A 288,358-nucleotide genomic window follows, 5' to 3' on the forward strand; every position below is an offset into this window, starting at 1 on the left:
AAGCAAGGAACTGAAATGGGAAGACGTTATGATACAATGTTAAGCAAAAAAAGAAATTAAGAGACAGTATTATCTCAGATCTAAAAAAATATTGGGTTGAACAATGATAAATAGTTGATTTTTGATCATTGTATATGCTTTATCACATATATATATATACACACACATATATGGCATAAAAGTATGTGTATATGTAAATTTATTAGAAAAATAACCTGAAAGAACATACAATGAGTTGTTAACAATGGGGATAGAGTTGATTTTTAGTTTCTGTGTTACGCATTTCTATATTTCTTTAGTTTTTTGTAATAAGCTTATATTTAGTGATAAGTGAAAAATAATAACAATCATAAACGTACTTTTTTTTTTTTTTTTGCAGAGAGGTAAATATGGCCAAGGAACCAGAGAACTTGACTAGCGTGGATGCTAAAGTAACTTCTGACCCAGAAATGCTGATTCCCCTTGAAATACCCCAAGCCGGAGTGAAGTTCAGCAGCAGTCTGGAGGCAAACATACCTGTAAAATTTTGGAGTAACTGACCACAATGAGCAGTCCTGGCACCAAGAAGTTCAGAGTAACAAATGACACATCCCAGGAGATTTCTCCGGCAATGCTGGGCCAAACCAGTGTGCAAATCAAAATTTCCTAGTCACAAAAAAGAAGAGAAGGTCATTTAATTGCTGGCTTCTTATTTGGCCTTTAGCTCAGTCTCAGTTGGGGGTTCCCTGGCACTGTCACACTGGTGTGTTAGTTACACTACCACATACTGGCATGACAGAAATCCCAGAGCCCTTTCCACTACCCATACAACCCCATTTACAAATCATTTGCCTCTGACCTCAGAGTAAGCATAATTATTATTCCCATTCTCCAGGGAGTCAGTTCCCAGGCATGACCCCAGGCCCAGTGCTCCTTCCACTTCCCTGGACTGAGCTGCAAAGAGCCGTTGAGGCTTCTCTTCCAAGTCCTTCATTTTTCAGGCGAAAAACTGACCCCAGAAAGGCTCTGTAGATTGGAAGGGACGTGCTACACACAGCACGTCAAAACAGGCACAACGTTTCAGTGCAGTTGTACTCTATATGCTCAAGGCAACACGGTCCATGTTAAGGTATGAAAGTGTTTATTTGGGGGGTGTTCAGACATCTACAAAGTGTCACGCTGCATCAGAGAGGGGCGTGGCTTACTCCAAGACAATCCTGGTGCCCACACTTGGGAGCTCTGTCCCTCTGTGGCTCTCCTCCCAAGGAGTACGCTGAGCTCCAGAGCAAGGTGCTACCACTCTTCTCCATCAGTTCAAGAAGTAAAACCACTGGAACATGGCAGAAGAGTCTGAAGGTTTGTGACTTTGCTGCTACCATTGTGTTGTGCTAATTTCAAGTATTTGGCACCAATAAAAACCCCAAAACAGTGGGGACATTACTGAATAGTTATTAAGATATGCTGCAACAATTTCTACTGATGAATAAATAGGTCAATGAAGAGTCTGATCTGTCTATTTATTGATCTATCCCTCCTCTCAAACACAAATGTCCTGTGCCTGCTTCACTACAGGAACAAAACTGTCTCAAAAAGAAGCTGCCCTTCCAGATATGTAGGACAAGAGCACCTTTGTGTAAAAAGACCACATTATTGATTTTTGGTGAACAAGACATCTTAACCAATGTCCAGAAGAAATATTACCACCCACAGCCTCATTCGTTTATTTATTCATTCATTCAATATTTATTGAATGCTATACTAGGCAAAGGCAAAAAATTTTTTAATCATTTCCCAATATGTATCATCATTAGGTGGTCAAATTCAAAATACAAACAGTCCCTTCTTCTCCTATTTAGCATTAACAAAGCACTTAGTTTGTGCCAGGCAGCACTTTATAAACATTATTATCTCATTGAATGTTCACAACAGTCTTACTGAAATGCATTATTATTATTTTACCCATTGAACAGAGAAGGAAACTAAAGCTTAGAAACATCCTCCTAAAATAATAGTCTGTAAGACTAATGAGATAGTCATTTTTAATCATACAATACTTTCCCTGAAGAGCTAAGACCTACCAAGAAAACTTTAAGGCAAGTCAAGTAGAGAAGAATGATTTACTATATCTGTACCTTGAAAGGGTGGGGGGCTGAGAATGTTGCTTCCTTTACCTATTCTGTTTGAATGGCTCACAAATGCACTGGGCATTCCAAGAACTTCTTCCTCCATCCCATCCCTACTGTCCACAGCTGATTGGAGAAAGTTTATTAGATCTTTCTACATTTTGGTGACTGGAAAGAAACTCCAGGATCTGACTATTGGCAGCAGGTGGTCACAGCTATTTAGATAATCCAGGCAAGGCTTTGCTTGTACTCAGTCCCCTGCCCACCATGGGCCCCTCATTCTACTACATCAGAGGGCAATATGTCCCGACAGATATGCTGAAGCAGTAATTGAGAAAAACAGACGAGAGCCTTGAATGTGACTTGATCTCTAATTCCTATACTTGTACAGGGAAAGCAGAAAAACAGATGGCCCCAGAACCATTTCTTAAAAGTCCAAAGAGGCCCCAACTCTTTCCAAAAGCCTTCTCCAGAATGTCTGCCAAAATCTCTCCAACCTTAACAAGATTTTGTAGAAGAATATGTAAAGATGGAGCAAGGTGTTCTCCCTACATGAGAGAGAGAGAGAGAGAGAGAAAAAAAAAAAAAAAAAATATATATATATATATATATATATATATATCCCTAAACAATATGACTGTATTAGTCCAATGTTGTTGAAGAAGCTATGTAGGTATGAATGAACACCTACATACATCAGTATATACCTATGCATGTACACACACACACACACTGGAAGAACACACTCCAGAAAATGAATAGTGCCAGCCTCTAGGTTGGACTCCTGAGATTTTTAAAAAATTCTTTTGGCTTATCTGAGTTATCCAAATTTTCTATAATCTGTCTATCTTTTATAAGAGCAAAAATGGCAGTAAAGTTTAATTCTTAAGAAAAATGATGATCAAATATGAAACATAGACGACCATGATAGTGTAGCAAAACTAACTAGCTATTTTTTCAACAAAGATAATGATCTTGTACCAGAAAGCCTCCTAAATGCCATGCCTCTGATGAAGATGCTCTTTTCTCTTTGATTTATGACGCCCACTCCAGGCAGAGAGAGTGGTAAGGAAGTAAGATAAGAACTCTGCACAGCACCGCCAGACATGAACTAAGAGGCAGGGTGGCTGGCCTGTGTGCACTAAATGACTAATTTATATGCTCTTTAGAAAAATGTATATGGCATTTTTGGTTAAGCACAATATTTGTTCTCATTTTTTAAATTTTAAAAGAAAAGAAGAAAAAAACAAGCACCAGGCCCACAGTCAGAGATCTAACTCAGTGTTAATGATTTTGTTTCTATGGGAATATCTATTTGACTTAATTTGTTTTGATTCTAGATAGTCCCTCCAGCCTCTGACTTACAGGAGTTTGGCAGTGAGTCAAATACAGAAGGTGGGGGCATGAGTGTTATAATGTTCTCTGCACATTTGAAATGTTTCCTGATTTTCAAAAGGAAATTTGAAAACCCAAAGGGCTAGGTCTGCTTTGCTACTGAGCCACAGAAGTAAAGCTGGCTGAGTCAACAACAGTGTCCTTTAATTTGTTTGTTCAGCCACTTATTGACCCAAGTCACGGTGGCTGAGCCACTGTGAGGCCACAGTGCGCCCAGGCTTGGTCTCTGCCCTCAAGGACACTATGACGGCATCATAGAGGGAGAGGCTCTAGGAAACCTCAATGCAGGACAGAGAGCTGGAAGCGCCCAGAGATCTACAGGTGATGAGAGAGTGGAGCCACCCAGCAAGGCTGCACCCTGGAGGGCTTGTGTCAGCCAGGAGAATGGGAAGCCGGAGCTCAGTGTCAGAACCAGGAGGCATGAGGCAGGAGGCCATGTGCAACGCGGTTGAGTGTGGTTAAGTGTGACTTGTATGCTCTCCAGCCCAACCTCCACCCCTCCCTGGCAGTCTTGTTCATTTCCATGGCTTCTTTTTGCAGATGACGCTGAAATCCACTCTTTCAGTCCAGTCCTTCTCCTGAACCCCATACTCACCCCACTGCCCTGAGGACATCTCTGCAGGATACTTCACAGGCATGTCAAGCCTCCAATGGCCCACTCCCACAAGGCCCCGCCTCTTATAGGCACTGACTCAGGGGTTGGGGCTGCCATTCCCCACACTGCCAGAAGCCTGAGTACTAGCCTTCTGCCTTCTTCTTTCTCTTTCTCCCCTCAGAGGGAACCTCCCAGTTCTGCCTAATAGCTACCTGACCCACCCATGTATCTCCTTCTCACTGGGTGTACCTTGTCTTTCTCCAACTGGCCCCTGCCGACCCTTCTAACATAATCTCTTGTTGACTGCCAGTAATGTCCCTTCAGTCCCCCACATCCTTGTCTGGCTAATTGCCTCTGCTCTTCACATTCTGCTAGATATCATTCTTTTCTAAGAAGACTCCCCTGTGGATAAGGACATGTATCTACAGGCACTGCTCAAAGGTTGCCCTCTTCCCATGCTGGTTGGCTTACATGCAAGTGCCACCTGATTCCAGCTATTTTCTGTCCTGGAGATCCCTTTGTAAGTCATTCTTCCTGCTCCACCTCTTCAAACAAAAGAAAAATGGAAGGCTTCAAGGTCATTTTAAGAAACTCAAAATCCTACTTGGATATATCCTTTCCTATCACCTTCCCAAGAGAAAAGAAAAGCAAGAGATGCACTTACTTTTTTTATATATTAAAGCATCCTCTAATGTTGACAAAGGCAAGCAAACTGTGTTTGTCTCCTCAGCCAACCCACACTCAGTAGAGACACAATGGGACTTTGGCCTGGGAGTAAACCAGAGCAGGGTGGAGCAATGATGGGACCAAGGGCTCCTAAGGAAGTGTGAACTGAAGAAAACGACACCAGAAGGAACAGACTGACCTGGGCTAAATTCCAGTTCCAACTTTTGCCTGCTCTGTGACGTTAGGCATTTCTATCCTCAGGAAGTAAACATGAGAACACCTACTCATGGGGCTGAATTGCTGCAGGGTCTGGGGTCACCTATAGGCTCATTAAATGCACCTCCTTGAAGAGAAGGACAGTGTCTTGGTCACGTGACCCACGGTGAGGACAAGGGGAGAGGGGCTTAGTAAATGTTTGTAGCATAAATGGACAGCACATTCTGGCCAGGTGGACAGTCCCCCCCTCCTGCCAGGGAGGGTCACTGCCCCAGCAGGGCCACAGCACACACAGGCAGGAATCTCGCTGGAACAGGCTGAGCTGACCTGGCTGAAATGTCTCAGTCACTAGGATGTGTCCCCACTCTTAAAATGGCAGTCTGCTATTTCACAGCAATAAGAAGAATTACACTGTTTGAAGAATGTTTAAAATATTTATAACCAAAGATAAGGAAACTAATAATAGCTGGCAATTCTTGAGCGCTTAACTGTGTCTGTGCCAGACGTTGGCCCATTTACTGAACATGAGTCCCCATGACAATCCTATAAAGTTAATATCTGTTATCATGCCCATTTTGCAAATGAGGAAAGAGGTTTAGAGAGGCAGGACCACTTGCCTCTGTCACACAGCTCCTAAGTGGCAGATATTGGATTCAAACACAGAATGTTTGACTCTAAACCCCACACATGCAATACCGAATTATGTAGCATTTTCTGGAATGTCTGTTATTTCATCCTCTGTTCAGGGAAGTTTTAGAGGATCTGGTCATTCTGGACTGCCAGGCCTCCACTGCCCAGATGGTCAAAGGTAATTATGTTCCTGATTTGACGTGGTTAGGGAGTGGGGAGTCCAGGTAAGCAGAAAGCTCCCAGGCCAGTGCTCCTTGAAGGGAGAGAGTCAGCTTGTACTCAGGGTTGGTTAGTTCATTCTCTCTGGCGCTGGTTTGGGTAGGAAAAGGTCCCCCATCCAAAACCTCCACATTTTCTGTCCAAGTGGGAGGGGACAGACCAGACCTACAGCCAGGAAGTGGGGAGAGAGAACTGAGAAAACAAACCTTTGCAATTTTTAATATTGAGACTCAGTTCAGTTTAGACAAGATCCTTTTCTGTTTCTCTCTTTTTTTTTTAATGGCCATACTCCTTTTCTCCCCACTATTTCTCATTTTTTCCAACTTTTTTTTTTTTTAAATCCTCACCTGGGGATTTTTTAAATATTGAGTTTAGAGAAAGGGAAGGAAGAGAGAGAGAGAGAAAGAGAGAAAAACATCAGTGTGAGAGAGAAACATCTATCAGTGGCCTCCCATAAGCTCACAGGCCATGGGTCAAACCCACAACCTAGTTATGTACCCTGACTGGCAATCAAACCTGTAACCTTTTGGTGTACAGGATGATGCTCCAACTAAGCAAGCCACCTGGCCAGGGCTCCACTTATTTCTTAAACCACTGAGTCTGTTTGCTCACCTACAAAACAAGATGTGCCGTGGCTACTGTGGCTCAGTGGATTGAGCGCCAGTCTTTGAACCAAAGGGTCTCCAATTCAATTCTCAGTCAGGGCACATGCCTGGGTTGCAGGCCAGGTCCCCAGCTGGGGTGTGTGTGAGAGGCGACCACACACTGGTGTTTCTCTCCCTTTCTTTCTCTCGTCTCCTCTCTCTAAAAATAAAAAATAAAATCTTCAAAAAAGATAAAAATAAAAATTTAAACAAAATGTTCCTGCATGCTCAGGCCACAGCCTTTCAGGAACCAGGGTTTTTTCTGTGTGTTGGCTTACTTTACTGGCAGGTGTGTGTGTGTTGGGGGAAGGGATGCGGGGGGTGGTGGGGAGGCAGGACATAACACAAAAGGGGTAAGACAAAGAGGATGGAGAGCTGAAAGGACTATCAAGTTGTCATTATAAGCTCCGTCTCCCCACCTCTACTAATTTCCAAGAACAGGGTTCCTATCGTGAATTCACCTGGTCCCCAACATTCTGAGGTGGTGGGCGGCCCACCCATTCTCTCCTGGTGGCTTTGTCCAAATCCCTCTCCTAAGGCTCTGAAGATCTAGGAGGTGTTTCTGCTTTAGAACAAGAGGGGTCTGTGTGTCCTGCCTGAGGGGGATGCAGGGAGGCCACCACAACACAGATGACTGTGGAATATAGCTCTGGTCATTTGGGAAGTGAAATGTAAAAGGCTTTGACCATGTACAGTTGCTCCACCAGGGGTAAAATACAGAGCAGAAAGACACAGAGGCCCCCGCATCTGTGTGAAGACCTCTTTGCTCAAACAACTGCCAGTGTTCATGTCAGCAAGCAGTTTTAGCCTGAACTTTTGGCCTGGAGGTGACAAGAGCCTCATTTTTTTTTTAGTGTTGACAGTTAAGTAGGAGTGTACCTAAAATGACTGCAAAGAAGAGAGGCACAAGATACACGTCTGGAAACATAAGCTACCCTTAAGATATACTCTATTTGATCTTTATTTCCCTCAGTGCCATCTTTTTTCCCCGTTAGAAAAAGAAAGGGGAGGGGGTTCCTCAAGTTCTCTGGGAAATACAAAAACAATGTAATTCAGTGAGAGAATAACTTTAAAAATATCGGAAGACTGGTGGCGGAACCCCAGGTCCAAGCTGATCTGATTGGTCTGGAATAAGGCCTGGTCTTCCTCTTATTTGAGAGGCATCTATGTGACCCACACTGATTCTTAGGTGTATCTGTGCAGAGGAGGACAGCCTGCCCACAAAGCTAGGGTCCTTGATCTCCCCATGCCAATGAATGGCACCCCCCAGCTCAGTTAATCCGTCTTTCTGGTCCCCACTAAGGAAATGTGCCACAGGCTTACGAGGGAGGACCCCAAAAACCCAGAATTATCTTCTGGAGGTCAGGCCCCTTGTACTACAGGCTCCCCCCACCACCACCAGGTGAGTGTTCTAGGAACCCATCTGTATCAGTGTACCAGCTGGCATTGTTGTGAGAGGCTGCGTTTGACTTCAGTGAATTTTTTTTTAAGCTTTTCAACACATGTTTGCTCATTTTATGATGGGTGATTTATGAGCACACCTGCCCACACTGCACTGAGTGTTCAGCAGTTTTTGACCACAAATGGCATGACCCCTCTGCTCTACCCTTCCTACTCACTGATCTCACTCCCAGAGACTTTTTTTGTTTTGCTTCCCCAATGAAAAAAGTACTTAAAGGGAAATGTTTTGCTGATGGGGAAGAGGTGAAACAAAAAATGTCAGAGGCACTAAAAGCCATCAAAATCAACAAGTTCAAAACTGTTTTAAACAGTGGGAAAAAGTCTCCATAGGTGTATTGCATCAAATGGAGAGTACTTTGAAGGTGACTGACATTTAAACAGTAAGAATAAATACACAATTTTTATAAATAAAATCCAGGATTTTGGAGGTATTCCCCTTGTACATATTCTCCAATTGAGTGCTACGGGCCTGAGACAGTTTCCACCTGTTTGTACAAAACAAAAGAAACAAGCAAAACCCCACAATGTATTCCACACAAGAAAAAAAAAAAAAAAAAACTATCAGGAAGGAGACTTTTAGGACTGATTTGTGTCAAAAGGAAAAAAATAAGATATTGCTTACACAAGATATGCCTCCACCCCCAATAAAAGGCCTGCGTGACAGACTGGTCAGCAGTAACCCCCAGAGAAGCCCACCTCTGAGTCCTGGCTCTGGAAGACACACCCAAGGAGGCATCCTCAGGTCAGACTGCCTTCACCTCCAAAGCTCAAAGCCTTCCCCAGGTGACTTCCCCCTGCCCCCCGCCCCCCCCCCCCCCCCAGCACCGGCCTCCCTATCTTTCCACCCTCTTCTGGCAGCAGCACATGCCTCTCTTTGGGGCTGTGGTTTGTGTCAGGCTTGCTCAGGAGGCCCCCGCACCCCCTCCTAGGGCCTCAGTTGAGCTTTCCTGACCTAGTGACCTCTGCAGGAAAAAGGAGAGACGAAGAACCCGGCCTGGCGGAGGCTGAGCCTTCCCGTAAGGTGCTCAGACCTCAGTCCTTTCCCTGCCCCTCCCCGCATGGCGCAGAAAGACTAGCACATCACGGATGACAGCCGGAACTGCCGGCCACTGTCCTCCACCCTGGCCGCCTGCAGGGTCGGTGTCCCAAAGCGAATCGCGGCTAGAAAACCCTGCAGTAGCGCAGCAGGCTGGCAACGCAAACAGACCCCTGGCCCATCATTCTGTAGCGCGGAACTGGAGTGGACCCGAAACAATGTCATGAACTGTCCGCAGAACCTTTATTTTTTATTTCTTGACGGGGGTGGGGTAGGGAGAGAATTTGTTTTTCCACTTGTTTATGCATTCATTGGTTAATTCTTATATGTGCCCTGACCGGAGGGCGTGCTAAACAACTGACCTATCCGATGGCCAGAGCTGCAGAACATTTTTAAGATTGTGGACCCTTCCCTCCACTATCCCAGTGAAAGCTAGGGGCCTGGTGTCCAAAATAAAGCTCCCCTGGCCAGCCTCTGAAATCTGCGCAATATTTCGTGCGCCCAAGCGATTCTGAAACCACGCATCATCCAGGGTTCCTAGGGTAATATCCAGTGGTCTAGTCTAATCCTTCCACCTTGCAGTTGGAAAAACTGAGGTTTCAGGAGGGGAAATCACAACCCGGCTAGAGGCAGCACTGAGTCTGGGGTCCCTAGGTCTCCAGTTCCCTTTCTCCGCGTCCCATCCACACACACACCTGCCCGCGGGTCCTCAAAGCAAAACCCTTGCCCAGCTCGCACTGAATCTGCTGAGCACGATCTCAGCTCCTCTTTGCACTAAGGGTGCGATACCCTGAGCAAGTTATCCCTCTGCCTGGGCTTCCTCATCTGTAAAGCAGGTGTAATGAGTACCGTCCTACGCGGCGAGGAAACAATTTAAAATAATGTGATTAGCCTCTCCGAATCCCCGGAGTTCCGTCTGGCTGGTTGTTAAGCCCCCATTCCCCCGTTATTTCATTAATTTTGCAACAAAGAGTCAGTGCAATTTACAGGCACTTTGGGGACTCCACTTACAGCGTTTTGGGGGGCGTTTGCGGAACCCACATCGCAGGGTTGTAGTAAAATTTAGGAGATAAAACTTCACAACGCCAGGCACAGTGTCGGACACAATGGTTAAGTGCAACAAATGACCCATTACTATTGCTGTTAATCTTCACCCCCGGTTACCGTTTCCTTCGGATCCCCGCCTGCCAGCCCGCCCCAGACCGCTGCCCGGCGCTCACCTGGTCGGAGCCCGGAGGCCGCTGCGGGACAACTTGGAAGAAGATGCAGAGCGGCAGCGCGGCGAGCGCCGAGTAGCCCCAGATGAGTGCGAGCAGCGCCGCCCGCGCCCTCCGCCCCGGGCCCCGAACGCCGCGCTGCAGGCGCACGATGCACACCAAGCGCTCCAAGCTAACGGCAGCCAGCGTGAGGATGGTGACGCTGCCGCTCAGGCTCATCACGTAGAAGAGCAGATGGCAGGCGACCGGGCCCAGGACCCAGGCCTCTGTCCAGCGCACTGCCAGCACGAGCGGGATGGCGCTGGTGAACAGCAGGTCCGCGCAGAAAAGGTTGAGCACCAGGCAGGCGGTGGTGCCACGGCGCCGTCGGCGCGCCACCAGCACCAAGGCGCCCACGTTGCCCAGCAGCGACACTGCAAAGACCAGCGCCAGCACGACGGTCTCCACAGTGCTCAGCGCTATCCGGTGGTCGCCCTTGACTTCGGAGAAGAAGGAGAAGCGGGTGCGGTTGGTCTGCTCCAGGCTGCGCAGGGGCCCAATGCCCGCCGCCGGTGCGCAATCAGGGGACATGCCCGGCGGCCGGCGGCCCGCAGCTGTCGGCGAGCCCGCTCATCTGGGAGGGACTGAGCGCTAAGGCAGGGAAAGAGGGAGGGAGGCAGTTGCGACATCTCCTCTCTGACCCCCTCCCGCCTGAGGAGCGCTGGCGCTGGGCGTAGCGAGCTTAGCCCCGGGCGCGCGGGAACGAGGAAGTGCCAGGCTGGAAACACCCCGGCTGGGTCGCCGGCGGTGGCCTAGATAGAGGTTTCACACTAGCAGGTTTGAAAGCGCCCGAGAGGCTAAGAAATCGCACCTAGAGAACCCTCAGAATCCCTGAGGGGCCTCTCCAGCCTCTTTCATCTTCCAGTGGCACCCTGTGTGCTGAAGCCTTTTAATCCATCGATTTAGCTCAAGTTGATTTAGGAGTGTCAGAGCTGCACTTTGGAGACCATGCTGGCCTCCGCTGTTCAGCCTGCACAGAAGAAGACCCACGGATCTGGGGGTAGATCCCAAAGCATCATTTTTTTCGGTTGGGGGTGGGGGGAAGGTGAGTGATAGAGGGAGAATCTTTTTGTCATATCATTACTTGATAACACGTGCCTTTGGGGGTATTGTTTCATCTCTCTGTGGCCCTGGTTTTCTTTTTAATATATGTCATCGGGATACACTCAGCTTGAACCTTGACTAAGTTCAAGTTGTAAAACAACCAATTTGTTTCATGACACAGTTGGAAAGGGACAAGAGACTGAACTAAAGGGTGCTCAGATGGAAAGAAGAAATGAGGCATTGTCTGCTTGCAGTCAAGGAACAACAGTTTTAAGGGAAAGGAAAGCTGTGTGTGTGTGTGAGAATGAGAGGGGCAATTCCATTATCTCAGGCTAATGTGCCATAGGGACCGAAAGATTTCCCCACAGTGGGCAACTAGCGTGAGGTCTGTGGGCTAGAAGGACTTCCCCATCGCTACCATCCAGGGTTCCCTTAATGGCCAAATGGTGAGTGCAAAGGTTCCCAAACTTTCTCCTTTCCATCACCTTCAGGGCACCCCTAAGACAAAAAAATAACCAACAGTTCCATTTGTTAAGCAGCTGGGTCCAAATGACTTAATGATATGTTCTAACAACTTAGTAGCCATCAGAGGCAACTGTATATATGAACTGAAAAATAAAATTTTTGTTTTATTCTTAAATAACCACAGTGAGCTCCTAAAGGGATGGTGCACTTGTTGAGCTCCATCAGCTTGGGCACTGCCACCTGCGTTTCCTGCTCCATGTTGATGTTCATGTATCTCCTTTTAATCACAAAGAACCCTGAACACCCAGCTTTGTAAGTGGGTTTAATGTTGAAACAGTGAGTGACCTAGAGCTAGTTAACTCATGTGGAGTTACATGCATATTGAGCAGTGCTGTGTTTCCCTGGGCACCGGGGACATGTGGCCAAAGAGCACAAACTCAGAAACTCACCTGCCAGGATACAAATTCTGGCTGTACAACTCACAGTGTGACCTTGGGCAAATTACTTTAGCTTCTAGTTCTTTAGTGTTTCATAAATAAAAAGGGTATAATAATAATACCAACCTCATCAGGTTGTTTTTTGGGGGTAGGGGGGAGTCAAATGACGTTCCTGCCTGTAAAAGCATTTAGCACAGCAGTCATTCAGGGGACACTGGGTCAGGCTCAGTGCTCAACACTATATAGACTTATGGACCCACGACACATGCATTTACAGAAACAGTCTCAGGTTATAAAATTATTATTTGAACTCTCTTTCACTTTAAAGTTGCCCTGGTTTGGAAAATAAATTATGTAGTCAGACTACCTTTATGTTTATTAACTTGTTCAGTGCTCCTACACGTTGCAGGCACTGGGAATCATATCTAGGGAGTCATGCTCCAGTGCCCTGCTCTTAACCACCAGAGCAGTGCTCACGTACATAAATACAGACACACACACACACACACACACCCCACAAAGATATTTTGTCATATCTGGAGACATGTTTAGTTGTCTCAACTGATGAGTTGCAACTGGCTTCCAGTGGGTAAGGGAGAGGCCAGGGCTGCTGCTGAAGATCCCAGATGCATAGGGACAGTCCCCCAACAAAGAATTGTTCAGCCCAAAATGCCGATAGGGCTGAGCTTGAGAAATCTTGTACTATAAAGGCTATGACCTCTTGGGACCTCACCAGACTTTACCTCTTATTGTTGTTCTCTATTGTAAAGAACCACCAAGTGGCAAAAGCCAGAAATGTTATCATTTTCCCAATAGGGGTTGCACCAAAACTTCTCTAAGCCCTTTAACCAACCCCCGGTGAGGCTCAGGGCATGCTGTGGCCCCAGGTGTACACAACTGCCAGGTCCCCTTGGTCCCTGGGGCCGGGAGCCAAATCAACAGGGTGGACCAACCATATGTGTTCTTCAGAGACAAGATGGCAGGAAACCACGGGCTGAACCCTGGTGAGAGTTGTATTTATTGCTCATGGTCATTAATTACTATTGTTATCATGCTCTTCGTTCTTAGATAAAATTGTAGAAATGGAGACGAGGATCCACCAAGTGTAAATACAGAGTCTAGTTTCCGAGTTAAAGGGAAGTCTGTATGCAGGGGTAACCTCTGTGCCTGTTTATTCTATATTTGTAACCAAACAGGAAGAGGGGGTGTTTGCGTGCAAATGTTTACTGGCCCGTTGCTTCCTCTTCAGACCTCCCTGTGGGTAGTCTAACCTCTATCATCCATCTATTATCTATCTATCTATCTACTACCTATCTTGGATTTGAGACATAAGTCCTTGCAGAGATCAGCGTGTGTCCTTGCAAAATTAGGATCTATTCTAGAGCAGCTTGCAAAGGGTGTTCGCCCCTGTGTAAACACCTGAAGTCTCCCTCCTTCCCCTGCGCCTCTGCTCCTCCATCTTGTCCAGCAGGGTCCTCACAACACCCCCGGCCCAACTGCCCTGAGTAGTCACAGCCAAGTTAACCCTTTAGGCCAGGCCAGCAGGGTAAAGGGGGGCCAGCTTGTGCTCTTAGAAACTCGTTGTGCTCCGTCTTCAAGGAGGCCCAAGAGTTCCCAGGCAGACGAGGCACTGAGCGGAGCTCCAGCACTTGCGAAAGCGGAGGCCTGAGAGAGGTTGGAGAAGGGCAAGTGCTCCCGGGTGCCTCTGGCCAGTCATCATCTACTGTCCATGGCTTACCTATCAGGCGAAAGAAAGAAATCCAAGGACACACTGCAAACTGAAAAAGCTAAACCCAAGTGGAACGAGGGATCAGCCACCTGATTGTGAAGATTCACCTACTAGGGTCCAGGGCAGGGATCTTCAAATGAGGTCTGTGCAATGCCTCATGAACCTTAGAAAAGGTACCCGCCCTGAGCAGACTGTTAGGACAAGGCCCTCCTTCCTCAGGGTGGAGGCAGCTTAGGCTCTGAGCTTGGCAGCAGGGCCTGGCTGCATTTTAGCCCCATGTGTGTCCCTCAGGTGGGCATCCTTTGCAGGGAACTAGTAGCTAACCTGCATGCTGATCTGCTGTGGCTCTGCCTCCTAAGTTGTGGGCTTGTGGCAATGAGGGCTGCCGTCCTCACTGGCTCTTCTGCCCACTTGGTGGTGGTTTCTGCCCTCAAAGCCCACCCCCATGCTCTATCACACTGCGAGGTGGGGGGGGGGGCAGACAACTGGGTGAGATTGTGTCACCAAGCCAACTGCTTGTCTGGGGAATTTCCTCAGCTCACTGTTTTGGGTATGTTGCCTGAGGAGATGAAGAGAGGAGAGCAAGGGTCAGCCTTGTAGTAACTGTGAGGACAGACGCCCTCATGCTGGAGACCAGGCCTGACCACTGTGGTTGGAGTCCTAGCGGGACTAAACTTGGTTTCCTGAGGCAGATAGGGAAGGTGGGGCCAGACATAAAGAAGCCCCTGCTTTCCTGAGGGCTTCTGGGGAACTAGTGATTTAAGGAGGGATCGACACCCATCTCTGAGGTAACTTTGGGGAGAAGGACCACAGTGAGGAGCCAGAGGACTGACAGGTTAGGGAAGAATAATAACAGTAATAATAATAATAATAACAGCAATCAAACACTTACATGACAATTACCATAATCCAGGCTCTGTTTCAAGCACTTACTTATATTAACTCATTTAATCTTCATAATAGTCCTGTGAGGTAGTATGGTGGTTGTAAAATAGAGCTGCAAACTTTTTGACACTCCTCCTTCAAAAGGTGGAGCCTAATTCTCATCTGCTTGCTTAAGGGCTGGACTTATTTTCCTCTAATGAGTGTATGTAGCAGAAATGATGTGCTGTGACTTCACAAGCTAGGTCATATGCAACATATAGCTTCTGCCTGGCTCTCTCTCTGGTATTACTTGCTCTACGGGGAGGTAAGCACCATGTCATGAGGGCCCCCAAACTGCCCATTTAGTGAGGAAACGGGGCTCCTGCCAACTGCTTGCACCAACTTTCTGACCACATGAGTGAGCCACCTTGGGAACAAGCCTTCCAGCCCCAACTGAGCCTACAGATGAGTTCAGACCTAGCCCCCATCTGACTGAACCTCTAGAGAAACCTCATGACAGAATCACCCAGCTAGGCTACTCCTGACCAACAGAAATAGAGAGACAATAAATATTTTTTTGTTTTAACACACTAAAGTTTGGGGTAATTTGTTTCACAGCAAAAGATAACAAATGTAAGTTGGCCCTTATATTATCCTTATTTTTACAGGTTTTGAAACATAGCTATGTCAGGGACTTGACCTAAGGTCCTAGTGAGTGAGACCTGAAACCAGGGCATCTGGCTCCCAGACCCATGTTCTTAACCCTCCAGTGAACCTGTCAACTCAGAATCATAGGAAAACTAAGAGCTGTACAGGAGATAGGGCTCAGGGTCCTCAGCGGAGGTTCCTTCAGTTTGACTGCTCTTGGGTCTTGCCCATTTTACCAATGAGTTCCAGTCTTCCTATCCAAACTGGGAGTTACCAGGAACCTTTCCAGTGCTTTTCTTTTCTCCTTAAATTGGCCCAAATTAACTCCCTTTGCCTGTCACCAGGACACTTGATCAATGAGAGACCTGTTCTTCCCAAGCTCTGTTGTTGTAAAGATGGTCTTATTTTAATGGCAGCCAGATTTCCTCTAAGACAAGAGCTTAAACTCATAAAAGGGATCTTGGCAATCACTTTGTGCCATTCTTTCAGGGAGAGATGTAATCAGAGCCTTCAAATACCATTGTTTTTCATTTTTATTTTTCAGTTGCAGTCTACATTAAATATTACATTGTATTAGTTTCAGGTGTACAGCATAGTGGTTAGACAATCATCTACTTTACAAAATGGTCCCCCTGATAGTTCAAGTACCTACCTGGCACCATATGTAGTTACTACAATCAAATACACATTTTTAAACTTAAGAAGGAAGTCAGTATGGGGTGGTCCACTTCTGCTTAAATGGCAGATTTTCTCTGTGATCCCGTCTGGGTCAGGAGTCACACTGGTCAGCCTAGTACAGAAAGGAGTCTGTCTATTCAACACACACCAACAAAGCATGTCCCGCTCCAAGACACCAGGCCCAGGACCAGAAATGTAAAGACAGGAGATAAGTGATACCAGCACAAGCCCAGAGGAGCCTTCTTCAATCCCAGATGTGGCTTCACTGTCATTGTCCCGAGGAGGCCACTAGCACAGGTTTTACACAGTGTGTTGCATGATTCCTCTTGCATCACTTTGCTTCCTACTTTATTTGTTCTGTGTTTCTGATTACAAAACAGGACAATTTGGAAGATGCAAGAAATAACTCAGAGAAAATAAACATAATCATTATTCTTCCATCAGAAATAACCCTGTGGGATTTTGCTTATACCTTTCAGTGTTTTTTCTCTGTGTCCAAGGCTGTCAGTAGGCATGTGAGTATTTTAAAAATCAGGGGTCATGGATCACACACTATTTGGTAACATGCATTATTTTTTTTTCTTGGATGTTACACGTCTGTTCTGTTCTTCAGTTCCCCAGTGCACATGAGTGCCCCATGATGTAGCTCAGCCCAGCACCTACTGCCCAGGGCATGGCTGCAAGGAAAAGACACACCTATAAACTGCACACAGTCTCCAGCAATGGCTTTCAGAGGCCAGTCCTTGCTCTAGTCTCCACTGGTCAAAAATGAAATTGAGAAAAACACAGACTAAGTAGTTTATTATGAGGCTAAATATATCCACTTTTAATTGCAAGATTATGTTCTGCCTGCTTTTTTGTTAAACTTCTCTTTCTTTTAGGACAGAGTGCTTGTGGCAGTCATTAAAAAAAATCTTACGTAAAGAAGTTGACAGTCCTAAGTGACTGATTGAGATTCATGATAGAAAAAAGGGATGCTGACCTGTTCGGCCCAGAAGGCCAGGGACTTCTGCTCTGGGCATCCAGGAGAATTCAATCAAGGCACACCAGCCCGGCCCCTGGCCGTAAGAATGACACACAGATTTATACAAGTAAAGACCTCTGAATTTAAAAACGCTGTCATGTTATGATCTTATCTCACCCTCAGGGCAGCTCTCCAGAACAGGCAGTATGGTCAAGGGTTCAGCATGGAAAAGAGAGAGAGTCCAGCTCACATGGCTTGTTAGGTCCTAATCCAGCAGACCCCCATCCCAGTGAACGTGGAGGGGCTCTTCTCTGAGCTACAGCTTTGTTTGAGGTGATGCTGAGTCCCATACAAAGTCTAGATGTGCAGTGGCAGAATTGAACTTGATGAAACACTCCGGAATTCCACTCCAGGAGCCACAAAGCTACAGTGCACATAAGTGGTCAGAAAACCCAGGCCTGGGGGTCTCTGTCACTCCTGCCCATCCTTTTGCCCTTGGGGCTGTGTGCTTAACCACTCTGTGCTGCCTGCCGAGGTGCACACCTGGGCATGAGCAGCCACAAGCCCAACAATGAACACTTGCAGGAAATGCCCTATCATTTGGCTGGCAGCCTCCAAGCTTTGATTCCAGTTCTGTAGCTGACTGGCTCTGTTCCCTTGGGCCTGTGGCATCATTTCTCTAGACCTCTGTTTCCTCATGTATAAAATGAAAGTAATAACACCTGTCTCACAGGCTCTTGTAAGATCATGTCAGGGCTTAGCACAGTGCCTAGCGCATAGTAAGGACTGAATAAAAAGCAAAATTGTGCTACTGTTTCAACCCTGACACTTTAAAAATTTTAAATAATTGAGTAATTAAATATAGACGAGTGAATGAAAATGTTGAGTGTTTTTGTCTCCTCTTGATACATCTCTCAGCTACCTAAGGCATGATCCTTTGGGAATATGCTGTGAAAATGTGTGAAGAGCCAGGACGGGAGGAGAGGGCCATCACCCTCTCCCCACCACACACACGAAGAGATAGAGGAAATTAGAAAGCAGGGCTAGAGGAAATGGTGAATAAGAGAAGTAAATTTTGAGAGAAGTAGAGTTGGTGTAGGACATGTTCTGAGAATGGGGGTCCTTCCTCTCCTGGGAAATATGAGTCAAGGTGATGTAGGTCCCGAAAAGAAAGAAGAGGCTTGTCTGAGGAAGAGGGAGTCCAGTGAGGGCCCAAGTCACCAAAGCTGGGACCATGTTGAAGGGTTGGGAAGACACACTAGGCCCCGCATGATGCACTCAGGGGTCTGTTTCCTTTGTGCTGCATGTGTTCACCAGCTATCAGCCAATGGGCAGCCTCCCAGAAGGGCTCTGGAGGATAAGAGGCTTAGCAGCTCCAGGACCCTCAGAGCCTAGGAAGCTGGGTTCGTTAGGTGTACTGTAAAGGTAAGGGCGATGGGCCCACTCAAGAGCCCGGCTCAGGAGCCGTGCGCCCCTGGGCACAGCCATCACTCTCTTGGGCTTAAGTCCTTCTCTCACAAATGGAAATGTTGAACAAAATAAGGTCTAGAAAACCTGCCAGTCAGGGTTTGGTAGAAGAGTCCAGGAAGGCCTTGACAAGCTGCTCCACACTACCACCTGGTGGCATTTGGCTACAGTGAACATTGTCCCTCAAAGCTCAGGTATCTGTCCATCCTATCCATGGACCCATCCATCAATCCCTCCCTCCCTCCATCCATCTTTCCTTATTTTCATTCAGAAATACTGATAAGCACTCTGTCAGTTGTCAAGGATTCCATAGCAAATGATATATTGTTCTGTCCTAAAGTGAAGCTCACAAAACATAATAGACAAATGGACCCATCAAGGTCTTGAAGGAAATGTCATGGGTAATGAGGGAGGATAGTAGCTGGGGACCCAAGCAGAATGTTAGCCAGTCATTCAGCAGATAAGCCCTGAGAGACCCACAGGAATGAATTGGGGTGGGGCGAATACAAACACAGACAGTGCGTGGAAATCACTACAAGGGAAAAGAGCAGACATGGCAAAGCCGAGGAAGCAGAGAATCATTCTCCACCCATAGGTCCCCCTCTCCTTGTGCTGGCTTGTGGAGCTCCTGCTGGGCACTGGGGGGTGGAGACTGCTTTGGGGAATTGCCTTTAATTTGCTTTCTGGGCCTTTCTAAAAAAGAAGCCCATTAGAGCAGTTTATCACTCTCTCCCCCCAAAAGAGTTTTCATCTGCTTTAAAAAAATTACTTCTGGCCCTGTATCCTGTTTGATGGCTGCATTCTTCATTAGGGCCACTTTAATAGGCCTTTGTTTCTGCAGAGGAAAAAAACCAGAGTTGAGAGTCTTAAGGGGAGAGGATGTAACAAAGCAGAGCCAATTGCTCTGTTGCATTAGGGGACAGTGTCTTCCCTATAGGCCTGCTCTGTCTCTGAGGAGAGAGTCAGCTCTTCATTTTTAGAGGGAGAGGACCATGTCTGGGGGGAAATGACAGCCTGAAGGAACAGAGCTACCCAAGCGGGGTGGCCAGATGGTACTGGCAAATGTGGTCTGAACTCAGAGGGGCCAAGTGACACCCAAATAAAGAGACTGGGCTCCTGCTGGTGGTGGGGGTTTGCATGATGGTGCTTTGGATTTGTAAGGATGAAAGCACCCTGGAAGTGGGACTGAGACATGGGTCAAATGTCTATTCATACGCATGTACGCAACATAGAAATACTGTGGTGGGATGTGTACTTACTTGATGGCTGTCCTTCTGAAACTCATTCTGTGATGGGAAAGTGTCCAGCATTATGGGTCTCGCCTCCCCAAGGCCAAAAGCTTAATACCGGCTTTCTCAGCCTATTTGCAACTATGGCTGTATCCTAAGCTTAGCCAATCAGACACCCTTGCCAGACTTGGCCTCCAGGAGAGGGCAGGAGAAAGCTGGAGCAGCACAGAATCCATTTGGGGGTAAGGGTTTAGGGCACAGTTGTGGGCTTCTGGCATCCAGTGGCCAACATCAACAGTGTGAGCTGAACACAGCATCTGTGCCCTGGGTGGTGACCGCGGGCACTCCACCCGAGCAGCCCCCACAGTGAGAACACTGTTCTGGCCTGGGAGGTCTCCAAGACCAATTCCCTGAGCCTCCCCTCGGGGACCCTGTGGGTTACATAATGCCCCATTCTGTTTAATTCAGCAGAGTGGGTTTGTATGTGAATTTTGCTCCTTCTGTGCTAACATTTATGTTAACCTCAGAGCCCTTTGGCCTGGCTTCATCAGAGTCCCAGCCCCCTGGAAAAACAAGCGGTCTTAACCAAGCACCCTGGCTGGTTTGGCTCAGTGGATTGAGCGTCAGCCTGTGAGCTAAGTGTCGCTGGTTCCATCTTCCAGTCAGGGCACATCAGAGAAGGAAAACTCTGATTCCAAAAAACCTCCGCTGCCTTGCGGCATACCTCTTCAGGGGAAAGGCTAAGGGAGTAAACCCCGACAGAAAATCCGGAGCCTGAGTCCCTAAGGCGGTTTGACATTGTAGTCAACACCGGCAACTCCTGCGGCGCACCTGAAGCCAAGCTGTATTGACTCCGTCTTTCCCTTGGATCCTTCAGCTGCGAAGAGAGGGGGGGTCTGCTGCATGGGCAACAGCAGGCCCTCCATATCACCCTGCCCAGGCTCTGTAGCTTCAGCTTCACTGGAGAGAACACTCCAGCGTCATCGCAAGATGTCGATTCAACACGGGAGGAGACAGATACCGTGTCACTCCCGAGTCGGACTGCACAGCCATTCTCGGCGGTGCAGATAGACTCTTAAGAAGCTACACCATCGTCTCTCGAGACGGACGGCTGCCGACCGATCGACCTTAACCAAGCACTTTCTCAGTGCCGTCACCATGTCCTTTCTTCCTACAACCAGCGCAGTAATGAGGTTATAAGGCCTGGCTAACTTTCTCCCAGTTTACTTTCCCTCTCTCCAAACTGCATTGCAAAATCACCCATTTGGTCCTGCCAACCACATCACCTCCCCTTTCGCCACCTCTCTTGCAACTCCTGCTCTAACAACTGCCAACAAGATGTTTTACCGCAGCCCGGCATCACCTGGCATTGAAGACAGAACCCCGAGGGAGTGAGTGAGTGAGTGTGTGTGAGAAAGCTCGGGTCAGTGACTCCCATGCCAAGGAGACGGGAGTGGGGCCTGCTGCTGGCTGCCCTGCCAGGCCAGAAATGAAGAAATAGCAAACAGCAACTCCCCGAGGAAGCTGCTGACACAGCACTTTCTCTTTTCTCATATCTCGCCTTATAAAAATCTAGTTTCTGTATTTTTATGCATGGTGAAGTTCTTTTTTTTTCTTCTTCTTTATATTTTGGGGCAGTGGGAGAATGAGATTTTCTGAATTTAGTTTTTCCTAACTTGTTAAAAATAATAGAAAGCATTTACTGACCCTCATTATGTGACAAGCACTTTATGGGCATCGGCTCTTGTAAATCTTGCAACAGGCTTACATAGAAAATGAGCAGTACTGTTAGTATCTTCATTTTACAGGTGAGAAAACTGAGACAGGAAAGTGTAATTGTCAGAAGTCTTTTGGTTACAACTAATAGAAATCCAACTCTAAATTAAACAAACAAAAAAGAAGGAAGAAGAGAAGCAGGAGGAGGAGGCAGTGCGGAAAAAAAGAATCTACTGGCTCAGGCACCCCAGGATCCAGGTACCCAAACAATGTGTTTGGGCATCTGTGTTTGCCTTCTGACTCTTTTTTCTGATTGGCTTTGTTTCAGGCATCTGTCATTCCCCTTGTGCAATCACAGAGGCCACAGAAGTCCTTGCCTAGTCCTACTAACTCATCAAATGCTTTCCTAACGCTTTGGGCAGAATTCTCAAGGATGGCTCTCATTGGTTGGGTTGGAGTCATGTGCCCATCCCTACAATCTGCACTGAGATTGAGGGAAGGCAAGCTCTTTGGAGAATAGTCCCAATTTTGATACCAAAGATGAGGAAGGGGTTCTGGGCAGGCTAAAACAATGGGGGTTGGGGGGCCCACAACAAGGCATTAAGTAACATAGAAATGAATGCACCAATTCCAAAGCAGGTGTGATTCAGCATCTGCTATAAATTCGCCTGAGGTCCATGAATGACTCAGGAGATCTGGACTGTAGTTCTAGTTTTGTCATTAACTAGCTGGTTTGGCGATACAGACTTAACCACTTAGAACTTCACTTTTCCCATTTCCAAAATAGTAATAATAATACTTGTCCCATCTCCTTCACTGAGTTGTTATAGAAATCAAATTAGCTCTTGAATTGTAAGGACTCTGAAGAGTCAAATATTATGTTATAACTATGCATAGCTTCCATTTGGTTTGTTGAAATTAGCTTAAAATTCTCTACATTTTCCTAATTCCTTGTATTATTTTCCTTTTTAAAAACTCGTTACAGCCCTTACTGGAGTGGCTCACTGGGTTGGGCATCATCCTGCAAACCTAAAGGTTGCTGGTTCAAGTTCCAATTTCCTGGGTTGTGGGCCAGTTCCTGGGTTGGGGCATGTGCGAGCAGCAACTGACCAATGTTTCTTTGCACATCAACGTTTTGCTCCCTCTTTTTCTCCCTCCTTACCCTCTCTCTAAAAATAAATAAATAAAATCTTTTAAAAGATGAAAACTCATTACAAAAGTAATACATGCTATAAGCAATTTTAAAATACAGAGAAGCAAAAAATAAAATAATATATTATATTTTTAAATGACCTATAATCCCAACTATCCATAAATAACTATTAACATTTTTATATCATGTCTTTCTTTTCTTTTTTTCTATGTGCATGAACACACGCATGGTTTTAAAAATAAAAATGGAATATTATAATACTCTTAAAAACCTGCTTTCCCCCATAAATAATGTTGTAAACATTTTACATAATATTATTTTTCTATAACATCTATTTAATGGTAGAATGGTCTTTGATCATTAAGGTTTTCTAGATATGAAATTTCTGGGTGAAAGAGTTTGTAAAACTCTAAGGCTTTTGGTATCAATTGCACATCCCATGAGCAGTGGATATGTGTCCGTTGATGAACTAGCTTTATAGTAGGTATTACCTTGCTTTAAAATTCTTATAACTTTGATATCTTTTTTCTTTTTAAATTTAGATTCATGATTGTTTTCCCTTGATTACTTTGTGCTGATGGCTTGTCTGTCTCCTCCTTCCTGTTTCAAACTGCCAAAGAATTCTAAGCCATGGCAACTTGGGAAAGTCTATAAAGCTTGCAGGTCAAGGAGCAAGAAGACCAACTTTCATACCTCACTCCCACATTTAGCTGGGTGACTTTTGTTAAGTCACTTAATTTCATTGAGTATGGTAGGGATGTTTCTCATTTTCTCATTAGGCTATCTCCTGGATGACCCCAATAAAAGATGTTTCCTAGTGTTCATTTCCTTGTGTGTAATCCTCTCCCCTTGAATCTAGACTAGCACTTTTCTCTATTTTTGAGTAGTAGAATGCAGTAGAAGTGACACTGTGTGACTTCTGAAGCTAAGCCTCAGAAACTGAAACTATACAAGAGGCTCCAAGGGAGAACCACCCAGCTGGACCCATCAATCACGAAACCATGAGAAGTAGTAATAAATATTTTGTTTTAAGCCACTGGGTTTTGGGCTGTGTTATTACTCATTAATGGATAAGCAAAAATGCCCACCAAATTTTCTTCCAGTACCCTGAATCTGGGAGCAAGTTTAAATCTTAATAATTGAAAGTTGTCTTTGAGACAAGACGACCTAGTTCTCTTGGGTAAATATTAAACTCTCTGAGCCTTCCTATGCCTATCAGCAAAATGGGCATAACAGTACCTGCCTCATGACACCGTTAAGAGGATCAAATTAGATAATGCACACAAAGAACCTAGCACAATATCTGTCGTGCAGTCTTCAATACATTTCAACTATAAAGGTGCTAATCCCTGCTGATAAAGTGCCTCACAAATTTGGTTTCCTAAATTAAATTTCTTAAAGAGTATGTATCAAACTAGCCTGTATTTTTTACCCCCCGCCTCAGCCACCATCACTGTGACACCTTCTCTGGGCATGCAAGGGACTCTCAACACTTCCAGTCTTGGAGATGTAGTTTGGGTAAACTCCTAAAGCAGACTGAAGGTATTCTAAATGGGTTTCCAGAAGTCAGTTTCCTTCAAGAAATGTTCTGCATATATTGATGTCAGTGATCAAATGTTGACTTACTTTATGGCCACATTTTTGAAGTCTGCTGTGTAGTCTCTTTTGCACCCATGCTTGTTTAAAGATTGAATCATACTATTTGTTCCTCAATGATTATCCTGTTAATTCTAAAGATAAGAGTTGGGGTTTTTTGTTTTTGTTTTTTAAAGACCAATGGTTGAAATCATTGTTTCAAAAAATGCCCTTACTTACTTGCTCTAAAAACATGTGCTGAGCACCTTCTACATGCCAGACCCCAGTCTAGGGATCAGAGGTGGGAACAAGAGAAAACCTGTACCTTCAGAAGCTTACAGTCTGTTGGGAGTGGAGAGGAGAGGGCGGAAAGAGTGACAGGCAAGATGATTATAAAACTGAGAAACTGTAATAGAACAACAATAAAAAAATGGGAAAAAACAAACAGAGAAAAGGGCTGTGGGAGAGAGGCATAAGAATCACGGAAGCCCACAGAAGAACATGTCCCGCCGCATCTTTGACCAGTCTTCCTGGCCTGCCAAGAGAGCAGGTGCACATCAGGTGGAGTGGCAGACTCCTACCCAGCAGCCATTCCTCATTCCCCTCTCCGACATCCAGGGGCGGCTACGCGCGGTACAGATTGTCCTTCCAGTCACCCTGCCGGAAGTTGGGGCCGCAGGACCAAGTTCTAACCAATAGGAATGTGAGAAGAGTATGTCACTTCAGGTCCGCCGCAGTTAAGGGCTTGTGCCACATCTTTATTTCTCTCCCCAGTGCAGAGACCTTGGAGGCGTCATGTTACAGGTGGTGTAGCTATGAGATGAAGGAGGCCCACCAGCTCGCAAAAACTGGGAGGTGAGTAAGATTAAAAAAACCTCTATTATGGTAAGCCATAGAGATTTCAGGGCTTATCTGTTACTGGAGCCTAACCCGGCCCATCCAAATACAATGTGTAATCGAGTTCTGGTCCATGAGATGTAAGGAAAGTGTACTGTGGAGTTTCTGGATGGATATTTTCACTTCCAGTAAACTTCCTTTTAGCGGGTAAAAAGAGAAAGGCGTTAAGGAGCGCTCATTCATTACCCTGGCTAGCTGTATGCTTATTTTTTTGGAAAAAAGTTTCATTGGCTTGTGATGTTTGAAACTGCAGCAGCCTTTATGTGAGCAAGAGTAGAGGAACAAGAGAATTACTGAGATGACAGCCCAGAACCTAAACATTGTGAAACTGTTCATCTAAATCGGGATTATTCGATTCCAGACTTCTTTCTAAACAATGAGTGACCCAGTAGTGTCAGCCTTTTCTGTTATTTGCATCTGAATTCATTTGCACTGTCACTAGTTGCAGATGAGGATGAGGAGTGTGGTTCTAATGGATGAGTAAAATGAATGGAGGTTCTTGGAAGTAGGCAATATGACTCTCTTATCTTCTCTTCATCCCTATCCATACTGTAATCATTGCTGAAAAATAAAAATATTGGACAGTATTTCCCATCTTCAGTGTGCTCTTACATACATTTTCTGGCTTTATGATAGAAAAGGATCAAGTAGGGGCCAATAGCTCAGTCTCTAGAGGAAGACACACTAGAGTTCGAATACTGACTCTGCCAGTCTCTTTGCTTTGTGACCTTGGATGAATGACTTAAGCTTCCTAAACCACAGCTTCCTCATCTGTATAATGCAGCAATTATAGAAACTCTCATATAGTGTTACTGTGTGGATAAAATGACATGATACTTATGAAGTATTTAGCATATTTGTTGGTATACTAAACATACCTAATATACAGGGACTCCTAAGTAATTTGGATTTTTATTTTCATGACATCCTGGGAAAATGGCTAGGGAAGGCATTAACATTCCTGGGAAGCATTTCATCTGCGCTTCCATTCTAAATGATAGCTTTGCTGGGTAGAGTAATCTTGGTTGTAGGTCCTTGCTTTTCATCACATTGAATACTCCTTGCCAGTCTTTTCTTTCCTGCAAAGTTTCTTTTAAGAAATCAGCTGTTAGTCTTATAGGACCCCTTTGTAGGTAACTCTCTGCTTTTCTCTTGCTGCTTTTAAGATTCTCTCTTTATTTTTCACCTATGGCATTTTAATTATGAAGTGTCTTGGTGTAGTTCTCTTTGGGTCTAGCTTGTTTGGGACTCTCCGTGCTTCCTGGACTTATATGTCCATTTCCTTCACAAAATTTGGGAAGTTTTCCTTCATTATTTTTTCACATAAGCTTTTGATTTCTTGCTCTTGCTCTTCTCCTTTTGGCACCCCTATGATTTGGATGTTGGTATGTTTAAAGTTGTCCCAGAGGTTCCTAAGCCTCTCCTCATTTTTTTCAATTCTTGTTTTCTCATTCTGTACTGGTTGACTGTGTTTTTTTTCTTATGTTCCAAATCATTGATTTGAACTCTGGCCTCCTTCCCTTCACCATTGGTTTTGTGTGGATTTTCCTTTGCTTCATTTAGCATAGCCTTCACTTCTTCCTTTAAGCTTTTGTCATACTTAAAGTATCTGTCAAGCCTGTGAGCATCCTTATCACCAGTGTTTTGAACTCTATGTCTGTTAGGTTGGCTATCTCCTCAATGCTTTGTTCTCCCACTAGAATCTTAATCCCTCTTTTAGGCCATACTTCTCTGTCACCTGACAGGCTTCTATGTTTGTTTGCCTCTGTGTCTTAGGTAGAGTTGTCACACCTGTTATGTTGTAAGGGGCGGAGCCTTAGGTATTTGTCAGCACAGGGTGATGGGTTTCCCACATTGTGGCACTATATGTAGGGGAGAGGTCTGAGAGGGAACAATGCTGCTTACTCAGCACTCACCCCTTTTCCAGGCACTTCTCCCACTTCCATATGGGACTGGCACCTCTCTAGCTGTTGCCCTGGCCATCGTTCTCAGAGTGGGTGGATCTGCAGACATTCTAGGACCATGGGGGCCCTTTAAACAAGCGAACTCTGCTGAGAGACTGGCAATTTCTTCCTCCCCCTCTACCTCCACTGGTTTGCACAGTCAGAGGCAATGAGGCTTTATTTTCCCTGGTGCTGGAACCTTGAGCTGCATGGTCTGGTCTGGTGCTGGGAGCGCTCCCCATGTGTCCCTCCCTACTTTTAAAAACGTGTGACTGTGCTTTCCGCCAGCCTGCTGCTGCTGCTGCCGCCGCCACCACACCACATCCTCTCCGCCCCAGCTCTGCCCCTCCTACTTGTCTGGATGAGTATTTCTTGTTTATATCTTTGTTTGCTGGACTTCCGTGCAGCTTGATTTTCTGGAACTTCTGGTTCTCTCTAGTTTTGAGGTAATTGTATTCCTTCTTAGCTGTGGAGGGAAATGCAGTGTATCTACCTATGCTTACATCTTGGCCGGACATCCAAGTCAATTAATGATTTTTATAATGATTAACTTTTAACATAGTCCAGGAACAAACACTATTAAAACCTGAATATTATTTTCTTTCTTAAACTTAGCTCAGTCGTCACCTCCTTTGGAAAGCCTCCTTTCTTGACTGTGGGGTGACTTCTAATGGGGCAGTAACCTCATGTGCTGTCATTGGTCTGCACTGATGTCCACCTTCCTGTCCTCTGCTAAAAGTGGGCTCAGCTGTACTGTCCTCTCTACCTCTAGTGCCTTGCACGGCACCTTGCCTGTTGCAGATGAGCTAAATGTGTGCTTAATCAAGTAATGAGATCAGTGCTTGGTACAGTCCCCTGGAATGGGTGAGATTCCTTCAGGAGAGTTACCTATAATACCCATTAAAACATTTTGGTAGAAGTTGTGCTTGGTCCTGGGGTTAAATCAATATAGTGAGTCTAGCAGGCAAGAAGGTGAAGGTTACTATCAGATGTAAACTCATCCTCTTGGGTGCATGCATTTCTTTTTTCTCTGGTTTGGTTGCTTGATTTGGAGACACAACTTTGATGCTCCGAGTGGTCCTACCTACTTCTGGACCACGAGATGCTTCCCAGGCTCAGTCTTCTCTGCTCCTTTTTTTTTTTTTTTTGTCATTTCTCCAGATTCTATGCAAACCCCTAGCTTTATCTTGACTTTTCACCCTTCTTTGGGTGCCACTACCACATTTTGCCCCTTGGACGTCTTACTAATATTTCACATTTGACCATCCAAAGCCAGGATATCATTAGATTAGAAGCTGAGAGCACATTACAGGAGATAAGGAAAAATAAGGAAAACCAGGCCAATGAGACACTGGATTTAACTTAGCACAGACCACTAGGATTCTTGGAGAGTACTTCTGCTGGAATCATGGCACACAAGCCAAAATGTAGGGGTTCTCACAACCACTGTCTTTGGGAGCCTTAGCCTCCCTCACTCTCTTGCAAACCCACTATGTGGCCTTGGGTAAGACACTCCCCTCTCTGGGACTCTATTTTATCAGGAGGTCAAGGTTGGACTATCTCAGTGGGTCTCAGTTTCTGTAAAACACCAGAATGCCCTGGAGAGCTTGTTAATAATGTGTATTCCATGTTCCCCACTCCCAGATATTCTGTTTAAGGAGGTCTGGAGGAGGCCAAGGAATCAACATTTTTAATACACTACAAAGGTGAGGCAGACTTCCTGGACCAAAAACTGTAGGGTAGATGACCTCCTAGTTGCTTTCCAGGTCTGACATTCCCTCACATGTTGGGTTTGGGGAGTAGAGGGTAGCGAGGATGTGCTAGCAGCCAGCCAGGTCTGTGTGGGAAGTGTAGCCAAGAATGCAGATGGCAGATGGACGGGATGTTCCGAAGGGTCATATTCACACTTTGTCACTAAGACAGGTGTGTTAGATTAAACCAGACTTGAGAAGACCTCAGTCCTAAGAGAGCAAGCAGGACCGGGCCTGCCACAGCCTCCTGGCCATCTCAGACTGAACCAGATACTCCTTTTGCCCCATTTTGTTGCTCTAAACAGAGGTTACAAACTGGAAATGTGTTTGGCTCTCACAACGGTAATTTCCCCCAACATTTAGAAACTGGGAGACGTCACATTTAAAACTTCTAGATTTCTCTTGGAAAATCTAAAAGATCAGCCACACTGGATTATCCACATAGGACATTGGCTGGAGCTGAGCAGCTACGCCCCCTTTGGGTGAAGGCATGCATTTTCCAGTTTCCACAGCCCAGCTGGCTGGCTGGCAGAGGCTTGAGTTGTCTCCTTGCTCTAAAATTTGCTCTGGGATAACAGCAGAGCTATGTATTGGGAGAGTGTGGAATTGCCTGTGTTTGAGAACTACGGACATGATTCTGTACATGACATTTTTCACCTACGTGTAAGAACATTAAGAAACCAGAGGGGAATTCACTGCCGTGTTTACCAGATTATTGTTGAGGCTATGGACCTTTACATTACATGGTTTCTCTATAAAGGCACATTGGAGGAATTTCTTTAAAGTCTCAGTACCAGGATCATTATAGTGGCATTTCTCTTGAAGATCAGCTGTATTTTTAAGTCATGTGAATGGTATACAGAATCGTTTCTGTGCTAATATCTACACAGCTCAGCACCAAATTCAGGGCTCACCTGTTAAAAGCACTCCATGGCCTGCCTTGGAGCTACCCTTATGAGTGGCTCCCTTTTACTTCTTAATCTTGTTCTCCTATTGCTTTTTCCTACTTCTTTTCCATTTTATCTTAGTGTAAGATTTGTATCTTTGAAGAATCAGACCATCAACCTAGATTAAAATAAAACAAGATTTAAATAAATACGCTCCTCTGCCTTTCATATGATTTCATTATAGCACTTCCTACAATGTATTATACTGATCTGTTTAGATTTTGGTATCTTCTAGTAGACTGTACTTTATTATCACTGTGTCATTAATAGCTAGGCCAGAGCCTTGCACATAGTTAGCATTTAATAAATTTTTGGAGTTGAAATTAAAAGATGGCAGAAAATATAGCAAGGACCCATGGAACAGGTGGAGGGATTTGAAAAGGCAGAACTTCGCAGACCAGAGGGATGTAGGAAACCAGGTAGTGTGCTCTGCTATTTTTCTCTCCAACTCAAAAAACATTCCATGACTTCAGTTATGACATCGCTTAATTCAGTGTACTGGGTTTGGAGAATCCATAGGGCTTCTGGCATGGTTGGACTGAAGATGGGCGTTGAAGTTGACTTGGAGTTTGAAACCCAAGTATTTTATTTTTAATGATTGTGGGGATTTTGCCTAACTTTTCCAAGCTTCGTGTAGTTTTTAATTCCGATGTATCCTTAACTACTTTATTTTACACTGTATGTTAATCTGTAACTCTCTGGCACTTCTCTCTGCACAGAAATCTTAGAATACCCATTTGTCTACATACGTGCTAGACATATTACAACTTATTAAATAATTTTATTTTTTTCTCCTTTATATTACTAACAGTAGCCTAATGTTAAGCATTTTAGAAAACCTGAATAAGAATTTATTTGGTTTACACACATATATAAAAATATGTATCCAGATAAGCAAATATCTGCTCATTACATTGTCCAGCTTTAAGAGTGCCAAAAATAATTAAATAAAATACCCGCAAATTAAAATGGGAGTGCTAGTCTTTAACAATTTTAACTGACCAAGACATCGTGCTACTGAAATTCAGCTTAAAGTGATAGCCAGTTACTATGACAGAAAACACTGTATATGTGGCTACTTAGGAAAATTCCTTAAGCAGAATCTGCTTCATGCTTAGAACATAGCTAGGTTTAGTTTCAACAGTAAGCAGCAATAAAGATCAAGAAAATTCCCAACTTGTCTAATAACTGCTCTATAACAAGGAAGAAAATGGACTCATCTTTTAACAATGGACTCAGTTGAAGGTATATTTATTTACATGTATCAAGTGCTTAGATAAAAAGTGCCAATACAGTAAGATACTTGATTAATTACCTTTTAATTTTTAAAAACTCACAGCACACAAAATATTTGCTTGCCTGTGTATAGATTTAATTCACATACAAAACCTGAACTATCTTTTCTTCCTCAAGTAATTCAACAGTGCAGCATGTCAGTCATCTCAGCATACGCTGGAGCATGAATATGGGAGGTATCACTGCCAAGGAAAATGCAAAGCAGCCCAAAATATACAGTGATTCACTTCTATGCCAGAGTCTCCAAGGTAGATAGACAGTTTCTTACACAAGAGGTGAAATACGGAATTCAAAATGTTCATTTGCTAATATAAGATACAGTATTGAATCTTTTGACAAAAAATAAAGAATAGTTATGTTGCTGAACAATATTCAACATGGACGAGTAGATCTCGATGTTCGGTGGCTGGATACTGGATATTGCACTTGGGACATTCCACCAGGCTTTCGTTCAGTGCAGCTGTGGGACTTTTGGGTGAGGCACCTTTTCCTTTGTTTGCAGTCTCACCATGGGAAGCGACTAATGGCTCTGTGAAGGCAGATTCAGGAAGCTGTTTCTGAAAAATAAATGTCAAATGAACACCATTTGTATATAAGCTCCATAGACAGCCCAAATGCTTCAGCCCTGCAAACAGATTTTCTTTTGAATTCTCTGCTCACGGGTATTATGGTGCTAACATGATGGGGTTATAAATTACCCACATTTGCCCAGGAAGTACTGGGATTGGGTCTTTATATGAGTAGGTTTTATTAAAATGCTTAGAGTGAATGTGTTGGTTGGCCTGTGTGCAAGGCTGACAAAATTTGCTAGTCTTGATTAAGAGGAGCACTTCAGCAGAAAAGAACTATATGGAATTAAGAGCAGCACAGAATTTTAGCAGATCAAACAATTTATACACAGAAATGACTAACTGTATAATACCTTTAAGACTTCCCTTTTTCATGTTTTCTGATGAACTTACAATAAAGCTTAAAAATGAATATTTTACATCCTGTGAAGATGATAGGAACACAAAGGAAGTATAGGAAAATTATGGGTTCTTTTGTATATCCTCTGGCTTTCTATACTTTGAAAAATAGTCCTTAACAGAAATGAATGATACATTTCAATTCCAAATATTATAAATGGTCAAAATCAGTAACATACTAAAGGATAGAGCCAAAAATATATTTTCTGTCTTTTATTCTTAAAGAAGTTACAAATGACTTTTTAAAAACAATCGCTTTATTTTTTTAAACTGAGTAATTCTATTTGTAAATTTCACCATCTGCAAATACTCTGCAGTACTAGGATGCAAACACAGACCCCAACAGGTTTGGTCTAAAAGCCTATTAGTAACACGAAAATAGGTTAAGTCAAAAACCATTTCCTCATAGAACCAAAGTTATTTAAAAGGTTTTGTTTTAAAAGATTATGTGTTCCCAGACAACAGTATGGTGATTACCAGAGGGAAAGGAAGGTGGGGAAGGTAGAAAAGGGTACAGCAGGGAAAATGGTGATGGAAAGAAAATTGACTTGGGATGGTGAACACACAATATAAAATATAGAATACAGAATATGTATTATAGAACTGTATATCTAAAACCTATATAAATGTTATTAACCAATGTCACCCCAATAAATTCAGTAAAAAAGTGAAAAAAAGATTATGGGTTCCAAAAAAAAAGATTATGTGTTCAGGGTAACCCACAAAATGTACTTAACTCAGTAAGTTAGAAACAGTGTATTAACAGTAATAAATAGTCCATTATCCCTATAAACAGTGTTTCTTTCTTTTCTTTTCTTTCTCTCCTTTCTTCTTTTCTTTCTTTTCCTTCCTTCCTTCCTCCTTCCCTTCCTTTTTAAATAGAAAAAGATTATTTCCTCCCATGCTGGACTCCCTCCCCCAGGCCAAGCATTTATTTTTGTGTATCTAGAATCGTAGGCACCAGGAATGTAATGACTACTGAGAGCTACATAATGTCCCTCTTTCTCATGCTCTGAACTGATGCTCAAAGGGCGATTGCTCCAAATGAGGCAGGTGGCCTGCCTATTGATTTGAGGAACAGCTGTTCTTTAAGTGGTATCCTCCTAGTTTGGGAACTGGTTTGATATATAAATGGAAAGAAGGTAGAAAGAGAAAGAAAAGAAGTTTTAAGTGTAACCATTCTAGACTCACCAAGGATTCCAACTGTGTTATTTGGTTTCTTGCTTTTTGAAGCTCCTTAAGGATGACATGCAATTGATGCTGCATATTTTGACGGTCAAGTTTTTCATTTTCGAAGTCTAAAGTGCATGCCTGAATCTGGAGAAACGCCCAGGACAAGATGGTTACAGCCAGTATAAACTGTCCAGTTTTCTTGACTGGATACTTACATTTAAATTAGCACAATAAGCAAACATTTGTTGTACCATCAGAACAAGAATTCAACTGAGCACACTGAGATATTGATAAATAGGGCCTTACTTTTATGTGGAATCTAATCAACAAAATAATTTAACAAACAAAATAGAAATAGAAGTATAGATACATAGAACAGACTGTCAACTGTCAGAGGGGAGGGGGTTTGGGAGCTGGGTAAAAAACGTGAAGAGATTAAGGAAAAAAAAATGACACATAGACATGGACAACAGTATGGTGACAGCCAAGGGAAAGGGGGTGGGGGAACATGGAGGTGGCAAAGAAAGGATAAATGGGGATGGAGACTTGACTCTGGGTGGTGGGCGCACGATGTAGTGTACACATGTTTTATTGAGTTGTACACTTGAAATCTGTATGGTTTTGTGAACCAATGTCACCCCAATAAATTCAGTTAAATTTTTTTTTTAATTTTAGAAAAGTTTATGGTTGAGGCCTTGGTTGATCCAAGGAGGAAAAAGCCAACGTCTGAGACATAGGTATCTCCCCCATCAGCTTTTTCATGTGGAAGGGGGAGAAGGGAAGGAGACAGCTCCTGCCTAGTCTGAAATGTACTGAAACTCTCTGGTCTCTATTCTGAGACTAAACAGTGTGTCTATGAGTTCTCCTTGAGGTTATGAGGTAGCGCTATTAGGGAGATCCTGTTAAGCTGGAGTAGGAACTACAGAAGTCATTTGGGGAAGAATAAAATTTGCCAAGGTGAACATCTACTTGTCAGGAAAATTGCCACCTCACCTCAGAGAATCTGTTTTAGCCTAACAGCAGTAACAGGAATATATGGATAGCACAGATAAAGTTTTTAAAAAACATTTTTCACAACTTTCAAATGGTTCTTTACAGAATAGTGTAAACATAAGGGAAAATTCCATTTTTTAATGGGTTATATTAGATTTAGAAGCAACCCCAGTGAGTACCTGCTGTTCCAACAGAACTATCCTTGTTTGTTCCTCTTGCTGCTTTATCAGAGATGTGTAAAGAAACTGGACCTGCAGGGTATAAATAGAGACAGTTTTGCATGTGCCAACCTTTCTGTCGCTTGACCTGGAGGCATGAGCATTCACAAGTCTCACATCTCTAACCAGAACACCACCTGCTAGTCTGAGTGAGTCACTCCAGCTGGCGGTTTGATGGCTGTTGATGTCAGCAGCTGAGCAGTGCCGCCCGGCTGCGCTCCCGGGGGCACAGACTGAACACTGATGAACAACACAGGCCTCCGCAGTGGCCACACCTACTTTTCTGGAGGTGCTGACATAGCATCTGCTAATATTTCTGAGTAGGATAATAGCTGGCAGTGCCTCGCTTCTTTGGTCGCAGAACTGGAGCAAAATCTCAATTATTTATGCATAATCTTTCACAAATATCACTGCTTACAGCTGTAGGCAGAAGGGAGTGTGGTAAAGACTAAGAGGGCAAATGTTAGAGTATTTTCCTCCTTCTCAACTCTCGGAGAATTTTTAAAATTACTATTCTAATAGTAGCTATCATTAACATGTCCCTTTACTTTACAAAGCTCTTTTATGTTCTCCCAGTGGACCCTCACAAAAGCCCTGTGAGGCAAGAAGAAATTATTATTATTTTTATTAATTAATTACTTTTCTAACAAGGTTACTTTATTTTATTTTATCTGTTTTTAGAGAGAGGGGAAAGGAGGAAGAGAGGGAGAGAAACATCACTGTGTGGTTGCCACTCACTCGCACCCCCAACTGGGGACCTGGCGTGCAACCTAGTCATGTGCCCTGACTGGGAATCGAACCAGCAACACTTGGCTCATAGGCCGATGCTCAATCCACTGAGCCACAGCAGCCAGGGCTCAGAAATTATTATCATTAATCTGACACATGATTAACTTACAAATCAGAGAAGTTAGGTGATTTGCCTAAGGCCACACACATCCTGGACCAGGGACCAGGTATAGACTCCAAATACCGTTCTCGTAATCCAGACCCAGTGGCTCCAACATCCTGGCAGAAGGCTGGGGGAGTGAGAGCGTGGAAGGTGCCACACGGACTGTGGGAGCGGGAGCACAGTACCACAGCCCGGGATGGGAAACAGCCTGGATTCCTCTCTTTAAATCTTTTGGCTTCTCACACATACTTACCTCCTTCTCCCTCAGAGCCTTTCAAGTGTACGTGAGTTACTCAGGCTGGAGTCACTCACTATGCCAGTTCCTTCTTGTCATCAGGTCTTTGTCCAAGTACTATCTCCTCTGTGAGGCCAGTTTCTCTTTGCCATATTATCCTGTGTTATTTTCTTTAGTGTCTTGTTTATGGTCTATTTCCATTCTAAATATGAACACCCACAAAAGGGACAGGATTGTTTTGTTCCTTGCTTGTTGCCTAGTGGTTAAATAGTCCCTGACACTTAGCAAGTACAATGAAAAATTTCAATTATGAATCACGGAAAACCTTAGTTAGGCTCACCTGAGATAAGAGCTCTTCGGCTCTCTTCTTTTCTTCTTCAATCTTCCTCCTAGCAATATCATTCTCTTCCTTGAGCCTTTGTATTTTCTCTGTTTTTTGCCTATCATCTTCCAGATGTTGTATATCTGCCTTTCTTTGTGAACAAAACAATTTATTTAAATTGTGAATTTCTTTTTGGGTTTCTTCATATTTTCTTTGAAATTCACTAAGTTCAAAATTCAACTGAGTTATGGTTTGTTGTTCAACCTCAGTATCTTTTTTAGCATTTGCCAAGAGGTGGTGGTAATGTATTTGCTTTTCTTCTTGAAGATAACCTATGACAAACATAGCAGGGCAAAACTCGCTTTATGAAATATGTAATCGTCATGAAAAGATAAAGATAACCCCATTTCTATAAACAAGATCACATTATTTCCTACATTACAAAATGAAGAGTCAGAAGATAGGGTTGATATTTGATGGAACAAAAACACAAGTCCAGGTATGGTATTTGAAATTAACACTAAAAATGAAAGAACTAAAAACGGTAACTATTCTATGGAGAGGGAAAGTCACTAATGTCTAAAGAAGATACATTAACAAATAGGGATATAAGCTCTTTATTTATAGGTGAGATAATTACCAAAATTAAAAAACAGAAATGTTAACAGCAACTGCCCTGATAGGAGGAAACAGAGATCAGGAAGAGATGAGAAAGGAGGAGCAGGTCCTTTCTGTACTATTAAATTATTTTAGCAAACGATTATTACTTTGATAACACACACACACTCTGTCTCTCTCTCACAGACACATACATACACCTGTATTACAAAAGAAAAAATTAGACTTAGCCCATAACTAACATCCTACTTTTATGTATAGTAACCTTTTAAAGGCATTACAGTAGTGACTTTATCCCCGTAGAGATAAACAGCTTTGCATTATCTCCAGAGACATTCCTTTTATATTTTCTTTCTAGCATTAGCTTCATTTTAAATACTCGAGAGCCTTGCTTGCCTTTCTTTTGCCTTCTCTCTGTATACTTCAAGGCTTCCATCCTGTTAGGGCTCTCAGTCATTTAATGAGTGCTTTGCATCGGGTTTCTCTTCTGTTCCTAGACTGTCACCTGTAAAGTGAATAATGACTCTCTGCCCCATCTTTTAGGGTTCTTGTGAAACTCAGTTGAGAGCAATGTTAGGGAAACTACAAAGCACTTGGCAAAAAAACAGCATCATTCATAAGAAACTTCATCTCAATTCTATGGTAAGAGTCAAATGATTGACATATCACCTATAAAAGGTATTCCTTCTCCTGAGATTGATGTGATCATTGGTGACAAGGCAGCTCTGGGGGGGAATAAAGTTGGAGAAGGACTGGGAAGGAGGGGAGGACATGCACAGTGGAGAAAACTTAATGTGCCTTCAGAGCCGCCAGAGATCCCCTTTGCCCTGTGCCTTTTGCCACCTTCTCAGAAAACAATGGGAAATAAAACAGACTGGCCAAAATGGTATTTCTTCAGAATACTATTTTAATAAGACTTGTTCTTACTTTATTTTCTTTAAAAAAAATTTTTTTTAATTTATTGATTTTAGAGAGAGGAAGGGAGAGGGGCAGAAATAGAGAGAGAGAGAGAGAGAGAGAGAGGGAGGGAGAGAGATTTGTTGTTCCTCTTATTTATGCATTCATTGGTTGATTCTTATATGTGCCCTGAGCAGGGATTGAACCCACAACCTTGGCATATGGAGACAATGCCCTAACCAATTGAGCAACCCTGCCAGGGCTTACTTTACTTTCTAACACATACCTATAAAATCTAAATTTGAGGAATTTTGGAAAATGTCAGGCAGACCTATCCCAAAAGAACATATTTATTCCAGTACCTTCTGATTCAGCCTTTTTTGTCTGCTGTGGGAGTGAATGAGCAGCTGTTTCCAATTTTTGTTCCAACTCATAGATTTTTGCTAGAAGTCCTTTTACGTAGACCTCTCGCTGCTGATCATACACAAGCCATTGCTGATTTTTCTCTAGAGCCTCAATGTGAGAACGTACAAAAATCAATAATAAACATTATAGTAACAAATTAAAATTAAAAAAGCAAAATCTTAAAGTGGTCAAGGAGGCCCCAGCGATGTAGTCTTTTCCAGTACATAAAAATTCTGATAGGTCACAGAATAATTCCCTCATTAGGTCCAAATGTATAAAAAACTTCAAAACTCATTTGCTATAGATGTGAGATCTTGCTTCCTGGCATGTTGTCAGTTTGGCTCAAATAAACTCATAAAAATTCTCTGCAGGTTTGGATGTTTCTTACATTGACAAACCCTTTGTAATAAAACTATTGTAGTTATTTCTATATTCTTACAAGTTCTCCCTATGTACGCCTTGTGTCACAATTCATCCCAGACCTGTTGTAATTTATTGTTATCAGTGGTTGAAGCAGCAGCCAGGATGAATAACTTCATATCCTTCAGGGCTGCCAGAAAGAGATGGTACAAACGCAAAGTTCTTAATGAAAGTTGCATGGTGAAACCTTCCTGAAGTAAAACATATATACTGGAATATATTTTCCAAAGTGTTTGATTCCTGTTGAATCACCCTTCATTTGTTGTAGGTGTATTGTGAAAAGGGGGGGCTCCCTTCCTCCAAAAGCTGGCATCTCACTCTAGAGGGGTGAGATGGGATAAGTCGTAAGAAATACACTGGAAGTTTTTGGTTTTGTATCAAGGCATCTTCTTTCAGGTAAGAATTTCTATTCTTTAAAGCTATATGTAGTTGAGCTGCATGTCCAAAAAGACCTATATATATGAAAACTCTTAAGTATAGAGAGTTCCTCCAACTCTCTAGACTCCTTTCATGAACATCCTATAAACTCCTGAGCAAAGCTTCTAGGTATGAGGCTTGAAGGATCTTCAATGTCTGTTTTCCATAAAGTCAGGAAATGGATTAGGAAGACAGGCAACTTCTGGAATCAAGACTTAGTCCAGAGCCCTCTGGCCCCTTGACCACTTTTCTCTCTGCACCATTCGGATATCTGTTCTCATGACTTAAAAGTTCATTTGTCAAACCAAGATGCTGTACATTCACTCTACATTATACAATACACTCAAATTTAGTTGATAAAAAGGTGTAGCATTGTATGACTCAAAAAGCACATACATATCCAAATACTTATAAATCCTATGTTTGATAATAAAAATATCTAATTTTATACCAAATTTAAAACCTGTCCATATTTAAGAAGTGTTTTAATGTTGGGTGGTCATGAAGTTTTTTTTCTTTTAAAGAAAACTGTCCATATATTACTTAAGTGTGAGAAACAAAATTACAGATTGGTTGAAGATTTGAGAGGCAATATTCTAAAAGGCCTCATGGTGGTGATGTCCCTTAAATAAAGTAGTAAGTGTTTCTTCATACCCTACCTCTTCTCACTGACCCTTTCTGTCTGCTTTCTTCTCTTAATACCACCAATAAATGAATTTGAGAGCTATCAATAAGTGTTGATATTATTAGCTTTGCTCTTCAGAGTCATCATTGCCTTAGTTATCCCTCCCAGCTTTGTGTCATCTACAGGTTAGGCAAGCATTTAACATTTCCATCCAACAAGTGTGGGCAAAAGTGAAGGCCTGTGGAATGCTACTAAAGCTCTTCCTCCTGGCTTGACAGGATCCATTCATGTTCCTTAGACAAAAATGTAAACATAGACTAAAATGTTAGTCTATATTGGAGGAATAAAAAATTCAGGTCAGTGTTGACAAAACTGGACTATGGATAGGGTCCATAATAAATTTATTAAAGTTGCTATCTGTACTCTAGTCATATAAGAGAATATCCTCATTCTTAGGAATAAAAATTAAAGCATACAAGCTTAAAGGGCTATGGATAAATGCAACTTACTCTCAGATGGTTCAGATGGGAACGTTAACTGTACGTGTGTGGAGGTGTGGGGACTGAGAGTGCAAAATAGGGTAAAACATTAACAGTGACAGAGTTTTGGTCAAGGGTATGTGGGAAAGTTATGTGCCATTTTCATTCTTGTCACTTTTCTATAAATTTGAATTTTTTCCAAATAACAGATTTAAAAAGAATTATTTATCTTCCCTAAAGTCTGTTTGAAAATGAAAATTTGTTTTTAAATGAAGAGCAAGAAATGCCTATGAAAACTGCCTTTGAGCTATTTGAAGTTTGATTTAGTTTGAAAGTTGCTGACATCAGACAACGTTCACATCATTGCCATGTAATTATTTCACATCATTGCCATGTAATTATTTCAGAATGTCGGCCATGCCTAAATGTAGCTGAGGAGTGATACAACTACACCTCAGGAAAGGTAAATGTAAGATTTTAGGGCTTCTTTTAGCATAACAAACACTGATCTTAAACTAGATAGGCAAGCTTCCACAGGAAGCTTTGTGGGAGCGTTGAGGAGGGTTATGGGATTAGAACTGCTGAGCTCTCAAAAGCCGAATAATGTGAGTGTGTGTGGACTATTAGAAGTGAGATTTCTCTGTTCCTGCTCCCAGAGTCCTCCAACTAGTTTCCTCCCTGTCTTAAGATCTCAGAGATCGCAAAGTGACAACCAGAGTTAAACCACCTCTTGCTTATCGGAGATTAGTAACTGGTCCTCAAAGGATGGCCCCTGAACCACCAGCAAGAGTGGCAGCAGCAGTGGGAGCTTGTTGGAAATCCAGAATCTCAGGTCCTGCCCTAGCCTAACGAAGTCAGAATCTGCATTTGATGATGATCCCCTAGTTTCACATGCACATTGGAGTCTGAGAGGCATTGCTCAGTCTACATCACCACTTGAAGGTGAGTTGGGTTAAATTTTACTCCATTTGTCTAAAACCCTTTCTAAGGTAAACAGAGCAGAGAAACACAATGTATTCCTCAGATAATCTAGGAAGAAAGAACAGAACAAAAAGATTGGATATGAACATGTAACATTCCCAAGTTAATTTTATAAAAAGAATCATTATCTAAAAAGAACTGTTGTTTATATTTGAAGCAGATAGTGCTGAGAAGCCTAAAACTTACATAGGAGTTTAAGAAAATAGCATATATTTTCAGGTGCTTAGCTAAAGGAGACACTAGTAAAATTCACACAAGATTCCATTCAGTCATTCTTTCAACTGTTCTAGATGCTGGTAATAATATACCAGACAAGAAAGACTTATTTGATAGTTCTTTAAAAACTATGTTTCTTCTTTATTTTAGTTACCTCTAAGTAAATTACTTTGATAAGGGTACTATAGGACCCCACTATACTGACATTCAACAGAGTTAAATTCTTCTTTTGAAGATCAAATAGACCACAAAATATACTTGCTAGATGAAATAAAACAGGAATCTTAAGAGCATGCTTAGATCAGGGTAGACATACCAGTAATATTTCTAGAATCAAAATACCTACCTAATAGCGTAGTAATTAAATCAAGAATTTCATACTTTGTATATCTAATCTTAAAACATGAAAAAAAAAAACCCACTGTGAATAGTAGTCCTGTGTCCCTAATTCCCTATGAAACCTACCAATCCATTTAAGACATAAGTTTAAAATAATATGGCTTCACCATATATTGAAAATAACCATCAAATTCTAGAGAAAAGAAGTAATGAGTATACAAAGAATGTATTTCCTTTTCAAACAATGAATTATAATAACAAAATAGCTGGGCAAATTAAATTTAGGTGGAAAGGGGGTATTGTTGAGGTATTTGGTAGTGATGGGTGATTTCTAGGGCTTTCTAGCCTAACGAGATCATTAGAGAAACTGGTCCTCTTGAATACCTGGAAAGAGACTGAAGGTGTTCGGTCACCTAGAGATGATCTCAAACCACTCAATTCTCCATCTCAACAGGTTTTTTCCAACTCACAGCATTATGCTGTCAAATTACATGAAATTTAAGAATAAATGAAATTATGCCTCTTTAGCCACAACGTAAGGAAAAGGAACTTACATCTTTCAGCTGTATTTCCATTTCATGAATATTATTCATTGACGAGTTGAAGCAGTTTGTAGTCTCAGTCTGTAAATAAACCAATATTAGTTAACATCAAAAATTTAATAATTGAAGTTTCATAATACTTCACAGGGGGATCCCCAAATCCAGATCTGATACATGCTGGAGAACCTCATGCCAGGTGAAGGGTACCAGAGGAGAATCAAGATCTTCTGGAAGTGTACTAAGCGGACTGGAAATCTTGAGATTTCATGTCTAATTTGCCTGCTGAGGTCCTCTGGACCCCAGGATCACAGGAATAGCCCTCAGTGCATATGAGTAGCTCAGTGGTTTTCACCAAAAGGAGACGAAACAAAACTGGGCTATTTAAATAAAATCTGGAAAACAGTATATTGTCAAACAAAAGGTAAAAGTTGTTTTCTAAGAATTATGTTTATATCAGTAACAGTATTTCTAGTTCATATAGATTATATAGAACTGAAAACATAACTTCTCTTTTTTCCTTCATTTTCTCATAAAGGAAAAAAAGAAGGGAGCTAGGTAGTTAGGTACCCAGACTAGCCAATAAAACTCATAAAAAGCTGTATTCCGGTCCTTACTTGTGTGAACACTGGCAAGGAAGTTCAAAAATTTTTTTTTCTCCAAAGGTGCTCTAGACACCCTAATGTGTAGCCCTTTCTCCCTCTGAATTTAGTTCTCTAGGAGGAACCCGTAACAGAGATAAGTCACCAAACCTCTTTCCTTTTTCCTCTGGGCACACTGTAGATGACACTTCCCACTGTTCCCTGTGCTTTGTGAGGCCCTGAAACTGAATTCTGTCCCATGGAATGTAGGCAAAAGTGATATATGCCAAAACTGTGCCTGGCCCCAAAGCCTCCCCCAGTTCTCCACAGACTCTCTCTAGCTCACAGCTGTATAAAAAGGAGCTGGTGGGAAACTATGCCATAAGGGATGGGAGGGGTGGGGGAACAGAAGGAATCTGGATCTCTGAATGACGCTGTGGAGGAACGCCTCCTCCACACCAACCTGCACTAGACTGTGACATGAGGGAAAAATAAACATTTGTTGTAGAAGATTGAGATTTGGAGGTGGTTTGTTATAATAATTAGACATGCTGACTAATAAAGAAATTAATAGTGAAGCCCTGGCCTGGTAGTTCAGTTGCTTAGAGCATTGACCTGATACGCCAAGGTTGCAAGTTCAATCTCCAGCCAGGGCACACGCAAGAAGCAAACAATGAATGCATAGTGAGTGGAACAACAAATCAATGTTTCTCTCTCTAAAAAAAAAAAATTAATAAATATGACCTGGCTGGTTGGCTCAGGGGGATGAGCATTGGCCTGCAAACTGAAAGGTCACTGGTTTGATTCCTGGTCAGGGCACATGCCTGGGTTGTAGACCACGTTCCTGGTTGGGGGTCTGTGAGAGGCAACTGATTGATGTTTCTCTCACACATTGATGTTCCTCTCCCTCTCCTTCTCCCTCCCTTCCCCTCCAAAAAATAAAATATTTTAAAAAATCAGTAAATAAAAAAGATTTTTTAAAGAAATAGTGGGTAACTCATGCAGTTATAAGAGTACATTTTAAAAATTATTCTACCAAGATTTGCATTTCCATCTTCAAAAATGGAGAATTCTTGAGGCTTAAGGAGAGGTTTTATCACTCACTTTGGATCTGACTCTATTGCTTCATGAGTTTCTGCTCTGTAGAAATTCTCTAGAAAAACTTAATCTCTTTGAACTCATCTGTAGAAATACTCAATTGTCCATCTGTAAGAGGACACATAAATGCATACATCCGATCACTCTGATTACTCTAAAGGGGAGATCTAGTACAGAGAACTTAACAACATTGAGATATATCTGTAAGCTACAGATTTTCTTCAATAGGTGGTATAAATAGCTGTAGTGTTAGTATTATTCAAATGTCCAAATTTCTAAAAGAATCAAAGGCCTGATCAATAAGAAACCATTTACTGAGTACTTACTATATGCCAGGTACTATGCAATTTATATTATCACATTTAATCTCCAGTGTTCTTATCCTGATTTTACCAGTGTGAAAATTGAGGTTGGAGAGAGAGGTCTGGTGAGTTCTAACATTGACTTTAAGATTAGAAAGATTAAGAAATTTGTTCATAGCTAGACAGTGGCAGAACCATGATCTGAACTGAGATCTGCCTACCTACAAATCCTTGCTCTTTCTGTTACACAAATGACTTTTTTTTTAAAAGATTTTATTTATTTATTTTTAGAGAGACAAGAAGGGAGGGAGAAGGAGAGGGAGAGGAACATCAGTGTGTGAGAGATACATTGACTGGTTGCCTCTTGCACACCCCTAACTGGGCACCTGGCTGGCAACCTAGGCATGTGCCTTGACCAGGAATTGAACCAGTGACCTGTTGGTTTGCAGGCCAGTGCTCAATCTACTGAGCCACGGCAGCCAGGGCAGTCATTCTAAAACAAAAGAAAGTAATAAAAAGCAAGAGTTGTTAAGAAAAGCATACTTGATATTGTAACTTTTTATCTCAAATATGAAAAACAAAAAAAAAAGGAAAACTATTATCATGATACAAACTACAGAAAAAAGAGCTCAACAAAATTTTCTTAGCTGTCTTACACAGTGAATTCTGTACTCTGTCCATGAGTCCTTTTTCCTTTTTGCTCAATCTCTCTAACCCCTAACCTCCCCTGCCCCAACTAGCTATTGTCTGCTAGTAAATTCTGTACTCTGAGTAGTCCCTTGGGCAAAACAATGGTGTGGGGCATGGAGAGGGCAATAAAAAACTATAACTATTTTTGCTTACCAAAAATAAAAAATAGTAACATTAGTATACTGTACTGTTTCATCATCTGACAACATATTTTAACAAACTCATTCTTCATAAGAATTACCAATTGTGTCAGAAAGGGAAAAAAACCTGAGTTTAAAGAAATTATTAGTACCAGTGATGAATGAATTGCTTTGGTTTCAAGTTCAGCAAGTCTTTCAGTTGTAGCGGTCAACTGTTTTTTCAGTAGAGCTGTCTCTTCAGACAAGGATTTCAACACATGTTCCCTCCTTTCACCTTCCTTTGTCTTCTCTTCCAGCTGTTCAAGCAATGCAGTAGTACTGTACTTGGTTTTCAGCTGGTCTCTGAGTCGCTGTATTTCTTTGTCTTTCTCCATAAGATGATAAGCATTCTTTTCCTTCTCATCTTCAAGGAATTGAATTTTCTAGATATAAACTAAGAAGAATCTTAGAGCAAAGCCAGGTCAAACGTGAAAGTAAATGATATACTACAACAAACATTTATGAAATGTTGACTATATATCGAATCAGCACTATATTAAATACCAGGGCCAAAAAGATGATGAAGAGAATGTCTTACAATCAGAGAGCTCAGGGACATAAACTAACACATTAATGCAATATGGTTAAGTGCTGTAGTTAAGATATAAATAAAATGGATGGGACCTGGACACAGAAAGGAGAAACCAATTTGTCAAGAGTGGTGAGAGAAAGCTAAAGAAAGCTGGCTCTCACATAAGTGTCTGATAATCATCCCTTCATCGTACCACTTCTAGTAATCTTAAAGGCTGAAAGTCACATGAAGTGCATGCTCATTAATGAACTTGAAACAACAGAACTTAAAAATTACAGAATGTTTACACTTGGATAAAAATGCCTGCATTAACTTGCTTTTTGCTAATACATGATTTGGTATCCAGTCTAGAAGGTGGTCTTCAAAGGAATGTTCAACATTTTCAAGTACTTGAAAGATAAAGAAGGCAAGCTTATCATACTGCAGCTGGTATAAGAGAGAAAGCACCAACGGAGATGATAGAAAAAGTTAATAGAATGACTTTACATGCCAACAAGGTAAAAACATCATAAAACTAAAAAGTTACATTTGGTCAGGGGGTGGTGAGATGCAGTTGTTCAAAATTGTTCGAATATAAAATGGAAAAAATTGAGTTGGATGGTTGTGTGAAAATGATGAGGGATTTTAGTTAACTACAAGCTTCAGAGAAGGCAGTAGTATGCTGTAGTTACAAAAAAAGCCAATACAATTTTAGGTTTTCGTGGAGTACAGCATCCCCATCACTGGAAAATAGGAGTACCATTTCAACCTGTGTTTGCCACTGTGTACATCACTGGGTGCAGAATTCAAAAAGGAAATGTACATACCACCAACTATTCAGGAAAGTGATCAGGATGATTAAAAGCCAGAAAAGCTAAAGAATATGGGATTGATGTACAGAAAAGTAAGAGGAAGTAAGTTCTTCTTAAATATCTGAAAAGTTGTCAATCAAATTAAAAACATACTTGTTCTGTGTAGCTTTAATGGAGACAGAACAAATGGGTAGAATTTATAGGAAGTTTAGTGTCAGTTGATTATAGAGGAACAGATTTGACAACCAGTGTTTGTCAAAAGTGGAATGAACTGAGAAGAGCTCTTTCAGGGAAGCTATCAGGTTCCTTCACCAGATTGCAAAATAATCTTTATGTCTAAGAATTGGTGATAGGTCACTTTTAAATGCTTGAATAAGTATTTACCTCAATATATGTTATTAAAAATAATAAATCATTTGGCTTTATGATGTGCCTATAAAATAGCATTTAAAGAAATCCAACGAATCTATTTAATATAGGTCACTTATTTTCTAACTTTAACAATAAAAGTACTATTACAAAATAAGTTAAAGTCAAATAATGATTAAACTGTTAAATCTTTCCAGGTCTAATAAATTCCCAACTGCTTTACTGACTATGCTACAACAAACTGAAAATTAGGAAACCTGAAATATAGTTTAAAAGAATGCAAAATGCCAATATAAGTAATGATTTTATCTCTAACAAACCTGAAAACAAAGATTATTTGGAAAGCAACCAATATACACAGTAAAATAGATTTTTAAACATTCATATTAAAATCTGAACTCCATTTAACCCTTTGAAATAATTAGATTTGATTTTTTACATTTAGTAAACTAACAGAAAAGCTAGATTATATCATTATTGGGGAAATACTTTCTCATCTCCTACCATAAAGCCTACTACAATTGAAATGGTTTTTAAGGTCATTTACCTCCAAAAGTCTGTGTCTCTCTTTATCAGTCAGCTTTCCTCTTCTGCTTGTGATTTCATCCACTGATATTTGTAAGGCTGCTGTTTTTTCCCTAAATTTTTCTAATGCAGTTTCTGATTTGGAGCTACTAGACTTTGATCCCCATTTACTTTTAATTAAATCTTTGGGACTTCTGGAGGACATCTCTGAAATTGTAAAAATAAAAACAATTATAGTGTGTAAGTCTGAGTTTAAAAGGTCAAATATCGGGTTTGAAAAGGCCTAATAACCTGTTTGCTAAATAGAGAACCTTTCTATGAAAAGAAGTGATTGATCAAACCACTAGGATATGGGAGAGGCACTGGGACTGAACCTTGAGTTGTTTTTGTCATCCACAGTGCCCAAGAGCAGGTGCTCACAAAATACTTATGAATATGCCGAAGTGATCTCGGACGTGCTGGACAGGAGGTGACCAAAGAAACATTTCAATCAGCTCAGCAAATGGCACGAGGCATCGATCACAGGCTACATCATCTCGAGTGGCGGCAAATCTTACAACGCCCTCACGGAAGACATCACAGCGGGAGGCAGACAGGCAAAGTAAAACTGCAAAAAGAGGCACTTCTCTTTTTTCTCCCTAGACTGAAGATGTTTGTAGAATAGACATGAAAGTGCTTGCTAAGCGGCCAAATGCTGAACTAAGGAAAGACCGTATCCAAGCCACTTGGCCTCTCTGCGCCTGTCTGTAAGGGGATAATACCCACCGCAAAGCTGAAAGGAGAGATCGAAACCACAACGGTCATGAGGCGCCCCGCCTGCTGCCAGGAACGAAGTAGCCGCCCGGAAAAGGGGGCTGAAATCTGGCGGGCAGAGATTTGAGTTCACGCGGACGTGCTGTGCTCACTGCCCCCGCCTCCGCGCGGTCCTGCCCTGTCCCGGGGCTGGGGCACTTGGATGCCCCTTTCCAACCTCCGCGGTCGCCTCCCAGCAGCCGGTCAGTACCTGAAGCGAAAAACGGCAGCCTTGTCTTCCCAACTACACCTCCGATACACCCGCCGCTTCCGGGAGTTTGAATCCCGCGGCTGTAGGGCGGAGCACGTCACTGCCGGCAGGGATGCGGCCGCAGGAAGGAGGGGCAGGCCCATGCAGTGTGGCCGCAGCTCTCCGATTGGCTACAACCTTCGAGGGGCGGGGCCTTGGACCTGAGTGCGGAGGTGAGTGGGGCGGAGCGGAGCTAGGAGCGTGGTCGAGGACCAGAACGTTTTCTCATGGCTGAGACCTCAAACTCGGTGTTTCTTTGTGAAGGGCTAATTTGTGTTTATCCGCTTTGGGGATGAAGCAAATTCCTGCACTCAATAAGATAAACCCAGTGATCGAACTGGAACCAACTCATTCTGTGTCCTTGAGCATAATTCGCTTTTCGAAGTACCAGTTTCGCCCCGTATAAAATGGGAAAAGTGGATTCCACAAAGGAACAGCGCCTTCCAGTCTTCCCTTGCTGAGGCTTTATCCTAACCAGAGTCAGGGGGCAACAGGGAGTATAGCAGGTGGAGGAACTGACAGTCCCGCCCTGGTGAAAACTGATTAGGAGCCCTGCAGGAAGCAAGTCAGACTTTTGCTCCAGATTGCTGCCCTCTCGCTTGAGATGGATCTGTTGGTCAACTCTGGGTCACGGTTAGGCGTTTTGAGAACTTTATTGCTGAAACAAAGAAGCCCGAAAGTGTTTGGCAGGGCCTACCTTTCAGTCCAAGCGTTAAGCATACCAGAGATGTAAAACAATAGATAAAAGGATACGAAATAGAACATCCTAGGAAAGCAACGTGGCACACTGGTTAAATTCTAGATGAAGACTGAATTTACCTCCTTACTGCCTCTACTTATCTAAGTTATCTTGAATAAGTTATCGAACCTCAGTTTTCTGTCCTGTAAAATGATGCAAATAATAATATTAACCTCATAGGGTGGTTATGAGAATTAAATGAGAAAATTTATGCAAAGTGCTTTGGCATTTAGTAAATGTTCAGTTGATGTTAACCATTATTACATATAAAGCAACAAATTCCTATTTACTAAATAGAATGGATGAGAAATCATGTAGAGAATTTTAAATAATTTTTTCATATATATATAATGCCAGAAGATAATATTTGGTCCCTGCTTCCAAGGAGGCCACATTTCTAAAGAAAAGGTGAAAAGAATTGGGCTCTCTCGTGTCTGTTGTGTAGAAGTATCAGATGGTATTGAGGTGGGAGGAAGTCCAGGCAAAAGTAAGTGAGGTTGTGAACATTATTCATTACCTGAAGTTGAGAACAAGGGCAAAATTACTGTCCGTAGAAGTTTACAAAGATTTTTTAGAAAGATACAGAGAGAAATCTCCCTGCTCAATTTTGAGCTAAATGGGGAGTAGAGAAGAGAAGAAGAGGGAGGTGCTGTGTATACAGGGGTGGCATCTGGGGGCCTGGTGGCCAGGCCTGCTGGGCCAGACCCCCCAATTATACATCTGCTCCCCATGTTCCTGCCTTTTGGTGGGAGCTCCTTTTGTGTGGACAAAGAATCTGATAAGTCTAGATTTAAATCTGATAAGTAACCTCACAGGCTGATCTGATCATAAATTCCTAACTGAGCTTGTCATGGTGGGTAGTCACATCCTAGGCATATAATGTCTTTAGTGAAAGGTTTATCTTTGCCTTAAGCAAGCCCTGTCCATTATCTTTGTGAATCTAGGTGTTAACCTTAAATTATGCATAAGTAGAGAGGGGGGGTCTGCTGCATGGGCAACAGCAGACCCTCCATATCACCCTGCCCAGGCTCTGTAGCTTCAGCTTCACTGGAGAGGACACTCCAGCGTCATCGCAAGATGTCGATTCAACACGGGAGGAGACAGATACCGTGTCACTCCCGAGTCGGACTGCACAGCCATTCTCGGTGGTGCAGATAGACTCTTAAGAAGCTACACCATCGTCTCTCGAGACGGACGGCTGCCGACGACGAGAGTTACCACCCTCAAAGGAGCAAATAAATAATTTGGGCCCTGGCTGGTGTGGCTCAGTGGATTGAGTGCCGGCCTCCAAACCAAAAGGTTGCCAGGTCCATTCCCTGTCAAGGCACATGCTTGGGTTGTGGGCCAGGTCCCCAGTTTGGGGCACACAAGAGGCAGCCGGTCGATATTTCTCTCCCTCTCCTTCTCCCTCCCTCCCCCCTCTCTAAAAATATATTTTAAAAAATAATAATCATGTTTACTATCTTGTACCTTGCTTTCTCCCACTTTCATGTAATCTTCCTTATGTTCCTTCTTTAATTCTAAATGTATAAAAGAAACTGCAAAACAATCATTCTCCAGAGCATTAGAGATCTTGCTTCCCATAATTGTTGTTAGTTTACTCAAATAAATTCTTGTCCAAATCTGTAGAGAATTTTTATGTTTCTTATGTCAACACATGTGACTGGGGACCCCTGAGGAAGAGGGGCAGGCAGGAGGCTCATTGGCCTGGTAACTTGTTTAATCCTCTAATTGTCATTCTTAGACCTGAAAATCAGTGTTTGCTCTTTGCAGATGGGTGCTGCCAGGCATGAAGTGTGAGGAGGTGGTAGTTTGCACAAGACCTCACAAAGTGATAGTACTTGATGTTGAGAGTTCACTTCAAGGAATCCTAGACAAAGATTCATAACTCATCCTTGTTCGTTTACAGAGAGATGTACTAGCCAAGCGGACTGGATATTTTCTCTTGTTGACTAATCTCATACAGGAGAATTCTTATTAACCTAGCGAGTCAGTGATGCTTCCTGATTTGGTTCTCAATTGAAGGTACATCCTATTTGGAGAGGGTGGCTCTCCAGGCACTGATTGCTCTGCCTGTTTTAGCTCCTTTTAAAATTTAATTTTACACCTGTGGGGCTATTAAAATTGTTAACATAAGGACATCCAAACCTGTAGAAAATTTTTATGAGTTTATGTGAGCCAAACAGAGGACACTTCTGGAAGCAAGATCTCAACAGCCTGAGAAAAATGCTTCCCAGAATGACATTTTGCAGTTTCTCTTATACATTTGGAATTAAGGACGATTAGAAAGCAAGGGAGGGAAATCCCTATGATTAGATAACAGAATAGTTAAGATTATGTGCTCTCTTGAGAGTAGTTTAGCTTTCGAGGAGCCTGAAAAAGAGGCATTTCAAAAGTGCTTTAATCTAGGCACACACAAAAAAATGGCCAGTGTTTGTTTAAGGCAAACATAACCTTCTACTGGAAGTTATAGGCCTGAGTTGAGACTACCCACCATGACTAGCTCAGTTAGGAATTTATGATCTTGTTACAGAGCAAAAGGGGGTTCTTTCACATGGCACCTTGGTGTAAAACCCAACAATTAATGTTGAGGAAAACAGGTCTTTATTTATAATATTCTAACCTGGGGAAGGCAGTGAGCACTTCAGCTAAGAGCCCTATTCTCCTGTGAGACCTGGCACTTCCCTTACTCCCCCAAAGGCTAGAAAGTCAAAAACATGCCCAGAAGTTCCCCATCCCTTATCTGTGAGCTCTCTCCTTCATGATCTGGGGTATGATGTCATCAGCCTCCATATAACAGTCCAGGAAAACATGTGCTGTGTTGCACTGGATCACACAGGTTCTCTCTCTGCCCTCTCAAAGCCTCATGGTTTTTCTCTTTCCTTCTAAAACCGCACGGTGCTCCTTCTACCTCCTTGCAAACTACATGGAATTCCCTCTCCCCTCTCTTCTCTACCTCCTTGAAAACCTAATGGAACTCTCTCCTCTACCTCCTTGCGAACCTCGTGGATCTTCCTCTCCTCCCTCTGCAAAATGGCTGCCGCCTTATTTTTAAATCCTTGACTATGGCCTGTGATGCAGTGGGCAGGGTGACTGGTTCTGACCATTCACAGAATCTTGTGCAGGCTCTGTATGCTCTTTCCTCCCCATTCCATAGTCAAAACCCCTCCCATCTTCTTGGGGCCTTGGAAGAACCAAAGCCATTTGCATAACTAAGACAGTAGTTTTTTAGTTCTAAAAATCATTTTAGCTATCAACAAAAAACAATTCTTTAAGAAGTATTTCAGCAAACAGATCTTAACAATAGACCATCTGTGTGTGCCAGTTTGAAAATTGCTTTTAAGTAATTCCTAAGATTTTATAAAACTGGAGTTGGAATAAGATATTATAAGTCTATCTTCATTTCTCATCTGCTAAATCCTCTTCGCTACCTTGATTGTTTGGCTCCCCATGTCTAGATTTTTTGCCACACCTTTCCTCTCCTCTAAATATTTCTCTTTCTCAATGCTCCAGGACAGGCCTAAGGCCACTCACCTGCATTAATGCCTGAGTTTACTTGACAAAAAAAGGTGAGGAATAAAGAAACAGCGAAATCTGAGATCTGAGCTGAGGTGAAGTTGGAAAGGGAATAGTGTAGGGGACCGTTCTATGTGGTTTCGAGAACTGTAGCCCAAGCCATGAGCCAGACTCCTAAAAGCTTTGTAAGACTCGACTGGAACACCAGGAAGGCCAGAGGCAGGCATGACTTGAAGTCCACTCAGACCGTTCCATGGGAATTGGATTTAAAGAATGTGTATTATGCTTTAGAGCTTGCTCTGCTTTTCTTATCTCTTAGTTAACTAAACAGTGTGTAGTAAAAATGTATGAAGCCTTGCACCTAATGTCAGTATGGCATCAGGATGTTTAACAGAGCCTGACACAGACTGGCCACTGTGTCCTTTACATTGATATCTGTGATCAGTAACCATCAACTGTAACCCAAGCATCTGAAAGCTAATTGATGATTTATAAATCCTGACCTTGTATCTCCCGAATCCCCTCCTCAATAAAAGGGTCTAAGAGAGGACATTCAAGGCTCTTCTCCACTAAAGAGATTTGCCACCTGTCCCCATCCCGGACAAAAAAGACAGCGTTCTGGGTAAATTTGTTCTCTCATCCATGATCCTGAAACCTCTGCTGGACAGGGAGTTTCCACCGAGCTGGGGCATTGGAGGCTGCCCGCCTCAGGATAGGACTCTGAAGACAGTGGGTTTGAAACCTGGCTCAAGTTTTTAACTCCTTTGACCCTCAACTTCATCAGCTGGAAAGATGAACCCAGGAGTCCCGGCCCCTGGAGCTGTTGAAAGCAGTGAATGATAGCCCTGTGAGACCTGGCAGATGGTCCCCACTAACTGGGGAGTTCTGTCAGGTCAGAACTTTGGCTTATTCTCCACTGAAGCCCCAGCATCCAACACATGGTATATGCAGACTCTCAAGTATTTGTTAAACAAACATATTAGTGATGAATAATGACTGATCACTGTATTGATTTACTCTTATCCCTAACTCTTACCCTTTCGTGATTTTCCCAAAAGGAAATATTTTTCCTTAAGTGTTTTTCATCTTGTTTTTAAAAAGATTTTATTTATTTGTAGAGAGAGGGGAAGGAAGGCAGAAAGAGAGGGTGAGAAACATCAGTGTGAGAGAGAAACGTTAATTCATTGTCTCTCATGTGCCCTGACCAGACTGAACCTACAACCCAGGCATGTGCCCTGACCTTTTGCTTTGTGGAATGATGCTCAACCAACTGACCCACACCGGTCAGCGCTTAAGTGTTTTTCTTACAGTGTTTGTTGGAATCTTATAGTTTTATATGTAAAACCTGATTGTCTTAGTAAATGATGTGGTTTCTAGGCCTCTGCAGGACAGAGTCATCTGATGGGTGTTCTGGTCTTACATAGTACATCCACTTTATCATGCCCACTTTGTGGGCATTTTAATCCCTACTTTTCACTGTATTCCAGAACAATCCAGGTATTTCTCCCATACTTAAGGTGGGCCATTGCTTTTTCCATGCTTCTAAGGAGCCATTGTAGCAGTTGTATCCACACCACTTCAGGGGTCTTACAGCATGTAAAACCCAGTATTCTGGGAGAGCATACCCATATTGATCAACTCTCTTTTATCCAAATGTTTGTAATGCACTGCCCCTTGATCCCGCACCCTTAGAATCCAGTCCCATGTGTACTTTTCCATCACCTGCCAGGACACGGTGGCTGTGCCCTGTTGTTAATTCAGGGTGTAGTACCTTTCTGTCTTCAGCAGGCATGGCACATTCTTGGCAGAAATACATTGTGATTTAACCCTACATACTAGTCTAGTGGTCAGGAGGCAAAGTGAAGGCAGATCCTGAGGGAGAACAAGTTGTCCTGCAGGGGAGAAGCCTCTGCATCATATCCAGGCCAGGTGACAGGGTGCTTCTCCTTCATAGAGAGAAGAATGCCACTCCTGAAGATTCAAAGGGTTCAGGGGAATCTGAGGATTCAAGATTTTCAAACACATCAATCCAGACATTCCCATCCCATATATCAGGGTCCCATTCTTATCCAAGCGTGGCCTTGACCTTGTCATAGGAGAACTATCTTGGTTAGGAGTTCAACCTTTGGAGCTTGGCTTCTTCTATAACTACATCGTAGTCCCAATCCTGAGCTTCCTACCCTATCCTGCTGCAGGGGCAGTGGGCTTCTGAGTATGCTACCATGTGGACCCTCTGACTTTCATTCTTAGTGTTTTATTACTGATTAACACTCTCAAGCCTTTGTTACTCTTTTCCAGAGTATCAACTGAGTTTGGCAATAGCCACCCAGATCCAAGTCCTTGGAGTTACTATTTCCTCCATATATCTCAGCTACCTGGGATATTGCACCAACTAATGCATTCCCTTCCTTTCATATACCAGCCCAGTTCACCACTGGTGACTATTTACAAGGCATTGTGCCAGGGGCCATCACTACCAATGCTCCACCCACTACCAATGATGGGGTCCTCATTACTAGCTAGGTGGTGAATGATTGAACCCCAAATCCCATCTTAGCATCTGCTTTCTTGGACCACTCCTGGCAGCAACTATGAGAGGTTGAGTTCTCCAGGGAAAAATCCTGAGATGGGAATTAAGCATAAAGGTCAATTCTTAGGACACCTTACGCTCAAGAACACCTTCTATGGTGAGAGCAACACCATAGACAGAAGGAGAAGGACTCAGGATTTGCAGTGATGCAGTCCTGACACCAGCCTCAGGGGATCCCATGGGGATCCCAGGGGCCGGGATGGTCCTGTAGATTGTCACCACTTGGGGCAAGGGGGCCAGAAATTTATACTCCTGCATTGATCAGTCATTGGAGGTAGGCTGCTCTTTCTTGAAAGACACCATGATTTTGGATGAGGCAGTTTTCTTCAGCATGGGCAATCCCCAAAGAGGGCTGAGAGTGACGGGACTTTTCTGGCAGCTTTTCCGGCAGCTGTGGGTAATAAATTCTTCATTCCTAGAGGGGGATCTAGGTAGGGCATTGCACCATACACCATGCCCTTATATTCCATGAAAGCCAATTCCATGGCCACATCTGCCACTAATGAGGTGGATTACAACATACTTTTCACAGAAAAGCACTGCAAGTCACCTGGCAACTTATTCTCCAAAAGGAGGGGGTGCTTCATGGGGAGCCAGGAGCTAGCAGAACAATACTTTTATGACAGAAAATGCTTTGAACTTGGAATTCTATATCAGCCAAACTGTCAATTAAGTATGATAGTAAGATAAAACCACTCAGAGAAGAAAGGTATATGCTTCACCAATACAAGAAAGTAAACCAAGGAAGAGGAGGACATGGGGGTCTCTAATAAGAGAGATACAAAGGGAGAGGTGGTGGGAGGGGGAGCCCCAGGATAGAAGCTGTGAGGTAGCTCTGGAGCAAAATCATCTCAGATCAGAGCCATCCAGAAGACTCAAGAGAGGTTTCTTCAAGAAGGTGAAATTGACATATTACCTAGAATGTTTGAATATATTGAGGGATTTACACAATTTGAGGAGAATGTAAGGCACAAAAGGCAACCATGAGGTATTAACTCATGCGTGCATAAAAAAGAAAAAAAATCAAAATGTTGTATAAAGTACATCATAGCATACTTCATGGCTCAGTTGTGAATAGTGTTCACATAATCACAATAATGTAACAATTTGACCTAAACAAGTTTATGATATTGCATTTACCTCCATTTTACAGATGAGATAACTGCAGAAATGAGAGGTCAAGAAATGTGAATGTGCATTTAGCTCAAAAGTGGTGAAGCAGTGACCCACACTCAGGCCTGGCTGACTATTAACCACAGGCCTCCTCCAGTGATCTTAGTCACTAGGGACACTGCCTGGCATGCCCTCCAAGTGACAAAGATTCTTGGCTTGACTGAACTTCATCCAGACTCCTGAAACTTCTCCTAGGCCTGTCTGTGTACTTTCTTGTAAAATTTTGTTTGAGCAAGAACCCTACTAAGTCAGTTTAACCAGAATATCCCCATCCCACACATACACCCTCCACATCTGACCACCCTTTCTGTCTGATGGCATTTCTCATTTGTTACCACTCCCAAGGTGATTTCTAGTCCCCTTGACCCATGTTCAGCAAGAAGCCTATTAGGTCGGTTTAGCCAGAATCCCCTTTCTCCCTGATGTTGTAATTTTCCCTCCACAGACCCTCACGCTGCTCTGCTCCGTGGCTATAAATTCCCACGTGCCTTGCTTTGTTTGGAGTAGAGCCCAGTCTCTGCCCTCCCCTGTGAAACTCCATCGCAGTAGTCCCTACACCCATCTCAATAGTCCCGCTCCCCTTGAATGAAGTCTTCCTTACTGTGCGTTTACAGGTGTCATTGACTACATGTTTTTTCTTTAACAAAGTAAGGGAAGGCACTTCTCAGGTCTAGGTGCTGAAAGAGTGAAGAGCTGCTTTTTCATTTTTATTGAACACTCTTAGCATCATTTGATGGACCAGGAGAACTTAAGTGCCCCGCTCTCATCTCTTAAGGATTCTTAAAGAAATCCTATGGCGAATCCTTTTGGAAAGCATAGGATCAGCCACCAATACACCAATTTTGTAAACCCATTATATTATTACTGACTCCAGATAGGGCTCTCTTGAAATAAACTGTTATTCCTCGGTCATACAAGAGGGGGCACCCTTTAGCTGATTTAAAATATTTTTAAAAGTAGTTGCTGAGTGGATGAGTTCAAAAGCGTAATAGAAGAAAGAGCAAAAGTAAATTTTTTTAGAAAACGATGAAGTAAAGTTTTAAAACTCCATGAAGCTCAGATAAGGATAAAAGCAGTGCCAGAAAACCAGTTAGTTAGGTTTCACGAATTGTTGCTGAAAGGCAGCAGCCCACATTTATTACTCTCCAAATCCACTAGTGTCCTTCGTTATACGTAACTATTTTTCGTTGGGGGTTTGGTCCTTTTCACTTCCACATTTCCCGAATTCATAAGTACGTGCCCTCGGCACGACGGAGACTCGGGGGTGGGTGGGTGTGTGTAGGTATCAGTTTACAGGAGCCTTCAGTAAATAATCCGTCGGAGATCCACCCATCGCCTTTCCCCTTCCCTCCTCCCTGAAGTCCTCTGGAGCCTCCTCTCCCGGGGCGGTGCTCCCGACAGCTCCAAGCCCCTGTAGCCAAACTTCGTCTGTGGAAACTCGCGTTCGCCCCGTTCAGAGCCATGCTTCGTGTGATTGTGGAATCCGCCAGCAATATCCCTAAAACGAAATTTGGGAAACCGGATCCTATTGTTTCTGTTATTTTTAAGGGTAAGGAAAAGTTTTCGTCTTCTTCTCAAGTCTTGTTTTGGCATTTTAGTTTTCTGGAGTCACGTTTTTTCAAAGTCTGCGTTTAGGCGACTGATAAAGCTCAACCTTTCTGGCTTTAGCTGGAGTTGGTTACCAATGCAGGTCAGGGGAGAGGACCGATTTCTGTGGAAGGCATTTGATTTTTCTCCAAGGCTTTGAGACTCCCTGAGTGACCTGTTATTTTAACTCTAATAAGGTGATTTCTGTAAACCCTTGGAGGGAAAAAAAAATGTATTTGTTAATCCCCAAATTTCAGGTATCAAAAAGGTCTGTGTTGGTTCAAAGTAAGAGTAATATACATTTTTTAAATTGTCTGTGCCAGTGAGAAATGGGCAAAGGAGGAAAAAGTGCAGTTAAGTCATCTGAGGTACCATTACTCCATAAAAGAGTCCCACAGCCTTCTTTTTTTTTTTTTGTACCTGGCCTTCTAAGGTGGGCAGAGTTGTTATTTTGGATTAGTTTGTTCTTTGTTATTTTGTGCCTCTCTGTAATTGTTGTTTACCTCTCCAAAGGGTTTTTTTGTTTGTTTGTTTTTTGTTCTTGTATGTTTAGTAGCTGTTAAATTGCTCATAGAGAAAAAAGCTATGACCAAAGCAAGCCCGCAGTTTGGGTATCTACTTGTAGTTTGGTCTCACTGAATGACCTTGGGCCAGTGACCTCCTCTCTCTGGGTGTCAGTTTTCTTTCTGCAAAATGGATGAGGAGGTTTTAGACTAGGTCATCTTTAAAATGGCCATTGTAATTCCAAAAGATTATCATTCTGTGGCATTTAGTTGCGGTGGCAGGGGGGAGGGGCAGGGTAGGAGTGGCTGGTGTGGTGGTCCTCTCCCAGGCACTGTAAAATGGGGTGGCAACGGATGATGTGCTTCATGGTGTGGAGTGGGGTGGAGTGGGAAGATGTTAAAAGCCCAAACAGAAGATCAGGTGGCACCAAGGAAAGCCCTTGTATTAACTGAAATGTGTAAAATTTTGCCTCTTAACGTGTGTAAAACAGCAAGGTCAAGACAATAAGCAATTCTGCTCAAACTCCAAGATGGCAGGAAGAATGGCAACATGGTGGGCGCGCTCATGGTGAGGCCGTGTAGACACCATGCAGCCCTCTGGACTGTGGCTACACTGTGGGTGGGAATGTGCGGCACTGACAACCAGCTGGTTTAGAGTTGACCCCAGTCTTTTGGGTTCAAACCCCTTCTGAGGCCAAATCCTGAACTTCTCAGGACCTGGTAGGAACTAGGAGGATTTGGAGGCCCTGTTGTGTGGACATCATTGATATTTAGCAGTACAGGAGTAGATTATGAAAACCACAAAGCTTACTTGGTTTTTCACGTCTTTGGGGTGCACTGAGGCCCCTTACGGCCAGAGTGCCTGCGAGCCAGAGGCAGCCATTCTCCCTAAGTCCCATGCAGACGGCCAGGGTGTGAACCGGAGTCTAGCTGAGATTAGATGGGACAGACCTCTGAGGCCTCTCTCAATTCTAAGACTTTATGATTCCCTGCAACATGACAGGTTTTTTTATTTTAAAAATTTAAATAATATGATATTTAAAAATTTAAAATAAAAATGTAATGCACGTAAAAACAAAACCGGAGCTTATGGGTTAGCAAACATATGGAGGTGCTGGGAGAGTGGTGTGCCCAGAGAGGGCGCAGGAGCCCCAGACCCCTTCCCACATACCCCTCCCTGTCCTTCTGCAATAAACCAGAGATTCTGTACAGGTGGCCAGGGTCACATCAAGGCAACAGAATACCAAATCTGCCATTTGATTAGAGGAAGCCTCAAGGAAAAGAGACCTGGAGCTCTGAAGGGCAGTTTCTCCCTCACACGTCTCTAGTTCAGATATGTGGAAGTGTTCCCTACAGCATCCTACCCAGCCAGAGGAAGAAAGATGGAGCTTTGGTTCCTTGTGCCTCAGATCACAGAACACCACCTCCCTTAAGCAGCTGTGAGAAATAGATAACCCACTAAACCATCTAAAAGTTTTTCTGGGCTTTAAGACCTCTTGAAACATAAGAGAACATTTCTATAATATAATCATAAATTGCAATGGCTTTTTAAAAAGCATATACACTGGATACATATATACACACACTATATATATGAATATATATATATGAATATATTGGTTATTGGGGTATATATATATATATATATACCCCAATAACCAATATATAATTGTCACTTTAAATCTAAAATGTACAAAAAACAACAAAAACTAGCAGTCCAGAAAAGATTATACAATATAAAGTGAAAATTCTCATCACCATCCCCCATTCTTCTTCTCTCCCAATGATAACTACCTAATGGTAACCTCTCTGAACAGTTTGATTTGAATTGTTCCTGACTTTTTGGTATAGACACGTAAGTTGCTCCAACTATTTCCTGTTACAACAATGCTGCAATGGATGACACCCTTATACCATGTTTCCCCGAAAATAAGACAGTGTCTTATATTAATTTTTGCTCCTAAAGACATGCCAGGTCTTATTTTCAGGGAATGTCTTATTTTTCCATGAACAAGAATTCACATTTATTGTTGAACAAAAAATCAACATTTTTAAATATACTATAGTCATGTCATCACAAACATCAGCATAACCAGCCAAACTCTGAATTCCATCAAGAATTTGGGGGGAGCTGTAGCTGTAGCAATGACTGCCTCTAGGTCTTATTTTCAGGGGAGGCCTTGTATTTCTAAGCTTGAAAAAAATTGCACTAGGTCTTATTTTCAGGGAAACAGGGTAGTACATACTTTGTGGCTCTTGCTGAAGCCAGATTCCCTGGTCTTTTTGTGTGTTTTTTTCCCCTTTTCTTTTAAAAATGGGTTTTCTGATTATTGCCATTGAGTTCCATTTTCCTTTTGCTTACCTCTTGCTTCTGTGTCAAAACTCTTGAAAAGATTGTGAGGAAATTTTCTTGCACAGGTCTATAAGGTTGTGCTTTTATCATGTGGCAGCAAATTCATTCATATGAAACATCCAGCTCCTAGGGAGCATTTTGTTGCAACTATAGCAATTTTCTCATCCCGTCCTTATGATATCATCCATTTGATCAGCTGGAATTTTCTCTCAATTTCTGATCTTGTGCTGACCTTTACCTTGTGAAATGGTTATTGCTATTGTCCAGAAGGTCATCAAATAATTGTCATGTTATTACTTATTTTTCCAGTATCTCTTATTCATTTGGACATGGAGCAAAACCCTAGATATTTCTAGGACCCCATCCTCTAATGAGATGATCAACTTTGTAGTTTTGAGCAAACCACTTGACCTCTCTGAAAATCTTATTTATCTTTCCTTGAAAAATGGGGCTATGATGGCTTATCAATTTTGGGGGCCAGAAAGAGTCACCCCAAGATCTACCTAGGTGGCAGGCAGATTGATTACTTTGAGCTAAAGGCAACTTTAACCACAGGCTCAAGAGAAACTTCTGCCCCAACTTTCCCCCCAACTACCTAGAAGAATTTGAATTAGGGGCCTTGCCCTAACAAGCTATTATCAGAGATAATATCTTTTGACCTACATGGCAGGGCAAACCTTTTACTAAAGGTCTGCTCTTATCATCCTGCAGTGACCCTTTGAAGCCCCCAGTGCATTCATTACCTCATCCCTAGCTCAGGATGTCTTACACACCTCAGTCCCCCTTTCTGTCTCTGAACATCTCTTGCCTGTGGGGGTCTCTGATTCTCTCATAGATGAAGGGCTCCCATACTTAGGTGTGTATTAAATTTTATTATCTTCTCTTGGTAATCTGTCTCATCTCTATTTGATTATTAGACCAGCCAGAAGGACCTTGGGGGCAGAGGAAATTTTGTGCCTCCCCTACATCTGAAAGGGAGTAGATTTGTAGAGATACCTAAAAGTTGTGATTTATGCAATAGACAATTTTCTGATTATCCTTAGCAAAGTCTACTTTGTTATTTGAAAATATACAGTTGAATTTTAAAAAATTACATTTTAAGTAAGCAGAGAATCGATGAGATTTCATTCAGGAATGGTGAAGTCATGATGGGAGAAGACCCAGTGGGTCTCATTCACCATCATCTATGAAGACCCCTGGTGAGTGGCCCACAGGGCACCTTAATTTACCCAGGGTGCACCAGGCAGATTCCCACCGGCTCAGACTGACAGTCGTGCTGTGCTGGAACTTTCACAGAACCACTGTGTTGTACAGGCACACCTCGTTTTACTGTGCTTCGCTCTATCGTGCTTTACGGATTTTGCTTTTTTTTTTTTTTTTTTTTTTTACAAATTAAAGGTAAGACCCTCCACCAGCAAAAAAGTTATGACTCTCCTTCTTATGATACTTGTGATGGTCTGGAACCAAACCCCAGATATGCATGTATTTACAAAACACTCCAGCAGGCAAAAGTGTTTAATCTACTGAGTCATTCTCATCACTTCCGGGAGAACAGAGCTTAAGGCTCACCACCTAAGGAAAGGGGCCCCACCCTATTGAAGCACGCTAACTCTCAAAGGTGCATTTCTCAAAGGCATATTTTACAGGCTCTCAGTCATTTACAAAGCCACTACTGCCCTTCAAAAGTCAACTAATGTGGCTTGTTTTTTTCTTCCCCTCCTCCACAACACACCTTCTGAGCATGCCCTTAAGGCTAGTCCAGGAGTGCTAGTGCTTGTCTGGCCTGGGTTTACTAGTGATTTCCTCCAGAAGCATGGGATTTTCATATCCTCTGTAACACCGTTCACATCACTGATGTTGACTATACACTAAATTTAAATTTAGTTTAGTTTAATTTATTTTTGTGGTCAAGGTAACATTTGTTATTGTAACATTATAACACTTACAAGTGTACATTATAATTTGAGATCTGTATATACTACACCGTGCTCACCACCAAAAGTCTAGTTTCCATCCTTTACCATAAAATTGTTGAATATACATTTTAAATGTTGACCATGGAAGAAACAAGCTGACAGGACATTTGAGACATTTTTGTGCAGTGAAGTCACTCATTCTTGGTTCTGAACAGGACCATCGGAAATCAGCCAATCTCCTTTCTTTCAGGAAGAATTGCTCTTAATATTTTTTCAGGCACTTTGTGGATGAGGCTTGGCCAAGGGCCACTTCACACATTCTTGAGCACTGAATGTGAATATCTCGTATGTGCTACCCAGGGGCAAATCTGTGTTGTAGAAATTTTGTATGCTTGATCTTTGCAAGGAAGCTGTCAGTTTTTATGTTGAAAATTCATATGTGAAACGTTCAGTGGTCTATAATGAGATGCCATGACAAGGCAATGGTTACCTTACCCACTGTGTGATAGTTTCTGTTGAACAGCTGTTTTGGTGAGTAAGGGTGTGTTTTGAGTGGGTCTGAGCAGTTTTCACTCAGAAATAACTGACTGGACCCTGGCCTGGTGGCTCATTTGGTTGGAGCATCATCTCATGCACCGAAAGGCTATGGGTTCTATCCTCAGTCAGGGCACATACCTAGGTTGCAGGTTTGATCCCAGATGGAAGTGCGTGGAGGAGGCTGCTGATTGATGATGTTTCTCTCTCTTCTCTAAAATCAATAAAACATATCCTTGAGTGAGGATTTAAAAAAAAAAAAAAAAGACTGCCAATGTTTTTTTTTTTTAAAGAAAAATAAGTAACTGCTTGGGCATCTGGCACCTTACGCCTTATCAGCTGACTTAGCATTAGGCATGAGAGTGCAAAACCTATTGGGTTTTAAGATGCAAAGGCCCTGGGCTTGGGAGCCAGGAGTGCCTGAGTGAGAATCCCAGTTCCTACCCCTTACTTCCCATGTACTCAGGAGCAAGCAAATTAGCACTTTTGGCTTTGGCGTTCTTAATAACACCTACCTTATGGGGTCATTTGAGGATTAAATGAATATACATGTGAAATTACACACGGAAATCCCTAAATCTCCTTCCCTTTTTGATCATGTTTACTTTAATGGGGCCTTATAATGCACCAGACAGCATGTGAGGAATCAGGTGTAGAAAAATATACATAACATCATTTGGTTAGGCCTAGGAAGCCAACTAGTTAGAACACAAGAATGAGATATAAACCACAGTAGACATACCCAGATTGTGTTCAATAAGTACAGCTGGCCTATTGTAGCTGTACTTCCTACCAGCGATTCAACTGATCAATCCACTGAACGGAAAAAGTATTTTGACATTCCCAGCCACAGATTCCCAATCACGGACCGAAAATACTGTTGAAACTGCAGATGCAAAGGGCTGACTGTAATTAAGTTTCAGGGGAATGAAAAGTTATAGGTGGATTTTTGACTGCCCCTAACCCCTATGTGGTTCTAGGGTCAGCCGTACCAGTCAGAGAGACCAATTAGAGGGTTCCCTGGTGAAGCAAAGGCTTTCCTGGGCAGAGGGAGCTCATTGCAGACTAGAATCAGAAGGAAGAACTAATATGAAAGATTCCAAGGAAACAGCCTGATTGAATTAAATTATTAAGAAAAGGGCACTGGGGAGGCTAACGGGCCACCCCTCCTCACACCCTTCGGTGAATGGGCATATCTGAGCGCCTTCCTCCCAGCCGGGTGTTCACCCCAAGGGTGAGTACAGGGCGGGGTGGGGCTGGTGAGAGGGCATCAGCTACCTGCAACAGGAGGGAGGGAGGCCACTAAGATAGAGGAAAAAGGCGTAGAAATAGAAAGTGATGTGAAAGACAAGTTAGCTGTTTTCCCAAAGGTCACAAGAGGGCATTTCCTCAACCAAGCTGAGCTGTGGTTCATTCACCGAAGGCCCTTTTCTTCCTGCCCAGTTGTCCCACCTGAAGGGAAAGGTGTCACGTTCAGGAATTGTTTCATTGCAAGGAGTACAATTCGCTTAAGCTTGCTCAAGTAAATTGTGGATTTTTATTTTGTTCCCTCAAACCCACACACACACCTAAAGCTAAAGAGAAATCCCCCAGAATCCAAGTCATGGGCCTCGCAGGAGCCAGGATCACGCCAGACAGGGAGGCGCCTACTGTCTCTCCCTGCGGGACCGTGTGGGCTCACGCCTCTGCTCCTTCCTGCACTGGCATCCTGCATGGGGCTGCCTCAGTGGGACCTCCAGCTCCTGCTCCCCTGCCATTGGCTGCTTGCATGGGGCTTTGAGTTACCCAAAGTATGGAGGTGACTTGGTTTTGACTATACATCAGCTACGGCCTCCGTGTTTCTAATCGAGGAATTGGCTTACATATATTATTTAATTTTGGTTAATTTAAGTGTGCAGGGCCACATGTGGTTATTGATGACCATATTGGACAGCACACACAGCTGGAGAACAGCCACAATGGCTAAGGGTTCAGGACCTCCTCTCACTCACAGTCGCCCAGCATCTCTGTACCTCAGTGGCCTCCTCTGCAAAATGGAGAGAACAATAGTCCCACACTGAGCATGAAGAAAAAGAAAGCATGGAAGAAGTGCTGTCAGTGTTCATAGCAACCTAGGTCTTCCAGAGACTCTGGCACGGGGGCACAGCTTGAGCGGCCACCACGCACTGTATACCAGCACCATCCTTCATTAAATCCTTACACTCTGCCCCAACCTGTGTATATGACCTTATTTAATCCTCACGTCACTGTTAGGAAGTAGGTATTATTATCATCTTTATTTGACCCTTGGGAAAACTGAGGCAGAGATAGATCGGGATTCGACTTAGTACTGGCTGACTCCAGTGTCTCTGTGGATCTATCCCCTGAGGTCACGATGGATGAAGAGATGTAACCTCTGCCCAAAGCAACCAAGTCAAATTATGAGTGTTTCCGCCTCACTCTGAACGGATGGAGTTGGTCAGTATGTTGGGATCATTTGGACCCAGTCTGAAACAGGAAGAATGTGCACCAAGAACAAAAAGACTTAAAAAAAAAAGAAAGGAAGGAAGGAGGGAGGGAGGGAGGGAGGGAGGGAGGGAGAAAAGAAAAGAAAAGAAAAGAAAAAGAAAACCCAGCCCTGCTAGGGTAAGTTTCCACAGGGCAAGGAAAGCCTTTGTGACGGGCTGTGTCCCAGAAGCTTGGGGCTGACATAGCTTAGCAGTGAGTCAGTTCCTCTGAGAACCAAGTTGGAGTTTTCTGTTGGTAGTGACTAAAACTGAACTTGTTACTATAGATGTAAAGTGTTAAAAATGTAATATTTGCTTGGCAGGGGAATCTTCCCTTCACCTCACCTCAGTTTTCTGGTTTATAACTGTCCTCACTTTTTTTATCCCAATAATACAACATGTAAGTTTTAAAAAATCCTTTTCCTTCTCTCTTTCATTGTTAATTTTTTTTTTTAATTCCTTTTGCTTATCTGTCCTCACTGGTGGAATTCCCTGCCTGAACAGTTGCTCCCGGAGGAGGTGAAAGCACAGGTTTGGAAATGAAACTAACTTGGGGCTGCAGCTCAGCTCTGTCGCTTACGAGCTCCAGGGTCTCGGGCAAGTCGGTTAACATCATAGAACCTCAGTTTCCCCATCTGTGAAATGGGGACGTCTGATACCTCCTTTGTAAGGATTGGATGTGAATGTGCTTAACATGCCCCACACACAGCGTGGATGCTCACATGTAAAATGAATGAGCAAACCAAAGAGGCACATAGTTCAGTTCTCCACCGAGGCAACCAATCCAGGGGCCTGACCTACCTGGGCTTCCTCCACCTGCAGCTGGGCAGTAGGCAGAGCTGAAACATGACCGCTCCCCAGGGTCAGCTTTTAGGAAGAAGATTCTGTACGGGTCGCTCAGATCCACTAGGCTTGACCGCAGTTCTCCTGGAGGATTTGGTTTAGATTCAAGAGCTTGTATGCCTGAAAGGGCGTCTCCACAGGCCAGCGGGGCACTGGGTACGGAAAGCGGAGCAGTGACCCTGCCTACGTTTTTATCCAGGTGCCCCTGGTTATCAGTGATACCAGTGACTACTTCAGAAACATACAAAAAGAACCTTGCTTTGTATCACAGTTGCCTTTTTGCCAAAATGCTTTTAGCCTAGAACTTGTCTGGCAACATCTCCTGGAGCAGGAGGGCAGCCAGGTTTAGGAAACAAAAAGTCAGAGATACTGTGTTAGCCAGCTTACTGGGATGGGCCACATGTCTTCCAGCTCCCGCAGGTCCCTCTAAGTCCTGAGGACAGAGGCCTTTCTTACTGGCCCTTCCCAGAGAGTCTCTGATTCTTACGGAAATTATCCCAGACGCTGGTGGCTGCCAGGCTGACTGCCAGGGAGAAACAGTCATTGCCCACATGCCAGCTGCCCCAGACGGGCCTCAGAGGCCTGGAACGAAACCATGTGAGAGAAGTGCTCCACCAGGGCTCTGCCCAGTGCCACTGATCACTTCCTCTGGGGCCCTGTCCTCCAGGAAGGACTCCACAGCCTGGGAAGGCCCCTGGCGTCCACAAGGGTGCTGCCCAGGTACTGTAATAAGAAATCACCTCTTGTTGGTTTTGAGCTTGCTGTGCCCTGTGCTAAGCAGTTGGTATTCATCCCCTCATTTAAACATTAAAGCAACTCTAGTAATAATGCTTATATGAGCTCCTGAAGTCCAATTTACTCAAATCATGGAGGAATTACAATGTAGTAAGCCCTTTGGGGAGAATAACGGTATTAATAAAATACAGCTTCAGTCTTCAAGGAGTGTCACTAGTCTTAATTAATCTTCCAACTTTGGAGACTTCTCTGTGTCTCTGTCTGCAGGAGTCTGGATCCAAGCTCTACCACTTACTAGCTGTGTGAACTTTGATAATTTGTTAACCTCTCTGTGTCTTGATTTCTTCCTTTGTAACTGGGGATGATCATAATACAATTTACCTTTTAGGGTTGTTGTAAAGAATAAGTGAGACAGTCCATGGAAGACACTGGGAACAGTGACTAGTTCAGAGTCCTTAATAACTGTTTTTTTAAAGATTTTACTTATTTATTTTAGAGAGAGGGGAAGGTAGGGAGAAGGAGAGGGAGAGAAATATCAGTGTGTGAGAAACATTGATTGATTGCCTCTCACAAATGTCCCAGCCGGGGACCAGGCCCACAACCCAGGCATGTGCCCTGACCCAAAATTGAACCAGCGACTGTTTTCTTTGTGGGATGACACCTAACCAACTTAGCCACATCAGCCAGGGCTTTACTTAATAACTGTTAACCATGCATGAATGGGCTTCAGGCATGGGGGTTGAGGAGGAGGTCTGTGAAATTCTAGCCAAATAGTGGGTGACTTTGTGTATGTGTGTGATCTGGGGACAGAGAGAGAGCGAGCAAGAGCTCCTGTGATTGTAGGGGTTGCTGGCAAGGGAAATTTGTGGGTCAGCCTAGCAGACTGAAAACTCTGACAGGACTTCTATGTTAGCCTTGAGGCAGAAATTTCTTCTCCAGGAAACCTCAATTTTTGCTCTTAAGGCCTTCAGCTATTGAGACGAGGCCCACCCACGTTATGAGGAGTCATCTGCTTTACTTAAAGACAATTCAATTGTAAATGTTAATCACATCTATAAAATGCTTTCACGGCAACATCCAGACTAGTGTTTGACCCAACAACTGGCCTCACAGCTTAGCCAAGGTGACACATAGAAGTAACCCTCACACTGGTCCTCACAGTAATTCAGTCTCAGGAGTCATGGTGTCTGTTTCTTGAGCCTTTTCAATGAGTCCAACATGCTGTCTGGGAGGTGAATTGCAAAGGAAATGGTTCCATGCAAGTGGGTGCGCAGTGGCTTGGCAAAGAGTGTGTGTTCAGTTCTCAGGGAAACGTTACTCAGAAGTTGGCACGCAGGTCAATTACTGTAATGGTGACCTTCACAGGACTGAGAGAGAAGCAGGCATAGCTAATCAGAAAACAGGAAATGTCCCAAAGAATGCCTTGTGTGCTGGTCTAGGGTGTATTCTGCATTTGAACTTGTTATGTTCTGGGTTGAAAGTATTTAATTCCTTTTAGGAAGCAACAGTCATCTTAATAAAATAAGAGTGGGAACAGGAGGAGGTGGTGAGATGGAGAAGGGGAGTTTCCTATATTTTAAGCTGATGTTTAGTCCCTGCAGTCTCAACCTTTTTTTAAAGAGGTGGGTGGACTTGAATAATTGAATCATATAAACATGTGATTCTCTGGCTGCTAAGAAAGGAATTTGTCTACCTTTTTTTTTTTAAAAAGGAATTTTTACCTACCTTTTTTTTTTTGTTGTTGGATGACATGTTTATCTGTAAGAATGGGCTTTCAATAAAATGCAATGTGTACACATTTTGATAAAAATCACAGTCTCCTTGCCAGAGACTTAATCTTCCCCTGTTAGCTAAGGAGATAAGAGGTACAACAGTTCATTGCATGCGGTTTAGAGACAAGCTAGTAGTGAGTTAGATTGTTTCATCTGTTAAAAAAAAATAAATAAAAGAATTAAACTGAGTAAATTTGAAGATCTAATTGACTTCATTAAGTGATTCAGGAATCAGGCAGCACATCTAGCAACTATATGGAGCGGCTCTCTGAGGAGTTGTACAAAATGGAAAGGTTTTATAAGAAGAGAGTATAAGGGAGCTATTAACAAAAAAGGGAAGATTGTCTTGGGGCCCAGAAATCTTTCCTTTGGGATAAGAGAAGGGGGAGGGGCCCACGTGACAGATTACTGGTGCTTGACCAGGCATTCCAGACTGGTTGATTGAGGTTATGTTTCTGGGAGAGGTTAAAGCTGCCGTTCCATCAGGTGTTAAATCTAGTTTGGTACCACGGGTTTTTAGTATGAGTGATGCCATTTTGGGCCTGTGGTTTTTCTCTTTAATACCTCCTAGCTCTGTGACATTGGGCAATTTACCTAATCATTTTGGGCTTGCCTTGCTCATCTGCAAATTGGAGACAATAACAGAGCTTACCTCTTAGGCTTGGTAGGAAGCTTAAATGAAATGGTATAAATGAAAGACTTACTACATACCTGGCTGGGAGTGAGCGCCCACTGGAGGGCAGTGCCATGAGCGTGGACTTTGTGCCAGTGGCAGGAAGCTGCAGGAAGTTCCACTTGAATAGTCTCACCTTGTCTGTGGTCAACCTACATCTGCCCGGACTCAGCCAGTTCCCTTTGTTCTCAACACACTGCCGAATCACGTGTTCAGGAACATATGTTGAATAGTTGTTGGGCAACTCAATTTTTTCATTGGATTATGAACTTTTTGACTTACAAAGTCTGGTTTCTAACACCCGCCTTCCTAAGTGGCTTGTATCAGCCAAGTGAAGCTTAGCCTGGCAGTCACAGCTTCACAGTGTGACCGTGACCTTTCCATACAGCCTGGTTGCCTTTCTTCCTCTCCACATCCCGTGGTTCCAGGCAGTTGGGCTGTGCAGTGTCCCCAGTCATGACCTATTCTCTCCACCTCAGTGGCTGACCCACCCACTCTATTCCCCCACCTGGAGTGACCTTTTCTTCCCAGCTCCACATTTAATCCATCGTTGTCCTTTGTCCCCCGCTCAGCCTCTGCTTCCTCTGGGAAGTCTTACCTGGTGCCTAGAGGCTAAAGTCACCTCCCCTTCTTGCGGAATTTGTGTTTTCGACTGTGTCCCTCTGACAGCAGTTCAGCCTTTTGTCTATCAGTCACCTGGCCACATCTGCCTCCCCAGTGGACCACCTGAGGGCACAAACTTTCACAGTGTCCAGCTCAGTACCTGACAAGTGATATTTCAAAGATATTTGTGGGATGGAAGAATGAAGATGTTGATTAAGGTTTGCAGAAGAACTCACTCACTGGACCATTCCCGTGGGCTGAGCTATGAGGTCTCTTTGCCTGACCTGGCCAGTCATTATTTCCATTACTGACCCTCATGTAAGAGGGTCACGGGAAATGGAAATGTTGGAAACTACAATGTGATAAAGAAACAAGCAAGTGCATAGTGGATCTTTTTGCTACTTGGTGAAGACATGCATATGCATTTGTTCCTGTACTCCATTTGTGGAATGTTTTAAGACCCGGAATTGTCTACATTCTTCTTTTTCCCCAGTTACTAGCACACAGCAGGTGCTAAAAAATATTTGAAAATGAATGAATAAACAAGTGACCTTTTTCACACTCCTCAGCTGCTGACTCTGGACCAATCCTGTCCCTGCAGAGGGTGGGAGAGTCAGTAATACCAGCCCGGGCAACAAGAGAGCCTTGCAGTGTTTCTTCTCCTACTGTGATACCCAGGCAGTAACCAGGCTTGGCTTCAATTCAAATGGGCGAGGGCTACCTCTTCCCACAGCCTCTCTGGCCGTGTTGCCCCTGCTTTAGTGCCTCACCTGCATTCTTGTGGAATTGGAGACCGAAAGGCTGCTTCAGTACCGTCCTTCAGTGACTTGAGTACTACCACGAGCCCCTGTGCCCAATTTCTGAAAATTACCTGCTGTCTTCTCCTAGCAATAGCCTGTCTTTTCTCTTAAATGTCTGCCATGGTCTCAGGGTCCAGATTCACAACCTCCTGACTTAATTCTGTGACCACCCAGCCCTGGGTATGGCAGCAAGGCTGGTGGGGAGCTGGAAGGAGATTAACGGTATCATTTCATACTGTAGAAAGAAGGAATCCCTATGCTTTGTCAAGGGCACTAACTCATTTGAAAATCTGATGAGAGCAATAAACTGCCCCCCAAATTCACAGAGGTAATTAACGTTTTTTGTATTGGAGCAAATAGTCTTAGAGAGTCTCAGAATGCCCTGAAACCTGACCTTGCCTAGGATACCAAGCCCATCGCACATATGATATTTATGCCTCTTCTCCCACCCCCATAGTTCTTACTATCAGTTTATTGCATTCTTACTATGTGAAAATTCACTCAGTCATTCATTTATCAATAGTTTATTGAGAAACTATTTTATACCAGGCATCACTTTTTGTACTGAGGGTACAACAGTGATTACCGAGCTTATAGCCCAGACAGTCATTAATTAAGTAATCACAGTAATGAATATTAAATTAGACATTAAAATCAGTACTTTGAGTGAACGTTTCATTTCATGCATCTTCTTTATCCAATGTTTCTGGCAGCTTCCAATGAGTCACTGTGGTGTGGTAGCAAACACACTCAGGTCTGGAGCCAAAAAAAATGTAGGTTCAGGGTCTGCTCTGTTTCCTTATTTGCTGTGTGACCTTAGACAAGTTAACCCTGTCTGTAAAATGGGCGCCCTGCAGCATTGTCTTCAGGGTTTAAAGATATGCACTAGAAAGCACAGCCTGCCATCTGTTAGTAGCTGATTAGAGGAACCTGCTATAACTGTGGATAGGAAACCATTTTGTCCAGCTCTATCAGTATAAAAATCCTCTTCACAGATCCACTTTCTCTCAAGTCCACTTCTTGTACTGGAACCAGAGAGGAAGACTGAGAGGTTTCTGTCGGACAAGAGGAGGGGGAGTGGGCTCAGTGTGGCTGTGAGAGAGGAAGCCAGGACAGCTGCTAGGTGACAGCAGGGTGAGACCCAGGGAGGCGCTGCGGAGGCCACAGAGAAAGACCACAGTCGGAGCTAACCTGCGTAGGTCCCGGCACAGGCCAAGGAGCAGGGTCACGCTGCAGTTTGGAAAGGGAAGCCAGTGAGGCTCTGGGAGCCCACTCAAGTGGAGAAGTTAATGCTTAGCAGATCGAGGGTGATAACTCATGGCTTTGCTATGCTGAGGTATTGGAAGAACGAGGTGGTCATTCCCACTGCTGGCCTGTCCTGGGGGCCTCAGCAATGTGACATTCAGCTGAACAAAACACACGACCTCCTACATTTCACATTAGTAGAGGGGAAGCTGAGGAATGGTGCAAAGTGTGGCCACCAACGGGAGGCTGCCTGGGCTCAAAACCTAGTCCCGCTATTTCCTAACTGGGTGACTTTGAATGCGTTACTCATCTTCTCAGTCTCCTTAGCTGAGAAAGGGGGATGAAAATAATCATACATACCTCTTAGGGTTTTTAAGGAGAATAGTGATATGAAATAATAGAAGATATTTATGTTGGTCTCCCCCTGCAACCCTATTCCTGGCACAGAGCTCCTTAGATCCTTGTGATGTCCTAGGTGATTAGAGCGCTAAAGCATATCTTCTTCTGTTAGTCGGTCTTTGACCCTGTCCTTAACACAGGACTTCTAAAACCCTTGCAGATGCTTAAGTGGTAGAAGCACTAAGAGCATCTTCCATTGCCTCACGATGCAACTCCAGGGGGACCCCTGGGTGAGAGCTGCGCACCAGAAAGACCAAGCCAGAACTAGCAGCCTGGGATGTTAACGCTATCCCCCAACTCCTCTAGGTTGAAGAAGGGGGATGAAAATGGAGTTAATAATTGATCATGCCTATGTCGTGAAGCCTTCGTAAAGTCCCCAAAGTGTGGGGTTTGGAGAGCTTCCAGATAGGGGAGCACATCCAGGTATGGAAGGGTGATGCACCCTAACTTCATGTGGACAGAACTCGAGACCCTCACAGACCTCACTCTGTTTTTGCCTCACCTGGCTGTTCATCTGTGCCCTTTATCCGAGCTTTTAATAAACTGGTAAACATACGTGTTTTCCTGAGTTTTGTGGGATGCTCTAGAAAATTAAACCCAAGAGGGAATCATAAAAACCTCAGATTTATTGCCAGACTGTCAGAATGTCAGCAGCACATGTGACAACCTGGATTTGCTTTTGGTGTCTGAACTGGGAGGGGCAGCATTCTGGTGGGCTTCAGGGAGACAGTGTCAGAATGGAGTTAAATTTTACACTTACCTGCTATCACAGAAAACTGCTTGGTGGGGGACTCCCCCCAGCCATAAATGAGGTGTTTTTTCTTATAGTGAAAGAGACACACAGGAGAAAAAGTTTGGTTTTCTAAAAACAGATGAGCTAGTGCTTACAAAGCACTTTGTACTCAAACATCAGCTTTTATTTTGATAAGGATCTGGAGACTTAGGGGCTTACTAGAAGCTCCTGCTCTTTGGACTTTGATCCAAGAAAACTTAAACACCAGCTGGATTTAGGTGGGTGTACTGTCTGGTCTTCAGCATGGAGAAAGAAGACCTTGTGTCTTCAGAAAAGGTAGGCCAGGAGTAAAGGAAACCCCCAGCTCTCTGTGGCTCTTAGAACGTGTTTATGGATGAGTTACCTCGTGCGGAGGCCTGTGGGAGGGAGCCCAGCTTAATCTTTAAACAGTGTTGGGGGCCTATCACAGGCAGAGGCAGCACGGGCCTCAGAGCTGAAGTTCCAGGTCCTGCTGGGGCACCAGTGCCGCAGGTGAACTCGGACACATTTCTTGACTCCTTTGAGTCTCAGTGGTCCCCGTTTACAAAAACCGGTGACACGTGCGTGCCGAAGCTTAGCCTTGTTAGCTTCTTCCTGCCCTGGGTAATCTTAGTCTGCAGGAATTGGTGAGGGAGGGCAGGGGATCACAACATGTCCATGATTTTGAGTCTTCCATCCCTAGACTTGGGGATAGGATAAACGTTTCAGACCAAAACAATGCTGTTTGGTTTGGAACACTGATTCACAGAGCCCCTGCCCTAAGCAGAGGAGAGGGGAAAGGCAGGCACACTGTGGGCCCTCAGGGGAATGCTCTTTGAATGAACTAATGAACCGTACATGCTCTATAAATATTTCTAATTGATTGATATCTCTTATTTTTTATTTGCAGATGAGAAAAAGAAAACCAAACATGTTGATAATGAACTTAATCCTGTCTGGAATGAGGTGACTTCATTTTTTTTTTTTAACTTTGTTTTAACGGATAAGCTACATCTGACTGTCCACATCTTTGGTCAGAGGTGAACTCTTCCCTTTGGAAGGAGAATCTCTGCATTTCACCCCCACCCCTCCCGTCTCCCCTGTGGCCATGGAGACAGCAGAGCCGTTCAAGGAGATGTAACACAGTGACATCTTCTGTACAGTAGACGTGTGGTGAGCAGAGCCCGGATGACAGCGAAGAGGGTTGGATTCTGGCCTGGAGCAACCTTGAGCTTGCTATGTAACCTTGGTCCAGTCATGTTGTCAATGCAGGCACCTCTGTAGAGCAAGGGGTAGTATTAGATCATCTCTGGAGTCCAGAGGGAAAGATCCATAATTGAAAACATATGTTCATGTGACTGATCAAGAGTGTATCACATGGTAGTTTGGGTGTTTAGCTGAGTCAAGACATCTACTGTTTTTACACTGATAAAATAATATACATTTATGTAGAAATTTTGAAAACTTCAGATCAGAATAAAAAATTACCTTTGGTCCTACTATCCAGAAGCAACTGCTATTAACATCTAGGATGTATGAAGAAATGTTTATTGAGTGAATATATTTTATACAATTTGATGTCTTAAAATTAGCAAATTAGCTGTATAAAGCGAGTATAGTCTCCTATCCTATTTTTTACTATTATATCCTGAGCACATACCCATATCATTTCATTCAAAAACATTTTGAATGACTATATAACATGGTATTGAAGGGATATAATATATTTTATTTATCCCCTCTGCAGTGTTTCATATACTTATAGACATGTGAACATTTTAATTCTTTCCACTGAGTAGGATTTTCCTACGCTAAGTTTTGAAAAGTTGGTCATCAGGTCCATTATTTTTTCCAAAAGCCAGTCACACCTTCCTGGATAAGTGTAGTGATAATGTCTTTGATATTTCACTAAGTCAGGAGACTGTGCAGACTTCCTCTCCCAGCCAGTTTCAATATCTCTATAAGATAAAGACCATACCTTCTCATTGAATAAGGTAAAGACAAAAAACTTCTTAATGCCTTTCTGAAAAGCCATCATACAGAGCTCCAAGGATAAAGTAAATAAAAGTACGTGAATGTGTACACTTAGTGCTTCGGGTTTTGAGTAATCCTAGCATGCCTCTTTATACCTGAGGTCAGACCACGTGGTCAATGGCAGAGAGGTGTGTGATCACGTGAGCAGATGAGTAGGTGAGTGATGTGAGCAGGCATGTCCTGAGCTGGCCATCATCCTTCTCACCGTATTTTGTTTCTAACAGGTTTCCCCCTCATATTGCAAAAGTATTTATCAAGGAAACTTTCTAATTGTAGTTTTATAACTGAAATCTAACCAAATGAAAAGTCGACCCCAAATCCATTAGGATTAATGGGTGTGTTCTAATAAGAACTATGAGACAATTCTCCATCCATTCCTGACCCATTACAAAGAGAATTAAATCATCGGTAGACACTGCTTTATTTAAGTCATTTATTACATAGTCAATCAAAGGCATCAGTGGTGCTATGTTGATTTTTTTTTTTTTTAACATTTGTCATTAGACAGCAATTTGTTGCATTAAGATGAAAGTCTCATCTGACTAGAGCACTGACCACTGGGACTTCAAATGAAGGGTTGATGCATTTTAGAAAATGTTTTTTAGATTATTCATCTCTTAGATAATAATATGTTTAGGAAGAGCAAGTAATTTAAAAATAACCATTGAAGGAAACATTTTCACGTATGCATTTTATTTTATTCTTGCTACAATTGTGATAGGCATTCAGTTCTCTTGACTGCGAGATAGGGGTTGGTAACTTGTCCAAAGCCACAGAGCCTAGTAAATGGGAAGCCAGGAGTTGCCTCCAGGTTCTTCAAGGCTAAGTCTGGTTTCCTTTCCCAGAACCCTCAGCGGCCTCCAGGTTTAGAATTTAATAGATCATTTAATCACTTTTATCTAACTATAGAATGGAGTAATTTAAAGGATTGTCATTTGTCAAGATAATGGCCCAATGTTTAGTGTTGGTACCTTTTATTGTATTTCCTGATTCTTTTAACAGGTTTTTTTCTTTGTTTTCATAACCTTTCTGTGGACAGATTTTGGAGTTTGACTTGAGAGGCGTACCACTGGACTTTTCATCTTCCCTCGGAATTGTGGTGAAAGATTTCGAGACAATAGGACAAAACAAGTAAGTTGATTTCAACTTTTTCTCTCATTTTACTTATTATCTTACTATTGTTTATTTTGTTGAAGGAATACATCTTTAGTAACATTTTATAATACTTCCTATATATTTATGCTTTAATTCGATGACCCTCCCACCCCCTGCCTTCTGAACCAATATGAGAGATGGTTAGTCAATCATAGTGCTCTTATCCAAACTTCTATATTCCCAGGAGGCTGCAAACACTGAGCCATCACTAGCTGATCCAATTTTTTTTTTTAATTTTTTTTTTTTTTTTTTTGGTTTTTCAATTACAGTTGTCCCCTTAGTTGATCCAATTTGGCACGTAGGGTAACACCTATTGATGCTCCTGAAACTTCTTTGTTAATTGCACATAGTCACTTTCTGCCTCTTTTGGTTTACCTGAACTGCAGCTGTATTGGACACAAGCAAAATAATTTCTTTTCCTGATTATGTATAACCTGTATACATCTCATTCAAGCTATACTTCCAGCCCCACTTCCATTTTAATGGCTTATTAGTCTTTTAAACCCAACAGATCTAAACCAGTATCCTTGTCCTACTGCCTCTCCCCATTTCCAATGGACAAGGTTATGATGGTAGCCCATGGTGGCACTAAGGGTTGTCCGTGGGTAAAGCTGGGGTTTTCCCAAATAGTCCCCATGGGACAGAATGACCTCAGCAAATTCACCCCAGTCCTTGATCTGGACCTGGGCCATACACAGACACAGGCCCAGTCTTAGGTAAACAGTTCAAACCAACCTAGCTCATGAGAAATCTGTGCTTAACACCAGGTTACTTACCTGTTATTTTCCAGTGGAAATAAGTGCCTGAGGAGAGGACATTCCTACTCTCTGATCAATGGATTCTCCTCTACGTCGTATCACATTGGAAACCAAATTACTCTGTATTCTTGATCGTAAGATGTCATTGACCATAAGATGTACTATTAAATCAATAACAGGTTTAGGGAGAAAAGGAAGCCTGATATTAAATGCCCATATCAATTGTAAGAAGCATCCCAATATTTACTAATGTCAAAACATTTAAAAATGGCCCTGACTGGTGTAGCTTAGCTGGTTGGGCATCGTCCCACAAAGCAAAGTGTCACTGGTTCGATTTCCCATCAGGGCACGTGACTGGGTGCAGGTTTGGTCCCTGGTCGGGGTGCGTGTTAGAGGCGACTGGCTGATTTTTTCTCCCTCCCTTTCTCCTTCCTTTCCCCTCTCTCTAAATAATAAATAAATAAAATCTTTAAAAATAGATTTAAAAATATATGCCTTAGTCTCAGGCACATTTGGTATAATCAGAGGGCTGCCATGAGAGCAATAAATTGAGGTAGGGTGACCATGTCCCCACATTTGCTCGGCACAGCCTTGCTTTATTGTCCCAGCACAATAACCAATAATGCCCCTTTTGCTGTCGACAGTGGCTTGGTTTGGCCAGTACTTTAGATGGTCCCCCTAATCACTGGGGTCTTTTGCTTAATGGCTTCAGACTAAGAAAGCCTGGACAGACAGCTGCCCCCAGGGCATGGCTTTGACAGGTACTCCCTGTGTTCACCTTGGATAGATTCTTCTTTCCATGTTCCACTGCTGACAAATGCTCCTTGTGACTGATGCATTTTTTTTTTTCTTAAGCTGCATAAATATGTTACAGCAAGTTCTGTCCCACTCTCTTGGACTGAAAAACCATCCTATGCTGCATATCTCAGCTTTGAACCAATTATATGATTGTCCATCGCCCACCTCAATTCCTGGAGGACAGCTTTATTTCCCATATTTCTACATTCTTGGAAATTAGGTGGTCAAGTCTCACTATAGCTTCATGTTGCTACTAATAATAGTCCCTTCTTGTCTTTGCTCTCCTCTTTCTGCCAAAGGCACCACTATTCATATTCTAGCCCAGCCTTCTCCAACAGAAATACAGTGCAGGCTACATATGTAATATGCAGTTTTCTGGTAGCTATGTTAAGAAGCAAAAAGAAATGGGTGAAATTAATTTTAGTAATATATTTTATTTAACTTAGTATATCTAGCATGTTGTCATTTCAATATGTGATCAATATTTTTAAAATCATTGAGATGTTCTACATACTTATTTATTTATTTATTTATTTATTGTTTGAGATCTGGTGTGCATTTCACACTCACAGCCCATCTCATCCAGGTCAGCCATATTTCAAGTGCTCTCTGGCCATGTGTGGCTGGCGATCCTCGTAATAGGTAGCACACAGTTCCGGACTGGCAGGCTACAACCTCAGTTCTCTCTGGATCTTCTCCCTTTCATATCCTACCCAGCCTGTTGCCAAATCTTACTTTTTCTTTCTTTCCATTGCTTGTATCATGTGTTTCTTACTTATGGCCACAGCCACCAGCCTGGCGCAGGCCTTCATCGCTTGCTTTCTCCTCTGATATAACATGACGACGAAGCCTGGCAGGCTGGCCTTAGGGATCTCATCCATGTTTCAAACGAAGACCTTGCTTTCCTGAAGGTTACGTGGTTGAGGAAGAGTCAGAAAACAAACAAATATTTAATGGGTCAGATACTAGGAAGTGTTATAAGCTAAGGAGGAAACTGTGAGGAAAAATAAAGCAGAGTAAAGGGCTAGAGAGGGATTGATGGTGGGGGAGAAGATCCAGTTTTATATGACATGGTGATAAGATGAAATTGAACAGAGACTTATATAAAGACAGCTATGCAGCTGTCTGCAGGGAAAGATTATTTCAGGCATAGAGTACAGCAAGTGAAAAGGCCCTGAGGCAGGAGTACACCTGGGATATTGGAGAAACACTGAAGCGTCTGGTCAGGGTGGAGCACAGAGAGCAGGAGGCTGGGGTTGGGGAAGGAGATGAGATCTGCACACCCACAGCACACGGGGCTTTGTGACCACAACATGCGCTTTGGATTCCATTCCTAGTGGAATGCGTTTCCATTAGAAGTTTTTGAGTATAATCTGACTTGTATTTTAAAAGGATCTCTCAGGCTTTTCGTGTGAAGACTGAATGTAGATACCAGTTAGGAAGCAGGGAAAATAATACCAGGTGACTGTTATATGTTTATTTTACATTTGTTGAAAACACAGTGGGGTCCTTGGATGACAGCAGTGAAGGAAGAGGACAAATCCCCACCCTAAGGCTCATCTCGGCACTTACTTTAAGCATTTGATGTGTATATTTCTGGAGATAGATTTGATGTGTAGTTTATCTGGTCTTGAACATTTTTCTTTGCAATTTTGAACAAATAAAACTGCAATGGGTCCTATTTTGAGGACCCTTCTAAAGTTGGGGAGCTCCATGCACCTTGCTGAGATATATTGCACTTGGTGTTGTGGGTCTGCTGAGCAGAAAGACAGAATGAGCAACTGTTACTATGGCATTATTATGATAGGAATTTTTAGGCCTAACAAAAAAGGATAGATTCTAAGCGAAACATGAAATTGGTCTTCATTATGCTTTCACACACACCCCCCCCTTCTGGGAAGTCTTACTATCCCTGACTTCTGCCAGGCACCCAGTGTCCTTATTTATGCTCCCATCTCCCACTGGACCTCCCCTCTGAGACATGTGCACCATAGGCCAATTCTTTTCCCCACCTAAATTTGTCTGCCCTGTGTCTCAGTCCTTCAAGGTCCTGCTGGTTGAAAGGAGCTTTCAAGAAAGAGATGTGAGTGATGTTTCTAATAGTTCACTGTGTTAACTTCCTAGGAACAACGATTTTGGGACTGAGACCTCTGGTGACTTATCTGAAGGAGTGGACAGTATGGAAATTTTGGGACCTGTGGCAGGATCACTGGGGGAGGTCTTTGGTCTATTTATTTATTTATTTATTTTTAAGATTTTAAATATTTATTTCTAGAGAGATGGGAAGGGAGAGAGAAAGAGAGGGAGAGAAACATTGAAGAGATGCATCAGTTGGTTGCCTCTCGCATGCCCCCAACTGAGGGCCTGGCCCACAACCCAGGCATGTGCACCGAATGGAAATTGAACTGGTGACCCTTTGGTTTGCAGTCCAGAGCTTAATCTGCTGGGCCATGCCAGTCAGGGCTGGTCTTTTTTATTAATTAGGAGTTTAGTTCTCTGTTCTGCAGATTTTCCTGCATAGTTGCTTATGATCTTTCAGGCTGCTCTGGAGTGAACAGCATGGGTGACAATGCTCTGTGTTGCCTGTCCTCTTGCTGTCCTCAATGCATGCTTCTCGGCCATCAACCAAGAATGATGACCTTTGGCCTTGTTTCCACCAACTGAACAATGCGTAGACCTCAGTCATATTACCTGCAGGAAAAAAAAATTCAACATATTGCTGTATGATTGTTCAAACTATGTGTGTTTTAGCCTTAGATTTTCTTCTTGGCTTCCCTACTAAAGCTTTGACCTTTGAGAATCCGCTCAGTGCTCAGTATTGGAATGTTTTCCTCACCTGAAGCACAGGGTGAGGGCAGAGGATTTTTCTACCAGTTTAAGGAATGTCTTGCTTGTGCAAATATGACTCTCATGTCTGCTGCTCTGGGGCCTGTAGGCAAGCAATGCCACACTGCCCAGGTTTGCCTGTGCATCCATGCCCACACGCACAGCGACTGCCCACATCCAGTCCAAGCGAGCACAGCGCAGGTGCGTCAGCAGCGTCCCTCCTCAGGCGCAGGAGAGGGCAGGGACTCAGTGCAGACTCTGCTCTTCCTCACTTTATTATCATCCAGCCAACCATCCGGCCGAATGATGATGACAGAAGAGCCTGTTGGTCACATGATGGACATGAAATGATATTTTTAGCCGAAATGTCAGAGTGGAAGGATTTTTCTCAGCAGCTGGAGAATGAGAGTTCCCCCTCTTTTTTTTAAAGTATATTTCATTGATTATGTTGTTACAGTAGTCCCATTTTTTTTCCTCTTTGCTCCCCTCTTCCCAGTACCCCCCTTCCTTCCAGCAATCCCACCCCCCTTAGTTCATGTCAATGGGTCATGCATATAAGTTCTTTGGCTTCATCCTTTCCTATACTATTCTTAAATTCCCCCTGTCTATTTTGTACCAACTGATTATGCTTCTTAATCCTTGTACCATTTCCCCATTTCTCCCCCTTCCCCCTCCCAGCTGATAACCCTCCAAATGATCCCCATACCTATGATTCTCTTCCTATTCTGGTTTGCTTAGTTGGATTTTGTTTTTATTTTTTTGATTCAGTTGTTGATAGTTTTGAGTTTGTTGCCATTTTAGTGTTCATAATTTTGATCTTATTTTTCTTGTAAGTCCCTTTGACATTTCATATAATAATGGCTTAGTGATGATGAACTCCTTTAGCTTTACCTTGTCTGACAAGAACTTTATCTGCCCTTCCATTCTAAATAATAGCTTTGCTGGATAGAGTAATCTTGGTTGTAAGTCCTTGCTTTTCATCACCTTGAATACTTCTTGCCAGTCCCTTCTTGCCGCAGTTTCTTTTGAGAAATCAGCTGAGAGTCTTATAGGCACCACTTTGTAGGGAACTTTCTGTTTTTCTCTTGCTGCTTTTAAGATTCTCTCTTTATCTTGAAACTTTGGCATTTTAATTATGATGTGTCTTGCTGTGGTCCTTTTTGGATCTAGCTTGTTTGGGACTCTTTGTGCTTCCTGGACTTGTATGTCTATTTCCTTCACCAAATTTGGGGAGTTTTCCTTCATTATTTTTTCTCTTATGCTTTCAATTTCTTGCTCTTCCTCTTCTCTTTCTGGTACCCCTATGGGTCAGATGTTGGCACGTTTAAAGTTGTCCCAGAGGCTCCTAAGCCTCGCCTCATTTTTTTCAATTCTTGTTTTCTCATTCTGTACTGGTTGACTGTTTTTTTCTTCCTTATGTTCCAAATCATTGATTTAAACCTCGGTTTTCTTCCCTTCACCATTGGTTTTGTGTGGATTTTCCTTTGTTTCATTCAGCATAGCCTTCACTTCTTCCCTTATGCATCTGCCATACTTAAACATATCTGTCAAGCCTGTGAGCATCTTTATCACCAGTGTTTTGAACTCTGAGTCTGTTAGGTTGGCTATCTCCTTGTCGCTTAGTTCTCCCACTGGAACCTTGATCCATTCCCTCTTTTGGGCCACACGTCTCTGTCTCCTCATCTTGACAGGCTCCAGTGTTTGTTTGCTTCTGTGTCTTAGGTAGAGCTGTTGCTTCTTTTACGTTATAAGGAGCAAAGCCTTAGGTATTTGTCAGTACAGGTGACCCGTTTCACCACGTTGTGGCACTGTTTGTGGAGGAGGGGTCTGAGAGGGAACAATGCCACTTACTCAGCAATCACCCCTTTTCCTGGCACATCTCCCACTTTGTATGGGACTGGCGCCTCTCTAGCTGTTGCCCTGGCTGTCATTCCCAGAGTGGGTGGGTCTGCAGACATTCTAGGACTGTGGAGCCCTTCAAACAAGTGGACTATTCTAAGAGACTGGCAGTTTCTTCCTCCGTCCCAGCCCCCACTGGTTTGCACAGTCAGAAGCAATGAGGTTTTATTTTCCCTGGCGCTGGAAACATGAGCTGTGCAGTCTGATCTGGTGCTGGGACTGCTCCCCAGGTGTCCCTCCCAACTTTTTAAAACATGTGACTGCACTTTCCACCAGCCTGCCGCTGCCACCTCTGCCACCGCCAGCACACCCTGTCCTCTCTGCCCTGGCTCTGCCCCTCCTACCTGTCTGGATGAGTATTTCTTCTTTATATCTTTGTTTGTTGGACTTCCATGCAGCTCAGTTTTCTGGAACTTCTGGTTGTCTCTAGTTTTGAGGTAGTTGTATTTGTTCTTAGTTGTGGAGGGAGATGCAGTGTGCCTGGGTAGGCCTCATCTTGGCCAGATGTTGAGAGTTCCCTTTGCAGACAGGCAACGTGGCTATCACTTAGTGAGGGCTTAGGGGTGCCAAGGGCCATACCAAGCCCTTTGAATGCATTATCCCACTTAATCCTCCCAGACACCCAATGAGGCAGGTCCTGATTTTCCTGAGAGAGGTTTAGTAGTCCGCTCAAGGTCACATGGCACGTATGTGTCAGAGGCAGCAGTTATATCCAGGCCTGTACTTTTGACCTTTATATTATACTGAAAACCCCTGACCAGCTACAGGAACCCAAATGTAAGTGAAATGAGTGATTATCTTTTTGCTAAAATGAAGTGATTTTTATAATTTTGAAAAAAATAAAGAATACTCACTATTTATTGGTAGCTCCTCCCTAGGTAAACATGTTAAGCAGGCATTTTTATACTATTGAATACTAAATCATGTATGCTCCTGCTTCACAATGGGCAAGAGAAATTGAGAGAGTGTATCTCATCTTCACAATGATCTTGAGAAGTAGAGGTGGGGCTTGAGGCTCAAAAGGGTTGAGTCTGGGACCTTGATCCCTTGACATCCTGGCCCTGTTGAACTCCACTTGAGTTCCAAAGAAGATGAATCATCTTCTTTGGAAATGTAGGAATGAAAAATATTTACAAGTGTTCAGCTGTGTGGATGTGTGCATGTGCACAGGCCAGGGAGGGAAAAGAGATACCAAAGCAGGGCTTTTGCATTTACTGTTTCCTCTTCATGGAAAGCTCTTTCCCTCCAAGTGCAACAGTTGTCGAATCTTGTCATTTGGCCGCAGCATCTCTGACCACCACCCTGCCATCACTGTCCATCTCATGCCCTGTTTTATTTCCTCCATGGAAATGGTGGAGCAGGTCCATCTCGACATGTGGATATTTGGGTTAGGTTTTAGATAAGTGCTCAAGGATATGTGTTGGTCCATGCAGCTGCTTCATCTAGTTCAGCATTTACTACCACCGTCTAAAATGTTCTTATTTATTTACTCATTTGACCTTCTCCTACTAGACAGGAAGGTCCACAGCTATTGTGTTCAATGCTTAACACCAGCATTTAGCCTGGCTCATAGCACGTTCTCAATAAATATTTGTTGAATGAATAAATGAATAAGTGAGTTAACGATGCAACCACATGAATGAAACTTAACATTTCTAAAGCACCTTGCATCTGACAATTAGCCCACTAATAATGGGCCATTTATGTGAACTCTGTCCAGCTCAGCCCTCTTGAACAGCTTTCTGGTTCCAACTTGGGTTTAAGCTGCAAGGGAGTCAGAACACAAGGAGGTGAAATCACAAGAGAAACAAACATCTGTCTCAAAGCTCATGCCTTTTTGTAGGGAGACATAACAAAAAAACTAGATAAAATACATGTAACAATGGTTTCAGATACTGGAAATCAACAGCATAGGACAGTGATCCCCAGAGAGAGGGGAGATAACTGAGAGGGACCCTGTGAGCGCCCAACTTAATGCCTAGAGAGCATTTCCAGGCTGCAGTGCAGGAACAGGGAATCGGCAGATCCCTCCTGGTTGTCTCCCAGAGTTGGGGAGGTACAGGCAGGAGTCTAGAGTGATACACACACACACACACACACACACAGAAAAGAGAAAGAGGGAGAGAGAGAGAGCTCCTGATTACAGAGGATTCTCTTGACTCTTCAGCTGAGTACCAGTCAGTGCGGAAACTACCTGATGCAGGGAAAAGAACCATCTGAAAGGAGCAGACAGAATAGTCCTTGAAACACACATGAGACTGGGATCGTTAATGCTCCCACCAGCCAGAGTGGAAAAACCTTCTAATTTATGAGCATTGGGTAGAGTACCCAGAAGGATTTTGCTTTAGGAATGTGAAGAAAAAAACAGATGTATAATTAATATTAATAGTAGGAATGGAGTATGAAACATATTATAATTATTTCCATGATTCAAGAAGGTAGAAGAATGCTTGAGCATGTTAAGCAGAGACATGGAAGATATAAAAAAGATCCAAATTGAACATCTAGAGATGCAAATTATAATGTCTGAGACAAAATGACCATAATTATCTCTCTTAAGAGTTTGCATTTCTAGTACTCTCATTTTCCCCATCCATATGGGCCTACTTGTGCATTCAAAACCACCATCACATACACCCCCACAAAAATGCAGAGCAAAGTTGGAAGAGTCATCTGAGTATAAATCACTGAGTGAGGCATCTGTTCTGCTGTAGAATGAGTAAGAAGGGGCTGCCTAAGACCTACCAACACACCTAGGAGGAAATTTACCGATGTGTTTGCATAAGAGGAGGTCTGCGCAAGTGGTCAGCTGTATGATCATGAGATTAATTTGGGTTTTGGCTCTTACTGATTGGGTGACTCTTGGCAAGTTTCTTCATCTTGATGAGGGGTCTATGATACCTCCTCAGTAAATGGTTGGCATAAGGACAAATTTAATATAAGTAATGAAAACATTACTTCAATTTCCTGAGGAACAACATATTAGTCAATATCTATAGTGGACTTACTATGTACCAGGCATTGTGTTAATGTTATTAGACACATAATTGCATTTATTTATTATAATGATGATGAGACAGACTTATTATCCCCAACTTATGGATGAGAAAAACGTGGCTCAGAGAGGTTCACCAAATTACTGAAAGTCACCCAGCCCTTTATGTGAAAGAGCTTGGATTTAACCTAGTTACGTTAAAAGCCTTTCACACAATTCAGACCTTCCAAGGTTTATTCTGTGTGTGTGTGTGTGTGTGTGTGTGTGTGTGTGTGTGTGTGTTTGGGTTGAGGGTCAGAGTGCCAGGATGTGAAAGTGAGAGGATAACACACGTAAACACACAGATATACACATGGTGATAACTGGGAGCTATAGAATTAGAAATAGAAAAAGGACAAGTTTGGGCAGTGAAAATACTAACTCCCTGGGCAAAGGTTTTATTTATTTATTTATTTGTTTTTTAATTAGAAAAACAGAAAGACTGGTCTGGAACGGAATTAGTCTGGTGGGCTATAATGTGGTATCGCTTAGGAGAAATTTTCACATCCTGGTATGTACACAAATGATCTTGATTCCAAGCATTTAATACTTTCATCCCTCCTGTGATGAGACTCGCTTCTATCATTGCCGGGTGTAAATATGAGAGTGGGATTTATTGAGGTGGTTCTTAGGATCTTTCTTTTTCCCGGTGTGGTTGGCAAGGAGGGAGGGACAGCCCACGTTTGAGGCTGCTTTTCTAATTGGAGTAGCTTTCCGGCTGTGTGAAAATCTAAACCAGAGGCAGATGTCACTGTGGAGTAGGAGTCTCAGTTGTGAGTTCTTCTTAGTTCCCTACTTTCAACAGAGCGACAAAGCTAAGCAAAGATCGGAGCTGGTCTGGGTTGGCCGTCTGGGGCTGCTGGAGAGGCTGAAGCCCACTGTTCGTGGCGGCCAGTTAAGTAGCTGTGCAGTCCAGTCGGCATCTGCTAGCATCTCTTAAGTAAACGTGGGCCACAGCCTTAGACAAAGACATCCAGACAGACTACAAGAGAAGGGTTTTTCGTAATACTAAAATTATCTTCTAATTGTACTTGGAGGACCATCTCTTAGAAGAGGAAGCTTTGTAACCTGTAAATAATTTGTAAGGTCATTGGACTATCTTCAATGATATATGGTAAGTTTATTTATTCAGCAAATATTTGCAGATGTCTGCTGTGTGTCAGACCCTGCTCTCGGCTCTGGGGGTTCTCCCTCCATGCCTTTCATGGGGCTCACATGGGGCTTACATCTGAGTGGAGGGAACAGGTAATAAACAGATAAACCCACATATAGTATATCAGATGGTGATAAATATGACAACAAAAAAGAAAACGGGGAAAACAGAAGAGAATAGCAGGGTGAGGCGTGTGTGTACGCATGCATGCGGGCGCACGCGCTGGTTTAGGTAGGGTTCTGTTTTGGGGTCTGTTTTATAATGAAACATCTTATGAGACGGATGCCTTTAAAAACTTCATTCAAGTTCCACTAAATCTGATTTTATTAGAACTCAGCTACAGCTTGAAGTTTACTTCTGGCCTAACCCTGAAAATAGACATTATTTCCGAACAGATTCCTGGTAGGTATAGCTTTGAGGGTGGGGAGGGAGCTGTTTGATGTATGGAAGAGAAAGGACTGGTTTGAAGAACTTGCACAGTGATGAATAGAAATGAATATGGACAGTTTCAACAGGTTCTTATCTGTTCATTCATGCCCAGCTACCCAGACCCCTGCACAGGTAAACCTGCTTTCCTGTGATTTAGGCTGTGCATGAGTTCAGACCAGCTCTCTCTGCAAGTCCTGGCCTGGAGTCACATGCTTTTTTAGGTTCCTTTTTCTGGAGCAGAGTCTGAAATAATTATAAAAAGAGACGTTAAGCACTTACCACATCATCCTTTTAATCCTTACACTGTCCAGGTAAGAAACATCCAAACCTGTACTGAATTTGTATGAGTTTATTTGAGCCAAACTGACAACAATTGCCAGGAAGCAAAATCTCAAGGGATTGGGAAAACGCTCTGGAGAATGGCAGTTTTGCAGTTTATTTTATCCATTAGAATAAAAGGAGGAGACATAAGGAGATTTACCTGAAATTCATTGGTGGTAGATTAAGGAGGCAGGAGAAAGCAAAGCAGGGGAATCTCTAGGATTGGAGAAAAATAAAAACGGAAAGACACGTACTTCTTTTACACTGGTGGGTACAGGAGAGTTAATAATTAACATTTACGGCACACTGAGGTGGTATTTGAGAAACAAGATAACAATGAGGAATTCTGTGGTTTCTGGCTCTGGTGAGGTGGGGGTGCCCTGAGGGGCAAGAAAAGATTACTCTGACATTTTAAAAGTATGTTATCTCAGATGCAAAAAACAAACAAAACAAAACAAACAGGCTCACCTTAGGTAAAGATTGACCTTTGTCAAGGAAGCTACAGGCCTGGGACATGACTTCCCTCCATGACTCACTTTTAGTTTGGAGTTTTTATGTTCAGACCGTCCTATGTGGTTATTTTCTGTCTCCAGGTTTGTAAGGCCTGCCATTCAGGCCTCCCCTGAGCTTGTCAGGTTTGGTGTGTTTCTTCCTTTTCGTCCACACACCAATACTGTTAGGTAGGAGCTTTCGTTATGCTCATTTTACCAATGAGGAAACTGAGGCTCCAAGAATTTAACCTGTCATACAAAGATGAGTACAAATGAGCCAGCTCTGCCTAGCTCCAAGCTCTTAATCATGCTGTCACTCTGTCCTCTGTACCTCATGAGGTGCAAGTGCTGGATGGATGGATGGATGGATGGATGAAAACTACTACTTTGATTTCAGTGGATGAGGGATTAGACAGAGAGAGCTTAGGAGTGCTGCTAAACCACCCAAGCAGGCAAGGACAGATTCAGGTCTTTGAGGACTGAACGAGCAAGAGAATTGGTCAGGTGCAAATAGCAGAACAGTGGGTTACATTCATTTATTCAAGAAATAATTATTGAGCATCTCCTACGCACCAGGCATTAGTCTAGTTCACCTGCCCCTGTGCAGCCGCAAAGGAACTGACTCTGGCCTCGGTGCCTCATTGACCAGGAAGGCTTTGATGCAGAGACCTGGACTTCCACTTGGCTCCTTTCCTTGTCCAAGTGACACCCATCTGCAGCAGGGTGACAGAGTAGGGAAGGCCTGGAGAAAAGGGAGCTATTGCTGGCCCTGAATCCTACAAACCCTGCCACAGCCTACAGGCTAGGTTGGTGATTCCAAAACCTGGGAAAGGAGTTTGTTAAAAGTACAGGACTCAGCATCACCCCAGGGGGGTTTGTACACAGCCAGGTTTGGGAACCAATGAGGGGACCAGCATTTCTGTAGTTTCTAAAACCCCTTTCCCCTTCAAAGAACAGGACAAAGGCCTCAAGGCTTTCTGACCATCCTAGTGTGAAGTTAGGAGAGGAAGCCATAGGAAGGGTGCATGTGACTAGACTTGCCAAATAGATTTTAATGGAGTTTGGCTTCCTACTTTGTTCTATTAAATAATTAGATCTTGGGGTGGGCAGGGTGGGGGTGGGGAGCAATGGGGGAAAAAATGGGACAACTGTAATAGAAAAAAAAACAATAAATAAGTTAAATAAATAATTAGATCTTTATGCCCATTTTCCAAATATGAACCTATAACTATCATATTGAATGTTCTTTTTAAAAACCACGCACACCCCGTTCTCCCCAGATCTTTGCCAGCTGTCTTTCCAATCCCCAGACCTTCACCTACCCCTCCACCTCTCCCTGCCTCACTAAGGCCACTGTTTCTCAAACTTCCTGGGTGTAAGAATCAACTAAAGAAAAAGTCTTAACTTAGGATCCTGGGATTCTATACCCACCCTGGCAATTCTGCCACCGGGGAATCTGGGGAGCCACGTTCTGAGGAACAATTTGTGAGCTAATTCAGAGAGTGAAGATGGGCTGGTTGGAGACTCAGGAGAATTGACTGCTGGTGGAGTGGACGGGAGACCCAGGGAGTACCCTTGGAGGGTGTTTTGCTTGGCTTGCCCACTTTCTTCTGCCTTGCAGCCAGGTGGGGGAGCTCACCGGACACTGGCCCAGCGAAGGGGCCGGTGTGGGGCAGGGTGACAGCTCCCCGCCCTCCTACACTAGCCTGCCCAAAATGACGAGGCTCAGCGGCTGAGAGCCCAGCGCTTCGAAGAGTGGGTAGGCAATGGTCCTCTCAGGTTCTCTACAGGGGCCTTGGAGCAGCTTAAAAAAGTGTTTGTCCCCAGCCCTGTTGGGGACTGTTACTCTTTCTCAGAAGATGGGAAGCTGAGATGTCTCTAGGGGCAGAAACAGTGGAACATGGGATTTACTTTCCAGCCTCCCACTGAGTTTCCCATTCCTCCGTGAAGGCATTTCCAGTGCCCCCTCCTCATGTGATCCCCGGGGGCTGGGCCCGTGCTGCACATACAACCCCAGAGCTTAGAGGCCCTGTGATTAAGGCCTCAGCCAGCAAAGCCCTTACTCACCCCAGTGGCATGCGGCTGTTAACATTTGCATCCACGCTGCTGTCCTTTTTCAAACACACTAGGTTCTGTTCGTTTTTACAAGAAAGAAACAGCTGAAGCAGCTCTTAACCAACGCTTGCGTGACTAAGTTGACTACTTTTAGAACCAAACTCTTGTTCCCCCAATCATAACAGCTAAATTTCAAGTAGTTACTCCCACTGCTTAGAACTAGTTCGGTGTCACATAGAGACCCAACTCAAAACTGTATGAGACATTCATGGAACAGGGGCAGAACTGGCTTTTTGTTATGTCAGAATACATCTGCATTTTATTAATTCCGCAAGTAAAGCTGGAGAGCCAAAGGGCCTTGAGATTCTTTCACTATGAAGTTTCCGTTTGAGACGGGGTCCATCCTTTTTAGTGGTGGGTGGAGTCCATGGGGAGACTCTTATTTTTCCATGAAAATACAGGACAAAATCTCTCCATTCCTGTCACATTTTAACATATTTTTGGTGTTAGTAATATGAAAGAAAACGGGTTCTTGGTTTAGTGTCAGTCCTTTAAAGGAAATTGGCTTGTGGTCTGACCGAAATGTTCTTATCCTGTGTGTAGGAGGCCAAGTCATCACTTCCCAGACTCACAGTATTTTGTATCCAGGCAACATGCAGAAAATAGGCCAGGGTGGCAGGCATGACTTCTGAGCCCAGTAGGGCTCAGACTTCCTCATAGGGGCGTTTTCTTCAGCTTATAGTGAAAGCTCTTCGAAGTTGTAACTGTTTGCATTTGTATTTAGCTCAACCTATCTGTTAAAAACATTTTGGGGATTTCGTCTAAACACACTATCTTTACTTCAGAAAAAAAGAAATTCAAGTTTTTTTTCAGCCCCTATACTCCTCCCTGCCCACACACAAAAGCATCAGAGTTTTATGATGAAAAAGTAAATCTTAAGAAATTGGAGTAAAGGTTGCTAAAAGAAGGGATTGAGGTGGAACTATAACTGGCTTCATTTATTTTACTCCATTCCTGGCCAGTTACCTGTTTTTCACCCTCTCCTGGGGAAAGGAAAGCAGTAGATAGTGTTTGAGTCAGAGTGGAGTTGTAAAACCATTCAGGACCATAAAAGGTCAGCAGATGGGCTTTATGTTTTAGGCAAGCCTGTTCTCTTCAGTTATCCACAAGTCCCACCACCCCCTATTGTCTTATCTATCACTCACTGTGTTTCACAGTTCTGTTATTGGCCTAAAGTTTCCTCTGACACCCTGTGTGAATTGAAGTTGGATTTCAAACTACCTGTGAAGGCAGAAACTTTGCCTAGTGTTCTGGATTGTTTGTTATGGACACATCTAGGCTATCCATCCCCCACCCCCCCAAATCAATGAACAAGTACTTTAAGAGAAAGGAAATATTTAACATGAGATGGTTTTCTAAATAGATATATGTAGAAGACATTACATATATAAGCCCAACGACAGATTCTCAGAGCTGAAAAGGGTCTGAGGGATTATTTATTTCAATCTATTTGTTTTTAGATAATGAAGTAGATTCAGAGTTAGGTTACTTGGCCAAAGCCTTGAAGGACGTTGGGACAGTGTTAAGGCTAGAACAGGAATCATCTAACCTATGGTTCTCAACCTGGGCAATTTTGCTCACCAGGGGACAATTGGCAATATGTAGAGATGTCAGTGGGTAGAGGTCAGCAATGCTGCTGAACATCTGACAAGGCCTAGAACAGCCCCAAAACAAAGAATTGTCCAATTCAAAATGTTAGGAGTTCTGAGGATGATAAACGCCGGTCCAGCCCCAGGCCAGTCTTCTTTCACTGCAGCGCTGTCCCAGCATGCGGTAGTTTTTGTTCTGTCCCAAGGATTATTTATCGCTAATAGGGATTCAGGTCATCTTGACGTTGAAAAAGCAGATCAGTACATGTGGAAGGGTGCAGTGTCATTACTTAAATCATAAAGTTAGGTTATGAATCACAGACCTGTCGGGAATAAAATCCAGTGTGTTCCCACGTCTTTTAGAAGAGTGCCTCATTTAAACATTCAGTACTAGTCATATGACTTTTAAAGCTGTAGTTCTCTCATTTTGTTCTTCTTAAAAACTCAACTAGACAACCCCTTGGCCTACTGTCCTATTTTTAAAACATGGAAAACAATTTCCCTCAGGCTCATACCATGCAGGGCCAAGGGAGACATGGAAGAGAGTTTGCCAGGGGTTCTCAGCTTGTGAGGGAGATTTACCTGTTTCATCCGGTGGAGATGGAGTTGTGGGTAGACTCTTGTCCTCAATATATCTGGGGAATAAAAATTCAGGTGAGGAGAAGCCATACTCATGTAAAATCTAACTAACACACTGAATGAATGTACTCATCTGAAAAATTATTCTGTAAAGGTTTCATTAATTCTCAGCATTGAATGAGAGACCTAATTTCTGTATTGACTTAAAAGGGCTGGAGAGTTCACTCTTATTCCTCTGGAGGCAGACTTTTCCTTTTCCATTGACAGTAACTGACTCTACATGTGTTATTAAAGGAGGTTAAAATCCACCATGATTGTTGAGTGTCTTATCTGTCCAGGAAGATGTACTCTTCCAAGAAACCACATGCAAATAGTTCACATCATAGGGTAATTTGGTGAAACAGGGTGCTGTAGCAACATTCTGGTCTTGTGCAATAAAATATTGATTAATAGTATTAATAGTGTTGAGTCACACTGGATGTATGTGGTTGGGTGGCAGATCCCAGGTCTACAGTCTAGTCCTATTTCTGAGATCTGAGTGGGGGAGGCGATATGAATATATGTCACGTCAAAAATGATGTGTGTGGGTTGACATAAACTTTCACTTCCTGATTTTTTAAGGAAATGTACCACATTTAAAAATAAAATGAATATTTCTCAATAAGATGAACTTTTTTGATTATTACTTTTGCTGGAAAGCCCAGAGTTATGTGTTATACTGAACCACAGTTTCTTCACCCTGAGTTTTTTAATATAAGGAATCTTCTTCTATCACTTTGGGGACTTGATGTTTAGTGTTTTATTTTCATGCTAGTGATATTCTGGGCTATCATACCTGCTATTTATTAGTATAAGTTGCTTGCAAATGTAGGCAAGGTATAAGTAAATAACATTTAAAAATTCTTACTATTTCTCTTTTCCATTTTCAGTATCCATACTGGGATCACATGCCTGGGCGCTCTTTGCTTTCCTCAAAGGAATGTTTTCAATCCACCCAGTCTCAAATCATGTTGCATGTTACAACCCCCAATTTATAGATTATATTCTGTGGGTTACATTTTTATACCCTGGCTGGTTTGGCTCAGTGGATTGAGTGTCGGCCTGCGAGCTAAGTGTCGCTGGTTCGATCTTCCAGTCAGGGCACATCAGAGAAGGAAAACTCTGACTCCAAAAAACCTCCGCTGCCTTGCGGCATACCTCTTCAGGGGAAAGGCTAAGGGAGTAAACCCCGACAGAAAATCCGGAGCCGGAGTCCCTAAGGCGGTTTGACGTTGTAGTCAATACCGAAACCGGTAACTCCTGCGGCGCACCTGAAGCCAAGCTGTATTGACTCCGTCTTTCCCTTGGATCCTTCAGCTGCGAAGAGAGGGGGGGTCTGCTGCATGGGCAACAGCAGACCCTCCATATCACCTTGCCCAGGCTCTGTAGCTTCAGCTTCACTGGAGAGGACACTCCAGCGTCATCGCAAGATGTCGATTCAACACGGGAGGAGACAGATACCGTGTCACTCCCGAGTCGGACTGCACAACCATTCTCGGCGGTGCAGATAGACTCTTAAGAAGCTACACCATCGTCTCTCGAGACGGACGGCTGCCGACGACACATTTTTATATTGACTAACTTCCTGGGGATGCGTGTTCTATAAATTTTTTTGATCACATGACCTAAGTACAAAAATGTTTTGAGTCTTATTCTTAATATATGTAGACTTATTTAATTCTTTCCTTCATTTGGTTAATACCTATTAAGAAATGTACCATGTTCTAGGCACTGGGGTTAGAGTAGTGAACAGACCAGGCAACAGTTCCTATCATTAGGGAGCTTTACTCAGTGAGTCAGGTGACACCTGTGTACCAGTGTTAAGTGCACTCAGAAGTAGATGGGTGCTAGAGGCTAAATACAATCCCTTGGTCCAGGAAGACAGAGAAGCACACATACCCAACCTGTGAATGCTACTCCAGAGTACATGAGGTAGCCAGGTGGCCCCGATCAGTAAACTAGCAACCTGTTTATGCTTCAGTGTCTACTTGGGTGGATACTTTTATAGTGGACAATGTATCATGGGTCCTTTTAAGTTTTCATTACAAAACAATGCTTGAATTTTGTTTTGCTTTTCTCTCTTCCTGGATTCTTGGGGGGGGGGGGGTGGTGAGAAGAGGGTTCAGTTCAGTCTTTGCCTCTCACCCATCCATCTCATTCATGACTTAATATTTCATTGGTACCATAGTGAGAGTCTGGAAATGACTACTTGCTATGGAGAAGTGATGGCTGATATGCAATGTTGACTACCGAAATACTCTTACTAGGGTGAGAACAAAATGGCCCACATCTCATTATGAGTGATTTTATTGTTAACAGGTGGATAGGAAGGGAATTGGGTGGTCCAATGAGCAAATAGAAGCATGTCTCTTACTCAGGTTACTGTTTCTCATTTCCTCTGCAGATTAATTGGCACAGCCACTGTATCCCTGAAGGACCTAACTGGTGACCAGAACAGATCTCTTCCCTACAAACTAATCTCCCTACTAAATGAAAGGGGGCAAGACACTGGGGTAAGCATGCTTCCTCTTCTTAAAGGGCTTGATGGTGGGATGATTAAACAGAAGTTTATTAAGAAAAGAGTGTAAAATTATAATTAGCTCACTACACACAAACACACACACAAGCCTACTGGTTTTGAGATAAACTAGTCCACTTGCAAATAATTTGATCTTCTCCTATACTCTCAGTCACAGAACTAGCATATTAGGTAAACTTGGTTTCTTACAACAGAATGCTAAAGTGCAAGTGGGACTCTCGTGATACCGCTCTATACATGTTCACTTGGGTGTTAACATTTGTGTGGGGAGTATAGCTCTGTGTATCAGACACTCTTTGAAACAGTCTATGGAAGGTAACATTACTTTTACCCTGGAATATCACAATGTTAATAGCACGATCTTTATTATTGCATTAGCAGCTCTATGTTTTCTGATCACAACCTCTAAATAAGTTCATATTGATATTGTTTGATGTGAGATTAGAATTCTCTTCCTCGAGGGTGCTTAAAAAAATCAATGCAAACATCTCAGCTCTCAGATTTCATATGATTGCCAATAAGCTTTCATGGAGCTACCATTCAACATCATTAACCTCTGACACCTTCATTTTCCAATCAATTTATTTTGCTTGGAAGTCTGGGCAAAGGGAAAGCATTTTATACTAAAAGAGGCCATCCCTGTGGGAAAGAACATAGGTTAGGCTTCTCAACACCCATTGGGAATGTAAACTTTGCAGATCTAGCCATGAAAACTTCTAGGTTTCTTGTGAATCAGCATTCTAACCATAAAGCGTAAATTCAGAATGGCAGTTATCATCTCTACCCAAATCCTGACTGAGTGAAATGATACTTAGGAAACCTGGTACAAGTCAGTGATTTTTTCTGGCTATCTTTTTTTTTAAGCACGGAAGAAAGCATCAGTAGAACCCTGACATTGACAGAACTGTGGTGATTGAATAGAGTAAGGAAGAGCAGGGGCCTCAAGTCTGGCTTCCCTGGTATCCTCTCATCCCTGTTAGAGGGCCTGGAATACCTGTGGGAATCCCAAGGTTATTGGGAAACTCCTGATCCCAAGGTTGAGCCTTTCATACTCTTCTAGGTTTTGACATTTTGATTGTTTGATTAAGCTAGCCAGCTGAGTTGCTCAACGCTTCCTGCATTTGGTCTTGGTTGTGGCCTGGGTCTTTAGCATAAGATGAACTGTTGTTGGGGGTACCATTAATTATCCTGTTCAGTGTCTCCCAGGTCATAGTTCCTAGTTGGCAACAGAATGTGCTGATCAATGAGGGAACATTCTCTGGTGAGCAGACAGATTAAAAAACAAGGGAGGGAGGGAAGGAGAGAGAAAGGAAGGGAGGGAGAGAGAGTAAGAGAGAGAGAGAGAGTAAGAGAGAGAGAGAGAGAGAGAGAGAGAGAGAGAGAGAGAGAGAGAGAGAGAGAGAGAGAATCAGTTGTAGCCAAGTAGCAAATGAGAGTATAGGGTGCCTTTTACATTTGAATTTCAGATAAACAATAAATGATTTTTTAGTATAAGTATGTTCTAAATATTTTGTCTAGATTTTTACTGGTAACCTGAGTGTGTGTGCACACATGATTTTTACTTGCAAAGGAATTTCTTTATTCTGAGGTTTGTAGTTTTTCATTTTTGCTGTTAAAGTTTATTTCTTTTTGGCTGATAATAATTGTGGGCATGTGTTCACATCTTTATGGTGACTCCCCCAAGCAAACTTTTTTGAAATTTTGCAGGGCAATGAAATATAAAAGGATAGGAAACTTTTCCATAAAATAATGCCCCATGTGAGGAATTTATTTCAGATTTTAAAAGCAGGAATTACTTTTATGTCCTGTGTGAAATTTGCATGTTTCTTTTTTTCTGATAATGAAAGTTACACAACATTTCCAGTTCTCCAATCTTGCCTTGGCTCCTAGCCTTCTTGGGGTCATATTTTATGCAAGAGTCAATGATATTGAACTTCATGACTTGCATATTTGTTTCCTTTAATCAGACTTGATCTCTTTTTAATTCTATTTTATGAATCACATTGTTATATAATCTTCTATTAGTCATTCAAAGTTCTTTTTAGAGAGAAGTGTGAAAATAAATTTCAGCAATTAATAAAGAAGCCAATGAGCAAACAGATAACATGATCCTTTAAAAGGAGCCTCTGTGGCCTTGGCTGGTGTGGCTCAGTGGACTGCATGCTGGCCTGCAAACCAAAGGGTCGCCAGTTCGATTCCCAGTCAGGGCACATGCCTGGGTTGTGGGCCAGGTCCCCAGTTGGGGATGTGCGAGAGGCAACCACATTGATGTTTCTCTCCCTCTCTTTCTCCCTCCCTTCTACTCTCTCTGAAAATAAAGAAATAAAATCTTTAAAAAAAATAAGTAAAATAAAAAGAGCCTCTGTGACTATAATTCTGTGATTAGAGGTTAATTAATTACAAGTTCATGCTTGCCTGTCTCAACTTCCAGTTTATGAGGTTGCCCATTAGCAATGAGACACTTGGCAGCCTGTAACAGGTAACTCCTTTCCCAGGCTTTCCCACTCCACCCGGGCTCGCACACGGGAAGATATAAACAGTGGAGGGTGTCATCCTTCTTTCTCTTCTCACTTTCTCATCCCCCTGCTTACCCCCCTAGAACTTTTACTCCCGCTGAGTTGGTTAGCATTGGTCCACAGCATTCCAGTGCCCTGCACTAATTCTGTCTGCAATGCATTTCTACCCAGGCCACCATTGACTTGGTGATTGGCTATGATCCACCTTCAACTCCACATCCAAATGACTCCACTGGGACCAGCATGCCAGGCATGGGAGGTAAGCTGACCCTGCTGAAGGCCCAGCCTACCCCAGGGAGATTCTACTAAAGACACATAGGAGGCTCCAAGAAAGCCTCCTGTATCATTACACTGTCTGTAGCTCTCTGCCCACCTAGACAGAGCCCAGTGAGGCAGGTGGAGCTGCCCTTCCAGGGCGAGGTGGAAGGGAGACAGCCCCTTACTGACCAGCCTCAGAGTGAGCCAATCCAGTACTTACACCGGCAGGAGGTTCGAAGCAAGGCTTTGCTGCAAGGGTTTGCAGCTTCCGGCTCATATAATACCCCTGGCCTCTGCTCTCTTCGTGTGCCTCTTCACCTCCGCGTGTGCAGTCACCAGGCTGTGCTTGCAGCCGCCAGTCTCCTGGTCAACGCCCTTGGCCTTCACTCCTCCTGGCCCCACCTGAGAGCCATTCAGTCCTTTAAACTGTTGAAATTTTGCATAACCCACCTTCCTCTCCTTGTTCTCTGACATGAGCTGTCAGTCATTTGGGCCATCAGGTGCTGCTCTGAATGGGATTGGGGCTGCAGGCTTGAGGGCGGCCTTTGGGTCACAGGTGGAAGGAAGTCTGCAAGACAATCAGGCCTTTCACACAGCTGAGTTTGAAGTCCTCTTAGTCTTCCCAGGGTGTGTGATGCTGGAGTTTCTGTGTCCCTTCCTCTTTCCTGAGTTGGTCACCAAACACGTCCCCATTTCCCCAGCCTTGGTACGTGCCCCAGGAAGGAAAGGGCCCCTTGTCCCACACACTCACTTGCTACCTTGAAATTCTCCTTCCTGGGAGGGCATTCTGGTACTTTTCCTTGCCAGGACTGGCTTCTCAGGTTCTATTTTCTCTTCATTTCTGTTGGTTCTGAACTCGCCTGAGTGGTCTGCTCAGCATCTGCTGCGGCACCTCCCTTCCTGCCCTGTGGCGTCCCGGCTGGGCCCCTGCCTGACTTCTTGTCTACCCGCAGCCTGACCCCAGCCACTGCCCCAGTCACCCACACCCCACAGGTGGCCCAGTATTCAGCTTTAACCCATTTATTGACCGAGTAGTTGTGAGTGGCCAGCATGGATCAGCTGGATCCTTCTTCCTTGGGGATAGTTGGGTCCCAGCACATCAGCAACACGCTCTGCAGCCACCCTGCTATGCCCAGCAGCACCGCAGGCTATTGCTGCCTGTTGCTGCCACAGCAGTGATGACAAGTGCAACCCATCAGGGGCTGAGCTGAAGAGCTCTGCCCATTTCCTTCTCATCTCCTTCACTGATCATTGCATCAGCCTGGAAGGGCTGCAGGTACTTTCTGGCCCCCAGAAGGCAGCCTTGACTGGTAGAATATCTGGAGTAGCCTCTGAATTGTGAGGATCAGGGTAACTCTCTTCACAATGACATTTTTCCTAAGCTGGACTCTATGTCTTAGTTTCCTAAGGCAGCTGTGATAAAGTACCACAAACTGAGTGACTTAAACAATAGAAATTGATTCTCTCACATTTCTGTAGACTGTGAGTCTGAAGTCAAGGTGTAAGCAGGGTTGGGTTCTCCTGGAAACTTTGAGGGAGAATCTGTTCCATGCCTCGCTCCTAGCTTCTGGGGGGGCTGGCAGTCCGTGGTGTCCCGTGGCTGTAAAGCTGTCCTTGCAGTTTCTGTCTCTGCTGTCACATAGTGTTCTCCTGTGTGTCTCTGCCTTCTCATGGTGTTCCCCGGTCTGGGTGTGTGTGTCCACGTTTCTTACCTCTTATAAGGACGCCGGTCATTGGAATAGGCCCATCCTAATCCAATATGACCTCTTCTTAACTTGATTACATCTACGAAGACCGTATTTCCAAATAAGGTCACATTCTGAGGTAACAGATGGGCATGACTTTTGGGAGGACACTGTTCCACCCAGTGCACTGGTAGAGAAAAGGCCATTTCATTATGTGTATTCCATTTCAAAAGCCACAGTGTTAAGTGGGCTTTTTTGTGTCACCTGTTCAGCCAGGCCTTTAGGGAACAAATAACTCTACAGTCCATTCAGATGAAAAGAGCGAACATGTATTGTATCGTAAATTGGTGCTATGTCATTTCTTAGTATTTATGGAGTAAAGAAAATGTTTGTTGGGTTTCTTAAGCTATTGCTAGATGCTGCAGTGCCAGGGGGCTGATAAATGCTTCGCAGGTGTGGATACCAGATATTGTTATCCTGCAGGTGTACCATTAGGGATAAGATACGCGCTTTGTGGTCGGACTGGCTCAGGTTGGATTCTGTGTCTCTGGTTAATTAGCCATGTGACTTTGGGTAAGTCACTTAACCTCTCTGAACCTCAGCTTTCTTTACTGTAATGTGGGGATATAATAGCAGCATTTACATCATCAAGTTGTTGCAAGGATTAAATGAGATAATGAATAGAAAGTACTTATCCCAGCGTCTGGCATACAGTAAGTACTACCTTAAAGGTGGCTATTATTATTATTATTACTGTCATTACAAGAACAAATCCAGGTGGCTTGCAGTCATGAGATCAGTTGGCCTGCACACTCTATATGGACATTCAGATTGCTTCCTCTAAAAAGCAGAGTTATTAGAAAAGAACGATCTCGTTTGGCTAGTATCATGTTGAAATGACTAAATGCTTTCTTTAAAAATTATCTTAAAAAACAGAAAAGGTTGTGCTCTAATGGACCTGAGAGACTTTGAGAATAACCAATTTATGAAGTTATTGGAGAGTAGAGGAGGTTCCTTCTCCTGAGAAGGACGGTGCAAGCCCAAGCTCAGAAAACATGCAATTCCCTGGAGCAAAGGCTGCTTCCTTAGGAATCGGAAAAATGCCAACTCTTGAACTTTTAAACCCCCTGGGGAGAACATCCTTGCCTGAGGCTCCTTCTCCTCACTTCCTGGATTGTCACCAATTTTCTAGCTGTGCCTGGGGACTGAGAGTCACCCACCCTCACAGGAAACTGGACTCCCAGCAGACTCCGCAAGGGCAGTTGGCCAAGGTCTTCCTTGGCTCTTTAGAATCCTGATACTGCTGGATGGAGATAGGAAATGAACCAGAACTTGGGTTCTTTTTGTTTGGATTTCAAACAAAGAGTTTTACCAAGTGCTGGCCTCCAAATGAGCTGTGTGAGATGACAAAGCAAAATGTCTTTCTTTAAAAAATGAGCAGTGTTCTTTGATCTGGAAGAGCTGTCTCTGTTCTGTAAGATGAATATTCACCAAGCCTGGGACTAGGGTGGCATTCTGAATATTGGTTTCTTAATCTGGCTAAAAGGATCTTCTTCAGCATTAAAAAAAAAAAACCTTTCAATATCCTAGATTATCTAGATGTTTTATGGGAAAACACTTTTTGTCTTAATGTGACAATTCAATTAAACTAATCAAGGATATCTTTTGAGTACTTACTGCAACTCCACGCTAGGGAAGACACACACATACATACTCTACAACACAATTTACAGGCTTAGGAGAAGGTAAAACCAACAAACTTGAGACAGAGAAAAAACAGCGAGACAGCCATACCTCCTTCTATGGCATACCTAAATGACTAAATGGGACATCTGGCCCAGAATATTTTCCCTTCCTTTCAAAACACTCTTAAAAATAACAAACAAAAATTCACCACTCAGTATAAAGGTAATGAGTATGCTTCCTTTAATTTATATAATCTTTTCAAATTTTAAAAATTTGAGCTTGTTTGATTTTGTTTTTTGAGTACAAAAGCAATACCTATTTGTAAAAATGTAAATATCACAGACATTAAGACACAGAAAGTTCAAGTCCCTCAGAGTCCCGTTTTTCTCAGATAATGACAGTTCACAACCACAATATTGATTTTAAGGGTTATCATCCACATAGTGAGTTCTGCAAAGAAGGAATTTGAAATATTAATGATAGAACATATTGTAGAAGTGAAGATTTTCAGAAAAATTTACCACTACAACTTGAAGAAACTAATATGACCATAGGTCACAGAAATTGAATACCTGACAGGTTCATGTGAGGTTTTTTTAGACTTTTTTAAGAATAGTTTTAGGTTTACCGCAAAATTGAAAGGAAGGTACAGAGATTTCCCATATACCCCCTGCCCTCACACATACATAGCCCCTCTCCATTGTCAATATCATTCCCCAGAGTGGAACATTTTTTATGAAGGCTGAACGTACTTCGACACATCATAATCTCCATAATTCTATGGGTTTAGACAAATATGTAATATAATGACATGTATCCATTATTATAACACAGAGTATTTTCAGTGCCCTAAAAATCCTCTGTGTTTTGTATATTCATCTTTTCCCACCCCAACCTTTGGCAACCACTGATTATTTTATTGTTTCTGTAGTTTTCCTTTTTCTGGTATGTCCTAAGAGTTTGGAGTCATGCAGTATATAACCTTTAAGATTGGTTTCTTTCACTTCGTAATATACATTTAAGATCCCTCCATGTCTTTTAATCACTTGGTAGCTTATTTTTTAAGTGCTGAATAATATTCCATTGTTTGGATGTACCACAGTTTATTTATCCATTTCCCCCACTGAAGAACATCTTGGTTGCTCCCAAGTTTGGCAATTATGCATAAAGCTGCTGTAAACATCTGTGTGCATTTTTGTTTTGTGAATATACATTTTCAATTCCTTTCGGTAAAATACCAAGGAATGTGATTGCTGGACTGTATGCTAAGAATATGTTTAGTTTTATAAGAAACTTCCAAATTATCTTCAATAGCGTCTGTACCATTTGCTTTGCCACCAGCAACAAATGACTTCATGTCGTTCCACATCCTCACAAGCATTTGGATTTGTCAGCGCTCCAGATTTGGGCCATTCAGATAGTGGTAACTCGTTTTAATTTGCATTCCCCTGAGGACACATGGTATAGAGCATCTTTTCACATGCTTACTTGCCATTTGTATATACTTTTTGGTGAGGTGTCTCTTCAGGTCTCTGGTCCATTTTAATCAGGTTGTTTGCTTTCTCATTGTTGAGTTTTAAGAGTTCTTGGTACATTTTAAATAGCAGTCCTTTATCAGGTGTGTCTTTTTGCAAATATTTTCTCTCAGCCTGTCACTTGTTTTCGAATTCTTTTGACTTGTCTTCTGCAGAGCAGAAATTTTTTATTTTAATGAAGTCCAGCTTACTGATTTTTTTTTTCATGGATTGTGTCTCTGGTGGTCTATCTTAGGCGTTCAGTTTTAAGGATTGATTTCCTGGGGCTCGTATAGCAAGATAACAAAGGTTACAAATGGCTGGGGCACTGGTGGATTGACTGAAAGTGTATGGGGCTAAAGGTGTCTCTTTGTCCTGCCTCTGAGACTGTTCTTATGACAGATGGGTGGACTGACTCAGACTACAGGCTTGACCTCCTGTAAACCTGTTACTTTCTCAACTTGATTCGCCAGATGTCAGTTAGATTGACTGGAGCCCACATTCCTGTGCTCAACTTAAACTATTTTTAAAATCTTATATCTATTTCTAAAGAACCATCTGCTTTAAAACTGTGCTTTGTCCAATGACAGAAACGCAAAAATTCGTGCATAGCCAGACTTGACGCTTCAAATTGATTTCAGTCCACAAATGACAAAATCACTTTGCTTGAAATTAAATCTGATCCAGTTCAGAAAGCACTTACTGACACCTATTGGAAGGCATACAGAGGTGAGAAAGGCATTGTTTGCCACCAAGGAGCTTGCATTTCAAGAGAAAGAGAAGATATCAATATGAATAACTATAACTCAGAGCCAAAAATAATAAATTCCTCAAGAGAAGACTAAGCAAATTATTACTTGGGAAATAATTTCTTAGAGAACGTACGTTTTCAGTTGTCTATTTCTACTGTGGATTCTTAGGTTGGTTGCCTTTCCCACACAGTTAACTGGGGACTGCAATCCAGGCATGTGCTCTGGCGGGGAATCAAACTGGCAACCTTTCCATTCGCAAGCTGGTGCGCAATCCACTGAGCCACACCAGCCAGGGCTCAACTGTGGATTCTTTGTGCCTAGAGCAGCACTTACAAAGTCCTAAGTGTTCAATAAATGCCTGGTTGGTTGAGTGAATGCATGAATGAGTGAATGGTGGATATGAAATGGATATGGTTTAATTTTTTTTTTCAAAAACATTATTTTGGGAAACATTAATGAACAGACGAAAGTGACTGATTCATTCAGAGGCGTGATGAAAGGGAAGCATGTTCCTGAGGGCTGGGAGGGCTAGGCTGACACATTTGTCCTTGATAGATACCCTCGTTCATTTTCTGAACAGAGACTGACTTGGTCAGAGTGGAACTGGAAAATGATCAGTGTGTTTGAAAACTGTCACAGCCACAGTTTCCAGGGTCGAACCTCTAAATAACTACGTCCAGCAAACTGATTGTATTAAGCCAGTTTTTTCCCAGGATATTTAAGAAAATCAAAGTGATCATAATAGACAAGTGATTCTTAAATTTTAGACACAGTAAAATAATCAAGAGAGATCTTTTAATGTGCAGATTTCAAGCACCTACCTCCAGAAAGTCTAATTTAGCTGGTCTGCAGGGGAACACTCCTCCCCAACCCCCAAATCTGTATGGTTAACAGACACTTCCAGGAAATCCTGATGAAGGTAGATTTTGGAGCTCAGTTTGAGAAGCAATGGAGTTGAGTGTTTTACCTGGTTACCATTATCTTGCCCAGACTCAGACAGAGCTCTTCAGGCAATATTTCCTAGGCAGGCTTATAGCATGTGTTTGCATTGCTCTTTGGTTAGAGGCTCTTAGTGGTATTTTTGTTCTGGTCTGTGATTTGGAACCATTTCAGAATGTTCTTGGGACACATAGAGGTACCATTTACGCAAGAATCTGGTGAAGGTTAGTGAATTACTTATGTTTTGTTGGTGTCATTGTTTCTCCCCCCTCACACATCAGCTTATGGTTGAACACAGACATTTATTTATATACTTCTAGCAGGTTAGAAACTCAGGAAAGTTATTGCTCAACATTCCAGCTAAATCAGCTGAAATCTCAAAATGTCTTCATGCTTAGAAACTTACTCTCTCCTATTCTGCTTTGTAATTTTTAACTTACATTGAATATACTATACTAGCCCTTCATTCTGATTTTCCCATGGCCTTTGGCCCAAGGTAATTAAATTCTGCCTTAACCAGTGTCACCACTTAACAAGACTTCGTCCTGAGAAGCAAACTGGATATTACGGGCAGAGGTTGGCATTCTAGGACTCTAAAAAATGAGTGGGAGGAGTGTTTGGATAAAGGTGCCTGCTGGCCAGGGTCGGGTGGGGCTTGGTGGGGAGTGTCTATACTCCAGGCCTGTGGTGACTGGGCAAGCGTCCCTCTTCCTCACCCTTTCCTAGGAGTGTCCATCACTGGGGAATGCTAACAGGACATTCCTCTGGTTAGATGGGGGTGAGGGAGATGGGGAAGAAACGGCTTGCAGATCTGGTGACATCTGCTTGATGGAGAGAAGAAATGCTAGGTGAGGAGAGTGTGGGAGACTGGTGGTGAGAGAGATTGACAGCCACTGGGGAAAGGCACTGCTGAGCTTGCTGAAGACAGACTTGACAGAATGATAAGGCCACTGACTCTTTCCTTTTTTATTTTTTATTTTTTGTCCTCATCCAAGGACATGCTTATTGATTTTAGAGAGAGGAGAAGGGAGGGAGAGAGGGGCAGGGGATAACATCGATGTGAGAGAGAAACATCACCCAGTTGCCTCTTGTATGTGCCCTGACCGGGGACTGAACCCATAACTTAGGCATGTGCCCTGACTGAGAATCGAGCCCATGATCTTTCATTTTAGGGGATGTTGCTCCAACCAACTGAGCCACACTGGCCAGGGCAGGCCACCAACTCTTTAGCATTGGATGGGCAAACAGTAGCCATGCAGGGAAGTGTCATTGTCACAAGTGACGGCACACAGGGGTAGTTTGCAAGAGTATTGCTGTTGAGCTTCTGGAAAGAGGCCAACGGTACATCTCAGGAATTATGAAGACTTGTTAAGTTGCTGGAGTAGTGATAGCTGTTCCCACGGGGGAACTGAAACATCACTGTGCACAAGTGTGAGTCACAGGGAGTTACTGACCTTCAGAAGGAAGGCAGATCAGTGTTGGCCGCAGTCAAAAGCTTGGTGGGATTTGACTGCACGACATGGTCATTGTTGGGAAGGCAGGATGGTGTTCATACAAAGGGACTGTGAAGGGCTTGTTGCAGCTGGAGAGGGACTGTAAAGAGGAGCAGAAAAATGGAGCAGTAACTATAGGGGGCACTGTGGAGTCCAGGGAAGTTTTTAAAAAATTGAGGGCTGTATTTCCTCATGTTTATATCTTTAAAACAGAGAAGGAAAACTCTGACTCCAAAAAACCTCCGCTGCCTTGCGGCATACCTCTTCAGGGGAAAGGCTAAGGGAGTAAACCCCGACAGAAAATCCGGAGCCGGAGTCCCTAAGGTGGTTTGACGTTGTAGTCAACACCGGCAACTCCTGCGGCGCACCTGAAGCCAAGCTGTATTGACTCCGTCTTTCCCTTGGACCCTTCAGCTGCGAAGAGAGGGGGGGTCTGCCGCATGGGCAACAGCAGACCCTCCATATCACCCTGCCCAGGCTCTGTAGCTTCAGCGTCATCACAAGATGTCGATTCAACACGGGAGGAGACAGATACCATGTCACTCCCGAGTCGGACTGCACAGCCATTCTCGGCGGTACAGATAGACTCTTGAGAAGCTACACCATCGTCTCTCGAGACGGACGGCTGCCAACAATATCTTTAAAACAATTTTTTTTCATTTGTAGTTTATATTCAGTATTAATTAGTTTCAGGCATACAACATAGTGATTAGACATTTATATAACTTAAAAAGTGATCACCCCAATAAGTCTAGTACCCCTCTGACACCATACACAGTTATTGCAGTATTATTGGCTATGTTCCCTGTGCCGTACTTTACATCCTTATGACTATTTTTATAACTGGCAATTTGTACATCTTAATCCTTTCACCTTTTTCATCCATTTCCCCAACCTACTTCCCATCTGGCAACCGTCAAAATGTTCTCTGTATTTATGAGTTTTTTTCTGTTTTGCTTGTTTGTTTATTTTGCTTTTCAGATTCCATATGTTCAATATAAGTGAAAGCATATGGTATTTGTCTTTCTCTGTCTGACTTATTTCACTTAGCATAATATCATCTAGGTCCATCCATGTTGTTGCAAATGGCAAGATTTCATTCTATTCTATGGCAGAATAATAATATTCGATTGTATACATGTACCACAACTTCTTTATCCAGTCATCTATTGATGGACACTTAGGTTGCTTCAATAGCTTGACTATTAAAAATAACACTGCAATGAACATAAGGGTGCATATGTCTTGCCAAATTAGTGTTTTGGATTTCTTTGGATAAATTCTAAGAAGTGGAATTTCTTATTGTAGTTCTACTTTGAACTTTTTGAGGAATCTCCATGCTGTATTCCATAGTAGCTGCACCAATATGCATTCCATCAACAATGCATGAGGGTTCCCTTTTTGCCACACCCTTGCTAACACTGTTGTTTGTTGATTTATTGACAGCCATTCTGAGAAGTGTGAGGTGGTATCTCATTATAGTTTTAATTTGCTTTTCCCTTATGATTAGTGACATTGAACATCTTTTCATATGTCTATTGGCCATCTATATGTCCTCTTTAGAGAAATGTCTATTCTGGTCCTCTGCCCATTTTTTAATATGTTTGTGTGTGTTTGTGTGTGTGTGTGTTAAATTGTATGAGTTATTTATGTATTTTGGATAGTAACCCCTTATTGGATCGTCGGCGGCGGCGGCAGCCGTCCGTCTCGAGAGACGATGGTGTAGCTTCTTAAGAGTCTATCTGCACTGCCGAGAATGGTTGTGCAGTCCGACTTGGGAGTGACACAGTATCTGTCTCCTCCCGTGTTGAATCGACATCTTGCGATGAAGCTACAGAGCCTGGGCAGGGTGATATGGAGGGTCTGCTGTTGCCCATGCAGCAGACCCCCCCTCTCTTCGCAGCTGAAGGATCCAAGGGAAAGACGGAGTCAATACAGCTTGGCTTCAGGTGCGCCGCAGGAGTTGCCGGTGTTGACTACAACGTCAAACCGCCTTAGGGACTCCGGCTCCGGATTTTCTGTCGGGGTTTACTCCCTTAGCCTTTCCCCTGAAGAGGTATGCCGCAAGGCAGCGAAGGTTTTTTGGAGTCAGAGTTTTCCTTCTCTGATGTGCCCTGACTGGAAGATCGAACCAGCGACGCTTAGCTCGCAGGCCGACGCTCAATCCACTGAGCCAAACCAGCCAGGGTGACCCCTTATTGGATATTTCATTGGTAAATATCTTCTCCCATTTAATAGGTTATCTTTTCATTTTGTTGATGGTTTCCTTCACTGTACAGCATGTTTATATCTTGATGGGGATGCTCCAGTAGAGAGGGGGAACCTAGTGAGCAGATACAGAGGCAGAAATTGCAGAAACAAAGTCCTTGAGTAACAAGAGGAGATGAGACTCATGCATATGTAGAACGCTTGTCCTCAGGTCAGGGAGCATAGGCAGTTCAGGGATTGGAGCAGGAGGGAGGGCAGACGACAGATGCAGGCAGGATGGTAGATTTGGAGCTGGGAGGATGTGTAAGTTCTCTTGTGATTGCCTGTTTTGCTAATGAAATAAGAAGTAAGGTCATTTGTTGACAGTGAGAATGATACAGAAGGTATGGGAAGCTTTGAAGGTGCAGAATAGGTGGGCATTGCACAAGGTAAAGTGATTTGACCTTGTTGGCTAACCAGTGGCCACTTAGACCAGGATCCAGGAGAACTTTGAAGTAGATGCCTTACAAATGTAGGATGGCGGGGCAGCCCTGCGAGTTCACTGAAGGTTTGTTATCATGAAATTAAAGTGAGACTAGTCAGTAAGGTGTGTGTTCTTCTCAGGCTGCCTGGATGAAGGGGTGGAGCAAGTGGTGGGGGCGAATGAACCAGGTGGGTACCAAGAAGTGAGAGAAGGGAGGGGTTGCAGCGTACACAGAGGGGCAAGTACAGTGTTAGATCACAGAATCCAACACAGGTTAGGAGAAAAGCGAGGACGTGAAGGAAATGAGGGACACAGAAGTGAAGTGGTCAATAGACGGGTGGCCTGTGTGGCTGCAGACTTGTGGGATGCAGTAATAGATGGGACAAACTAGAAAGACACAGAAGACATTCTCTGTACTGGATTGAATAGTGTCCCCCATCCCAAATTCCATCTACACAGAACCTCCGAATGTGACCTTGTTTGGAAATAGAGTCTTTATAGATGTAATTAGTTAAGATGAGGTCATACTACATTAGGGAGGGCCCTAAATTCAATGACAGGTATCCTTATGAGAACGGGTGGGGACACACGGACACTCAGGGAAGAAGGCCCTGTGACAATAGGGACAGAGACTGGAGGGATGCAGCCACAACCAAAGGAACACCAAGGATTTCCAGGAGCCACTGGCTAGTAAGAGTCAAGAAAAGATCTTTCCCTCAAGGCTTCCCAGAGAGCATAGCCCTTCCAACACTTTGACTTTGGACTTCTAGATTTGGGGACTATCAGAGAATTGATTTCTATTTTTTAAGCCACTCAGTTTGTGGTACTTTGTGACAGTAGCCTTGCGAGGCACATAGGCTCGTACAGCCAGCAGCTTCCTATTCAGTCAGGGGCTCCAGGCTTAGTTGCCCTCTGCGATCATGAAAGAGTCATTGTTTGTACAGCCACGTGGCAGTGGTTCAGATTCATGCCTGGGTCTCATTAACAGGGCATGCCAGTACAACCACTAACATTCACATAACAAAATAGCAGAAGGGTGTGTTTGGCGATGCAAGGGCCCCCCTCATTCTTTGTGGAACACTTAGGGTTGCATTGTTAACCCTGTGCAGCATCCTGGCACAGAAAGGGCCGATTTCCTGCTCAAATATCCTTCCCCTGCTACGTGGAGATGCTGGCGGTCGTCATGACTGAGGCTGGTTTCCTCTGATCCATCCCTTCAGCCTAAAGTCTGAATAACAGTAGGTGTTTCCAGAAATTGGCTCTTCATTCCCTGCAGTCTGTTTCTGGAGCATCCATCAAGGGTTTAATGTGGGCTTGTCCAGAGTCTGGCACCACAAAGGGGTACACTTTACTCTCCTCCTTCTCCTGCTTGCTGCCCTAAACAGCCGCCCATCCCAAATGGAACAGTCCACAGCGGCCCAGGAAGTTAGTCTTAGTTGTTGGAGGAGCTGAAAGCCATGCGTTGCTCAGTCTGGGTCCTCTTTCCTGAGACCTGGGCTGGGGTTTTGTCAAATGGCTGAAGAACTTGAGAAGGCAGGCGCAGGGGCCAGGATGCTCTCGCTTATTACTCGTTCCACATTCATTGTGCCCCTGCTGTGTACTAGGATTTGTGCCAGGCCCAGGGGCAGTTGCGGGGGAGAATAGGACATGCCTCCTGGTTCTGAGAGTGGATAGCAGTGGGGAAGCCTACGGGTTAACAGTAGATGCCGGTGCCTGTGGTGAGGACTGGGTGCAGCAGTGTGTGGAAGGCATAAGAAAAGCGACTCACTTTCTCTGGGAGAGGCAGGGAGGGCCTGTCCCAAGACAGCACATTTCATCTGGACCTTGAGGCAGTTGATGAGCTTACCTGGTAGAGAATAGGAGGAAGAACATTCTAAGACCCAGGTAGCCCGTTATGGGTAGCAGGAAAGCCCTTCTTTTGAAGCCTCCTAAAGGATGGGGAAGGAGAGATGCAGGTTATCTCGCAAAAGGCAAAAGTAACTACTCCCTACCGTTGGCTTCCATGGGACTGCCCAGGATTAGGACGGCATCTCCTTCACCCGAAGCCTGGTTGTAGATCCACTCTTGCACCAGTGACGTAGGACAAAGACTTGGTCCTGCTTTCAGCTCAGTTCTTAGTAACCCAATAAGTTGCTTCAGCTTTCTGGACCTCAGTTTCTCTCTCTGTAAAATGGAGTGAGAGGCAGGCTGGACCCTTGAGTCTAGCATTCTATGGGTCTGGGACTCCGTGAAGGACAATGAACTGTGGATTCAGTGTCAGGTCAGAGGAGCAGAGCGCTGAGGGACAGAGTGAGACGTCACACTTGGTGGGTAGAAAACAAAAAGGGGGCGCATGGAAGTGCCTGAAAAGGTTTAGTCAGAGCCCTGGGAGGAGAGCTGCATGATTCAGAGAAGTATGTGTGGGTCCCGGCGTCCAATGCCATGAGAGATCAAGCATGAGAATTCAGAAAAGGTTCCTGAATTAGCAAGAAGAGGTCACGGTTGACCTTTGCAGAACAAAAGCCAGGTTAGATGGGCTAAGCATGAACGAAAGGGTGCTGAGGAAGAGGGTTCATGCCGGGCTAAACTCTAAAGGAGTCCATCAGGGAGACCTTATACCTCCTCATGGTTGCTCCTTCCTCACTCTGCCCCCTGCCCTTACGCTGCCACTGATTGCTCAGACCCCAACCCCCTCCCGGTGCTGCTCTCCAGGAGTGTTCTAGTGTTCTGTGCTCCAACCAAAACTGATTCCTCAACAAAACTTACAGGGTGCTGCTCTGTGCCAGGCACAGTGTTGAAGGCTTAAGTTTATCATTACAATGCTCTGTGGTGAGTACAGTCATTTCCCCGTTTTTGCAAATGAGGAAACAAACAGAAAGCAAGAAACGTACTCATACTCACATGGCTCAATGTTAGGGTTTGAACATAGGCAGTATTACTCTAGAGCACAAGCTTTAAGAGCTGTGCTACATGGCAAGCTGATTGACCTAATTCATACTATAATGTGAGCGACTGACAGATGACTTCAGTGGAAATTAAGTCTCTTACATGATTTTGCACTGTAAAGGAGTTTTGGAATTCAAAGGTAGGAAGTGCGAATGCAGGTATTTTTCTCGTTTCTCTTAAATTATATCGTACAGATTACTGGGAGTTCAAACTTTTTGTCTCTTTGTCAGTGGATGAAAGAAAGAGGAGACATAGAGATGGAGTTGAGTTTTGTTTTGTTTTTAAGGAGTGAAATATTTGTGCATATTTGGAAATAGAGGAAAGGCTGCCGTGGAGAAGGAGCCACGGGAGATATATGTATTGGCCTGGAGGGGAGGGGGCTGGGTAGGGGTGCTTCTCCCTTTACCAAGAAGGAAAAGCTGTTTCCCCCTGAATGTGAAGGGAAGCTAGGGGGAAATGTGAGGGGACAGAGGTTTGTGGAAATGACAAACCAGTACACAGGGAGAGCAGGGTGACCACCATGGTCTGTTTGGCAAGCAAACGAGAGATGAGTTTCTCATCTGCCATGAGGGTGAAGTGGGCATTCGTGAATTAGGAGGCTCACACAGAAAGGAAACAGTACAAATCTCAAGAGACCTGCAGTGGGAAGGGTGGAGCTGAAGCCTCCTCTGCAAGGCTCCATTTTCCCATGGCATGTCCTCATCCCTCTGTCCTCACCACAGAAAGTCCCCTTAATGCCAGGCTGGGCTCCAAAATCAGAACCAGGTGATCTTTGGCCGGGTCTCACTGAGCCATCTCACCTCTCACGTGGGCTTTGGCAGTCTCCCTGTCACTTCGAAGACAGCCTAAACGAGCACCCTGATGCACCACAAACATATCTTCCTAAAGAATCATTGTCTGAGTCAAAACAAGCCCAAGTCAGTGTCACCAAAAAGCATCTCCTCCACCTGACACCTCAGGACCACTGAAAACTCTCTGTCCAGGAAAACAGAGTGTTCAGACATTCACAGGGGGAGGGCCATCTCCAGCTGGGTTCCTTTTGGGTGTTTCAGGAGAAGAGGAGGAAGAGGGAGATGAGGAAGATGGCTTGGACAGAACAGTCAGGGGCCTTGGTCCCAAGGCGCCAGATGGGGTGGTGTCAGAAGCTCAGCTTGCCCGGAGACTCACGAAGGGGAAGAACACCCGGCGAATGCTGTCCAACAAGCCACAGGACTTCCAGGTAGGAAGAACCCAAGTGTCCCGTATCCTTGCCTTGCTACCGTATTGTTCAGCTTCTGGAAGTTACAGTGATGTCAGGAAGGACCTATTCCTGTTGGCAGTGTCTCAACTAGTAAAACTAGGCCATCGGGTCATAAACCAATAAGAAGAGCTCTCCATCTTTCTTCTGCCTGTAGGAATAGATGTCAAGCTAGATAAGGCTCTTCAGAGAAATAAAATCATCCCCTTCCTTCCCTTTGGTGGCAGGAAAGAACTAATTAAATAATAAAAGCATAGGCATTGAGTTTTCCTAGCTCTGGGCGCTGCCTTGGTCTTGGAGACGGCTGTGGAGTGAGTTAGTACATCCCAGGGCTCAGGAAGACCAGGTGCGGGGCTGGGGTCTGAGCAGTGCCTCAGCTCTGCCTGCCCTTTCCCAGGCCAGCTCTGGACTATTTCATCCTCACTCCTGCTCTTGGTTTCCACAGCCCAACTCCCGTCCCCACTCTGGGAATGAGCACATGTCGCCGTACCCAATCTGTTAGGACCAGTGCATTGCATCGCTGCCCTTGCCAGGTTTCCTCCATCCTCACAGGTGAACGAGCTGAGGAAACACCTGAGGATTCTCATACACCGTGTGCTGGGAAAGGACCTGTAACAACACCCCTTCTGTGCTTGCAGATCCGGGTCCGAGTGATTGAGGGTCGGCAGTTAAGTGGCAACAACATAAGACCTGTAGTCAAAGTCCACATCTGTGGCCAGACACACCGAACGAGAATCAAGCGAGGGAACAATCCATTCTTTGATGAGGTAAATGGGCTTAGTGAGCTGTCCTGTCTCACGTGGGAGGGGAACACATGTACAAATTCAACTGGTAAAGACAATATGGCATTCCAGCATTAAATGTAAGAACCACTGGGTCTTGAAATCACATGGCCTGCTTTGTTATTGCTTCTCCGGCTGCCGGGGTCTTTCTGGTATTTTGGCAACATTTTTCTGACAGAGCCCTTCCTAATGGGTCCTTGTACTCCTGTGATGGAGTCCATCATATCACCTACTTCTGCCTTTATTCTGTCTTTCTAATTAGCAGGATGCTCTGAGGGATGACTCGTTGTGACTGAGTAACCTGACTTTTTAACAGTGTCAAAACTTACTTTGCTAAAAAATAATACATGTTAAAGGAAAGCAATTATGAGTAAAAAAAAGTCCCTCCCCCCGTACTGACAATATATAGCCTGGTTCTGTTGGCCTCTTCTGTAACACTCCTCAAAAACACTGAATACATCTCACAAAAATACTGGATACCATGACAGTCCTCTCAAATGCCACAGGACTCCATAATTAGGACTATAAAGAGAAATGATAAGTCTGGGGAATTTTTGGAGTCCAGACTTGCTCTACTGAGGACATGCATTTCTGAGATACCTGCTGCCTGCGTCTCACGCTTTGTTCCTAGAGCCCAGGCCTTTCCTAACACAGTTTATCACAGTTCCTCTTAGCTCCCTACAGCTTCTAATCCCAGCCCCCAGCTCCCATCGGTGTTCCTGTTTCTTCCCCTTTGTTCAGGCTGGTCCCCAGCTTCCCAGAAGGCCCCATTTCTGCCACACCTCCACCTTCTTAGGCGAATCGCAGGCAACAGCTTGCAGATAAGAAGTGTCAGAGTTAATTTAGGAGCTGGGGGTGGTGGTCACTGAGATGGGCACTTAAAATGGACTTGGGGAAAAGCTGGGAGATCTATGTTAGAGGACAAAACTGGATTATAGGGAGTACAAAATACTGGGTGCTGAAGGCATAAGACCCATCAATGCGTTTATGATGCAGGATAAATATTTACTCAACTACATTCTCAGGAACTCAGTAAGAACTGCCACCTCGGAATTTTCCTATTTTAATGATTGTATTTTTCTTTTTTTTTTTTTGAGATTTAATCTCTTGACAAAAGGGAAGAATCAAATAACTGAGTCAATTTATAAATCAAGAAAATAATTTTACTAAAACATCCCTAGTTTACATACATCTTCTTAACCAAGTGATTAAATGTGGTATCACTAACAGTGGGACAGATTTACATATGTCCTGGTGTGATCTAATGGAAATAATTAACGTCACCTGTATCTTTTCTTACCCAATAGTCAACATGAACCTGACAGTAATGAAATAGCCATACAAATTCAGATGGTGGGATATTCTCCAAAACTATCAGTCGTGATAGAAAGAAACAAACAACAAAAAATAGACAGGAGTACTGGTCTAGATAAAAGGAAACTAAATAGACACAACCACCAAATGCAATGTGTAATCCTTGAGTGGTTCCTAGATTTTAAAAAACCTTTTTCAGCCCTGGTGGCGTAGCTCAGTTGGTTAGAACATTAGCCGATATGCCAAGTCGTGTGTTCAATCCCTGGTCTGGGCACATAAAAAAATCTACTAATGAATGTATAAATAAGTGGAACAACAAAGTGATGTTTCTCTCTCTTCCTTTCTCACTCTAAAAAATTAAGTTAAAAACCTTTTTTCAGGACAATTGTAGAAATTTGAAAATTGGCTGTATGTTAGAGGTTGTATTTCTTGGGTATGATAATAGTACTGTGATTGTATACAAAGATGTCCTTGCTCTTAGGAGATGCAAGGTTTTTATTAAAGGAGTGAAGTGTTATTGAAATGGGAAAAGCCAGTGTTCATGCTGCCAGTCATCTACCAGACCCCATAAGCAGAGACAGGGGTTGAATCTTTATGGGCGCTATATTCAGGTGGTCAGTGACCTGAGATGACAGCGGGTTTGTACCTTAACAGAATGTCTTAAATTCCACTGTAACGAGACCTTTTTATAGGGAAAAGAGTGGGTAAAGGGGTTTGGAATTCAGGGAAAAGGTTAATCAGATAAAAGCTGCAGCATTCTTTCATCTGTGTCCTGGATGGTGGTCATGGGTGGTGGTCACCTAGCCCAGGAGCACAGTGGCTCAGATACCATCTTGATTGCTTGTAGTCCCCCTGAGGCACAAAGGTGGAACTGCTTATGGTCTCCTGGAGTCAAGGTGGGTCATACCTCCAGTTCCTGAAACAATAGCTTTTTACCTACATTGATTACTAAGCTTATTACCTATTACCTGAAACTAAAATTTTTCAACATTTGAGTCCCCCATCATTATGGTATCTAGAACATTCAAATAATTCAGTTAAAAAAAGGGGAGTACATTTCACTAAACCTACCTGAAGTGTCCCAAAACTGTAACAATTGGTGAACATAGGTGAAAGATGGTGTTTGTTTTACTTTTTCTTTAAATTTCTTTGTAGATTTGAAATATTTTTAAGTAAATAAAAAGTAGGAGAAAAAGTCTCAGTTTAAATAAATGCTCAATCTTTCTCTCTTAGTGTAACTAAGCAAACTGGGGTTCGGCCACATGGCACCTTGACATATGACCCAACAATTAGTGTTGAAGGAAACAGGTTTTTATTGACAGTGTTCCAACCTTGGGGTGGAGGGTGGGGGGCTGAGAGCACTCTTGCTCAGAGCAATCCTGTTCCACAGGACCCAGCATTTACCTTAACTGGCCACATAAACATATCTTCATCCTCCCCAGAAGGTGCACTTGTGGGTTTCAGGGTCACCATCCTCTCACAGCAGCTCTGTCCTTCATGATCTGGGGGGCACTGTCCTTAGCCTCCATGTAGTGGTTCAGGGAAACATGTGCCATGTTGCACTGGGTCATGGTGGAGTCCAGGGAGGCACACATTCCAAGAGAGTGGCTTCTCTGTACGTCCTTCAGAGAAGCAGACGTCTGCAGTTCAGCATTCCTGGTCACAGTTCAGCTCTAAGCATCTCCCACAAACCCGTGCTTGGTTAGGCAGGTTCCCTGCACAGCTGCATCAGCTCTGCCGCCGTCTTCTCCTCCTTACTCCGGACCTCGTAGCCCACTCCCATCTACCGCCTTTCTAACTGCGTGGCTCCTTCTTACACCTTTTCAGCCCACGTGGTTTCTCCTTACACACCAGACCTGATGACAGACTGGACCCCCTTCTCTTTCAGCCTGTCCCTATTTTAAATGCTTGGCCCAGAACTTCCTGTGTGACCTCATATCCAGCCCCTCCTATGATGTGCCACTTTGCCAGTTCTACCATATCTTTTACCTTCTTTCAGCTGCCATCTTTAGGCAGGGCAAGAGTTCCCTGTGACACAGGGGCATCCGCCTCCTTGGCTATGTCACGAGTTACTGTATGCTCTTAAAGTCAGAACACCTTTCACCGTGGGCAATAGTCCCCTTCCCTTCAAGAAAGGTGTGGCCATTAACTTTCCATTGTTATGCAAAGTATCTCAAACAGTGTATCATCCACTTCTCCCTTCCCCCAACCATTGTTGTGGGGAATATACTATTTTCATGGGACCCCTGCTCTGCACCCTGTTACATTAGGAGTAAAGTTCAGTGGTACATAGAACTGGTTTTATGGTACAACCTCTATATACCCAATATTTATCTCCCAAGAATCAACCTTCTTAAACTTAGCTGTTACAATGAGTTCAAATCTGGTCAATATTGACTCTACTGAGGGACTAATATTATCCAATGAGCAAAGTTGGCTTTGAAGGTGTTTTGTTAGAAAGAGCAAAATTAGAATCACTAGACACAACTGATAGAGCTAAAAATTGTAGAATTAAACTCAGTTTTCCAGGTCATGCAAGCCCTAAACATACGATACAACCTTAAATCTTTATTTAATTAAGCTAGTAGATATTTGGTCCCAAAAGAACAATTTTATTTAGTTAAATAAAGACTGTCATTGTTATTTAACCTTTTTTCTTTATTTTTCCAACTTGCAAAGGTGAGTTTACCATGAAGCTCATGAAGCATAAGCTTTGGGGCCTTTTCCAAGGTCCTACAATGTGCTCACATGATTAAATCTAATTAGGGGTTTGTGTATTGTATTTTTGGGGAGGGTACTCAAAATTATAGTATCATATGCACCAAATCTGAATCCACTCATGCTAATATTCAAACAATTTTTTCTTTGTTTTGACAGTTATTTTTCTACAATGTCCACATAACGCCTTCTGAATTGATGGATGAGATCATCAGCATTCGGGTAAGGGGACCACAGAGGATGAAGGTCAAGCCCACTATCTGCCAGATAAAGCCAATAATCTTTTCACCATTCTTCTTTCTTCCAGGTTTATAATTCCCATTCTCTGCGGGCAGATTGTCTGATGGGGGAATTTAAGGTGGGTGTCAGCTGTCAGTTTCATTCAATTTACATCAAAGACGGGCACTTCCATCATGAGGAATCAGGTTCCTGGCCAGGTCTCAGGATGCCCATCTTGGTGACATCTTAATGTTATGTGTAAGGGATTGATGCTGTAATCCTTGCTGAAGGCTGGAATACCAGGTGGACATGAATGCCCCAGAGGTCAGAAACCAGCTGAGTATCCCCTGAGTCTGGTCGACTTCCAAAGTACAACACTAAGCAGCACCCTAAAGCAAGACAATGAATCTGCCACATCAGGGCCCACCCCAGTGCTCTAGCTGTGGGCGGAGGCCAATCCACTGCTACAAAGAGAACGGGCGCTTTATGGCAAGAAGCCCATCACACAGCTCTAGTCACCAGTGGCCCCACAGCACCATCTACAAAGCCAATTACTATAAAGTTGCAGTATGACAGGCAAGCCAAACATTGGAATTAAGGACACATACTTGGTGCCTTCTCAGCTATTCTACATGGAATGGGCCACATCTCGAAGGAAGGAGCTTGCAGTCGTGTTAAGTCCTAGGGGATGATCTGGTCGGGCAGACCTAGTTCATATCCTTTCTGCCACTACCTAGCCGTATATCAACTTCTCTGATCCTTAGTTTCCTCGCCTGTAAAATGGGGTCATTATGAAGACTAACTGAGATAGAATATATAAAGCATCTAGCACAGCACCTGGCACATTAAAGTGTCTGATCAATGATTATATCAATATTAGTTGCAGAAGAGTATTAGATAGGCAGTTGGGCCAGGTCCAGGTTTGCCTGGAATACAGGGGTTTCACAGCAGGTGAAACTTTCTGTGCTACCAGGAAGGTCCCAAGTAAACAGAGACCCGTTGGTTACTCTACTGGTCCCTTCCAGCTCTAAGACTAGCTCATTCATTCAAAATGATCAATCGAAGTTCTTCTATTGTACATGCCTCACATCAGGCAAAGCGTTGGGGATACAGAGAGGGTAGAATGGAAGTGTTGAGTCCCAAAAATATGTTAGTTTGGTCAGGAGCATTATATTTAAATTTAATAATGATAGTTTCTTTGAAGTGACTATACTGATTTTAAAATCTATTTAAACTCCTTTAATTATTTTTTTTCCCAGATTGATGTTGGATTTGTTTATGATGAACCTGGTAAGTAATGTTCTTTCCATGAACTGGAAGGTTCTTGGAATCAAGAAAATTTAGAGGATCGAGGAATCAAGAATGTTTTATTTCCTTGACTGAGAAGGAGGAAGGATACTTAACAAGAATGGACAATAGTAGCTTAATATAGATTTCTTTTTTTTTTTAATCTAACAGGAACTCTTAACATTCACAAATAGATAATTTCTCTGTTTTCGTGCAGATATTTTGATCTTATCAAGATCAAACTATAAAACCCGTTAATAGAGCTTAAGAGAGTCTTGTTTGGGTCACACAAGGGCAGGATGGGGGCGAAGGCGTTGCAAAGTGGAGGGCGTTGATATAGGTGCTCATCTGGGGAATTTGGCCTGTCATGATGACACTTTATAGAGAAAATGTCTGTTTACAGCAGATGAATTTAAAGTGTCCTTCTCCTTTTATTTCTTTTTTATTTTAGGTCATGCTGTCATGAGAAAATGGCTTCTTCTCAATGACCCTGAAGATACCAGCTCGGGTGCTAAAGGTTACATGAAAGTCAGCATGTTCGTCCTGGGAACCGGAGATGAGCCTCCTGTGAGCCCCTACATTTCCTACCATTTTTCACAAAAAAATAGCACCAGGCATTAAGCAAATGGATAACAGGACTTGAGAAATGGAACACAGTGTCTAACTAATAACCCCAAACCCCCAATTTCTCCTATTTTTCAAAAGCTCCTTCTCTTTCTTCATGGCAGAATTATTTTCTAGCTCACTTAGACACCGTCCTGTTGCATGACTTATCTACAGAGCATGAGTGGCTCACTTGCAGAATCAGACATTGCTTTTTAAAAGGACAGTTGTCATTCTCGGAAACTGGGTAGCAAAACCATGAATAGTGCAATAGAGAGGCCAGAGAGAAATTGGAAGAATTTCAGGATCTCTCTCTTTCTCTCTCTCTCTTTCTCCTATTTAGTGCTCATAAAATTACAGAACACATTATTTTCTCATGGTGTATTGATTGAAGAAACATGCACATTGATTTTGTAGAACAATTTTGTTGAATTGTTGGCTGAACTTTTAAGCCTGAAACAGGAAATCCTAATGGAAACAGCTCTGATCAGTATGGATTTAGAAGTATGTTTGGATTCTTACAAGCACTACTTTTCTGTGTGTATCATTTGTTATTCTGTGTACCCAATAGCCCGAGAAACAAGACTGTGATAATGAGAGTGATGATGTGGAGAGTAATTTGTTACTCCCTGCTGGCATCGCCCTCCGGTGGGTGACCTTCATGCTGAAAATCTACCGAGCAGAAGATATCCCCCAGAGTATGTATTGATTCCATCCTGTCCCAGGATGTCAGTTATTTGCATGATTAGATGTGTTGTTAAAAATCGTACTCTGGAAAGGGATTGGTGCTCCCCATCATATGTTTTTATCTTCTTTCTTAAAGGCCTTCGTGAACTTATTTTCATTCATTCTGGCCCCATTGCAAGCTACCTGAGCTGGTTCCTGAGGTAGCCAATTGGTCACTGATACATGGTTCTTGTGGAGCCTTTTGGCCCATTCTACTCCATCCCTTCTTTCTTCCATGTTCCATATCTTCTCTTTGTTCTAGAGAATAATAAAGAGAGGTCCTCAGTCTGCACTTCTAGCTCCTTTCATCCTGAATGAAAATGTAAAATTTTATAAATAAATGTGTTTACTATCAGATTATTTAAAATGGCTGAGCAAAGAGTGGTTAAGTGCCAATAACTAAAAGTCTGTCACTATTGTATTATGAGATATCTGTGTTAAGAGATTAGATGCATTTAAGATTCACAGAGACTAGTGCAGTTAGTCCTCTGTCAGTACTGAGGACCCAGCATCCTACCTGCCTGGCCGGGCCTGTGTGCCTCCTGCGGCCCTGGGACAAAGGTCTCCTCTGCAAGTCCCCAGGGGGCAGCACCCACTGCTCAGGCCATGGATCTCTTCAGGATTGGCTACTTTTCCTAGGAAACCCCTCCCTTTTTAAAGACCCTAAAATGCATCCCTATACCATCTTTTCCTCAGAAATATCTTAAATGAAGTAAATAAATTAAAGCTTGCATTAAAATTCCTACCTGTTTAATTGATCTCTATTCATTTTTTAGTTTGTTAAAGCAGCTATCTGCTATTCATAACTGATTAAATGTGTTATGATTATGTCAAATTTTCTTGAATTTCTGTGAAAAACTCAGATGACGCCTGTATCATTTTGGCCTAAATTACCTTTTCCAAATTTAAACCAGGCCCGAGTTTAAGAACTGTCTCTTAGCCTCTGAATGGATTTTTATTTCTACTTTTTCCTCAATAAATCATTGATTCTCAACATAGTAATTTACAGTTTAATTTTCAAGGTGCTCCTATTGATTTTAAAACTCTGTGGGGAGGAAACATTTTCTCTCTTAACTAAGACACAAAGGATTTCTGCAATACACTGCTACTTTTGAGAATAATTTTTGTGAGAACTGTGTTCATGCACAGGAGAACATTTTTAATTTTGTTGAATGATTTCTATTCTTTTAAGAGAATTAGATTTAATTTCTGCCATGTGACATGTTACTTTTCCAGTGGACGATGCCTTCTCTCAGACGATAAAGGAAATATTTGGAGGGAACGCAGATAAGAAGAACCTAGTAGATCCCTTTGTAGAAGTTTCCTTTGCTGGAAAAAAGGTTTGTACGTTATCTAAAGGCGGATGCCTCTAGAAACAAACACATAAACCACTGTTCTTCCCTTGAAGTGAATTCCTGCTAATTCTTTGTTAAAGTGGCCCCCTGATGAGTTAGGCACTCTGCAGGAACACAGATTATCTGAGTCTGAACGTGCCAGACTTCTCTCCAGGTTTGTTTTGGAGTGGAAAGTATGCAGGACTCAATTCAGAAAATTAAATCTTTTGAGAAATTAGAATAGCAAAAGAAAGCTACCACCGAATTATTTGGATTATTTCCCAGGTCCAAGATTATCTTAATCTTAGGCAAGCTCCCTAGCCAGCAGTAATAATCCCTGGTAAATGTCCTAGAGGCTAGCCCCACAAAGCCCAGCTGCCCACCCCAGTCATGTGTCTCCCCTCCCAAGCGCCAGTGAGCTGCTGGAACTGGGGAGTCAGGCAGGGGAACCCCATCCTGGTCCTCCAGGGGGACTCTTGGAATAGGAACACCTGGAAACACCACTTTTACCTATAGAGATGGTCAGAGATTTGAAAGTGGGATTCCATAGTAGCATAATACCCTACCATGGGCAATTGTAGGCATGAAAGACTAGTATCTTCTATGTAGTTGAGCCCTTTATTTGTGAAAGTGAGATTTGGCAAATGATACACACATGGACTGAGTTATTTCCTAAATCAATGGAGAGCGGCAGAAAGCCCTGAGTTCTGGAGTGAGATGAGGCCTGATTTAAATTCAGGTTTCACCCCACTCTGTAGGCAGTTAAAGCAAATGCCTTAACCTCTGAATCTCAATTTTCTGAAATATAAATGGGAATCATAATAATCTCATAGGAATTTTGGAAAAGGTTCATTAATTTGAGAAGTAAGTATTGGGAGCCTATTTAATATCAGATTACTGTCCCATGTGCTGGGATACAGAATTAAGCAAGACAGTCAGTCATTGCTCTCATGGAGCTTCCTTTGTAATAGGAAGGACAACAGTAAACAAGCTAACACGTAATTGAATAATTTCAGGTACTGCTAAGTACAACACAGAAGATAAAGCAAGGAATAAGGAGTGATTGGCATGGGGAGTTGAAGGTGTATTTAGCTAGGATATCATGTGGACATCTTTGAGGAAATGATATTCGAGTGGAGGCCGGGATGATGCAGGGATCTGGGATGGGAGAGCTTCCAGAGGGACAGAGTAGCTGATGTAAAGGCCCCAGGGAGGAGACACATTTGGAGCCAAAAGAACATCCAGGTGGTGAAGTGGAGTGAGCAAGGGGAAAACAAAGAGGTGTGGTCAGAGAGATGTGGGGGGTGGGTTAGTAGGGCTTTATTGGTCAGAGGAGGGTTCTGGACTTGATTCTTAAGTGTAAGTGGGGAGCTCATGGCAGACGCTACACAGGGGAGTGACCTGAATGTGAGGAAGTGGGAGAGGAAGTGAAAATCCAGCCAGGAGCCAACTGCAGGCGTCTGGGAGAGCTCAGGATCACGTGAAGATAAGGGTGTCAGGATTTACTCACTCATGGATTGGATGAGGCAGGTGATGAGGAGAGAGAGAGGTGGCTGACTTCATTGCAAGCCTGAGCCACCTGGTGAATGATGCTGGAGAGAATGAGACAGGAGCCAGTCTGGGGAGAAGGGAGAGGGGTTAGAGGGCAGGAGCAACAGAACCGTTTGGACACGTTAATGAAGAGATGCTTATAATAGGCAGTCTTTGGTAAATGCTTTATAAACATTAATTTTGCATCATTACACTAGCATGATGTTAGAAATCTGGCAATTGAAAATAAACTTTTAGCTCATAGAAGAAGCACAGATTGTTATTAAACCCATGTCATATTTTACCAAATCATTATGAAGGGAAAGAAACTTTAACCAGGTTACTAAGTATATAAGTAAACTGCTAGCATCATAATCTAGTATGCATATATTGTAAACTTTTAGAAATTAGAAACTTGAATACCTACTGTTTTACTTTGATGATTTTACAGGTTTGCACAAATATAATTGAGAAAAATGCAAACCCAGAATGGAACCAAGTCGTTAATCTTCAGATCAAGGTTTGACTTCTCTTACTTTCAGAAAAAATAAGAATACTTAATTTAATAGTTACTGAATAAATTGAGAAATAACTACATTTTTTCTATTTTATTTTTAACAGTTTCCTTCAGTGTGTGAAAAAATAAAACTAACAGTATATGACTGGTGAGTTAAAAAATAGACTTGAGTCTAATTCAAAATTAGAGGATTAAACATTTGGATATTAAGGAACATTACTCTAGTTCATTAACTCTTATATTTCAGTATATATTCTTTTCTTCTAGAGGGAAGGAATAAACTGTTCTTGCAATTAGATTTTTTCTTTAAAAATAATACAGTATTCCTTCACTTATTGTGGGTATTATGGTCTAGGACCCCCACCCCCCATGATAGGTGAAAATCCATGAAGTAGGAACCTTACATTTATTTTAGTATTTATATATACTTTAAGGCTTTATAAACCCTACCCAAACACTTATAAACTGTCCCCTGTTCCTTATTAACCTTTTCCACACTTTTATAAACTCTACTTATGTTCTTAAACATATTCTACACTCTTTTTTAAATATTAACTAATTTGTTTGTTTATTTATTTATTTATTTTTAGAGAGAGGGGAAAAGAGAAAGAGGGAGAGAAACATCACTGTGTGGTTGCCTCTCACTCGCACCCCCAACTGGGGACCTGATGTGCAACCCAGGCATGTGCCCTGACTGGGAATCAAACCAGCGACACTTGGTTCACAGGCCAATGCTCAATCCACTGAGCCACATCAGCCAGGGTTATTATTCTACACTCTTAAACCTACATAACTTTAACAATATACATATACAGTACCTCAAAATCCTGCGATATAGCAAAAAATCTGCAATAAATAATTAAATATAATGTTTTTTAAAATCCCGCAATACAGTGAGGCCACGATAAGTGAACTGCGATATAGAGAGGGACTACTATTACTATATTGTTGCAGAAAAGTTTTGAATATTAGTTCAACTGTTCATAAACAAAAAGAAAAAAATTATCTGAAAATGCCCCAAATAAGAAATTAAATACCACTAAGCTATCCAAAATAGACCTCAGAAATGGAATAAACCATTTCTTGGGTCGTATCACTAAAACATTTTGTTATTATTGTTAGAAAGGAAAAATGGTCAGAGCTACCTATCTGAATGCAGGGAATTCTTTGAAAGGCTATGATGAAATTATTAGTAACCAACCTCCATTCTTGGGTAAGTTCTACTTAAATGGGGCATTCACTTGCAGCCTTTAGCTCCCTGAGTGTCGAAATGGCAAATATCATCATCGTCATCATTATCAGTGTTTATGATGTTAGCTACTGTATTTTGATCCTACTAAGTGTCACGTGTGTGCCTCATACCTTACCTACCTCATTCCATTTAGTCTTTAGTCTATTATTAGTTTATTTTACAGATGGAAACACTGAAGCTCAGGGGGGTTCAGGTAACTTGACCACAGTTACTCACATATTTACTCAGTTGGGCCTCCTACTGTCTGGCCTTAGTTTTTCCATTAGTTAAGTGTATTTGACTTCCATGTTAATATCCTCTTGGTACTATGGCAACAAGGGGCTTTGGGAGGAGAAAAGTAGGCTTCATTTTGTTCAATTAATTAATCTATTCACTTAATTGAGAGCCATGAAAGGGCCTGAAGACAAAATGTCCTTTCCAGTGAGTGAGCAAGTTTTAAGGCACTTAGGACCCTCAGGTGACATTCTGAAGATGCTTCAGGAGTCTCAGGAGTGTGGGTTTGAACCCTGCATAGCTCAGGCAACCCTCTGGCCTGCAGGCTCAGCCATGGGCTTATTGCTAATGGAGCCATCTCAGCATTGCCTGTGATCACTGCAAAAGTAGCGTTGTTTTTTTTTTTTTTCTGACCTAGTCTGCCCTCTCCAAAGCAATAGTGCAGATTAGGATGCACAGAGAGACCCTGTTTAACTGGGGAATTCTTGGAACTGGATCTTAGGTTACTTACCCTGTAGGATATTTGCACAATACCTTGAGCAAAAGCTAAGGATCCTTTAAATTTAACCCTCTGGCTAAACAGAAAAATGCAAGCTCTCATGCCAGCTCTGTTTAATTAGTCACTTTCTATAACCTAATATTATTATATACTATAATCATATTATATGTAATATATAGGATGAGGCAAAAGTTGGTTTGTGAAACACAGTTTATTCTTGTACTATTAATTATTAATTATTAATCTACTTTTGCCCAATCCTGTATATCATATATAATATTTAATATATATTATACTATAATATAGCCTTTCCTCCCTACCATAGGGTCCTAAACTTCAGAGTGGGTGTTCCATTAGATAGAATAAAGAAGAGGAGGAATTAAATAGAGAGGATGTTATTTGTATAAACCTTGTTTATTACACCTATTATGTGTCCAGCTAGAAACTGTTTCATGAGTTAGGCTCACAGACTAAGATACCCATGAAATATACACAAAGTTACATATACTTATAGTGGGAAAATCTGTACCATGTAAATAATAAGATTTAGGTTTTAGGCAAGCAACTGTAGTCAGAAAAATAGCATCAATCACATAGTAGTGCTCAATAAATATTTGAATTGATATAGCCCATAGTAGTTATTAAACCATCATAGTATTGAATAACTAGTATGAACATGATAAAATAAGTTATGCACTTATTCTATGTAATATGATTATATTACATGCACTATGTAATGTGCCTAAACTTGATTCATTCATTTTATCACAACAGTATTGTGTCCATAGGCAGATCTCATGACCTCTGTAAAAATCTCAGTTCCCATAACTGAAATGACTTGTCTGACTAGATCAGTGTTTCTTAAAGGAGTTTGGAATGCAGTAGTGCTATATTGTGGTTCACTTATCGCGGCCTCACTGTATCGCCGGATTTTTTAAAATATTATATTTAATTATTTATCGCGGATTTTTCGCTATCTCGCGGGATTTTGTGGTACTGTACAGTAAATACTAAAATAAATGTAAGGTTCCTACTTCGCAGATTTTCACCTATCGCGGGGTGTCTAGAATGTAATACCCGCGATAAGTGAGGGATCACTGTACAATCTGCATCAGAATCAATTAGGAAATACATTGAGTTGGTCAAAAAGTTTGTTTAATTTTTTCTGTACAATGGCTCTGGTAGTGCTTAGTTGTCTTTAGCTTCATTTGAAGCAAATTTGTTAGATTATATTATGACAGCTGTCATATCACGTGCATTTAAAAAACTTATCAAAATTAGTGAATTTTTGTGTAGCCATTTTAATATTGAAGATGGAAGAAAAGGTCCAACATTTTTGGCACGTTATGCTTTATTGTTTCAAAGGTAAAAATGCAACTGAACTGTGAAAAAAAGCTTTGTACAGAGTATGAGAAAGTGCTGTGATTGATCAAACATGTCAGAAGTGGTTTGCAAAGTTCCTTGGTACTACTGACATTTTGGTCAAATAATTCTTAGCTCTGGGGCTGTCTTATGCATTGGAAGATGTTTGGCAGCATCCCTTGCCTGTACCCACTAGAAGCCAATAGCAGGAGAGAGCCAACATACTCAAAATATCCAGATCAATAAAGTTATTAGTGAAAATGAAAAATGTGTCTTTTATGAAGAAAACCAAACAGACTTTTTGGCCACCCCATCACTTATTACAAATGCAGATTTGTTCATCACTCTTGCTTTTAATAAATCAAAAACTTGAATAGGAGATGAGAGTGGGAAGTTTCCAAGTGATTTTTTTTAAGTGCAATGGAGTTTTATGCTCACTGGACAGGATGATTTCTGAGGTCCAGGGTCTTTTCCAATTCTCTCTCACTATGAAGATATATCCTTGTAGGTGGAGGCTATAACCTGTTTTTTTACACAGGGACCGTCTTACCAAAAATGATGTAGTTGGAACAACATATCTTCACCTCTCTAAAATTGCTGCCTCTGGTGGAGAAGTGGAAGGTAAGTCACGCAGCAGAGCTGGAACAAGAGAGGGCGCAGAACTTCTGCAGAAGGAATGAACTGGGGTGGCTGCCTGGCAATGGACTTGGTTTCTTAAGTTAAAGTCAAATGTGATGAGCCAGCCTAGTGAACCATTTTAGGGATGTTTGAGTGATGACCAGCAAAACGACTAGTTAGTAATTAGTAATTAAGGCAGTTAATAGTTTGAAGATTTTAGCTTTCTTGATTCCATCCAAAAATTCTTTCCCAGTAGCTATTTTATAAATTTTTCAGTGTCAATACAGAGTGCTTAACACCTTAATTTTTAGAGAGGCCTTGAAACAATTCCGCCATAATATTCCCTTTCATAATTGACTTCCTTGGCAGGAACAAGGAGGTCAAATGACGATGAACCATATAATCTCTGCTCTCTAAGATAATGTACATTTTGTTTTCATGCTAACAAGCACTGATAACCAATACACTTTTCTTTTTGTTGTTTTCCATACCGAGAACTAATTGCCTATATCTGGAATTACTGTTTCTGTGCATATGTCAGAAATTATAACAGAGAATGAAGGGGAAAAAATTAAGATTGTGAGAGAAAAAAATTGTGAAATACATTAATAATATCAGCAGTTTATTTATTGCCTAAATAAAAATAATAAAAATTCTTATAATTGCTAATAGATTAAACATGTTGAGTAAAGTGAGAATTTGAGAATTTAAGATGCTTCTCACCCTCATCTTGTTCAAAAGAGGACTTAATAGGCTTTGTTTTTTAAAAAATATTGTTAAACCAAACAATAGCATGAATAAGAATCTGGAAAATAATAGAAGTATGGTGAAGAAGCTATAGATTTCCTCTCTCAAGAAGAAAAAAAGGCAATTAAAAATTCTGAGAAAAACAAAGGGCTGAACAAAGCAGATACAGTCCAATTATAAAGTCATATGTGGCATTATTTTAAGCAAATGGTAGCAGTTAAGAAAGATTTCATATGAACGTTCTCTGTTGAGTGGCATAGGGGACCATGCTGCTGGAACAGTGAGTAACAAAGGAAATGTAATTACAACTCTCCTTCTCTGCAGAGAACAGTATTTATATGGTTGTTATAATGTAAACCCTATTAATTTTTTTTATTAAGCCTATAGTCCAAGCTCTAAACAGAATGTAACTTTCACTGCCCATTATAATGTAAAAGTAAAAGTATAGAAGGCAGAGATTAGAAGTGAAGGAAGGAAGCAGAGTAGAGGGAAAAGATAGGTCGACTACTAGCCTCTCCTTATCAAGTGAGGAATTCAAATATAAAGACTGGATGAAATCATTGCTTAGATAAAGATTGGTTAAAGACTAGATTAAGTCTATTAGTTACTAAACTCATTTCTTGTTAGCAAGAAGTTATAATTACCTAAAGATAATTCTGCAAGAAATATTGACACAAGCATTTTTTTCTTAGTGATATGGCGGTAACAGCTGTTAATTCGATAAAAACAGAAACCAGAACAGTTTCAGCCCCTGTCTCTGAGGTCTTCTCTCATTGCCTGCCCTGCGGACAGTCTGTTACAGGGTCTCAGAAGAACAAAGAGCAGCAGTCATCTCCCCAAAAGAATCAAATAATGAACCATAAAATACAGGCCTTTGCTTACACAGCCTGAGGCTGCATTAACTTGGATTTTCTGGCCTTGGTGCCAACTAAGCCAGGCATAAGACAAGTAAATGCTTTATTAAAAACACGAAATAGAAGCTCAGATACCTGGCGGCCCTGGGACTGGAGAGATTGGGTTATTTCATGTTGTCACAAAGTATTCAGCCATTTTGCATTTAACCAGTGAGATTTGTATAAATTACAGAGGTGTCTTGTGGCTTGGGTCTGAATTTGGGATTTTTCTGGTGTTGCTAAACCACTTACCTAGCACGGGATTTGGTTAACATTTTCAATGTCTCTTTTATAATGCTGTGTTTCTTTTGTTGTTTAACCAATTGTATTTTTGCTATGTAGATTTCTCATCTTCGGGATCTGGGGCTGCACAGTATACAGGTTTATGCTTTGTAATTTTGTTATCCTCTAAATCTTCCTCTTTGCTATTATCTTACTAAGACTTAATTGGTTGGTTGCTTTTAGAGCCTTTTCTTTTTTTTTTTGACATTGTGCTGTGTTAAAGTAATTTTTGTATTAGTGCTGTGTAGTTGTCCTATGTGACTAAGCTTAAAACAAATGTGCTAACTGGGCATTGCTACATGTCTCATGTTTTCACCTAGATGCAAACCATCTTGTTTGGCTTCATTGTAAATAACTGTTTGTGAGATATAACATCTTTTTTGTTATTGTTGTTAATGTTCAATACATAGAGATATGGGTCACTAAATCAATTGTTCGAAATGTATGAAATAACTTTCAACATGGCTCTCTAGGTTGAAAGATACTATTTTCCACTTTGTACCTTGAAAGTCTTCATCTTCCAAATATGAGGGACTGTAACCTGTCCTTCTATTTGCACAGCTCTCACCATTCTTTGCAAGTTTGCACAATGCTTTCACACTTGACCATCACAACGCTCTCAGGGCACATGTCGTTGTTCCCCTAACAGATGAGGCTGCTGAGGTTTAGAGAGGTTTGTCCTCTATCAGATCCATGCAGCTCTTACATTTCCCCATATTTACCCACAATCTGCTTTGACTCCTGTTACTTCCTAACTTTGCCCTCAGTGCCCCTCACCAGGGAGTACTCTTGCTAAGACCAGGTAGCGGAAATGAGGAGCATATTGGCTGTTCATCAGAGACAGAATGTAGTGCATCGGGACTTCATGCTGCTTGTGAATATCATACGGTCTTAAAACTTACAGGCAGTTCATTGTTATATACACAAATTTTAAATCTCGTATATATTTTAACTTGAGACTAAATGACATTTTGGGGGGAACAAAGTTACTCTGAGGTACATCATTTAAATGACTTTCCAAAACAATACAACTTTTACCCTAATTGCCAATGACATGTTTATTATGATACCAGTTATAAACTTGCAAAAAATGTGAAGAGCATCTTTAAAGTCTTTGTATTCTTTCATTTGAATAACATTATTTTTTTAAAGAATAACATGTTTACGTGAACTATCCTAGAATACTTTGTTTAATATTTAATAACAATAAGAAAGGGTAAACGTGGCTCATCTCACGAGTGCTTGTGATTTCCATTAATACAACTAACTCACCAAATGGAGGAAAACAGTCTCACCCCGCTAACTAATAACTAATATTTATTTTAACATATTAAGTGTTAAAATGCCTCAAATCTAACGATGATGTTATTTCTCAGTAAATACAGGAGAAACAGAGGTGGGCTTTATTCCAACATTTGGACCTTGTTATCTGAACCTTTACGGAAGCCCCAGAGAGTACACGGGATTCCCAGACCCCTATGATGAGCTAAATACTGGAAAGGTTAGTTTCTCAATTAAGGTTTGTTGTTAATGAGATTCCTTCTTATAATTGTTGTAATTAAGTCTCATATTTAGAAGGTCTTCCCCCATACACACACACACACACAGAACTACCACATAACTGATCGAATGTTAGAGGATAGAAGTCTCACACTCCTCAAGTCTTAGAATATAAGAATAAGGCTCTGGTGTGGCTCAGTGGGTTGGGTCCCACACACTGAAATATCACTGGTTCAATTCCTGGTCAGACACTCGGTCGCCACTGACTGGGGGCATGTGAGAGGCAAACTGTTTCTCTTCCTCTCTTTTTCCCTCACTTCTCCTCTCTCTAAAAATAAATTTTAAAAAATCTTTTTAAAAAAGGAATAGGAAAGGATCCTGGAGGTCATCTGATTTGGTCATTGCCAATGCCTAGCATGGCCATTCCCCTCCTCCTATGCTTAGGACAGATGTCAATAATCAATGCTGGCTCTCTGCCAATAAGCAAATGTGGCTGCCTCAGAATCTGTTCAATGGCATTTTCTAGAAATTGACCAAATTATTGGAGGCGACATGCCTGATGAGGTAGCTCTTTGTTACTTCTGATACGATTCAACTTCTTAATTTCGTAGGTGAGGACATGGAGACCCAGAGATGGGAAGTGATCTTTCTCGTACATTAGAAGCCAAAGTAGAATCTTTTAGTTACCTCCCAAAACCCAGAAAGGGACTGAGGTAGAAAGAAAAAGCTTAAGATAGAGGAAGGCCGAGCACTGGCTATGGAGGTTCTACGTACAGAAACAGCAGTTATTAAGCTCCTCAGTAGTTTTCTGTCTTTTTTTTTTTTTTTTTTTGTAGTCTTGTTGAATCAACCATTTGCACAATGCATGTACTATATTCTGCAGGTCAAAAACAAGTAAATACTTTATAAAGTTGGCAGGTGATCATTTTTCCAGCTAAGAGCAAGAAACTTTCCTGCTAAAACAGAGGATCTGAGTCAGAATCACTCTCTAAAGCACAAAATTTGATGGTCCACAATCTCAAATAGCTAAAACTCTTCTCTCATTTTGAAAAAGGCCATTCCTGTGAGCAATGAATCAGATCCTCCCTTCCTCACCAGAAGATTCTGTTGCCAACACTGTGGGGTATGGTGGGCAGGAGAGGGAGGAGTATCTGATATTCATCCTCACACTCAGCTGCACCCAGAACATCTTCCTCCTTTACTTCCTGGCTACTGTGAGACTTGCCCTGGTTGCCAACACAGCAGCCATCCCATTCCATGAAGTAAAGAAAAGGAGCCAAGTTACTGTAGATAAACACAGAACTGCTCTGCTGATGCGGGGTGAGGGAGACTTTGGTCCCTCCACTGCCACCCCCCCAGCCTCTGGGAACCCCTTTGGATCTTCAAAACCCTCTGACCTCAGGCGTGGCTAAGATCTCTTTCAGTCCCAGCTCTCCTGGCTCTCTTTGGGATGCTACCTGAAATCATTGGCTCTTTTTTTCAGATACCAAAACCTAAATCCCGCTGAGAGAGTTACCGACTGATTCATTTCAGAGGTTCAGGCTGTGGAAGGATAAACTTTTTGTAGCTGGCTTAGCTGGAGTAGAGAGACCATTCTGTTTGCTGTTGTTCATGTCTAGAAGATTAATCATGTGTTGTTGCCTTTCAGGGAGAAGGAGTTGCCTACAGAGGCAGAGTCTTGGTTGAATTGAGCACTTTTCTTGAAAAGACACCACCAGATAAAAAGCTTCAGCCCATTTCAAATGATGACCTGCTGGTTGTTGAGGTAAACGTTGGAGTGTGGATAATGCTTAGTATAGAAAAGGGAGTTTTAGAGGATTGGTATTTAGAGGGCTAGCTCTGGCCTGCCTGAGCAAACAGGCCCAAGGGAGATATCCAGGGACTGAAGTGTCCCTGGAGAGAGACCTGAGTCACACCAATTGTCCTTCATAGCCCTCTGACCTTTCTACAACTGCCCAGGGGCAGGGTGGTGGTGGTAATAAGACTTGTTTCATCACCTGGTGTTAGCCATGTTTAGTAAACAGAGCAAAGATGGCAAGTTGGGCAATTTTCTTTGGCATTTCGTCTCCTTGACCCTTAATGTTCCATGCCTTGTTGACTCACAGCTACCTTCAGGAGCTACAGTGTTAGCTGCTACCCTTTATCCTGCTCGACTATTCACCTTTCCCCAAATTCACTTCTGAAACTCAACCCTATACCAATTTCATCTACAAGGTGCAGTGGTCTGGTCATTGATGATCAAGCCCCAAGGCCCTAAAAAGCTAGGAACACCCATCTGTGTCCAATAGACCATAATTTGCATGCTTTAATGTGGTTGTAGGCAGTTTTGCCCCAAGGCTCCTAAGGAAGGGCCCTAACAAAAGCTAAGGCTCCAGACTTCCCTAAACGGTGTTGATCCTTCCTACTTCTCCCCACACCTTGTGTCCTGTGGGCACAGGTGAAGGGGGGCTGGAGGGAAGAGCTGGGGGAAGGGCTGAGTTCTCAGGTGCACCACTGTAGGACAGCTTGCTCTGGGGCAGGTAAGCACATGGTAGGGCCACCCTCCTTGGCGTCTGGACCTGCAAAGTGGTCCAAGGAGTGGCTCCATCTTGAGCCACTTGCTCAGTGTGTTTCCACTCATTTGGGGGTTGTAGTGATGGTCAGAAGCCTGAATTACAGTCTCTGAGGCCAGAACCTCTCGGGTGAGCATCCTATCAAGGCTTCTGCAGGTGACTGAAGCTATTCATGGGGAATTCCAGAGATTTCTAATGGAATCCTGGCCCTGTGGAGGTGTGCAGACGGAGCCAACCCAGCCAGAGGCAGCCTCCCTGCTCCTTGTGCACCATCTCTGTTCCCTGCAGCCCCTGCATTAATAGAACTCCATTAACTAATCACTTTTTTTCTTGGCCCTGACTCAGCCTCAAATTATTTTATGTTTTTGCTCCTTCTCTTCTCTGATACCATCCAAATTATTTACAAAACAAAAAGTTATGCTGTATATATAAATTCTGACTAATACAAATAATTTCCTACTTTGTTATTTTCGTACAACAATTCAAACCAAATCTAGAATTTCCACAACATTCCTGAATCATGGATAGTTTAATTGTGGGTTGCTAATGGCACTCCTATCAAGTGACAACAGTTTCCCAAGCCCCTCTCTACCAAAGTGACAGTAGACTAAAGTAGGGATGCTTTTAAATTCACAATATCAGTAGAATCTCGGAAAGTGGGGCCTAAATACAGTAGTCCCTTGCTATATCGTGGTTCACTTATCGCTGCGGCCTCACTGTATCGCAGGATTTAAAAATATATATTTAATTATTTATTGTGGATTTTTTACTTTATCATGGGATTTTGCGGTACTGTATACGTATGTTGTTAAAGTTACGTAGGTTTAAGAGTGTAGAATAAATGTAAGGTTCGTACTTCGCGGGCAGGGTTGGGGGTTCTAAACGTAATACCCGCAATAAGTGAGAGAATACTGTATAAGTATATTTTAAAGCTCTTCAGGTAATCCAACATGCAGCTAAGGTTAATAACCAGTGTTTCAGAAAAACTTCCAGAAAATATTGTGTCTCAGAAGGGCTTCTGATTAACTACTGTTGGAAGTTTCAATTATACCATGTTGAAAATTCTTTTAACCAAAACTGAGATTTTGTTAACAATGAGATATCTTAGGGTTCAAAACAATAAGCTGGAGTCACTGTCAAACATTCTTAAAATGGTCTTGAAGAAGTTAAAAATAGAATCACTATATGATCCAGCAATCCACTGCTGTACAGAGACCCCAAAGAATTGAAAGCAGGGACTCAAATACATATTTGTACACCCATGTTTATATTAGCACTATTCCAAATAGGCAAAAGGTGGAAGCAACCCACAAATCCACTGACAGATGAATAAATAAACAAAATGTGGTATATGCATACTGTTAAATTAATTAAACCAGTAGGCCGTTAGACTGAGGTGGCCATGATGCCTTGGTAGCCTATATAAGCAAGCCAAAACCTGAGCCCGTAAATGCCTCAAAGTTAAGGCATCGAAATAAAAAAACAGCAAATCACAAATAGCCAATGTGGCTTTTCCAATCATGTACCACTTAAACTGTAACCAGTCGAATAATTTCCTTGCCTGCCTTCCACGTCTGGTCTATAAAAGCCTTTCCCCTTTCTCCTGACAGTAGAACACTCCTAACCACTTCTGGCTTGTTGCTGCCTGATTCTAATAGATATTTGATCAAATGAACTTAAAAATTTTAATATGCCTTAGTTTGTCTTTTAACAATACAATGCAGTATTCAGCCTGAAAAAGGAAGGAAATTCTCATACATGCTACAATGTGGCTAAGACCTTGAGGTCATTATGCTAAGTCACAAAAAGGCAAATCTTGTTTGATTTCACTTACGTGAGGTGCCCAGAGTAGTCAAACTCACAGACACAGGAAGTAGGTGGGGATGGGGTATTAGTGTATAATGGGTACAGAGTTTCAGGTTTGTAAGTCAAAAATGGATAGATGGTGATAATGATGACACAAAATGTGAATGTACTTAATGCCACCGAATTGTACACTTAAAAATGGTTAAGACGAATGAATTTTACATTATGTGTATATTACCACATAAAATAAATCTCAAAACAGTTGTCTGAGTACTTCTGTAAATGGATGACCACATTCTTACATCATACAAGTCAGAAGACCCAGCCATGATTGTGATTCATTTTATAGAATAAAGGCTGTGGTATGTATGAATAAAGAAGGAAAGAAAAACCAGTTAATAAATATCTTGTAGATATCAAGTCATTTTTATTAGCTCCCTAGAGGTGAAAGGCATCACTGCTTTCGATACTGGTATACAAATTAGCAGCAAGGCAGCAATGGGAAAAAAAAAAAAAAAAACAACACCAAAAAAGTCATTATATGCCAAAGTGTGCTAGCCCTGCAACCTCCAAATCCCAAATCAAGTGACTACAGAACTCAAAGTTCCTTCTCCAGAAGCTTTTGAACTAAACTTGCTATGGTGAGAAATTTGTCACGCAGTTTGAATATTGTCACTCATGGGTCTCGCAAGCTCACCAGTGGAGCGCATAACCAATACACTACAGTAACCGCTGGTGTTCTCACCCCCAAGTTGGGCCAGTGCACAGAGACTGGATCCTGAGCTGGGGACCAGGTCCCGGGCTCTGGGCACGCAAGAGGCACCCAACCAATTGATGTTTCTCTCCCTATTTTTCTCCCTTCTTTCCCCTCTCTCTAAAAATAAATAAAATCTTTAAAATAGATATTGAATAGGTTCACTGTTAATTATTTTTCCACATTTACACATATGGATCTACCTAAATATTTTATAAACTTTCATTCCTTTATATGGGTGTAACATAATGTGTTTAACCAGGGACTTATCAATATTTGTGTTGTTTTCTTTTTTTTTCTCTATTTCAATCAGAGCTGCGATGAACATTCTATCTTTGCCCACTTGAATGAGTATAAGGTTAAACTGCTAGATTCAAGAACATTCTTCACTGGATTTAGTTCAACACTATTATGTTTAGAATTGTATTTGCTAGAAATCTACATGTAAATTAGAGCCAAAGGAGTTTCACTGAACCTTATGCCTGCTTGTACTTTATAGAAATATCAGCGAAGGCGAAAGTACAGCCTGTCTGCTGTATTCCATTCAGCCACCATGTTGCAAGATGTTGGCGAGGCCATTCAGTTTGAAGTCAGCATCGGGAATTATGGCAACAAGTTTGACTCAACCTGTAAACCTTTGGCATCAACCACTCAATACAGCCGTGCCATATTTGATGGTAAGACTGTATTCCCTCCTGTACACGTTTAGAGTGGGTGCACCGCAGGACTAGAAGCATGCAGCCTATGCTGCCTCTGGCAGCCGTTATCTCCAGTATATGGTTAGTGGGGAAAAAGGTTGACTGGGGAAGAGAGGTGGCTAGAGCTCAGGCACTTTTAAGACTTGTGAAACCAAAGCAGCCACAAGCCCTCTGCCAGAGGCTGAACCCGCATGCCCCATCCCATGCCCAGATTTAACACTGGCTCTGTTTTGTAAAGTCACGGATGGCAATTTGTCGAACACTGAGCTACCTGAAAACATCTCCTGCCCATTCCCACCTCTGCCCTACCAGGCCCCAAGTCACTCTTAGATTGAGTAGCTGAAGTGTATGGGACTCCGGCTCAGGACCTGGGAAATCTGACTTCTGGCCTTCGCTCTGTTGTTCCCCAGGACTATGACCTTAGCCATGTCCCTGAATTCTAACCCTCAGTTTCTTCATCTTCTTCAGAGTTGCTGTGAGAATTAAGTAGCTGTATGTGAACAAAGGTGGATTACGAAACAGTCCCTGCTTTTAAGGACTTACCTTCTAGTGTATAAAGTAAATTATAATAGAGGGCAGAGTATGAAAATGTCCCAATAAAGATATTGACAAATGGGTTAAGAGTATAGAGGGAGAGGGGGTGGGTTGGGTGGGGGAGAGAAATTAGGGGAAAAGAGGACAACTGTAATTGAAAAACCAAAAAAAAAAAAAAAAAGAGTATAGAGAAGAGGGGGAGAAATTCTGATAAACTGTTCCAAAAGTTTCATATAGTTTTTACTTAATTTTTATAAAGCAGTGTTAAATATAAAATGTGCTATAAAATGTTGGCTAGTAATTCTTAATCACTCTAAGGCTCTAAATAATACCAAATCCCATGTATCCAGCTAAAGTTATTTTTTTTTCTAAAAAAAACAAGGAAAATTCTTTTTTGCCCCACTTCCTTCAAAATATCCATTTAAAATAGCAGTTTTCAGGGATAAACACATGCAACTTAATCTCCAGTGCTCTCTATATTTTCTGCTGTGTTATGTAATCATCAGTGATATTCAGATGCATGATCCTGAAACACTAAAAATCCTGAAGATTATTTCGTTTGGTTTACTTGGGTATTTCAGAGAGTTTTTCAAAACAGGCTGTGGATGGAACTAGAGAGAATTATGCTTAGTGAAATAAGCCAGGCAAAGAAAGAAAAATACCATATGATATCATCTAATACAGGAAACTAAAGAACAACACAAACAAAGGAACTAAATAGAACAAAGAGCAGAATAGCAGTCAATAGGGGGGAGGGGAGAGGGAGAGAAGGGGGATAAGTAAGGGAAGGGTTTAGTCAAAGAACCCGTATAAATGACTCATGGACATGGACAACGGGGAGGGATATAATTGCGGGAGAGGGGGTGGGTTGGGTGGGGGAGAGAAATTAGGGGAAAAGGGGACAACTGTAACTGAAAAACCAAAATAAAAAAAATTAAAAAAAAACAAACAGGCTGAATGAAAAAGAACTTTCTACCCATTCCTCAGTTGCTTAACTGAATACAATTAAAGAACCCAATCACCCCAGACCATTTCCCAGGCATACAGTTAAACAGCAGCCCAGTTTGCTCGTCTCTTTAATAAACATCTTCATTTTAAGTGTCGATGTTCACTGACCCTCAATGTTCTACACCAGGCAACTACTATTATTACCTGCCTTGGTCCTACACAAAGCCAGTTGTTACCCTGACTTCATATTGGGAGGATATTAGTCATCGCCTGGATGCAGTAAACACTCTCTTGGTCATGGCAGAACGCCTGGTAAGTTTCTCTTTTCTATATTTTCTTTTCACTAGATAGAATAAATTATGTATTAGTTAGGATGCAGCCTAGGCCACTATAACACAAGACCTCAGAACGTGGTAAGCAAGATCAAAGCTGTTTCTTCAGTTACAGAAGAGGCAGGTGATCTGAGGCTGGTGTTGGGGACCCACGCTCTTTCCCTCTTGTTGCTCTGCCATCACTAAGGAGGTGTCATGGTTTCTGGGGGAGAGGCAGCCACTACTATGCCCATCCGGACAGAGGAAGGGGAAAAGAGGGGGAGAAGATGACACAGGTCTTTCCTTTGAAGGGAGAGACCCAGAAGTCCCACACTTGATTTATATTCACTTTCCATTGGATGGAATTCAGTCATATACCCTCATCTCACCACAAGGAAGCTGGGAAATACAGTCTAGGTCTGGGCCAGCATATGGCCAGATAAAGCTTCTCTTATTGTGGAATAGAGGATGGATATTGAAGAGGCCACACAACTCATAGTGTCCACCACAATTCATATGTGAATATGGCGTGGAGCATGGTTCATTCCAATTGAAATATGCAACCCTTCAGACCTTGGCTGTTAAAGTAGTGAACAACATCTCTACTGTGGGAAGAGTTGGGCTCAGAGGAACCAGAGTCTGGCATTTCCTGCTCTTGCTGTAGACTAGAGGAACTCTCCTGTTTGGAGGGTGGGGGTTTACCATGATAAAAGCTGAACAGATGTGGTATTTGTAACTATCCATCTAGTTGACATTGATGAGGAGAAAGGGGACATGGGTCAGATAAGGTTACCAAGTTACTTCTCTCAGGTATCAGTATAAAATCTGTCTAGTATTATTGCTTTGATTTTTAAATTATACATTAGTATTAATTTTTTCTAAGCTTCAACCTCTGCCAGGACTGGAACCGGACATGTGGGGATTCCAGAATATACCTGATCTAAGACTCCATGGAAAAATCTAATTTATGGCAGAAGGACAATATTAAAGGAGAATTTTAAATTTAAGTTAACTTAAGTAAATTGTTCATATCATAAAGCTGCAACTGATACACAGTGTAGTTGTGGTATTAATTCCCAACTCATCATCTCAAGGGGATTAGTGGAGAATTGATCATACCTCTATTCTAGTTATGTTTTGAGTATGAAGGGGATATTGATTGTTTTGAGCTGGTTAATTTTGAGAAGCAGTGGACTTGGGAGACCTCCGAAAATCAAGTAGAAGTTACCATTTGTTACATTTGTAAGGAAATCTCCACCTGTCAGGAGGCGTCCCTCACTGTCAGGCCAGCCTTCACTGTGCAGAAGGCTGGGGCTTACATCTACATAACAACCTTACCCTTGCTTTCTGTGCCTTTCCTGACTGACACGCCATAACAGACTCTCCACCTCCAACATCTTTCTTCTTTAGCTGAAGGTGTTATTTAAGGTGATGTCTTCCATCATTTTAGAAAGTTACTCATTGTTCCTGGGTCTCACCCATGTATACAGTAGGTGTACATGTTATTAAAGTTTAATTTGTTAAATAGGACAAAGAGCAGAATAGCAGTCAACAGTGGGGAGGGGGAAGGGAGAGAAGGGGGATAAGTAAGGGAAGGGTCTAGTCAAAGAACGTGTATAAATGACTCATGGACATGGACAACGGGGAGGGATATGATTGTGGGAGAGGGGGTGGGCTGGGTGGGGGGGAGCAATGGGGGAAAATGGGACAAGTGTAATTGAAAAACAAACAAACAAACAAAAAGTTTAATTTGTTTTTCTCCTGCTAGCAGGCCTCGTGTAGATTTAATTATTAGTCCAGCCAGAGAATATTTCTTTTCTTTTTTTTAAATTTTATTTTAATTTATTTTTTATTGTAGTTCTATTACAGTTGTCTATTTCTTTCCCCTGTTGCTCTCTCCTGCCCTGCCCCCAACCCCCGATCTCACAGTCAGTCCCCTCCCTGGTGTCCATGTCCATGGGTCATTTATACTAGTTCCTTGACTAGACCCTTCCCTTCTTTCCCCCCTTCTCACCCTACAGCCAGAAGAATCTTGAAGGGTAGAGGAAGATTTTTCCTCCCTGACAGCTGTTCAGCTTTTTTCATCTTATTTCTTTTCATCAGCTTTCCCCATGGACCGAAGTGTCCTAATTCCTTGGTAGTCTGGACAGGATGGTAGCTTTCCATGATTAGGACTATTGATAATCATGGTGTGTATTCTCTTGACCTGTCTTTTGGCAGATACGCAAGGTGACTTAATATGTTCTGGGCTTATCTTGTACTGTCCCTGCCCCAGCCCTGGAATCAGCATTTATCCAAGGAGCCCTAGTTCCTGTTAGTGGGAATAGCATGTAAAAAGCAAGAGTGCTCACTACTAACTTAGATGTCATTGCTTCTAGGCCTTCTAAGTGGACAAACTTGCACACATACTCACATGCATATACATGTGTATATCTACTTCTGTATCTATTAATAAATTAAGCCAATGAGTTTCTAAGGATAACTGCAATTCCATTGCTAGTGCCACAGGTTTTACTCTAGTCTTACCTATTTCTGTATTTACCGCTCCCTTCTCCAGCAGTGAGAAACCTGGCTTTCATATCCTCAACATACTTAGTCCTTTATTCCATCCTAAAATCCAAAGATAAACCACTGTTTTTTTTTAAAAAAGCCTAGTTAGAATTTGATGTTTATGATTTTTCTTTCCTTTAAACTGAGACAAAATATTGTGTTGAAAAGTTACTTTGGTTGGTTCAGTGTAGTTACATCAGTCATATGAAATACAGTAGGTTCATTTGTTTCTATTTTATATTCCATTTTAGGGTTCCTTCCCCCGTTTTTGCTGGTTTTATTTTATTGCTTTTTGAATACATTAAGTATTTACTTTGTTTTGTTGATATAAGAAATGTCCAAACCTGTAAGAATTTTTGTGAGTTTATTTGAACCAAACTGATATGATTGTGAGGAAGTAAAATCTCAACAGATTGAGAAAATGCTCCAGAGAATGGCAGTTTTGCATCTTACTTTATACATTAGAATCAGAGGAGGAGGTGTAAGGAGGGTTACTTGAAATTCATTGGTGGTAGATTGGGGAGGTGGGAGAAAGCAAAGGGGAGGGGGTGAATGCCTGAAACTGGGCAAAAAGTAAAATACGGAGATGAATACTTCTTTTACATTGGTGGGTACCGGATCATTAACAATTAATGTTTATAGTACATAGAGGTGGTATGAGGGAGAAGATAATAATGAGGGGTTCTGTGTTCTTTTCTGGGAGATAGTGCCCCAAGGGGTCTGAAAAGGGGGATTACTTTGACATTAGACAGGCTCAGGTAAGGTAAAGATTGACCTTTGTCAAGGAAGATACCAGCCTAGGACGTACTACCTGCCATTACCCACTTGCAGTTGGGAAGTGTTAATTTCAGACCATTCTATGTGGTTCGTTTAGGTCTCTGAGTTTGCAAGGCCCACCATGCAGGCCTCCACTTAGCTTGTCAGGTTTAGTATGTGGCCTCTTATTCGGCCACAGCTTCAAAGGTCAAAGCTATATAAAAAAGTCGTCCTATTACCTAAGCATTTCAGTGTTGATTGTATTTTGAAGAAAAATAAATAATGATAAGCTATGGAGAGCATTATGAAAAGTAAAAAAAAAAAAGGTTTTTTTGTTTGTCTTTTCTTGAAAATTAAAGTTAAACCTTTACTGGGTTTAAGGACATAATGCACAATTACCAACTATTTCCTCTTTTTCCAAATTCTTCAGCAATCAAACATAGAGGCTCTAAAATCAGGGATACAAGGTAAAATTCCTGCAAACCAGTTGGCTGAAATATGGTTGAAGTTGATCGATGAAGTCATAGAAGACACAAGGTATATTGATGTTGTGTGTTTCAGACGTCCCAGCCATGATTCTTCCTCCCTTAAACTATATGACTAGACCAACCTCTAGAATTGTCTCTAGTGTTTGCCTGAAAAATAAATTTGAATTAGTCAAGCTTCTCAAAAGGCTGCCCCTGTGAGGAGTCTCTGAATCACCACCAGGAAAAGCTCCACTTTATGATTTGGGCCAATTCTAAAGCAGCCTAGGGAGGCTGAGGCCTGACTCCAGGAAGCACGTCCCAGCGCAGCCTCAGCCAAGGGATGGGGGAGCGGAAGAGGGCGCAGGGCCGTGCCTCTGTTTCCCATCCATCTCCAAGAGAGGTGACTCCCGGATCCCACAGAGAATGTCATCTGGGGGTAGAGCATCAGTGTTACCATTCAGAACACTGTTTGTCATTCCAACACATTTTAGAAACCGCTTTTTTACTTGCTTTTTTACTGAATGCCCAATAAACACTCCAGCCAAGCCTCCTTTACATAAAAACCAGTAGATTCGACTTGTGCCAGAGAACCTTTCATTAGTGTGACCCATGGAAACAGCTCAGATCTCTGGGTATTTGGAAATCAAATGGGGAAGTGATTCATTCCAAACTGATTTTACATGTTGGCTAGTACAGTGGACAGGGAAGTTCCAAAAGAAAAGGATATTGACTACTTGTCACAAGCAGCAAGAACCACATTCCCCGCCCCTGCCCAGGGCTAATGCCCTAAGTCTCCCTGTCTTCTTGTGCCTCCTAGTGGTGTAACCAGGTAATTGACATGCAGCTGAGATCAAAGTACTGCTGGGTGCTTATTACCACATTCAGAGAATTTCTATCAGGGTCCTAAGAGGTCGTCTCTTCCAGTCTCCTTATTTTATGGATGAGAAAACAGAGGCCCAAGGAGGTGCAATGATCCATCTGATGCCCAGGGCGCAACTCCTCTGCCCTCTGCTTATTTCACACCATCAACATCTACCTGTTGAAAGTCTCACGTGTGACTTTTGAGCTAGCAGCTTCTATGTATATTTATGCCTCGAGAATCATTCCAGGGACTTAACCCTTCCAATACATTGTCATAATTACTAATGCAAGCAAACAGAAACATTTGGTACTACCTTTCATGTAGAAGATGTGAATTTTAAGGTTTGCTGAGCAAAAGACAGAAATATCTGTTTTCCCTGTTCTTAAAGAATCTGTGTTTTGAAGAATCAATTTCATGGGAACTGTTTCTCGAATTAAACTGGAATCTCTTAAACTTCATGTTAATGGGAAATGTGTACTGAAGAGAAGTCATGCTAGGATTTTCTTCCTTTAAAAAGCTGGATGAAATTCAAACCACTGGAAATTCCAGGTAGAGACAATGTGAGTAGCACCTTCTGGAATTGGTGACAAACCTCACCCCGTGTCCCCGCCAGCCGCCCTGGTGCAAGGGAAGCCCTGGCAGAAGGAGGTCATGGCCCCGCGGGAATGCTCAGGTCCCTTTGAATATCAGATGAGACAATGACAAGGAAGAAGACAGCAATGAGATGGGGACGGCAATGTCCCTGAGACTTTCTTATGCAACAGGCATTGCTCTCCCTGCTCCGTATATTAATTCATTTACTTCTCAGAACAGCTTTAGAGGTAGATATTATTTCCCCACATTTGAAGATGGAAAAGTAAGAGATCACAGAACTGATACATGGTGGAGCCAGGATTTGTACCCACAGAGTTGGCTCTAAAACCTGTTCTTCATCATTATGCCACACTGCATGTCAACACAAATGTACACTTTTCTTTAAAAGTTCCAGGGATTCACAGGCCTCTGGAGGCACACTCACAGATGACCTAGGGGTATATGGTCCCTACGTTAAGAATCCTTTGATTAAATGGTGTCTAATCTCCTTCATTTGTGGGTCCATACAATGATTGTAGGAAGCAAAGGAAGGGAAGGCCATTTCTTCCAACTGCTGCTGCTGTTTCCACCTTCTTTCCAGTGATTCCATGGGCCTTGGGTCAAACTCAAGGAATTGCTTTGAAATTTTAATCACTGTATATTTCATGAGAGTGAGCAGAGTCTTAACTGGCACATCTGATCTACCAGTGCCAGATACAAATCTCCTTAGCTTAAACCTGTCCATGCTGTGGAGTCAGTTAGGAATGGTGTGGTTTGAACAATGGAAACAAAGTATAAATGACTTTGACAGTTCTGAAGTCTAAAAAGCTATTCTGCAAACTCTGTTTTTTGTTTTATTTTGCTTTGTTTTAGATACACGTTGCCTCTCACAGAAGGAAAAGCTAATGTCACAATTCTGGATACTCAAATCCAAAAGCTACGGTCCAGATCTCTCTCCCAAATTCATGACGCAGCCGTGAGGATGAGGTCTGAGACCACAGAGGTGAAGTCCACGTTGGGGGAAATCGAGGACTGGCTTGAAAAATTAATGCAACTGACTGAAGAGGTAGGACTTTTTAACTACACCAATATCACTTGATATAAAAGGAGGATTCTATGGAATGGCATAGGATAGAGATGATAGTTGGAAAATCTAGTACGTTACCTTGGATATTGACCAGATCTGATGGATGATGAAATCAAGGAGTTACTGGGCTGGGAGGCTAATGGGTAATGGGGTGAACATCATTGAAGTCAGGGCAAAAGAAGAAATTTCGTGTTGGTGGTCCTAGAAAGGTCTTCAGAGTAGACAAATTATTATCATAATCACGGTATAGTCAGAGAGCATTTCAAGTAGAGGGATAAAATAGCAGATAGGCATTAAATGCCACCTTTGGTTAGAATTGGGAAGACTTGGCTTTGAGTCTGGATCTACCATGTATAACCTTGGACAAAGTATTCAGACTCTCTCAGCCTCAATGTCCCCATATGTAAAATGGACATAAATGTAGTACTCACCTCACAGCATTGCTTTGTAAGGATTAAAGAGGATGATGCGTGTAAAGGCTTAGCACAGCGCAGGGCACACAGTGCATGGTGGCTACATTTTGGCTGCTATTAACCTTCGCTGAATGGAAAAACAAGGGAGAAGAGGACCCCTCCTACTGATCTTCAGAGGTTGGGTGGGGGACTAATATATTAGTATATAGAAATACATTTGAAAAAACACACATGATTACAGGTCATTTTTATTTTCCACCTGGGCTTTGATACTTTCAAATTTTCTGTAGTAAACTTATATCACCTTTATATTTTAAAAAAGTGGTTTTTAAAAACTAAATGAGTATTTCAGATTTGGCAAATATCAGAAAATATATGAAACCTGTAACCCTTTGCTGTTGATGGCTTTCTTGAAATGATGATGAGATAAGGGGGTATTTTCTAAAATATCTGTCAGAGCCCATGGAGGAAGCAGGTAAAGCCCCCCTTCTGCTTCCCTCTGTGCCCTTTGGCCAGCCTCAGCCTGCGACCTGCCCCATGGGCACACAGTGTGGCTCTAGAAGATGTGAGACTCAGGGATGTGAGGCAGACAGCCTCCACGACAGTGTCTTGGCCCAGTGGAGCCCTGAGGGTCCAGCCTGCAAGGCCCTTAGCATTTAGACTAACTCTAGTTTTGCTTCCTTTTCCACCCGCTCCCGTGACCAGCCGCAGAACAGTATGCCTGACATCATTATCTGGATGATCCGGGGAGAGAAAAGACTGGCCTATGCGCGCATCCCCGCCCATCAGGTTTTGTACTCCACCAGTGGGGAGAATGCGTGTGGGAAATACTGTGGGAAAATCCAGACCGTCTTTCTGAAGGTACGGCTTCAACACTGTGTAATGTGAACCACTTAACTGCAAAACTCACATCTCTGAGAAGAGGTTGCTTTATAATTTGCCAGTTATTGAATGGCTAGGACACCTGTGATCAATTCCAGCCCATTCTGACCCCTTTCTCTGGGGCAGTAATTCCTAGAGAGTGGTCTGAGGTTTGCTGACATTCAGTCATGGATTCTTGGAGAGGTCTTTGTGGCACTGATATGAACATGACATTGTGAACGCTTTGCATTCTGGTATGAATTTTTCAGTAACATCTAAAATCTCATGCAAAGCGATGCCTTTCTTCCCTTCCTTTCTAGCGAGTAATTGGAAATAGGGGGCGGAGGGAGTCATATAGATAGTTCATGGAATTTATTCCCTAACCAAATGGGTCCTCAAATAGAAAAATTTTGAGAATTATTACTTTAGGGCAGGGATTCAGGACATTTTTATAGTCATGGACTCTTTTAAGTGCCTGATAAAAGCTACTGGCACTCTCCTGTGGAAGAACGCACATCTTGCAGCCACCCAGTATTTTGCATAGGATTCAGGAGCATCACAGAAGTCCATCCCAGAACCCTGGAATAAGAACTGCTCTGTGTGTGCATATGCAAAACTGAAGGAGGCCCTGGGGCTGGGAATGGAGATCAGAACAGTCCCCCTTTGCACTTTCAACATGCCTCTCCAAGACCCATTTTGAGAGAGGAACACAGAGCTAGAAGAGAAAACAAAAAACAAAAAAACAGAGCAAAGTATTCTCTTAAAACAAGGAGATATCTGCTAACTTTTAATAAATGTCCTCATTGCTCTTTAATCAGGAGGGTGAAAATAGAACCAGAGTGATTATCTTCCTTCAAGTACCTCTTGGTGGGATCATTTTTACTTAAGATAGAACCACAATCATAATTGACCTCAGCAGTGGGTAGAAGCAAACTGATTAATAAATAAAATTTCACAGAAGAGGGGAGAGGAGGCAGAGTGGTTTTCTCTGCGTTAGTTTTTAGAACTCAGTAGATAAACAGCAAAATGCTTTTTAAGAAAATGTTTTATATATTTATTGATTTTGTTAATACTCATTATCTAGTTTAGAGAATTATTTCATTCAGTGGGGTTCTTTCTGGTCTTGGGACCCCCTTCCACAAAAATAATAATAATAATTTTACAAAAATTGTTGAAGACTCCAGAGAGCTTTTGTTTATGTGGATTATACCTATTAATATTTACTGTAGTAGAAATTAAAACTGAGACATTGAAAATTATTTATTTTAACATAACAATGATAAACCCATTGCATGTTAATGTAAGTTGCATACTTTTATAAATTATAATGGTACATTCTTTAAAAATCAGCGAGTGAAGTAATACTGTTTTACATTTTTGCAAGCCTCTGTAATGTCTGCCTTACAGAAATATAACTGGATTCTCATATCTGCTTCTACATTTATTCTGGTGGAATAAGTTGTTTGGGTGAAGTATATAAAGGGAATCTGACCTCACATAAGTATGTAGTTTGGAAAGGGAGGAAACCTTTCCAGATAATTGTGATACTCATCTCTGATGCTACACCAAACTCAAGTGGTAGCTTTAGAAAGGTTAATTGCAATGTGGAATCTAAAACCATATCAATGAACTTCATATTGTCTGCTACATTAAGATCCATTGTCTATCTTGTACTTTGAATGACTCTTATCCATGCGTGATTTTATGACATTAGACGCTGACCATTTGGAAAATACTGGTTTACTGAGTTATGCAGATCTTCCTAACGTTGATATATTTTCATCATACAATATCAAAAAAGTCACGTCCATCAATATCACTTATAAGACAAGTCTTTATGTATTGGGAAACTCACTGTGACAGATACAAGTTTTCCAAAATTCCTGTTTTTACTTCAAAGTCTGAATTTTATCATTGGCAACAAAATACGGTCAGCTGTTATGCTTGAAATAACAAGGCTCACTTTGTTTACGTTCAAGAAAACATCTGCTCCAAACCCACATTTGTTTGTCAATAACTGTTTCAAGCAAAAAAAGGTTTTTTTAAAAAAAAGGCTAATTCCATCCAGAAATAGCACAAGCTTTTTTCCAAGACATACATTTATTAATATGCACACTTTTTGTGTACTTCCCATTTCATCACACAAAATATTAAAAGGATGTACGCAAGGATCATGATTTAATAAGATTAGTATTTTTATTGCTTTATCAAGGAACTTCTTAAGTAATACTGGCATTTTCTCATCTCTATGGAGAGTGAGGAAGAAAACAATTACTGCTGGTACAGTTTGGCATCACTGCCTTGATTCCCGCCACAGTGCCTGGAGTTTCGCCCACGTGGCATTTGCGTCTTTAGTGCCAATGCCAGTACAGGGAAGAAGACAAGTGACATCTTAGCATTATCAGGAAAACAGTTTTGACCCATGGACTTTCTGAAGAGGTCTCAGGGACACACAGAGGTCTACGGATCACAGTTAAAGGACCGTCCACTGAAGTCATCTGGAAATATTTTAACTACGCAAACCTAATGTTAGACCAGTGAGAGCGATGATTAGATGTTTGGTCTGCTTTTGGCCTAAGCTTGCTGTCCCAGCCCGTACTGTGCCCACTGTAATGTATCGGGTCATTGCGCATCTCCCAGTACCCACAGGAGAGAAACAGTGGGCCAAAGGTGCCTGTGCAGCTGCGAGTGAACATCTGGCTGGGCTTAAGTGCTGTGGAGAAGAAGTTCAACAGCTTCGCAGAAGGAACTTTCACCGTTTTTGCTGAAATGGTACGTTTAATGTCATCACTCTCTTTTCTTCTGTGTGTGTGTTGGGAGGGGGGTACGTTTACTTTTCATCCTTAGGGAAAACATTCGTATGTCCCAAACCTCCAGCCTCATTACTTGCTACTGCCTAAAATCCCAGCCCTGAACCTGAGGGGATAGGGAGAGACTGACGAGGCTTTACTGTCAACACTGGGATGCAACAGACTGATTCACACTCAGACAGCCCAGGAATGAGGGCAGTGGAGAGGTGCAGGCCTTGAGAAGCCTGCTTGGGGTCAGGAGTCTTTAAGCCACAGGAGACTCCTTTCTCGCTGAGGGGACACCTCAGGTAGCTTTGCCCCAGCTGCCGGAATACTTAAAGGACAATAGAGATAATTTGGGAAAGCTTCACTGAGTTAAAAGTCCACTTAGTTATTAAAAGTCTCATTACAATTAAACCAATGAAAATAATTTTTACAAACTTTAAAGCTAAAAGCAGAGTTATTTGGATTTGTTCCTTACATACTATTTTTAACTTTAAGTGCTTACTGCTTATTAGATGTATTCGGTGGGTCTTTTCTGGTAATTTTCAGATGAATTCCATTCTTCCACAGATGGACCTTCATGCTCAAATAAATGGGGAGATTATTTTCTTTCTAGCTAATTTATACATGCGTTCCTACTGCCTGACATTATACCTGACAACCGTTTCAGGACTGTGGTTCTGATCTGTTTCCTAGACAAGAAACCCTGGTCACCTTCTATTTTTATGTTTTATTCATTTAGCAGCACCTGGCACATAAATATTTATTGAATGAATAAATAAATACATGATAGCAAAATTTATCCATCTATCCATCCATATCCATCCACCAATCCACCCATCCATCCCTGCATCTATCCGTCCAAGCTTTTAGTGAGCAGTGGGTGGCTTTATACCAGGCACGGAGGCAGGTGCTGATGGTGTCCTCAAGGATCACATCATCAACTGCAATGATTGTAAAACTGGGTGTCTTGCTAAACATGCCGACTGCCAGGGCCTCTCCAGGGATTCGCCTTTTGTAGCTGAGTTCTAGATTAGCACTAGAGGTGATTCCAGCCTGAGTGGATATGGGGCATCAGTGGGCCCCTTTGAAAAACAATAAAACACATGAGAGACACAAAAGCCCTTACAGTACAGACTTAGAAATGCAGCTGGATGTAAATAGAGGATGTGCTGGAAGTTGCAGAGGAGGCCCCGAGTGGTGGGTGTTGATGCCCAGTCAAAGGGGCAATGGGAAGTGGAGGGCATCGGGGCACCCAGGGGAGAGGCTTGCTCCTGCGTTCCTGGAGCATATCTTGGCATCCATCTGCCTTCCAGCTCTGTGGCTGGAGCCCAGCCTGGAGAAGCTAGCACTGAGCAAGGATCAACCAGTCCAGGACTCCCTTTCACCCTTTCCCATTTCCAGATACTTCCCCACAAAGAGCAAAAAGGCATTTCAACTCATATAAAGAGATAATCTGCCCAGTTCAGTTGTTTTGTGTGACTCTATAGTTTCTCCAGATTCTAACAGCCTGTGAGTAGCTGGAGGGACAGTGGTTCTTTTCCCCCTGTGCTAATGCAAGACCTCATTTCCAGATTTCTGGAAGTCTCTGAGGTGCTTCCCGTGTGCTCACTAGCAGTCCTTCCCCAAACTGCTGGTTAAAGGCCACAGTGTCAAAGCCACGTGAGGCCCCCATCTCTGCGGCTGCGGTCACCCTCTTGTCCGTGCCAAGCTCCTTACCCAGATTTTACTGGAGCTGTGCTGGCTTCCAGGCAGAAGTGGTGGGAATGCCTTGTTCCTTCATTCTGTGTCTTTGTCACTTGGAAACCAAAGGAGCTGTGCACAGGCTCTCAAGTCTGACAGCCCCTGTGACAATAGCTCCTTTAGCTGCTGCCTCAAACTCATCTCCTCTTGGGGCTCAGAGTCAGTATCTGAGACAGGTACTATGTGTCCCAGAACCCAATGTCTCATCAGCACCTACTAAAACGTCTTCCCTTCTCCTTCAGCCAAAACTCCCCTATCACTTATGCAAATCACCTTCTCAATGAGCTCATCAACAGGCAAACAGAACTTTTAGCTTGGACCCAAACAGGGACACTCACCCTGGCAAATCTCAACCCTTTTGATAATTGATATAGTAAAGGGCAGATCATGGGAAATTTATAAATTTTAACTTAGAAAGAAGTAGCCTGTAAACCAGAGTCTGCTCTTGCCACTAACCCTGCTTCCAAAAAGGTCATGGTCTACCCACCATTGGGGAGGAAGGCTCAGAACTTTTAGGTGCTAAACAACCTTCATGTTCCAGATGAGTTCTTTGTGGACTCCGTGGGAAATGTAGCATCAGTTATAATATTGTTTCTGTGGTGAAATGTGCCCCAACTTCTAGGCAATAGGCTTGCAAATAAACTTAGAAGCCTGCATATTCATGAATTGAGAACTTTTTATAGGTATCTAAAAGATTAGGTTCAGAGAACAATGAGGAGCCATCCAAAATAATAATGGAAACAGCTAGCATGGTATACCACCGTTTACAAAGCACTTTCATGATCATTTGCACATTTGAACTCCTGAATAACTTTATAAGGAAGATAGTATTATATTATCCCCATTTTACAGATGGGAACACTGAGTCTTAGAAAGATTAAAATTTTGCCCTAAGTTGCATAATCAGTAACAGCCCAAATTTGGTAAACACCTTCTGAGTATAAAGCTTTTTCACTTTGTATTGCTGTTTAGCATAAGTCCTAGATAGACTTGAAAATTTATGGGCTGTTTCTATTTCTTGCTCTCTAATGGAGTTTCTCCATTTTTAATCTTATTTAATAGTATGAAAATCAAGCTCTTATGTTTGGAAAATGGGGCACCTCTGGATTAGTGAGTCGCCATAAATTTTCTGACGTCACAGGAAAAATAAAACTCAAAAGGGAATTCTTTCTTCCTCCAAAAGGCTGGGAATGGGAAGGAAACTGGACAGTTGATCCTGAAAGAAGGTAAGTTTTCCATTTTCTGAGAAAAATGATGGCAATGAAGTTTCTCCCTAGCAACTGGTAAATGAATCGTCTCCATCATCATTTTTGTTAATATTTATATGACACCCAATGAGCAGGAGTAAGTCTATAGAAATTCTTAGAAACTTGAAAGAGGTCATCATTGTTCCATTATGAGACAAACAAATATAGAAAGACCGTGGTACTACCATTTATCAATAACTTATTATGTGTGAATGTGCCGAGCTATGTGCTAAGCACTGACATCACTTATTGAATATAGACTGCAGCCCTACAAGATAAGTAGTGTCAAAAGTTATCAAGGATCTGAGATTTTTACCTTCTTGTAAGCTTAACAATGTCACCTCTGGATACTGGTAGGAGACGCAAGATTCCTAATTCAGAGAATAAAGACTTTATTGCCCACAGCAATAGCAACACCAGAGTATTAATGCTTTGAGAATTTGCGTAATTTGAAATTTGGGTCAACGTGAGAAAAAATTATATCAATATATAACCTGAGGTACAAAAAAAGAGAACGAAACATAAAATACAAATTATTCCATTGTTATTTACATTTATAGTCATTGAAAAAGAGTTGCTGGGAGCAACGCTGGCACTTTTGGGAAAATTTGTCAGCGTCGTTCACAGTAATGTTGGCACTCAAACGGTTAACATTCACTTGACTTCTCTAAGTCCCAATCCCCACAAGGAGGCAAGAAGATAGTCACATGGCACTTGCACATGCAATGGATTATGTGACAGGAGAGAAACCCTGAGTTTAGGGAACCCAAATATTTTATAATGGGTAGTAAGCATGCTAGCTCTTTGCTCGAGAAAGAAACACCATCTCTGTCTTCCAAAGTTTCCCATGTAAACAGCCTTGAAAAAATAGTCTGTACCAAAAAGTTATAGGGCCTGTGTGCAGAAATTCAGGAGACAACACAGAGATTTATCTTCTAACAAATAATAGTATTATCTCCACTTTACCAAAACCTAAAGAGTTTATTTAAGTTATCCAAAGACACTCAGGTTGTAAGTGTTACAAGTCTAGCCTGGGCATTAAAGCCAGCATTCAACTATTATGCTGGAACATCTGTATGAAACAATAAGAGGGAACACTTTAAATGGCTGGATTTATGGTATGTAAATTACATCTCAAAAGCTGTTATTAAAAAGGGAAAAGAAGAAGAAACAGTAAAGAGCGGGAAGCGTGTTTTCCCTGGAGTCTGGCGGAGACCAAAGCCTGGTTTCTGAGTGTCGCCAACAGCATCAGGACCAGGGGTCCCTCTTCCCTCCACTTCATGACAGCATCCTTGGGTTTGGAGAAAACGAGCTTGTGAACTTGGATTTTAAAATCTCAAACTAGTTTGTGATATCTGTCCACATTTGCTTCCTGTAATCACACAGGCATCAGGGAAGGAGGGACACGAGGGTGCTGTGTCTGGTCGGTTAAGACCCAGTGTTTGCACATGATTGCTTTTAACCCATGGCAGCTTACTTTGGATGGAGCTGGGGTCGCTGGTAGGGAGACAGGAAATGAGATTTGAATTGGACAGAAGGGAGGAAGGTTAGTGAGGACAGGGAAAGGCAGGGGGCATTGTGATTGGAAAAGCAGAAAGGCCAAAGCATGTCAGGCCTGGACTGGACCTCACAGGCAGCAGCCAGGTGTTCTATTCCCCTCCTCTGGGGCCCAGAGAAGTGATGGATGAGCCCAATTTATACAAATGGTTTGGGCTATTTGTTTTCTGATTTCTTTCCAGTGCTTGATTCTAGGGGAGAATACGGCAGGGAAAAGATGTAGAAACGGTAAAGGAAAAAGGAAACCTCACTGGAGTGGTTACCTGGCAGAAGATTTAAGTCAATGTTGGAACCTCTGTACTTTCCTCTATGGGTTGTCAAAACAGTTCCATATCCAAGAGAGAAATGGCATGGCAGGGAGTCAGTATAGATTTCTCAAGTGCCCAAATGGAGTCTGGAGTCTTAAATGACCTGGTTTGGCTGTCTACCTAGGAACTATCCAGAAAATTTAAACTGAGCAAGCCATGAGTAAAAATTCTCACATTGGTCTCATGAGACTGTCTCCGCTTTGTTTTTAAAAATAGGGTGAATGAGGAATAATAACTGCCTATTTATTTGAACTGCTTGCCAAAAGTCTTGCTGAGAAAAAGCTGAACATCCCTCAACTGAAACAGATATATGGAACCTGAGGATCCTATAATAAGCTGTCCACAATCCTTTTTCCCAGTCCCCACTTAATGACTGAGAAGTAGCAACCCTGCTAGCATGAGGAGTTCCTCAATAATTGAGGTCTCATTGTTCCAGCAGGCCCCTTAACAAAGGAATGTCAAAAGCTGTTAGTAGAAAGAGGAGCTGGGGGTGGAGAACCCACAGGGCTAGAGCAAGGAGGGAGCTGGTGCCACCCAGACTGCCGATGGTTCCGGACCATTGGAAAGCTCTGGGGTTGTCAGCTACCATTCCTCTCTCGTAACACGAGCCTGGCCTGCAGCTTGCTGACGGAGGCAGATGCGGGTCACACGGAGTTCACAGATGAAGTATATCAGAATGAGAGTCGCTACCCTGGGGGCGAATGGAAGCCCGCGGAGGACACTTACACCGATGCGGTGAGTGGTGCGTGGTGCGCTCCGGAGACAGAGCCTTACACGTTAGCTCTTCGGATCCATGCATGGTCTGTGCATCCACCAGCCTCAGGCCTGGCTTCCCCTTCTCTTCTGCTCCGTCTCTTGTGCTGAACAGCCGGGCATTCATAGCAAGCCACACAACTGCACCTGTAATTATTTTCTGTAGAAAAGACATTGGGCCTATTGAACTAGATGTTGGTACATGGTAAAGGTTGAGCAATTTTTTAAAATGTAAATGTCTACTTATTATTTAATTCATTTTAAAAGTCATCGCCTATTGAAGGTTTGAGTCTTTAAAATATTCAAACAGCATACAAAGAAATAAAAATTAATTCTTTTCCATAATCCATATTCTATCCCCCAGAGATAACCACTGATAGAAGTTTTCTGTTCTTATACAAGTATATAAATTTTCCTCCACCTAAATAGAACTGTATGCACAGTTCTACAACTTGTAATTTTCACATAATGTATCTTGGCCATCTTTTGATATCAGTACATAATAGATCTTTTATACATTTTTCTTTGCCAGACACAATGCTGTTATTATGAAGCTTTTTCTTCTGCTACTATTAATATATATTAGCCTTTATTAGAGAAAAGATAGTTGTAAAATAGCTCTGAAATATTTATGAACCCCAAGAAAGACATTCTCTCTTTAAAATCTAAGTTTGCTTTTATCAGATTTTGGAATCTTTAATAAGTGTCTTATGACAAGTTAAAGAAACAGGTTGTACTAGATCTGTGCAAGCCTATCAGAATCACCTTGCTCTAATGAACTTTAAAAACTGTCTGCACTGTTTTATTATATGCACCCACTATAATTGAACTGGTCCTCTTTTTGTGGACATTTAGTTTTTTTTCCCAGTCTTGGTGTTTATAAGTGATGTGATAATCAACATCCTTAGACATACAGTTTTTGAAAGTTCATCTGTAGGATAGATCCCTGGATTGGCTTGGTCAAGGTTTCAATGCACATAAGTTTTGATAAATATTGCCCAACTGCTTTCAAAGAGTTTGTATACATTTATATTTCCGGCAGCAGCATGTCAGAGGGCTGTTTCCTAAACACTCATCATCCTGCCTTAGCATCTTCATCAACACTTGAAAAAATGGTATCCTGTTGCTATTTTAATTTTCACGCTCTTAATTTAAAGTGAAGCTGAGTGTTTTTCCGTATGTTTATGGACCGCCTTTACTTCCTTTATTATGGACTATTTTGTTCATAAAACTTCATCAGTTTTTATGCAGAACTAAAGTCAATATTTAACATAAACTTTCCTCAGTCTTACATGATCAATATCTACAACCTTTAGCACCATTATTCCATGTTTGAAAACATGTGTTTTTCATACTTTATCCATTTCTGATGAGTTTCTTTCCAATATAACCCCTCATAAAAAGAGTTGCACCATTTCATAATATTAAATTGAACCCTATGAAACTACTGATAGTTCACCATTTTTGACCTATGAAAACAATTTCCCATGGTTCAACCTAACATATTATCTAATGGTATAAACAGTATTCTAAAATAAATATAAATAAGTAAAAAACATTCACATACACACAAAAACTAATTTTTGTATAGCAATTGTGCCTAAATAAAGCTTAGAGATTTTTATGAGTAAGACTGATATTTAAGGTGGTATCTCAGTTATCATGTGAATACCATAGCTAAATGTCAGGAATCATATCTCATCTTTGCATTTTAGATGACATTATGGATTAGTTGTAACTCTTCATTTTTTGTTGCTGTTTTTTAAAAGAACGGTGATAAAGCAGCATCACCCAGTGAGCTCACGTGCCCCCCTGGGTGGAAATGGGAAGACGATGCCTGGGAATATGACATCAATCGTGCAGTGGATGAGAAAGGTAAGGTGTTATTTTTTATTTTAATATTTTTGTTTGTTTTTTTGGGGGGTTATAGTGGACATTAGTTTCAGGTGTACAAGATAGTGATTAGACATTTATATACCTTATGAAGTGATCACCCTGATAGACCTAAGAGAGAGAAGCAACATTTTACATCTGTTACCTGATAGATGGGGCTCTGCAGCATGCCCTGGTTAGTCAGAGTCAAGTTTCCTTGGGAGGAAGGCATCTTGCTCCTGTTGGTTGGTCTATGACAGCCACGTCCTGTGAATTTTACTTGTGATGATTCACATGCAAAATCGAAAGGACAAGCCAGTACCTGGACAGGTGCAGGGGCAGGAAACTGTCGAGAGTGAAAAATAAGAGGCAAGGGGGCTGCATGGCTGGACTTTGAGGTGCCGGGGATCTGTGATGAGAATTTGGAAGGGAACTGGAGTGTAAATTTTCTCTGTTCTAACCACACCCTATACCTTCCATGGAGACTATAAAATACCTTCAAAATCCTCTTCAACAATAATGCAGATTATTGACATAGCCTCTGCTAATGGTGTTTATCCCTTTTTATGAACAGTAATCTAAGCTTTAAATGAACTATAACCTTTGGAATTATCAAAATAGGAAATCTGATGGGTTTATTCCTTCTAAGAGGGAGTAGTACAAAGAAAGACCTAACATTGATAAATAAGATTTCTTTTTAAAATTTATTTTTATTGTATTTTTTCCATTACCATTTGTCCCTTTTATACCCCCCCCATAAAGAAGATTTCAAATAAAGTTCAAGTTCCTTGCTGATCCTGATGCACACACCAGACCTTTTAATGTTCACATTGACTGAGTATAAGCTACATGCTGAGCACTGCCCTAGTGCTTTGCATGCATTATTTTGATTAATTCTTTTTTACAAAGGTGTATTTTACCATCATGCTGGAGAAATTGGGCCATAGGCAGGTTTACTAACTTGCAGGAAACTTCTTTAGTACACAGCCAGGATGTGTGGATGCTGGGATTTGAACTCATGCTGTGTGACTACACAGGCCACACCCTTTTAACCACCATTCACATCTTCCTCTTGTACTGTGCTTTATTCTTACATGTATTCAATTACCATGAATGACTGGAGGTGTAAAAGCGGTGGTGGGGGGGATCCCCATGGCCACCAAGGAAGCTTTTGAAGAGGGAGCCAGGGGAATACTGCTGTATTCAGTTTGACTGAACTGCAGCTAAAGTGAAAAGAACAGTAGCATTCAGTTGTAATAGTGGAGAGTATTTGGGGGTGGAGAGAGTGACTGAATGTGTATGGGAAGTTTATTTGACAATCTGGCAAGTGTATCTCCTTTGGATAACCATTCACAAACTCTGTTCCAGGCTGGGAGTATGGAATTACCATTCCTCCTGATAATAAGCCCAAATCCTGGGTTGCTGCAGAGAAAATGTATCATACTCATAGACGGCGAAGGCTGGTCCGAAAACGCAAGAAAGATTCAACACAAACTGCTTCAAGTACTGCCAAGGTAAGAGGGGCAGTGGAACGGAGCCGGGCTGGGTTCTGTCTTCCAGACCATGTAGCATTCCACTTAACTATTCCTACAGACACCACTTGCCAATCAGAGACCTAATGCCTTGCTCCAGAGTTGTCAAAGCGTGCTCCTCACCCAGAGGGGCAACAACAGGAATTTGTTACAAGCGCCCTACTGATTTAGAAACTCTGAGGGTGGGGCCCAGCAACAAGTCCCCCAAGTGATTTTGAGGCAGACTAAATATTGAGAACCACTCAAGAGGTAGCAGAAGCAGAAGTGATTTGGTAGCATAATGGAATAGTGGCAATAGCTCAGGACTTGGAATATGATGTGCAAGGATTCAAATCCTGGTTTAATTTTGTTTCTCATCAGCAAAATGGGTATAATATCCTGCTTCTAATTAGGGAATGGTAGAGCATAAAAGGTATAATAATAAACCAAGTGGAACAATAATACTAATCACAGTAATAAGTGGAGTGTTTTGTGTGTCTTTTATAATACTAGATACTGAATGTGCATTATCTACAGTCCGCAAGGTTAACATTTTATCCCCATTTCACAGAAATTACATCGACTTGCTCTAGGCCATGTGCCTAGTAACTGATAGAGCCAGTGTTTGAACCCAAGCTAGACTAATTCCTAACAAGAACTCTTGCTGTCCCACAAAGTTCCTTACTCACAGTAGGTGGACTGAATGAAGTTACTTTTTATTAGAAGGTGAGCTTCTCAGGCACAAAGATAGGTCTGTAGTCATTTTTGTACCATCTTGCCAGCTCAGGAACTTGTTCCTAATAAATAATGGAGTAGATTGAAAGAGCTGATCAATGCGTATTTGTTATTTAATTATCCCTATCCTGATGAGGTGAGAAGTTTTTAGAGGCACTTGACTCTCTCCTTCTACATGAGAGCACCAAAGTGATGTGGAAAGAATCAGAAGCCTGGAAACTTGACCTAGTCCTACCCAAGAGTGTTGTTGAGACTGGTCAGATTCCCTCCCCTGCCTCACTCCTGGCTACATGAGCTGTTTCAATGCCACTATGAACACTACTGGAGGGTCAGTGATAAGATTGTACTTGACTTGGATTTTCTGTTTATTCAGAGTTGGAAAAATAACCCCTACAATGATGAGAGCCTACATGGAGCTCTTGTTTCTATAATCATAACTATTATTCAGTATTATCCTACATTTATTAAATCTAGTCATACTTTTAAGATATTTACATAAAATTTCCACTGCTAAAATGTCAACTACCTGAAGACAAAGACCCTTTCTGCCTTTCTCTTCCCTGCTTCCTTAGCTCTTAACACAATCCCTGTTACATCGTAGGCATTCATATTTTGTGAGTGAATTGAACAATGAAAACTATAAACAGTTTTAAGATAAAAGGTGCTATACTTTTTATACAGAAGTAATATATGTTGATCTATTATGTAATTATTAGTTATGGCAACTATTACCTTGGACAAGACATTTAAACCCTGGGGGAGGGTGATATCAATTTTTGCTCCATATATAAAATGGAGATAATAATGGTTCCCAAACTATATCACAATAACAATGTTTTCTTATGTGTTAATAAAGTGAGAACATAGCAACTTGAGAAAGAAGCAATTTGCTTTACCCACCCCACCCCACCCCTGACGTCTGAATAAGGTGCCTCTCCTGGTAATACAGCCACCCCTTGGCAACGTCTCTTTCCACGTTAACCGTCTGGTTATCTCTGTGTCACTGTAGTCTATCAGCCCTGCAGGGCAGACTGCCTGCCTGTGTTGTTGTTTGCTGTGTCCCTGGCTCCTAGCACAGTGCTTGGCACAGAGGTGATTTTCAATACCTATTTGTTGACTGACAAAATAATTTGTTTTATCAATATAAGGATCATGATCATGATCATGATGATCATCATTATAACTTTTACACCTGTTTTAGGCCATGGAAGAATTTGAGGACCAGGAGGGCTGGGAATATGCTTCTTTAATTGGCTGGAAATTTCACTGGAAACAGCGGAGTTCTGATACCTTTCGCCGCAGACGCTGGAGGAGAAAAATGGCTCCTTCAGAAACACATGGTGCAGCTGCCATCTTCAAACTTGAAGGTGCCCTTGTAAGTAACAACTAATAATAACACTGGTCTAAGGAAAATATATGAATGTTGGATACAATAGCACTGATTTCATAGAGGTCCCTCCAGTACTGCAAGACTGCATATAATTTAGGAGAAAGCTTCACATCCTGTGTTCAGTCATTTTTGTAGAGTGAATACACCGTTAACAAATGAAAGTGCTAAGAAGTCCTGCTGTAGACACACTTGTTTAATGTTGTTTCACCTAGCATTTTCCAACTATATCTGTTCTCAAACCCTTGTTGCAGGTGACATCTATTAATATCCAAGGCACAGGGTCTTGGATCATAGCTTGTAAACTACAGCTGTTCAATAAACCAAGAAAGTTAAATATGCAATGTGGTGGGCAGGAGGGAGAGACAGAAGGATGGCTCACAGAATAAAGAACAATTCATATGGAAGCTCAGTACAGAAGGCAGTGAAGAAAAAAGCAGAAAAATGGGAGGAATGAATAATAAAATGATGGTGGTTGATTTAAGAACACTATGTGTTGTGTGACTAATATTTTCCCTTTGAGTAAATTTTTATGAGTGGAATTACTAAAGCCAAGGCCAAAAATCTAACTTAATATTTTTAATATAAAAAGATGTTGATTTTTAAAAAAATAAATATTTTGTATTCTTATCAGCAACATGTAAGTGTTCTTAACCAACCATATCTTTTCCATGTTAAATTTACAGTCTTTAATATTTCATTTGATTTAACATTTAAATCTATTGTATTAATTTGCATAATTAATTAATTTATATATTTTTTACTAAGTTGTTGGAGTTCTCTACAGATTAGGACTACCAATACTTTGATTGTTATATTTATGGTAATAACTTTTTTCCAAATCCGTTACTTGTTATTTGACTTTTTAGTATCTCTTTGATAAGGATTTTTAGACAGAGGAGTATTAAAAATATTTGTGTATGAAATCTATTCATCTTATCTTCCTTGTTTTCTCTCAGTGACTTACTGTTAAGATGTAACTTTCTAGCCTAGCTTTTGATAACAATTTATGTATTTTATTTTTCTTAATTATTTTATAATTTGCATTGAATTTTATAATAAATTTCTAATTTATATTGATATGATGAGGTTTTAACTTTGTTTTCAAAGTTGCCATTTTTCTATTGATATTTTAAATAATCTTTCCCTCTTCTGTTATTTTTTTCTATTTCTTTCATTACATAGTATGTTCTCATAAATACAGTATTAAGTTGTATTTCTTGACTTTTCCGTTCTGCCTTCTTTCTCTGTACTCTTTCTGAATAATTTGATTCTGTTATCTACTTAAAAAAAAAATGAACACTATGTATTGATCAGGAACAGCCTATGCTTACATTTCTGCACGCTGACCCAGCTGTGTTCTTCTTCCGCTGCGCTGTCTCCTCCTCCTCCCATCCTTTTAATTCCCTTACTTATCCTTTTTTTCAATCTTTTTATTTTATTTATTTTTTAATGTAATTTTACTTTATTTATTTTTCAAGAGAGGGGAAAGGAGAGAGAGGGGGAGAAAAACATGAATGTGTGGTTGCCTCTCGCACACCCCCAGCTGGGAGCCCGGCCCACAACCCTGACATGTGCACTGACTGGGAATCAAACCAGTGACCATTTGGTTCGCAGGCCAGCGCTCAATCCACAGAACCACACCAGCCAGGGCACCTTACTTATCCTTTACACTTTTCCTTTTTTTTTTTTCTTTCAGTGTCAGGGTTTGGTAAGCCCGAACTTGAGGTAGAAGGTCTGGCTTCAACTTCCTGCTCTAGCACACTTTCCATCTAAGTGACAGTCACTTACTGTCCCAGGCTGTATTCATCTCTAAAAATGAAGTGATGGGTTAAGAAAAAAAATCTCTTTTAACAGCCACTCTTCCATTAGTTCGTCATTCTTGCCTCTTCATTGTTAGGCGGTGTTAATTGATTTTCTGCCTCCTTAGGGTGCAGACACCACTGAGGAGGAAGAGGAAAAAAGCACAGAAAAGCGGAAGCACAGTGCTACCACCGTGTTTGGTGCAAACACTCCCATTGTTTCCTGTAATTTTGATAGTAAGTCTTAAACATGGGTTCATATGTTCTGACGTTATGATTTTCATCACTAGAAAATGCTTCAAACACCATTTTTATCACTTGAGAAAGAGGATATTTTAAAATACAGCTTTAAAAATTATATTTGGGGTAGAAGGTGGTCAAATCGTTAATTTTAACATAATCTATTCAATATGTACTTGTTCTGTCTATTCAGCCCCCCAAAAGATGATTTTGATGAGAAAAAAATATTCAAAATGTTGGTTTCCATGATAACCTTCAGGAGTGTTGGGATGAGGCAGACTTACTCTGTAATAATAATAGTAAATTGTTATATAAGTCTTTAGAAAGTGAGTGCTATTTTTGTCCCATTTTACAGGTGAGGAAGCTGAGGTACAAACAGATTACCCAATTTGACTAAAGTCTTACAGCTTGTAAGCACTTACAGCCTGTAGAGTCAAGATTTGAACTCATGTAGTCTAGCTCTCAGAATCTGTGCAGTGATTCACAGTGCTCTACTGTCTCTCCAATTATGTGTTTGTGTGTGGGGTGGAGCTGTGTATGTGTTACTATAATAAGGATATGGAGTATAAAGATTTTGAAATACCAAAGAAACTTTTAGCAAATAACTGTTTCCTAGATCTGATGCTGAGATAGTATAGAAAACCCTATTTCTATAACTGCTGGATACCCAGTCTCCTCTTAAAGGTCAGTGACGACATGCTGTGCCCTAAATCCAGGTAGTTGACACCAGGAGTAATGACCTCCTGATTGACAGACTTACACTAAGCTTACTGTAGTATTGTTTAGTGATTTTAGAAAGAGAGGGAGGGAGAGAGAGAAATATCGATGTCAGAGAGAGAGACATTGATCGGCTGCCTCTCGTATGCACCCCATCCAGGGACTGAACCCACAGCCCAGGTGTGTGCCCTGACCAGGGATCAATCCTGCAGCCCTTTGGTGCATGGGACAATACTCCAAACAACTGAGCGACCTGGCCAGGGCTTACTGTAGTATTTCTAAAATATGTTTCATTTTACAGGAAACAGAACTACTTTGAGAGAACATGCTATCACCATTATATGTGTTCTTTACTGTGGAGAAGTAGATTTGGGTGACCTATTTATCTGAAACGTATTATCTCCAAATATTCCAGGAAAATAGTAGTTTGCAATATTACATTTCATGTAAGTAACCTCCATCCTGTTCTTTTTAGGAGTCTACATGTACCATCTGCGCTGCTATATCTACCAAGCCAGAAACCTCATGGCTTTAGACAAGGATAGCTTTTCAGGTAAAGAAAAAAAACAAAACAAAACACTTTCAACTCACACCTTTTTACATAGCAGGCTCGCATGATTCTGCTCTTCATCAAGTGAATGCTTTCAGTTATTTCTACCAATGACAAAAAAGCATTTCTGTATTGAGATTAGTTTGATATACGTGATGTAAATCACTCAGTCATTAGATTAATAAGCACTGAGTATAATGCCAAGCATTGCTGCTGTGTGATAGAGATACATAGAGCATTCATGGCTTTTTAATACTAATAATCATTAATTGATTAAGTAATGAAAAGCACCAAGAAGAAAAGCAGTTTCTGTTCTCTGTTTATACACATAGCTGTATTATACATACACCCTGGTCTCTTAGATTGATTGTAAGTTAAGATCATATATTTACATTTAAGATCATATATATATTTGTAGTCCTCTCCAGTTGACAAAAAATCACAAATTCACCTATTTACCTACAGTACAGGCTTGAAACAGTGTGGGGTCCATCTTGACCTCCTTTGCTGCCTGCTACCCAAATTCCCAGCACCATAAAACCTGAGGCTTCATCACCCCTCACACTGACAGCTCAGTTCATTTTGTCACCTTTGAACTGGCTCTAGGAAGGCTGAGGGGTGGAGAGGGGAAAGGTCAGGGCACCTGCGGTCTGGGGTTTTGTGCTACTGAATCCCACTGCTGGGGCTGAAGGCCAGCAGAGCTTCCCTGGGCCTTCTGTGGGAGCAGCTCTTAAAGCAGTTGCCTGACATTCTGGCATGCTCACGTCGACTGTGAGGTGCCTTCCAAGCATATATAAGTTATTTCCTTTTCTTGCAAATTAGAGCATATTCAAAGTTATCCCCATTATAGAACATCTCCAAAATGGTTTTTGAAGATATTTTCAAATATTCACCACCAGGGGGCACTCAATCATTGAAAATCAAAGTGAGAATCCTACTAAAATTCTCAACTAAAGTTGTATAAAACTCCAAGTACATTTTTTGCGATTGGATATATAAGATATGTCATTGGAACAAAAAGCAAAATGGAACAAAAAGCAAAGAGTCCCATTCAGATGATGCTGAATGCTAAAAACCAAGCACCCTTCCGGCTTACGCAAAATAGCTTTAGTTTAGAGATTAGGTTATTACTCAGCTAGGTCAGCTCCAGGCAATTGCAAGTTTTGGTGAAATGATTTAACATGGGGGAGAAATGGATTTTTTTCTTATATTTTTTCAGCTTTATTGAGGTATAATTGAAAAAGTTATATTTTAACTGTACAATGTAATGATTTGATATACATATGCATTGTGTCAGATTGAGTTAGCACATACCCCACCTCACATATTTACCTTTTGTGTGTGTGAGAACATTTAATTTCTACTCTCATAGCAAATTTCAATTATACAATGCATTGTTATCAACAACAGTCACCATGTCATATGTGAGATCCTCAGACCTTATCCATCTCATAACTGAAATTCATATCCTTTTACTAACCTCTCCCATCTCCCCCTCCTTCCAGCCCCTGGCAACCACCATTCTACTCTCTTTTTCCATGACATTGACTTTTGGAGGCTGTCCACATATAAGTGAGGCCATGTAGTATTTTTCTTTCTCTGTCTGGCTTATTTCACATAGCATAATGCCCTCAAGGTCCATCCATGTTGTCACAGATGGCAGGATTTACTGTTTATTAAAGGCTGAATTATATTCCATTGTGTGTGCATATGTATCAATATCTCTAAATCTCCCACATCTTTATTCCTTCATCCATAGGTTGTCTTTTCATTTTGTTGATGGTTTCCTTTTTGGTGCAGAAGCTTTTTAGTTTGATGTAGTTCCAAGTTGTTTATTTTTGCTTTTGTTGCCTTTGCTTTGGTGTCAAATTTTTAAAAATCATGGCTAAGCCAATGTCAAGGAGCTATGTTTTCGTCTAGGAGTTCTCTGGTTTCAGACTTCGGCCATGTCCCCACTGTTACTCTCCTATTTGATTTCAGACCCATATGCTCATGTCTCCTTCCTCCATCGAAGTAAAACCACGGAGATCATCCACTCCACTCTGAATCCCACATGGGACCAAACGGTTATATTTGATGAAGTTGAAATCTATGGGGAACCCCAAACGGTTCTACAGAATCCACCCAAAGTTACTATTGAACTTTTTGACAGTGACCAAGTGGTAGGTAATTTAGAGTTTCTAAGATGGCTTGGGGGAATGGATAGAGATGTAGAGGAATGTTGTTTGGGGAATTAAAGGATTGTTTGTTTCTCTAGGGAAAAGATGAATTTTTAGGACGAAGCATGTGCTCTCCCCTGGTGAAATTAAACTCAGAAATGGACATCACGCCCAAACTTCTGTGGTACCCAGTAATGAACGGAGACAAGGCCTGTGGGGATGTCCTTGTAACTGCAGAGCTGATTCTGAGACACAAGGTACCTGCTGAATCCTCACTCATATATACTTTCAGAGCAGCTGCTTAAAACATGTTAATAACTCCAGGCACTGTCTATGTGGACTAAAGCGAGGCATTGACATTTGCATGTTTATTTCACAGGACGGCTCCAACCTTCCCATCCTTCCCTCACAAAGGGCACCAAATCTATACATGGTCCCCCAGGGGATCAGGCCTGTGGTTCAGTTCACTGCTATTGAGGTATGCTGCCCTCTATGTTCTGTGATCAAATCAAATGGATGTGGCTATAGAACCGGAATCTTTCATATAGGAAATGGGATCTTGCTGTCTCCAATTTATTGTAGAATTTGCTCAAAATTTTGAAATAGGGAAATAGAAGGCTTGTCAAAGCAGCAGGAACAGGTCCATTCTAGCAACCCTGAGGAAATCTCACTAAATGGGAGCAGGTGGATTTCCGAGTTTCCCATGTCAACTGGAGAACTAGGAGAGGGGAAGACAGACTCAGAACAACATGCCAGTGTATGTGGAGAGAGAGGAAGTGACCTGGGAGGGAGGCGGGGGCGGGGCATGAGAAGGGAGTAATAGGAAATGGGGCTGTGTCACTCATGGAGCAGGTACAGGCTGGTGGAGCTAACCAGGTAGCTCCGTGGACAGTGTCTGGCCTGCTCTCCCTTGTTTAGTCAAGCAGCTGTTACCTTGGGATTCTGTTCTCAGGCTGCCTTGCTAAGAGTTCTCAAAGACTGAGCAGATGGCTTGAAGCAACAGCTATCATTGCTTGCATGTCAGACCTTTTTAAGAAGTTTACACTTGATCCTTAAAATAACCGATGAGAGATAATACTGTCTGTTCTGTTTATGGGTGAGACATTGAGTGGTTAACTAACTTGCTGGAAGTTCACATGCTGTCATATGGCACAGCCAGGATTCGATTCCTACACTCTTAACAGCTCTGCTATTTTAGCAGCTCAGGCAGGGGAGGAAAGAAGCAAGTTGCCTTTCTTTTCATGACCTACAGGCTTTCTAGGATAATCTTCTCAGAGATTTTAAGCAAATCTGCACAAGTCATGCTTAAAGAATTTACTGGTTATTATGAGAGAATTTTTCCTTTTGAATATTGTTTTTAATATGCTGGGTTTCCTTCCCTTCTCTTTACATTGTTTTCTTAGATTCTAGCGTGGGGCTTAAGAAACATGAAGAACTACCAGATGGCTTCTGTCACAGCCCCCAGTCTCATTGTGGAGTGCGGAGGGGAGAGGGTAGAGTCAGTGGTCATCAAAAACCTTAAGAAGACACCCAACTTCCCAGGTTCCGTTCTCTTCATGAAAGTGGTACAGTATCAAGACTCTGTAATAGTTCATGTGTATTGAATAGCTGAACTTTTATTGGAAATATGAAATATTTTCACCTCACTCCCCTACACATAGTTTATATATTTCCAAAGTCTGACAACAAATAGAAAAAGAGCCTTGGATTTAGCTTGTTAGTGACCTTTCCCCCTTAGATTCTTACACTGTTGTCATGGTTTCTTCAAGGTTCAAACAACCACACTGACACAGAAATGTCTATGAGCAATGCTAATGTATTTCTCCAATAAGCTTTCCATCCCTTCAGCTATCTATTGCAGGCTCTTGGTCAGTGCCCTGAGGGCAGAGCATTAACCCTCCCCTGTGGCCCTGCAGGTGTACATGGACCAGAACCCCCAATAGGGACTGGCTGACTGGGGAAGGGGCAGTCACAGAGGAACCCGCATGGGGTGATGGGGCACTGCCCTAACAGCCTGTGACTGGGCCCCACCTCTAGGTGCCCCTGAGATGGCATCTACTTTGTTGGTTGAAGTTACCCTCCAGTTGTTAGAAATGTAGCTGCATCCACTTCCATTCACAGTCCTCCATCACAGACCTCAGAACACTTTGGAAGAAGACATCACCTACTTTTTCCACAGTCCTTAACTTTAAAAAAAAAAATTTTATTTATTTGTTTGTTTGTTTATTTTATATTTTTTTAGAGAGAGAGGAAAGGAGAGAGGGAGAGAAACATCACTGTGTGGTTGCCTCTCACTTGCGCCCCCAACTGGGGACCCGATGTGCAACCTAGTCATGTGCCCTGACTGGGAATCGAACCAGCAACACTTGGCTCACAGGCCGACGCTCAATCCACTGAGCCACAACAGCCAGGGCTTAGTCCTTAACTTTTTAAAAGGAAGAATCTTTCTGTTTTACTCTACTATTTAAAAAAATTAAAATAAAGGTATTTCTTCAGTTTGATAGGGTAGAAGGTCCAGAACCTTGTTCCTTTCCCCAGCCCAGTCATTTGGTATCTCCCACACACTTGCCCGTGAACCCTAGAGTCCTGTGGATTAACTTCTCCCTTTACAGACAAGGAAACTGAGGCCGGGAGAGGGAAATGTCTTACCCAAGTCCCATAGTGAGTGTCAAGACTGCAACAGCAGCAGCCACAGCTCCGTGCATTCAGTCTTTACTCAAACCCTGCAGAGCAGGCATTTCCACTCCTCTTACACCCACTTTGGGGCAACCTGAGAGCTTAGGTGATGTACACAGCTAGCAAGTGGGTGGCCAGAGTCTGGACTTAGGTCCTTCCAACTCCAAAGCCCATGCTCTTCCCCTACAATGATGTAGGATGGAGAATCACCTGGATTCTCCAAACCAGAATCCCCAAGTGGGATCTGCAGGCCATGCCACCATCTGTGTCCACTCCTCAGCGTCTTCCACAGCCCCCAAGTTCGACTCTGGAATCTACCCTTGATTGTCAAAGGGGAGGAAAACCACTCAGTCGACCCCAGCTTCTTCAATTCCTGTGCCAGGCCAGAGGTGGAAATTCACCTGAAAACAGCCCATGATTCCCCATCAGACAGTCACCAAGTTCACCAAATTCCACGTGGATGAACCAAAAGGGGTTGAAGAAAAATGAGCGTCTCATTTTGGCACTGAACTTCCAGGGCTAAAAGACAGTTTTTTCCCTTGGACGTTCAGTTTTAATGTGATCACTTTTAAATTCCAACTAAGTGCTAAGTCTGCATCCTGTCACAGAGCAGAGCCAGGTACTAAGGTACTATTTTAAGCACCTCACATGTATTAATTCAACAACCCTACTGTTATTGAGGAGGTAATTGGGGCATAGAAAGTTCCCTGAGGTCATGCAGCTCCCAGTGGCAGAGCCAGGACGCCGTCCCGGGTGGTCTGGCTCAGAGCTCATGCCTTTCAGCATTTGCTGCTTGCACAGCAGGTAAGTTACTCAAGTACTTAACTGAGAGTCCCCTGGGCTACGCCAAATGGGCACAAAGATCCTGGGTTGGTCCTTCAGGAGGTGTTTGTTTATTGGCAGAGCTGCTCTTGTCAGGTCTTGTACAGAGAAGTGATGTTTACCTCTGTGACCCCCAGTTCTTGCCCAAAGAGGAACTGTACATGCCTCCGCTGGTGATCAAGGTCATCGACCACAGGCAGTTCGGACGGAAGCCTGTTGTCGGCCAGTGCACCATCGACCACCTGGACCGCTTCCGCTGCGACCCGTATGCAGGAAAGGAGGATATTGTGCCGCAGCTCAAAGGTAAATGGAAGCCTGTAAATAACACTTTGGCACTTTTCATGCATGACTTGACTTCATCTTTACAAACCTTCTCAGGTACATATTCATTGTTTGAGTTAGAGCGAACTGTGTAACTTTCCCAAGGTAATATAGTTAGTGAGTGGCAGAGCTAGCCTTGAATCCTGGCCTTGTTTCAGAGGGACCCAATGCTGAAGCTATTATTTTCTTAGGCATCCTGTTCCTGAAGGAATAGACACCTTCATTTTTGGAAATGGAAATTCTGTCTATAGTCCAGCAGGGAAAACGGACAAAGAAATGAGTGATTGCAGTCTGCTGTGATTAAGATTTTGATGAGCAAATACAGGGCCCTCCCCTGACACCCCATGTGAGCATTGAGCGGGGATTTTTATTCTTAATTGCTTTTGATCTGTTGTTCCACCTCATTCATGCATCACAGCATTGTTGAGATGTAATTTGGAAGATATTATTTCATTGTTATCCATCAAGAAATAATAACACCTGCGGAGTTTATATGACTTACCTTAGATCACATAATTAATGAGAAAATGATAGAGCGGGCATGGTACTTACTTTAGAGTCCCATGATAAATAGTTAATCAATAGCATTTTGACTTGTTTTTACCTTACCATGTGCCAGGGTCTGTGTTGGGTCTGGGACTGGGTTGTATCAGTGAACAAGATCCCAGGGCCCCTGACCTCATGTGTGATTAGACCCCACGGAGAATTGCCACTCATTTAGCTGATCATTAGTACCTCAAGACCTCCGCTGCCTTGCGGCATACCTCTTCAGGGGAAAGGCTAAGGGAGTAAACCCCGACAGAAAATCCGGAGCCGGAGTCCCTAAGGCGGTTTGACGTTGTAGTCAACACCGGCAACTCCTGCGGCGCACCTGAAGCCAAGCTGTATTGACTCCGTCTTTCCCTTGGACCCTTCAGCTGCGAAGAGAGGGGGGGTCTGCTGCATGGGCAACAGCAGACCCTCCATATCACCCTGCCCAGGCTCTGTAGCTTCAGCTCCACTGGAGAGGACACTCCAGCGACATCGCAAGATGTCGATTCAACACGGGAGGAGACAGATACCGTGTCACTCCCGAGTCGGACTGCACAGCCATTCTCGGCGGTGCAGATAGACTCTTAAGAAGCTACACCATCGTCTCTCGAGACGGACGGCTGCCGACGAGTACCTCAAGACTGAAGCAGCAGATGTCTTCTGTTTAAGCAGCTGCGCTGCTAAACAGTCCTATTTAATCTTTTGGTATAGATATTATAGAGCTTCTGAAACTCATCTGCTATGTGCACCTGAGCCTCCTGTATCCCTGATTCAGAGAGGAGGAAAAAATAAAGTCCACAGTCACACTTGAGCAAAACCCTACATGCGTTTCTCCATAAACTTCCCAGGCAAAGTGTCTTGTGCTGAATCGAGGGAGCCTAAAATAGCAACATTTTTGTAACAGCAAGGATTAATAACTTCAGGCATTGTTTTATCTGAGGCTACTAAATGGTGAGAAACCATTTTCCTACCGTTTTTCTGACTATTTTCATGAGAGAAAGTTCTTTGATACGAGGGTACAAATGCTGCACGCTTGCTCTGGCCCCAGTCACCTGCATGGACCTGTCTGTGTCCGCTGCTCAGGGACAGGCTGGGCTCGAGGCAGAGGTCTCCCGTTTAGTGATTCTGTGTCATTAACATGAAGAGTGTGGTCAGGGCTTCAGAGAGCCCCCAGAGAGGATAATCTTTAAGGACCGTGGGGAGCATAATGTTCCTAGACTGGAATCTATTATTTTACATTGATCTGGCACGTTCTTAGAACCAAAAATGCCAGGGTAAGGGTTGAGGGAATACTTGGTTGGCCTAATGTTGGAAGCACAGGGGATAGCTGTTTCCTCCTGTCCCTGAGGCTTCGTTTACTCGAGGATGCTAAAGTGGAGAGCTGATCGTTTAAGAAGGAATTTGCATACAGTTGTGTTCCCATGTGCTTGCCCACCTGGCTCCCGTGTTCAGTGTTGTTGCAGTTGCCGGGGGTCGTGGGGAGCTAGCTGGGAAGTGCAGAGATAGCTGAAAGACCTGGGGTGCCCATGGCCACACAATGACCGAGCACAGCAACTGGTATATCACAGATGCTCAATAAATGCCAGTCTGCCCTGCCACCCCAATGTCACCTTGATCCTTTCTCTGACATTTATTGAGTGTAGACTCTGCTCTGGGCTCTGGTATGATGGTTGAAACACAAGCTTATGATTCAGACAGACCTAGATTATTTATTTCTGCTCACCACTAATTGTTTACCCTGAAGCAAGTGACTTGCTTTCTCTTAGCCTCAGTTTGCTTTTTAATCTTTATAATGGGGATAATGGTGCATATTTCACAGTATTGTTGAGGGATTAAATGAGATCATACCTGGTGCATGGTTAGTTACCTAGAAAGTGTGTCTTCCCTACACGCTTCTATGTTCTCTGTGTCAGTTGCCTGGGCGGTTATACAGAAAGCGCTTTTTGGCTTGGCAGTTTGTTCTGTCTGGGTTCAGGCCTCCTGTTGAATGTCTGACTGCTTAATGCTTCTTCCCTAGAGGGTAAGCATACCTCTTACCATCACCCTTGCTCTAGGCTGAGGCTTTGGCACCCCTTTACCTGAGCCAAGCCTCGTGAGCCCTTGCTCTAACCCCAAAATAGTCTGGAAATTACATAGTCGGGGCATGTGCCTTTTCCTTTTGCATGCACTGTGACAACCAGGGCTGAAGGAGCCACTGGAACGTGCAGCTGTTCACCCTGTTTTGCTTTTCTGCACCTCAGAACAGAGTCCATGAAAAGGAGGCTCCTTTAGGTGTAGATTCCCCTCAACCACTTCCCCGCACTCCCGCATCCTCTAAAGAAATGTATTGACACAATTCTTTTTGGAGCATTTCCTACATATAGACCCAGGGCTAAGTGTCCAGGGCAAAAAAAACAGGGGCAGGGGAGGGGGGCATATAGTCCCCTGAAAATGTCTAAAATCTTATTATATTTGGGTAAAGTGATGAATTGTTGGGTTGTTTCTTGCATTCGGGGGTGGTCCTCTCCTTTCAGTAGTCACATCCAGGAGTAAAATCTACCATCCACTCTGTGGCTGTTAAACTTGAACTGGGAGTAGAACATTCACCACTATATTTTTATAAGCATCTTAGGTTATGAAATTGTCTTGCAGCCTCCTTTATGTCTACCCCACCCTGCCGGGATGTCATTATTGAAATAGAAGACACCAAACCATTACTGGCTTCAAAGGTAGGCTTCAGAACTGATCACTGAATAATGTCAGCTTTATTTTCCAGATATCTAAGCATTTGGGTGAATTTAGTCAAACAACCATTCAATGCAATTGAAATAATAATCAAACCATCTTTCCAAGGTAAAGAATCTGAATCTTGTACTCATCAAAAGTTACGATGATGCTGTATAGAGTAATGCTCTCTACCCTCAGTCACCCACATTACTTAAAGTAATCCACAAGCCCATTCCCTCCCTTCCAAGGAGAAACTAGACATTAGTATATGTTTAAAATCTCCCCAAGTGACTCTAATTTGCAGGCAAGTCTGAGAACCATTGGTGTGGGCAGTCTGAGTGATATCATTTGCTAGAAAAAGACATTTCAAGAACAAATTAATAGCATGACAATGTTCAGAAGATAGATGCATGTAGCACAGCAGTTTTTTCCCTGCATGAAGCAGATGGGTCATGGATTTTTAATGACCCTATTTATCAGTGTATGGGATAGCCCCAATTTTTATATTCACTGTGGTTTTGAAGTCAAGAAATTGGTGGAAATGCTCACTCTAAACCCTGTTTGAAAACCATTCCAGCCAATTGTACAAGAAGGAGAAGGGAGGGGTCTCAGCCCAGAAAAAAGAAAACATCAAATATCTCCCTGTTTCTGTTGGCATTTATGATGGACTTTCACAGCATGTTTTAATGTGCAAACTGGCCAAAAAATGCACATGATTGCATTTTAATGTGTTATGTCCATAAACAGTGCTTTACAAAAAAAAAAAAAGGTCCACTTCCTTCCCACTGGATTAAACTCACCAACAACTGGACCGTGTTAGATGTGGTCTCCACAGCCAGCACTGGGTAGCAGTGTGTTAGATTCTATTCCCTGAGAATCCTCCATGGCTACAAATGACAATATCAAATTTGCAAAACTATTGTGTCCACTTTGTAAACTACCCCAGGGAGTCCCAATTAAACAGTATTAGCCTAGGGAGAAGTTAAGGATAATATGCTTAAGGTCCTTTATGTACATTTTTACAGCACTCTGGAAAAAGGCAGTTTAAGATGCTGCTCTATAATCTGCCTGCAACTTTTTTACCTGCCATTGTCCATCAGTTCTCCTGCCATATACTCAGTAGCCCTAGGTGTGGGGGTGGGGGTTGGGGGGCAGTCAAGAAGAATAAAGCCAATCTGTGCCACTCTTCTCATTCATTTCTTTAAAATAATTAACAGATAACTAGGTTGCTGTAGCAACGCATTGTGAAAGTTCAGTTTACATCATAGCATTTTTAAGTGGCAGCCTAGTGGCTTTGGGATGACAGTAGTCGTCATTGGTGGGTAGTATCCCACTGTATTATAAGTGACTTTGATCAGCTTGCTTTCCTAACACCTAGTTGAGGTACACTGTGCTGATAAGAAAGACTGGTTTGGACTCTCCTCTAAAACTCTACCAGTTCATAAGGGAAGCAAGGTAGTACATTGTCTATGCAGAGCCAAATGAGTCAAGTTGAGCTTTGAAAGAGCCAATTACAAGCTTGCTGATGTCCTACCTGGCATGTACATGTAGCCTTATACATGCATACATGTCATATGCATGTATGTATGGTATGTGTGAGTTACATGTACATGCAATGTGTGTGTGACGTATATCTACTACCACTAACTCAATTCAAGCTTTTTATATGGGTAGATGGAGAGACTAGATAAAAACTAATGCCATTGTTGGGCGCTTGAAGCCGCAGCTTTGGTGACAGACTCGCCCCTACAGAAACCCACACCCTGTGATGACTGTGGGAGCTCTTTTACAAAAAAAAAATTGTTTACTTTTAGAGAGAGCAGAAGGGAGGGAGACAGAGAGGGAGAGAAACCCCTTGATGTGTGAGAGAATCATCGATGGGTTGCCTCTTGTATACACCCTAACCGGGGATGTGACCTACATCCCAGGCATGTGCCCTGACTGGGAATTGAACTGGCGACCTTTTGGTTCTTGGGCTGGCGCTCAATCCACTGAGCCATACCAGCCAGAGCACTGTGGGAGCTCTTAGTGAATGGGCTCAGCACTGTCCCACAAAAAAGTGAAAAATAAGTATTTGGGGCAAATTCTTAAATGCTAGCCAGGTAACACGGACATTTGTACATGGCCAATTCAACAACTGCCTTCCAATTCCAGTGCTTAAGCAGCATGTCAGCAGCACTCGGCAAAATGGTCTCTCCAACGACAGTGCATGTATGTATGATAAGGAAATGCATGAGGCTGCCTGGGGCCGTGGGGATCTCGGTCTAAAGACTTGAATTCTCCTTCTGGATTCTTTCTATTAGTAGATTTTGGAGTGAAGGGTGATCCTTAAGCAAATGTGATTGTTTTAAGCCGAAGGGGAGAATTTTCTGTGCTACTTGGATATAATAAAGCAAGATATTTGCTTCAGTTACTTTTCCTTATGAACTGATGAGCAAGTGGCATGAATGAATTCTCCCATATTAATTCTAAATTTTAAAATCAGCAGTTTTTTTTGAAGGATGCATTTTACATTATGAACAGTTTTTGTCTTTGAAATGGTTTTGAATAGCTGAAAATAGATGTGAATCAAAAAATAAAATAAAATAAAAGACTCTAAAAATCTGAATTCAGGAACCGTTGAGAAAGCAAAAGCCCTTTTGGCATAAAATCCCTCTCTCCAAAATCTCAGTTTGGCTGTGACAATGTAACCTTTAATCCTGCTTTGGTGTGAATCTAATAGAAAGAAGCGTTACGTCTCTCTGCCTGCCTGTCTGCCACTCTTGGCAGTTCTGTGCACTGAACACAAGTCCATTTGGAAAACACCGAGGAGCACTTAGAAGAAGCAGCCCCGTGGGCATCCCACGCAAGAGCTGCAGGGAGTGCCTGTTGTGGGGAGTTGTTCTCTCCTCATATTAGAAGTGAAGTTAGGATTTCAGGGCGGGGGTGTGGATAGTGATCCTTCAAACTGCCTCCAAGGGCGAGTTTAGCGACTATTCCAGTGGGTGCCAAGTAGAAACTCAAGCCCAGCATCCCAGCTCCCCATTCTCTCATCTCCTGAGTGCTCTGAGATCAGGGTTGGATTCTCCATGCAGAAACTCAAATGCAAGGATTTGGCCAATGAGAAGCTTGGCATCTTAGAGCACTTTTGATGGATGCATATATATTTGGTGCTATCACAGAGGCACAGGAAGAAACCAAGAAAAGATCCCTGCAGGATGATATTGTGGTCCCGCTAGACATGCACATCTGTGACAGGAGTTTCTGAAGGGATGAGAATTAGGCCGAGCTGGGAATATACTTCAGGGGCTGAATGGAATGAGGGGTTCGGGACAGAGAGATGAGCAGCTGCAGGGCCCCTCCTGTGTGACCACTGTGCTGGCGACTATGAGCTCTAACTCCGGTGAAAACACGGGATGTGGGTGGCTCCCTCCGAGCCTTTCATTTTAACTCTGTTTGCACCTTTCTGCACATTTTCAGAGAAGAAACCAATAAGGTCTGTTTAATTATGAGATGATCCTGAATTGAATAAATGACCCACCAAAATGTTGATAACGTAAGCATGCATGAGAAGTAATTTCTCCTTCTCCCTTTCTCTTTAACCCTAATGCTCATGGGGTCTCCGTCCTGTGTGACCCGTTACCTGGTTTGCCCTTTTCCCGCCCGCACATGTGACGAGCAGCTGACAGAAAAGGTACCTGTTGTACATATTTTACTAGATTTAAGATTCATATATTCTCTGCCTATAGCTGATATAAAATTTTTAAAAACCCAGGGTCAAGTTACTGACCCATCAAGGGCAAATAACTATGCATGGATGTGTGTGTATACGGTATGTACATATACTGTACATAGATAAGAAATAGCTTTTGTGAGTGTTCCTTCTCCCCACCCCCAACCTGATAGGAAACTATGTTGCAGGTGACATGGTGTTTTTGGCATCATCACTTTCCCAGGCAGAATAAAATAAGCAATTTGTGGGCTTGATGAGGATCTGTCCTTGTTAGAAATCTGAGTGGGAACTATAGCAGCCTTTTATAAACTATAGCGTTTGGCCATTTGAAAATATTTTATAGGTGACTCCGTTATGCTATCTCTCCTGCCCAATTAAGAACTATCCAGCTAAATCAGAGATTCTCAACCCTGGCGGCACATGGGAATCACCTGGGGACTTAGGAAAGTGTACTGAGCGCCCAGGGCTCAACCCAGCCTACGTGAGTCAGAATCTCCAAGGATAAGCTGGAAGCCATTGGTCTAAATGAACCATAACACATTTTATCACTTGCAAGGCTCTTTCTCCTAATGACCTTTGACTTCCAAAACAAGCCTCTGAGGTAGATGGAGACAGGTAGTGTTATTACCCCTTTCAGTGGATGAAGAAATTGACATTAAACAACTTGCTCAAGCTGGTATGGCTTATAGGATAAGGGCATGGCTTCTCATATAAAGGATGGAACTTGAATTAGGACTGGTTTTTCCAACTCTTAGCTTAGTGAGCTTCGTTTTACAAGGCATTGCCGGGTAAAAGGGCTAAGGAAATGAAATAGTAGAAAATGTATAGTGGAGGTTTTATTTTAATATATTATTAAAGTATTAAACTATTAAGTCAAGGGGATAAAAAAGTAAAAACAGACAAATGAATTGATCATGTCTATAGGATGTAAGAAAATTGTCTAGTATTGCTGTGGGCATTAGAACCAAACACATTTTATTGGCCAAGTATCATTTCACCTCCAGCTTCTGGGTAGAATCGTGAATGTTTTACCCATTCTGCATGTAAACAGAAGTCATATAATCTTGCCTGTTTCAGGTTCAGAAGTACCTATTTCTCTTACCTATTACATATGGGTGTTCCTGCATTGACCGGGAATCTAGGTCATCACTAAAGATTTACCCATCTTGACGTGTCTTTCTTTAGGAGGAAGAAGTTGTTGACTGGTGGAGTAAATTTTATGCTTCTACAGGGGAACATGAAAAATGTGGACAATATATTCAGAAAGGCTATTCCAAGCTCAAGGTACCTGGGCCAATGCTGCGGTGGGTGGGAAGCAACAGTCAGTACAACTGACCATAGGCAGAGCCAAGCCGAAGACTGAGAGGTTCAATGGCAGGTGCTGAGGGGGAAGGGCCAGGAGCACCTCTGGCCTAGTGGTGAGCCCTCTTACAGTGGTTTTTGGCTTAACCAGGATTGCAAGGGCTTGAGGACAGCTGTTGATGTATGTTTACATGACTGCCACTTTGGGGCATCTGGCAGAGGGTTGGGAATGGCTTGGCACCATACTAATTAGGCCTAGAATTGTCCATTTTGACACAGGGAGACCTAAAAGCCATAGTGCTCTTGCAGAACAGCATGAAATGTCAACATGCTTCATTTAGTCCTCCAAATAGTCATCGGTTTCACTAGCTAATAAGTTGATTCTATTACATGTATGCAGCATATAGTCACAGCCATGGATGGGCACATGTGTCCAGGAGAAAGACAAACTCTTGAGCTAGGCAGGCCTGACTATCTATGATTCTTCTGTTAATGTTGGGTTTTCCAGTTCTTCATTCAGTTTTTCAAACTGTAATACACCCAAGTAGAAGCAAATGCTAAAGTTTTCAAACAAAGCGTAGGAGAAAAAACTAAAATGAGAAATAGCCATTGAAATGTATTTCCCCATCAAAGTGAGAAAATCCATATCCTTTCATGTTATTATCATACATCTCAATGAAGCTTAAGAAACACCAGCATGTAAAGAACCACCAATTTAGAAAAATGATCAAACTGGCCTGGTGGATCTGTCCCACAGTCCAACCTCCCCCTTCCCTCCTTCCTTTCCTCCTTCCCTTCTTTCTCCCCTCCTTCTCATCCTTTCTCTTCACCCTCCTCCTCTTCCAGTTTTTTATTGAGGTGTAATTTACATACATAAAGTAATCCATTCAGTGAGTTTTGATCATTGTCTCTTCTTATGTAAACCATGATCAAAACAAGTCAAAGAACATTTCAGTCGCCATGGAAAACTCCTTCGTACCCCTTTTCTGTCAATTCCCCACAACCTTTCATCTCTCCTGGTGACCACAGATCTGAACTCATCACCACAGACTAGTTTTGCCTGTTTTTACACTTCATATCATGGACTCATACAGTATGTATTTCGTGTGTGTCTGGCTTCTCTAGCCGACATAGTAGCTTTGGGGTTCATCGTATTGCCGTGTGTACAGTAGTTTGTCCCTTTTCATCCTTGCGGGGATATGCCAGGTTGTCCATTCTCCCGATGATGAAGCTGCTATGGACATTCCTGTTCCATGTGGACTTGTTTCCATTCCTCTTGGGTAATTGCCTAAGATTGCAGTCTCTGCATCATAGAATAAATAGGTGGCTTGTTTACTCCAGAAGATGCTGGCAGATGTTTTCACAAAGTGGCTGTGTCTTTCTACGCTCCTGCCGGGAATAAGAGGATCCCAATTGCTCCATCCACATCCTCATGGCCATTTGTTATCATCAGTCTTTTCTGATTTTTAGACTCCACCTGTATTTTAATGATAGATTAAGAATCTGTTAATGGTTTTCAGATATATGATTGTGAACTAGAGAATGTAGCAGAATTTGAGGGCCTGACAGACTTCTCAGATACTTTCAAGCTGTATCGAGGCAAATCAGAGGAGAATGAAGATCCTTCTGTGGTGGGAGAGTTTAAGGTGAGTAAAATGTGTTTGTCCTACTTAAAATCCACCTTTATTTTCTTTGAAGGCATAAGATAAAGGACAACTAACCTCCATGGTAGGGTCATGTCCTCTGATATATGAAAGATGCTAAAAGGTGCTACCTAGGAAAAGGGCAATGGGGTCAGGGGAAGAACACTCAAAACCATTCTCAGTATCTTCCTTCCTCCCTGCTCATGCCAGGCAGCCTTGAATCCTATAGATTCAGCCTCTCCAAGATCTAGGGCCCCTTCTGCAGGCCCACTGCTCCGCCCAGGTTTTCAGTAAGACCATTGTGATTGTCCTTGCCACCTTTCTTGTCCCACTCCGGGCCATTCTCCCATGCAACCAACTCTGATCATCTTTCTTGACTGCTTAAAGACATCTTTTGGTTTTCAACTCATTCCTAAGGTGGAGCTGGTGTCGCTTCACAAGCCACTTAGCTGCTTGTCTCCCCTGCCACCGCACCCTCCGGCTCAGAGGACCTCTCCAAAGCCCCCAGACACACCTTGGTTCTCACAGTCGAGCCTTGGGACAGGCTCTTCTTCTTTCCCTGGATGCCCTTCCTTCCCTCTTTGTGGTCTGACAAACTCCTATTTATTCTTTTAAGTCAGCTCAAATGTCACATTCTTTGTGAGGGTTCCCTGATTGCTTCCGGGGAGTGACTCACTCCTGCGCCAGGCTCCCACAGGTCTGGGTTCCCGCCCCTCTTACAGCATCTCCCACTTTGTAAGCTTCTGCTTTCGGGACAGCTCCTCCCTCCAGCCGCTGTTGGCACATCCGTGGCAGCTGTGCGGTTGTTTCCCAGTCCATTCCAACAGCAGACATTGCTAATCAATCAGAGTGTAAAATCCTACAGGTGGTCTCACAGGCCTCATTACAACTTCCCATCAAGCAATCAAAGATGACATGAAAGTCAAACCTATAAAACATCCCTGTGCCAGACTGGGTTCCTTGAATTTATTTTTGGGTCCCCATTACGTGGTACAATTAGGTGCTTAATTCATGCTGCTTTACTGAGTGAAAGGAGCTGGAACTAATACCCACTTGCTCTGAATCCAACATTAGTGTTTTCTCTGTTACTTAAGCTGGTGTCAGGTTAAAAGATGTGGCCTCTCAAGCAGGCCTGATGGCTCCCTCATTCCAAAAACATTCTTTGTGCCCCAACTACACACCCAGCCCTGTGTTAGGTCCTGGAGATCGAGGGATGAACAAGACAGAATTCCCACCCTCGGGAAGCTCACAGTCTAGTGAAAAATATAGAACTAAATAGACAATTGCAGCAGAGAGGTCGGTGCTGAGGCAGGAGTGAGCGCAGGGTTAGATGAGAGCATGTGGGAAACACACCCAACCCAGGGCAGTCAGGGAGGGGGGACTCCTTTCAGCTGAGACCTGAGGGCTGAACAGGAGTTTGCCTTGGGGTGGGAGGTGGTTAATGGAGTGACATAAGAAAAGGAAAAACACCCTAGTACTCTGTTGGATTTTAAAAATAATCCCTTTATTCCTACCTTCCAAATATACGCAGAATTTCACTGCTCACCACTCCTTTGCCATCACACTTCGTCGTACCTGTCCAAGCCACTCCACCTTTTGCCTGGTCTACCTGCTAATGCGCTGCACTTTCTTCTCACCTGTAATCTATTAAATAATCACATGATCATCATTTCACTTTCCCTGCTGGAAGTATGCAAAGTACAAATGCATGGTGGCTTTTTAAAGAAAAGGCAGCCCATTCTCACCCAACTGCACAACCTTGTGGCTGTCCTGGAATGTCCTGGAGGAGGGGGCACTGCCCAGGAGCCCTCTGCCCAGGTCACCAGGGCCCTGTGAATGCATCTATGTGTGTCTCTCTCCTAGGGCTCCTTTAGAATCTACCCTCTGCCGGATGACCCCAGCGTGCCAGCCCCTCCCAGGCAGTTTCGGGAGTTACCTGACAGCGTCCCACAGGAATGCACAGTTAGGATTTACATTGTTCGAGGCTTAGATCTCCAGCCCCAGGACAACAACGGCCTGGTAAGAGTGTGGGTGTGGGGCCTTCTCCTGTACAAGATAATTACAGTCATCAACCACAGTAATTGTCATGTTCTTTCTTTCGGGGCATCTGTTATATCACTGGGGGAAAGGTACTCTATCAGAACAATGTATTCAACAGAGGGTTGTCCCAACAGGCATTTCTCTAAGAGCTTGAAGAGAGGGGCTTGAATCCTCTGGGTCATCCTTCTCACTTTACAGATGTGACCTTGGAAGAGATTTGGTCCGTCACTCCTCCCTGCCACTGCCTCTTCCCCGACACTGCTTCTCAAAGGCGTGCTGGCTGTGTGCCACCAAAACGGAACATTGCTCAGACCTTGTCTGAGGCACATGGGTGCCAGGGCCGCCACCTCTTCATCAAGTTGGGAGTGGCTGCAGAGGCCACCTGAGTCTGTCCCAGAAAGTGACTTAAACTCGCACCTCACAGTGATGTAACATGCCATCTGTTTTGTCCTCACAGTGTGACCCTTACATAAAAATAACACTGGGCAAAAAAGTAATTGAAGATCGAGACCACTACATACCCAACACCCTCGACCCAGTTTTCGGCAGGTAAGGTACACTTCTTTCTAAATGACTTTTGATAGACACTTCATTCCTTCATGGCATTCATATTAGGAATGTGATCTATGCCCTGGCTGGTGTAGCTCAGTAGATTGAATGCCAGCCTGCAAACCAAAAGGTCACTTGTTTGGTTCCCAGTCAGGGCACGTGCCTGGGTTGTGGGCCAGGTCCCTTGTTGGGGGCGTGCAAGGCAACTGATTGTGTCTCTCCCTCTCTTTCTCCCTCCCGTCCCCTCTTTCTAAAAATAAATAAAGAAATTTTTGTTTGTTTGTTTGTTTGTTTAAAGAATGTGATATGTGCCAAGCTCTGGTTTAGGCTCTGAAACCATGACCATGAACTAGACAAATAGTCTAGTCATTAGAGCAGGTAGTAAATATGAAAAGGCACAAATAAAAGAATTTCATGGGAGTGAAAAGTTCAGGAAGAAAATAAACCAAGTCATGAGATGGGCTCCTCAGAGGGAGATTTCCTCTAAGACCTGGGGAAGGGGTGGCGGGGGTGGGGTGACACAAGGCCCAGGAGTCCGATAGGCCTCTGGGTTCCAGACAAGAAGGGACGGCTGGGGAGCAGATGGTTTACCTGTAATGATAATGTGGTTCTGACTTCCTGATTCCAGTCTGCGCTCTGTTTTCCGGGGTGTGTGAATTCCGCCATTTTGATCGAGTGAGTGTACAGGGCAGGCAAAGGCTTCGCAGGTTTGTTTCTGTGTTATTACTTCTTATTGTGTTATTTATCGTTATTGCAGCTGTAACCTACGTTTGCCCAGCCCCGTATTATTGACCCCTGTTAAGACTAAGGAGGGGCAGAAAGTGATGGGGTCAAAATGTCCTGCCCTCTCTGTCTTCTCCTAAAAATTCTGAAATAGCATTATTTTCTTCATCGTTGCCACTTTAGACTTGTGTCTGGGCTGTCCCCTTGATCTCATCAGCACCGTCTCAAGGGTAAGACAAATCCAAGTGACCTCTAAACAGGACTGGCATTTTTCAGTTATAAATTGCGTTCCTTTTTAACAATAGCTATTATTAACTAAGCTTTTACTGTGTGCAGGCACTATGCTGAGCCATTTATATAAACCATCTCAAAAATCTCACAACTCTGAGTTGCTATTAACCCCCATTTTACAACAGGAAACTATGGCACAGAGGAAATCAGGGTCTAAAGCACTCAGCTGGTAAGAGGCAGAGTCAGGATTTGAACCCAGGCCATCCAACTGCAGCATCTGCACGGTTTCCCTGCTGTGCTCTTTGTGGCTGCCACTGTCTGATTGTCACCTCCATGTCAGGTCAGGGATGAGCGGCCCCCTTTACAAGTGATGGAAAGAGACCTCTAGAGCTCTGTCGACGGACCTAGTACGTGATGGAAATTCTGGACTCCAAGCCCCAGGTTTTCCCAACACCCTTGATAATGCTTCATGTTCATGGCAAAACCACCCCTTGTAGAAAAATGTTCTTGGTCCAAAACATTTGTGGAAACAGTATTCTTCCAAGCAGAAGAATACTTCGTTCTCGTCTGACGTGTGGCCTGTCTGTTAATTTCTGGCTTTATCATCTCGCCCAGCTTCTCGTTTCCTACTTGTGCTCGTTGGTTTGCGCCTTTTGCATTCTCTCTCCCGTGTGCATGTGTATATGCACGTGTGCGCACACACACAAGAAAGTCTTTGTCACTCAGTCAAACTCTCAGGTTCACACACACCATCATCCCCTCGCTCACACCCTGTAGCACACGTGCGCAGGTGACCTGACCCTTGCTCAGCTCCCAGACGCACACACGCGCTCACCCTCTGTGCTGCACACCCCAGGGCCACGTGCCGGGGCCAGGGAGTGGAACTAATCCTCTGGCACGGCAATATGATCGTTTTCCTTTTCTCCCGCTGATCCAGCCCTGAGGTCTAGACAGGAAAAGACATGCAGGGCAGGAAGGAGGGCTCCGTGTGAGGGAGACAGGGAAGCAGAGAAAGCCAGCTTTTGAGGGAGAAAGGCGGCCCTGTCTGAATCGCTTGTCTCCAAGGAGCCAAGCACAAGCTTAATTAAGTGGCAGGAAAAATCTTGCTCAGAACCACCCAGGGAGGAAGTGATGCTGTCAGGCTCTTCTCAGCCAATCCCTGCCTGGCATGCGTGCAGACTTCCCCCCATCTAGCCAGGTGGGGGCAAGGAGACGCCAGCTCTGCCACCCCTCAGACAGCTGTGGTCCCTGGCCTCAGTCTTAGGGGGAGAGAGTCTTCTCAGCAAGACCCTGGGACCCTGGGACAGGAATTCAAGAAGAGGCAAAATCCCTGTGTCCTCAGCCATTGTTCAGTGTGTCCTATCACATCATGACCTGCTCACATTCCATGGAAGGTCAGTTCTTCCATGAAAATGTTCATTGGTGTGTTCCAAGAAAAAAAATATTTCTTCATCAAACCAAGAAACTTGGGTTGAAAAAGATAACCACAGGACTTTTCAGAGCCTTCAGTTTGCTCAGGGGAATGCCAAAAGAAGTGCTTCTCAATCTTCTTTGACCAAAGAATTCTTTTTTAAAAAAAATTAAGGTTTTAGAGGGAGGGGAATGGAGGAAGAAAGGGAGAGAAACATCAATGTGGTTGCCTCCCGGGCACCGCCAACTGGGGACCTGGCCCGCAACCCAAGCACGTGCCCTGACTGGGAATTGAACCAGCGACTCTTTGGTTTGCAGATTAGTGCTCAATCCACTGAGCCACACCAGCCAGGGCCAAAGAATTCTTTTAATCAAGGGGCACATATTACCTGTCCCATGGAGCCCAGTATTGGAGTTGTGGTGGTATGGGGCATGTGTGATTGCAGTGCTTCATGTGTGGTCATGATCCAAGCACCTTTTCTCATGTACCTACTGCACCTGCCTGGCTGCAGCAGTCTAGGAAAGTTGCTGAGACATCCTGGAAGCTTTTCTCCAGAGCCCCGTTGACATGCGCCCTTCTGCTCATACGCAATAAGTAATGTTCCTGGCTGTTTGGGCAGGAACCAGTCTACACACAGAAGTGCAAGGAGAAGGGGAGGAGGCACAGGGAGAGGGGAGAGGTGGGAGAGGCCTCTCAATTTTCTGCCAACAAAATTGATTGGGCGCCTACCTTGGGACCCGGACCCCTGTGGATGGTGCAACTACAGCACCAAACCCGCACTTCTGGAGCTTATGCCGTTGAGTTTATCTCCCTCGCACAACCTGCACCACACGACTTACCTACCACGGGAGGCGCTGTTTGATAGTTATCCTTATCTCAGAAGTGTTTGCCTTTTAACATGATGCTTCAGCGTCATCACAAGATGTCGATTCAACACGGGAGGAGACAGATACCATGTCACTCCCGAGTCGGACTGCACAGCCATTCTCGGCGGTGCAGATAGACTCTTAAGAAGCTACACCATCGTCTCTCGAGACGGACAGCTGCCGACGACGACGACGATGTGGAAAGGCCTTTAAGAACCAGTGGTGGATCAGAGGGCCGGGGAGGAGAGTGGGGGCTTCCTTGGCATCCTGCACATCACATCATGTTGGCGAATTCCACTCTCACTGTCCCCACCCCCATGCTCTCATGCGGTGAGTCAGGGTGTCCCACGGGATGGCTGTCTCTGTTCAGGCAAAGGAGGGAACAGAGCAGGGGCACAGATCAGGGGCTGTAAACCAGGGCATTGTGCCTTACTAATCTCCCAGCTGGGCAGAGACCTGGGTGCCCCAGTTTATAGGCATGTGTTAATAATGTTAATAATATTATAATTAATCATTATTATTATTATAATCATTGGGTTTTGAGCAATGCACTCATGCCAAATGCTTTCTAAACATTTCTTCACTTGACTCTTATGGGAGGTATTATTATCACCATTTTACAGATGAGAAAGCTGAGCACAAAGAGGTTAATTGGCTGAAGGTCCCACAGCTAGTAAGCAGCAGAGCTGGGATTTGAACTTAGGTATTTAAAGCCCACAATCTTCTCCTTAGTGGGTGTATAAGTTCTTGCTCTTCTCAGGAAGATGTAATGCTTATCAAGTCCCCCCCCCCCACTCCCTCCCACCTGGTTATCCTAGTCAGGATGTTTCTCCCCAGCAGTCATAGCCCTGCCTGGGGAGCCTCTGCACAGAGCCCTGAATTTGTGAGAGGACTGGATGGGATCACGGAGAGCCTGACCTTGCATTTGTTTATTTAGAATGTATGAACTGACCTGCTACTTACCTCAAGAAAAAGACCTGAAAATTTCTGTCTATGATTACGACACTTTCACCCGTGATGAAAAAGTGGGAGAAACGATAATTGACCTGGAAAACCGATTCCTTTCCCGGTTTGGGTCCCACTGTGGCATACCTGAGCAATACTGTGTGTAAGTTGGTTGTTTTTTTTAACAAAGTTTAATACTTTATTTAATCCATCATATCCAAAATATTATCATTTCAACATATAACTATTTTAACAGTGAGATAGTTTACTTTTTAAATGTTAGGTATTGTCTTCAAAGCCCAGTGTTTTAGTCTCAATTTGGAGACATCTCAATTTGGACAATATTTTCACGAGAAAGACTTGATTTGTATTTAGGTTTCATAAAATTTACAATTCAAAAACAGATTCACATACCCAAGTTCCTAACATACTTCAGACTTTTCTAATTACTAAATCCAGTGCTGCAGTTGCACTGGCCATAAATACAGTTTGCTCCACCTAACGTTAGCACCCGGGAGCTCCGGCCCTGTACCTCGGTGCTTGGCTTCACTGGGCCCCTGCCCCTGTGTCAGAAATACATTGATTTTCATGATAGGATTATCTTAGGGAGAAACAGGGCCAAAGCACTACCCAGCTCCAGGGGGCGCCATTCAGTTGGAGTCTGTAAAACGTTGGCCTTTGGAGTAGAACGTTGCTTGCTGGCGATGGCATAGGGAGCAGTGCCCGGAGGACTGGTCCCCTTGGTCCCATTCTTTGCACCTCCCTCCTTGATGCCAGGCACTGAGAACGGGCAACGTTTTATGGCAGCCATTCCCTGTCCTTTGGAAACAAGGATTCCCAGACACCCCCTCCCCAGCTGATCCACTTTGTGATGTCCCTCTACCTGAGTGCTTTTCTACAGTATCTAATGGGATATAGCTCATGGTTTCTAGTTTCTGTGTTTGCCGATCGTGATTATGGCAATCTCAGTCAAACGTATTTTTACAGAAGAGGACATTGAAAGGGGAAAGAGGACCGATTGGCTGAGCTCAAAATAATTGTGGATTTTAGGTCTTTGAAAGATTTCTAGGCAAAGCCAAGGTGTAGAGCACATTCCCGGCCCTGTCCTTACATGAGGTGCCTATAATGTGTGTGGATAAATCCAGGAAGCACCTGTATGCCCTGAAGTAACTCGGGTGTGGGATGTTATTCACAGTTCTGGAGTTAATACCTGGCGAGATCAATTGAGACCAACACAGTTGCTTAAAAATGTAGCCAGATTCAAAGGCTTCCCACCACCCATCCTTTCCGAAGATGGAAGTAGAATCAGATACGGAGGACAAGACTACAGTTTGGATGAATTTGGTAAGCACGTTGCCCTGGATTGCAAGCTGGTTACAAAGTGGTAACAACCCATTTCTATCGCTGAGTTTGCTTTGGGGAGGGTTTCCGGCAGAGCAGTACCCTAATTATACCACAGGGGACTCCACACACGACTATCTAACAAAAGCCCCATTATACTAGAGTTTTGCTGTCATGTCAAGTGTCAAAGTGGACACATTTTCTTGTCTGTCTTATGTTTCACTTGACCTTTGTAGGTCAGAGCTATTCAAGCTTTGAACACAAAGTTGTAGTAATTAACTAATTTTCACGTAATGCAAAGTGCTCAGATGGTAATTGAAGAATTTCTTCTCTAAGTTTATTCTATCATTCTTCCAGCCCTTCTCCAAGAAGGCTCAGGGATGCGTGGGGTTGGTTTGAAGAATCTGCTAAGTTCACATCTGGTTCACGTCCGAACTTTGGGTCTTGCTCTTTCCCAAGCAGTAATTTATAATACAATCCGTCCTGACACATAGACAGCTAGCTGCTCTCTGACAAAGACTGAAATAAGCCTCATTTAATTCAGCATATGAGCTGTGGTATAATTCAGTGTTGTGTAAGGAAGGAGGGCTTCCCAGAGAGGGTGCTGGTGGGGCTGGCCTTGAGGGTCCGTGGGATTGCCAAAGAAAGCTGAGCAAAGACACATGGGAGTGCAAGTGCTTCCAGATGCACAAATGCTTGTTCTTGACATTGTAAGAAACTATATATTGACTTTGCTTTTGAAGAAGACTCAGTCAATATCAGGATAATTAGATGTTTAAGAAATGTTGAGGTTGCTGTTAACATGAGAACTTGCAAAAGGGACTGGGAGTAAACTGGCAAGCAACATGGCCTCGTGGATTAGAGTACCCCCAAACAATCAAAAAGTAACCCCCCAAAGCTGTATCAATCACAAGGACTGTTCCAGTTACTGTTGTTGTATGACAAATTACTCCAAAACTTAGAAAAGCTGAAAACAACCATTTTGTTTTGTGGATTAGGATCAGGAAGGGCTCAACCGCACAGTCCCCACTTGAATTGCTCACACAGTTGGTTGCTGTCAGATGTCAGCTGGGGCCACAGTTCATGAGGCTCGACGGAGCTGGATGTCCAGGATGGTTCACTCACATGGTGGCAGCTGATGGTTCTTGGCCAGGAGCTCCGCTGGGGCTGATGATCAGAGCACCTACTCAGGCTTTTTCCACAGAACAATCTCTGGGTTCCCAAGCTCCTTTCATGGTGGGTGGCATCCCCCAGAGCGAGCACCCCAGGAAGACCAGGCAGAAGCTGCATGGCCTTTTGTGCCTAGCCTCGGAAGTCACACAGCATCTTTTCTTTAGTGGTTGAATACATCTCCAGGCTCAAAGAGAGAATATAGATGCCCCTCCTCAATAGGAGGAATGCCAGAAAATTTGGGGGCTATATGTTTTAAATGCCACGGTGACACTAGCTACTGTGACAATTGAACTTACAAATTTTAGTGGCTTAACACAATAAAAGTTTATTTCTCCTAAATTCAAAACAGACATTCTTACAGGTCAGCCGCGCTCTTCTAAGCAGTGCCTCGTGCACTTAGTCCCTCCCACCTTACAGCCCAGCCACTCTTCAGCTCACGTGTGAAGTCGTTGTTTTCTTCTGTACCCAGAAGTGCAAGGCACATATATGATTCTGCCTGACAGGGTTTATGTGCCAGTTCTGGAAGTGACACACATGTCACTTCCACCCGTGTTACATTCTTGCCTAGCCTGGTCACATGGCCATGCCTAACTGCAAGGAAGTCTGGGAAACAGAGCCTGGTTGTGAGCCACTGCCACAAAGTAAACGTGGGCTGCTCTTACACATTCAAGTGTGTTCTGGTCCCTTTCCTACTGGCAGCCTACAAGTCGGGTGTGAACCTGGCTACAGCAAGACCCCTGGTCAGGAGCTAATTCTATCAATGACTCCTTCGCAAGTTGAAGTTTGCACATTAGCACTGCCTGACCATTTTGCAGAGTCTGGGAGGAAGTGCTGAAAGCCCCTCAGGCAATCTGACTGAACTGTTCCCGGAGGCCCATCCCTATTTCAATGCTGATTTCCATTCCAGAAGCCAACAAGATCCTGCACCAGCACCTTGGGGCCCCCGATGAGCGTCTTGCCCTTCACATCCTCAGGACTCAGGGGCTGGTGCCTGAACATGTAGAAACAAGGACTTTGCACAGCACCTTCCAGCCCAACATCTCCCAGGTAAAGGGGCTCCCTATCTTTGAAGACCCATCATCCAAACACCAAATGTAATGGCAGTGTGGACACAGACTTGTCTCTTTTCTCTCTTTTGGACACTTTAAGATACATAAGAAATAGAAATGAAACTCAAATTAGCTTCATCCCAGAGAAGAACTTATTGTAGGAATTTTTAGGTAACTCACTAAATCCAGCCAGGAAAGTAACTAGGACTCAGAATAAACTTGGACCAAGACTTCTCCCTGTCTCTCGTCTTTCTCTCCCTGAGTCTTCTTTAGTCGGCACTCTACTTGTGGTACCTTTCCATGTATAAGAATAATGCAGACAGTCTCTGAGTGTCTTGGGTTATAATGTACTCCCATCTACTTCCAAATGTGGAAAGGAGAGGTTGCCCCACCTTGGCCCCATGGTCCACCATTGGACCACTCAGCTGCAGCCAGGAAGGCAGGGCCTGGGAAAGCAACTATGCTTGGCCCAGCTTGGATGAGGTGGTGCCATCTGACCGAGAAGCCAGGGAAAACAAGGTTTAAGCAGGGCCATGGGGCCCAAAATTGCTGGTCATAAGGACCATGTGGAGAGCGATGGGGGTGGTCAGTTTAAAGAAGCTGGAGAGCAGTTTTCAGAGAAACAAGGAGAGACATGGCAAATGACAAAATAATCTAAGAGGAAGCTTGCTATAATGAAGACTCCCAGGATGTGCCTGCAGAGATTCAAATTCAATAGGTCTGGGGTGGGGCTGGGAATCTGAATTTTAGCAAGTACCTGGAAGGGTTGTGATGCAGGTGGCTGGGATATCCCACTTTCAGAAACATTAATCTAATGGGTGCAAGTATTATTGACACAGACAGCAGAGTTGTGGGCAAGCTTATCTCTAAAAAGTGGCCACAAGTGACCTGGTTTTACTAGGTTATTTTGTCACTCACTTCTCGCTTTTATTCTGTTCCACATTTTATTTCTTTTATTATTCTTTCTTCCCTCAAAGAGCCCATTCTTCCTGTTTCTGTCTTACCTCTCAATTGAGTAAAATCTCAAGAAATTACAAAGCAAGAAAGATTCTTCCGTGGGAATCCACTGGCCGCACTCCTCCTGCTCCCTGCCCCTTCCCCTCTACCTGCTGCATTGGACAGACTGTGGCTGGGTCTAAGGAGAAACCTGGATGCCTAACGTGCTGCAGTGTGCTTGATGTACGGTGAAACCTCGAGCCCTAGAGGTTAGTTGGAAGAGAGACAGGATCACAGTAAAATATATCCTATTTCAAGGGCTCCAGTTAATTCATTTTGCTCACAATGCATTAGGAAGCCAATCTAGTGGTTTCCTTGGCAACCTTCTTAAAGACCAGTCTGTTTTTGTCATGAAGGCAGAGTCTATAGAACCTCCAAAAGCAGTTTGGGGAATTAAATTGGTTTGTATGGTTGATATAGTTTGTTAATGGCATTCCTCATCTGTCTGGAAGAACATTCCAGTCAGATGGATGGATCGCGTCTGTGGCCATCAAAGACCTGAGCAGGGCCTCACCAAAATGGCGCCACAGTGTCAGTGAAGCTTTCTCCCTCCCCCTCCTGCAGTCTCTTCCCAAGTCATGGCACTAGTGAACCAACGTCAGGGAATCCTCAGCTTTGGGGAACAGTAATGTTTTTGTCCCTGTTTGAGTCTCTGCTCTGGAAGTGCCATGTTGTGAGTCTTTCTTTTACAAAATTAAGTACCATTTTACATTATTTTGATTTTCTCTTTTGAGGTAAGTAGAGAAACCCTGGGGTGTCGCAAAACTGGGACTGATATCAAGTAGACAATGTGATGATGAATCCAGTAAAGGGCCCAACTTGAAGTGGTTGTAAGAGGAGGTGTGTATGTGACTGTGATAGTGTTTGTGTACAGGTGTGTTTGTGTGCATGTGTGTGTGTTGGGGGTTGTGTTAGTGTTGGGAAGCCCCTCATCTTATTAAGCAGGGAAGACTCAGACTCTGATACAGGCGGGCACATGCAGCCAACAGAGACTCCTGGGCGAGAGAAGGGAGTGGATGGCCTAAATGACATTGAAGGTAGAAGTTTCATCTTGATTTGCTCTTCTACTCTTTTCTTTTTCTTTCCTTCTCTCTTTTTTAAAATTTATTTATTTATTTATGTAGCCATCTACATGGACTAATAAATCAGCAAGCCCAAAGAAATAGTTTCACCTAAGAAATATCAATGAAAATTGTAGTCTCTACCACCTACAATATAACTATCTTTCTCTTTTCATTTTTGATGGACTTAGGGAAAACTGCAGATGTGGGTGGATGTTTTCCCCAAGACTTTGGGGCCACCAGGCCCTCCTTTCAACATCACACCCCGGAAAGCCAAGAAGTAAGTAATCTTGAGACCCTGCTATCTTGGCCTGGGGTCCTGGTGCAGGACCAGAGCAAAAGACATCTTCAACATGTGCTCACTTTTAGATTCTACCTCCGTGTGATCATCTGGAACACCAAGGATGTTATCTTGGACGAGAAAAGCATCACAGGAGAGGAAATGAGCGACATCTATGTCAAAGGGTAAGGCTAGCATGCAGCACCTGTGACAGACTCAGGGAATGAAACATACTCTCTCCTTCATTAGTTTTCATCGTTGAGGCTGTTACTACAGGATTCTTGCTCACTTGATGGTATTTTATCTCATTAATGCAACCTGCTTCGGAAGCTCTAGGAAGACAGAGGCAGAGAGAGCAAAAGGAAAAGAAAACCTGTATGAGTCTTGTTTATGAGCAGAGGTATCTAATGACTATGAGAACTCATACATATTATTCATTTATTTATTTTTATCCTCACCTGAGGACATTTTTTCATTGCTTTTAGAGAGAGAGGAAGGGAGAGAAAGAATCACCCATATGAGGGATAAACATTGATTGGTTGTCTCCTGTACATGCCTAGACCGGGGATGGTGCTCACCCGGGGCAGGGAATGAGCCTGTAACCAGGTGTGTGCCCTGGCTGGGACTCAAACCCACAGCCGTGTGATGCTCCAGCCTACTGAGCCACACCGGCCAGGGCTGATACATATTCCTTTATTTCTCTTTTTTAAGTTAATTTTATTGAATTCATTAAGCATATTTGTTATTTCCAAGACTTCTTAGTCATGCAGTTCACTTTTATTTCTTCTTTATACCTTGAATAACTGACTTTAGAAACAAGGAAATCTTCCAAGATTTCATTTCCTGTATATTTTATTACCAGCAGCTAATGTCCATAGGAAAGAGGAAGCGTTATCAGAATTTTTAAAAATCTTTGATTCCACCAACCTTTATTGAGTGCCTGCATCCATCCTGTAAAGAAGCATGGTTGTTCATTACTCTGTTACTTGCATAATTCAATTCCAAATAGCTCATGTTGGTGTTAGGTTTGTGTTGTGCCTTGATCATAGATGTTGAGCACAGAGTGGCATAGTGATTAAGAAGCCAGACTTGGAAACTAACTGGGTTGAAACCCTGGTACTCTTCTTACTAGTTGGACAAGTTAGCGAGCTCACGGTTCCTGATATATTGTAAAATGGAGATAATGAGAGCACCCACTGCTTGGGAATATTCAGAAGATTGAGTTACTCAAAGCATTTAGGATAGTGCCTGGCAGATCGTATTAGGGTTCTCCAGAAACAGAGAACAAGTAGGGTGTGGTGTGTGTGTGTGTGTGTGTGTGTGTAGAGAGAGAGTATAAGGAATTGGCTCACATGATTATAGGGGCTAAGAAGTCTCACAACCTGCCATCTGCAGGTCAGAAGATAAAATGAGATATCCCATCTTAATCAATGAGTCAGAAAAAGGGTGAATTCCTCCTTCATCTGCCTTGCGAGGCCCACCCACACTGGGGAAGGCAGTCTGTTTCACTGAGTCCACTGATTCAATTTCTTATCTCATCCAACCCGCCCCCCCCAAAGAACGTTTAATCTGGGCAAGGCACGTTGACACATAAAATTAACCATTATCCTATGTGTTAGCTAGTATTATTAACATTCCACATAGACTAAGTTAGGTTCCTCGATATGTAAAAAGATGAGACTAGTTGAATTGAATGTATTCATAAAGTGAGAACAAAGTTTCACTTATGAGTCCGAGTGGTCTTCAATCAAAACTTTGTTAAAAACACAATTACTGTCATTTTGGTTGACTGTAAACAGGGAATGTTTCATCAGATTTGTTATTCTTTCTCATTTCAGAATCTTATTACCATTCCCCAAAGAAAACTAATCCCAGTTAATTGCATATATGCAAATTTATTTGGTTATTGTAAGCATTATTTTTTTCAAACCAGGGAAACAAACTCAATACTGAACTGAACTGAAAGAAAACTCCTCTAATCAAAGAATAAAGCTCAACCTAAAGTATTATATTATATTTGCAATTAAAATCTAAGTACTCTATGTGAAATGATAAATAATACATAAATAACATGCCTACTACTACCCACATATGGGTATTACATACAAAGTTATACATATGTGTATAATATGTATACAAATATATAAATATATAAATTTAGGGTAGCTAACTTGTTTTAAAATTAAAATGTGAAAAGAGTCAAAAAAAAAGAGAGGGAAGAGCTGCAGTGGATGAGGGGACTGGGGTCAGTTGCCAGTGACACTCTGGGGAGGAGTCAGGGTGGGAAGCTACTGAGGTCCTAGCCAGAGTGTGTGGACTTTCTCTGGTGAATTAGTTTAAAAGCTTGAAAGTTAATTGTTGAAAGGAATTTCTCAACTAACTTATCCAGTCAATTAATTGACCAACAAAAAGTAAAATTATTGTAGTTGATTGATGTTAACGCTACTACTAATAATGGGACCTAATATTAGCACTTTCTAGTCTCCATGGTCCTTTGAGGCAGACAGACTGAGAGTTATATAATTCTCTGCATTTCTGGCTGTGTGAGCTTATGTAAGTTAGATAGCCTATCAGTTTCTTCATCTGAGAATTGGAATATAGAGAGTTGGGAAGAATGAAATAAGGCACGGTAAGTACCCAGTTCATAGCAGATGACTGCCAACATGAGTTAAGGATTTCCCCCTCCTTCTCTGACTCTTCCTAGTCATGATGTCCTCATGTGAAGGGAGCACATATCATTAACCTCATTTGCCATTGGGAGATGAAGCTTAAAGAGTCAGTGGCAGAGCAAGTTCACAGCCAGGCCTGCCTCTGTCCCACCAAGAATCTCTGTCTGCAGCGTCCAGGCATCAATGTTTTTAAAATCTCCCCAGTTGATTCTGATGCAGTTCTAACATGCAGTCAGTGTTGAGAACCATGCATTCTACTACTTTGCCAGCCTAAAATCCAGTGTTCCCCTGGCTTCCAAACCAGGAGTTTTCCCAGTAGCAGGCAGATGTGACAACTACTTCTTCCCAGGCCAGTTGAGTCATTCGGTCCTTCAACAGGTATTTAATTAACGTCTGCTCTGTGCCAGGCACAAGTCAAGAAAACTTTTCAAATGTCAAAAGTTGAGAAATAACAATATCTCCCTTGCTAGTCTCATTAATATGATCAGAGTCAATCTAATAATAATTTTAAAAAGAAAGCTGTAAGATTACTGGAGTCATGCCTGTTTTGTTTTGCTTATGTAAAATATGGAAGAGGAAATGCTAAAGTTTAGAACTAACTCATTCATCGAGCCTATTGGCAGTGATGACAGACAATGATGAGTTATAGTTTTGAAGACTAAATTCATAGCCAGCTCCAACATTCCCAAAATAGAAGCTAAGTTGTTGATATTTTCCAGAAAATTTCACCTTATCCCTGTTAAGTGAAGTCTAAAGGGTTTCCTGCTTTGGTTTTAGAGGAATTATATTTTATTTGGCTACAACCTGTGTTGGATGCAACGGAGCACCTCCCCTTCATAAATCAACCCCCAGCTCTGTAGATAACTGGAAGCTGCCCAAGAAAAGTGCATTAATTCTCCTGCCCTTCACTCCCCTAATCACTGCACAATTTTGTGGCTAGATTACCTGTCAATCACACGAAACTAAGTCTGTTTGCCTCTGCTTTTCAGATGGATTTCTGGCAATGAAGAAAACAAACAGAAAACAGATGTCCATTACCGGTCCTTGGATGGTGAAGGGAATTTTAACTGGAGATTTGTTTTCCCATTTGACTACCTCCCAGCTGAACAACTCTGTATTGTTGCTAAAAAAGTAAGCTCTGAAATATGCCAATGGGAAGTGAATGTCATGGGTCTTCCTTAACACAACACTCAGAGAATGTTGGAGCCACTCAGCACCTCAGCGGTCATGAGTTCAGTTCCCTCTTGGTGCAGATGGTGACTATGAGGCTTCCAGAAGAGTAGATACTTGCCCAGGGTCACACAGCTACGAGAGCTATTTGCAGGGTTAGAAGCATGCAGAATACAACTTTCCTTTCCCTAACGTGCCGGAGGCAGGGGGAAGGATCTGGTAAAAAGTAGACATGGGAGTCTTGGATCAATATATACAACAACCCAAGGATATGTTTCTCCCCATGATAAGCAGAACAGTTTGACTAATTAACCAGAGGCAAAATATTCAAGTAGGTAAAATTTCCCTCCTTCAGAAGCATTTTTATAAGGGTTCAGGGCCCTGGTGGTCTTAATTTGTAAGACTCTCCGTTACAGAACTCAACTCAAACTGGCTTCTGCCAAGAAAGTGATTTGTTGGTTCACATTACAAAAAAGTCCAGGGTTGGCTGGCTTTCAGGAATGCCTGGGTCCCAGGTTGGACGGATGGTGTCTTTAGAGATGGCCCTCACTTCTCCGCCCCTCTGCTCTGCCCTCTGTGGGCCTCCTTCCCTGGTGGAGCCCCGGTTCACATCCTGCCCTCTCGGCAACCTCAGCAGAAAGAGAACATGTCCGCTGTGCACCAACCAGACTTCTGGGGTGGGGCCGCACTGTGTGTGCCTGTCCGGGGTCATGTGCCCATTCCTGAACCAACCAGCGCTGCCGGGGATGCAGTGCTCCGATTGGCTGTGGAGTAAAGAATGGAGTCAGTTCTTCCCAAACTGCATGGACCAGAGGAAGGGACTCTCTGAGAAAAGGGCCTGAAACCTTGGCAGGCAATACTAACAGATGCCTTTTATAGGCCCTCCTTCCCCCTTCTACCCCCCAGCTCTTTCCCTAGCTCTTCCCAGTCATGTCCTCTCCCCAACATCTGATTAAAATATACCTGCCTCTGTCCCATCTGGCGAGGCCCTACCCCCTGCTGGCCCTACTCAGTGCTGATGCTATAGTGAGCACTTTTCTGTACCAGGTGAGATGAATGATTTCAACGGGCACTTTTTAGCGACACAGAACTCAACTTGATGTCTCAGCATGCACACTTTCAGACGGTGAAGCAGCTTGGGGTAGGGAAGGTGAGGGATCTGGGGTCAGGTAGGCCTTAATTAAGTTTCCTTTCCCATTTGCCCACAACTGGAGCTGGACCTCCTCATGCCCTGAGTGGTATGTGGAGCCTGAGGCCATGCAGGACAGTCAGGTGGGGCCAGGCAACAGCAGAGTGGGCTTCCAAGCCCTTCAAAGACAGGTCCCCTGAGCCCTGCCAAGGGGAACGTTCCTGAAATGTCATCTGAAAAACAAGGAACAACCCAACAATCATCCATCAGATTCATGAAGCGTTGGGGAACTTCCCTTTCTTCTAAGGCCAGAGGAACGTAGGTATAATTAGGCTGTGGAGGTGTGATTATTTTTGGCTAGTGTTGCCTAGGCAGCGGCAGGGACCAGTCCTCACCCCACCTAACTAGCATGAGGGAATTGGGAGGTCTTACTTGACCACAGCATGTAAAACCCACCAATATTTTTCAAAAGTCAGAATGCCAGGACATTTTAAATCTGCAGTGATAAAAAAGTAAAATCTGTGCCCCAGTGAAGTGAGTGTGCTAAGACATCCACGTGGGGTGGGCAGAAGGTGGCTGAGCAGAAGTAACACCCCAACAGGTGATATTGTGGGCGGGCCTAGAACATCCTGGCTTTGGCAGGGTAATCCAAGCAAGCCTTAGTGGTCTTCCAGGGGGAGATATAACCACTCCCTAAACTCCAGGAGTGGCCGCAGGAAATCACACTGATAGGAACATTGCAGGAAACCTTCTGTTTGGGAACTGCCTGGGACATCCATTTTGTCACCCAGCTGGTGGCCTTGAGATGTCCTGGGGAGCCCAGCTGTCCTCCATACACATGGGTGGAGGGGCAGGGCTGTGGGGAGAGGGTTTTAGGTGAGGAGAACAAAGGAGAGAAAAGGCCCCATGACTGTATGCTGGAATTTCCAAGGGGAGGGTTTCAGAATCCAGTAATCAGTGTAATTTGGCCTGTCTTTCTCTTGTCATTTTAGGAACATTTCTGGAGTATTGACCAAACGGAATTTCGGGTGCCACCCAGACTGACCATTCAGATATGGGATAATGACAAGTTTTCTCTGGATGACTACTTGGGTAGGGCTTACCTTAGGATACTTTTCTCTAAGAAATTGTATTTGGAATTAGTGAAATCGGTTAAAATTTGGAATCAATTACTTAAATCTCCAGTACTGTGGGTAACTGGGGGTGGGGTGCAGTCACGGCCTGGCTGTCCTCTGGACAGGGTGGCACAGTGAACGTCGCCCCTTTCTGTGGGCACGAGGGCCCCGTGGAGGCTCTTGTACCAGCTTCTGTCTTGCTGTTAAGACTCAAATCCTGTTTCTACAAAAGGATGCCACACCCCTGCCTTTACTTCCAAACCCTCGGTCCTCAGCACTCCATAATGGCTTCCTCCTCCTCCACACTGCGCTCAGGCATTACTGAGGTCCCCTAATGCCCCTACCCATTGTTCTTTCCCCCAGGGTCCTCCTCCTCTGTGGCTAAAAGCTCCTGTTAAGTGCCCTACACACACACACACACACACACCCTGGGCTTTTCAGTCTTGGCATGCAGCCCCCGCCCCCAACCCCAGTAGCACAGTGCTCTTCTGATTTCTCGCTCTCAGGCCTCGGGTCTGTCTCCTTGCCTGGCTCTGTTTCTCCCTCCCACTCCTTAAACACAGGCCTTCGCCTTCCCTGGGTTCTCTGGCTCTCCCCAGAGCCCCTCGGTGATTTTCTCACAGTCACCTTTCAGCAAGGTACGACTTCTAAACCAGGATGTGGGTGCCTGACATAGAGTAATAAACTGTTATGACGAATCATTGCACTATATAAATGTATCAAATCAGCACATCCTACTCCTTAAACTTACACAATGCTATATGTCAATTACACTTCAGAAAGACCCATTATGATGATTATCCCCAATTCCCCATCAGAAACTTCCACCCTTATGTTTGGCTGGTACCTCAAACTTATCATGACTGAAGCCAAACTCAGCCTTCCTTCCTGGACCTCATACCTGCTCTCCTCATGGGCCCTCCATGGTCCCAGCCACGCAGGCAAGGGCACCCAGAGTCCCCCGAGGGTCCTCCGCCCTCTCCCCCAACTCAGCACTAACAGAGTACTCTGCTTTATCATGCACTTCTGTTTTCTCATTTCCATGACCTCTGCCACTTGCCAGTTAAGACCTCATTTTCTCTTAACCCCTAACTCATGTCCCTGGCAAAGGAAAAGCCCTTGGTGGCCAATGGCTGTGACTTGTTTGTCCTTTTACCTGTCACAGCACTGAGAGCAGTGGCTTTGATGTAGTCAGTGCTTAATAAGAGATGAACAAACAAATGAGTGAGCAAGGATCTAACTTATAAAGCATAAGGGCAGTAAATTCCAGAATAGTGGAGGGTTTTCCCTTGGAATTTAAACAAAATAGTCTGACAACAAATAAAGAGAATGAGTATATTTTAAAATAGCTAGTCGGCAAATGACGGGAGTTATCACCCAAAGGAGAGCTGAGAAAAAAGCAGGAATAAGTTCAAGTTCAAGAAAGGCTGAGTAAATTGCAGGCTATGGCTCCATTGTAAGATGAATGGCTGTTTCTAGCAGGACGGCTTAGAGACAATCTGCCACAATCTCCCTCTTGCTCTTTGCTATCACTGTTGAAGACCAACTCTTGTCCCAGTTGTCCATAGACTTGACCCCAAACACACACACCATCTGCTGAAGGAAAGGGCTCATGGGTGGGCCCAAGCCCAGAAGACAGTCAGTGCACGTGCTATGAGCCTTACTGCCTCCCATCACGGAAGAGAAAATGTGCTTCTCCAGGCACCCTGCAGTGGGCTTCCCAGTTCCTGGCAAGAATTTCCTGTTGAGCTGCAATGTTCCCTCTCAAACTCCTGTTCCTGAGGTTGCAGTAGGAGAGATGTGAACATGACTGTTCCATGGAGGATCCCATGTTCCAAGTACCAGGTGTCTTCGCCCGAAGCTACATGACTGTGTTCAGGGCAATTCAGAACTAATAGGAGTAAATTTCAAATCCAGAGTCGGTGAAAATTTTGTCCATAGATGTTTAGTGGTTTTTGAGCATGTAGAGGAACCCTGTTTATGCTCCTGTCTGTGAGAAATAAAACATGCAGTCCTCTGAGATGCTGAGTGGTGGACAGGTATTTCTTCGGCCATTTTCCATCCTGTCTGTAAAGAATTGTAAGCGTCTGCCATGATCCCTTTCTCTAACACACTCTTTACCTGGTCAGAATCACTGTCTGCCTCCCTTTTGACAGGAACATTCTGTTCCCTTGTAAACAACGGCGGATCTGCTCGAAACTTATTGGAATTTAATGTTTCCCTGGCCAGGTTTCCTGGAACTTGATTTGCATCACACCATCATTCCAGCAAAATCACCAGAGAAATGCAGTTTGGACATGATTCCGGACCTCAAAGCCATGGACCCCCTTAAAGTGAAAACCGCCTCCCTCTTTGAACAGAAGTCCATGAAAGGGTGGTGGCCGTGCCACGCAGACAAAGACGGCTCCCGGGTGATGGCTGTACGAACACTTCCTGGCTGGGGGGCATGCAGGCCTTGCACCCTTTAGGTTTTGCTCCTTATCGGTAGATTTACTCCAGACAAGATAAGATAAGAAATGTTAAATTAGTGGGACTTTCGGTCATGGGAACAGCGTGTACCTGGGATCACAAGAGAAGGTGTCCGTGAGCCCATGTCTGGGGTTGAGTGGAAAATGGAGGCATTGGAATTGTCAAAGAACTGGAAGCAGAGAGGTTGTACAGTATTTCTTTAGGAGCCTCCTTTACCCGGAAGGCTAATTTATGCTGAGCTATTAGTACAGGTCAGTACAGGAAAGGAAATTTCAGATTGGAGCTGTTCTCTTAAAAAAAAAGATGGAGGAAGAGAGGATGCAGACCTTCACTGAGCAGGAAGACCATGACTTACAAGCAAGTTTGGAGAACTTGAGGTATATTCTGATATAGAAGCAAGCATGCAGGTCACCATGTCACAAAAGACTCCTGAATTCATTGTATATTATTAATAGTCATTAACATTTTACATCACTGATTATAAGCCAGTGCTAAATGCCTTACATCCATAATCTTGTTTTCTAAAACAACTTTGAGGTGTAATTTCTACAAATAAACTGCACCCATTCATAGTGCACCATTTGATGAGTTTTGACAGATGGAGGCACTCGTGAAACTACTATAACTAAGATCCAGAATATGGCCATTACCCCAAAAGTTTCCTTGTGCCCTTTGCAGTCCATCACTTCCCCCAAGTTGGCCCAGGAAATTACTTACCTATTTTCTGCCACTATAGATTAGTGTTTGCACATAATGTCACTTAGTTCTGCTGCAAACGCCATCAAGTAGACATTATCCCCTTTTTATAGATTCAGAAACCAGGCTTAGAGAGATGACGGGGCATCTTGCCGCCATCAAACTCCCATCTTCGCCTGACTCGTCAGCATAGTGGTCACCAGCACTCCACCACCTACATGAACGTCAGGGTCGGGGTTCTCAAATCGTTGCTGACTTAGTATGGCTTTTCAGGGTTCCAGAAGGACTGTACAACCTTAGTTAAACCTGGCTGTACAGGTGGGCGAGTTTCTAGACCTCTTTCGGCCTCAGTTTTCCTCATGTGCACATGAGGATAATATCAGTACAGGCCGTACGGGGTTGCCGTGAGCATTGCACAAGACTGATTATCTGTAGGGCAGGGTTAGGCAGGGCCCAGTGCTTCACTCAGGAACCTGTGAGCAGAGAGGCAGCATTCATTCATTCACTCGCTCATTCATTGATTCAGCGAGCGTACATCGAGTACCTACTAAGTGTCGGCACTGCTCTGTGCCGTGGGGGCCCATGGTAGGCATGAAGCATGTGGGTTCTCTGGGAGCCTACAGTTAATGCTCCATAAGTATTAGATATTGTTATGAGCAGTACTCAGGTTAATCTGAGTCCAAGTAAAGCTACAAAGGCAAGGAGATGGATGTGAGAAAGTTAGAATGACAGGGTGACAGAGAGTGACGAGCAGGGAGGAGGGGAAACAATTTGTCCTCTTGAGCTCCCATAAGGAGCCAGTTCAGAAACACATGGAAGAGGAAATGTGATGAAATCTCTTGAGGAAAATTTAAGGCAATCTCGGGATTGTTTTACAAGAATAAAAATCATTGCTTGGGGAATACTCCTTGGGCCGAAATGAAAATATTTGTGAAACATGATGTCATGTGTTTAACCTGTTCTGCTTTACTGAAGGGGAAAGTGGAGATGACATTGGAAGTCCTTAATGAGAAGGAGGCCGATGAGAGGCCAGCCGGGAAGGGACGGGATGAACCCAACATGAACCCCAAGCTGGACCCACCAAAGTGAGAGCCCTCTTTGTTCTCAGCGTTGTCTCATCCCCAAACACCTGCAGCTGAAAGACCCCCTTCCAATGGACTTAATGGACTGGATTAGTGTTGTCCTTCTTATTTAGTACTTAATAGTTGGGGGCAGAGGGGGGAGTTGGTGACCTGGCTTTATTTTAACCACTCTTCGTTCCCAAGAAATCAAAGTCCATGTGCCTTTAACATCTTAGGAAGCTATAGAAGGTTCAAGAAATTTTCTTGGCCAACTAAGGGGAATAATATCTTTTCTTGATGTTATAAATGTTATTAATTATTCTTTAGATGGTGGTGTGCCCTGAGGTAAAATATCTGTCCCTCCTGAGTTGGGTGGGTAATACCATTTCTTTGCAATGCAGCCGACCAGAAACTTCCTTCCTCTGGTTCACCAACCCGTGTAAGACCATGAAGTTCATTGTGTGGCGCCGATTTAAGTGGGTCATCATCGGCCTGCTGATCCTGCTGATCCTGCTGCTCTTCGTGGCTGTGCTCCTGTACTCCTTACCGGTGCGAGTCCTGGGCTCCTAGTCATGGTTGTGTGTGTGTGTGTGTGTGTGTGTGTGTGTGTGTGTGTGTGTGAACTGTGCTTGGTCATCTAACTTGGTACTTGCCTTTGTTGCTCTTCAGAAGAATGACTTACCTAGGAGTCATGTGTCCTGTGGTTAGAATTGCATTCTTAGAGTTTCACGAATTTCAGGCAAAACTTTATGGTCTGAAAAACACTTTGGTGTCAGGAATTCTAGGAGAAATCTCTCAGGCCTTTATCAATGGACTATAGCCAGCATTTCTAACTGATCTTCCTGCCTTTAGACTCTGTCCTAGTATTCACAGATCCCCAAATCTGGGGTTCTTATAGATCTACACAAACCCTGAGCTCCACCCAATCTAGAGAGTTGCCCCGCCCCAGCAAGTATTGCCCTTACCTGCCAGGATGCCTTTGCCAAAGCCCTTCCTTCACCTGTGTTTTGTCTATCAACATAGTCATTTGTTAAGACGCACATCACATAACCTCCCCCTTAAATTTCCCTTAGTCATCCCAGACATAAATGAAAGTCCAAATGGGGATTTTGCCAGTGTGCTTAGAAGTAGTGCTCTCATTTCTTCATTCAAGAAATTTGTTGAGCATCTACTATAGGCTAGGAACTGGGGTATACACATGACCAAAGCATGATCTCTGCCCACAAGCAGTTTACGGCCCAGAGACAAGCAGACATGTGAACAAGGAAACTACTATGAGAGGCAGGCTGTTACAGAGATATGAACAAATGATCATAAGAGCCAATTGCGGAGGATGGTTTCAATGAGGAGGGGCATTTACGACCAGTTTGCCAAGTGGGGAAGGGCTAATCCAGGCATTCAGATGCTCTTACCTCAATTCATATTAATAATAATATAGTTTGTGTTGAGCAGCGTAGCCATATAACCAAAAGAGCAGAAATTTTATGTCTTTGTTTTCCGCAGGATAGTACTTTCAGTTAGCTAAGTACTAAGAATATGTACACTATTTTCTAATCATAGGTAGTCCAACCTGTCTTGACCACTTAAAAAATTCCTCATAATTAGTTCTTTTTCTTGATTTAGATTCGATTGGTTTAAAATCGTGGTTCTCAACTGGGGGAGATTTTGCCCCCCAGAGGGCATTTGGCAATGTCCAGAGACATTTGGGTGGTCACAACAAGGGTGTGCTACTGGCATTAGGGACTAGGGGAGAGGCCTGGGATGCTGCTGAACATCCTGCAATGCCCAAGACAGCCCCCAACAGGAAATAGTCATCTGGTCCTAAATGTCAATAGTGTCAAGGTTGAGAAATTCTAACTTAAGCATATATATTTTACACTGGTTTTGCTTCCTTTTCAGAACTATTTGTCAATGAAGATTGTGAGGCCAAATGCATAATGAAAGCAAAGCCTTCTTTTCAAGAGTCATCAGCAAGGAGGGAATCCTGTCTGTGTTTATGGACCAAAATCAAGAGTGATTTTGTTTGTGTCTGAGACTACATCCCAGGGGCAGGTTATACTACTTCACCGAGCCCAGCCGTTCCCAGAGGTCCAGGCCCTGGAAAGACAGGCCAACTAGCAACATTTTTATCTTGTTATATTTTTTTGAAGTATTATAATTTTTACCACGTTTTTCAGAATTATTTTTCAAGGTGGCTGATTCCATTTAAAAATCATCTTTTTTCTATGTGTCCTTAGTTCTATAATTCAATTTTTGGAAATTGCTGAAATCAAATTTGAAAATTCCTGCATCTCGACCTCATATTCTTCTTACTTGTATTCAACAAAAAGGACTGTGCATTATAAAAACAAAATAATTAGAGCCATTATTATGATATTTTATATGGATAAATGTCATGAGAACCTATTCAGCCTCTGTGATAAACCCAAATAAAAACATTTCACTTTTAATACATAGCTGTTTGTTGTAGCTGTGGGCTGAGTTGGGAAGGAGACAGCGTCCAGTCCTCCGGTCTCAGCGGATGAAATGCCACAGCATACCACTTGGCGATAAACCCCTTATGCATGTGCTGCCCAGTCTCGTCCAGAGGGTCACACTGAAGCTCATATAATAAGTAATAAAAGCTAGCACTTATTAAAAATGCCTATTCTATGTACAACATTGTTTGAAATGCTGCATGTGTAACTCATTTAATCCTCAGGGTAACGCTATAAGGGTAGGCAACATTATTAACCCCATTTTACATTTGAAGAAATTAAGGGAGAAAGAGGTTAAGTAACTTGCCCAAGGCCACACAACCAAGGCATGGTAGATCTGGAATTTGAACCTAGGCAGTCTGGGTTCTTTCCTTTCTAATTTCTTTTAACCACAATATAATACCACCTGTAGGAGGGCTGTCAAGAGGAGCATGGAGCTGAGATGGTCACATAACAAGTGACAGCAGCAACCCAGTGTGGTTCCATGCCCACACCAAAGGAAGTCAACATGTTTTCTACAACAAGTGAGAACATTGTCCTGTTACTATATCAGACCATCAGTGGATTCTATTCAAAGAGTGACCCAGAACTGAGGGGAACAAGAAATGGTATGAAAATGGTGATGCTTTTGAACATTTAGACGATGTTCTATCACAGTGGTCACTATCTTGGCATCATTGCTTTGTTTCATATTTTGAACATTTTAATTCCCTTCAAAGTTCTGCCAAAAATCTGAGCATTCAAAGTGCTCCATACATAAAAAGGTCGGGCCACAGCACTGGCTAAACTGGAACACTTGCCGCTCCCCCAGGCACTGCGTGGTCTCCTCCCTAAGTCCACGCAGGCCATGTCCCATATAACTTTGCAACCTTTTCAAGTCACATTGCACCTACACCAAACTGCTACTTTCTAACAACATCACATCATCTTGCTTGTAATTAACAAAGGTCTACAGCTTTTATCTAATTTAGGGGACACTAATGATGAAAGAGAGACAGTTTTATTTAAAATGGTGCTTTCTTGGAGAAAAAAAAAAAGTAGGCTCCATAAAAGAGCAATGTTGTTGCAGGCAAAGCCGTTATTTGAAATATTTAACAATCAGTATGGCATTGACACCACTGATCAGAGAGCATATACATCACCCCATCACAATAGATAGGGGCTGTAAAAAAAAAACTTCAAACAGCCCTGGCCAGTGTGGCTCAGTTGGTTGGGTGTTGTCCCATAAAGCAAAGGGTTAAGGGTTCGGTTCCTGGTCTGGGCACACACCTGGGTTGCAGGCTTGATCCCAGTCAGAGTGTGTGAGAAAGGCAACCAATTGATGTTTTTTCTCTTGCATGGATGTTTCTTTCTCCATCCCTCTCCCTCTCCCTCTCTAAGATCAATAAGCGGGTCCTGAGGTGAGGATTTTTTTTTTTTTTTAATTTAAACAGCCATACCAGTAGATGCAATTTGAGCATTAGCCTTTCAGGGACCTCCACCAATATACTCTCCCATAGGGCCTCACTCAAGTTATGGTTGCTGAGCAGATAAATGGGCGATCATGAGGAAAGTCTTTTTCTCCCTTTTCTTCAGCATTCCTAACTGGAATCCGCTAGTGTAGTTTCTTTGAGTAAATGGCAGCAAAGCTCTATTAGGAATGAACTAACTCCCAGAGAGACTACTGAGCTGGGCTTTCTGGGTAATACTCTCCCCCACCCCCCAAAAAAGCTCCATCTTGTCAAAAGATAATGGTCCCTCATTTGAGGTTGTTAGCCGCCTGGTGACCTATAAATGATAGCTAAAAGCTGGAACTAATCACAGTCCAGTCAGATTGTCGCTTCACTGCAAATTAAATGACACTTAGTCCTAACTGATTCTAGCAAGTGCCACCATTAACGCTGGAGCCTTCATTAGGAAAATAAATCTCCATCAATGTCTTGAGGGTGACAGGAAACTGAAAATCCTGACAGCCTAACACTTGATTTTGTTTTGTTCTTCCTTCTCCTTTTAGGGCTAGGAAAAAAAAAAAAAAGTCACAATTAGACTTGCATGTTGCTTTCAAGCGCTATTTAAAAGGTGGGCATTCTGAAACCCATTTTGAAAAGGGAGCAGAGGGGCGCTGTGCAGGCTGGTGTTCCAGGTGCTGGCCCAATGGTGGCTCTCTGCCCCTCCGAGTTCACCCCATTCAGAAGCTTGTTTGTCCAAAGCCAGGAACTGACTGTTTCACACTGCTGAGCAGATGTTATTACAAACACAACTAGAAGGCAAGGGGGCTTTCCAGAAATGCCTGTGCAGTTCAGAGAAAGTACAACTTGACTACCATATGGGGAACCAACATTGACAATGATTTCAAAGTTTTAAAACCCTCTGCAGTTTAAATATTTCATCCTAAATAGATTTCTTTGTGAGGCCAATATATTCAGTACTCTGGACCATGTGCATGCAGCCTCCCAAGGCAGATGGGAATTCCATTCCAAAGAATGCGTTTCAAAGTGGACATGATGTGGAATTAGTTCATAATGGAGTCGATGTTGTAAATAGATTAAGCACCCGCCATCTTTGCAGCTGAGTTTTGTGTTTGTTCAGCGTTGAATGGCTACTCCCTAATCTTTCTTAGGTTAAACATAATGGGGTCCTAAGGAACATCAAAGAAAGGCTGCTTTCCCTTTGGATGTACATGCCCAAAATGAAATGCCAGAGTTCATGAAGTTCAAGAAAAACACAAGAGAAACGTGTAGCGCGGACTAACAGCAAAACCTAACGGGTAAGAGAACATAATGAAAAACACAGGCCCACCATCTGTATGGCCAAACTCATAACTTCAGGAGTACAACTCTGTAGAACATGCAGACTCGATTTTTACTATTTAAATAAATGTAACAAGAAAGAAAAATTATAATTTTTTGACTCCCACAGAGTAAACTGAATGCGTCTCAAGGCAACCTGATTTTGCCAAAATTTATCTCAACTCCTTAAAGAGGCCCATTCAGTCCTTGACTAATATTAATGTGCTACTTCCATGTGTTTTCACAAAATCCTAGAGCCAAACCCATAATCCTCTCCCCATCATATTTCAGCTCAGTCCTGCCCCAGCAATTATCAGGAGGAGGACCAGGAATATCCAGCTGGATTCCAATGTAGCATGGCAGCCTCTCAGATGAGGTTTCACCTGGGTCAACAGGATAAACAAAATGAATGAATGGAATCCTGTCTTAGAGGCGGCAAGAGCACGGGGCCAGAGATTCCAGACGTCTGGAAGCCTGTGAGCTTACCCCAGCTCCGGCACAATGTAACACTGTGACTTTGGGCATCTCTCTGGCTTCCTGTTCCTCCTTTGTAAAAGGCTGAATTCAATTATCTTATCTGTTTTGTTTTATGGTTCTGCTTGTTTGTAGCTCAGTTTCCTCACCTATAAAATTGGGACAATAATCTTCATAGAATGATTATGAAGATAAGATGATTTAAAAGATGCAAAAGTGTTTACAACAGTGCTTGAGACAAAGTAAGTCCTCGATGATTTTACTTATCATCCTAATCTTTACCATCATCATCATCATCATAAGACAAGATCAGCTAAACAGATATGGGTCAGGAGGTGACAGAGACACACTTTGAAATGTAGTCTTTGAAAGGATGTGAATCACTGCTATCCAAAATGATGCTGATCACCTCCCCAACAAGTTCTAACTGTACATCCCTAATTATAGAAAGCAGATAAAAATGCTAAGGCAGTTCCACAAAAACATTAAACATAGAATTACCATGTGATCCAGCAATTTTACTTCTGGATACATATCCTAAAGACCTGAAAGCAGAGACTCCCCCAAGCTCATGGCAGCATTATTCACAATAGCTGAAAGTTTCAAGTAACTCAAGTATCTATCAACAGGTGAGTGGATAAATAAAAAGTGGCATGGGGGACAGACTCATAGATGGAGAGCAGGATGGCAGCTGTGGAAAGAGGTTAGTGGGTGGAGGGGTTGAGCAAAAAGGAAAAAGGACTCATGTACACGGACAACAGTGTGGTGATTGCCAGGGCGAGGGGCATATAAGAGGACTAAATTTAATGGAAAGCCTACAATAAAGATTAAATTTTTAAAATTAATAATTCTTTGCTGTGGGGTTGTCTTATGCATTGGAAGAAGTTCAGCAACACGCCTGCACTCTACCTACTAGAAGCCAATAGCAGGAGACAGCTGACATCCTTAACATATCCAAATCAATAAAGTTATTGGTAAAAATGAAAAATGTGTCTTTTATTTTATGGAAAATACTAAATTGACTTTTTAGGCAACCCAATATTTTATATGTGCATTTCTTCAAGTTTCCTCATCAGGAAGAGTAGGTTATCGTTTATGAGATTTTTAAAATTAATTATGGTAATGTGTGTAAAGATCCTACTGCTGTGCCAAACACATATATTGGCTACTATTTTTATCACCATCAATCACCATCATGAATTACTATGAGCATGGACAGTGACCTTTACTCTGGTTTAAGAGCACAACTAGTTTTTTAAAACATTTTATAACATGAATGTAATTCTTCACATGAACAATTTCCTCATGTAATTTATTTGAAAGCCCCTGAAAATTCAGTTATGAAATTTTAAAAAATGTGGTATGTACATCCAAGGAAATATGATTCAGCCTTACAAAGGAAACAAATTCCGACACGTGCTAGAACAGAGAAGAGCCTTAAGACATCATCCCAAGTGAAATAAGCCAGACACGGAAGAACAAAAACAATACAATTCCACGTAAAAGAGGCACCTAGAGTCATCAAACCTGTAGAGACAGAAAGTGGAATGGTGGTTGCCAGGGGCTACTGGGAAGGAAAATGAGGAGCTGGTGTTTAATGGACACGGAGTCTCCATTTTGAAAGATGAAAAGACTTCTGTGGATGGATGGTGGTCATGGGAGCACAACAGTGTGAATGTATTTAATACCACTGAACTGGACACCTAGAAATGGTAAATTTTATGCTATTTATATTTGACCACAAAAATAAAAATGCTAAGAGAATGAAAGTTCCCCTCAGACCCCTCTGTGACATCAGAGACCTGCTTCTCTCCTGTTCCCTGTAGATCCCAGCCCAGGCCCTGCGAGGCAGGTAATCCTTGCTGATGGGCTGAGGGGTGAGTCCCGACTCATGACCAACGCACAGGTCACAAAGGGGCATCCTGACAGCTAAATTCAGCACCTGCAGACATGGTTTCTTTGGCCCAGACTGTCTTTTTATAATTAACTGGCAATGTTTAGAAATTGTGGGGAATACCATATTTTGAGCTTTCCTCGACAAATTGTAAGATCTGTCAATACTTCACTGAACAAAAATTGGCTGGAGCCACGTGCCTGCCAGTTCACCACAGACCCAGGACCTGCCCACCCCTGCTTCTCAGACGTTTCCTGCCCAACTCCTCAAGATGCTGAGTGTGGGACTCAGATACATTTTGTTGTCAAAGTAATGAGAGGAGGGGTCTCTAACGGAGGCATAAAATCAGCTGGAGGCTCCCAGCTGAGTAACCCTCCCAAGCCTGTCTCCACTGCAGTGGCCATGGCCCTGCCCTGCTCCCCTCTGGACTTAGGGCAGCCCTTCTCTGCCAGCTTGACCCTGCTGCCCCTCCCAGCTGCCCCAAGGCAGCTGGCTCCTTGATGAGTTTCCTCTCCTGGCTCCCACTGGCTGCTGCATTGAGTGTGGCTACATCAGACATGGGGTGGGGGGTGGGATCCTAGAAGGAACATTGCAGATAGGAGGAATCTGAGGGTAAGTCCCCCGTTATACATAACCACAGCCTAGAAGCCCTGAACACCTCTTATTAATTTTCCCTTTTTTCCTCACTATTGCTTTTAAGATTTTAAAATTAATTTATCTTCATTAGAAAAACTTTGAAAAATGCAAAAAAGCATAAATAATAAAATAAAAATTCACAATCTCACTATCATGAGCTAATTACTATTAATATTTTGCAATACTTTCTTCTAGTTTTTTTTTTAAGATGTAAAATTGGGATCCCATCCTCAAAACACCCCTGATCTTGCCTTCGCAACTCTTCTGTTTTGTAGTTTGCTTTTCTTCCCCCTCTTAAGATTGTATTTCATAAACATTTTTCCACATCGTGAAAAAAAAACAATATATAATAGTCATTTAAAATTCCATCATATGTATCTACTATAATTGAACTAATCCCCTGTCATTGGACATAGGTCGTTTCCAGTTCTTTGCTGTTTTAAATAATGCTGCTTTATTTAAACATCCATGGACAAAGAGCCTTGCCTGCATTTGGGGGCCTCTAGATCTATTAAAATGCTCACACTACAAAGGCAGGGCAGTGGTGTCACCCAACCTAGTCTAGGACACGGAGCAGCCGGCATTGAACGCATAAATGAATTTCCCATTGGTTAAGTTAAATCTCTAGAAGGGAAGTTTCTGAGTGAAAGGGCAGGAGTGTATTTAAGGCCCTTGAGAAAAATTGCCAACTGCTTTCCTGAAATGTAGTACTAATTTACCCCCACCCCCCAACAGAGTCTGAGAGGGTTCAGGGCAGAACTGAGGGCCATACCTTAGCCACTCTCCAGCCCTATGGGGTGCCTTTCCCAAGCACTGATTACTGGACCCCCCAAGAGCAGTGCAGGGAGAAGAGGGGCCTGCAGGTCTTAATAATAAGGCTGCCATATGTCTGTCCTAAGAACCTCCTATGGGCACAGTCATCTCCCCCTGTGACTGGAGAGGCAGAGAAATCCTCCAACACCCTTCAGAAAGAGCATCTACTGGAACTCTTTTCACTTAGAAAATGTGAATTCTGCTAAAGAACTCTTAATGTGCTTTAAATAACCTAAGCAAATCTCCCCGACCAGTAAACTAAGATTTAAGTCCATCTATAAACATCGCCAACTTTTAAATAAAATGTATTCTTTTAAAAAGAAGGGTCTTTGAGTGAGCTCACACACACACACACACACACAGAAGTTAAAAGCAGAATCAAACAATCAAATAGAATTTTCACAAGGTTAAAACACGGGTAAGAGAAGAAAAACAAATACGTCAAATCTAAGAGTCAATCTAGTTGCTCTTATTTAGGTTTAAAAGTGACTTGAAACATCAAGAAAGCTAAGGTGAGGAAAAAAACATCATATTGTTGTTTCTACCTCATTGGTTATAAACATACCAGGTTCTCAGAAAAAGCGAAGTTAATGCTTACACCAAAAGGTGATAATAAGCTCTCACTGGGATCTTAGTACAGTTCCTAACGTTTGCTAAGCCCACAGTAAACGTTAGCTGGTGTTATTATTTGTAAAGTGCAAAAATACCTCTTACAACAACTTTTAATAAAAGCCAAAGCATTCTTCTATGAAAATAAAGGGAAACCTCACTGAAAAGGAGCCAGGAGGCCGGAAGGGGGCGCTCTCACGCCCTACCACTCATCCTTAATTGCCCTAAAGCTGGAGAGACATACCTTTTATCTCCAACAAGAAGATGTTTTCTTTTTGACTACCTCAGCAGAAGGAAAGGAGATTTTCCTCCTTAAAGCACATCAGCTCAGCCAATGAGAGACTGTCACAACTGGGGGGGGAGGGCGCAATGAAAAGCCGCTATACTTGAACTCCTAGTTTCCTCCAGTAGACTGCAACAGTCGCTCCCAACTCCTCTCTTTCCTCTATGAAAGAATGCTCCTCTTCCTTGTTCTCTCAACTTGCCTTTGGTTTTGCCATAGTTTACGTGTCCTGAAATGAATTCCTTTGCTGTTCCAGAATAAAACCATTTTGTTGGTAATAATTAAAAAAACAAAAAACAAAAACAAAAACAAAAACCTGACTTTTCTTTTTTTAAGTCAACAGTACAAAAGCACAGTCCTTTGAAGGACCATGTTGTTGTTGTGGCTGACATACATAACTATTATGGAGAGTATAGCTTTTAAAATCTTTCCCAAGTATTTTTAAAAATAATTTATTTGTTTGTTTATTTATTTATTTTTAGAGAGAGGGGATAGGAGAAAGAGAGGGAGAGAAACATCACTGTGTGGTTGCCTCTCACTCGTGCCCCCAACTGGGAACCTGATGTGCAACCTAGTAATGTGCCCTGACTGGGAATCGAACCAGCGACACTTGGCTCGTAGGCCGCCAAGTATTTTTCTTTTCAGCCAGACTTTTGGTGACAAACTAGATGAAGAAAAGATGAAAGCCACGTAATCTGGGGAGGTCTGGTCTTAGGGCCCCTTGCTGCCTGGGGCTGTGGAGTCCCTGTGAGCCCTGCAGGTGGATGAAATAGCATCCAGGAGTCACACCTGGCTGGAAGCCAAGCCACCGATGCCCTGGGTAGGGGTGGGGGGGGTCGGTCCCCTGGCCCTGTGAGCTGTCCATTTCTCACAGTCCTACTCATTTCAATGGTTTTCTCTTACCAGAGGTTGCCAGCTTGAACACCTGTTTTCTCACCCCAGACCTGAAGTCTGGCACATTCGTGATGGTCTAAAAATACTAATAATAGTGATCATACTTTCACTCTAACACTTGACCTCAGAACAAAGATGCCAGTGCTGGGGACACGTGGGAAGCTGGTGAGATGTCTTTGCAGTAACTGTGGATGATGGTTCCCAGCAGGCATTTTAGAAGGGCCTGGGGAGGGCACTTGCTTGTCTGAGCTGAGTTCAAGGCTCCAAGGTAGACATTTCAGGAAGGACTTCAAGCCTCTGGGAGTTAACAATATCACCTCTAGAGTCTCCTTCTTCTCTTTGCTCCTCCCCTCCTCCCATCCCCCCTTTCTAGTTCTCGCTTAAGCTCTCCTTCCCTCTCTACCTTCTGTCTCTCTGTATTTGTCTTTAGCCCCTGCAGGTGTTATTACACAGGATATTGGTACACAGAGCTAAGAAATCTGTCAGCCCTAACAGGAGCAAAGACCCTGTCTTACTATCTCTGTGTTTCTGAAGCACCTGGCCTTGTGCCTGGCCAACATGAGGGAATCCTTATTCTGTCCATGAATAAAGTAAGGACAGCTGTCTTGAGTTCAGTCACTCCATGTGATGCTGCATCTGTATAAAGAAATGACACATGGTGCTCTGTGAACTTTTACCCCTAAGGACCCTAACACACAGGGAAATGGGCTTTGAAGCCTGTGGGGTTTATCTATGCATGTGAAGCTTTTTTCAAGTCTAGTTTTAACTTAGAAATTTATTCTAATTTTTGCACTCCACTTCCCAATCTTTTTCTTTAACATTTTGACTCTTTGATACACTGCTTCAAATGAAAACTGCTTATAAATCCTCGTTAAGTACAGAGGACATGTTTAGGGTAGTCCAGCTCAAAATCTAGGCTATGTGGAGGACGTGACAGACACTGTGGACCCCCTACCGTCCCTGAGACCCTCAAAGACAGAGGCTGTTGCTCTCCTCTTCTCCTCCCCAGCTGCCAGTAAACTGCTTCTCACAGGGGCAACTCTATGTCATGTGCTCCAGGTTAAGGAGCAAAGAAAAGCATGTACAAATGGATCTAATAATGGTTCGGGCGCACCTGAACATTGCTGGGGAGGCCAGTTTATATAAAAATAAGTTAGTAAATAACTAGTGAAATTCTTAATCCCCCTACTCATTACCTTTGTCAGTCTTCAGTGCGAATTATATTCCAAGAACGTACCCCATGACTTTCCTGTGGCTTTCGACCTCCTGGTACACATACACAAGGAAGGGCCTATGTCCCATTTAACAGACCTTTATATTGTCCTAATCTAGCCCAGTGCTGGTGAATAGCGGGGGCACAGAGATGCATAAATCTTCGCTCTCCACAGCTCTGACCAACTCTCACAGAGCTCAGTGTCTTGTTGGGGAAGCAAACACATAAACAAGTCACTCAGACTTGGTGTGACTTGAGTTCAGGTACAGGCGCCCTGTCACAACAGGCAGTTGGAAAGGGAAGAACAAGAACTTTTCTAAAAAGTAGCAAGGAGTGTGGCATAATGCCGAAGACTAGGCCTTGAGCCAGGCTCAAGTCAAATCCTGGTCGTCTGTTCCATTTTACTAGCCAGGTACAAGTCGTGCAGCCTTTCTGAGCCTCAATTTCCTTTCTCCATAGCAGATAGTAATAATAGCACAGACATTAGAAGGTTTTTCAATATAAAGCCCAATGTCTAGAATTCAATAAATTATTGAATGTAATCAAACAACTATTGAGTTATTATCATGATTTTAACAGAGAAATATAAATAACTTAAGGATGGATCTGTAAATATGGCCTAACGCATTGCAAAGGAGAGTATTCCGTCAAAGAAGCAGCTAAGATTTCCTGGAGAGAAGTGAAAGGGTGTAAACGCCGCTGTCACTTCTTCTGTGTTTCAAATACTGTCCACAAGATGGCAGCAGCGGCCTCACGTTCTCACTGAGCCTGAAGGCATTCCATTCAGCCTGCATTCCACGGAACCGCCCCAGACAGGCATCTCAAGACATATTTTAAGTGGAAGGCGACCAGCACTGCATCTTAAGGATGCCCTTTCTTCTGGAACGCTACAGAAGTCTGTGACTGAACAGACAAAGATGCTCTGGCCTTAGGAAACACTGGAAACCTCCATTCACTCATTCATTCATTCACTCATTCGTTCCTTCAACAGATATGTACTGAGATCCTACTGCATTCCAGGCGTCCTGCAAAGGACTAAGGCAAAGGAGGCCCTGTCCTCATGACCTCACGGCCAGCCACACACAAATCAAACACTGGTAGGTCATGGGAAGGAGCCCCCATTCAAATAAAAATCACAAGCTGGTGGACTGTGGTGATATACAATTCAAGGTTAGGCAAAGAAAAGTCCACATGATAGGAAACCACAGGAACTCTGCTTTGTATGCTGACATGAGTGTGAGGGAATCTGAAGTGATAGAAGTTGGTGGAATTGAATTACGATCGGGGGATTTGCCCCCTGTAAAATTACTTAAGTTCTTTTCCCCACTCCTTTAAGCTAGAAATCTGGGCCGGGCTAATGGAAGCTGTCACCTGGAATGTCTGGGGCAGCCGTGCAAGGTTACATTCCAGGCTCCAAGCACAAAAATGCCAGCAATTTGCCTTTTGTCAACTGCAAATTAAAGTAATTTCCACGCAGAGGGTTTCTCCTGCTGGCGGTGAGTACCCCCAAAAGCCAGGGCTCTTTGCTGCAGCCTTTACCTGGCCGCCACACTAGGGCAGACACACCTGAGGATGGAGGTGCCTCAGGGTTGTGATTGGGAGATAGTTTGCTTGGCTCTCCTTTCACCAAAGCACCAAACCAAGTGGGCACTGAGTGGGGCCTGGAGGTGGAAAACAGGGATATGTCTTCGGTCCCTCATAGCACTTTCTAGAATGTGAGACACAAAAGGCCCTCAGCTTTAAATAAATGAAGAGAAGGTAGATTTGTGTGTGTTACCACACCTTGTGCTATGATGACAATAAAAAATAGTCACTATTACTGAAAGTGCCAAACAGACAGGATGCTAAGACATCCTAGCCACGGATCACTGAATCGTCAAAGAAGATGAAAGAAGCATTATTGTCCTCACTTTACAGAGAGGAATGAGGCTCTCTGAAGTTAAGCAGTTTGGAGAAAGTCAACGGTATTAAGTGATAAAGGTGGGCTTTACGCCCTCACAAGTCAAACTCCTGATCTTGGCTCCTTCACCCCCACACAGCCAGCCAACTGTGGAAATGAATAGAAAAATGTGTTGCCATCAAAAACAAAGAAGAGTTGTTCATCTGTTGATTCAGTAAGTATTTATAGAGCATCCACGCTGTGTCAGACACTGGGCATACAAAGGCAGGTGCTGTCAACGGCAAATTAATCTCCAGGCAGGGCACTTGCCGCCATGACGAGTCCAAGCTTGGAGACCAGAGGTATGAACAGCCTGGCATATTCCTCTCACCAAGGTGGGAGGCCAATGCCTGGGGTTTAGATCAAGAGAAAACAGACAAAATCCCTTCACATATAGACAACATGCTCACTTGCTGATTAGAAGATGTCACACATGCTTAGAAGGCAAACTTTATGTCCCTGGATGCACTATCTCCCTGGAAAGAGTTGTGATCAGCACCACCACCACCACTGCTCCCCCAACGCATACACAGTTGGGTTATCCCCAAAGCCAGTGCTTGGCTGGAAACCTTGAAGAATCTGGAATCTCACCCATCTTACTGCTGCCCTCACGTGGCTCCCACCAAAGCTCAGCACTGGATCGGCTTCACTAACCTGTGGCCTTGTTGGGCCTCCTTTCCCTCTTTGGTTGGACCAGGTGACCTGAGGTCTCTTCCAGTTCAGACATTTCTGACAGCTGCCAGTTACTGAGTGCCAGCTGTGTGCCAGATGCTGTTCTAGATTCTTCACAATCAGTGCCTTGTTTAATCCTCACACACCTCCCATGAGTGTGTGTGGTACCCCCGTTTTGTAGACAAGTTTTAAAACTCAGAGTTATACTAGGTGACTTCTCTAAGGTCACACAACTAGTAAGTTGAGAGCCAGGATTAGAAGCCAAGTTGGTCTTGACCCCGAAAGCCCCACTATTTCTCACCACGTCTTAAAGAAGTAATGGTTTACTCTTTGTCCTCCAGGTTCAGCCACTGCCACTGCCCCAAGTCTTCCCACTGGAATCCCTCATGACTACTTCTCTTCTTGGCATTGTTCCTGGGAGACTTACCCTTGCCTGTCATCATTCATTCACTGCTCACGGAGAGGCCTCCTGACCCTGACCTTTGGTCTTCTAAGATCCTGTAACTCTCCATCCTGGCCGACTCTCAGCAGCCCCCACCCCACTCCCCACACATCCAGCCCAGACACCACTTACATCTACAGAAATACTCTGCTCCCAAGATCATGAGCTCCAAGGCCCTATCTCAGCCAACAACCATCACCCAGCCCCACTGGTTCTTGGCCATAAAGAGGACCCATGCCAGCCACTTGCCTTCCACCTGAGCCCTCTCAGCTCTCCTCCCCTGCTCCCAGAAGCACCTCTGAATCAGCTCCCTCCTTTCTAACTTCAAATGTGACAGTAACTTGATACAAACTTTCCTTCATTTTTTTCCCCACTTCTCAGGAAAAAAGTGAAGGAGAGGTTGCTGACTCTCCTATCCCCAACCCCCACCCCCACAAGGCTACATTTTCACATGTCACTCTCTGGGCCAACCCCTCTAGAGAGAACTTCTTAAATATTTCCTCCCCTTCTGGCATCATCAAAATCTCCCTCTCTTTGAGCTTCTCCCCCTGGCTGGGGAGACTTCCCCAACTGGATTGATAGTGATGTTTCTCCCCTTTGGTGATTTTGGAAGACTGACTCTTCAAGCCCTGCTCCCCCCATGGCTGACCTTCCATTCCACCTCACTGAAAGGCCACTCCCCAGCCGCCTACCACTTCTAGTTTCTAGATTTATCTTTCCTCAGTTCTTATTGCTTTTGACCTAAACGAACCAAATCTGCTGTCAAATCAGGTTATTGACTCCATTGCTCTTTCCCTTTCCTTTGCATTGCTTATCAGCTCTAAGTTTCCAGGCTTCTCTGAGGCTCAGTTTCCCTGTCCATTACAGGGGAATGCCAACATCATAGGGCTGTAGGCATTGAATGAAATACCATGTGCCTGACAGACTGAAGGGATCCCTACGTGGTTGTTACTAGTACTGTGGCTTTTCTCTTAGATGAGAGAATCTCCCTTGACTTATCAATCTTTAATCACCCTACAACAGCAAACACTGCAAGCTTCTTAAGGATAGAGATCCTTACGACCCCAGGAAAACCCAGGAATTTTCATTGTGCACAGTAGGTGCAGAATTAGTTCACAGTCAGCGGTGATGACTGCCTTATAACTTCCAGCTACTTCCCCAGTCTTTTAATTTCAATAAACCTCAAATGCTTTTTCCACCACGGACTTGGCTGTTGAATGGTTTCAGGCCTTTGAAAAGGAAAATGATTCCCTTATTTTTCACTTACTTGCTGTGTGTTAAGATCCCTTTGATGTTCCAAAGGCCTTTCAAGAAAGCCTCCTTAGAAATAGGAGCTTGGCTTTTGCCACAGGGAAGTGAACTTGAACCCCAAAGGTTGAGCAGGGACCCTGGAGTCCCAGGCAGGCCTTTTCCTCGCAGGCTCCAGGCCTGACCTCAGCCCGGAGCTTGGAGAAAAAGCTCTTTGCAAAGTCTTCATCCTTCTCAAAGCTGTCATTTTCGTCAGCCCCACTGGGCATTTTGACAAATGCCTTTGCTAATTACTTAATTATTTTGGCCTGCACAAGAGTGGGGGCTGTTTCCTTAAAGAAAAGAAAGCTTAGCCAGGCCATTCTCCTCCTTACAAGGCCTGAAAGTTGCCTACTTCAATCCTATTAAAGTGTTTGGCTAACTGAGCACCCCCACCAGTCAAATTAACTCAAATACATTATGATGCAAGAACACAGCCCCTAAGCCATCCTTCCCCAAAGCCAGGCTAAAGCTAGCATTTGTTTTTTTCTGCCAGTGGCTTATTTCTTCCATTCCAAGCCTGTTTTGCATGGGAAAGAAACCTGTGCTTATCTGTGGACTTTCAATTAAAGAAACAATTAGGCTAACTGAGAAATGCCTCAATGTGTCCCTGCAGGGAGTATGGGTCTGGCACCCTGGATCAACACAGTGGGGTGCCTGGGCAGTGGGGAAGTGTGGGGGAGAGAGGTTGAACTGGCTTTCCTAGTCTTAGAAGCACAGTCTTTCTAAGATGTGTTCTCTCTCTGAGCATCCTCTTCCTCCAGTACCACCAACGTGACCTGGCTGCATCACACCCTGGAGAAAAGGCCCTTGATTAGTTCATGTGCTCAGTGTCCATGGTGGTCAAAACAAACTCAGAGTCAATCCCGAAATTCAGTTTGCTCTTGGAGGCATGAAATCCAAAGCCTGTTGTCTGCCCTGGTCAGATAAGCAGCCAGGGACCCCATCCAGAGGCTAGGATGGTTCCTGGCACATGGTAGATGCCTGATAAAGGATGGCTGGGTGTGGATGAAGGTACCATCCTTCCTACTGGGCTATCCAGCCTTCAGGAAGAGTGCAGTCAGGATGCAGTTGACTCTTGGTGAATCACTGGATGGGGCAGAGGACGAGCACAGAGGCATTAATTAGGGTTGACCCAGATATGTTTGCACAGCTGGCACCACTGACCCTGTGTCCTCATGAAAATGCAATGAGGACAGCGCTGCCCTTGAAAATACCAGTATCTTGCATAGAGTTAAGGAGTACTTCATAAACTCCTCTGTTAGGGGCCCTCTCCTTTCTCTACAGAGAAGGAAATGGAGGCCTAAAGAGAGTGTGACTTGTCTAAAGCCACACAGCCCATTGAAAATATGAGAAGCATGTATTTCATTTGCTCCAGCAGCTGAAAAGATAAAATTAATAGGGATAAATTTAATGAAGAATCTATAGGGATCTGTAAGAAGAAAGCTCTGAAGCTCAAATGAGGTTCATAAAGAAAACCAGAGTAAATGGGAAGACATGCCTTTTTTTTAAAATGTTATTCTCCCTAAATTAACATATATATTCAATGTCAACTAAAAAACAAGAGGATGGGGGGGTTTGATAAAATAATATTAAAATTTATCTGCAAAAATAAACATGTGAAACAACTAAAAAAGGTCCAAAGAAGAATAATGAAGTAGCACTACCCCCACTTGTTACTAAAACACATTGCAAAACAACAATAATTTAAACAGTTTAGAGTGGAGGAAAAAATGGTGTAACAGAATAGGAGGGGATGATGAATAGAGTGAAATAACGTAGAAATTTAGTTTATCATAAAAGCGGCATTTCAACTTGGTGAGGAAAGAGATGAGTCAGTAAATGACTTGGGGACTATTGCTAATCAGTTGGGGGGAAATCATGATGTTGGAGCCCTACCTCAATCTTTAACACCAAAATTAATTGTGTTGGGTCAAAGATTTAAATTTGTAAAAGGAAACAAGTCCTCTATATGAAATGCTGTAGAGCAATGCATACAGTTGTCCTTCTGCATTTACAGACCCCCAGCTGCAGCTAGAGAACAGGACAAGTATCTACTGAAAAAAATATGCATAGCAGCAGACTCACAAAGTTCAAACCTGTCTCAAAGGAAGCACGTAAAAATGTATAATAATCTCAGGGGAGAGGATCTTTCTAAGCAGACCACAAAACCCTGCAGCTTAACAATTGGTATGTTTGACTACATCAAAATGTAGAACTTCTGTATGGCAAAAAAAAAAAAAAAAAAAGACATAAAAAATAGTAAGATTCTATGGGAGAAATCGTTTGCAGTTGAAGATTGGGAAAAGGTTAGTTTTCTGTTTTACAAGGAGTGCAGCCCAATCAGCAAGATTGGCAAGTATAACACAGTGGGAGAATAGGTAAGGGAACAGGGAGTCACAGAACAGAAGATGCAGAGGAACTTGGCAGAATTTACGATGGCGCCACTCCAGCTCATTGAAGTCTGCCCTTTGACATATCTTCATCAGAAAATCCATCCATAGAATATTTAGTTGTGTAGTCGCTTAAGATTGTTACTGCTCCCTGGACCAGCTCTTCACTGGGAAGCATCCCAGGCACAGCCCTGAGAGTTAGGACGACACCAACAGCCACCTCCCCTACCCACCCATCCCCACAACCAGTGCCAACCCTCCTACAGGGGGCCAAGATTCCACTCCTCGGTGGGGAAGGAGGAGACCACTGGGCAGGTACATCGTTGGCCTCCTGCACTGGAGGAAAGGGACAGAATCCACAACATTTTAAAGTCACCAAACATTCATTCTTGGCCCCTCTTTCAACTGCTCTTGGCTCCCACAATAGCCAGAAACGTAAAATTGGTTATGAGCATTCACCACGGTTTAGGCTTCCTGCAACTCCAACTGCCTAGAAAGCAGAGAACCCAAAGGATAGGCAAAAGATGCCTTTTAAAGAGTTGTTACTCTTTGTCCTGGCTAGTGTAACTCACTGGATTGAGTGACGGCATGCAAACCAAAAGGTCACCAGTTCGATTCCCAGTCAGGGCACATGCCTAGGTTTCAGGCCAGGTCCCCAGTAGGGGGCGTGCAAGAGGCAACCAATCAATAATGTGTCTCTCGCACACCAATGTTTCTCCCCTCTCTTTCTCCCTCCCTTCCCCTCTCTCTAAAAATAAATAAATAAAAATCTTTAAAAATAAATAAATAAATAAAAGAATTGTCACTCTCTGCCCCAAAGAACCCATAGAATCATTACCACTTCTGGCTTTATGCACAGTCCCATCAAGACTGGTCATCTGCTGATGTCTCTGATTTCTCTGAGTGCAGCATATTAAAAACCACTGACTAGGGACTATGTCATAGTAAACCCTGTCAAAAGCACAAAAAGCGAAGGCACCACTCAGGTGATGACACAGTGACAGAGGGAAAGGCCAAATGAGGTCACCCAGGCTGTGTCTAAGGAGGCAAGACAGCGTGTCACCCATTGAGAAATAAAATGATACGCTACCCTAGGGAGAATTGGCTTCAATGAACGTCTTAAAATCACACACTGTGGAGTTTTCATACATGAGGTATTAGTGAGGCTCAGTCAGTAATTCCCCTATTTATTGATCTTTTGTTTTAAGCACAGACCATGCCACTGGAGCAATGTAAGAACGCAGGAGCCACCCTCAGAGGACAGTGTGGAATCAAATAAAGCCTACAGCACCGATCTCCACAAAAACACAATGGCTATTGCGCTACGTGGTCAGCACAAACAGGAAACTCAAAGGACTGAGTTTATATTACTTGGTCTGGTTTTCCGTAACAAATAATCAAGATCTCAGTTTCCTCATTCTATGCTTTAAAAATAACAATACCTGTCCACAAGGCTTTGTTGCAGGCTTTAAATAAGGCAGGGCAGAGCCTGAATAGCACCTGATACATGGTTGACATATTATAAACAGGAGCTGTTTTGTTATTGTTGTATTTTTATCATGTTAATTTCCCAGCTTCCAAAATCAGAATCTCAGGATCAATCACTCTTTTCTTATAATATTAAATCATCACTCCCTTTCTCTTTCTTTGTTTCTCCTCTCAACCCAAACATAGGCACCCCTTACACACTGTAAAATTCTTCATTAATTTTCAATGCCTACGATGATAGTAATAGCTAACACTAACGTAAGGCTTTCTGTGTGCTGGGCACTGGCCCAATGACTTTATATAAATTAATTCACTAAATCCTCACAAGAACACCATGATTTAAATATTTTTATTGCCCCCCATGTTATAGATGAGATTGAGCACAAGAAAATGAATTACATTAACCAGTCCCACAGCAAGTAGTGGGCCTGGAAAAAGGCAAGATGAACATGTTCTGTAGGCTGCCATTAAATGTAAACACACACACACACACACATACAGACTTACAGACAGACAGACAGATACAGAGGGAGAGGGACTTGGAAGCTAGTGGAAAGGGGACTCTTGCTTTTTATTTCTGAACCTTTGAAATTCTTTTATGAATGTTCTATCCATTCAAAACATTAATCAATAATTGAAAAGTTCTTCCAACTCATGTTGGTCTCCTCTCTGGAGTGCCCTGCCCCTTTGGGCAGGTTCAGACCTATTACTGGGTCCCCAAACCCCAGGGCACACAGGCCAGTTGTTGTGAGGGTGGGGCGCCAGGCTGGGCCTTGCCTGCTTTAGAGAGGAGATGGCAGGGCCCCAGATCACAGACAGGCTGCAGACCACGGGTGGCTGCGGAGCTTGCTTCCAGAACCTTGTGGAGACAGGGGAGGAAACCAGCTGTTCTGGTGACGCTTCCCCAAGGCAGGGTTTTCATCTGCATGGGGCTTGGAGGTAGAGTTTTGGGACACCTAACAAAGAGGACCCCCTCCTCGCTTCACCTAATTTCCACTGCCTGCCCTGCCTTTCAGAAGAGATAAAGGCTTGCATTCCACAATTAGCGACAGAAGGTTGCAAATGCAAATTCTCAGAGGAGTTCACAATCTTTGGTGAAAGAGTTTCCACTTAGGTGTTAATTATTTCCACCTCCTTCCTGGGTTGGGCAGGGCGAGAGGAAGAGAGCCTGGGCGGGCTGCAGCCACAGGTGGGGACACAGGGGCATCTCCTTAATCCGCCTCCTTATTGGCCTTTCCTCTCCCCCCATGGGGCAGGACAAGGCAGAGGAGCCCTCTACCCCCACTCTGTGTGTGTGTGTGGGGGGGTCTCCGCAGCTCCCCCCCATCACCATCTCCAACACTAACACTTCTCCAGGCAAAGAAACCTGGGTAGAGAGCCGCAGAGGAGCCAGAAAAATAACCAGCCCCAGGTCTCCTGCTTCACAACGACCACACCTGGAGGGGGCGTGGACCCTCACCCCTGAAGGGAAGATCCAAGGAGCCCAATCTGAAGAGTAGGTCCACCTGCAGAGTCATCAGCCCGGGTGCGATGGGCACAGACTGAGTGATGAAAGGGTCTTGTTTGCAGCTGCCCAGACACGAGGACAACCTAGTGGAAGCCACCAGAACTGAGCGAGAAGGAATCGCTAGCACAGGACCCAGAGCGAATAAACCCAATCAGTGATGCCTAGTATCTAGTAACAATGGCAAGAGTAACACCTACTTATTGTAAACACTCAATCATTATAGAACTTATACAAGTAAAATTCCCCCTCCCCCGTCAGGGTTTAGTGTAGGTTTTTCCAAAACTTTGTATATGTATTACATGTATTTACAGTATAATCAAATACATACATAGAGCTTTTTACAATAATGAGTTATATCTTTTGTCCCGTAGAACGTTTGCTTGCTCTTTTTCTTCACTTAATAATATATTGTAGATACCTTTCTCTATCTGTGCATTTGATACCTTGGGATAATATCAGTAGCTTAAAGAACTACTTCGCAAAAAGTTTTGTTTTTGCTGATCCTAAAAGCAATGCATACTGAAAGTAGAAAATTTGGAAAGTATACAAAAATATAAAGAAGGAAACAGAAGCACCCACAATTCCAGCACCCCGAAATGCCACGTTCCCAGTTCAGTCTCCTTCCTGAAGGAATAGCTTGGTTCAGCCAGAGCCCTGAGAGGCAGGGGTTCCTGCAGCAGCAGCAAAAATAACGACAGCAACTAGGAAGTGTGTGCTCAGCAGTTGCTTGGTGCTGCTGCTATGTTATCCTCAGTCTGTACACAACCTCGCAACCAGGCAGGGACTGGAATCCAGGGCAGGGCCTCGGGGGTCCAGCCATCCCTGCACTACAGAACCGATGTTGTCCGCAGCCCACAGGAGATGTTGCTGCTCTTCCTACTCTGCCAACCCTTTTCCTGATTTCTTCTTTTCCCCCAGGAATCTATCAGAATTTCTTTAGCAGTGAGCTCTTGCTACCTGTCCCATCTCCCTCCATCCCCTCCCCAGCCCCCTGGACCACAAGCTCCAGGAGAGCGGAGACCATGTTCGGTTTGCCTGGACACAGGGGCCCAACACTTGAGCTGCTCTCAGTAAAGGCCTAATGGATAAATGAATCAACTAAGCCAATCTGCATGCACCCCTGCCGTCTGGTCTTTGCTTAACATTTCCCCTGCTTAAAGCACCTTTTCCTTCCTCACGCTTTGAAGCTCATCTCCTGCAAGCCTTTCCTGACACGTTCACTTCCCTCTACTCAAACCAGCCCTCATCTCCTTACAATTTGATTTTTGCCAACCATTCGCCAGATGAACCACAATATTTTTTTTCTTTTGGGAAGCCGAGCCAAGGGAGACTGCTTTGGTTAGTTTATTGCTTTAGTTAAGTAGAGGTTAGGATCTGTGTCTGCCACTCTTGATCTTTCTAAGACTTAGTTCCCTCTCTGTAAGGGAAGGGATTGCCCTACAGTAATTCTGTGGTTTCTTCCGACTGCCAAGTTTTATGGTTCTGGGCTTTGATGTATATTTCCATTCATTTCATATGACCTTTCATTTTGATAAGAAGTCTCACCTCTGGAAAAGCTTTCTTGGATCTGGCCCTGGCTGATGTGGCCCAGTTGGTTGGGCATTGTCCTGAGAAGCGAAAGGTCACTGGTTCAATCCTGGTTAGGGCATATGGTTAGGTGGTGGGTTCAGCCCCTGGTTGGGTCATGTAAGAGAGGAAACCAACCAATGTTCCTCTCTCTCTCTTTCCTCCTCCATCCCTAATCTCTATAAATAAATAAATAAATAAATAAATAAATAAATAAAATGTCATGAACCTGGATTCCTGACTTCAATTTTAAGACTATGCAGTTGGAAAACACAAATGGCCTTCATTAAACAAGAGCTAATTTTCAAGAATCATTTATGAGTTTGCTAATTATTTTTTCTTGTTCTGTACCATAGTTGGAATTTATGATGCACGGACAGTGCCCTACTTTTAAAGGATTTGGAAAGAGTTGGTGATGCCTCCCTCTCCCATCCCTTTTCCATCTTTCCCAAAGAATCGCTGGCTTCTGCAGCCTGGTTATCTGGCCCTGATGCTGATGCTGCTGTTGTTGTCAAAGTCAACACTTTTGAGATTCATGAAGCTCTGAGAAGTCCAGTTGCCAGAGCTCTCGTCTATTGCCCTTCCCTATCACCCACAGCTCCAATTACACCAGCTTAGAGTTCCTTTCCACAGAAGTCCTTGCTTCACATCTTCTCCCTGCTGGAGTAGTCCTCAAACTTGTCTATGAAATGCTGTGTTTTTAACTTAAGATCCTATATATTCTATTTCTGGAAGTTCTGTTTGATTCTTTCTCATATCTACTATTTTAGAGGTTATTCCCTGAAAATATGTTTAAGTTTATAATTTAAATAATAAACTTGTTTTATTATCTGTCTGATAACTTTACTACTGAAAGCAGGTACAGGTATGTTTCTGCTACCTGTTGTTTCCCTTGATTTGTCCTCTTATTGCATTCCTTCTGCTAGCCACAGTCTTAAGGGATAAAAATGCTTTAAGTCACACACAGAAACAAAATTCCCCAATCATTCTTAAACCAAGTAATTCATAAGCATCTAGATTTGGGAAACAGAGATATGTGATGGAAATATATGTGTAAGCCCAGGTCATCTGTCAAGGGTTCAGTCTACAGAACTTTTGATCTCATCTCTTTGTAGAGCTGACTTCTTGTGACCTTTCTCCCTCATCCCTAGTTATAAGTCACCCACTGCCCTCAGGCATACATGATAATTGTATGTGATGTTTGCAAATGTCACATCCATTACTACTATGATTCTCTCTTTAGTCCTTTGAGATAGACAGAACTGGGTGTTCTTATCCCCATTTTCCAGATAGGAATACAGTTTTGCTCTGGGGTCAAATGTCTTGCTCAAAATCAGAAGAGCCAAGAATACGAGGGAGCTAACAGACACTGTTGCCCTTTGCCCCCTCATAGCATCTCTGTATTGGTGCGTAGTGAATCCACCAGTCCCCACTATGACAGGCAGCTGACTTCCCAAATTGCTGTATTACTTGCCAAAAGACATATTCTTCCGACAACTGGGTTTTAAAACAAAACATTATGGACATGAACCATAACTTCCCTCGTCACTTGAACTGGTGCAAAGATGACAGCCCCTCCAGCAGGGCCCTCAACTCTTTTTCAGTGAGGCCACAGTCCCCATGCCCAGGCAACTCAGAAGCTCCTGTGATTTCTCTTATGTCCCCTGAGTAAGAGGTGAAGCAGTCATCCAGGAGAGATGGAAGGAAGGAGGAGGGACAAAGGAACAGACCTCATTTACAGAGCGGAGGAACTGAGCCTTGTGGCCTCAGACCTACTGAAGCTGAAAGCCCCTGGAGAAATGTTGCACCTACTTGCAGAAACCTTTACAGCAGGAAGAGGGAGAGACAGACCGCTGAGTCCTAGAAAATGCCCGTAATAATCTGAAAGTGGCCATTTTTAAGTGGCTCAAACTCTCCCCTGGGGTGTGAGGGTAGAGAACAGTAAACACCATTTCAAAGCTTTCCTAGCCTGTCTGTCAAGTTGATGACTGCTGGAATGTGCAGACTGAGAGATAAAATGCACCAGGAATTTCTTCAGTGAAGAAATCTGATCGGGATATAAGAGGGAGGGACTCCTTTTAGAGCTTCAGGGACCCTTGGGGCCCGCAAAAGGGTGTGTGACTGTTGGAGTCAGACAGACCTGGTTCACATGCCAGGGACTAGCTGGGTGACCATGGGTAAGTTATTTAAGTTCTTTGACCTTCAGTGTCTTCATCAACAAAATAGGGATGATAACAATGATAACAGCCATGTTATAGGGTGGTTTGGAGAGAATGAAATGACCTAAAGTCTATTGCGTTCATGGCGCTTAGCTGGAAGTGCTACCCTTCATTTTACAAATGGAGTCACTGGGGTCCAGAGAAGCACAGTAATTGCTCAAGATAATCCAGGAAGAATTGTTTGACCGGTGGTCGTTATGGTTAAGCACTTACTTGTATTTTTTTAAAAAATTCTCAAGGACTCGGTTTCCTCACCTGCAAAATGGGAATAATACATATCTCAATACCTTATCTAAAACCCTTGGAGCCACTTATTCAAACCTTAGAAAGCTTAGTGTGAATACCAGTCTCCAACGGAATCCGGGGCAGAACTCAGTAATCAAATACATCCATTTTTCCATGGCAAGATAAGAGGGTGTTTACACTAAGTGAGGGAAATAAAGACCATATAGCTTCATGTTGGTGCAAGATAGACTTTGCTAAACTGCTGACCTTAGCTTTTGCTAAGACTTCTGGTTTTTAGAGCTTTGTAATTTCAGATTATAAACCTGTGACACCTACTTGAAATGGTTTGGAAGATTCTACACGATGACCCACATTAAGTGACTGGCACTTGTAGAGCTCTATATTACAGTTAGTTATTGTTATCACATAGTCCACTGCTCAACCACAGGGCTACAAACTGTTAAGTCATAGAGGATATCTGGGCAGGATGTGACAATACCCTAGCACACAGCCTGAGAATATTATGCCCTTTCTGCAGGGCTAAGGAAGAGAGGAGAAGGGGGTAATGCTCTGGGGAAACCTTCCATACCTTTAGGTTGAACCATGAGCCCCTTACAGTCTCCCCTACAGCACCATTGTGGTTACATTGGGTGGAAACCTGGGCTTTGGGGCCTCTGAAAGTTGTGCTGAGGGTTATTTTAATTGGGGAATAAAGGAATTAAGCTCTAAACTAGAGACTGAAGCCTTCAGGGCCAGGCAGGTAATATAAAGGAACAAAGGGGCCTGGGTGTGCCTATGGAAATTGGGACAATACCTGCCCATCCCAAAGGGAAAATGCCACCCACTTAGAGCCGTTGGTTGCCACAAGGGAAATTAAGCCATGTGCTGCCTGACGTATTGATTTTTCAAGAGAAGTCAAAATGCAGATTTTGTGAAATGTCCTTGCTTTTACCTGTTGGCCACTAATATTTTAACACTGTACAGCTGAACAAAATATAACTGTGGACCTCTGATCTAAATAATTATAATGAATAAATTTAACTGAGAGCTTACTATGTGTTAGGCAGTGCCCAAGTACTATATGACTTATATTTACTCCTACAGCAACTGTATAAAGGAAAAACTACAATTAGTGACATCTTACATGTTACAGAGCAGGAGAACAGAGGCTCAGATTACAACAGCAGATAAAAACAGTTAATGTCCAGCAAGTCAACAAAATTGTAACCTTTGGGACTCTTACTTCTACAAACAGAAATCATTTACATCCCTCTGGGAAAACAACTTGTCAATCTTCTACAAGTTAATATCCAAAGTGACAAAGTCTGGACCTTAAGCACTAGTTGTCTTAGTCAGTTTGGGCTGCCACAACAAAATAGCATAGCCTGGGTGGATTAAACAACATTTTTTTCACAATTCCGAAGCCTAGAAGTCCAAGATCAAGGTTCTGGCCACTTCAATTTCTGAGGAGGACACTCTTCCTGGCTGTAGATGGCCACCTTCATGCTAAGTCCTCACATGCCCTTTTCTTGGTGCACGCACCTAGGAGGTGAGGAGTGAGGAGAGAGAGAGCTCTTCTTTGAAAAATTCTAGTATTTATTTATTTATTTATTTATTTAGCTCTTTATCTATCTTTTTATTTATTTTTGGTATCTTTTCTTATAAATACTCTAATCCTATCAGATCAGGGTCCCACTCTCACTTAATTTTAATCATTTCCTTAGAGACCATATCTTGAAAGACAGTTACAATGAGAATTAAGGCTTCAACATATAAATTGGGGGGCGGGGGGGACATAAACATTTAGTCTGCAACATATAGTAGTACATCAAACAAAACGATAATTCCTCAGAGCTACAGATGATGCTTGAGTGTTGCAACACTTTCTTAGCCCAGGTTGGGACTTTCATGATCTCAGCTTTTCTTTCATTGGTTACATTTTTTTTAATCCTCACCTCAGGACATTATTTTTCATTGCTTTTAGAGAGAGAAGAAAAGAGATAGAGACTGAAAGAGAGAGAGAGAGAGAAAGAGAGAGAGAGAGAGAGAGAGAGAGAGAGAGAGAGAGAGACATCAGAGTGAGGGTGAAACAGCAATTGGCTACTTCTCATACATGCTCCAACCAGAGATTGAACCAGGAACCTAGGTATGTGCCTTGCCTCGGAATCAAACTTACGACCTTTCAGTCCACAGGATGACAGGATGATGCTCCAACCAACTGAACCACATCAGCCAGAGCCATTGGTTACATTTTAAATTTGTGCTCCCCCTTTAGAGTCACCGTAGCCCTTTTCCTAAGATTTATGCAGTCCTCCAATTTTATTCAGCACACTCCACATTTTTAAAGCACATGTTGCTATGTCAGCCATGGTGCATGGGCTTTTTGAATATGCTGTTGCATTTAGTCCTCCCAATAGTTCTGTGAGCTAGATGCTACTGATCCCATTTTAAAGATATGAGAACTCAACGAGCTTCCTTACTCTGTGTCCAGTGTACTTCCTATTGCTTAGCAGTTTCAGTGTTACAAGATATCCCAGGAAGATTGCAACAGTGATATTTATTAATTAAACAAATATTTATTGAGCGCTGAACATCATATAGCTAGACAGAGGAGATAAAACGATGAATATAATCAATAGAGCTCCTGTCCTCAGGGAACTTATAGTCAAGGCGGTAGTTTATCTTATCCATTTTGTGTCACTTCTCTTTCTTTCAATTTCAAATATCGCATTTTATGAACACATCCCAGGATCTTAGGCAAAGATTTGATTTGGGTTCCTTATTCCCTGAAGCAGAGGCAATGTTGCCAAGGAAGAGCAAGGGCAGGGCCATGGCCAGAGTCCCCTGGATACCTGAGGATGCAGTTTCCCAATGACACTGATGTCAAATGTCTCTAGTGCTGAACTAAGCCAGGATCATTAATATGTAAGGAAGGGACTTCCAAGAGTGTTTCTTTGTTAAACAGCAACTGGAATTCTTTCTGCCTCTTTGAAGGGCTCATTGGTAATATTCCTACCTGGGTTTCCAAAAGAATGGCTTTTTTAAGATACAGTTCAAGAAAAATAGGATTCCCTTCTATACTGAATAGTTTTTCTTGCTTCATTTCTTTAGCTCTATTACTCAGGATGACATAGAGCAGCCACATTCATATAAACTCCATGGAGGGACAAAAGCCTCGGACGACTGGCTGGCCCTCTCTATAAACAGGGAGCAAATACCCAGGGATATTGTAAAGCCAGAAGATAAGATTGTTTTCTCCAATCAGAAAGTGAATTTCCAAATTCACTAACTAAACTTTAACATGGTGGGAGCTCAACAAATGTGTGATAGGTGAATGAAAGTTTAGATGGACAGATGGTTGGATAATACATTGAACTAATGCTGAGGGCAGTTCTTGACTTGATTTTCCTGTGCTGCCAAGACAAAGTCAAAATTTTCTGGTGTCTTGGGCAGTTTGGGGAATTTGGTTCAACACCCAGGAGGTATCCAGGGGCTCACTAGTCCCCTTTAAAGACAGAAGGACATTGAACTTGTTGGAACTGATCACACTACTTCGCTGAATACATATGAATGTGCCCTGATTCATACCTATGAACTGTCCTTTGAGCTATTTTTATTCTTTATTTTGTATCCATAGCATTATTTCTCCAACCCTAAGTAACTGGGCTTCCTTAATTATACTTAGTATATGTCTTCTCCGGAGGTTTTATTGCCATATTATTGTTCTCATTGGTCTAGTTTCACCACAGAATAAAAACAATACATTCTGAAAAGGACAGTGTGTTTTCTGCATGAGGGAAAGAGTCATAATCGGTTTTGATTGTTAAGCATTGAGAATAGGGCCTGTCATCTCTATTTAAACTCAGTGAAATGAGAAAACAATGTTCCAACTCTGAATGAATAATCCATATTGCTTAACTAGAGTAATTGTAATGGAGTAAGTGGAGAAAAATGGAAGGAACAAACAAATGCCGTGATGCAGCACAACTGAGAAGCAAGTGCCAGTCCTGGCAGCAACGTGCCCCTGAGCAAGGCAGTTAACCTCTCAGCTCTTGTTTCTTCGTCTACAAAAATAAGGGGACAAATCCTGAGAATCTCCTCCTACTCCAAAGCCTTGCTTTTCCTGCCAGAATCTCACCATTTACTAGTGTTATAGGTTTTTCAAAGATAAACTTTTATAAAATCCTTTTTCAGGTGGAAACTAGTTGTATTTTCCCTCTTTCTTTGACTTGATCATACTCTCCTTTCAGCCCCAAGCCATCTGTTTTATTTCAGGTTCTTCACTGTTGTTTTTCCGGCTGCCCTTGACTTTGTCTTCCCTTTTCCCCCATTCCTGGGGGTTGGCGCAATGTCAGTCTCTGAGAAAAGTGCGTTACAGGAATTGTGAACGGTTATATTGAGTCAGAACAGGTAAATCACGCGTCCATGGGAAAGGTACTTAAGGTATTTGCCTCTGAGGTGACTGTCACCAGCCAAGGTTTCACAGGAACACTTCCTAATATCTGAGTTTTTTAAATGGGGCTTTTATGAGGATGTTTTTGACCCAACAATTCCCCTCTAGGAATAAATTTGGGCAGGAGTGCACGGCTATAGAACTCTGCAGCATCACTTGCAAGAGCCAGATTGGGAACAACCTAAGTACTCTCTAAAGGTGTAGTACGTACATGTTAATATTGACTGTTAGCATTGAGCTAGCCTGGGAATTCTTGCTGCCAACACAATAATTGGCAGCTTATATTTGTATAACATCTCGCCATTCATAATATGCTTTTTTACACTTTATTACATTTGGCTTTCATAATGACATTGTATTGAGACCACCCTGCTCCACAGTTGAAAAACCTGAAGGCCAGAATCATATTGAAGAAGTTGTGGCTCTTAGGTGGAACTCTGGTCTCTAACAGTTGGTCCTAAGTTCAATCAGGCAATCAAGAAGACATGAATTTATTATCACAAAATTAATAAAACTATTGCTGAAACTCCCTTAAAATCTTCAAAGTTCTCAGAAACAGATCAAGGAACATATACTTTGCCATGTAACAAGGCAGAAAGCAAATCAAAAGGCCCAGAGTAGAATTACCCTTGTCTTGATCTCAGGGAATCGCCATGATCCAGGCACATGCCTGGTCATAATTCACTGATGGACTCAGCTCACAGGCTCGCCCCTTGGGTCTTCTTCTCACAGGCACTGAAGGAGGTCCTTGGAGCCATGTTTTCCTCCTGATTCTCACCTTCTGTGGAGGTGAGGTTGCCTATGAAGTTCCAAGATGAGGGGAGATATACTATATATACTATAAAAATAGAGAAAATACGTTGCTGAGAAAGAAAGCACCTGAAGTTTGTTTACTGTTTTCTATTAAAAAATTTCTCCTTGCTATTTTCCTTTTTTTTAAATTATGGTAAAATAAATATAACATAAAATTCACCACTTTAACTATTTTAAAGTATACAATTCCATGGCATTTAGCACATTCATGATGTTGAGTAACCATCACTGCTATGGAATTCTAGGACATTTTTATCACCTACAAAAGAAACCCTGTACCCATTAGTAATTACCCCCTACTGCTTTTTGTCTCTATGGATGTGCCTATATTTGACATAATATATATTTGAACTCTTACAACATGTGGTCTTTTGTGACTAAGTTAGCATGATGTTTTCACGGTTCATCCATTCTGTAGCATGGATCAATACTTCATTACTTTTCATGACTGAATAATATTCCATTGTAGGGATATACCACCATCTATTTATCAGTTTGTGGATATTTGGGTGGCTTCTATGTCTTGGCTACTATGAACATTCTATGTGCAAATATTTGTTTGATCGACTTTTTTCTATTCTTTGGAGTACATGGCTAGGAGTGGAATTGCTGGGGCATATGGTAGTTCTATTGAATTCATTGAAGATATTTTATTTTTATCAAAGATAAATCTCAGCAAAAAGTTATCTTGGAATAAAGAGTATGAACTTTGGGACCAGAGAAACCTGACTAAACCCCAGCTCTTTGACAAGCAGCTGTTTGACCCCATTAACCTTTCTCCTGCCCATGAAATGGAAGAGCAATACTTTGGCCATGTCCACACTACTACTAAGCAACTATGTGTGTGGTGCTTTACCAGGTCCCAGAGTAGAAAGACAAGAGAAATTTCTCTTTTTTTTTTTTTAAATGAGGCTTAGGCTTTACTTGTTACATCCTGGTCTCAGAATAAAAGTAATGCAGACAAGGTCAGGTTGAATTAATAGTTGACTCTTGCTAGCCTCTATCTCCATCTGCTCGTCAAATTAGGCCTTGCTTCATGTCTCCCTAGGGCCCCCAACTTTTATTTTCCAGAATCCCCAGGGCAGGTTGGTCTCATGTCACAACAATGAGTCTGCTCATGGTCTGCTGCCTGGCCCTCCACCCTGTCCCCACCATGCCACTGCCCTCCACAGGGACTCTACTTGTGGCTCCCTTGGGCGTGCAGTGCTGCCATGCAGTCTGGGCAGAATGGGCTGGGGTGTGGGGGAGTCTAGCCCTCTCCACACTCAGTGTAACATTGTGTCCTTTGGTTCTGAACCAATAGTACTGGACACAATCTCACAAACTCTCTTATAAGCACAGCTACTTCCTCCTGCAGAGGGCCATTATTTGAACCATGGGGACAGAAATTGTGGTCACTTACTCCATTCTTTCTCCCTTCCCAAGCACTCCTGAGAAGGGGAAAAATAAAAACAACCAAACCCTTCACCCTTCTTTCTCAACCAAGAACAAAACCACTGTGCACATCAACTCATGCAAATGGGCCTCAGAGTGCGGGGGGGGGGGGGGGGGCGCTGGGGGGGGTTGGGGGGAAACTCACACCTCCTCGCCCCTTGCTGTGCCTCAGTTCCAGCTCAGCCTGGACAATAGCTTTCACAAACATCATCTCAATCAGTCTGCCATCCTGTCAGCATCATCTCATTTCATAGATAGTTAGAAAGTATGATAGGAAGACTGGTCACTATTAAAACAGAACAAACCAAGCCGATTGAGCAAGCAGCAGATTTAGCGAATCTCCATCCATCATCCCTGGCCAGGGACTTGGTTATCTTAAGGCGCATTGCTGGGATGCCTGGACACCTGCATGTCCACCTCCCTTTGTGGCTCCTTTTCTCTAGCTAATTGTTCAAGGATATCCCTGCTGATCCCCTATCTTTGCTGGCTATGGTCTTTTATGGCCCCTGATAGGATCCCAGACCACCCCCTGGTATGTAAAAGTTTTAGACAGCTTACGGTCTGTGAAAACAGAAGCCAATCTTGGCTCCCAAAAGGCTAGGACCTTCAGAAAAGGCAGAGTCTGGCTTAGTTGTGTTGTTTACCCTGGACAGCAAGAAGAAAAATGAGGTTCTGGAAAACACAGGCGTAAAAAAGCCTGTCATCCGGCCCTGGATGGAGCAGGGGATTTGGAGATTTAGATAAACCTGGGCCAGAGTGCTTGCCTGATTTTATCCATCTTTTTAAAGGAACCTCGGGAGTCACAGGAAGCCACGACCTCTAAGGAGTGCCTACTGGTATCTAACTGCAGGTGAGGAAACCAAGGCTCACAGAGCCTACACGTCAGGCCCAAGTTCACACAGCTGGACCACACCAGGTAAAGATCACTCCAAGCCAAAAAGTTAAAAATTGGAGCCCTCACTTCGGGCCAGGTGGGCACGGCTCAGGCTGCTGTGATACCCTAGGGCCTGCTGAGAGAATGCCAGGTCTCCTGAATGTGTGTGCAAAATAATTACATCTCTCTTTTCATGATTCTCTAATTAAAATTTATATTTCCTTCAATTATCAATGTAGGCAACAAACTACAGGAATGTTGGCAGAACCTGGGACTTTGTTGCTGAGATTGTAAATATTTTCATATCATTTTCTAGTTACTGCACATGCCTCAAAATATCATTCATATTTATCACTGTTTCATAATTAAGGCAGTTATTAGATCTGTTCCCAGATCTTATTAACTGCGTTAGTAAAAGAGCTGATACATTTTTATGTCATAATGTTTTTAAAATATTTATTAATAACTGTGTATCAATATACCATATTTTTCGCTCCATAAGATGCACTTTTCCCCCCCAAAAGTGGGGGAGGGGATGTCTGTGGATCTTATGAAGCAAATTTTGCGTCACAGACCGTGATGAGTATTACCTGACATGTCAGCAGTGGCGACAGCTGTTAGAAGAGGAAACAGTGGGCCCACGTGAATCCCTTGGGGAAGCTTAAATGCCCCACTTTACTGCTGAATCTCAGGGCATCTGGTCAGTTGCCATCCAGTCAGTTGCCGTACACCTTTGCCCATCACCCGGGACCTGCGAGAGTGCAGAGTGCCACCTGACACTCCCAGCTACAACCACTGACCTGTCGAATCAGCCGAGGCTAATAACTAGTATGAGACACAGTGCCAATTGCCAATTGTCTTTGACAGTGGGCGGGGTCTGTGTCAGTAGAACCGCCACCAATCACTGTGTCTTAAGCTCTGCCAATCACGAGAGGCAGATGGGTGGAGCTGAAATAACATGTTCTCTGCTGGCTACTGGCTTTGTTAGATGCTACAGCTGACTCGTCTACCTCCACACTGTTTCCAGTGCACACCAGATTTCTGTGTGAGGAGGCCAGCAATAGCTGGGTGAGCAGCCATGCATACTGACATTTGTAGTATATAAAGGAAGTTATGGTGGGGTCACTATTCTAGTAGTAACACAGGCACTGAGGGGATTAAGGAGTATCACTAGCCATAACAGGCACTGGGGGTAGTCTGCCAGAACCTGTAACTAGGATAGTGATACTCTCAGTGACTGTTACACCTAGTGATACCTCTTAACTCCCTCAATGCCTGTTATTAAAGGCCCGACCTTTAAAGAGTACCTCCAACCATCCAAAAACCCCATTTCTCTCTCAGCGGTGAGCCCGGTTAGAGCATTAAAATTTAAAAAGTATCATATATGAAGAGAGTGAAGAAAGTGATATCAGTGATTGTGAGCAACTGAGCTTCATAAATTCTGACACTAGCGATGATGAGTTCTTGGGATTCCCAGAAAACTAGAGGAGTACTTGAAACTTAAAGTCTCTCTTCATTTGTTAATGAGAGTGATGATGGTTCTTAATACTGCTGTTCACTTTACATGGCTGAAATATTATTCTGTTGTATTTTATTAAATATTTTAGTACACCGTTTGGTTCAGAATTTTTTTTCTTGTTTTCCTCCTCTAAACCTAGGTGCATCTTATGGTCAGGTGTGTCTTTTTTTAAAAAATTTTTATAGGTTTATTTGAGTCAAACTGGCAACAAATATGTTGAGGAGTAAGACCTCAAAAGCTGTGGAGAATGACAGTCTTGCAATTTTTTAATGCATTAGAAATTAAGGAAGGAATGTAAGGAAGATTCCATGGAGGTGGGAGAAAGCAGGGCAAGGATTGTGACAGAACTCAAGCAGTTAAAAATTTTTAGCTTTAAGTTATAGTTAAGAGGCTTAGTGATTAATGCAGGTAGAAAACTTGTTCCAGGAACTGAAATGTATGATTGGATCCACCCTGACTCCAGAAGACCCACAAGCAATTCGACCTTTGTGCCCCAGGAGGACTGGACGGACCCAGATGGTATCTGAGGCATTGTGCTCCAGGTAGAGAACACCCTGCTGACCAGGACAAAGATCAAGAATCATTGGTCAGCAGATGAAAGGATGCTAGGAAAATTGCCAGACTTCAGTTCTTATCTGATTAACCTTTTCTGTGAATTCCAAACTTCTTACCTACTTTTTTTCCCAAATTCCAAACCCCTTACCTATCCTCTTCTTCTCCTTATAAAAAGGTTGGCTTGAGATGAGATATAAGATGGCCTTTTAGGGTATAGAACCTTCCATCCTCTCAGGTCGCTGACATCTGAATAAAGTGCCCATAAAGATTCAATCCTTGTCTCTACTTATTGGTTCTGGTAGTGACAGGCAGCATGAACACTGAATTTTCTGGTTTCAACTGGATTGCAGGATAGTTAAGATTATGTGCTTTCTAGAGGGTGGCTCCATTTTAGGAAGAAGGGGTGTCAAAGGGGGCATTTCAAAGGTGTTAAACCAGATTACAGGAGCAATGGACAGGCCTTGCTTAAGGCAAAGATAAGCCTCTTACTAAAATGTTATAGGTCTGGGGCTTGACTATCCACCATGACCTGCCCAGTTAACAATTAATGACCAGACCACCTGTGATGTTACTTCTGAAGAACCCCTTGTTGTCCAAACAGATTTCCACACTTCACGCTCTAGGAGGAAGAGATGGTTTAAATGTTACTTTGTACTTCCATTTCTCCCTCCCTCCCTCCCTTCCTTCCTTCCTCCTTTTCTTCCTCTCTCTCTTTCTCTCTCTCTCTCTTTCACAACACTGGGTTACACAGAACTTACTTAACAAAAATGACTTCCCACTTTCCCAGGCAACTGCTGAAGAAGGCAAGGGGCAGATCCTGGTGCTCCGTGGCGGAGGCCATCTCCTGGGCCACCTGGTGGCCATTGGCCAAGCACTTGCTGCTGGGCCAGAAGGTGGTGGTTGTGTGCTGGGAGGGCATCAACATTTCTGGCAATTTTCACAGAAACAAGCTGAAGTACCTGGCCTTCCCGCAGTGGATGAACACCAACCCATCATGCAGCCCTTACCACTTTTGAGCCCCTAGCCACATCTTTTGGCCTATCCTATGAGGCATGCTGTCCCACGAGACCAGGTGAGGACAGACTGCCTTGAAGCGCCTCAAGGGGTTCGATGGGATCTCTCTGCCCCATGACAAGAAAAAGCGAATGGTGGTTCCTGCCTTCCTCATGGTGCTTTGTCTGAAGCCTGCACAGAAGTTTGCCTACCTGGATGCCTGGCTCATGAGGTTGGCTGGAAGGATCAGGTAGTCACAGCCAGTCTGGAGGAGAAGAGGAAGGAGAAGGCCAAGATCCATTACCAGAAGAAAAAACTGTTCACAAGGCTATGGAAGAAAGCCAAAAAGAAGAAAACTGACAGATACACAGAGGTCCTCAAGACTCATAGACTCCTAGTCTGAGCCCAATAAAATTGACTGTTAATGCCTCATGCTTGGCCTGGTGTGCTCTTTCTCCATCGCCACCCTAGGATGTGGGGGACCCCCAGGGACTATTGTTCCAGGGCCATGGGCACCTTGGGCTTCAGAAGTCTGGGAACATGGAAGGGGCCTTAGTCACTGCTGTTTAAGAAATCCCTTTTAAAAAGCATACATGGGACTTCCGGCCAAGATGGAGGTCTAGACAGACACGCTACATCTGCCTCCACAACTAAGAAGGAATACAACTATGGTATCTCAAAACTAGAGACAACCAGAAGTTCCAGAAAATCAAGCTACCAGACAGGTAGGAGGGGCAGAGCCGGGGTGGCAAGGACACGGTGTGGTGGTGGCAGCAGCAGGTCAGTGGAAAGCACAGTCACACATTTTAAGATGTAGGGAGGGACACCTGGGGAGTGCTCCCAGCACCAGACCAGATCACACAGCTCACAGTTCCAACACCAGGAAAAATAAAGCCTCATTGTTTCTGACTGTGCAAACCAGTGGGGGTTGGGCAGAGGAAGAAACTGCTGGTCTTTCAGTAGAGTCTGCTTGTTTAAAGGGCCCCCACAGTCCTAGAACATCTGCAGACACACCCACTCTGGGGCAATAGCCAGGGTAACAGCTGGAGAGGCACCATTCCCATATGGCTCAAAAGAAACTTTGCAGGCAAGAAGGGACTGTCAAGAAGTATTCAAAGTGATGAAAAGCAAGGACCTACAACCAAGATTACTCTATCCACCAAGGCTATCAGTTAGAATGGAAGGGCAGATGAAGTGCTTCCCAGACAAGGTAAAGCTAAAGGAGTTCATCTTCACCAAGCCATTATTATATGAAATGTTAAAGGGACTTATTTAAGAAAAAGAAGATCAAAGCTATGAACATTAAAATGACAACAAACTCATAACTATCAACAACTAAATCTAAAAAATAAAAAGAGTAGGTAGGACGACGACCATGTCCAGCTTGAAGCAGCTAGAGGAGCTTGAGACCTTGACCTTCGCCCGTTGTCCTTTATAAGATTATAAAGGGTCTTAAGTCTGAGAAGGAGGTATTGTTATTTTTTATTGTTAAAATAATTAATTAATTAATTAATTATTTTAAAAGAAGAAGAAGAAGAATATATGAAAGGGTGAGGCAGGAGAGCTTGTATGTACGTCCCATGGGCATGGACTTTGGGGGGGGGATTGTTGGGGGAGGGGAGGTGCTGGGCGGAGGGGAGCAAAGGAAAAATAATTGGAACAAAAAATTTATGGAATAATTATGAAAAGCAGACACCACCACAGCTTCTCCTGAATCTCCCAGATTGTCATGTCTCCACAGGAAAATAAAGTTGCTGTGAATATCAAAAAATAAAATAAAATAAAATAAAAAATAAAAACAAAATCCAACTAAGCAAACCAGAAAAGGAACAGAATCATAGGTATGGGCATCATTTGGAGGGTTATCAGCTGGGAGGAGGGAGGGGGGGAAATGGTGCAGAGATTAAGAAGCATAATTGGTTGGTACAAAACATACAGGGCAAGTTAAGAATAATATAGGAAAGCATTGTGAGAAACACTCACAATAAAAACCGGGACACAGAACCTGAGCAGCAAAGCAAGGCGTTTATTCACGAGTCTGCAGAGTCGGGCGCACCACCCGCCAAGAGAATGTGCGCCAGGTGCATCGTATAGTGTGAAAAATACGGTGATGGTTTTCCTTTGTAGTGATGTTATATCTAATCTATATATACACACTTATATACACCATACGGACATATCTATACATCTATATATCATTTTATGCATTTTTAAACATTATTTGGCACATTATTTGCAATAGCTAAAAGGTAGAAGCAACCCGTGTCCATTGATGAATAGATAAACAAAATGTGGTGTAAACATATTACAGAATACTATTCAAATTTTAAAAGGACCGCAATTCTGACAGGTGCTACAACATGGATGCACCTTGAGGACATTATACCAGGTGAAATCGTCGGCAGCCGTCCGTCTCGAGAGACGATGGTGTAGCTTCTCAAGAGTCTATCTGCACCGCCGAGAATGGCTGTGCAGTCCGACTCAGGAGTGACACGGTATCTGTCTCCTCCCGTGTTGAATCGACATCTTGCGATGACGCTGGAGTGTCCTCTCCAGTGAAGCTGAAGCTACAGAGCCTGGGCAGGGTGATATGGAGGGTCTGCTGTTGCCCATGCAGCAGACCCCCCCTCTCTTCGCAGCTGAAGGGTCCAAGGGAAAGACGGAGTCAATACAGCTTGGCTTCAGGTGCGCCGCAGGAGTTGCCGGTGTTGACTACAACGTCAAACCGCCTTAGGGACTCCGGCTCCGGATTTTCTGTCGGGGTTTACTCCCTTAGCCTTTCCCCTGAAGAGGTATGCCGCAAGGCAGCGGAGGTTTTTTGGTGTCAGAGTTTTCCTTCTCTGATGTGCCCTGACTGGAAGATCGAACCAGCGACACTTAGCTCGCAGGCCGACGCTCAATCCACTGAGCCAAACCAGCCAGGGTAACCAGGTGAAATAGACCAGTCACAAAAGACAAATACTGTATGAGTCACTGTAAGTGCCTAAAGGAGTCAAACTCATGGAGACAAAAAGTAGAATGGCAGTTGCTAGGGGTTGGGCTGAGGCGGAATGGGGAATGAGTATTTAATGGGTACAGAGTTTCAGTTTTGCAAGATAAAAAGAGTTCTGTGGATGGTGGCAGAAAAATGTGAGTGTATTTGATTCCACTGTAAAAATGGTTAAGATGGTAACTTCTTTAAAAGAGATTTTATTTATTTATTTTTAGAGAGAGGGAAACGTCAATGTGTGGTTGCCTCTCGCACACCCCCAACTGGGGACCTGGCCCACAACCCAGGCATGTGCCCTGACTGAGAATTGAACCAGTGACCCTTTGGTTCACAGATCGGCACTCAGTCCACTAAGCCACACCAGCCAGGGCTAAGATGGTAAATTTATGTGTATTTACCATCATCAAAACTTTAAAAAAGACTATTTGGCCAAGGAATCCACAAAAGTCACCAGACTGCCAACAGAGTTTGTGGCCCAGTAAAAGGTTAAGAATGCTGCTCTTTATGAAACAATGAAAATTACCCACTCAGGGATACAAGAGGGTCTGTCCTCCATCTCCCATACGCTACCCACAGAGCTTTTGTGCCTCCCTGCTGCTTGTAAAATGGAAGGAGTCCAGGAGCCTGAGGACCCATTTCTACCACTTAGTAGCTGGGTGACCTTGGGCAAGTCACATAACCTCTTTGAACATCCATTGTTTCAAAATGGAAGTGTCACCCCGGGCCTTCCTCTCTCATGGAGCTGTGTGGAGGTGCAAAGGAGGTGGTGGCATCTGTGACTATCCTCCATGTTCCAGCTTTTCCTCCTGACCCCTCTCCCCTGCCTGAAATGCTGCCCCCGCCCTCAGCCAGTGGAACTCTCCTTCATCTTGCCCTTGACCAAGCCTTCTCTGACCATTCTGGCTGAAAGCGATGGCTCCAAATCCACCTTCAGTGAGTGGGTGGTTTTTCACAGGTGAAAATCCTCTCCTCTCCCCTCCCCCTTCCACCAGCAATTAAGAGCAAAGGCTTTGGAGTTAGAGTCTGGGCACAACCTGGGCTTTGGCATTGACCCACTGCTGTATGTCCTGGATGGAGAGAAATCTCCTTAACGTCCCTGAGCCTCAGTTTCTTTAACTATAAAAGCTGATAATCGCCACTTCACTACAACTGTTATAACAACTCAGCAAGATAAACGTAAAATGCCTGATACAGAGTAGATACTAAACAAGGGGTAGTACTTTTATCCTCATTATAGTTATTACTCTTGGACATGGATGGACAATGTGTATCCCCACAGATTCTTGGACACAATAATAATTTATCAGGCTTACAGGCTCATAATAAATATTGGATACATGATGAGGACAAAGAGATATAGTTTACAAATTATTTGTCGAAGATGATCACTTATGGACCTCATATCACCATGAAAAGTGAGCTAAGTAGGTACGAGGATTCCCCTGTCTTGGAGACAGAGCCTAGCTTCTAAATGTCCTGTTCCAGACTCAGCTGCTCTGAGTTCACACTTGGGTAAACGACTTAATGTTCTAATCTGTGACTTGCCAGTGGGAAAATGAGGCCCAAACATGAATGTCTTCTGCTGCCCCTCTGCCCTACTCCTCTCACAGGCAGAACCTCTTCCTCCTTCCTGACCTGCTCGAACCTCAAATCACACCCACTCAGGACCTCTCTTTTCCATCCATCCTGGGCTCCCTTCCCAGGGTATCCAGGCAAGGGTGCACTCTTCTCTGGCTGGCGCCTGGGCTGGGACACCCAAGGCCAACCGAGGACCAAACAGGCTGGGCAGGGTCAGAAATATCTGCTCTTTAATCACACCCCACTGTCACCCACCCAGAGGCTTACAGCAGAGCTGGGAGGTAATTAGAGGTCACCATAATTGTGCGAACCTGGATCTGTTTGCCAGGGCCATTCAGGGGGAGGGGGAGGTCCTCAGGAGGCCAGCCACCAAACAGGTCATCAAGTCAGTGGGTCCGGGCATTACCCCTCTCTCTCATCATCCAGTCGGCACTGTCTCTGGTTCATTCTTCATGCATTCACTTGCCACATTTGTCCTTTTTTAAAAAAAGATTTTATTTATTTATTTTTAGAAAGAGGGGAAGGGAGGGAGGAAGAGAGGGAGAGAAACATGAATGTGTGGTTGCCTCTCACATACCCCTAACTGAGGACCTGGCCTGCAACCCAAACATGTGCCTTGACTGGGACTCAAACCAGCAACCCTTCAGTTCACAGGCTGGTGCTCAATCCACTGAGCCACTCCAGCCAGGGCCACGTTTGTCCATTTTTTCAGCATGCATGTATACACCATTTTAAGGCAGTTTGTAAAGATAGTGATGATGATGGTAGTAGTGGTGGTGACGGTGGTTATGGAAGTAAGTAATATTAGTTGTGGCACTGACACTATATCAGACCCTGTGCTAAGCATCTTGTCAACTCATGTTATTTATCTTCAAAACTCTAAGAGGTGTTATATTAACATTATTCTTGTTATCCCAAGAGAAATAAGGGATAGAGCACAGCTAATGAGCAGCAGAATTCTAGACAGTTTGTCTTTACAACTCAGTTCTTAACATCTCCGCTACATTGCCTCCTAACTGGGCATAAAATATAGCTACAGTAAATGGTTCAGAGTTAGACAAGTCATTAAAGCAACAAGAGACAGAAAACACACATCTCTCTCTCTACCTCATACATTCTAGTCCTATGTGTACAATGTTGGACAAGCCACCAAATTCTCTGCCTCATTTTTTCCCACGTTAACTGAGATAATATTGTCTACACTGGGTACATAGTGTGTACCTAATAAACAGCAGTCCCCCCTCTCAATCCTAAATTGGGACTCCCTAACTTTGGCAAACTTGGGGAAAAATTTTCTTTCACAGTACACAGCACTCTGGAACACCCATATTATCAGCAGAAAGCTGGAGGCAGAGGGCAGAGGTGCGGCGAGGGGAGAGCAACAGCCTATGCTGGCCTGGGTCCAGTGGCTCTTCTCAGACACGATGGAAGAGAGATCGGACCCACTGGAAAGCAAATCCTGGCCCCCTGACCCCTTATTTGGGATTTGCAGTTGTTCGCGTTCACAGACACAGAGCAGAGGACGAGAAGGTGAAGTACCAGCAGATGTATTCTCTTGGCCTGGTGATGGGAGTGAGTACAGGAGATGGAGGGTGGAGGGGAGGTGGTGGGCACTGGGAAACCGGAGTGGAGCCAAGTCTCATTCTGTAGGCTCAATGGAATTTGTGAAGCCTCATGAATCCTTGAAACATACAGCCTGGCTCTTTATATCGGTTTCCATATCTGCACTATGCCCATTGAACTACCAGCCCCATCAGGCCAGTCCAGGTTTCTCCATTACCCAGCATGCCCAGTTCAGCCTCTGAATGCCAATGACATGTATTCCCTATCAGTGGAGAGTGTGGCCTGTGATCTCTCTTTTTCGCTGTCCTCTTTTTTCTTTTTCATGGCTTTCTAAAGAATTACGATTCACTTCAAGAGGTCAAACGCATTCTTCATGGATGGCCTCAGCCAAGAACAGCCTTGCGCACAGCCTGCCACTCACCATTTGGGAGCCAGCTTTAGCCATGGTCCAGTGCGCCATGGAGGAGACCTGGGAGTGGGATAGTAGCGCTGGGTTCCAAAAAGGGAGACTTGTACATGCAGATTGAGTAGACACACGGCTGAAGGTTCTTGCTGGGAATAATTAATGTGCAAGCCACTTTCCTCTCAAAGTGTGGCCTCAGGCCACCTGCATCCGAACCTCCAGGAGTGTTGGTTAACACACTACTCCGACGCACTGAATCAAATTCTCTGGGGGTGGGACCCCATAATGTTCATTGTTAAAACAGCCCTACCCCAAGATTCTGATGAACTCTACTGTTGAGCCAATTCAATTTATAATTGGTTTCCATTGGCATCTTCTCAAACTAAATGTCCACTTTTCCAAAATGGGTCATTTCCACACTTCAGGTGCCTGTACTTCCCACACCCCCACCCATCACGCCCACTCACCCATTTCATTTCCCTGTCATTGTCTCATATCTAACCTGATGAGCCCGCAAGCCTCAAACCAAGCTTAGTATTTTAAGAATAAGACTCAGAAGTAAGAATTTCAAGGAGAAAAAACAAAAAAACAAAAATAAAATACTCTGTAATCACAGTTTCTTGCACGGGGGAATATAAAAATGGATATGAAAGGGCCCTTTCATCTCGACTTTCTATAAATGTTTAAAATAGGGTTGGTGATAATTAATGTTTCTATAAGTATATGCTTAAGAAGTCGTTACAATCAGCCTTTGTCTGCTCAGAGTTGGCAGCCTGGACCCACTGCACTTCAGAGGGGAATGTTTGAGGGTCATTTCACATTGCCTCACTCCTGGCAATTCGAGAGCCGCTATATTTCTGCCAAAGAACATAGAGGGTTTCCCAGTCAAGTTCCATCCTGATTTTGATTATTGTTTATCTCCAGTCCCTGTCTGAATAGTCGTAGTAAAATAGAGGAAGTTTTACTCCTGAATCTGAGGTCAGCTTGTAATGAACCATGGTTTCAATTGCATGAACAGCTGCTTCTTTTATAAGCACGAAGGGTTCACTTACAGTTCAGGGTAACACAGAAATAATTTAAAGAACAAGGACGCTTCTATTCATTTCTTTATTTTTTTTATGTTTTTGAAACATTTTGACATTTGAGTGGCTGTAGAATGTGGATTATTGACTAGACTCAACAGGGGGAAAAAAAGCCAATAAAGTTAAAAAAAGAAATATAATATTTCTTGACCCACCCCTACCCTAATCATTATATAAAAATTTAATTTGTATAGGGAGAGTTCAAGTAATTGACCACACATTTTTTAAAATGGTACATTGGATGTTTAAAAATTTTACACCAAATACCTTCAAAAAAGTCCAAAAATAAAATAAACTCTATTCCCCAAAAACAAACAAACAAACAAACAAACAAAAAAATCCCACTACAATGTGAACTAAAAATTGATTTGGTTTAAAAATAAATCACAAGAGTAGGTCTCCTCTTACCACTAATTGGACATAAAATGGAACATTTTAGGCTTGCTTATTTATGTTGCAAATATGTTTGGCACTCAGCCAACGATGGTATGGCATGTGCCATTATGTTGCAGATCTGCAGGGACCTTGTGGGTCATTTCGCCCAGCCTCCCACCTACAGAAGAAATTGCTGCCACCACTTCCCTGAACAACAGTCACACAGCCCAGTCACTACATAAGCATGTCCAGTGTCAGGGAACAGCACCTTCCAGCAGGTTCAGTTCTGCTCATCATTATTTCTCTCTTCAAATTGACATTACCTCTTGAAACAAAGAAAATACATGTACCCTTGGACCCAGAAATACCACTTCTAGCAATTCATCCAACAGATAGACTTGCCCACGTGCAAAATGATATTATGTACAAAATTCTACCTTGCAGCTCTATTTGGAAGCAACCTAAATAGAAGACCAGTTAAATAAATTATGGTACATCCCTGCACTGGGATTCTCTAACAATAAGGGTCAACATATAATGAATACAACAATGAGCCAGGCCCTGTTCTGAATCTTTTGAACATATAAATTGATTTAATCCTTAAATCTATCATACACTGTGCAGATGAGAAAGCTGAGGCAAAGAGAGATTTAGTAACTTGCCCAAGATCTTACAGCTAGTACATGATGGAAGTGGCATTTCAAACCAGGCATTCATTCATTCATTCATTCAACCATTCAACCATTCAACAAATAATTTATTGTGTGTCTACTGCAATACACTCCATGTGGCACTAGAATAAAGTTTGTGTTGTCATAGAGTTCGCGCTCCATTGGGGGAGATGAACAATAGACAACAAATGTGTATGTGTTGTGCTGGGTTATGCTAGGCTGGGAGATAGAAGATGACAGAGGGGTGACATTTTAGCTGAGGTGGCCTTTCTGTTTCACAGGTCTGGGTGCAGCAAAGGAGCATGCTGCAAGCTAACCAAGGGCAGTCTGACTCCAGAACATGCATTCTTCCCAAACAGGACTGAAAGCCTCTCAGCCATGAACACAGCCAAGGCTGCTCTGTGCACAGGTTTGGAAAGTTCTCCAAAGCATATTAGGTTTGTGTGAGACGATGTGCATGGCACACAGTCACTTCTGAAATTGTACACATGGGTCACAATTGTAAACGCACAGACTCTCTGTGCTGACACAGAAGAAACAGAACAGGGGCTGCCTTCAAACCAGGGCAAAGGCAGTGAGACCTACTTTTACTATATGCCTTTTCCTACATTAAAAAAAAATTTTTTTTAATAATTTATTTATTTATATATTTGTTTGTTTATATTTTTATGTATTTATTTTTAGAGAGAGGGGAAAGGAGAAAGAGAGGGAGAGAAACATCACTGTGTGGATGCCTCTCACTCACATCCCCAACTGGGGACCTGATGTGCAACATAGTCATGTGCCCTGACTGGGAATCGAACCAGCTTTTCCTACATTTTGTATTAAAATTTTATTAGGGATTGTTTCTACAAGAGGATGTGTGTGACATATATGCAAGTTACGTAGTACTCCTTTTAAAAGTCAAAAGTACCAACCAGCCCTGCCTGAGAGTGTAGCTTGCCACTAGAACATCCTCAGCTCCATAGAGGCCCTGTGGGAAATTCTTCTACCCCACTCTCATGAGTCCCGCTGCCCCCAAGTATCACCTTCTGGAATTTCAGGTCTATTATTCTCTTGCTACTTTTTATAACACCTTTCTTGAGATATAATTCACACACCATACAATTCACCTACTTAAAGTGTACGGTTTGATGGTTTTTATTGTATTCCTAGAAGTGTGCAACTATCACCACAATCAATTTTAGAATATTTGTATTACCTCCCAAAGAAGCTCTATAACCCATTAGTTATCATTCTCCATTCTTTCAGGTGTCCCCCACCCAGTCCTAGGCAACCCCAAATCTACTTTCTGTCTCTATGGATTTATTTATTCTGGAATTTCATATAAATGCAATTATCATAACTAACATTTTTCACTTAGCATAATATATTCAGAATTCATCCATGTTGCTGCATGTATCAGAGCTTTGTTTCTTTTTATTACCAAATAAGATTTTATTGTATGGATATACCCTATTTATCAGTTGAAAGGGAGTTAGGTTGTGTCCGACTTTTGTCTATTACTAAAAATGCTGTCTTTTACTATCTTTTAAAAATAATTGTATTATATTGCTATATCTTTAAGCAATATATTGTTTCCTCTGGCTTGATTTTGAGTTTATAAAGTTGTAACATGTTACGCATAGTCTTGTACAACTTACTTTTCTCACATCAAGATTTAGTTTCTAAGACGTTTCCATGTTGTTGCATGTATCTGCAGTTTTTCACTTCCATCATTATATACTATTCCATTGTATGAAGCTCTGATAATTTATTTATACATTTTCTTGTTGGTGGACATTTGGTCATTTCCAGTTTGAGGCTCTTATAGTCTTGCCCAGAACACTCTTGTATGCACCTCCTGGTGTACGTGTGTAAGAATTTCTCTGGGGCATATCCTACAAGGTGTACAGCTAGGTCATGGAGTATGTAAATGGTCACTTTTTCCAAATGGTGATGCCACCAGCACCTTGTACGGATGTCTACTGACCCACATGCTAACTTGGTATTAACACCCTTTGCATTTTGTACAATGTGCTTATAATACCTCTTCAGAAAATTAGTCAATTTTAAAACTTTCACTCTCATTCAGAAGTAAAGTCTGCTTTTCTGGACCCCAGCCACTGACTCTCACTTTATTCTTTGGAGCTAACAGAGCAAATCTAAATCCCACTGTCTGAAGTGCCAACCTTCCACACATTTGAACACAATTACCTTATTTGTGGCATCCTGATTTCTCTAACATAACTAGATATGTCAGAAGACAGAGAAGACAGAGAATTCAGGGTTGGATGTGGGGCAGAATTTCCTGGTTCCTCGGGAGGTTTGATGGGATCTATTTGGAAGCAGTTCTGTGGGCAGTAAGTTCGGGAATGCTGGCTAACTGAAGTGAGGACATTTTCTTGGCTGCAGGACTTCTCAGAACTAGTTCCCATTATGAATTTCTGAGCGAGGTCATAGAATTTCACAGAGCACCTTTTGAGAAACAGATCAAACTGGTCTCAAGGAAAAGTGGTGACTTGGTCTTCGGTTTCCTTGACCTATTCTCATTGACTTATTTCTTTTAAGCAGCCAATGTTTTTGTGTCTTCCTCCTCCCCATCCCTGCCTTTACCACCAAAAACATTTCTCACAGAAAAATTTTTTCTATCAGTCATTTAAACTTGTGTGGATTTTCATTCAAGTCTTGTCTTTCCTGGGGGTTTTAGCTCTCAGCCCCAGAACAGCAGCTTTGAGCCTAGATTTAAAAGCTTTCAAGAAAGAAAAAGTAACTTCAACAGAAGTATTGAAAGCATTTTCTTTCTCTCCTAATTTCCGCTCATTGCTGCGGTCAGGAAATGCAGGTCCAAATTGTAAAAACCGAGTGAAATATTGCACAATGATGTGTTTTGTCAGTGGTCATGGACAAATAATCTGATGACAAGGATTGTAGTTCATTTAATAATAGCTAGCATTTCCACTTTACAGAGAACATGAGAGTTAACCTCCTGACAGCCTCAAGAAATAACAATTATCTGCATGTTACTGATGAGGAAACTGAGGCTTATCGAAACATGCAGCTCGGGAAGTTTCTGTATGACCCCAAATCTGCATACTCAACTCTTTGCTGACCACCTTCATGGTCAAGCTCAGGCTTTGTCAATTATGGCTTTAGAAACCTGCTGAATGTAAACCACCCCCTAACCTCTCCCTCCCGCACCCCTACCTGCCACGATCAAAAGCACAGCAGCCCTAGAATTGGCCCTCCTATTTTTCCTGGAATACTAAGTATTCCATCTTTTTTTTGCACCCACTTGGGCTTTCAGGATATAACTCTCAGCTAACCTCTCTTTGACAAGAAGAACATGCTGGGCTTAATTTTTTGGCCTCTTACACTTTTCTACGGTCCGAGTTGTCCTCACTAGAGGGGTTAAACCAAATCTTACGATGTGTACTTTGCTCAAAAGAAATCATTTGATTATCATGGAGTCCTAAACAGTGTTGTCTTTTAAGGACAAGCAGACATTGAGAGCATTAATTTGGGGGGAAAGATCCAAGGAAGACATAAAGGAGGGGAAAATTCTAAAATTTATTGGATATATTTTTGCCACTGAGAACTTCATCTAATTGTTCTGAGTTAGCTTCCTCAGCTGTTTCCACTTTATCCAATGCTTGACTTATTATTTACACATATGCCTAAACATGGGGGTGTGGTGTATTTGGGCCAAACAATGATAATCTGGAGAGACCGGGTACACTGTAGCACCCCTGGACCCTGAGTCATTGGTGGACAGACCCATCTCTGACACCTCCCAGCCATGCGACTAATGTAGCTCTCAGCTACCCCACTGCTGAAATGGTCAGAGAAGGGACAGGACAATCTTTCATTTCTTTTGAGAGCTAATCATCCCTGACTCCAGACCTGCCGCTTTCACCAATCTATTCAGTACTTTGCTGTATTTCTAGACCTAGACAGTTTCCTTCCTACATGGCAGAGACAAAGCTCTCAGAAGCCAGGGGAGACAGGGGCTGGGTCTGCCGAGAGCCTGCCAGCCTGGCACAGCAGTCTCTGCCTGGAAGGCACCCAGACCACATTCCTGATCCAAACACCCGGCGTCTGCGACATTTGAAAGTACCTTTCCAACTTTAAGACCCAAGCTGTGGCTCGATTATTTAATCCACTCCACTGCAGTAAGTATTACTTACATTTCAGACTTTCAACCAGACAGAAGACGTTTACCATCGTATGACTAGATTGACCAAGGAGAAATTTCTTCCTGTTTCTTAAGCGTGTCTTTATTTTTATTATCTATTTTTAAGTCGAGATATACCTAGAGTGGGGAAGTTTCTAAAAGTTCACCTGTCTTCAGGTTTCAATCTCCATTTCCAAATAAGATGTGCCTGGGCAATTCTCTAAAGAGTGGAATTCTGGGCCACACTTCAGATCAACTGAGTCAGAAACTTGGGGGGTGGGGAGCAGGGCCCAGCAATCTGTGGTTTAGCAAGCCTAGTGGGTGATTCTGATGACCAGCTATGTTTATAAGACACTTCCATAAAACCTTATCTTAGAATTCTGGAAGAGTCCTGTGGGAATGCAGCTCTCTGCATAGTGGAGATCTGATTTATAAGAACTCATTTTAGAGGAGACAGAAATACCCACTCCAGGGCAGGGGCTGGGGCTGTCACTCAGGGCGAGTTTTCCCACCCCACCAGGCCCCAATGTGGTGAGAGAACCCAGTCTGAGGCCACTGGTGGTCAAGACCCGATCTGGAAGGTTGGAATCCTTTTCCTTTTTCTGTTCCCAGAAAGTGTGGCTGGCTGTCAGAGGCTCTCAACATGGACCAAGACTGAAGCGTGGGTTCCACAGGATGGTTTTGAATAAGCCTCCATGCATTTGTTTCCAGCTATAAGCTTGCTTTTCCCCAAACTGTTTATTTTGAAAAATCTCAAACCTACAGAAAAATTGGATACAATAGTACCAGGCACATTGATACACTCTTTACCTAGAAAATTCAGTTAAGTTTTTATCATAGTTGTGCTGGGTTGTTTCTTTTCATCTCCATTCTCTGGGTAAATACATTCTTTCCCTCTCAGAAGTGACTTGGGAGTAAGTTGCAGATTTCATAACACTTCATAACTAAGTATGTCTGCATTTATTTCCAAAGATCAGGGACACGGAGTTACACGAACATGATATAACCATCAGACTTAGGAAATTTAATATCAATACAGTACTATCATCTAATATAGTATCCTCCATATTTTTCTGTCTTTCATGACAGTGATATGTTTTAAGCATACAGGCTACTTATTTTGTAGACTATTCCTTAGATTTAGGTTTATCTGATAGTTTCTTCCTGATTAGGTTCAAGTTAAACATTTTGGCAGGAACACTTCAGAGGCAACCTTGTGTCTTCCCCAGTGCCTCACATCAGAAGGCAATGTGTTTGGTGTGTCTGTCTTTAGGTGATGTTAAGTTTAGGTGATCATTCTTTCTTCTAATGAATGGGCATCTATAAGATGATATTTTGAGACTGTGACTATCCTTTGCCCTAATGATTTTATCCAGTGGTTGGACATCCATTGAAGTTTTACTTGTCTCAGTTATTAAACGATGGTTGGGAAATGATGATTTCCTAATAGAATCATTGCTTTTACTTTTATTTGTGGTGTTTATTTTATTAAAAAGAGCTTTCCCATTTCTGACCACACTTTATTGTTATTATTATTATAGCATCTCAGTGAACTAGTTGATCTTTTCTATTTGGTTTTATTTATTTATGACTTTCACTAGTCCTATTGATGCTCCAATTGACCCAATTTAACCAATATAAGCTCCTTTATTATGGTTCCTATGTATTTTTGATATTTCCTTATTTTGAGTACTTCTTGGAATAACAAGGCATTCAGACCCAGCTCTTACTTTCTCTTCCCTAGCCCTAGAATTAGTCATTTCTCCAAGGAGCTCTGGTACCATTCAGAGCTCATTATCACCAGCATGTCAGGGCATCTAGGCCTTTGGGGTGAACAGAACTAAGAATTACATATCTATTTTTAAAGTGTATATTTGTACTGATATTTCTGATTCTAATCCAACACCAAGAGCTCTTCCTCTCCTTCCCCCACTCCATATCCATATCTCCCTTCTCCCACAGTAAAATCCTCGTTTCCCCAAATACCAATGTATTTACTCATTTACCACAATATACTCAAAATAGTTTAGGAATCACGTCCCCACCATCACTATTTACCACAAACCACCGACAGAGGAGATTTATGCAGTTCGGCAATCTTTGGCCTACATCCCACCAAGTGTGTGCCATAAGAGAACTGTGTTCACAGGTTCCTTGGATGGGTTCTTTGTTTCCCTCTTCACGGTTATATTACCAGCCTGATCTGTAGATAGGTTCAACTAAGCTCTTAATAAATATTGAGAACAAGTTCAAGGATATAGAACTTAAAGGACAAAGACCCATGTTACTGATTCAGGGCTAATTTGAAAAAGCTTTTAGTTACTAAGGGGACAGACAGCATGGTTCATACCCTGCTAGCAAAACGAACCAGGACTCTTCCTCCTCTGCGTGACACAAAGCTATCAGAAGACAGTCCTGACTGGTGTGGCTCAGTTGGTTGGCCATTGTCCCATGAAGTGAAATGTCACAAGGTTCAATTCCTGGTCAGGGAACCAACCAGGAATGCTTGGGTTGCGGGTTCAGGGAGCATATGAGAAGCAACCAATCGATGTTTCTCTCTCACATTGAAGTTTCTCTCTCTCTTTCTCTCTCCTTCCCTTGCTCTCTAAAATTAAATAAAATCTTTAAAAATTTTTTTAATTAAAAAACAAAACAAAACACCTATCAGAAGACATGCACACACATCTGCAGAGCTAATGCCAAGTCCTCTAGCACAGACCTTCAGCACTGAAGTTTGTCACATTGTTTTAATGCTTCTTTGATTTTGGAAAGGAAAGCTGTGTATGCAGAACACAAGGGACAGAGAAACAAAGAGAGACAAGAAAGGGACTTAAAGAGAGAGAGGGAGAAAAAGCCGGAGGAGAGGAAGTGAGAGAAAACAGTGATGTAGACAATGGCATAGAACAAGGGCTGTGTTGGGTCTTGAAAACCCAAACCGCATCAGTCTTGGATGAACCTTCCCTGAATCCTCCTCTTTACAGAGGTGGGGAGTCTGAATTGGAGGATTGGCCCTGCTGTCTGGGCCAATTTGACAGTTGGGAGAAGCCCGGCAGCTCTGGTACTCCACAATTGCAGACAACAGCTAAGCCTGTGGTCCAGCCGCGGCGGGACAAACCCGAGCAGCAGCTGCAGGAGCCAGGGCCGATGCCCGTGTTGTCAGGGTGCCACAGGGTGGTGCTGGCGTCCCTGTAAGACTTCCTCCCTCGTTCTCTGGGTGTGAGTCAGCTCAAACCAGGGTTCTTCAATTACATGGGTCATGCCACAGGCAGGGAAGAAGGAAAAGAGCTGAGTCCATCTTTTCCTGTCTACTTTATGCTGTCATGCATGGCCTGGAGAAAGCCACAACATTCCACCTCTGCCTTGGGAGTGAGAAATCGGGTGAAGGATAAGGAGCAAGAGCTGCTGAGGCTCCACTGGTCCTGCAGGTGCCCTCCCCCTCCCACCATGGTCCTGCTCTCCACTGACAAGCCCGATAAGGGAGGGCCATTCATCAGCTTTGGGGATCTGGTGTTCTGAAGAGCTCTCTTCACTCCCCTCCACCCACTTGCTCTCTGGAAAACAGTTAATACACATTCTCTCTCAAGTAAAAACCCGGATGTAATTTAAAGTGTGATCTCTCCAAGAGAAGCATGTGTTTCAACAGCGGAGCCTTAGGCAGCAGAGGTTAGAGCAGTCATGGTGGAAATCCAGGCCCCCTTTCCAAGTAATCTGATACTCAGGGCAGAAGACTTTCAGGACTTCCTTCAAGTTCTGACACTGACCACTGATAAGTCTGGCTCTGAATGGAATAACAAGATTTGGGGGATGCTTGGAAGATTCTGTTTCTTCCTAATTAGTTTAATATTTTGAGTTCCCATGAAATCTGACGGCCTGAGTCAATTCAGGGGCTACCGTGAAACTGACTTCAGCAACTTAACATATCAAAATTTCACTCAGTTACTCCAAAGGTATGCCTTTTAATCACAGTGTCAGATCAAAACATCTGTAGGGCCCAGGCAAAGTATAATACCCACTTCTTCCCTCCACCCAACACTTGCTTTTTGATAGACAGTTAAACATTGTCATCGTTTTGTGTTGACAATCATTGATAATTGTTTGTTTGTTTTTGTTTTTTAAGGAGACAGGTAAGGGAAGGTGACTGAACTTGAGTGCGGAACCAGAGACCCAGGACAGAAGGAAGATGGGCCTGGCACTATCTTCTAAGCTTCCTGGTTTCCTTAATTGTAGCTGGGAGGCCCAGAGAGCCACAGGTCCCAGAGAGCCACAGTCCCAGAGAGCCACAGTCCCAGAGAGCCACAGTCCTAGAGAAGAGTGAGAGAAAGGAAGGGTCCAGCAGCACCACCTCTGGGAAAATAGGAAACTGAGAGACTAGCTGACAGTTTTCCTAATGGGAAAAAATTGTACTGAGAGACACTTTTACTATATTAGAGGATGTGGGAACACTTAGCCAAAGGTTCAAAGAAAGCTAAACAAAGAAAAAAAGTGGGCAGTAATTAGTCCCAGGAAACTAAAAAAGTTATACAAGAAAAGAATGCCATAATAGTACACCACTTGGCTCAACATTAAACAAGATGAACAGTTTTGGTTTTTTAAAAGTTATAAGCTTGTTAGCATTATTTGACTTTTCAAACTGTGTTCATTTATTATTTTGATAAAAAGTTAATTTGAAAAGATTTTAGTAACTTTAGGACTTCCTTAAATCTGTTAGAATAAGTAGATCAGAAGTGACTTTGGTGTGGCGTTTGGCAAGGAGTTAGATGTTGGTGTCCAGTGGTTTTGTTCTACTCTTTTCTCTAAAAGGTTCAAGTTCAGAAGGAAGTCAGGGATTTGGAATATGACATCAGGTCATGTCTACCTGGGATAATGGGAACATCCAAAAGTCACCTGCAACTCAGAACACCTGCTTGCACCAGGGGTCCTTGTGAGCCTCAAGTCCCTGGCAGGGCAGCCATGGTACAGATGGGGACCTAGTCCTGGCTCTGCCACCACCAGGCTGACAGTGTGGGGTAAACTCAAACAACGCATTCCATACCCCCCCACCCTTCACCCTGGGCTTCAGCTTGTTCCACTCTGAATCTGATGGGGCAGGGAAAAGGCACAAGACAATTATCCATTTATTGTTTCACTCAATCAAGAAAATTACTGAGCACCTCCCATGTCCCTGCTGGTCACAGGAGTTAAGCCATGAAGCAGACCCACAAAGACTTTGTCCTCATTGGTGTACAGTCGAGCGTGTGAGAAAGACAAGAACCCAGAGAGCAGAGAAATACATAATTCAAATCATTACAATAAAAATGATAGAGAGCAGGGTATTGGGTGCTTATTAGGTGGGATGGTCCAGGAGGGCCTCTTTAAAGAGGTGACTTTTGAGCTGAGGTTTGAATGAGGAGAAAAAGCAAAAATGCCATGAGGAGAGGGGATGTAGAGGAGCATGGGTGAATTTACAGTAGAAGCAGAGTGACATGGGTGATTTCTGGTGCATTTCCCCAGGCAAATGCAGGTCTACACCAGGGCTAGTGTTTTTGGTCAGTGAGGATGATCTGAATTTGAGCCAGTCTACCCCTGAGCTGGGTGCCTTTGTGCAGTGCACAGCCTGCCAGACACACACACACACACACACACACACACTTTAACATTCTTTCAGAGGATGAAAGCCCTTCCATCACCATCACTCCCAGCTTAAGTTCACAGTTAAATCCAGTTGTCTCATCTCAGAAATAGGGAAACTGAGGTCTGGGTCATCACTTGCCTAGGGCCAAGTCTGTGGAGTGGCGGGGCCATGCTGAGACTGGGTTGTCCCACCTCCCCTGGCACGAGTGACCAAGTCGGCAGCCTCGAGTGCACCAGGCAGACCCAAGTCACAGGATCCCAGGATCCCAGGCTTCCAGGGGGCAAGCAGCTACCCAACTGGGTGTCCTTGAGCCTCCACCTGGTCTGAGGCATTACCTGAAGAGAGGGATTCAGGCTGCACTTTAAGGGAATGCTCAAATACCTTGGGAGGAAAAGTTTTGTCTTTTGTGGGAGAGGAATTACAAGTTTTTTGAAAAAGATAATTCCTCCCTAGAAAATCAAGGCTTAGGACATGCTATGAGATGTCCCTTGGTGGCACTACTCCAGCCACCTGGCCACCATGCCTACTGGAGCTGCGTCTGCACCCACTCCTCTCTTGCTCTCCTTCCAAGGATCTGGAATGTCCAGGCAGCCCTGGAACTGGAACTGAGTTGATAGCCCAGACAGACCTTGGAGGAAGAGAGTGGAACCCAGGAATCACTAGAAACAGAAAGAAGGAAAAGAAAGTGGGGAAAGAAGGACAGAAGACTGGAGAGCAAGGATGAGCTCACATTCATTAACTTGTGAGACACTGTCTGAAATCTATACTCCTTTCCTCCTCCCCATCCACATTTCTGCTCTGTCTCTTATCGGGCCCCATCTATGTTTATTTATTCATTCATTCATTCATTCACTTTATCAATATCATTGAGTGCCAGGCCTGTGCAGAGTACCAGGGTGCTGATGTGAGCCAAGCAGGCCAATGCCTGCCCTTGTGGAGCTCAGAGACCAAATAAACAAAATACAAATACAAAATAAAAAATGAAGGGGTTTGACTTCCAGCCAAGATGGAGGTCTAGACAGACATGCTGCATCTCCCTCCACAACTAAGAAGGAATACAACTACCTCAGAACTAGAGATAACCAGAAGTTCCAGAAAATCAAGCTGCATGAAAGTCCAACAAGCAAAGATATAAAGAAGAAATACTCATCCGGACAGGTAGGAGGGGTGGAGCTGGGATGGAGAGGACGTGGTGTGGTTGTGGCAGCAGTGGTGACAGTGACAGGCTGGCAGAAAGCACAGTCACACATTTTAAAAAGTAGGGAGGGACACCTGGAGAGCATTCCCAGCACCAGACCAGATTGTACAGCTCACGGTTCCAGCACCAAGGAAAATAAAGCCTCATTGCTTCTGACTGTGGAAACCAGTGGGGTTGGGGCAGAGGAAGAAACTGCCAGCCCCTCAGCAGAGTCTGCTTGTTTAAAGGGCCCCCCATGGTCCTAGAATGTCCATAGAGCCACCCACTCTGGGAACCATTGTCAGGGCAACAGCTAGAGAGGTGCCAGTTCCATAAAAAAGTGGGAGCAGTGCCTGGAAAAGGGCCGAGTGCTGAGCAAGCGGCATTGTTCCCACTCAGACCCCTCCCCCACATACAGTGCCACAACGTGGTGAAATGGGTCACCCATACTGATGAATCCCTAAGGCTCCACCCCTTACAACATAACAAGTGCGACAGCTCTACCTAAGACACAGAGACAAACAAACATAGGAGTCTGTCAAAATGAGAAGACAGAGAAGTATGGCCCAAAAGAGGGAATGGATCAAGGTTCCAGTGGGAGAAATAAATGACAAGGGGATAGCCAACCTAACAGACGTAGAGTTCAAAACTCTGGTGATAAAGATGCTCACAGGCTTGACAGATATGCTTAAGTATGGCAAACGCATAAGGGAAGAAGTGAAGGCTATGCTAAATGAAACAAAGAAAAATCCACAGAAAACCAGTGGTGAAGGGAAGGAAACTGGGGTTCAAATCAGTGATTTGGAACATAAGGAAGAAATAAACAGTCAACCAGTACAGAATGAGGAAACAAGAATTGAAAAAATACATATAAACGAGGAGAGACTTAGGAACCTCTGGGGCAACTTTAAATGTGCCAACATCCAAATCATAGGGGTGCCAGAAGGAGAAGAGGAAGAGCAAGAAATTGAAAGCTTAAGTGAAAAAATAATGAAGAAAAACTTCCCAAATTTGGTGAAGGAAATAGATATACAAGTCCAGGAAGCACAGAGAGTCCCAAAGAAGCTAGACCCAAAGAGGACCACAGCAAGGCACATCATAATTAAAATGCCAAAGGTTCAAGATAAAGAATCTTAAAAGCAGCAAGAGAAAAGCAGAGCTACCTACAAAGGGTGCCTATAAGACATTAGCTGATTTCTCAAAAGAAACTTTGCAGGCAAGAAGGGACTGGCAAGAAATATTCACTGTGATGAAAAGCAAGGACTTACAACCAAGACTACTCTATCCAGCAAAGTTATCAATTAGAATGGAAGAGCAGATGAAGTTTTTCCCAAACAAGGTAAAACTAAAAGAGTTCATTATCACCAAGCCATTATTACGTAAAATGTCAAAGGGATTTACTTAAGAAAAAGAAGATCAAAATTATGAACATTAAAATGAAAACAAACTTACAACTATCAACAACGGAATCTAAAAAGTAAAAACAAAATTCAACTAAGCAAACCAGAATAGGAAAAGAATTATAGATATGGGGATCATTTGGAGGGTTATCAGCTGGGAGGAGGAAGGGGGAGAAATGCGGAAATGGTGCAGGGACTAAGAAGCATAATTGGTTGGTACAAAATAGACAGGGGGAATTAAGAATTACATAGGAAAGGGTGACATGAACTAAGGTGGGTGGGATTCCTGGAGGGCTGGGGAGTATCGGGCAGAGAGGAGCAAAGGGAATAAAAATTGGGATGACTACAACAACATAATCAATAAAACATACTTAAAAAAAAGAAGATAAGTGCTATCGTGGAAAAGAAGGACCACTCTCTGTGCACATAATAGAGGAAATTAGCATCATATATTGGGGGTCTGGGGCCTAGGGGATAAGATAGAGTTCTTTCATCCTAAGTTATTGTTTTGAAAATGTCAAACCTATAGGAAAGTTGCAACCATATTACAAGGAACACCTTATACCTTTTACCTACATTCATCAGTTGTTAATATTTTATTACATTTGCTCTCTCTACATACACTTTTCTTTTTGCTGGATCATTTGAGAGAAAGTTGCAGATATCATAACTCTCCACTTGTAAATATTCCAGCATCAATATTCTAAGAACAAGGCATTTTGCACAACCACAATGTCTTGTCACTCCTATAAGTTAAAGATCAATAATATCAATAGTCAGACTATTATGGGCTGACTTGTATCTCCACCCACATTCACATGTTGAAGTCCTCACCTCGGAATGTGACTATCTGTGGAGATAGAACCAAATTTAAAAAGAGTTAATTAAGGGAGAATGAGGTCACATGGATGGGTCCCGTTCCTACAAGAACCAGAGATTAGGATACAAATGTATGCCCATAAAGGAAAGACCATGAGAGGACACAGTGAAAGGCAGCTGTCTGCAAGCCAAGGAGAGAGGGATCAGAAGAAACCAAATCTGCAGACACCTCAATCCTGAACTTGTAGCCTCCATAACTGTGAAAAATAAGTTTCCGTTGTTCAAGCCAGCCAGCCTGTGGTATTTTATTATGGCAGCCCTAGCAGACAAATACACAGACATAATCAAATTTTTGTAATTGTCCCAATAATATTCTTTATACTTATTTTTTAACTTCAGGAACCACTCAAAGACACATGTTATAGTTGGTTGTCAATCTAGTCTAGAACAATCTAGAATGTCTTCATTAACTAGAACAGTCTTTCCCATTTTTTTTCTTTACTGTCTGCCCTGCCATTGATAACTTCGAAGAATCCAGGCCAGTTGCCTCGTCCAGTGTCCTACAATTAGATGTGTTTGTTTGTTGAGCCTGATTTAATATTCTTGTCTGGATCATTGCAGGGCTGATGCTATGTGGCTGCAGCAGGTACAGAACCCCAGCAGTGGCGCTCCAGGCAGAAGTAACCAACGGTGCACTCTGCAGCAGGCATTGCTCTGAGCCCCTTGGGTGCGGTGACAACATGGGAGGGAAAGTGCAGGGCTCTCCGAGCACAGGGCGAGTCCAGGGAAGGGAGGAGGAGGAACTTAAGAACAGGAAAGATAAATTGAGGCTCGAATATGGAGATGATGAATGCCAGGTTAAGGCACCTGATTTCATATTTAGGCCTTGGGAACCCTAGGAGGTGTCTGGCGGGGGTGAGGGTGGGTGGGGGAGCCTTGCAGGGCCAGAGACATGCTTGTGACTGGAAAGCTCAGCGGATTGGGGTGTCTTGCCGAAGTCACACAGGGAGCAGCAGGAGTAGAAATGGAGCCCAGGACACCTGAGTTGCAGGAGTTGTCTGCCCACTATTGACATTTTAGCACAAACGTTCAGTGGATGGTCAGGGCACACCCTTGGTGATCACTGGCATCAGAAGGAAAAGTAAGACACTCAGTTTAGGCAAAGGAGGTTGCTGGAGGCCGGTAGCCTGTCAGTCTGCAGAGCCCGGCTCCAAACTGAGATGCCGTCATCTACCCGGTATACAGTGAGTGCCAAGGAGCCCTTTGTCTCCTTCCTTCCTTTTGTTCTTTTGCAAACTCTTTCACATTGCCTAGTTCACTGCACCTAAATGGCAGCCCTATACAGTCATTGAGAAGATGTTATCTTTTGGCAAATATGAAAACCTGTGGCCCGGAGAGGTTCAGAAACAGTTCACAAGGGAGTTCATGCTGGGGTCAGGGTGGCATGGCGGAGCTCCTGAGGCCCTGCATCTCTCAATGTTTCAAATTCCATGACATTCCAGTGCTCTCTCCAATTTTCTGTATAAAAATAGAGCTGAAAAAAGAAGTGAAGCAAATGGGGGCCAGGCTCTAGGTTTGTGAAAGGATTTGTTTTATTTTGGAGACAGCAATTCCTTTTGCTTTGCCAACCCATTTGTGAGGACCAAGGCAGTGAGGTCACAGCCTGGGAGGGTGGGGACAGCCAGGGTTCACTGTGTCAGGTGGCAGTCAACCATCAGTCCTGAGAACCGTGTGTCCCTGGGAGCCCCTTCCAGGAAGTCAGCACCAGGGTGACAATGTGCTAAACCACACAGCCAGCAGCCTGAGGGAAGGGACATATTCCACTGCTGCTGACCCTCAGGGAGGATGAAGGGCCTCTGTCAGTCTTGCGATCCCCTCTGGGACCAGGGCCTGTAGTAGGTAGGTGCTGCCACCTGTGAGAGCCTGCAGAGAGCCAGGCTGCCCGGTGCCAACAAGGCTGGTGATGGAGACAACCAAGCTGTGCCCAGGGCCTCAGGGCTGGCTCAGGTCTCACATGGCTCTGACCATGACTGAGACACTGCAGACCCAGTTTGGCATCTTCAGGACCTGCGATGGGCCCACAGAAGCACAAACAGCATGGATATAGGCCATCAGACTCAAATCCCCACCTGGTCAGCTGCCCTGTCTCCACCACAGCCCGCCCGACCCCCACCCCCTGCCGTCCTTTCACATATTCCCCTTCTTGGAGAGAAGGCACCACAGCACAACATCATCAACAAGGGCCTATTGACAGGAACAAACTGCCAGCCACCATGAGTTACAGAGCAGAGCAAGACCAAGTCCCTGCTGTGTAGTTTTCATAAAGGTGTCACTGGAGAGGAGGTCAGTTGTCATGGTACTTTGAGGGGTTAGTTTATGGGAAGAAAAGACAAGTGACAAATAAGGTCAATCTAGTGCATGGCACAAAGCAAGGACTCTGTAGGTTTGAAATGAAATAAAAATAATAAAAGAAGGGAAGGACAGAAGGGGAAGAGGAAGGGAGGGAGGGAGGGAGAGCGAGAGAGGGAGGGAGGGAAGGAGGGGTAGGGAAGAAGATACTAGATAATCTTACAGCCATTTCTTGCAATGCTTTGGTGCCAACAGGAAATGCTCTGAGTTCTGATATGAAGAGGTGACAGAACACTGTACTCTAGGGGCCCACACAGCCACCCCCACTACATGCATAACCACATCCACCTGGGCAGACATTGGACCTCATACTGTAATCTCAATGCCCAACATTCCCGTTAGGTTTCCAGAAATGTTCAAAACTACCTCTGCTCTCCTGTCCTTTCCCCACTCACCCAGGCACTGGGATGGACACCTGCCTCTTCACAGCCCACTGCCACAACCACACCACACTCAGTCACACTATTAAATACACACCCACAAGGTCACAGCAATGTACACAGCCTAATGTACAAGCAAAGCCAAACGTGCAAGGACCCTCAGACCAGACAACTAATGCTCCACCCCTCTCTGTGACCATGTTCACAGCCACCCCTTCTTCCCACCTGGAATCACACTGATGGCCTTTGCTTTGGTCAAACTCATACCCCAATGCTATGGCCAGGGCTTGACTGGCTGGTCTCCTGCTCCAATGTGTCAGCATGTCACATTGAGACAGGGGTCTCTGCATTCCAATAAAGATGTCCTTGCTCCCCAAAAGTGGGGGATGGGAAAGGAAGAGATGAGGAAAGAAGCAGAGATACTCAGCCCAAAGCAACAGGATGGCCTCTCTGCCTGGAGCCTGCTTCCTCCACGTCCTCCTTGGAGGGGAGAACGCTCCTCCCAGGAGCAGCCGCCTCGCTCCAGGAAGGAGACTTAGATTCCCAGGTTCCAAGCAAATTGAAAAAAATAATCTGCCCCTCTGAGTAATCTTAGGTGATACTTTCTGGTTCCATTATGCTTCTCAGAGAAAGGCCAAAATAAGAACAAACAGCCATTCACATTTGTAACACCTATGATATTGTCGTCATGTTATTCTAATCACACACTTTCAATCCACGATCTCACTTTATGTATCTTGGCTTCTTTGTGATGCCCCAGCTTCTGCAGCCTTGGCCAGGAGAAAAAAGGTCTGGGTTCTAGTTCGTGGGAAGGCCATGTAAACTCCTTGTGTGTTGGATTCTCACCTCAAAAATGAGCGAATGCTCCAGACGACGCCCGCGGCCCCTTCCGGCTCTCATGTTTCATGCTTCTACACATGTTAGACTGGCACTGTCCAATAAAAATTTAATGCAACCTACACACATGATTTTAAATCTCCTACTCACCATATTAAAAGAGAGAGAAATGTCAAAAGAAGTAGGGAGAAATAGTTGTAATAATAATAGTTGCAATAATTTTATTTAATTCACTATATCTAAAATATTAGCATCTCATCAAGTAGTCAATGTTTAAAAAGTTATAATGATTTATTTTACATTCTTTTCTCATACTAGGTCTTCAAAATCTAATATGTATTTAACATTTACAGCACATCTCCATTCAGAGGCTAGATTTTCATTGGAAAATTTAATCTGTTTTCAGATTTTATTAAAAATTTACAGTTGAAAAGTGAAAGGTATGATCTACATACCTAAGCTGTTCCAAACATATTTTTTTAAATTTTCCAATAACTGAATCGAGCATCTGTTTTTAAATTAAAATGAAATAAAATATAAGGTTTCCATCTTCAGTGGCACCAGCCATATTTTGAACGTTCCATGGCAGCATGTAGCTGGGGCTACCAGGTTGGACCGCTGCACAGAGGGCCTGGGGCATACGACCGTGTAAAGGGTGCCGCTGGGGTGGCATCCTCCCCTCTACTCACGTCCCCCCCCCACCCCGCCCGGTATTGCACAAACTGCTAGCTTAGAGTGAGATAGGGAGTGGGAAGGTGTCACAGCCAATGTCATCCCAATCAATTGTTTGTGTGCCAAGAAGCCAGAGAAGGAGCCGACCCACCTCGTCCATAGAAAGTCTCCAGCTCCTTTCCACGGAGCTGCTGCCAACGTTTCCACAGGCGGAGGCCGCGTTTCCAGCTCAGACACAAAGGCACAGGCAGGCGTTTGAGCTTCCTTTCCTTACTCAAAGGAACGCCCGCCAGGCAGCCAGCCTGGGCCACAGCCCAGACTCTACGTGTCCTGTCGGGGATGTGGGCTGTATTAGCACAAGTCAGATACAGGGTGATGGCAGGGTGGGATGGGGGGTAAGGACAAAATACCAGGGACAGCAGGTGAAATACAAATATTAGCTTCAGAAAGGAAGATCAAGACGACACGTCCACCTCCAGCTCTGTACTGTACCAGTGGAGACAGGGAGTTCCTGGATTTTAGAAACACTTGGAACTTCATAGCTCTCAGTGAGGGGAGCTTTGAATGACACCTCCAGGACAATCCTTTGATGTTTCCTGGAGCAGTGGAGAAAAGTTACAACTAGCAGAAGTTTCACACATAGTATTATTATCTTCATGGAAAAAAATGAAACTCAAATAAGTAATTGCTCAAGGTCATGTGGCTACAAAGCTGAAATTTAAACTCAAGTTTCTTTGACTCCAAAGCCTGCACGCTTTCTACTTAATAATAATAGGTGATATTTAGCGAATGGTGACATGTTCCTGGCATCATGCTTGATGCTTTATAAAAGTGAACTCATTGATATTCACAACATGTCTATGAAGCAAATATGATCTCATGCCCATTTGTACAAATAGAGAAAACTGAGTCTCACAGAGGTTGTGTAACTGGCCCAGTCTTGAAACCTGTGATAGAGCAGAGATTGGAACCTGACTTCTAAACCCATTCACTTATCCATGACATAATGCCTCTCCTCCCTAAACGAGAATACTTACAGCCGCAGATACTATTAACATCCCACTCCATGCCCTACCCCTGAGCTCACTGCAGCTGGGATGGGCTCAGGCCACTGAAAGCATCCCACCTCACATACCTGCACCTCTGTTACTCTGCCTGAAGGCTTTCTCAGGCATCTGGGGAACTTTGGGGGCTTTACAACTTTTGGGGTATGTTAGTTTCCTGGGGCTGCCCCAACAAAGTACAGTAGTCCCTCTCTATATTGCAGTTCACTTATCACGGCCTCACTGTATTGCGGGATTTTAAAAAATATTATATTTAATTATTTATCACAGATTTTTCACTATATCATGGGATTTTGTGGTACTATATACATATGTTGTTAAAGTTACATAGGTCTAAGAGTGTAGAATATGTTTAAGAACATAAGTAGTGTTTATAAAAGTGTGGAAAAGGTTAATAAGGGACTGGGAATGGTTTATAAGTGTGTGGGAAGGGTTTATAAAGCCTTAAAATATATATAAATACTAAAGTGTAAAGTTCCTACTTTGTGGATTTTCACCTGTCGCATCGGGGTCTAGAATGTAATACCCGCGATAAGTGAGGGAACGCTGTACCACAAACTGGATGGATTAGAACAACAAAAAATTATTCTCCCACAGCTCTGGAGGCAATAAAGTCCAAAGTCAAGGCATCAGCAGAGCCATGCTCTCTCTGAAGGCCCTAGGTAGGATCCCTCCTTGCCTCTTCCAGCTTCTGGTGGCTGCCATCAATTCTTGACCCTCCTCGGTTTGTGGCAGCGGAACTCCAGTCTCTGTCTTTGTCACAAACACTTTGCAAGAGAGTCCCTGTTGGGGGAAGGCTGGGGTTGAAAGAGGTGAGATATATGTCCAAAAGTGCTCCTAGGCCTATGGCATCATGTAGAATAATTTTGCTAGTAACTATGTAATCAATGTTGAGGATTTTATCAATCACTCCTGAGAAATGGTATAAACATCAAGATATGTTCCGCAAACCAAGGAAATCCAATATACTAGCAACAGAGGAAAGATCTTGGAGGGAGGAATATGGGATGGTAATAATGTAAATTAGGACTTTCCAATACTGTTATGGAATGCACCCACCAACTCTGTGGTTTTCTTCCCCACAGGCTGATCCGTTGCCTTATTCAACATTTCTCAAAATGCATCCTGCAAAATGCTCCTGAGAGAAAAGTTTCTGTGGGCCCAATAAAGCTGATGAATATACATTACTGTTTACTGTTCTTGAAAATGCAGTCTATATTAGTATATTGAAGGTTCTTCCTGTCAAAAATAAAATCCAGTTTAATATTGCTTCCCAAACTCATTTCGCTATGGAACCTGTTCATCATATAATACCTATTTAATATCCCAAAGAGCTGATATTCCACAGAATTCACTTCAAAAAAATCCCAATCTGTTTAACCAGTATGTTTGCCAAAATGTCTGCCCCAGCCCACAGGACTCCTACTGCAGATTGTTCTAGGACAGCGATTTTCAATCTTCTTCATCTGATGGCACATAAACTGATTATTAAAACTCTGCAGCATGCCAAAAAATACATTTTTTGCCAATCTGACAAAATAAAGTGGGTATAATCTTGATTCATTCACACCGGACAGCTATTGTCGTATTTGCTGTTGTCATTTTTTTAGTTGACAGTCTAAAGGAAAAGAGGTCAGTGCCCCTGACTAAATAGTTAGGTACTGCATGTTTTAAACCTTCTTGCAGTGTCATGATTGGTGTGGCTCAGCTGGTTGGGCACCATCCTGCAAGGTGAAAGATTGTAGGTTCAATTCCCAGTCAGGACACACGGCTGGGTTGCATGTGGTTTTGGACCCCTGCTTGGGGCACATATGAGAGGCAACTAATCAATGTTTCTCACCCTCTCTTTCTCCCACCCTTCTGCTCTCTCTGGAAAAAAAGAAAAAAAGAATAGTATAGTGAACCTTCATGTTCTAGCGCCCAGTTTCCTTAAATATCAACTCCTGTCCAATCTTATTTTACTTATAGCCTCATCTAATTCTCTTTCCTCCCACCTTCAATCATTTGGAGAAAACTCCAGACATCATATCATTTCATCTTTCAGTATATCAGAATGTGTCTCTGAAATAGATGGATTCCCCTTTATTTTTTTAGAATTCTAATACCAATATCACACCTTAAAAAAATAACAATGTTTAATATCATATTACCAGTCAGTGTCCAAATTTCCCCAAATTGTCATAAATATCTTACATAATTTGTTTGAATCAGGATCCAAATTGCATCCATGTGTTGAATCAATTAATGTTTCTTCAATTTCTTTTAATCTATACATTCCCCCACCATCTCTTCTTACCTCTTGCAATTTATTTGTTTAAGAAATTTAATCACTTGTCCTATAGAGTCTCCATGGTTTGGGTTTAGCTGATTGCATCCCCGTGGTATTACTTCACATGTTCCTCTGGACCATGTGTTTCTTGTAAATTAGTAGTTCTAGAGGTTTGGTCAGATTTGGGTTTGATTTAGTGCCAAGAATGCATTATGGATGGTGCAGAAGACTTCCATTGGAAGACCCATAATGCATCTTTTGAGAAGTGAGTAGTTTTTAACAATCATAGTCCAGATTCATGAATTCTGTTAGAGGTACAAAATTGTGATATTCTAAAAAGTATTAGTGTATTTCATTTTTTACCTAGACTATTTCTATAAAGAGAAACTTACCCTCATTATAATATTCAGTCCAGATAGGAAAAGAAAGATAAATATTTAATCCTCTCCCTTTTATGGCCAGCTTTCAAAATAAAGATCTCTAATATCCTCCAAAGGTGACAAGCAAGTTTTATTTCTGTTATTTTGTTTTAATATCATTACCCATTGGTATCTATATTATCAACTTGTGGAAATAAACATGTGTCTAGTCCATTAAAGTTATTATTCTTATTAGTGTTCAAATTATCTGGAGTTTTAATTTTTATTCTTTGCTCTTATGTAAGATTAAGGCTATCTTATTTTTAAAGGTTTGGTAGAGTTCTTCTGTAAAACTATTTGGGTCTTGTGCTTTTTGTGTAAGAGAGCTCTTATAATTATTTTCTCTATTTTTTCTATGCAAACTGATCTGTTAAGACTTTCTATCTATACTGGGATCGATTTAGGTAAGTTGCATTTTTCTAGAAAATTATCAGTTTTATCTAGCTTTTAAAATATTTTTGCATAGAGTTTTTGAAAAGTCTCATATTTTTATTTTAGATTTCTGCTTCAATGATTTTTCTCACCCACCAAATGATACTATTCTAACTGAGTATGTCTACGCTTTCTATCATTTATTTTCTCAATTTATTTAGCTAGTGGTTCGTATATTTTTTATTGATTGTTTCAGTCCTGAGTTTATTTATTAGTCCTACTCTTTTCCTATTTCTTTTTTTTTTTTTTTTTAGATTTTATTTACTTATTTTTTGAGAGAGGGGAAGGGAAGGAGAAAGAGAGAGAGAGAAACATCAATGTGTGGTTGCTTCTTGCATGCCCCCAACTGCGGACCTGACCTGAAACCCAGCTGTGTGCCCTGACTGCGAATTGAACTGGCAGCCCTTTGGGTCACACGCTGCACTCAGTCCACTTAGCCACACCAGCCAGGGCTCTTTTTCTACTTCTAATCCATTAATTTCTGTTTTAATCTTTATTGATTCCTTTCCTCTAGATTCTTTTGGCTTACTTTATTTTTTTTTCTAGCTTTTTGAATGGAGTGATTAATTTATTTTCATTTTTATTAATATAGATACTTCATGTTAAACTTTTTTCACTATTAACTCCTTTATCTGAATACCAGAGACTTGATTATTAGTGTTTACATTATCATTAGTTTAAAGAAATTCTGTAATCACATGTTGCACTTCTACTGCTGACCAACAGCTGCTTATTAACATGTTATTTTTTTTTTTTAAGTGGAGTGATCATTGTGGTTATTCTGTTAAAAATTATTAGTACTGTGATCAGAGAGCATTCTTTCTGCTCTTTGGAATTTATTGAGGTTTTCTTTATGACCCAAGGTACAGTAACTTGAGAAAAAGGTATTTCTCCAGTATTGGGATTCAGATTTCTATACAAAGTCTGTCCAGAAGGTATCCAGCCATATACTATGAAAAATAGAGACATTTATTGAAGAAGGTACAAGATACAAGAAACACTATACTGCCCTGGCTGGTGTGGCTCAGTGGACTGAGCACTGGCCTGTGAATCAAGAGGTCACTGGTTCAATTCCCGGTCGGGGCACATGCCTGGGTTGTGGGCCAGGTCCCCAGTTGGGGGTGTATGAGAGGCAACCAAATCGATGTATCTCTCACTCTTTCTCCCTCCCTTCCCCACCTCTAAAAATAAATAAAAATAAAATCTTTAAAAAAAAAAGAAAAAGAAACACTGTACTTAAGACAGAGACTCCTCAGTCCCCTTCAAAGTAGGTACCTTGGGACCTCACACAGTTCTCCCAGTCACCACCATCAGCTTCCCTGTTGTATTTTCATGAATCTCATCAATGGTCCGAAATCTCTTCCCTTCAAAGGTGATTTTAGTTTTAAGAAAAGCCAGAAGTCACAGGGCACCAAATCGGGGCTGTAGAGAGCTAAGTCACCTGGGGAATTTGATGTTTCTCCAAAACACTCTGCAGGAGACGTGAGGCATGAGCAGGAGCATTGTCATAATGAAGCTGCCAATCACCAGTTGCCCATAGCTGTGTCCTTTTGAATCATCCAAATAATTTCCATGGAAGAATGCTCAAGCTCAATGCAAAATCTGATGCAGAGTCATTGCTCTACTTGCTCAGTCATTTTGAATGAGATGGCCACCCAGTACACTTGCTCACTTAATGGCATCTACCACCATCTCCATCCCCCACTGACTACTACAGTGAAGTCATCATTGTTCACACATGCGCATTCCAGTCCACTCTCCTTGGCTGTCAGGTTACATCAATGTTATGCAAGTCATTCTCATTATATTAACAATAGCTAGACTTTTTCTGAACAGACCTTGTATAGATCTATAAGTGCTACGTTGTTGGTTATGTATTTTGATCCCCTGATATTCTTACTGTCTACTTTGTCTGTCTGGGATGAGTGACATGTATTAAAACCACCTATTATTATTAGATTTCTATTTCCCCTGCATTTCCTATTGTTAGGTGCATAAATATTAATAACTGATATACTTTCATTATGAATTGTTGTTTTCAGCACCTTATCATTTCCTTCTTTGTCTCCTTTAATACCTTTTGGCTTGAATTTCATCTTGTCAGATGTCAAGATTACAACTGTGCTTTTAAGTATTAATTTCCTTTTGGTTTAATATCTTTGTCTATCCTTTCATGGTTAACCTTTCAGGATCTCTTGTTTAAGGTGTCTCTCTTGTATAGAACAGCATGTTGAATTTTTCTTTGTTAGCTACAGTGAAAATCATTTTTAATAAATTAAGCCCACATTTTTATTAATTGATATGCTTGAACTCAACTCTGTCATTTTATCTTGTGACTAGCTTTAAATATAGCTTTTTATCTGTATAACTTTCTTTCTAGCTGTGTAATCCCTTTCCTGGGAAAAGTTCCATGTGATTCACTTTTGTTTCCACCATCCTTCCTGCTGTTTTTGATGCTATTTTGTAGTTCACACCGATCACATCTTGTGATATATCCAACTTGTGATTCTCAAGCTTGGAAACCACCTCAGCCTGTTAAAACACTTAGAGTCAGAGCATTAGTTTGCTGCAGTGTATTCCATCACAAATGAAGGAGTTGTTTAGAGAGGCTCACCCAGGCTTGCTTGACATAGGAATGAACCCGCAGTTTGGAAATTAAAAAGACAAAGGGTGTTAGGAGAAGAGAGAAATGTTTCTGGGAGCGTTTCCCTTTACTTAATGAATTACTAGGAGATTTGTGGCTGCCCAGTCTGTCTGGGTAACTCTTTCAGCATGTGGACCCAGAAGTGTCATGGGCTGGCTCCATGATATCCTCGCTGCCCTTTCCGTGAACTGTGACACTTCCTGTCACCAGTTTATTTTCACTTTTCTCCTGGCAGCTGTCCACTGTAGTCGGCATGCATTTGAAATCATTTGCTACTTACTTGAGAATTCACACTAGGGAGAAAGGGAAGCAAATAACTATTCCTGGGGACACCACATTGTCATGAATTTGAAAGAAAAGTCAACACTGAAGAAAACTCATTTCCACTTTTTTTTTTTTTTTTTTGCCACCCAAATGACTGTGGATTAAGAGATCCAGAGAATGACAAATAAACTGTAGGAAAAGGGAAAGAAAAGTTCAAGGCAGTTGCGGGACTGCCTTAAAGAGGCTGTAACTTCTGGGTGAGCCTCACTTGGGCCAGGGGCTCCGCAGTCCCTCACTCTCCCTCTCGGGGCCACTCTTGGGTTCAGCACCCATTCACCCACCTCAGACAGAAGCTGTACATGCTCAGGTTTTTCTTCGGATTTTCTGGAGAGCTGTGGTCTGCTCTTGGATGTATGGGCTTTGTTGTTTGTCAACTAGAAGCATAGGGAGTTGAAGCTGGGGGTGAACCTCAGAAGAAGGCAGTATGTATGCTTGGTGTTCCAAGCAGAAGCTCTAGTCCAAAGAATCTTGGATTCTAATTGTAGGACTCACTATCTGAGTGACTTCTCTGAGCCTCTGTTTCCCCATCTAAACAACTGGGAATATAATATCATACAGGGCTTTTGCAAGTCTTAAATTAGTTCATTTAAGTCAGTGGTCCTCAAAGTGTGCTCCCTAGATGAGAAGCATCGGCATTACCTGACAAGTTGTCAGAAATGGACATTATCAGCCCTCAGCTCTATCCACTGAATCAGGAACTCTAGGGGTAGCAACCTGTTCTGAAAAGCCCTCCAGGTGAATTTAATGGCCACTGAAGTTTGAGAACCACTGGTAAGTAAAGCGCTTAGCAAAGACTCAGCAACCTAGTATAAGTCCTAGATAAATGGTAACTACTAGCCTTGATATTATTTAGAGCTCAGTTGAATCCTGCTTTTCTGATAGCCCTATCCGCAGGAGCCCAGGGAAGTGGCAGTTTGCTCAAGATCACAGTGAATTAGTGGCACAGCTGGGGTCGAACCAGCTCTTTTGGTTCCCAGAAAGGTGCTCTTTCCTGTCTGTTCTCTCTTTGTCTACCTCTTAAAAACATTTATAATGATAAACCAAAGTGTCTTTCTCACAGCTTGGGAAATAGAGATAACAGTTAAAACTAAAGCTAAAACATACCTACAACCCTAAACTTGCTCCTCCCAAGAGAAAGCACAGTTGACTTTTGTATGTTATCTTCTATATATTTTAATGTTTAATGACAACAGCTTTACAAAGATGTAGGTAAACCATATAATATGTATATAATATATATTGGTATACATATAATAAGATTGGGAGCACACTGAATAAATGGACTTAAAAGTCAAATAGATTTATAATTTAAAAAAACAGCTCCATCTCTCCCCACTTCCAATTCTTGATCCAAGAGGCAACTTCTTTCTATCTTTTCAGCCGTTTGTTCTATTTTTACTCCACTTTTGTAAATAACATGCTTACAGTACTCTTTCTTCATGTTTTCAGTCATATCCAGGGGCTGGTGAAGCAGGCACACTGGGGTTCTAGACCATGAGAGACTGAAGTTTGATATGAATGGGTAACAAGATTGGATATGGGGAAACTGATGGTCAGCCACAGGAAGATTTCCTTGGGAAGTGAGGATGACTCTTTAAGCCTCTGCTCATATACTGGAAGGGGAGACAGGCTGCAGAAATACAATGTGGATGCAGGAGGAAAAGATGATACTCAGATCCAGAGTAAGGGGCTGCATCATCTGAAGACTTGACAGGGGATGGGGGATCCAGGTCCCAAGAGGCTCACTCACATAGTGGGCAAGCTGATGCTGATTATCATCTGGAGGACTTAGTTCCTCTCTACATGGACCTCTCCACATGGCTGCCTGAGTGTCCTTGTGACATGGTACCTAGCTTCCCCCAGAGTGAGCATTTCAATGGTGAAAGAGATCAGTGGAAGTTGTATCTCTTTTGTAATAGCCTCAAAAGTGCCACAGCATTACTTTTGTTACATTCCATTTGTAAGAAGTGAGTCACCAATAGCCCACATTCAAGGGGAGGGAAATTAAACTGTACCTTTTAAAGACAGGCACATCAAAGAATTTGCAGACATATTTTTAAATCACCATGGCAACCAGCATATCTGTTTCTATGGAAATAAAGAAAAAATATTATGGTTCTTTCTTCCATTTATTCAATATTTGAACACCTACAATTAGGGAGGGTTAATAGAATGCAAATTCTGTGTCAATCCCCATTTATTGCCAGTGGCTTCTGGGAGCACCTTATTGCAAAGATGCTGAGAGCATATCCGGGCTCTGCAACAAAGATTGCCAGAGTTGACCAGTAATGTCTCCCTAAACACCAGAGTGGAAAGTACTGGCACATGAGTCCAGTATTTGTTATTTTTGTTATTTCTGTTTCAAGTGCTTAATCCTGTGATAGGGACAAATGTGAATAACACATTGGCCTAGCTCTCCAACTGTTTACAACCTATTTTTTGAAGATTGTGATGGACATAGTAAGCTACTTGTTGAATTCCACTCATTCTTTCATAGTGAGAACTGTAGCTACATATCTTGTTGCCTGCAGATACATTCCTCAGCCTCCTTTGAAGCTAGGTGTGGCCAAGCAACTAAGCTTTCTCCAAAGTATTGTAAGTAGAAATGTTATATGCCACTTCTGGTTCAATGCCTTAACACTAGGCCATACCTGGGAGCCGGTGGACAAAAATTACAGATGGAACCAAAGTCCCTGAATGACTATGTGGAGTATAGCTACCAGTCAACCTGAAATCTTCCTCCTAGACTCATACATGAGAGGTAAATACTTTTGAGAACTAATATAACAAACACAGATGAGATATATAATAAACACTATAAAATCTTCATATAGTACAAGATAAACAACACAAAAACATCATAAACTCATATAAGGACCAAATGAATTATACTGAATATTAGAGGTTCAACAGGAATTGTACTTAACTGTAAATAGTAGTAATTCCAAGAATTTTTGTGAAGGTTAAATGAGATAATACACATGAAGTACTTTGCACAATACACAGAACAATATAAATTGTCAATAAATGTCTGCTATTTTGTTCTTATAAATTCACTTATAAACACTGGTATCATGTTTGGGGAAAAAGTGTATATGTCAAAAATCAGACTTTCTTTTTTTATTTAAACATGATTCTGGTTCATTATGTTGTTTGTTTTTCATGATCAGATCTGTTTTTTGCCCATTGATCCTTTACTTGATATGTAACCAAGATGACATCTGAGGCAAGGAAGTTAATGCAAGCACAGATGTGGCCTTGGTCTCTGAGGCATTAATTGCAGTCATGAAACTGGAAAACTAAAAATGTGAAATGAATTTAAAGCATTAGAAGTAAAATCAGTAATTCTAGGTCTGGGCCAAGGCAATCTAAGTAATGGAAGTATATTAATATTCATGCGCAGAGCTGTTATATCAGCAGTAATTTTTTCATGAAAAGATGCACTTAGCATAGAAACACACAGCATACCGATATATGATGGCAAAGAAGACCCTTGCTTCTCAAAGGTGTCTCAGGAAAAACAGTGCACTGCTATTATCAGGAACTATCAATATATGGTTGGTTCTTCCTCAGCATCAGAAGAAAGACACCCTTACCTTTGTTCCTACTGCATGCTCTTTCGAAGCTGGAGACTCTTGACAGTCACTGGACTAATGTGTGAAACCTTGGGAGGGAGGTCAGAGGTCACAGCTGTGGGAAATAAGACAAAATATATGATTACTTCCTGTTTTCAATGAGCTTACAATCTTATGGGAAAGATGGATGCTTGTGCAGGAGAAAACAAAATGTAAAGTATATACCCTCAGCTAATGAATGGCTAAACGACATCATCTAGGCTGAATGCTACACGAGGGCAGACAAAGAAATTTCTACTTGTGAACTGGGTTAGACCCATAAAATGTTAGAGCTGGACTGGACAAGCAACTTGGTGTTGGTTTTCTTCTTGTGGTTGGTAATTTCTTACTAGTTCAATTCCTGCTCATATTGTGAAATGACATACATTCCAGAGCCAGGTAGAGAAGAAAACTCCCCATGATTGTTTTCTTCTGGACAATGAGAGGGTTTTTTTTGGTTTGGGGGGTATATTTTGTTCTTGAAATGAGGTGCGTGGTAAGAAGAGGAAGACAGGGAATAAAAGGAAGAAGGGAGAGGACTTTAAGTGTCCCTTTTTCCAATGCAAATTCTGAGAATGCCCCTAACCCACACTGTGTCTTCTCTTTGGCCCTGAGTTGATTCTATTTTAGTCACCATTCAAGAGGAATCAAATGAACATATTTAAAGTGCTGTTGACCTTTCAATATATTTGTTTTTAGTTGTATATAAACTATCACAGGAATTCTCACTGGGATTTGAAGCTTTCAGAGCTCCCTTCCATTCCAAAGATGACTTTGTCTTTTGAAAGTCTGAGAAATATCCCTTCTGCTGTATTTGAGATGTGAGAGAGTCAAGTTAGGGTAAAACATTTTTTTTAGCTTAAAAAAATTCTCAGACATTTTTTTGCTAAGCCATAAATCAACAGTGGTTGAATTAAAACAGATCAAGCTTGGCTGGGGTTTAGACCTCCATGAGGTCTCTGGCTAAGCTTGAAGGGAAAAAAAAAGTTAATACTTTTTTAAAAACCAACTCCTGTGCATGTCCAGTTGGAAGAGAGCAAATCCCATTTAATGAGAGTCGGCTCTTCTAATCACTCCTACATTTGTATGTACATAGCATTTCCTCGCGTTGGCCCCACACCTGGTTTTCTGTCCTTTTTCATATATAGGCACCAAGACCACAGATAGGGAAGAAAACGGAACTTGCTTGGAATCCAGTACCCACCTTTCAGACAGTGTGGGTTGCCCAAGGAATTGGTACTTAATCTTTAATATTAACTTTGATGAGAATATAAATATTGGTTTCTTGGTCTCTGGCTCCCAAGCAGCGGCTTACAGAGAGAGAGCCATGATGGTCTGCTCCCCAAGACAGAATGTCTGGGCTGGACACTGGAGAGAGGCTCTAGGGTGCTAACCATCCTTCTTTCTCCTCAATGGGTCAAATCTAATGGAAGCATCTTTGTTTTCAAAGCCAAAAACCAAGCAGAAAATCATGAATAATTTTCAGAGGCAGCATTTGCACAGAACCATGGCCTCAACTGTTTGAATCAAATCTTTTGGACATCTATCTGAGTATTAACACAAAAAGAAGTTTCCAGAGTAATTGGATTTTTTGAGGATACATGTTACTTCCTAGGCACAACTAGCATTTGATTTTTTGCGGTCCACAACCTTGGAATTTGTACTGCTTAAGTAATGTAAGCATTTAATAATTGAATATAATTTTTTCTTGCCTTCTTTTTTCTTTCAATTTTTGTAACTTTATTATCCATTAATTTGAGGGGACATATTTCAAAAGGAGCCCTACTCTCGCCCTCACCTCAAGTTATAGCTGTCACATGATCCACCTTGCTTTCTTTCTGGCAAATGTAATGAGCAAAACAGTTACTTCATGGACAATTTAAGCCTTGGAAAGCTAAAGTCCAGAGAGATACTTCACCAATATTTATATAGGACAGACAAATATCCATTTGGCCTAAAAATCTCTAGTTAATTCACTTATCAAACATAACTATACCAACATCACATAAAGAAAAAAGGTCTAGTACAATACCAAAAAGGTATACTTGGTCTCTGATCTTAAATATAAACCTACTACTACTTTATATAAATATAAAACTACTCCTTCCAGCAGTTTCAAAGGAGATGGTCTTTACAAAGGATATTAACATACTATTTAGCCTACAAGATGTTAACAGGGGGGCATGTAGCCCATAAAATGGCTAAAAGTCACAATATTTTTAATATTCATGATAATTCTTTCTTAGTTCTCAGTGTTGAGTCTCTGCTAACTTCTTTCTTTCTAGAAGTCTCTATATCAGTCTTTTCTAGAAGGTCCTGAAGCACTGCCTCCCCCCACTCCTTTTATTTCTGTATCTGCTCTAATTTTTTTTTTAATTTTTAAAAATTTATTTTTAGAGACAGTGAAAGGGAGGGAGAAAGAGGGAGAGAAACAGCGATGTGTGAGAGATACGTCAATCAGTTGCCTCTTGCACAGCCCCAGCTGGGGGTCCGACCTGCAACTCATGCAAATGGCCTGACTAGGAATCGAACCAGTGACCTGCTGGCATTCAATTCACTGAGCCACACTAGCCAGGGCTAATTTTTATAGCACAAGCCTATGATGTTGCTTTATTTTCATAGTTTCCAATTCTCTTCTTCTAGCCGTGTAAATATGTAATGTATTACCATTTGGGGAAACAGAAAACAACCAGACACCGAATCACACTTTGCATACATTAAACACATTCACCAGATCACAAATTAAATCTATTCCAAAAGTATGTTATTTGGAACTTGTTTTTTCTCTTCGTTTTCGTTTTTCATAAAGACCATGTTAGGAAGCAAGTACAGTCTACATGGTTCTTAGAAGTCTGTTTTTATCAAGCTGGATGATAACATCAGTTTCCCTCTAGTTTCCAATTATTTCTTTGTGTTACACGTGGGATCCTAAATTTTAACTGAGAAATATAAGCACAGGGATAACATCTTTTCCTACGCACCCTAGGAAAGACCCTCCCCATCCCTCAAACTCCACACATAATGCCTCACTAGCAAAAAAAAAAAAAAAAAAAAAATCTACTTGCTTCTCTTTTCAGATCAGAGACAGAAGAGCTGGTGTTATAGTATAATGGGTAAGAGATAAGACTGATTTCTAGCTCTGTTACACACTACCTGCTGGATCCATGGGAACTTGTTTCCTGCTGTCTAAATGGCATTATAGTAGTCCCTCTCTATATCACAGCCTCACTGTATCACGGATTTTTAAAATATTATATTTATTTATCACGGATTTTTTGCTTTATTGTGAGGTTTTGCGGTACTGTATATGTATGTTGTTAAAGTTACATAGGTTTAAGAGCATAGAATATGTTTAAGAACATAAATAGTGTTTATAAAAGTGTGGAAAAGGTTATTAAGGAGTGGGAAAGGTTAATAAAGGACTGGGAATGGTTTATAAGTGTGTGGGAAGGGTTTATAAAGCCTTAAAATATATATAAATACTAAAATAAATGTAAAGGTCCTACTTTGCAGATTTTCACCTATCGCGGGCGGGGGTGGGGTGGTCTAGAATGTAATACCCTCGATAAGTGAGGGAATACTGTACTCCTTCCCGCCCCAAAATGAAGATAATAATGAGCACTCACTGGATAGTTACAGAATGCTCTTAACACATGGTAAGTGCCTGATGAATAGCAGCAACGATTTTCATCCGCCTCATCCCCTCCCAAGTAGTCTTGAGGGTGGGATGAGACTCCATTCCCATCTGAATTTCCCAACCCCTGGGCAATGAGTCAGGTGCCCAACAAGGACCACCTGCACTGTCTTTGCAATAAACCGTTTTCCTAACAACTGCAAGTCAAATATAGGCAGGTTTCTTCAGTTTAAGACAAACAAACACAAAACAGTGGTTGGATCTATGAAGATGGTTCGGTAAGCCACAGCCACTCATCTTGGCTACAAATCAGTTCCAGCCACAAGCCAAACTGGCAGTAAATGCAAGGCCCTCTGCCAGATTGGGGGTAGGGGTGAGGGGAGCCTAGGGGAGAGCTACTAGTCAAACCAGTTTGGCTTTCTTAAAATGAAAGAAAAATGCTGAGACTGACACATTTGGTGATGGCTAAAAAATAAACATTTAGGACATCTTAACCACCCTTTAAATATAGATTCCAGTGTTGGGTTTATTTTAAGAATAGTTTCAAGATATTATATAGGCCAATGTTTTCCAAACTTCAGAGTACAGCTCATTAATATGGTATAAAACCAATTTAGTGGGTTGCTAACAGCACTTTTAAAAAGAAATGAAATGGAGTAGAATGGAAAATAACAATGCATCAAGCAAGGTAATGGTGAATATTGTTTTCTGGAACTGGGTTGAGATATCAAATGTATTTTTTATTCTGGGCTGCAGTAGAGAATTTTGAAAGTCACTAATATAGGCAGACCCTTAAAAAGGACTCTTTTCTTGTTGAGGTATTATTTCTACTCACCAAGAAGTTTCATTTTAGAAGTTCTTCACAGAATCAAAAGCAGTGCCCCTGCAATTTATCTATCTATCTATCTATCTACTAATAACTTGAGTACTCATCCAGAAAATAAAACCATTAATTTTCTGTTAGCTTCTGAGAAGCTTTGGTGTTCAGCTGTCCAGGAGAGACTATCAAGTTAAACAAAACTAAGATGTACCAAAAAGTAAAGCAGATGTGGTCATATAAATACTGGTCCAAATGGTAAGAATTATTTAGAATTTCATTGAAAAATGGGAGGTGAAATGATCCCCATGAATGGGAATGATGGGTGGGAGGCAAATGGGACCTTGTTCTATAGTGTCTGGTACATAGTAAGTGCCCAACATATATATGTATGTACTTTTTTTTTTTTAAATGAATAAAAATGATGTTACAGGGATAACCAGCCATGATTTTTAGAAAGCATTTGTGGGAGGGAAAAAAATTCCAAAAACCAAAACACCAACCCACAACTCTTGGGAGGTTTGACCAATAAAATGACGTTTAGCAAGAGTGATGGAAAATAATGCTCTGAGTAATTCCATGCTTTCCATACCCTGGGCATGAGACCATGCTAGTACCTATGCTGGCCATTCTTTGAGTTTCGTGTATTCCTAGCCCACCCAGTCCATTCTCTACCCTATTTTGCTCCATTCTGTGTCCTAGGAAGCAGATCCCCAGGAACTGCATCATCTGCCTGCCTTAACCTTTCCTTTGGCCCCTCATTACTGGTTAGGTGTGGCAATTGGAGATTAACAGATGGGAGGTGATAGAGGCTAGGGCATTTCTTTCCCACTCCCATTTGCATAAGAGGTTCCTTCTGTCAGAGACTCTGACTCCCACTAGCTCCCTCTTCTAAGGCTCTGGCTCCCCTTACCCTCCAATAACACTGCTTCTTCTTTGTGCTCCTTCTGGCCCAAAGGTGGTAATGAATCCCCATTGTTACTGGTTTTTAGTGCCTTAATTTCCCCAAGACAGCACGGTGTTGGGTTCGCTGTGAAGAACACGCTTGTTAACTCCATAGAGCCACCCACGGGAGGCACAGAGAGATTACTTACCCTCTGATTGTCAACAACTTTCGGCCCAGTCAGCATTCTTAGCGCGTACGCCCCAACCCTCTGCGCCACCACCGAAGAGAAAGAACAGTTCTACCATGCACTGGACGAAGCGTTATCCAAGATCCCCAGAAGTAACGCTCTTTATCTCCTTGGAGACTTCAACGCAAGAGTAGGAGCCGACCACATGGCCTGGCCCACCTGCCTCGGAAACTTTGGGAGAGGAAAGATCAATGAGAATGGTCAGCGACTGCTTGAGCTTTCGTGTGACCACGGCCTGTGCGTGACAAACACATTCTTCAAGTGCAAAGAGATCCACCAGGTGTCATGGAGGCACCCCCGCTCCCACCACTGGCACCAGCTTGACCTTGTCATCACCAGAAGAACGGATATTGGCAGCACCCTCCTCACCCGCAGCTACCACAGTGCAGACTGCGACACGGACCATGCCCTCGTGGTAAGCAAGGTGCGCATAACGCCGAAGAGGTTGCACCACTCCAAGATGAAGTGTCCCCCACGCATCAACACCAGTTGTGCCAGCAACCCAGTTAAGACCCAGCAATTCATCAACAGGATGGAAGATGCACTCGGCGAGGGAATGGCGGCAGATGACATTATCGAATCCAATTGGTCACGTCTCCGCGACGCCATATACAACTCCGCCATTATTGCTTACGGGAAGAAAGAGCGGAAGAACGCCGACTGGTACGAGGCTCACTGGGAAGAAATGGAACCCGTGATCGAGGCTAAGAGGAAGGCCCTACTGGCTTACAAGGCCACGCCCACTCCCAGTACACTTCAAGCTCTATGGGCTGCCAGGAACAAAGTCCAGAAGACCGCCCGCCACTGTGCCAACACCTATTGGCTAAACCTGTGCAGAAGCATCCAGGAAGCCGCCGATATAGGCAACGCACGAGGAATGTATGAGGGTATCAAGAAGGCAACAGGCCCAATCCCCTCCAAGATCGCCCCCCTTAAGTCCAAGACAGGTGAGGTCATCACTGACCAGGAACAGCAAATGCGGCGGTGGACCGAGCACTACCTCGAGCTGTACGCAACGAGGAACACCGTAACAGACACTGCTCTTAACGCCATCCCAGACCTACCAGTCATGGAGGAGCTAGACACCCCACCTACTGCGGCAGAGCTCGGCAAAGCCATCGACTGCCTTGCTTGCGGGAAAGCACCAGGAAGCGACGGAATCCCTCCAGAAATCCTAAAGAGCGGGAAACCAGTCCTGCTACAGCCGCTCCACCATCTACTCTGTCTCTGCTGGAAGGAGGGTTACATCCCCCAGGATATGAGAGATGCCAACATTATCACCATGTACAAGAACAAAGGAGACCGCAGCGACTGCAACAACTACCGGGGCATCTCTCTCCTCAGCGTCGTCGGCAAAGTATTCGCCCGGGTCGCTCTTGCCCGCCTGCAGACCCTTGCTTCCCGCGTCTACCCAGAGTCCCAGTGTGGCTTCAGAGCTGGCCGATCAACAGTGGACATGATCTTCTCCCTATGCCAGCTGCAGGAGAAGTGTCACGAGCAGCATAAACCACTCTACCTCGCCTTTATCGACCTCACGAAGGCATTTGATCTGGTCAGTCGAAGCGGACTCTTCAGCTTGCTACGGAAGATTGGCTGTCCACCACATCTGCTTGCTGTGGTCATGTCCTTTCACGACAACATGCACAGCACGGTGTCCTACAACGGCGCAACCTCTGAGGCCTTCCCAGTCAGCAGCGGAGTAAAGCAGGGCTGCGTCCTTGCGCCTACGCTGTTCGGAATCTTCTTCTCCATGCTCCTCCAATACGCCTTTAAGGACTGCAGCGAGGGTGTCTTCATTCACACCAGATCCGATGGCAAGCTCTACAACCTGGCCCGTCTACGAGCCAAGACCAAAGTCAAAGAGGTGCTCATCCGTGAGATGCTCTTCGCCAACGACGCAGCCTTGACATCACACTCCGAAGAGGGACTCCAGCAGTTAGTCACTTGCCTTTCCCACGCATGCAAGGAGTTCGGACTAGCCATCAGCCTGACGAAGACGAACGTTATGGCTCAAGGCACGGGGACTCCCCCATGCATCACCATCGACGGATACACCCTGGAGGTTGTCAACGACTTCACTTACCTCGGGTCCACCATCTCGAGCTCTCTGTCAGTCGACTTGGAGGTCAACCGGAGAATCGCCAGGGCAGCCACAGTTATGGCCAAACTGAACTGGTGAGCGTGGAACAATTCCAGCCTCACTGAGAAAACCAGACTGCGCATCTACCAAGCCTGCGTACTCAGCACTCTCCTCTATGGCAGCGAGACGTGGACCACGTACGCAAGGCACGAAAGGAAACTCAACAGCTTCCACATGAGGTGCCTGCGACGCGTCCTGCATGTCGCCTGGCAGGATAAGGTCCCCAACACCGAGGTGCTGAAGCGAGCCAACATGAGCAGTTTGCATGCAGTTCTTAGTGAGAGACGCCTCAGGTGGCTCGGCCATGTCAAAAGAATGGATGCAGGCCGTATTCCCAAAGACCTCCTCTACGGCGAGCTAGCAGAAGGCCAGAGGATGACAGGGCGCCCAAAACTGCGGTTCAAAGACATCTGCAAAAAGGACATGACACAATGCTCCATCAATCTCAACACATGGGAAGTTCAAGCAGACGACCGCCTAGCCTGGAGGCTCGTGGTCAGGCAAGGTACGTCACGTGCAGAGGCTGCGCGCAACGAGGAGGCGGCCCAGAAAAGATCGAGGCGGAAGCAGCGTCAACAGCAGCAACAACAGCCATCTGCCTTCACCTGTAACAAGTGCGGCAGGGATTGTCACTCCCGAGTCGGACTGCACAGCCATTCTCGGCGGTGCAGATAGACTCTCAAGAAGCTACGCCATCGTCTCTCGAGATGGACGGCTGCTGACGACGACGAATTTCCCCTGTAGGTTCTCTCAACCCTGATTACAATCCTATATAAGGGGTCATTTCCCAGAAGTCTCCTAATTTGAACCATGTTTCCTGCCTGAATCCTGAGAGGTCCTATACAAATCAGCTTTTTTTTTTTTTTCCTCTTCTTGTTTTAATGGAAGAATGGGCTCAAACATGAAAACCAACAACTTTTCAAAACATCATTGTCTGGCCTCAGCCAGGTGGCTCAGTTGGTGGAGCATCATCCTGTATGCCAGTGTTGTGGGTTCTATCCCTGGTCAGGGCACAGGGAAAATGGGGCCCAGGTTGTGAATATAATCCCCAGTCAGGGCCCATACAGGATGCAACCAATCAACGTTTCTCTATCACCTCTCTCTCTTTCTCTCTCTCTCTCTCTCTCTCTCTCTCTCACACACACACACACACACACACACACACACACACACACCCTTCCTCCGCCCTTCCTCTTTCTCTCAAATCAATAAATATATCCTCAGGTGAGGATAAAAAACAAACAAACAAAAATAACCCCACCATTTTGTCTATCTTTAATAAATAAAAAGGTATTTTTAGCTCTCAAGAAGTCTCAGAGTCACTATTAATAGTGTTTACTCTTTTAGAGAACTAAGCATTTCAGTGGTGAGGCTCGTGGTTATTTGGTTTCTGGAGAGAGATGTCCTGTGATGTGACATTGGTTAGGCTGTGTTGGCTTGGTTGTCTAAGAAAGGGCCCCAGTAGCGATATTCAGGTCTTCAGGGTAAGAGAAAGAAGTTTGGTGGTAACTAAGGAAAGAAGAGAATGGGTCTGGCTTCCTTCCCCCAGAGTCTCAGCAAGGAATAGAGAATGAGAAGAATCTTCAAGAACAGTATAGTGGGCGAAAGCGTGGCTAGAAATTCCTGGAAAGAGATGGAATGTGGTCCATTCTGCAGATTCACCAAAGCCCAACATGGCTGCAGTGTCACTTACATGTCAATCTCTATCTCCTTTTGTTCCTCTCCCCTTGTTGGTATTGGCTACTCAGCCATCTCAACCTTTACTTCTCAGCCACTGGATGCCCCCAGTCACTCACCCTCCTCCAGCAATACTTTTCCTTTCACTATCATTGGGCTTGCAGACGTGAGTATTTCCTGGGGTTTTATTTCCAGTCCAGCATGTCTAAGGTGATGGAGTAGTTGGTACAGTCAGCGGCAAGGTATGGACCAAACAACAGACTGGAGCTATTGAGGGTAGAACGTCAGCAGTCTGTCCCCAAGTGCAAGAGGACTCACCAGGGCAATGTGCTCTCTTACTGGTGGAAGTGAGTTTCCTGAGTATAGGAAACACATCTGTCTTATGCATTGCTATATGCCAGTGCAGAGCACAGTGCAGGGCATACCACAGAGCCTCAATAAGTATTCATATAAAGCATGATGGTGTCAGAAACATACTAATAGCCTGTCCAAAATGTCTTTGGACTGAGTGATGAGCCTATAGGTCAGGTGGGAAGACTCTAATAAAAGACATATTCTCCTAAATTTAAAGGACACTGTGACTCCAACATGATCTACTTACATCTTAACTTGAAACACTTCACCAAAAGCTAGAGCCTCCACTTAGGAAGTTCCTTGGACCTACAGAGGCTCGTGTGTCCCCTCCTGCCCCTCCCTCCAGATGAAAGGGAGCCCATCTGGCACATGCTATAAACCAGATGTGCTGCAGGAACCAGCATAAAGGTCTCCCTGTGCTCACAATTCCTGTCTAGGAAGTCAGAGAACTTTTGGGAAATGCAGAGAAATGGCCAAATTGGTTTGCCATGGAATGTATAAACCCAACTGACCCCATGATTGGATTTCATCCTCTGACCACAAGAGTGCCAGGCAAGGGAAATGACTGAAGTTTTTCCGCATCCAGGGCCCATGAAGACAAACTGATTGACTTTAAACTTTCAGGTTTTAATTTGCCCTCTACCCAGATGGCCCCTCAGGATGCATGGAACAGCCAGCCCTTTTCCCCTGAAAACTAGTTAAACTTTTTTCTCTTTGGTTTCTTTGAAGATGGTATTATCTGACAGAATAAAAAATATAATAATACGCACTATTTTTCTAATTATAAAAGAAGTACATATTCATTGTAGAAAGTTCTGGAAGTCTCAAGGAAATATTAAAAATACCATTTAAAAATCAACTGCAATCCCTTCACCTAGAGATAACCTCACATTGGACATTTTGGTATGTTTTTTATTGGATTTGTTATAGGACTATATGTGAATGTAGGTGTATATTTTTAAAAATCAGAACCAATATTTTTCTAGCATAAATTACCCTGTTATAAATGAACATTCTGGAACATAAACTTTCTCTCCACGTTTGATTTCTAAAAGAGCAATTAGTGAATAAAAGATGCAAACATTTTTGAAGCTCTTGTTGAAAATTGTCCAATTGCCCTCCAGAACAGTTGTACCAATTTTTGCTCTACCTGTTGGCCTGACTTCATTTTGGAAGGAAGTTTGCTTCCTCCTTTAGGAGTGTTCTGTGAGTTGAGACAATAGCGCAGGGCAAGGCTTTCTTGAGTGATGCAATCTGTCCATGACAGTTGATGCTATCCTACATGTACTTTTCTCCTCCAGAGAAGAGGCGGGTCAGATCAGCTCAGGAATGCTTTCCACCAAATATTCTGTGACTCCTTGAGTCAAAGACTGTCTCTCATAGATCCTCAGCCTCCAGCCCCTCTGTATTTGGGTACCAAGGGTTTTTTGGCACTCTTAACATGTATTTTGTTTCTTATAAGCACCAATAATTATACAGAACCAAATAAATACCTGTTGAAGGAAAGATCTGGAAACAGTGAAATGTCTTTCATAAATTCCGCTTCTGCTTAAATCAATCTGCTGTCTGCAACCAAGAACGCTCACTGATATATCAATAGCCTCTTCAGACTAATTGTGGTCATTCGTAAAATGGGACTATCAATGCCACCTCAGAGCACAGACATGAGGACTAATGAAAGAACATGAAGATACCTAACCCCACGCCAGGGCACATAGTAGAAGCTCAGTATATAGAGGATTGTCACCCATGTATTGGGAACCTCAGCTTACCTTGCCATGGAGATCAAGATGTGTAGGAGAGGAAAACAATCAAGCTGTTTTACTCTCAATTGTAGATATCACTATCATCATCTCAGCCAGCGATTTTCAACTGGTGGGCCACAAGAATTTTTTAAAAGTGTAATACCTGATTATTTAGTAATACTTTTTTTCCCTGAGATTGTCAAATAAAATAAAATTTTTAAAAAAGGCAAAAAACATTGACAAAAAAATATAGTATATTTTTTGGTGTGCCACAGAATTTTAGTAACTAGTTTATGTGTGCCACGAGATGAAAAAGGTCAAAAATTGCTGATCCTGGTTATAGCAGTCACCAATCAAGTGGCCTACTGTATTCCCAGGACCATGCTAGACAACATACATATTCTTCCTCTAATCCTCACAAAAATGCAAGGTACACATCTCTTCCATTTGACAGATGAGGAACCTGACAGTACAAATGATTAACAACTTACCAATGCTATTACAAGGATTTAAGACCAATGGAGCAGAAACTGAAGGAATTGTGCAAAAGTTTAGAGTATTCTCAGAAAGACTTATGAGCTTGAAGTATAGCCACATTCAGATATCCATATATAACCAGTTCAACCATTTTGACCATATCAAAATTATTAAATGGCTTAATTGGGGTTTCAGAATGGAAACCTTGACTGAGAGCCCTGTGAGTTTAGACAAAGGAGCCAAATAGTTGTGCCTCTGTTTAGATCTGAGAGTCTCAATGGGTATGCAATGCGTTTATCAGAATCATCTTGAGAATTCTTGCAAATCACACATACCTGCCCTCCCCACCACCCTAAAGAAAAGGGACTGAGTGGCAATTGCTCAGACAAACATATCCTGAGACCAGTCTTAGATGCCCTGCAATTTGGAGAAACATAGGAAAAAAATTTTTTTTCATAAAGACTCATAGTCCAGCTTTGCTATCTCTAGGCGCGAGGAGGGAAAAAAAAATTCCAAAGGTCAAAAATAAGAACCCTAGTTTCATGCAATGCAGCTGGGGTGACATAGCAATGGCAGGAAAATGTGAGCTATTTGAGAGAGGGAGCGGCAGACTTGCAGGCAGACAAGCCCCGCTCAGAGTGGGAACTCCAGAGCTCCAGGCGCCGGGAAGGAGACTCCAACCCAGCCCGTGAAGGCCTTGTGCTACTTGCATGTCTTAAAAGCCAGGCTATACTTTGGCTTCTGAAATGAAAAATTACACCGAAAGAGATGCCTGATTTTTATTAACCATCCTTAAAAGGAGTCTTTCACTCTTTCTGTGGAAGATGTTTTGCTTGAGTGTTTTCCCACTTTGGCAAACGCAATCCAGTGAGGCTGGATGGAAGGGGTTTTGCCCTGGGCAAATGG

General features: G+C 42.8%; 3 protein-coding genes and 1 pseudogene across 6 annotated transcripts in view; 2 read left to right on the top strand and 2 right to left on the bottom strand.

Moving 5' to 3' along the window:
• FFAR4 (free fatty acid receptor 4) overlaps positions 1 to 10,863 on the bottom strand; it is a 21,015-nt gene extending 10,152 nt beyond the window's left edge. The window contains exons 1-2 of the mRNA XM_090279241.1: positions 10,185 to 10,863; positions 517 to 645 (exon numbers count right to left, since the gene is read on the bottom strand). Coding sequence (XP_090135367.1) covers positions 517 to 645; positions 10,185 to 10,751 — 696 coding nt within the window. The 5' untranslated portion in view covers positions 10,752 to 10,863. The remainder of the gene's footprint in view (positions 1 to 516; positions 646 to 10,184) is intronic.
• A 20,166-nt stretch (positions 10,864 to 31,029) lies between these two features.
• Positions 31,030 to 47,865, bottom strand: CEP55 (centrosomal protein 55). 3 transcript variants are annotated; one of them, XM_090279242.1, is made up of 9 exons: positions 47,831 to 47,865; positions 46,850 to 47,034; positions 44,724 to 44,993; positions 41,776 to 41,844; positions 37,702 to 37,852; positions 35,843 to 36,156; positions 34,337 to 34,408; positions 33,183 to 33,308; positions 31,030 to 31,580 (listed from the first exon to the last, which is right to left on the bottom strand). In XM_090279242.1, exons 2-9 carry the CDS (start codon positions 47,030 to 47,032, stop codon positions 31,377 to 31,379), a joined length of 1,389 nt encoding a protein of 462 aa, XP_090135368.1. In that variant the 5' UTR covers positions 47,033 to 47,034; positions 47,831 to 47,865; the 3' UTR covers positions 31,030 to 31,376. The 3 variants fall into 3 exon arrangements, with proteins under 3 accessions (XP_090135368.1, XP_090135369.1, XP_090135370.1); XM_090279243.1 differs by lacking the exon at positions 47,831 to 47,865 and adding an exon at positions 47,593 to 47,824; XM_090279244.1 differs by lacking the exon at positions 47,831 to 47,865 and having other exon boundaries at positions 44,724 to 45,004; positions 46,850 to 46,890.
• A 9,412-nt stretch (positions 47,866 to 57,277) lies between these two features.
• MYOF (myoferlin) lies at positions 57,278 to 204,600 on the top strand. Of its 2 annotated transcripts, XM_090277959.1 has the most exons (55): positions 57,278 to 57,436; positions 73,998 to 74,053; positions 76,161 to 76,252; positions 94,712 to 94,820; positions 97,534 to 97,621; positions 112,338 to 112,504; positions 113,161 to 113,289; positions 117,496 to 117,558; positions 117,644 to 117,694; positions 118,815 to 118,845; positions 119,294 to 119,409; positions 120,017 to 120,143; positions 121,408 to 121,511; positions 123,487 to 123,555; positions 123,657 to 123,700; positions 127,417 to 127,499; positions 129,479 to 129,517; positions 130,795 to 130,919; positions 132,567 to 132,683; positions 136,530 to 136,707; positions 138,398 to 138,522; positions 142,258 to 142,364; positions 144,603 to 144,795; positions 145,935 to 146,090; positions 148,731 to 148,862; positions 151,688 to 151,851; positions 154,358 to 154,472; positions 156,260 to 156,365; positions 157,731 to 157,876; positions 159,810 to 159,983; positions 161,926 to 162,034; positions 163,230 to 163,307; positions 165,285 to 165,466; positions 165,562 to 165,720; positions 165,843 to 165,941; positions 166,867 to 167,028; positions 169,099 to 169,264; positions 172,445 to 172,521; positions 174,674 to 174,730; positions 176,181 to 176,192; positions 177,417 to 177,515; positions 179,054 to 179,179; positions 181,040 to 181,195; positions 181,674 to 181,765; positions 185,934 to 186,104; positions 187,137 to 187,285; positions 189,363 to 189,502; positions 191,753 to 191,841; positions 191,931 to 192,026; positions 195,500 to 195,641; positions 197,802 to 197,901; positions 200,154 to 200,344; positions 202,065 to 202,174; positions 202,552 to 202,699; positions 204,050 to 204,516. In XM_090277959.1, the coding sequence occupies exons 1-55, from the start codon at positions 57,349 to 57,351 to the stop codon at positions 204,086 to 204,088; spliced, it is 6,243 nt and encodes a 2,080-aa protein (XP_090134085.1). In that variant the 5' UTR covers positions 57,278 to 57,348; the 3' UTR covers positions 204,089 to 204,516. The 2 variants fall into 2 exon arrangements, with proteins under 2 accessions (XP_090134085.1, XP_090134084.1); XM_090277958.1 differs by lacking the exons at positions 129,479 to 129,517; positions 174,674 to 174,730; positions 176,181 to 176,192 and having other exon boundaries at positions 57,279 to 57,436; positions 204,050 to 204,600.
• Positions 204,601 to 238,574: 33,974 nt separating this feature from the next.
• Positions 238,575 to 238,993, top strand: LOC150009965 (large ribosomal subunit protein uL13 pseudogene; annotated as a pseudogene).
• The last annotated feature ends 49,365 nt before the right edge of the window (positions 238,994 to 288,358 follow it).

The sequence above is a fragment of the Furipterus horrens genome, unplaced genomic scaffold (assembly GCF_987537825.1).
Source record: "Furipterus horrens unplaced genomic scaffold, mFurHor1.1.pri manual_scaffold_5, whole genome shotgun sequence".
NCBI classification, from domain to species: domain Eukaryota; kingdom Metazoa; phylum Chordata; class Mammalia; order Chiroptera; family Furipteridae; genus Furipterus; species Furipterus horrens.

What these genes read in the sequence shown, in the direction of transcription:
- CEP55 (XM_090279242.1), bottom strand. Translation starts at nt 47,032, where the DNA reads ATGTCCTCCAGAAGTCCCAAAGATTTAATTAAAAGTAAATGGGGATCA. An exon ending in AAGCAATTCATTCATCACTG is followed by an intron (nt 41,845 to 44,723) that starts GTACTAATAATT and finishes GTTTATTTACAG; the next exon opens with ACTGAGACTACAAACTGCTT. An exon ending in TAACACAGTTGGAATCCTTG is followed by an intron (nt 31,581 to 33,182) that starts GTGAGTCTAGAA and finishes TTTATTTTTCAG; the next exon opens with AAACAGCTTCCTGAATCTGC.
- MYOF (XM_090277959.1), top strand. Translation starts at nt 57,349, where the DNA reads ATGCTTCGTGTGATTGTGGAATCCGCCAGCAATATCCCTAAAACGAAA. An exon ending in CAGCCGTGCCATATTTGATG is followed by an intron (nt 136,708 to 138,397) that starts GTAAGACTGTAT and finishes GTTCTACACCAG; the next exon opens with GCAACTACTATTATTACCTG. An exon ending in TCAAACTTGAAGGTGCCCTT is followed by an intron (nt 159,984 to 161,925) that starts GTAAGTAACAAC and finishes CTGCCTCCTTAG; the next exon opens with GGTGCAGACACCACTGAGGA.